Below are 288358 nucleotides of genomic sequence, written 5' to 3' on the forward strand. Positions count from 1 at the left end.
CGGAGTACCCGAAGAAAACCCACGCATGCACGGGGAGAACGTGCACAATCCACACAGAGATGGCCGAGGGTGGAATCGAACCCTAGTCTCCTAGCTTGTGAGGTCAGCGCGCTAACCACTCGAAGAAAGAAACACTTTTTGCGAGCCATTGCTAGCAACGTAAACACAGAAGCAGAGCTTGGGGCAGAGCTTATTTGGCTTACAGGCACGCCCATATAAGGAGATCGGCTCTTTGTGACATCACAAAGGCACAATTTTACCACGCCTTCTGAAACTGAGCGTTTTGAGCCATCCTAAACTTTTTTCAGGCCTCATTTCCAAATTGGTTAACCTTGTGATCTCATATCTGTCACAATGGCGTGCCCTGTGTACTGATGAGACGTTCAGGATCACTGTGATTTGGAGTTTTACAGGAATCTCTGCATTTGTGTCATGCTGCTGAAGTTGACGATAAACTTCAAGTAATATGTCCACTATTTAAAGTTGCCCCCCCTCCTGTCTCCATTCAGTATCACCATCATAAGTTCACAAACAAGTAAATTCATTTATTTCTTTTCTTATTGACATGTTTTTTGCTTTGTTTTATGCCTAAAGAGATAATTATTCTCTATTAAATGTGTCTTTTGTAAATATTTTAGGGCATCTGTAACAAATTAATTGGACTTATATCATTTCCAATGGGAAAAATCTATTCAGTTTTGGTAAATTAAAGTTTTTGTCTGACCTTTTGGGATGAATGAGTCAGGAAATACAAGAATGTAATAATATAATACATCTAAATAGTCATAAAATAAATCATTATTTAGATCTCTATTGATTTGTTGAAGGTCTATAATTCATTCATTCATTCATTTTCTACCGCTTTTCCTCACGAGGGTCGCGGGGGTGCTGGAGCCTATCCCAGCTGTCTCCAGGTGAGTGGTGGGGTACTGGTGGCCAGCCAATCACAGGGCACATATAGACAAACAACCATTCACACTCACATTCATACCTATGGACAATTTGGAGTCGCCGATTAACCTAGCATGTTTTTGGAACATATATATACAGTAAACCTCGTATATATCGGATTCAATTGTTCCCACTGGTTTTGTCCGATATAAGCGAAATCCGTTATATGCGTATACCGGAAAATGTCAGTTTTACGCATATATCGGATTTATATCCGGTATATGCGTAAATCGGATTTTATCCGTTATAAAAAGGCACTTCCTTGACTATGTTTCCAATGTACCTGGACGCGCAGGCAACGCTGCAAACGCTGCAAATGACGTCGTATAGCGGCCTGTCACGATTCGGCGAATCGGAGCGCCACGATGCGGCCATCCGATATATGCGAAATTTCATGGAAATGCATTGGAACGGGACTGGAGATTTTGTCCGAAATAGGCGAAATCCGTTATAAAAAATCCGATATATGCAATGAATTTTTATTGGAAATGCATTACAGAAAAATTGGTTCTTTTTTATTTGTCCGTTGTGAGCGAATTTCCGATATATCCGAGTCCGATATATCCGAGGTTTACTGTAATACTTTTTATAATTTAATACATGATTACATTTAATACATTTTCATAATATGCAAAACACAGCAGTGTATTTTACCTAAAAGAGTACTATAATTTTTTTTCTGTGTTAAGTCCAATTAAGTAGCGAGAGAGAGAGCCTCCATCTCTAGATGAGCATTTACAGTCTACTAACCTTACTAGTTAAGAGAGACTGGGGGAGTGCGGGGGGGGGTTGAAGCCAAGCAAAGAGAGAGAGAGAGAGAGAGAGAGAGAAAGATGTATCAAACAGAAGCCCCCTGCTGAGTGGGGAATGGAAAAGCTGCTGGCACCAACATGAATATTTCAGCAGATAGCAAAAACTCTCTGTACCTCTCTCTCTCTCTCTCTCTCTCTCTCTCGCTCTCTCTCTCTCTCGCTCCAGTACTCTATCCCTCCTATCTCTCTCCCTCTGTCACCTTTCCCATCTTCCCAGCCCCCCACACCAGCGTCTCGTCCTCCTTTGCGCTCTTGTGGAGTGGCCAGTGATAATGAAGGGTGTGATAGCAATGGATGGGACGTACGGAAGGAGGAGACGGAGGCAAGGAAGGAATTCTGTGAAAGGCGTATATCATAAAGCAGCTTCTGAACGTTAATCTGCATAAGCAGCAGCGTTATTAGACGCTGTGATCATTTGGCCTGCGGTGGTTAGACAATAAAAATAGAGGGAATGGAGAAAATAAATATTGGCAGGCGAGGAACCTCTGGAGAGATCTAAATATACGTAAAGTACATGAGCTTCTGGTGTGTGTTTGCGGGTGGCGGCCATTGCTGATGTCACTGGATGGGTGTCGTCGCTTTAACAATGACGTGAAGTCGGGACGGAATCTAAATGCAGCACGGGCACCAAAGGTGAGCTCTTGCCTGCGGGGGCTGTGTGATGTCAGAGTCGTGTGTTTATTTGATTGTTAAAATATTTCAAATAAAAATAAAGCACTCGGGTGTGTTTGTCTAGAAAGCAGACGTCAACTGGTTGTCGTTTTTTAACAAGTCAGTAGAGATTTTGTACTTCATTTAAATACAATGGAGGCCTCATGTCTGGATCTTGATCACATTTTTAGTGCAACGCAGCCAAAATAAACAATATGGTTTGCCGGGAGTTTGCCATAAAAAACACAGGATGACGGGATTGAATGTGTCATGTGTGTTTTCTCAAAAACTTCTGTTCCCTCCCAGAGATAGTACTGAAAGTACTGAAACATACTTCTACCTGTGGAAACACTTTTCTCTGGTGTAAGTTTGACCAGAAGCACAAAAAAAGGAAATATAGCTTTTAAAGGTCACAGGAAGCTTATAACTATCAAATCGGGGGGCGGGTCCCCCCTGAGGGTGGGCGCAGTGGGCACCAATTGAAGTACATGACTGGCATACTGACACTTAGCCGTAACACACGCCGCCAAAATACGCAAAATATTATGTTATGTTATCATGAATAAGTGGCACGGTGGTCGAGTGGTTAGCACGCAGACCTCAAAGCTAGGAGACTAGGGTTCAATTCCACTGTGTGGAGTTTGCATGTTTTCTCCGGGTACTCCGGTTTCCTCCAACACTCTAAAAACATGCTAGGTTAATTAGCGACTCCAAATTGTCCATATGTATGAATGAGTGTGAATGGTTGTTTGTCTATATGTGCCCTGTGATTGGCTGGCCTCCAGTCCAGGGTGTACCCCGCCTCACGCCCGAAGACAGCTGGGATAGGCTCCAGCACCCCCGCGACCCTCGTGAGGAAAAAGCGGTAGAAAATGAATGAAATTAATGTTATCATGAATAGGTGGCACGGCGGTCGAGTGGTTAGCGCGCAGACCTCAAAGCTAGGAGACTAGGGTTCAATTCCACTGTGTGGAGTTTGCATGTTTTTTCCGGGTACTCCGGTTTCCTCCAACACTCTAAAAACATGCTAGGTTAATTAGCGACTCTAAATTGTCCATAGGTATGAATGTGAGTGTGAATGGTTGTTTGCCTCTATGTGCCCTGTGATTGGCTGGCTGCCCTCCAGTCCTGGGTGTATCCCGCCTCTCGCTCAAAGACAGCTGGGATAGGCTCCAACGTAGAAAATGAATGAATATTATCATGAATGTACCTGTTACTACATGGTAACAGCATGTACTTTAAACCGGAAAACTTTTTTTTTTAAGGTTTTTGGAGGTGTTTTAAATAGTGGGCTTTGTAGGTTGCATAGGTGTGTCCCATTATGTGTATAACTGAGCTATCGCTTTTTATCAGTTTTTATATCTTTAAAACGCAAAAAATATATGTATTGGTCTGATATAAGGATTGTGAAATAAATTATTTATTATTTAGTATTTTTCATTAAGGCCATGGATGTGTTTTGGTTTAAGGTTAGTTTAGCTCTGCTTGGCTTATCCTGATTGGGTGTCTGGATATGTTGCTGAATGTGCCGAAATAAACAAGCAAATAGCCTGCAAACTTGATTAACAGCAGCTTATTAATTGTATTACTTTATTTGTATCCATCAGTATCTGTCGCAAGGCCTCTGCAGCTGGCCGACAAACCAAAATCATATTTTGATTACTCCTAAGTAAACAAAAAAAAGTATTTAGCATCTCGGAAATAAACAACTACTAAGTAATTTGCTATCTACTTTGCCCCCAATGCAGTATTTCTGTGTTTTTTTTTATTTGAATCACATGTCAGCTTCGATTAATGTCATTCAGATTGTTCATGTTTGTGTTCCGCAGTGCGGTTTCCTGATTCATAGTTAATGACATGTTGTGCACATCATGCAAAATGAAAAGGCACTCTACACATTAAAGCGCCAAAAAAGGAGGGGAAATGCAGATGTACTGCAGAGCTTAAGCAATGTTCAAATACTGAGTATTGCAAAGGCAATAATTAAATTTAGATAGCTTCCAAATTAAAACATTTTTTTTTAGTGCTTTAAATTTGAGTTTCTTAATTAGTTCCTTTTTGCAGAGCAAACTAAATTGAACGAGAGGAAAATGGGAATTGTTGTGTTGTGTAGCGTCGGGAGGCTGAGTGGTGGGGGCTGCTCACTTTCCCATTGCAGATATGTCCGTCATCATGAAGTACTTAACCGGGTTCAGATATGGCCCAGAGAACTATGATAACACTCACTGCTGAATTCCAGTGTGCCAGTATATCCTGTGTGTGTGTGTGTGCTTGCATTTGTGTGTTATCAGGGTAGTGCAGACAGTGCTGTCCAGCAGGGTGTGAGATGAGACGGTACGAACGATTTACCACCATGAAACACTGAGCAGACCATTACGCACCCAAGCACGCGTGCACCCACGCACATACTCTAACCCGAAGTGGCCTCACCCTCCCCGAGACCCGCACGCTGTACGTGGACGCAGATGCAACACGGTCGCACAGTCCATCTTCACCTACAAACTGAGTCGTTCGGTGTCGGTCTTTTGGAACAAAAGCTTCATCTTCTGGTGAGCGACACAATCGCCACGTTTACATGAGGAGTTTTTCTTTTTTCCGAATGGAATCTTTCCGAATGACCTTTTCCGAAAGGGTTAGGGGGTTAGGGGGTTAGGGTTAGGGTTAGGGTTAGGGTTAGGGTTAGGGTTTAGGGTTAGAGGTTAGGGTTAGGGTTAGGGTTAGGGTTGGGGGTTAGGGTTAGGTTAGGGTTAGGGGGGTTAGGGTTAGGTTAGGGTTAGGGGGGTTAGGTTAGAGGTTAGGGTTAGGGTTAGGGTTAGGGTTAGGGTTAGGGTTAGGGTTAGGGTTAGGGTTAGGTTAGGGTTAGGTTGGGGGTTAGGGTTAGGGTTAGGGTTAGGGTTAGGGTTAGGTTAGGGCTAGGTTAGGTTAGGTTAGGTTAGGTTAGGGTTAGGGTTAGGGTTAGGTTAGGGTTAGGTTGGGGGTTAGGGTTAGGGTTAGGGTTTAGGGTTAGAGGTTAGGGTTAGGGTTAGGGTTGGGGGTTAGGGTTTAGGGTTTAGGGTTTAGGGTTTAGGGTTAGGGGGGTTAGGTTAGGGTTAGGGTTAGAACTGCTTGACAATTAATCAAAGATTTGAAATTTGCATGCATCGACTTCTTGTTGATTCTTGTAAGTAACAACGCTCAGCGCTGCCATCTGTTGGCATCTAAACAAAATACACACATCCATCCCGGGCGCAGTAATATACCATCGATCGTGAGTGCAGAAATCGATTGATTTGTGCGCTAACGATGGATCGATCTCGGGCGCAGCGCTATCGATAGATCGCGCAGATCCATCTTTAGCACGTAACATATACAAAGGTTACATTCTTTCTGTTTCAGCAAATAACCCAAATAGTATTTGAATATTTGAGTCCATGTATACGTGGCTACTGAGTGTGTGTGGAGTTCTACAAACATGACTTCATACCACCTTTATATGCAACAATGACTTATTATGTTCGTATGTGGAACCAAACAAAGACCAAGCCAGGTTTATGGGATCTGCCTCCTGAGGTTGAATTGATGCGTTTCAGTGGATGTAAAATGGGGTTAACACAACCGCTTCTTGTGGTGCTAATTTTGGCCTGACGCTCCTCTAAAGGCCATCGCTGTAGGCCATCAGTCATCCGCACCACGGCCAGCACATTGCAAAATGTCACCGTTATCTCCACGAGTGCGCATGCGTGTTTGTGCATTAGTTCCTTGTTCAGATCTTTATATGTGCTCCGTCTACCTGTCGCCCAGGCTTTTACTTTCTTGTCCATATTAGCTCCTTTTGGCTAGTCAATATTTGCATGCATGGACGCCTTATTGATTTCAATTCTCCATCGCCCGACTTGTTTTGACATCAGTCCAAATCCCATGCCTCCCTAAATCGAGTGGCGCCGAGGTGGTTGTTGAGTCGTAGTGACTCAGACGAGCCGATTTGTTTCCTCTCAGTTCTACTCACTGAGGACAGGGGCGGGACTTTGTTTTAATGGGCACGCCCTGCAGCCAATCATACGTCACAGCATTATTGTGGTACGGCATCCATAAGATCTAAGCTGTGGTATTCAATGCTAACATGCACAAATGTGGTGACCAAACGCCCTGTTTTCCCAGGACATCACATACTCGTTTTCATCGTTTTTCATTGGTCTATTAAATTGACCTGCGTTAGGGTGCTGTGCCCCCCAGCTGGTAGTGATTTGTTTTTGTCCCCCCCACTACCATTTGGGCTGTTTTGCCTTGCGGTAATAATCCTACCAGCACATCACACAACCATCCACAAGGAAATCTGTATTGCATGTTTTGTCCACTCCAGCCTACAATTTTGTTGCATCTATCATTTATGACTGAGCATAACCATGTGTCACCATGGGACATCAAAAACGACATGTAAACCAGTTCTCACTGGGACGCCCATTGTGTGGTTCAACGTCTATGAATACTCTTGAAAGATGTCCTTTTTAAGGTTTTCTTTCCTGACTCAAGCATATACTTTTTGAGTCCGTTTTTAAACGCTACACATAAAAGTCACGACAATTGACTTCGAGAAATGTCCCATATGGAACTCTAACATAATAATCAGGGCTGGCAAACGATTAATCTTAGATTACTGTAGATTAATTAAGTTATATATTCATATATTGTTCATCCGGGCTGCACGGTGTTGAGTGGTTATCGTGCAGAGATTTTGAGTGCCCAAATGGCTGGGCTCGGGGGGGGCTACTTTTAGCCAATGAGGTGTGAACCGCCTTTTTTGTTGTGTAAAGTGGGAGCTCCTATACCTCGAATGTCCAGAGAGCAGCCAATTTTAGCGAATGAACTATCGTGACAAAAATTATGTGAAACGAAACATCTATTATTTTTAAAGAAATAGGAAAATATGTGAAAATAAACATTAATGACTCAGTCAATTATGCTACAAAATGTACAACAAACTACTTTTATGCAGAAATTATTGTTCCAGTTGATTTTAATAGTTAAACTTATACTTTATCTTACCATCGTCCCTCGCTTATAATGGTTAATTGGTTTCAGACCTGGCCGCGTTAAATGAATTCCCATGATATGGGATTCAATGTTAATAAATGGAATATTTTCATACTCAGAGCATAAAAAGCCTGTTTCTGACCGTCTAAAAATTATTTTAAATATTTGTCTACATGTCCTGTAGACGTATAGTAGTCACCTTTACACTCATATTATTCATTGATTACACCACAATGTATTTCTTCAAAACTGAAGAAGCCAAAAACTTACCACTTCCACACGGGATGAGAGGAGAGCTTTTTTCCATTCTTATTATGGCTGAGATGTCATGGCTGACTCCATGCGGCATTAATGTGATTTAGTGTCATGTCTCAATGTTTTGCAAATTCAAATATTATTCAACATACACAACAACACAAAATTCATTTTTCAAATGAAGCTTGCTATTATTAACGGAGAAAAAAATCCAAATCTACATGGCCTTCTGTGAAAAAGTGATTGCTTCTCAGTTGTTGTGTTTTCCTATCATGCCAATAGACTTGTTGATATTTATATATTTTTTAAATAGATTGTACAACCTAATGATATGTAATAGAAGACATCAAAAATTATAATGCAGCGTAGAGGCCCTCATACTAAGAAGTGTTAAATTGAAAGTAACCCAAAGATGAAAAATCTTAGTACGGTGGAGCGTAGCTGCTTACAACAGCTAGAACTAATCCTCGTTAAGGCTGACTTTTTGATACGGCTCTTGTATCTTATTAGCGTGTGAACATGCAAAGCGAGGAAGACATTGTGTTCCGTCCATGTATCAACCCCGTTTATCATTTCCTCCAATGTTTCACAGTTACAGTACTCATCCTTTCCATACAATAGCAGATACGCTACATATCTGCTCAAGCTATTGGCTCATTTAAAAAAACACTACATGATTTACTTCTAGGTCACCTTAACCTCTGAAGATGGAGTTGCTTATCCAATTGGAATATTCCAATCCATTTTTTAAACAAAACCCTGCAAGCCACAATCTACTATTCTGGTTTTGCGCAGCTCCGTCACTTTCTCACTAACATCATTGTCACCGTCCTCTGGTCCGATCCAATTGTTCAGTGCATATTGTCTGATTAGACCGCATATTGTTTCAGCAATCAGTTCCCCGTATGAGCATAATTGTATGTGTTCAATGTATTATCCGCTGTGATAGGTATCTGCAGAGGACGTTGGAGGGGAGAGAAGAGATAGAGTGATAAAACAAAGGGAAAGAAAGACCTGACTCCTATCTTTTTGTCTTGTCAGGGACCCTGTCTGACTCCAATCGACGCCACTCAATTATCCGCTCATTAGTCAGCAAATAGGAGAGGGTCACTGCAAGTTCTTTGTGTATTTTTTGCTGGTATGCATGATGATGTTGGATTCTTTCCGGAAGGCTGTCCGGATTTCTTTCTGGAAGGCAGCTGGAATCACCAGAGAAGACTAAAGTAGAAAATAACACGACCGAGTGGTAGCACAAGTACTATAGTGTGGAAGGGCTGAGCAGTTTTATCAGAAACACTTCTATGCTAGGACTATGTTAAAAAGACATAGCATTTCAGTATGTGGAATCAAACTATGGAATGGATTGAGTAAGGAAATCAAACAATGCACAACGATGAGCCAATTCAAGAAACAATACAAGCAGTTGATGTTTGCTAAATACAATGATGAAGAGTCTTGAACCAGTCATGATGTGCTATATATATCACTATATTGACACTTACTATGGTACCCATTATGGCATTGGATGCTCATATCACCTCACCACAAAAAAATTAAAAATGTAAAAAAAAAAATTTAAATTTTAAAAATTTAAAATTTAAAATTTAAAATTTAAAATTTAAAATTTAAAATTTAAAATTTAAAATTTAGAATTTAAAATTTTAATTTAAAATTTAAAATTTAAAATTTAAAATTTAAAATTTTAATTTAAAATTTTAAATTTTAAATTTTAAATTTTAAATTTTAAATTTTAAATTTTAAATTTTAAATTTTAAATTTTAAAATAAAACTTAAATTATTATGAAAGCAGGAAGTGAACAAATGTAACAGTTACTGATTGTAAAAGTACCAGATGGAGGGGTAGGATTTAATAAGCTTTGCTTCTTCCTACTCCTTTTGGACATGTGGAACTGTGAACTGATTATGGGATGCACTCAATTGTAATCTGATGCATGTTCAAATGAAATAAAACCATTACCATTACCATTACCATTACCATTACCATTACCATTACATACAATAACATGAGAATAGAACATTTTAACTACATTTAGGTTATCGTGGGGGGGGAATAAGGTTATGGTATACAGACACTAAGTCATTGCACTATATTTTGCAAATTGGCATCATGAAATCCAAAGCCTTACAACTTATGGTCCAGTTTTTTTTGTTTTTTTTTTATTATTATTATATTATTTTGTATTTATTTATATTCTGGTCCTGGTTTTTCCTTGGCATAGTACAAGGTAATGTAGGTAGACATCTTCAGCAAGGATGGGGTTGGCAACCAAGACCCAATCAATGTTTTGACAAGGACTAAATTGCCTACATTGGCTCCAAATGCTGCTGGTTCCACGGCCCTGATGAGTGCCATTAAGATGGCAACGTTTTTAAATCTGACTTTCTTGGCGTAACTCACTAATTGCTAAACACCCCAAAGACCTAGGAACCCAGAAACAAATCTTTTATTATTATTGTACTGTTAAACTCAAAGGTAGACCCCAAAAGATGAACAATAAAAACAGATTTATATCTTTAGCATGAAAGCATTTTATGTTTTGGGCTGTTTTGCCCAAATTTGGACATGCTGATGACTCACACAAAAGGTTAGTAAGACCTACTGTTGATTGTTAAATTGATTGTTAAATTCCATGAAATGTATCTCCCTTACCATCTCCGCCGAGCTGACATTTAGCGAAATGACTGCTTTAGCGCATCATGCAACACTTTCATGACAGCGGAATGCAGATGCTCCTCTCGCCCGTTTGCTGTCTCCGCATCCATCTAAGGTAAAGGAACGCCATCGTGTATTAATGTCTGTCCGCGCTGTTTTGCATACTCATCATCTTTGGCGCTTTCTTGTCCTTCTTTTCTTGTTTCTCTTGCCTCAATCTTCCACCCTCAGAAAGGCTCGCTCAGCAAGGTGTGTATACTGTATGTGTGTGTGTGTGTGTATGTGTGTGTGTGTGTTAATGAAACTGACAAAACCACATGAGCAACTCCTCCTCCGAAGGAAAGAACCGGAGCTGACAAACAAATGAAATACGCACGCACAGCAGTTTGTTTCATATTCTTCTCCTGCAGAGGCATTTGCGCCTACAGACGCGACGTTGCAGCTTATTACGTAAACTTCCACGGCTGCAACATGAGCTACATTTGCAAAATACTATCAGGTCCAGTAGAATAAACGTAGTGAACGTTTCGTCAAAACTGATGCGTGACACTGTCAGAAATATATGACAGTAATTTTAGACCTGGGATAACACAGTAGCCAAGTGGTTAACACATCTGCCACCTTTGGGAGTTGAACTTATTTAATGCATATTGGTTAGCGTCATGAATCCGTTCCAGAGGTTCAGATTTAAGACTTTCCTCCCTTCAAGTTTCTGAGCATGAATGAAAACAAAGAAAGTGCCAGCATTTGATAAAGGAGCTAAGAAGCTTTACTGACTTCAAGAAATACCTGATGACAAAACAGGAGGGCGGCGTCCTTGTTGATCTGGCTGCCACATGATATCATCGCATCTTGGATGTATATAGTATATGGATTTCTTTCTACATGAAAAACTATAATTGTCAAACTATACAATTATTTTGTATTAACATTTTGTGGTGTAACTGTAATAGTTCGCAAATAACTACAAAATCAACTGTTGATGACATCATTGACAGACAACAGAGTTGAGTTCCGGTTCCTGTTCCAATGTATTAGCATTAGCATAACATTTTGTGAGCAGAATACTTTAAGAACACATTTAATAATGACATGAAGAGGCTAAGTGTTAATTTTCTATATTAACTAATTAATTAACTTATGCTAACCGAGTGGCTGCTCAGTGGATGAGTGGTTAAGATTAAATTTAGATTACTGTAGATTAATGAAGTTATATTATATATTCACATATTGTTCATCCGGGCGGCACGGTAGTTGAGCGGTTAGCGTGCAGACCTCACAGCTCGGAGACTCGGGTTCAATTCCACCCTCGACCATCACTGTGTGGATTTTGCATGTTCTCCTCGTGTGGGTTTACTCCGGGTACTCCGGTTTCCTCCCACATTCCAAAAACATGCTAGGTTAATTAGCGACTCCAAATTGTCCATAGGTATGAATGTGAGTGTGAATGGTTGTTTGTCTATATGTGCCCTGTGATTGGCTGGCAACCATCCGAAGACAGCTGGGATAGGCTCCAGCACCCCCGCAACCCTAACCCTAACCCTAAAATTAAAATTAAAATTAAAATTAAAATTAAAATTAAAATTAAAATTAAAATTAAAATTAAAATTAAAATTAAAATTAAAATTAAAATTAAAATTAAAATTAAAATTAAAATTAAAAAATTTAAATAAAAAAAATAAAAAAAATTAAAATTAAAATTAAAATTAAAATTAAAATTAAAATTAAAATTAAAATTAAAATTAAAATTAAAATTAATGCTAACCAAACATTTTTTGGCCCTTTTTTTTTGCAAATACCAGCACAAATTTACAGTTGGAAATAAAATATTTATAGTATAAGTATACGTCTCTCATAGTAAGCGTGACATATATATGATATGATATATGATATGACATATATGTGTGAAATGTATTGCATCACACACAGTACATTCTTGCACACTGTACGTTTATGCTCCAGTACGTGTTTGCACATCCAATGCGGGGATGATGCCCGGCCTCACAGCGGATCATTAGAATGTCTGTGTGTACTTGCGTTTGTGTGTACGCGGTTACTTTGTATACATAATTGTTTACATAATTGATGAATATGATAATGACACAATCTGGCGCTGGGCTTTCGTGGGTATTTGTTTGCACACTCGGGTATAGAACGGGTGTACGCGCTGGATGTTCTGGGGCCAAGGACTCCCATCATCTTGGCACTGACAGTTGACCACTGACAGCACTTTGTTCCGTGGCGGCAAGACAGCGAGACACACAGACGGGCAGACAGACGTGCCGACAGCATATGGCGCTAGACTGGAGAACCTGCGAGCCCAGAAAAAAAAACACTTTTACATCCGTCGATGTTGCATCGCCTCGCTCTCACTCTACCGTCTCTCTCTCTACTCCCCGTTGGCATATGCTACGTTTGGTTGGCGGTGTGCCACATGCCAATCTGATGCCCTCGGCGCTGCTGGGGCTGCGTGCCACCTGTGCCACTCTCCTCTCCCACTGCAGTACCCTGATCCTGATGGAAACACATGAAATATACACACAAATACTTCTTTTACTGTCTTTGTGGAGACACGTTCCTGTTTTTTTTTTTACAGATATAGCCATTTCAGTTTGTGGGTTCCAGGATCTTGGCTTTAGAACCCGCACTGGACCTCCCGCTTGTGATGCTTCCAAGTTCCGTACCACTCAAATACAGCTGAATAAATACACACGCACGTACGCACACACAAAGTACTACATTTGCACCTGCGACCGTAACAGAAGTCGAACATTCCCGTGCCTCGTTGGCTTCGGTAAGTTGGCACATGCGTTTCGCTTTTGCAACGTGACAAAGATGTTTCAAAACACATAAAAAGTTACATCACTGAGTGAAAACGAGGTAATACGCAAGGCAAAACTACCTGTAGTATTGTGAACACAGTTCAGATCCAAATGTGAAAATGGCTGTTTTTCTTCCTTTTCTAATTGGGAACTAATATATTCCTGGAACTTACTTGTGTTCTATGGCTCATATTTCATGTCATCTAAAGTATTCATAGTCCATAAACTTGTTGTCAGTTTCATTTCATTTCATTTCATTCACTCATCAACCTCTAGGATTGAACACAAGGACCCTGTCACCCTCTGATTTCTTAATATATTTATTTATTTTAATATATTAAAATTATCAAAATTAAAATATATATTTTTATATATTATATTTATTAATATTATTTATTATTATATTATATTATTATTAAAATTATATAAAAAATAAAAATAATAAAATATATAATTTTAATATATTATATTTATTAATATTATTTATTTATTTATATAAAATATGGAAAATAACCAAAATAGAAATGCTTTTCAGTACTCCAAAACTGCTGCCATTGACATTAATTGGAGGCCTCGGCAAACGTTTGGCATACATTTATGACAATAAGCACAAATACTGAGATCCAAAGTTAATGTAAATAACCGACTTTAAAATTCAGCCTTGAAGACAGACATTCATTCCAGTACTGTATAGCGGTACAGACAGTACTGCAGTTTTGTTTATCTGCAGGGGTGTGGCTAAACATTCCAAATACTGCCTCTAAATGGTCTTTGGGTTCGGTCCCGCCAGCATAAGGTTGATATAAACAGCTTTGCAGTGTCAGTGACTTTACTCAGTTGTATTCACCAGTCATTATTTGCACTATGACCCATTTATCATTGCACTAAAATTAATATATCTGCAATATGTCTGCTCCTGTGCAATACTAGTATGTGTATATTTTGGATATCTTGTATATATCTTGTATATATCTTGTATATATCTTGTTAAATTGTCTTTTTACTCTATTTTTATATACTTTTTTTAACTTGACTACTGCACTGAAAGGAGAAGCTCTCCAATCTCGTTGTACGTTGGACAATAAAGGCCATTCCATTCCATTCCATTCCATTCCATCAAGCTGTAGACGACATTATGATGCACACTTTCTTTCCATTTTTCCTCCGAAGCAATCAAAAGTAGTCCGGCTTCTCATAATGATGCATTTGAAATGAAACGTATTTGTATGCAGACATACTGAGCTGCAGGTTGCATGCAAACTGGGCAGCTAAACAGAAAGAGAAACAAAAACGCTGTCATCTCCTCTGCGAAAAGATCACATTCACATGTGCACCATGTAACTCCAGGCTACACTTTTGTTCAATCGCGGTGTTGTTGATTAAACTCTAATGGGCCGCGCACGGCATCACACGGCATCACACGGCATCACACGGCCGACATGCATTTTGCTCTTTTGTTGAACAATTCATCTCCTGAGCTCCAAGCGACCACACGCTGGAACAGACGCAGCAAAAGTCGATGATAACCGGACGGCCTGGGCTGCCATTTTGTCATCATCTGTCAGACTATTGCGATAAGTGTTCGCGGTGACACACCTGACCCAACGTTGTTGTGTGACACACTAACAGTAAATGTTACCTACACACACACATGAATGGATCTCATCTCCATCGCATATTTAGTCCTAATCTGACGAAGCTCCACCACACCTGACCCACACACTCAGGTGTCCCGGTGAAAGTCTCCGTTGGCCAAAGGAATCAGTGGAGAGTAAATTGGATCAGCTGTTAGCCGAGGAGGCCAAATGTTTGATGGACAAGAGCCAGCATAGACGAGAGTAGAGTAGAGGCGGAATAATGAATGAGGTAGCGGGGAGAAAAACAACTCAATAAGATATACTCAGCGGACACATTAGACGCACCTGCACAGCCTAATGGGATTGGGTACAAGGACCGCCGCAGAAATTATATCCATAGAAAAATAATGATTTGATCGACGCGGCGAGGTAAGCTAGGTGAAATGATTGTTGTTTTTGCAACACGGAACCGAACGATCAATACTTCTTCCCGTCCTACCTCGCTAAGGATAAAATAAAGTTATTATATTTTTTTGTATACATTGAATTTAATCAACCTATCATCTTAAATCAGGGGTGGGCAAACTTTTTGACTCGCGGGCCGCATTGATATAACAAAATTTCCGAGGGGGGGGCAGACTATATATTTTACACGTAACAGTCCACCTGGTATTATTGTATCTGTAAAATTGTCATGCAATCTGCTATTATTATTTATTATTTTATATTTATATTTAAATATTTTAAAAATAATAAAATATTATAATAATTAAAATAAGATTAAAATAATAATTATTATATTGTTATTATGTAAAATATGCAAATATAACAATATTATTATATATAATAAATATAATAATTAGCATTAATATAATTAATATAATAATCATAATAGTTATAATAATAATATAATAATTATTATTTTAATTTTTATTATTATTATGTGCTTGTGTCCCTTTTTTCAGGAGCACTTTGTAAACAACAGACCATGTCAAACAACGAAATTGATACAACCATCAAAAGGTTGGCTCAGGCCATGATGCCAGGTTGTATGTTGAGTTTAAATTAAATAGAAAGATTGGGCGGGCCGTATTCAAACACTCGGCGGGCCGGATGTGGCCCCCGGGCCGTAGTTTGCCCACCCCTGTCTTAAATCAACCGTTTATTCTCCCGTTTCTCCGTAGCAACCGATCTTCCCTCCGCTCACGTTTCTGTGGACCCTTTTCATCCAACGTCTTTGTCTCTGAGCATCGAAGCTGACATAAATAAAGGTGGACGCGCACGTAGAAGCATCACAGCTTCAAGGCATCACCGGGCCCCTGAGAGACAGGATCCAATTAAATCATGTTGTCTCCACAGGTGGGATTTAGCGGCCTGGTCGCCAAGTGGACACATAAAAAAAACACATAAAAAGCTGGATGTCAATTACAAGGATCAATATTAACTGATTGAATAATTTATTAAATTTGTTTTATAGAGGTTATAAACTGAAACAACAATCGTCAGATTGTTAAAGATAAACAACATAAGGATTAAGGATCTTATATTTTTAATTATTACAGCACATCAGATTCTCAATTAAGCATTTATGGCTCAGAAAATTAGCAGGTCTTTGATTAAAAAATTTTCATGTTTTTCTTTTGTCATTTGTATAAATTCATAAGTACAAATGTACCACTATTGGAAAAAAAAAAACTTCACATGATTATGTCTTTATGCTTCACTGATTTTTTTCAAGCAGCCCTTGAACACACCATAGTTGTGTGCTTCAAATGGACATTTTTCAAAAGACAACCCCTTGAGTATCGGCCATTTTAGCCGATTTCATGGCACACAGAATATGTTCTACAGTAAACCTCGGATATATCGGATTCAATTGTTCCCACTGGTTTTGTCCGATATAAGCGAAATCCGTTATATGCGTATACCGGAAAATGTCCGTTTTACGCATATATCGGATTTATATCCGGTATATGCGTAAATGGGATTTTATCCGTTATAAAAAGGCACTTCCTTGACTATGTTTCCAATGTACCTGGACGCGCAGGCAACGCTGCAAACGCTGCAAATGACGTCGTATAGCGGCCTGTCACGATTCGGCGAATCGGAGCGCCACGATGCGGCCATCCGATATATGCGAGGGGAATTTCATGGAAATGCATTGGAACAGGACTGGAGATTTTGTCCGAAATAGGCGAAATCCGTTATAAAAAAAAATCCGATATATGCAATGAATTTTTATTGGAAATGCATTACAGAAAAATTGGTTCTTTTTTATCTGTCCGTTGTGAGCGAATTTCCGATATATCCGAGTCCGATATATCCGAGGTTTACTGTATAACTATATAAACATAGAACCAACCAAAATAAAAATAAAAAAAAATGTGCTTCTGCCTTTTTGCTTCATTTAGTAATCATCAGTAGAACATAGATTCAGGAAAATATCAGTTCCCAACTAAAAAAAGGAGATAATCAGCTGGAATATCTAAACAACCATACCAAATAAACAACACAAAAAGATTGTTTAACATTAAAAACTATTTACAATTATAACACCATGAACTATTTGTGTACGTAACCTTCTGCACACTATACTCCTCCATGCTCCGTCACTTCCTACTTCCTGTCATGTGTGATTCTTCTATTGAAATGTTCCTTATCAAATCCTCCTCTGCCACCTTGGCTGTTTTTATGGGCCTGAAACATCAATTACATTAGTAAAGAGTTGCTGCATCACCTCTTTTTGCCTTTTTGCGCTAAAATTATTAATTCATTTATTTTCTGCCGCTTATCCTCACGAGAGTTGCAGGGGGGTGCTGGAGCCTATCCGAGCTGTTTTCGGTCGCCAGCCAATCACAGGGCACATATAGACAAACAACCATTCACACTCACATTCATACCTATGGATAATTTGGAGTGGCTAATTACGTAACCTAGCATGTTTTTGGAATGTGGGAGGAAACCGGAGTACCCGGAGAAAACCCACGCATGCACGGGGAGAACATGCAAACTCCACACAGAGATGGCCGAGGATGGAATTGAACTCGGGTCTCGGTAGACTGCCATGCAGCCCACTAAAATTATTATAAATGATTAATATGATTTGCTTTAACCTGGATTATGTGAGTGAACAATAGCAATCGAAGAGAGAAGAGAAGGAGGCTGAATCTAATTGAACTGACAACAGTCGCTTTTATTGAGGGCAGCTATGCGTCAGATATTCCGTATGAATTACTTTTTCGCAAAAAGTGGGGGTCTACTGTATTAGTGGTTCATATATATTTGGAAATATATGTAGCTTTGGGGGCGTCACGGCGGTCTAGTGGTTAGCGCGCAGACCTCACAGCTAGGAGACTAGGGTTCAATTCCCACCCTCGGCCATCTCTGTGTGGAGTTTGCATGTTCTCCCCGTGCATGCGTGGGTTTTCTCCAGGTACTCCGGTTTCCTCCCACATTCCAAAAACATGCTAGGTTAATTAGCGACTCCAAATTGTCCATAGGTATGAATGTGAGTGTGAATGGTTGTTTGTCTATATGTGCCCTGTGATTGGCTGGCGACCAGTCCAGGGTGTACCCCGCCTCTCACCCGAAGACAGCTGGGATAGGCTCCAGCATCCACCCTCGTGAGGAAAAAGCGGTTGAAAATGAATGAATGAATGTAGCTTTGGTCCTAGCTTAGTTCGATATTCAGATCTTATACTAAAGTGGTTAGAATTGTGCTTTCAGGAAATATTTTGAAGGAATTACAGTGAGTCATGTTTGTGCCCATTATAGTCAGACTTCCAGTCTCATGCCATTCATATTCCATATTCCACATTCCATATACCATAACAACATACCGGCTCAGTCAAAGTACCATGCAAACATCTTACAATGGCATACTTGGGAAAAAAAACACGTACACAAGCGCAAACGTGCTTTGCATTGAAGCAACGACACGGTCACTCAATAATAAAAATAGCCTCGTCTTATGACAGCATATCAGCTGACAGACATATCGGCGCTCGGCTTATTCGCCATAACTTGACCATGACTAAGTGCTTCTGGAGATTGTACAGTCACACAGCAGCAAGTCCATTTGAAAGCCACAGTTTAGCCGCTTTAACAAAGAGATTACAGAATAGCCGTAAAGATACATGGAGGAATAAAACCTTATCCCTTTTCTAGCAATTTAGCAAGGGCAGGATATTGATGCAACTGGGAGGATTTCACACGGTCGTCATCCTTGGAATCAGACACTTATTTAGGTGTGTGACAATGTCAAAACCAGGCTTTGTTTTCATGACATATCAGATAATAACAATTGTAAATCTTCAGACCCTGTACTGGCATAATACTACATTAAAAGGCGGAATATTGGCACAATTACTTTTTGTGTCCATGCTGTTTATGTAGAACGGTGACCCAGAAAAAAACGTTGTGTAACGAGGTTTGTACTTTGGTATCAGGATTTAAACCAGCTGATCTCCTGCACTGAGCACTGAAATATTCCAAAAGTCAGCTTATGGCAGAATGACCACTGTGACAACCTACTTGGTATGAAACAGGAACTGGTCGCCAGCCAATCACAGGGCACATATAGACAACAAACCATTCACACTCACATTCATACCTATGGACAATTCGGAGACCTAGCATGTTTTTGGAATATGGGAGGAAATACCCGGAGAAAACCCACACATGTACGGGGAGAACATGCACGCTCCTAGCTGTGAGGCCTGCGTGCTAACCACTCGACCGCCGTGCAGCCGCTCACATTTCATGTGATTCATAGTCCATAAACTTCTTGTCCGTTTCATTTCCAAGCACAGTGGAACCTCTAGGATTGAACACAAGGACCCTGTCACCCTCTGATTTCTTAATATATTTATTTATTTTAATATATTAAAATTATAAAAATTTAAATATATAATTTTAATATATTATATTTATTAATATTATTTATTATTATATTATACTATAATTAAAATTATAAAAATTAATAAAATATATAATTTTATATATTATTTTTTATATTATTTATTTATTTATATAATATATGGAAAATATCCAAAATAGAAATGTTTTTCAGTACTCCAAAACTGCTGCCATTGACATCACATTTTGTATTGTTAACAATCATATAAATATGAAAAGTTATTATTGACTAATGTTCTGCTCCATCCATCCATCCATCCATCCATCCATCCAGGGCCATGGGGGAGCTTGGACCAAAGGCAGGGTTCTCCGTCAGGGTCCACTGGTCACCGGTGGGTCAATCACAGGACACATTAGACACACAACCTGTGGACATTTCCATCGTTTCCAACGACATGCATGATGTTTAGAGAATATGGTAGGAGGCCATGCCAGCAGGAGCAGAACATGAGAAGATCCAGCAGAGATCCCAGCACGGATTTGCTGATTGTGAGGATTTTCAGGACCATTTTTGGTGGAATTCTAAACTGTCTGGAAAGGCACGCCGCCCAGGGAATCCACAGTTAAAATTAGCCTCCCGCCAGCGTTAGCGCTTATTATCAGTGTTCGAGCCCTATGACATTGTTGATGATCTTGTTGTGTTGGAGGCGATGCAGAGTTTAATGGGACTCAGCTGACCGGCCCACACAGAGCGTGTGCATCTCTGCCGCCACAAAGCCGCGGTTCCCCGAGCCTGCCAAATCTGATGTCGTTTAGAGTGCGGGGTCAGTCTAAGCTGTGACTAAAGCGTCTTGTTTTGGAAAGTTGCCTGTCTGCAAGGTTGACATCCAAATGAGCGTCACGCGACATGCCGACATGTTGAAGCGCGGTGACAAATCCAAGAGTGAGGATCACCCCGTGGTCACGCGTGCCATCTCATCAAAATTAATGAGTGGGCTGGTTTTTTTTTTTCCCGCTGTCAGTCAACACCATAGCCTATAGCAGAGCAGAATGGATGGTTGGTGTTCAACCTTGGGCTCAATGTCACTCACCAGCCTCGTATTCCTCCAGCCAGCAGCATCACCACCCCCACCCTCGGTGTGTTTGAGCTTCTCAGCAGGGGGGCTGCACTTGCAGAGATATGCAGGGCTAGTGTGTGCTCGTGTGTGCATATGTGTATGTATGTGTGTGTGTTTAGCCTTTGGGCTACTCCCAGGATGTGTTAATGTGATAATTGAGAATTCCTGGTTCTGCCTGCAACTATGTCACCGTGCACACAAACACTTACTCACACATGCAACCTCGCAGCTAACTTGGCTCAGAATAGCGTTGGCATATCTCTGCGGTGTACTTCAACATGAGCTCTTCCGACTGGTCGGTGGTGCTTTCATGTGTATGTTGCACAAGCTTACATTGTTTCTGTCCCAGCAGTGCCTGAAATGAACAAAGCGGGGCTGCTGGTGAGTTGCTCCAGATTAGGATTTTATTTTGTGCCCGGCGGTGACATAACTTACATACGTCAAATGAATAAACCAAGGATAAACAAGGATTGCGTAAAGTACCAGCATACCTGGGTTCCAAAAATACAGTTTTGGCTAGGACCCGTGAGGGCTAGCAGTCAGTACGTGTGCGGGGGGAGATAACTTTGCAATGTGACATTGCCAGCTCAACCGGGCCAGCATGAGTATTACACCATCTTTTCTTCTTTTTAAACAGAAAATGTTCCCTTTTTGCTGTTATTTGACAAAAGTACCCCACGTTCCTTATGACACCAGTTTGCATCTTTACAAGCACAATGTTTGCTAAATACAAGAATGAAGAGACTTGAACCAGCCATGATGTGGTATATATATATACATAATAATAATAATAATAATAATAATAATAATAATAATAATAATAATAATAATAATAATAATAACAATAATAATAATAATAATAATAATAATAATAATAATAATAATTATTATTATTATTATTATTATTATTATTATTATTATTATTATTATTATTATTAATTAAAAATATAATAATAATAATAATAATTATTATTATTATTATTATTATTATTATTATTATTATTATTATTATTATTATTATTATTATTATTATTATTATTAAGAGAATTTTCTTTGACATAATCAGCCATAGGTCAGTTCAGTCTTCAACTATGTGGCTGAAGACCACATATATAATAATAATAATAATAATAATAATAATAATAATTATTATTATTATTATTATTATTATTATATTATTATTATTATAATAATAATAATAATAATTATTATTATTATTATTATTATTATTATTATTATTAATATTAATAATAATATTAATTATTAATAATAATAATAATAATAATAATAATAATAATAATAATAATAATAATAATAATAATAATAATAATAATTATTATTATTATTATTATTATTATTATTATTATTATTATTAATGGTAATTATTATTATTTTATAAATAAAAACTATATATAAATAAATCAATTAAAATTATAATAATTATAATAAATAAATAAATAGCTTTTTTTAAATTATATTAGGAAAGCAGGAAGTGAACAAATTTAAGAGTTACAGATTGTAAAAGTACCAGATGGAGGGGTGTGCACTCAATTGTAATCTGATGCACGTTCAAATGAAATAAAACCATTACCATTACCATTACCAAGAAAACCAAACAATTGCATCGACTTCAAACCAGACTTAAAATAACAACAAAATAATGATCGTAATAATAACACAACCAGCCAAAACTCTGAACACTCAATGTGTCCATAACACATTTATTGCAACAAATCATATTTATGTCATAAAATGGCTTATGTTCTGTGATTATGTCTAATATGTTGGGGAATACAAGTGTAAAAGTGACTGTAGGGGTGTTAGTTCATGTCTGTGGGACTCTTTATAAGGTTGTCAAAAGGTTTTGTATGCTGTAAGTACAAAAATATATGATTTCTAAATAATAAGCAATTCACCACGATAAAGAAAAGATGAATGTATATCTATATAGCGTGTTTTAGTAGTGTAGTACCATGACCATGAGTGCCAGGCTCTGTGGTGGGCCTATTTGGAACGCTAGCACCACTAAATTCACAACAGAAGAATCTGAAGGTGAAGAGAAGAAAAAATGCTATACAGCCATTAAAAAAAGAAGTCATTGTTACAAAGTATCAGGATGGAAGAAAAATATCATATTTTTGAAGACAGCAGTGTTCTACTGTGTTTCAAACAAGCGTATTTTAATACCAAAACTTTAAATAATATCCGCGGATTATCAGTCAGTGACAATTATGCAAAGGTAATTAAGTCAACAACAGAACATGCATTAAAAATCGTTTGCAGGATAATGGAAAATGAGTTTTAATGAGCATCCAACAATTCTTAGTGGACTTTTAGTCATAAAGTGGACTAAAATACAGTCAGGAATAATTGTTATGTTTCTTTTGTTATTGTTGTTGCCTTTAAGTACAAGCGCTAAGGTCAATACACGAATAAAACCATTCCGGTTCTTCGCAGATGTGCACAAAGTCATTCCACTCCTCTTGGTGCCAGTTATCCAAGAACCCGTAACTTCTAAACGAGCTAAAGAAACATAATCATAAAGTCGCAGTGCAGAGGCAGACGTCGTTTAGCTAAAGATGGAATTACAGCCAGCGAATATAAAGCGGGCCTTCAAAAAAAAAAAACGTAGAAACCAAACTATGGCGGTAACCCGATGAATGCGTGCATGTCAACGTACCGACTATTGTACTTTTTTAGGGCAGAGCGAGCATCATTCTGACGCTGGCGTACGTCCCTTCCGCTGCCAAGTACGAGCTGACGAGGGCTGACGAGGGCTGAGAAGGCGGAAGGTCATCGTTTGTATTACGATGCTGCAGGCAAACACAACAGATATTCTTTCTCTGCCTTTCAGTATCGATCACGCCTCGCGCGTTCACAAACACACCATCACGTGTGCGGGAAATCAATGAACACACACACACATTTAAACTGGCTGTGGCCCAAACCCGTTTTTTTTTACTGTATGCATGGGAACGTTGAAAGTTCTTTTTTTTTTGTACATACTGCTGGGCAAAGAAGGGGGTGATGTAAAGAGGAGGAGAGGAGGCGTATAGGAGGCGTTGACGAAAAGCGAAAAGAGGAGGGGATTAGGGTTGGCGGTTCGCTGTCGAACCAGCATCGATACAACAGCAGCATTTGCCTAATCCCTTGGTAATGGCAGCTTAGCGGCCTCCTCGGACACACAAACGCCCGGTCCGCCTCCGCCTCCTCCTCCTCCACTCGGCTCCTCTCGTCTCCTTTCCAGGCCCGGTCCATCCTCATTTGCATAACATTAGAAACATGAAGGCGGCCCCAACAAGGCCCTATTATGTGCGTGTTGGTTTTGGGTCCCACAGCATCGGGCCCGAGGCTTTGGAGAGGAAAGGAGCAGAATGAGTCGGGACATCACAGGCGCTTGTCCACGGTTTTGTCTTGTTGGAGATGGGCTGTGTGTTGGTAAAGGAGTCTGTCAAAGGAGTGAGTGGAGGAGAGAATGACAAACCGAGTCTGGGCCAAGTGTCCAAAATGTCAGCCAAAGCGGTCCGGAATACACCTAATTTACTTTTAGTTGGGTTTTTTCTTTCCCGCCTATTAATTAGGTGGAGCACGGTAAATTTTTTAATATGTACTTTTAATATATAGTATATATTTTTTATATACTTTTTTTCTTTGACGTCACATTTTTCAGTTCAGACCAATTAAAGGCTCAGGAAGTTTTTGCAGCTCATTTTCTTTATTGGGAGAATTGAGAGTATTTTTCATCTGCTATGTCAGAAATATTCAGAAATGAAGGAATACATTATTGAAATATTTCACTTTGTGTGTGTAGAATATAAGTTTCACCTTTTCAACTAGACCACTGAAATAAATATTTTTTTTTTAATTTTTAAAGATTTTCTATGACAACTATTGGGTTGGACCTGGATAAATAAATAAATAAATAAATAAATAAATAAATAAATAAATAAATAAATAAATAAATAAATAAATAAATAAATAAATAAATAAAATGACAAAAATATATATTGTGTGTTTTGAGTCTGACAAAATCATGAATGTATTTTATTATGACAGAATTTATAATAATAAAATAATGGGGATATAATAATAAGAATAATCATTATAATTAATAATAATAATAATAATATAATAATAATAATAATAATATAATTTTATAATATATAAAAATAATAATAAAGCTTGGCTGTATTTATATTGTCAATTGTTTTTTAAATGCTATTTTCTGTAAATAACCAAGGCCTCAGTTTAGCTTTCTGAGATGAAAACAAGTTGAATGAAGCGTTTCTTTGATTGCAGTCATGTTAACCCTAATTTCCGATGCCGTTACATGCTGATGATTTCACTCCGGACATCACAAACATAAAAATGTGTAATTGCTGTATATTTAAGATCACAGCGTGTGACATTTTATTCATCAAGTGCTATTTGTAGTTTCCTGCCAAAAGGGCCAGTTTGATTAATTACATGTAAACAAATATACTTTCATTTTTAATCACTGTGAAATAAGAGCTGGCAAAGACGACGGTGAACTCAGAAGATAAAAATAATATTTTAGCACTTTTATCACATAGATATGCATAAGTTTGGCCTATAGCTGGTTCTCATTTGGCCCCATAGAGCAGAGTTTTCCATTGGCTTTAAAGCTCAGTTGGGGGCCTTCAAAGCTGCCTGTCTGTCGGCAGGTTTAGGCACAGAGAAAGCTTCTTGTTCTTCAAGGATTTGGCTGAGCTGAGACTAAGGCAACTAGCTTGCACCATGGCGGCGCGGTCCACGCTGCATTTTACTGACGTCATTTCAGGGCTATTTCTTCCTTTATCTGAGTGAGTACTCGTTTGCTTTTCTTATGCTTTTATTTAGTAAAATCTTGCCTGTCTGTATAAAATCTCTAAATATTTATTTGGACCAAAGTACCTTTCTTTACCGTTTTTCCTTCTGCATAAACAATTGAAGTTAACATGACTTTTTTTTCTGTGTAATTAATTCCAATGGTGGCTTTTGGATTCAAATAAAAAATAAAATGTAATGGTACTGCCTTGCTGATTAATTCTTATTGCAGTTATTGTTCTATTCTTGCTTAAATTCGCCATTAATGCGTTTTCAGCTCGTCCAAAAGACGACAACAGGTATCTATATGTGTGGAGCTTTTAGCACAAAACTGGGAGGAGACACCACCCTCATCCAGCCAATCACTTGGAACTATAAGAAGGGTTTTTTGTAAAAAAAAAAAAAAAAAAAAAAAACACAGATTAATATTTATTGTCAAATATTGTCTCAGTTATACTTTTATATGTTAGCTGTGTCTGGAAGACTATACTTTGTTTTATATGAGACCGCATTGTGAGACCGCAACCTCATCAACATGAATTATGTACAAAAGTCTTCAAGTAACCTTTTCATATCAAATATCAAAGTACTATACTGTAGTACTGTATGATGCCGTCTGATTTGTCAGAATAACGCAAAGGCAATGATCTCCACTCCAGCCCATGTGGGAGGATCTGCGTCAAATGTTTTTTTTTTTTTTTTACATTAGCTCGTGATACGACCTTGGATGAAAAAGGACTTGGAAGGGTGAAAAAATAAAAATACTTACAATTTAAAGTATTTTAGAGACAAGTCGCTGAGTGCGCAGCAACAATATGCTATGCTTTCACAAGGCCAAAAGTAGTATTTTTGTTTATATACTGTATATTATATTACTTTAGATTATTGTGTGGATGTGTATGTGTGAAAAATCTAAGGATTTGGGAGTTTTCTTATATTTAAGAATATGCTATGCTAACAGGACGGGGGAATCTTGCTTTATGAAATTTTTTTACGTGATTCGTTTTTGATGAAAATGTTTTCCTGTTTGTAAAACATTGCAGGCAACAAACTCGGTTTGTACTGTATCGTTACGCTAAATCGAGTGCTCGAAGAACCGATTCACTGACTCACTGACCCGTGCATTTTTAGTTGAAAATAAAATAACCCACCATGGGGCCAAATAAAGATGCGAGTGCCAGCAGTTTGATTCTGTTTTAGGCCACCCTTAAGCAGCAACAACTGCAATCAAGAGTTTGCAATAACTTGCAATGAGTCAATTTTGGCCCACCCCTCTTTTGCAGAATTGTTGTCATTCAGCAACAGTGAAGGTTTTCCAGCATCGAGCGCCGTTTTAAGGGCGTTTTAATGGGATTCAGGTCAAGATTTTGACCAGGCCGCTCCGAAGACTTTGCTTTGTTTTTCATCAGACATTCCGATGTGGACTTGTGGTGTGTTTGGGATCATCAAGTTGGTTTCAGGTTGAGGTCAGATTGCCGGACATTCTCCTTCAGGATTTTTAGGTAGACAGCAGAATTCATGGTTGCACTTATCACAGCAAGTCTTCCAGGTCCTGAAGCAGCAAAACAGTCCCAGGCCATCACACTACCACCACCACGTTTTACTGTCGGTATGATGTTCTTTTTCTGAAATGAGACACACACCTTCCAAAAAGTTCAACTTTTGTCTTGTCAGACCACAGAGTAGTTTTTCCAAGGTCTCAGGGATCATCAGCGGTGGTTTTGGTCTTAGAACTCCGTTTTTGCCCAGTGTCTTAAGTGAGGCCTGCAGTTGTTGTGGGGTCTTTTGTGACCTCTTGAATGAATCGTCACTGTTTTTGGGTAATTTTGGTTGGCCACTCCCTCCTCGGAAGTGTTCACGACTGTTCTATGTTGTCGCCATTTGTGGATAATGTCTCTCTCTGTGGTTGGCTAGAGTCCCAGACTTTTTTGGAAATTGTGTTATAAGCTTATAATCTAAACTGATAGATCGCAGTTCATCTCTGTGATGTTTTAACAGGGGAGTCAATCACTTTTTCACACAGGGCCGTGTAGGTTTGGATGTTTTTTTTCTTCCTCAATAATAACAAGTATCATTTAGTATCATTGACGAATATTTAATTCAGTTAAAAATCAGGTTTCACACCACTATTGCCAACTACATTTTATTCCAAGCCCCGACTACAGTAGGGTCGCCATGGCTGTGGTTAGCATCGCTTTGGTTCTTCTATTCATGACACATGTTGGCACATACTTTTGTATTGTACTGGGGTCTTGTTGCCGGGCCGGTTGAAGGTCTTTGGGCTGCACCTGCTCTTAAGTCCTCTTGTCGCTCTCGCTCCTGTTCACGATCACAGGATTCGCACACACACACACACACACACACACGACAGCCTTTTATTCCGCGACCACTCTCATTGTCACTCTCTTTGGATAAGGGCACCAACTAAATGCCTAAATTGTAATTGTAAATTGCAAGCCTGCCGGCAGCTTTAAAGCTCTTGGTCGCAGGCGCTCTTGAAGAAAGCGACCCCGTGAAGCTGACGGGACGAGATGGAAACAGGCAGCCATTATAATCAGTCATTCAGCCTTTTGGAGGAGACATTCACCGTTTGTGGTTTGTTCCAAATTTAAAGGGAACCTCTGTGACCTCCTGGCTTTCACATCAGCCTCTGTGCTGCGCCACCAACCCCCGCCGCCCCCGCCACCCCCGCCGCCCCCTCCCCGGTCTACTGCTGCATTCCCTCAATCTGAAGTCTCTCTGTCACTTCCCCCACCTCTTTACTTTTTTAGACACTAACTTTTGCACACTTGGGGTGTTTGTTATTGCAGCATTAGCTTCAAATTGATTATATAATATACATAAATAACAGGCTGCATGGTGGTCGAGTGGTTAGCGTGCAGACCCCACAGCTTGGAGACCAGGGTTCAATTCCACGCTCAGCCATCTCTGTATGGAGTTTGCATGTTCTCCCCGTGCATGCGTGGGTTTTCTCCGGGTACTCCGGTTTCCTCCCACATTCCAAAAACATGCTAGGTTAATTAGCCACTCCAAATTGTCCATAGGTATGAATGTGAGTGTGAATGGTTGTTTGTCTATATGTGCCCTGTGATTGGCTGGCCACCATTCCAGGGTGTATCCCGCCTCGATATATTGAAGACAGCTGGGATAGGCTCCAGAGGATAAGCGGTAGAAAATGAATGAATGAATACATAAATCACAAAGCAAAAGGAACATAAGAAATGTATAAACAAATCATTGGATCCCCTGACATGTGAACAGTATGTGAGGAATACTGTATATACTTTGAGTAGCAGCCATTGTAGTACTGGTACTAGTAATTTCATGTACCATATTCATTCATTCATTCATTCATTCATTTTCTACCGCTTTTCCTCATGAGGGTCGCGGGGGTGCTGGAGCCTATCCCAGCTGTCTTCGGGCAATAGGCAGGGTACACCCTGGACTGGTGGCCAGCCAATCACAGAGCACATATAGACAAACAACCATTCACACTCACATTCATACCTATGGACAATTTGGAGTCGCTAATTAACCTAGCATGTTTTTGGAATGTGGGAGGAAACCGGAGTACCCGGAGAAAACCCACGCATGCACGGGGAGAACATGCAAACTCCACACAGAGATGACCGAGGGTGGGGGAAAGACAAAATAAGAAGCCAAAAAGTTACCACTTCCACACAAAATAGGAGGAAAATTCATTCATTCATTTTCTACCGCTTATCCTTACGAGGGTTGCTGGAGCCTATCCTAGCTGTTTTCGGGCGAGAGGCGGGGTACACCCTGGACTGGTGGCCAGCCAATCACAGGGCACATACATATAGACAAACAACCATTCACACTCACATTCATACCTATGGACAATTTGGAGTCGCCAATTAACCTAGCATGTTTTTGGAATGTGGGAGGAAACCGGAGTACCCGGAGAAAACCCACGCATGCACGGGGAGAACATGCAATTGAACCCTGGTCTCCTAGCTGTGAGGTCTGCGCGCTAACCACTAGACCACCGTGCTGCTGTACCATATTCAGTGTTTTTTTTATTTCAAATTGAAGTAAACTAGCACTATTTCCACCTGTTACCATCATAAATATGTATTTCATTTTTTTTCACCGTGGGGTGACACATTAATACGACAACTCTTTTGCCCCTTTGCTTAATTATTCCTATGCAGGCTAACAGAGCCGAGGCGGGGGGGGGGGCATGCAGGGAGACGGCGGCGTCCCCCTGCATGCATTGAGCACAAGACAGCCAAACTGTGCGGAGGTCGCCTCGGCACATCGAGACTGACAAACAGTCCCACTTGGGGGCAATTTAGATGCTCCGTTCCCTTCGTGCGTCGGAGCTGTGGGAAGGAAAGCCGGGCAAACAAGGGGGATCGTGCACGCTCCACGCAGGAAGTAACTAACTCAACCACCACTGGGCTTCTGTGCTGCTCGGCCTCATTATCAGCCCCACCCTGTCTCACCTCTCTGGCTTCTTTTCTCGATGCTCCACTGAGGGGAATATAGTCTATTTGTGTGTGGCTCTCAGCTCTCCACTGAGCTAATCATATTCCTTCTGGCAAGCGTGAGAGGCAAGACGAGGATGTCGAAGGAGCAGAAACAGAAGCTCTTCTGTTTCTCCTCGTTACTCAAGCCAAGAGAGGAGAAGGCAAAGTGAACGTGAGACACATAGACGAGGAATGGGAGCACAGACAGCGGCGTAATTAGTCAGCCTTTGCTGATGGTTTGGTACTCTTACATTGGGGTAGAAACGCCTGAGTCCCCCCCCCCCCCCCCAACCCACCGCCCCCCTCCCTCGCCTCTTCCTCATGTCTGCGTCTTCCCTCCCTCTCCACTTTTAAATTATGCAGTGCCAGAGAGGGTTGTTACATACTGAGGAGGTGTCAGCAGACAGTTATGGGACCATCAGCATCATCACACCCACCCAAATGACACGTTCGCATTCCACATCCGCACACGGCTTCTGTCATCACGGCATGTCGAAAACTCTGGAGGTAATTAGATGGACTTATCCTGTTAGCATATAGCCATAAAAATATTCAATAAGAGCTAAAAAGCCATGCATGCACACCTTGGAAAAACACATTGAAAAAAATATTACTTGCTTTAAACCGCCGGCTCATTACGGTTACATACCAATATTGACATTTTTCATACCACTTTAAGGGATTTTGCATCTTTTAGCTAAATATTGAGTGTGAAATTCTGCCATCTTTAAAATAGAATTTAAAAGCAAATTACATAAAATAAATACTGACAGTATTATTTACAATACAATTATTTAATTCATTTGTGTATATATTTCATATATTAAATAATTGGAATTTAATACATTTTAATGTATATACAGTAGATTTTTATTGATGGAATCTTTCTGTAAATATCAGAGTTGGAATATATCACATTTTAATAACTTAAAAAAATGATTGTCATGATAATAATTCCAAAATATGAATTATACTATCTATTCTACTAACTATTAACTCACTAGCAAGATATCATAGTGTATAAACCGGTCATATATTTCAACTCATTTCATATTATCTGCAAAATGTATTTGTATATAATTCTGGGTAAAATTGTTGATTTGTTAATACTTGGGTTTTTTATATTGTTTATTTTTTATATATTGTGTACTTTGTACTGCTTAACTGATTCTGTACTCTTTGCTGTGTAATGCAAATTTCCCCACTGATGGACAAATAAAGGCATATCTTATCTTATCTTAACCCTCATTAGGTGAAACCGATATTAATATCAGCCAAAATTTTCTGGAGTTCATTGACATTTGATTTAAAATGCAATTGCTTTACTGGTCAGGTTTTGTGTATCGTTTTTTATCATTTTATATATATTATAATAGAGCCATAGAGATGATAGGACAGGTGGTGAAATGCTCCAAAGGCCCCGTGATGATACACAGCAGTCCCTGCATCATATGTCGAAATCAGAATTTTTATCAGTATAAAATAGGATTCACCCCCCTGTGCCCCCATATCGACTTCATAGAGCCTCGTTGCAATCAGACTCTACTTTAATAATTTGGGCTTCAACTGCTGCACAAATTACACGTTTTATAGCAAGGGTGCCCATTACGTCAATGAAGTGTGAGAGTCTCTTTTAGGCCTATTTTCCTGAAAAATACATCCACACGTGTCTTCTGTGCGCCTGTCAACATGGCATCGATTGTCAAATTGGTTTGAGATAAATATGTATTTAACAGCTATAAAACGTTATGTTATGGGCGCTTCAAGCCACCATTAACTCTCATTGTCACACTTTCACCGATGAAGCGATCGTGTGCAATTTGGCTTCATAAATAATGCACCCAATTTTCATGTGACTGCGATGGAGCGTGACCTTGAAATGACACCCGGGAGAATCTTAAAAGCGACGTCAGCAAAACATAATTACATCCACGCCTGAAAGCTATAAGAGTTTAATAAAGGGTCAAGTGGAAAATGACGGTGATTAGGAATATGGGATCCAGTTTTTGACATTACGTGGTTTTTTTTTGTTTTTTTTTCAAATGCTATGCTTAGCATCGAGGTGTGTACATTAAAAGTGTGAAATATACCATCGCAAACAAATCTACCGGGCGGTAAAACAGTGCATAGTGATGTAGCTGGGTAGATTATTATATTATTAATACCAAGGAGATATTTCCCATATGATTTGAAAGGAGAATATCACCCACATGGCTTTGTACCCGCAGCCGAGACAAGCCTGCCTTTATGCATAATTCATATTTCCATATCGTCATGGTGATCATGTGCGATGAATGTTTGCTGTCACAGCAGGGGAGCTTCTTGGTGGCGTGTGTGTATGTGTGCGTGTGTGTGTGTTGCAGGTGGGTGTGTCAGCAGAGGCGGAGAAGGTGTCAGGAGGGACAGAAAACATCGTGAAAACAGAGGAGGAGAGGGGAAAGGAGAGGACCGGTTCTATCTTCCGCTTCATTATCCGCCATCATAAAGCAGCCAATTTTCACATTTTCTACTTCTTTTTCTCCCCCCGCTGGATGCAGGCAGCCGGGCTGGGGAGGGGAGGCCCAGAAGCAGCTTGTAAATAAGCGTGTGAGTCACATTTATGCTCACAAAGCCTCACACCTCTGCCCTGTTTACCCCCAGGATTTTTTAGCGAGAAAAATAATTAACCGCCTCCCACTGCTTTCTAATTAAAAGTCAGCTTTTTTAAACTCATTTTAAGCAAATATTGACTGTGAAGCATTTTTGAAATTTGCAAGGCAAAAAGACCGGGTTCAGTTTTTTGGCATAAATGCATGTTTTATATTGATTTTTATTTATAATGTCAAGCCAAAAGGTTGTACCCAATTTGATATAAAATATGATATTAAATCAAATAAGGTCCAAACTCTTTAATAAATTTTAAAAAATCAGAAAAAGCCATAAAAAAATATATAATCCGCCATTACATATCCTTACCTTTGTATGACTCCTTCAACCTGGAATAAAACTCATCCTCCCATCCAGGAGGAGAAATAATGTACTAGTGATGAAATAACTTCACATGCCCCCGGGGGTGCTGCCAGGAATTCTGCGCCCCATGAAAAAAAAAAAAAATCACTTTGACTTTTGTCAGTCAGGAGCCCTTGCCCCCCCCCCCCCCCCATAGCCCCCCACACTCCCCTTTACAGCGCCCCTGCATGCAGACTCAGGTCATCTCCACCACCAAAGAGAGAAATATGCATGAAGATTTCATTATGATTCTAACTATATAGTGAACTCTGCTCGCCACAAAGATGGCCGACAAACTGAAATTAAACAAACAACAAAACATTTTTTTCAAAGGCCTCACTATGCATATTATTTTTAATGAAGTATTTATTTCCCAAAGTATTACTTTATTTTTCACTCATTACAGACTAAATCAGGTTCAGGGCTTGTTGAAGGAACATATACACATTATTACTGGGTTCGATTCCGTTGAATTTCATTGAAATTTTTATTTAAAAAAAAAAAGGCTCAACGATCAAAGGCATCACTAGGTTCTGAGAACAGGGGGGGACTTAGCCAGTGATCAATGATATAATAATCATTATTATATTATTAAGTAGCCTATTATTATTACTATCATCTGATTATTATTACTACTAGTAGCAGTAGTTGTAGTAGTAGGCTAGTATTAGCCTGCTTATTGGCTTGCTTATTAGCCTGCTTTTGCCCTATTATATGATTTTTTGGGGGTAAAAAAAATAAATAAATAAAATAATACTAATTTTTAAAATATATCCATAAAAATATCAAATTATTTAGGGGGGGTGGCTTGCTTATTAGCCTGCTTTTGCCCTATTATATGAAATTTGTCAGAGATTTTTTTGGCAAAAAAATAAATAAAATAAAATAATAATAATTTTAAAAATATATCAATAAAAAATATCAAATTATTTAGGGGGGTGGGCTTGCTTATTAGCCTGCTTTTGCCCTATTATATAAAATTTGTCAAAGATTTTTTTGGTAAAAAAAAAAATAAATAAAATAATATTAATTTTAAAAATATATCAATAAAAAATATCAAATTATTTAGGGGGTTGGATTGCTGATTAGCCTGCTTTTGTCTTATTATATGAAATTTGTCAGAGATTTTTTGGGTTAAAAAAATACTAATTATTATTTTAAAAATATCAAATTATTTAGGAAGATTGGCTTGCTTTTGCCCTATTATATGAAATTTGTCAAAGATTTTTTTGGTAAAATTTTTTTTTAAACATATCAATTAAAATTATCAAATGATTTAGGGGGGCTTAATTACATTTTAGGGTGGCTGAAGACCCCCTAAAATAGGCTTTATATACATATATACATATACGTATTACATCTGCCTTCTCATTGCATGCATTGTAGGCACAATTCCTGCTTGAGCAAACACATCCCTCCCCAATTACATATGCACACAAATACACACACGCATGTCCAGGTACTCATACACATCACACGTGTGCACACATGCATTCTCCAACATCCAATCACACATCCAATCACACATCCATGATTCTGTAGTGATATTACTCTTAACCAAGTGGCATGATTGGCACGGCTTGGACACCTTTATCAATTGTCCACACAAGAACGCACCCACACACACACACACACACACACACACGTTCACCTTTCATGCTATTGTTTGTGTGCCGAAGCTCAGAGGAGTGTGAAGTGACTCATGCTGTATTCCCTTGGTGTGCACAAAGATATCGAAAAGTGTGTGTGTGAGTGTGTGTTGATGTTTGTGAGGCTATGCATGTGTGTGTGTGTGTGTGTGTGCATGAGTGAAGGCCTGAATTCCAAATGATATTGATTAAACACAGCAGGGGGCGAGTGTGTGAGCGCTGCAGATAGCACCTTCACCTGCCACTCACAAGCACACACAAACATCAAACTGCGGGCTTTCGATATGATGAATGAAATAAATAAAGTTGCTCGGTATGAGCTTTGAAATACAAAATAGCATAAATTCCATTGAAAATCTTTAATTGTCTTTTTGTATAATTTTTAAAATCTGGGTACTGATACCATCAACATCAGTGCCACTGGGAACAATAACAACTCTGTGAATGCACGTTAACGTTGGGAGGCAGATGGAGCGTTCCAAACTTCAAGGTACTGTAATATGATGGGGGCTGTTCAAAAAGAGGATCGTGTCATGTAAACAATGGTGGCCTGCAAACAGCTTTTTATTTATTTATTTTTATCACAACAGACTCATGTTTCCTCCTAAGAAGTTAATTAGTATTAATAGCGGTATAGTAGTTAGTATAGTTGGCTTTGAGGAGAAAAAAAAACGCAAAGTTAAAATATAAAGCAACAAAAAATCCAAAAAAACAGGGCACCTGAGGGAGATAGTACACCGATTTAACGTCTTCTGTTGAATTGGAACTCCACTTTTTTGGGGAATTTTGCCCATCATTCATAATCTTCATGTGAAAAATGAACACATATTTATTTCCCTGTTCTGAAAATTATTTAATATGAGCTAGCTAACAATGGACGTCATTGGGACCTATTTCAAATATGAAGCCCTCTAAAAAAAAAAAAAAAAAAAAACTCTAACAACGTTGTATCGAAGTTGTTTTGTGAGGGCTTTATTTCACATGCAAAGCTTCACAAACATGTACACACAGTTTTCTGTGAATTATAGCACGAGAAAACGAGTTAATATAAGCTAGCTAACAACAGACCACATTGGGACACAACTATTTCAGCTATGAAGCCCTCAAAAAAAACCCTCCAACAACATTGCATCGAGGTTTTTTTGTGAGGGCTTTAGCGTCAAAATAGGTATTTCCCATGATGTCTGTTGTTAGCTAGCTCATATTAACTTAACATGAACACATATTTATTTCCCTGTTCTTTGCATTATAACACAAGAAAATTTATTTATATGAGCTAGCTAACAACGGACGTCATTGGGACCTGTTTCGAATATGAAGCCCTCTAAAAAAAAAACAACCTTAACAACGTTGTATCAAAGTTGTTTTGTGAGGGCTTTATTTCACATGCAAAGCTTCACAAACATGTAAACACAGTTTTCTGTGAATTATAGCACGAGAAAACGAGTTAATATAAGCTAGCTAACAACAGACCACATTGGAACACAACTATTTCAGCTATGAAGCCCTCAAAAAAAACCTCCAACAACATTGCATTGAGGTTTTTTTGTGAGGGCTTTAGCGTCAAAATAGGTATTTCCCATGATGTCTGTTGTTAGCTAGCTCATATTAACTTGTTTGTGTGGAACATGTGAAACATGAACACATATTTATTTCCCTGTTCTGTGCATTATAACACAAGAAAATTTATTCATATGAGCTAGCTAACAACGGACGTCATTGGGACCTGTTTCGAATATGAAGCCCTCTAACCCCCCCCAACAACGTTGTATCGAAGTTGTTTTGTGAGGGCTTTTTTTTCACATGCACAGCCTCACAAACATGTACACACAGTTTCCTGTGAATTATAGCACGAGAAAACGAGTTAATATAAGCTAGCTAACAACAGACCACATTGGGACACAACTATTTCGACTATGAAGCTCTCAAAAAAAAACCCAAACAACATTGCATCGAGGTTTTTTGTGAGGGCTTTAGCGTCAAAATAGGTATTTTAGTTAATATAAGCTAGCAAACAACAGGCCGCATTGAGACACAACTATTTCAACTACGAAGCCCTCTAAAAAAACCCTCCAACAACATTGCATCAAGGTTTTTTGTGAGGGCTTTAGCATCAAAATAGGTTTTTGATGAGGTCTGTATGAGGTCTGTTGTTAGCTAGCTTATATTAACTCGTTTATGTGAACACATATTTGTTTCCCTGTTCTGTGCATTCTAACACAAGAAAATTAATTTATATGAGCTAGCTAACAACGGGCATCATTAGGATCTATTTCGAATATGAAGCCCTCTAAAAAAAAAAAACTCTAACAACGTTGTATCAAGGTTGTTTTGTGAAGGCTTTATCATCAAAATAAAAATTTCACATGCACAGCCCCACAAACATGTATACACAGTTTTCTGTGAATCATAGCACAAGAAAACGAGTTAATATAAGCTAGCTAACAACAGACCCATTGGGACACAACTATTTCGACTATGAAGCCCTCAAAAAAACCCTTTAACAACATTGCATTGAGGTTTTTTTGTGAAGGCTTTAGCGTCAAAATAGGTATTTCCCATGATGTCCGTTGTTAGCTAGCTCATATTAACTTGTTTTCGTGTGTTATAATGCACAGAAAGGGGAAAGAAATATGTGTTCATTTCAAGTAAGGCTTGTGAATGATGCAAAATTCCAAAAAAAGTGCAGTTCCCCTTTAAGTCATCACATGAGGTAGAAAAGTGAAAGAAAGTCAATCTGATACCTGTAACCCTTAGGGTGCTTTCACGCTAGCATCATTTTGTCCATTTTAATCCAATTCTAGTTCATTTGCTCCTTTGGTGAGGTGCATTTAGTCAGAGTAAACTATAGGGTAGACCTGGGGTGGGCAAACTGCAGCCCGTGGTTGGCATCAGGCACACATTTCCAAATTGTAATTTTAAAATCTTTAACATTGAAACTGTAGTAGTCAGATTCAATCCGTAGCTTGTACAAAAAGCCATTCAAAGGCAACACAACAACACACATAACGCACAAAGTAACCTTCCTACCATGTGGGCACATAAAAAATATAAAAAAAAACACCATTTTTGTTGCATTTTTGCTAGATTGCAAAATGGAGAAAAAAAAATAAACAATGAGGAGTTGACATATTCTTGATATGAATTCATATTGTTGGTGCAGCTGGACCCCCCCACCTGCACCAACCTGCACATCATCAGATTTGTGTTTGCTAATAGCCATGTATTAAAAAGGTCAAATTATCCTATAAATAGGATAATTATGCTACATCTGGCAACACAGCTGCAGTTATTAAACAAATCACAGACAGAATGTGTCTTTGGCTTTGACCATAGTTTTTCCACCGAGGGCCTCATACAGAAAAGTAAAAAAGTAGTAGTTGTCTTTGGTTCTGACCCTGATTAGTGATTACTAGGGGTGATCCAATTAATCGACCACCGATCGATAACGGCCGATATCAGTGAAAAAAAAACATTGTATCGATATCAGCGGATACTTGCTTTAAAACGTTGATTAGCAGCTGCTTGTGTGGCATTTGGGTGTGAGTACTTTGCAGGGTGTGGTGAGTTTGAGGCCACGTCAGGCAGCGACTGAAACCCCGGTCTCAACCTACTGTACTTGGACGTGTGGGCAAAACGTGAGGACGAGTACCGCCTCAGTACAGACTTGGGAGTGTGCATTAGGGTGGGTGCACGTCAGTCCCATCACTTCCCAAGTTTGGCTGTCCAATGAGCGTGCACCGCTCGGACAATGGACCGAAACATGTAATGCACTTGAAAGTTACGTTGTGCACACTGACGTCAGCATTGGTGCCGAGGTGACGGACCAGTGTCGGCATTTTGTCTCCTCTACTGGATGCTGAAGACACAGAAAAAAGGGGCTGTGTTTATGAAGGCAGCGGATGTGACTAGAGGGGCCCAGCAGAAGCGGACAAACCTGCTTTTCATTCAGGTTTTCAGTTACTAATGTGAGAAATAGGGGCTAGAATCAATTTTAAATTGATTCTTTCTTCATTCTCTTCTTGATTCTTTCTTGAGTCTCTTCAAAATTGCTTTTCCTTGGGCTGCACGGTGGTCGAGTGGTTAAAAAAATAATAATAATAATGTGAGAAGAGGAGAAATAAATACATTGTGAAATACAAAGTGTTACATTACCTGCTTTGTCAGTTTCCTTGTCCGAGCAGTTGTTCGCTATTTAGGCAGCACAGAAAAGAGAAAGATGTGGATTGTGGATGATGGCTAAAAAACATGGTTAAGGTTAGCGTCTGTTAGCATTGAGACAACAACACACACGACCTTCAGGAAAGGGATGTGATTGGTTGGCTTTTATTTCTTTTTTATTTTTAATAATACAGCCCACATTCACCAAAAAGCCTATTCCTCCAGTTTTGGATAAAAAAAATTCCGAAAAAAAAGTGACTGTAACAGCAATAACGTTCCATTTCTTCCGAGATCAATAGTCAACGATCGTGGTTGTTGAGTCGACTCACTACCCAATTGTTCCGGTGGAGAACTGGGTGTTCACGAAGGAAACGTAATCTTGTGATGCGTTCACAGAACCATTAACGCAACTTTAACATCATCACTACTTTGTCCGTTCAGGTGAGACCAGAAGGAAATGTCTGCCAATGAGGATATAACTCGAAATTAACGATCAATTATCAAATTATCAGTTCCTGAATATATTTTTGAACAAATTCTATTGACTTGTATTTAAAAAAAAAAATACAAAACATATAATGTTGTAGCAAAACTTTGTCACCTTGGATTTACTCTCAGAGGAAATGCACTTGGGCGATGATTATGTGGTATTATCCTACTTTCTATAATGATGATGGCCTTTTTTTTGACGTAAATGCACTCACATTTGCACAGATTGCACTCAGGCTTCAGACCGAAAATTGCCAAATCCCATTTCCTAACATGTTTTCCTCAGGCTGTCCACAAATATCATAACAAGCACTATTCTGTCACTATTATGGAGAAGGCTGCATGTGGAGAAACACATTGTATTGTATCTCTATCTGTCACTACATATGTTTCTCTCCTTGTTCTTTCCACCAGCCTCTCGCTCCCATTCTCTCACCCTCTCTTTCCACACTGCTGGGTTTTAATCACTGCTGTAATTGGCAACTCCCTGCTGTGCGCATACACCACACACACACACACACATGCGAGCACCGCCTAGCTGCTGCAAATCCCTCTGGCAGTATATGCATGTGTGTGTGTGCGGTGGTGGTGGTGGGGGTAGGAGCGGGAGATATGGGGAGATAAGAATAATGAAAGGCGGAGAGTTTTAGAACTGCAGGCCAACTCACCAACTCAACAATCTGTCTGCTGTGAGGAAGTGGAACTGTGCAGCCAAATAGTAATTATCTGAGAGGGGGGGAGAAAAAAAAAAAGACATGGATGAAGATTTATTGCGAAACACCACATTGTTGTGGAGTTGCTTGAGAACCTGATGTTCATTTAACTCATTGGAAGAGATCATTAAAACTGTCACGTTCACATTCGTACTAAGAATAGCAATACTGTATTACATCATCATCATTACACTTTATGGTAGTTAACTCGTACTTTATGTAGGAAGCCAAAATTGATAAATATATGTTCAGGTGAACTTAACTAGATTGTTGTCACACGCTGCTTGACCCTTTTTGGCTCTTGGTTTGGGTTTCCTCTGTTCTGCCATTATTTCCTGTTTGGTGCTTTTATTTTGCTATTTCTTTCCTATCTGGTACTGTAGCTTGTTCCTGTTAAAAAGCGCTAGAGCAGGGGTCTCAAACTCAATTTACTTGGGGGCCACTGGAGCTCGGGTCTGGGTGAGACTGGGCCACATCAGGTTTTCCAAAAAAAAAAAAAAAACGCATTTATTAAAAACAAAAAAACAAAAAAAAACTTTGCTTTGGTTCCAATTTTCTATAAAAAAAAAGCTCTGATAAAACATTCCACTGTTCTCAAATATCTTACTTTTTATTTTTCTACACAAAATAGGATGAAAAATAAATAAACAAATCAAGAATAAAGAAAATCAATCAATCAGTAATAAATAAATAATTATAATAATAATAATAAAACGGCAAATAATAAAAACTTAAGAAACCACATATAGTTGGTGGGTAAACAAATTATTTTTTTCAGATTAAAATGAACAAAGCATTATTAGAGCCCTGTAGACATGACAAAACACGACTATAGTCACATTTATTCTCTTTTTATTTACAACATATTGCGCAACTGCAGGGTCTTGAGACACATGCTAACTCGTAAACTAGAGAGCTCGCGACCTAAACGGTAGCCTTCAAGTTATTTCCTTTAAACTTAAATAGCCGAAAACTTACCACTTCCACACGGATAGGGAGGATAACTATTAACAGTTATTTAACCTTTAACATGAACATTAATCAAACGTGATAATTTTTTCTGGGTACATGATACCATACAGCATCCTTATCAAACTTGCGCGGGCCGCACTAACATTAACCTTTCATATCAAGGGGGGGGCCTCAAACTAGTGTCCTGCAGGCCACATTTGGCCCGCGGGCCGCATGTTTGGGACCGCTGCGCTAGAGGCACACACAGCCGGTTCACTTTTTTAGCTTGTACTGGATGCACTTTGTTTGAATCTCTCTTGTTTTTCGCCTGGTCTTGTGTTTTTGCTTTACTTGTCTTTACATGTCTTGTTACCTGTGTGTTGTGTTCGCTGACTGTTTGCCTTGGCTGTACATTCTAGACTACTTTGTAATTTTTCTAATTTTTATACTTTTACATAACAAAATACTTGGGTGTCCCAAGATCTCATCAGAATAAACTTAACACTCAAAAAGGTTAGCTAAGAAATATACAATACAGTAGAAGTCGAAGCAGCATCGCAGATGGATGACTGCAATATTATTCTCCACCTGGGGGGGGGGGGGGGGGGGGGGCTTACCTCGTTGCCGGAAGTCATGTTGGTTCCGATCAATGAGCGATGTGAAATCAATGCGCCAAGGAAAAGACGCTCCGGGCACGCCCACTCCGCATTGACTGGTCACACCCTTGAAAGTGCTTCTTAACTATGAACCATATAAGGAAGTCCGCCTCTCTGTGACATCACAAAGGGGCAGTTTTAACCACGCCTTTTGAAACCAAGCTTTTTGAGCCATCCCAAACGTTTTTCAGGACTAATTATTCGAAACTTTGGCATGGTTTAACACCAAATTACGACATATTAATTACGTTTAAAGGGTTTATTAGCCGAAACAGGTGCATCCCAATGATGTGCATTGTTTGCTAGCTCGTATTAACTCGTTTTCTGATGTTATAATGCACAGAGAATAGAAATATGTGTTCATGTTTCACATAAGGATTGTGATTTATGTGCAAATTTAAAAAAAATGCAGTTCTCCTTTAACATTTAGCGTGAATTTTGTTCATTTCTGACCACAAAACTCGGTTTTAGCTAAATCTTTTCTAATTACAGTTCACGTTTGGTGTAAAATCCTACTGTGAAATCATGTTTCTGGTAATACCCTGGCGGGAAACCAGTACAGAATGAAAAGAAGTGTAAATATTTCAGTGTGAACATCATACAAGAAGAATGTGCTTCATCAGAAGAAAGGAGTTTGTTGGATTTTCCGTGTTTTTTTTTTTTTTTTTTTTTTTTTAGGCTGACCAGACTCGCGCTTGCCCACCAAATCTGACACTGTGAAAACTATGTGACTAAGGCCAGTCTAAACCCAGCGCTTAAGAATCACAGCTTTATGGTTATCATGGCACATTGGCCGCTAAAAAGGAAAGTTTCATGCTTTGAGTGTGTGTGTAGCCTTTTAAGTGGGTCACCCCACCATGTCTAATGGCCCCTCGCTGCGTGCCGCGTCCTGCGCTGAGCTGCTCCCTGCTGTCACACTCACACACACAAACAAACCCATGCACACAGTGGGGGAGATTTCGGGGTGTCCCTCACTTTAATACCCCTTCACAATACACGGCACCGCTGCATCTGTTGCTCCTGTTCCCAAAGTTTAAAGTTGATCAGTGAAGTGATCGCATGTCTCCTTCTCACCTCCATGCTCACTATCATTAACTTCTTCCTACTTGGGCCACCATCTTTATTTTTGGGTTCTCACTTTAATTATTATTTCACCTGGCTGTGAATGGATTATGCTTTTTATTTTTGTCCCTTTAAAACCCGGCCTGCATCACTCAGGCTGCGGTTATGCTGCGAGAAACCGCCTCAAACAGGTGAGCATGCGCAAAAACACCTAAATTATTAACCCTGTGCTGTTTCTCACAGCATTTGGAAATATTGCCACTGAAAAAGCATTGTTATGCGATTGGACGGTAAATAAATCAACGTTTTAAAAGGAGATTTTCCAATGTAAAAGTCACTGAGATCGGCAATTAAAGTCCGGTTTCGTGTTCTTTCTGGATGTCTCATAAAAACTGTTGCATCCCGTCAGCGGTTGTGCTACATTGCGCTGATTTGTATTGTCATTTTTAACCATCACTGCATTATTTAGGAGCCAGAGGCGGGCTTTTGTTCCATCTTTTTTCCTTCAAATTAGTCTTTGCTTTGTGGCTGTGTGATTGGTGAGACAATATAAAAAAAGCTCATTATTCTTTACCATTTATGACATTTTTACTATCCTGATTGTGAGGTGGGGAGAGAGCAGAGTGGGGGTTTGGGTTGGGGGGGTTGCAGAGTGAGAAATAAGAGCGGTTGGGAGGCGGTGGAAGAGCTAGCATGGAGATGCTGAAAATTCAGATGATTACGGCGAGCATCTGCCCATGCATGAAACATACATATGTACTCATTAGTATTATATACCACATATAGGTGGTACTTGGTACAGAATATACAAGTACACATTGGGTACTTATTGTATATATGTGTATAAACTTGCAGCAACTCCAGCTGAATTGTTGAAATACTTGTAAATTGTCTCAGTGTATCAAGTGTAAACACTGTGGCTACCGTGGATCTGTAATGCTGTGAAACACACACACACATACACACGCATGCACACACACACACATACACACATACACAACACCCCAGCTAAGGAGAAGCCAGCTACGTCAGTATATTTTCACACTGCAGTAGCGCCTCTTTGTCTGCCTGTCGACCTGCCAGCGCTAAGATGGAGGAGGAGAAATATGATTTTACCGGGTGGCTTTACGAGACAGAAGAGGCTGCTTTGTCGTTTTTGTTTGCACTCGGCATTGTGGCAATTTTTCTTTTCTGTCAACGTCGTTTCAGCTTTGCCATTAGGTCGTGCTTCGTCTTTGTCCCTTGACACGAGCGTGCGCGTGTTACAAGAGGTGTCAGTTACAAAGACAAGTCGTAAATGTGCCACGTTTGCGTCCATATCTGTTCATACATGGACACGGTGGACACGGTGGACAAGTGTGCAACAGCAGAGCAGCCTTCTACCCACCTGTCCGTAGTCAGCTGTTGTTTGTGCAATGGTCGTCTTACCCCTCTTTTGCACATTTGTGCTAATCCAGTGAATATTAATGTTACAACGTCAACAGTTCACAATAGAAAAAAGGACTGCACCCGTCTGAAATACTCAATACCGCTGAAACCTGACTGATGTATTTAGTCATGCAGCTCACAGTGGTGGGGTGTCTTCAGAGAAGGCCATTTTAAGTATTGATAACTTGCATGCACAACAAAAAAAAAAAAGATGCTCAGAATGGCATTTATGCTCTGAGGAAGCACTGCAGCCAGATCTATGACCGAGATGATACTATGGACTTTACATAACGTTTAGGTTGCTTTTGATTGCTATCTAACTCCTTATTTCTAAAATCACAAATACTTCAACTCGCTGATAATTAATTTTCAAACAGCTAAAATAATGCATAAGGCTAAAAACAACCAATTAGCTAAAAATGTCATCCAATACTTCTCTACAAGAGAGGAGAAATATGATCTCAAGGAAGAAGAACTACATTTGAAACACTTCTATGCTAGGACTACGTTAAAAAGCCATAGCATTTCAGTATGTGGAATCAAACTATGGAATGGATTGAGTAAGGGAATCAAACAATGCACAACGATGAGCCAATTTAAGAAACAATACAAGCAGTTGATGTTTGCTAAATACAAGGATGAAGAGTCTTGAACCAGTCATGATGTGCTATATATATCACTATATTGACACGCACTATGGTACACATTATGGCATTGGATGCTCATATCACCTCATACTTTGGTAAATTAAATTAAATTAAATTAAATTAAATTAAATTAAATTAAATTAAATTAAATTAAATTAAATTAAATTAAATTAAATTAAATTAAATTAAATTAAAAATTTAAAAATTTATGGTTTTAAAAATTAATAAAAAATAAAATAAAACTTAAATTATATTATGAAAGCAGGAAGTGAACAAATGTAATGTCCATACGATCGCTAGATAATCGGTTTCACATGTCAGGATCATCCAATCGCCCCAAATTGAAGGGGATCTGTTATGCTTATTTTTCTAAACACTAAAAGAACTTACCAAAAAAATTAAAAAATAAAAATAATAAAAAACTATATCAGGAAAGCAGGAAGTGAACAAATGTAACAGTTACTGATTGTAAAAGTACCAGATGGAGGGGTAGGATTGAATAAGCTTTGCTTCTTCCTACTCCTTTTGGACATGTGGAACTGGGAACTGATTATGGGATGCACTCAATTGTAATCTGATGCATGTTCAAATGAAATTAAACCATTACCATTACCATTACCATTACCATTACCATATCATATCAATTTATATATAAAAAAAAACAACAATGCAATCTTTATAGTCAAAGGCTCCGGTTCCGTGCTTCCACATTTAAGTCGCATGCATTCTACTTGACTCCGAATGCTGCAGGGTTTAATGCAGGCCACTTTTGCAGTATCGTGATGACACTGAATAGAAGCTATCAGCGCGACTGCGGCAAGCCTTTCTGTGTCAGTGGAAGTCTTTTGAAAGCCTTCAGAGCAAGCCCACATGAAAATACGCCGTACTTGAATTGAAACGATGAATGTTTTTCCCCTGTTATTATGTTCACAATATTTCTGCACATAATGAAACCTTGGATGCAATTCATGGCTCGGTCGTAAGGAGTTAGTTTTCCTCTGAGTCCGTGTCACAATTGTGTGTGTGAGTGTTGTGTTGACAGGTTAGTGCTGCCTGATTAGTCGACACGTACGGCAACACGTACGGCAGCCCTTCCGTCACTATTCAGCCATTTTGTTTGTCACACTGCTGGGTTGGATGAACGTGTGTGTGTGTGTGTGTGTGTGTGTGTATGAGGCTTTTGTTAAGGTAATGTTGAGAAGAGAGAAAGAGCGAGGGAGAAGACACCGTGAAAAATTACACAAACCACAGCCGACTCCCTGTGAACCTTTCCCCCTTTTTTTTCGCTTTAATCTCCGCATTTAGGAATTTTCAGCGTTCATTTCCTGAACGTCATCATTTTCCAGAAACGAGAAAAGGCCAAATAAAGGATTTTTAATTGAAGAAATGGCTGGAATGTGCTGTGCAAGGTGCTGAGCACCCACATCACTCGGTCTGCTGTCTATTGTGCCTTAAGTGGATTAACAGAGCGGTGTGCGAGACACACAGTCAAAGTGGCAACCAGAACCGTTGTTTACAAGCTTCTGTCACCTCTGTCTCTTCCACTTTTTTATTCCACCAGGAGGGTTTCTTCTTTTCATTCTCGCTGCATTACTGCTAAACCGTTGCGTAATCTTATTCATCAAAGCATGAATGGTGGCACAATCCATCCATATATTTTCAGCATAAATTACATATTTAAGGTTCAATGGTGCTATTGTATAGCGTGTGTGTTATTAAACCAGATTTGAGTCATCAGATTTTATTTTTATCTGTGTTTTGTCTTTAAAAGCATCGTTTAAATGTACAGTTTCAAAAATGTCCTGGCTCCTAATTCAGAGCACGACTGATTGAAATATGTTCTCAGGACTAAAACGATTTTTTTTAAATAATTTAGTTTTTTTTGCCATTTTGACAGTAAAATCAAATTTTTAAAAAAAGTCAATTGTCATATTGAATATGTTTCTAATATCCATCAGTATTTCCACAAATCCTAAAAATACAATTCTAGCAATTACAAAATGCCTTAAATAGTTGAACACATTCAGCAAAAATATTGATAATATGGTTTCAACATGTATTATTATTATTATTGTTGTTATTATTATTAATAATAATAATAATAATAATAATAATAATTATTATTATTATTATTATTATTATTATTATTATTATTAATAAAAGCAACAACAACAACAACAATAATAATAATAATAATAATAATAATAATAATAATAATAATAATAATAATAATAATAATAATAATAATAATAATAATAATAATAATAATAATAATATCAGCGTCATTATTTGCTCCAGCAACAGCAGTATAATAATCCCAATTTAAAAAATAGCAACTAATTATTTCCCTAAATAATAAATAAAATTGGCCGACAATATGAGGTCACGAATAACATAGCGCCCCCTGTGGCTAACTATTGTAATTCACCTGAATCAATATGCTGGACAAGTAGATTTTATTCAAGCTTTGACTGGAACCATGCTGCATACTGTAATGATTGTTGTTTTATTATTATTATTATTTATGGAAAAGACTGTATTTACACACATGGTCATTAATAGCACAACATATCAAAAATCACCGATGGCATGAATACAACCTCTTCATGACATGAGAAATATTTCAAAATAAGAAAGACTTCATAGTCTGGATTTTTTTTTTTAAAACACCAAAGTTGAGCTTTTGATTGGACTATTAGTCTATTAGAGAACACAACATTTAAACACGCGTGTTGCATCAAAAGCAGTATTATCATGTTATCTCAGGAGATAATATTCAGACGTGTACTTTCATATCGTCTTTTCTTCTATTTCTTATCTGTAGAGCTAATATATGTCTATATGTGTGCACTTAACCCTGCCTAGCAATAAGAAGACTACAGGTACAAGTACACTGAATTAGCTTTACTTATAATGGGGCTTAGATCAAGTGATTTATTTTGAAAGTATTTTCAGTAATTAAGGTTTCATGCATTATTGTGTGTAAAATTACAGATTCTCTATATCGCAGTTTTGTTAATACCTTTTCTGTCAATGAATATGAAGCTATCAAGGTCAAGTCTTGATACTTTGATGGCGTTTTAATTGTTAATTGAGTCATGTGTATGATTTTACCTGATTGGAATGGACAATATAAACAATATAAACAATATAAACAATATAAACAATACAAACAATATAAATAAGCTCACATTTAATATGAAACATGATGTTGTCCTGTTATTCGTCAAGAAGTGGTGCTTACAGGATTGTGCAATAACCACGGTCACAAATGACTCGGGGATAACCTGAACGGCCTTTTCGCATTTAAAAGAAGGGTCCACTCCTCGCCATTCAGTCTTCCCGACCCTTTCATTCCCGTTAGCTTTCATCTAGGCCCATGCTATAGACGCCTACTCATGTCCAGTGTCTATGTCAACACAAACGTGTTGTCGCGAAGGTGTGTATTACTGTCTAATGTCAACCTACGTCTTTTAAACTCTGTTTCGCCTCCACAATAGTCCTGTCTCTTGTCTGTTAGAAATTCTTTTTTCATTCTCCCTATCATGAACCACGGCACACACACACACACACACACACACACACACTAGGAGGATCAGTCATGCTCGGGGTCGTCTACGGGCCAACTCGATATTGTTGCCTATAAGCTGCTTTGGAACAAGTTTAAAGGACAATTCAAAATATTTTGTGCAAGAAAAGGCTCCACAAGCTTGATGTCTAAGAAGCAGATTTAGCACGGAAAGGGGAGGGTGTCAACTCCTTCTCGGTCCAGCCCATCCGAAATGTGAATAGAAGGTGCAATTGATTTGCTAATGATAGAGGATTCCGTTTAAACAACGATATAATCACTGTGTCCGTCTCGGGAAAATGTGAAGTAAAATTGCCTTTTTAAATGGATTGAAGTGAAGGTGCGCTGCAGCCGACCATGCAGGATGTTGTTTTATGCCGGGGCGTATGCTGGAGATAAACTCTTTTATTGCTATAGGATTGACGGGAGCTTGACAAATTGTCATTATTAATTGAGCCTACAAATAAATAAAATGAAGAATTTCATTGTTTTTTTTTTTACGTCAGACTTTATGACTAATTCTTTCTATATTTTTCTATATTTTTTTACATTATTTTAAAAATGTATTCCTTTTCTGGGTTGGATTGGTTAAGTAAATCAAACAATAAATAAATATATGCAGCAATATTGACCATTATTTGTGTTATTGTTGTATATTATATTTTATTATACATAATATTTTATTATGGATGTCATTCGATTATGCAGTTCTGCTCATATCTACATGTCTAGTGTGTGTATACATTATAAAATTAACAAAGGGGCAATTTTGTTGAGTGCAATCATTACTGTTATTACTGTAAAAATTTAACTTTTTAGTATTTGATATCAATGCAGAATGAGCAGAATGATGAACCCAGGGATGTTTACCTCTTTTTTTTTTTTTTACCTTCAGTCCATTCGTGTTTCCAATCTAAACCCAACCCCCTCTTGCCTATCACTGCTACAAAATAAAATCACCGCCATCAAATTATCATGAAATGACGTCACGGTCTTACGACCACGATAACAATAAGTCATCCTTTGGGTGTGCTGTGTAAGTGATGAAAATGGCCCATAAATCCAGACGAGACTGACTTTAATGAGCATCTGTTGACCATAATCCAGCAGATAAATGACTTTTAGAGGCGTTAAACCCTTCAACTCTAGCATCTCTCCGTGCGGAGTTGAATTTGAACATGACATCGTAATGAAATAGCAGCGAGCTGCATGGTAGCTTAGTGCGATTCTGCATTTTCACAGTGTCACAGTGATAGAATCCCAATGCAAGGACTGTGGCCCTGCGAGACGCTCCCACTGAGAAACGCAAAATAAAATGTATTTACAGATACGCTTAAATATAGAAATACTGCAAAGTTGTCTAAATAAGGTCTTTGGATGAAGAAGGAAATAAATCTCACTTTGGTTTTATTCTCTGGTGCTTGCACACACACATTTACAATTCATTTTGTATGTTTTCAGTCGATTCCGTCCCTGAGACCTTCAGATTCCTTCTGCCAGAAGCCGACGAGAAGTATATTGCCTCTCTTGAAGCACGCAGGATGGAGGACATTTACCATGGCAACCACTAATGCAGTATAGATGCAAGGGCCGAGCCATGTCTGCCGCCGCAATAATACAGGATTCATTGAAGCCAGGGTGAAATGTCATCAGGGCTGTCATTTGAAATTACCCTGAATTGCATTTGATATCCGCCGTGCTTTTTGTCAATGGGAAATCTCACTTGGCTCTCCAGTGGATAGGAGGGCATTGTTGTCTGTGTTTGCTGAGTACTACAACACGGTACGACACACCCTCTCAGGGGTGTCCAAAGCACGGTCCAGGGGCCATTTGTGGCCTGCTGCTTGTTTATTTTTATTTTTTTATTAGCCTGCAGCGCAATGTAGATTTTTTTTTTAAGCAAAAATAACAAGGACCTTTTTGCTTTGTTGATGCTAATAATTAATAATAATCCGCTGACTTTAAATACATAGAAATTTTTTTTTTTTGTCTTTGTCTTTTTAGCTTTTTAAAAAAATACAAAAATATCAAAATACGCCCCAAATTCTTTGACATTCCATTTGTGGTTCTGGATAGAAAAAATGTGGACACCCCTGTCCTGTATACAGTTCACGGTGTAATGCATTAAAGAACCACTTACAGTATCTCTATTTTTTTTTCAGTCACCACTATTGTCCGGTGTATTGTTTCTCATATCACCCCATAATACCCCCTACCACATCCACATAATCCCTCTTTTGGCAGGGTCAAATCCGATTCTTACACTGCACACTTCCAAAATGTGATTTCTGGATCTTCCTTCTTCACACGCTGGATTACAACTGGACCTCGTTCAAAAGTAGCACCTAAGTGATGGTCACTGACCTTGGAGGGAAGCCAGACTTCATAAAAAATCATAGATCGCCATCCAAAAAACAGTAAGCATATACAAAAACAAGTACAAAAACATCATAAATAGGGTTATGGGATGAAATATTAATATTCACACTGATAGTATGATATGAGCTGATGCTCTTATGTCTGTGAACTTTCAAACAGAAGACAAAAACGTGAATAATTTAAGGCATATTGATGGAATTATTTTTAGTTTAAAACAGGCGTGCCCACTAGGCCCACTTAGTGAAAAATCTAAGTAGTCGGGGGCCAATTTTGGTATTTTTTATTTTGTAAATGATCTAAAACCAACCCATGTAAATATGCTAAGATGTTTTTAGTCAACATTTCAACATTTTTAATCTGTTACTTTCCACCTTTTTGCTTTTTTCCTTGCTGTTGTTTTTGTATTCTAGAATGTAAACATGAGCTGCAGGGAGCTTATAGGCCCCGGGCCGCACTCTGGACACCCCTACATCAAAATAAATTACCAATACTGGGTATGTAATTTAAAAATACATATGCATGTCGCCCCTTTGTGTAAAAAAAAAGCCTTTGGAGTAGAATCTTTTAAATGGTTTTAAGAGAGCCATTTATTTCTGCAGCCATTGTTTTGCCCATTTTCCAAGTGTCTGCCCAAAACAAACATTCCTTCAAAGCGGTGCTCTGACCTGCTGCTACTGTTGCTCTTTGTGCATATGTGTTTTGTCTGCCCCCGTCTATAGCCGTGTCCAGCCCCTCTCTTTCACAGTTAGAGAAAAGAACCACACCCCTTGGGGCCTCGGTTCGGTGGATGCGTGTGTAGTGTTGCGCTCTCTCGGGATTTCTTTGGAAGCCATAGCTTCCACGGAGCTATTTGTGACAACCATCATTTTGCATATGGAGCACATCTGTAGAAGAAAAAATGCACATAATAATTTGCCTCTTTAATAGTCGTCGCATATGGCGATATGACACACTCACAATGCATTCATGAAAGTGGTCAAAAGTATTGGAACACCTTCACCAACGGTAAATATCTTACAAATATCGCTTTTTACTGAGAGTTGGTGTCGTTTTTGCTCTTTCTCGATTTGTAATTGGGAATGTTTGTCCATTCATTCAGTTTGTGATGTGCGATGAAGTTCATGGCTACGAGGCACTCAGTCCTTTGGAATTTCTTTATATAAAAGAAGAGAGTACGTTGGCGCCTTGGTTAGTGTACAACCCGGTGAGCTTGTTTTTTGCTGTGGTTTGAGTACATTTTTGGGTTAGCTTACAATATAGTGTGCGTCTTATTGTGTTATTAATACATAAGGCCATATGAAATCTGCTTTTCTTTTTTTTTTTTTTTACAAATTTCTTCAAAAATTCTGCTCTTTTTCTTTCGTTTTTTTTAATTTTTTTAATAATTAGTTTTAATTCTGTTTTTTTTCTTTAGACTTATTTTTCCGGTACAATAAAATGTTTGTTAAATGCAAAAACCTCGCTAGGCTAAGTCTTCTAATTGCGTTATTAATATCAGCTATTTTATTATGATGCCCTTATTTTGTTCCCACAGTTAGACAGGATGTGGGGAACAGCGCTCTTATTTTGTATTTGTTAAAAATGTGTATTGACGGTTACAATGAGCTTTCGTTCTTTTTTCACTCCGAACTTGGACGCCGTCTGCGGGCAACGTAAAACGTTGAAAAGCGGTAAAAGTCAACAGGGTGTCAACACACTCATACAGCCCGAGTAGCACGCAGACGGCGGCATGCTCTGCTAAACTATGCTAACCTAGCTAACTACCTTTCACGCTCCGTAAGAAAGGAGTTGAATATTTTTTTTGCCAACTTTTAGCGTTTCGACATAAAAAAAAAATGACCGTCAGTATCGAGAATCAGTATTTTGTCATCTGAAACGCCCTCCCCGCCCCGAAGCCTCCAGACTCCTCACCCTATGATCCTCACACTTCACACAAACACCCCCACCTCTGTCCTTTGACCCCATAAACTGTGGGCTAACCACTAACACACACTAATTGGTCAACATCACTATCACATTCATTCACCTTTGGCCAGCACTGTGTACTTTATTTATTTATGCATGCCAGTTGTACCTCATACTCTGGCATCTAACTCATAATTCGCATCATTGTCATCATTGCCATCACATCGAAGAGAGAACAAAAACGGAATATTGATGCTCTGTTTTTCTTTGGTGAATTGACAATAAAACCTCTTGACTCTTGATTAGCGCACTTACATTATGCTTATAATACGTTTCACAGTCTGTACAAAGTCGTGATGTATAATAAATGTTTCTGTAACGTTATATTATGGGTGACATGTTGACAAGCTAATTGCCATGAAACTCAGTGCTCGTTGAGTACACTTATACGGTACTCGACGCAGTCTCATGTCACTTTGCTGCCTTGTATTTGACCCTCACTGGTAGAAACTCAATGATGTTGGATGAGAAAACCCACTGGGGTCCCGTCCAAGACCTTGTTTTGTACTTTAGGACCCCAAAAACAGTGTCGCCGACTTGGCTACATATTTCTCGAAAGCGACAAACAACAAATGTAGCACTTTTTCTGGCATTCTTGGAGCATTTTTTGGTATTTGAGCACTTAAAGGAGTACCGCACACTGGTTCGATGCCGCGATTCCAGAGTGGATCTCACCCTGTTTCTTAATTGTCATGAAATGACCACTTCCTGGAGTGGTGTTATCCTGGGTCAGTGGAGTGCCACAGAGGTTTTGGGCAGAGGAAAAGCTGTGTTATTTCAGCACAGCCTTTTGGATGCTGGACTGTTTCACATGCATTTTTGGATTAGTCTTTGGCACGATGTCCAGGATCAAACTAAATTGGACGTTTAACCTCACATGGCCATTTTACTGTGATAAAACCAGGTTACAGAGGATTAAATCTGACCCACATAACATCATATCATCTTATAGGTATTGGAAATAATAAATGCTGATTAAATCAATAAAAAAAAATAGATGTTGATCACAAGAATACACTTTTCTGAGTAGCGTCTGTTCTTTTTATTCACTATTTAACCCTCACTAATTTATTTATTTCCTTTAGTGTAGCTTGTACTACAAGTAGCATTACGTGTTACATTGTTGTCCTACATTTTGGTCCTAAAGTATTTGGACAGTGGCAGAGCTGGATTATAAAGACAATTTTGTCTTTATAATCCACCACAATTCAATCCCGATGGGCCAGCAAGTCCGCCAACTCAGTGCCATTTTCAGTCTTTTTTTAAACTGTAAAAATACTCATACACATATTGAACTACTCAAACTGTGTATTGGCTCATCTCGGGCAGTTTTATTTCATTTCTGTGTACATTTCCTAAGCCAGGATGACTCATTTAAATAACAGGGGTGAGGTTTTAGTATGAAATTAGCCAATACATGAAATATAGACACATGGCATTTATGCTAATATAATAAACATAAAAATATGCATTAGGTAACAGGACTGTGTTGGGACTCTCCAAGCATTCTAAATCCGCTTCCTGTCCCGACCTCAGAAGCCACGCCCAACTTGAACTGACCTATACATGTAGTTAGTATGTTGTATTCTTGTGTTAAACGATGCCAAAGTTTCAGATAATGAGGTTTGCGCATTTGGAATTGAGCCCTGAAAGACGTTTGAGATGGCTGAAAACGCTCAGTTTCAAAAGGCGTGGTAAAACTGTCCTTTTGTGACATCACAGATGTACGAACTTCCTTATATGGTTTATAGTTAGGACGCACTTTGGGCATTTGACCAATCACAGTGGAGTGGGCGTGCCTGGAGGCGGGTCGTGTGTGGAATAAATTAAAACAGATGTTTTAACAAGAATTTCTGCTAGCACATGTATGACTTTATTCTTGTAAATTTATAACTTTATTCTCAAAATCTAGGGAAATATTGGAAAAAATGTGCAACTATACAAATAATCTGTGGAAAGAAGGTCACATGGTTATTCTTCTGACCATAGGTTCGGGGTTAGATGTGGGCAATATCAGCATCGGATTGATACTAGCATGATGACAGGGTTATTTTTCAGTGTTCTTACATGTTTATTTTCACAAATGTCTGTGTATTTTGTTTTGTTTTTCAAATATATTGTTCCATTGTTTACAATCGTCAAGAGCCATGAGTATTTTTTGCTTTTGTTTATGTATTCTGTGCTTTATTATGCTCAAACTGGTATATGTAATAAAAAGGAACAAGCAAACAATTTGATTGTTTTGTTGAGATTGCCAGTGTCTTATATTGTTGTGTTAAATATTGTTCAATCAGTGTGCTCATATATATTACACAAGGCCTAAAATCTTCACCCCATGTTTTTATTCTGATTATAATCCCGATCAACAAATGAAAGGCAAAAATCAGAAAATCATCATATCAGTGGCGGTGATACTGGTCCTGTATTTATTTGGTACTGATCAATACCAAAATTGGAAGTATCACCCACCTTTGCCTTACAGTTAGGTTGCTTGAGTGAGTGGAATCTTCAGACTTTGTGAAAGCAGCATCATTGATCATGGTCCATGTCTTTCTTTTTACCATGTTATGTTATAGAAACATTAAAATTCCCAGCATAAGGGCTCAACTAAACTTAAAAACATATTTGTTTAAATAACTTTTGTATTTTTTGCTCCACTTTAGCGTGGAGGAAAATATAATATGATTATATGAATGATTAATATGTGAAAAGTATACTTTTCTTGAGAAACTGTACAAAAAATGCCCCTTTGAAAGTATTCCAAATGGTTTAATTTAGTCACGTTTCCTCTCCCCCAATCTACCGGAACTTGATTCAATTGTGTATTCATACTCGGGTTTAAAGGGCTTTACTTGGCTGGCTTACCATCATCATATGACCTCAAATTTACAAACCACGTAGTCATTATGTTGTGTTGATATTTAAATTGACGCGTCACGCTGCCAAAACATACATTTACCGATTTTAGTTTCTATTTTATTCAGGCGCACTGCAGGATACGTGGTCGTTGTGAGGCGTGCTGCGGTCTATATAAACCGCCGCCATCTTACATTTTCCAGTCGGCACTCTTCCGGACCAGACGTGATTGACTGACTTCGGAGGGAGCAGACGAGGGCTCCCCCTGACTTTCGGCGTCACATTTCCCCTCGACATTTTACCATTTTAAGTGTTTTTAATCCATCGGAAGCCGAGTGGACGGAGTTGCTGCGTGTTCATACGGGTAGGCTACTATCTTGAAGCTACAGTTTCTCTTTTTTTTATGTCCGCCGCTCACTGAGAGTCTACCGGAATTGAACCGGGTGTGGAGCACGAGTGGGTCGGGACTCCGCTGCAGCAGTTAGCCTCCCATCCAGCTGCATTCTTGGCTTCCGCCTGGGACAGGACGGGCACCGCCACCTTGGAGGAATAATAATCGTTTTACCGAAGGCATTGTGGTTGGTCTTAAGGTAGCGGTTGTAGTTCGTAGCACATACCTGGAGCAAGTAGCCTAAACGGTTACCATTGTGACCTACAGCAGGCAACTGTAGCCTGTAGTGTTAGCCCACGTAGATTGTTAGCCACATTCCACTTTACTGACTCATGACGTCCGGACTTTTGCCTTTTTGTCACTTGCGTTTGCTAATGGGTTTAAGCTAAATGGATCACATTGTTTTTTCATATATATTTGAATCTTCATTTGTCATGTGTAACAAATGTTCAACAAAAGTTTCGCCCACGCAACATTCGGTCGAGTGGATATTCGGCTCGTAATAAAGTGAAACACTAAATATTTCACTTGAAGCGCTCTTTTGACTTTTTGGGCTAATTTTAATGCTACACAAATGGACGTTATTTTTTTTTCATGTCGTCCTTTTAAACAAAGACCCGCACATTCCTCCCAGCCGTTGTTGCTTTGGGAGGAAGACGAGGTGGAGCCTGTGTGAAATTTGAGCCAGGGGTGTTGGAGCAACTAAGTCGGGCCAGCCGGCAGATGTGTGGAAGAGGGGCGGCTTGCATGGAGTATGAACTGAAGTTACGCGGACTGTCCCAGTCGTAATATTTTAACGCGACGTTTTAAACTATTTGGCGACGGTGAAGAGTTTTGCATATGTAAGAAAAGCTTACATTTCTTATAAAATGCGCAATTGGTACAGTGAGAGCAGATTAAATGCGTCGTCGGTGTTGCGGTTTTAGTCGCTTTTTTACTTTGAATCGCGTTTCGATGACAAGCACCGCATCTGAATTCAGTGCAGTTTTATCGTGATTGCCACAAAAGGCACTGCTCTAATGGTTAATGTTTGTTTTAATACAACGTTTTATTTAATCAGTGAAATCTTAGAATTACGTTTTAACTGCATTTTACACCTACGTTTTGACTAGTCACCAAAAACATTACTGTTTTTACACGTCTTCACAACTAATTTTGCGTGATTTTGGGGAGAAAAAATGGTAATTGACTTGACTTATTTTGGGAAATAAACTAGGTTGTACCAGAAAATATTTTCACAATTTCCCAGTAAACTAGAAACGTTGAAGCAACTGTTTTCCTCAAGGCATCCATCATCCACAGGAGACGGCGATCTTATGTTGCAAAGGCTGCAGGCATGGAGCCCATTGTATAGTAAGATGGCAGCCAGCAGGGAGGGTTGCTGACCCTGCACATTGCTTTGCTAACACTAAACCCTGTAGTTGCCTTTTCCTCTGCCAGAAATGCAGCACCATACGGTACATGGAACAATGTTTTTTCTTATAGAAAGCAAATAGATGACACTTTTAGTGGGGAAAAAATGCTTCCCAAAACATTCATTTTAGTGTTTGTGTTGTCTTTCAGTAGTTGATTAATTACAATTTCAAATGTGATTCATTGTTAGTCTTGCACTAGCTAGCCGTCTCAATTAGCTAGTGGAACTACAATATTTAGCCGTCACATCCACATTGGCACAAGGCCGATCGGCACATAGTATGTTATGAGTTTTGTATAAGGTTACATGCGTATGTATTTAATTTAAAAAAAGTTTCCTTGGATGTGCGTGTATATACCAGTGGTGTCCAAAATGCGGCCCGGGGGCCAATTATGACCGTGGATGTTTTTTTTTACTAGCACCCAGCAAATTTTTAAATATAATTTGAAGAAAACGGCAAAAATTGGGGGGGGGGGGGTGAGATTAAAGACAAAATACTCGGTTGGTTCAAAGTTACATGATGTAAAAATGTAATACTAAAGACATAAATGTGTGAAGAAATTTGGAAATGTTTGCACATTATAAAATAACAGCAAAATTGAAAAAAGTTTGATACTAAGAATATGCTTTACCATTAAACACAAAGCTGAGATTCGGGTGTTTCTTTAAATATAAAAACAGTCTGGCTTTGAAAATTTTTTTCAAAGCGGCCCCCTAGTTTTCAGTATGTGGCCCTTGGTGGGGGAAAAAGTTTGGACACCCTTGGTGCATACTGTGTATAATTTAATTGACCCCTGTGACACTAACTACTACCGTGTTGAGTTATATGGCTTTTTGTCTGGACCTCACATCTGGCTTCAAACAAACCCCATTCGTTTTTTCCCCCCCGCTTGGAACTTGTACTGCCATGATTTGGTTCCTATTTAGTCTGTGGGGTTTGATGGTAAGGCAGCCATTTGTTTGGTGTCAATTGAAGACCAGTTTTTTTTTTTACGTTGGCGGCTCTTAAAAGCCGAATGCAAAGATCCACTTCTCCACCAGTGTGAATGATGTGCTTTGATTTGTCTGAGGTCTTGCGTTGCACATATGGTTCCCATTAAATGGGGGGTTAGCTTATGGGAGCTCCAGCGTCTCAAGCTCGGGGGATGGCGTGTGAACAGTGAATTAGGATCTGTGTTTTTGTGGGATGAAGTGGCGCACCAAGAGCCTGACTTGAGTTTGGGCATTGTGGGTGCGTATGAAGACAGTCATTCAGTGCACAAGTTTTGCTTTTTTTGTCTGCATGTTGGCAGCATTTTACTGTATCCTCCTACACGCCACTGGTTCTTGGAGACAAATGTGCTGCCATTTGTGTGGTCCGCTGGTCTTGAGGCCTCCGTCATTGACGTGACTATCATAGTGGTGGTTTTGGAGAGTTTAATCAGAGCCAGAAGAATAAATGTGCTAAACTTGGAGCAAAACATAAAATTAGAACATAAAAACAAAAGATCTTGTGGAAATTGTTTCCCTAAATGCAGTACTGTACATCCACGACAGCGGTATTAATGTACTCCATCTGCATGGGAATTGAACATTCAGTTTAAGCTGCTGTGGGTCTGCCAACTACTGATACGTTATGGCCATTCATGGCAGGTATTACTTAATATAGGTTTAGACTTCAATTGGACGGCTAACTAGCATTTTCAAAGGCTGGGGAGGAATGTGTACACCCTTTCCCTCCCCCTGCTTATTTTCCTTCCACCCACAGTGCTCCACTTGCCACCCTTGACATAAGTACTACCTAGCTGACATACTTAATGTGAGCCTTGTGTGCAAGTACTGTTTACTTGGATGGCTATCACACAGGGACTAAAGTCAAAGGTGTCTCACCCGCTGGTGAGAGAGGAAAGGTGGCACCGTGCGTTCATCTGTATAAGTACACGATGCAGTATTTATATGTTGCCGGTTTTGCGGTGATTAAAAATGAGCACGGAATGACTGGAAGTGAGGGATTTAGGCTGACTGTTTTTTCCACTGTTTTTCAGATCAGGTAGCTGTGACAGCCGTGGTTAGAGGAAAGGAACATGGCTTCCCAGGGTAAGTTGACACTCTTGGAACGTGTACTATTGTATCTTGTATACATATTTATATGTATAGGGCGTTCAGTGTTCCCAAATGTATCATCAAATTGTACCATTTGATCACCTCATTGGTCATCACACTTTTTCCCGTTATGTTTTGTTGCATGTTTTTAATATGCCGCGTTAATCTCTCCCCAGCTGATTTGATGGAGTTGGACATGGCCATGGAGCCAGACCGAAAGGCAGCAGTCAGCCACTGGCAGCAACAGTCCTACCTGGACTCAGGCATCCACTCGGGGGCCACCACTACAGCCCCCTCACTCAGTGGCAAAGGAAATCCTGAAGATGATGATCTTGACAACAACCAGGTCATGTACGAGTGGGAGCAGGGCTTCAACCAGAATTTTTCACAGGAACAAGTCCAAGGTGAGTCCCAAGACAGTCGGCTAAATAATTCAAGTTTGCCAAGGGTATTTCAGGGGGAAAATATCTTCTTTCAGACTTGGACGGCCAGTATGCCATGACTCGTGCCCAGCGGGTGCGTGCGGCAATGTTCCCAGAGACCCTCGAGGAAGGCATGCAGATCCCCTCCACGCAGTACGACACGGCAAATCCTACAAATGTTCAGCGGCTCGCAGAGCCTTCACAAATGCTCAAACACGCGGTGGTCAATCTGATTAACTATCAAGATGATGCCGAGCTGGCGACTAGAGCTATACCGGAACTCACCAAACTGCTGAACGACGAGGACCAGGTTAGTAGTTTGACTCTTGGCTAATGCCGTCCAGTGCCGTGCGTTCCTTCACTGACACGTCTGTCTTCTCAAGGTTGTCGTAAACAAAGCAGCAGTCATGGTGCACCAACTATCGAAGAAAGAAGCTTCCCGTCACGCCATCATGCGTTCCCCTCAGATGGTATCGGCCATAGTCAGGACAATGCAGAACACAAACGATGTGGAGACGGCCCGCTGCACTGCAGGGACCCTCCACAACCTCTCCCATCACAGAGAGGGTCTGCTGGCCATCTTCAAGTCTGGCGGAATCCCCGCTCTTGTCAAAATGCTCGGGTATGTGTGATGATTGACACTTGGCCCCGGTTTAAAGTAGTGCTAACTTCGTATCCAAAATATAAATATGCACTTTTGTACAGATTTCTGTCATTTACATACATAAAATAGAATGTTTATTTATCTATTTTACAAAGAGGGCACCGTGTCCGGAGTCTCGTTTCCACTGATTTGCATAAGCAACTATATTGATACTTGCAAAGTGCAAAACCTTCTGAATTAATTGGCAATTTCTTCCTGGCAAGCAGTCACTTGGGACAGGCAGAAGAAAACCTAATCCAGTTCCTGTTCCCCCAATTGTATTGTAATCCTATAATCCTTTTTCTGCATCGCAGTTCACCAGTGGACTCTGTCCTGTTCTACGCCATCACCACCCTCCACAACCTCCTGCTGCACCAGGAAGGAGCCAAGATGGCCGTTCGCTTGGCCGGCGGGCTTCAGAAAATGGTGGCCCTGCTTAACAAAACAAACGTCAAGTTCCTCGCCATCACCACAGACTGTCTCCAAATCCTGGCCTACGGAAACCAGGAAAGCAAGGTGAGTTGACACATTTCACGTTGGACTCATCAAACGGTCTTGTCTTGAAAAAAATCAATAAAATCTTTTCTTCATAGTTGATAATCCTGGCCAGTGGAGGCCCCCAAGCGCTGGTCAACATCATGAGGACTTACACCTACGAGAAACTGCTGTGGACCACAAGTAGAGTCCTCAAAGTTCTGTCGGTCTGTTCCAGTAACAAACCTGCCATTGTAGAGGCTGGTAAGCGTTCTTTTGTGGCCTGAGAAACATGTTAATATATTTTGTTAAATATTATTGTTTTATAACGTTTTATAACGTCCTTGTTGTTGTTGAAGGAGGCATGCAGGCTCTTGGACTACACTTGACAGACCCCAGCCAGAGACTAGTGCAGAACTGTCTCTGGACACTCAGGAACTTATCAGATGCTGCCACCAAGCAGGTAAACCTACTCTTGTAGACTATTTGCGTGAGGTTGCAGATTAAATTAATATTCACAGTATTAAAAACTATTTGCATTGAAGTTGCCTTTGATACTGAATTGTTCCTGTTTCAGGAGGGAATGGAGGGTTTGTTGGGAACGCTGGTCCAGCTCCTTGGCAGCGACGACATCAACGTGGTGACCTGTGCTGCCGGCATCCTGTCCAACCTGACGTGCAACAACTACAAGAACAAGATGATGGTCTGCCAGGTTGGTACCTGAGCACGTACTGTAGGATTATAGTATTATAGTATTTTCAGTGTACAAATATCGTGCCATTTGTCACTGCAGGTCGGTGGAATCGAGGCTCTGGTTCGCACTGTGCTTCGAGCCGGAGACAGAGAGGACATCACGGAACCAGCAATCTGTGCCCTTCGTCATCTCACCTCTCGACACCAGGATGCCGAGATGGCCCAGAACGCCGTCAGGCTGCATTACGGCCTGCCTGTTGTGGTCAAATTGTTGCATCCGCCATCGCACTGGCCGCTTATTAAGGTATGGACATCTTGTTGGAAAATGTTGTAGTGTGTATTCGTGTCACATGTTGAAATGTCCCTTTCGGCTGTGATGCTTTCGTTTTGTCAGTTGCTTCCCAAAAATATGAAAAGGTGGCTAATGCAAAACACTTCCCCCCTCAGGCTACAGTTGGTCTGATCCGTAACCTGGCCCTGTGCCCTGCAAACCACGCTCCCCTGAGAGAGCAAGGGGCCATTCCCAGACTGGTTCAGCTGCTGGTCAGGGCGCACCAAGACACGCAGAGGCGCACCAGCATGGGGGGGACACAGCAGCAGTTTGTGGTGAGTGTGGGCAAGCACACGACTACCTTGTCAACACGTAATGCAGCCATCTTGGCGTGATCCGCAGATGAACATTAACATCTAGCAACTGCTGTTTCCTTAGGAGGGGGTCCGCATGGAGGAGATTGTGGAGGGATGCACAGGAGCGCTTCATATCCTGGCCAGGGATGTCCACAACAGAATAGTCATCAGGGGATTGAACACAATTCCACTCTTTGTACAGGTAAAACATTGATTTCAATGTATGGAGCATAGAGATCATTTGCCCCCCCCCCCAAAAAAAATGTTGTAGTTCTTAAACCAAGTGGTATTCAGCAGACTGAGAATGCTATTTGTGTGCAGCTCTTGTATTCTCCCATCGAGAACATCCAGCGTGTGGCCGCCGGCGTCCTGTGTGAGCTGGCCCAGGATAAAGAGGCCGCCGAGGCCATCGAGGCCGAGGGCGCCACGGCCCCCCTCACGGAGCTGTTGCACAGTCGCAACGAAGGCGTCGGTACGTTCAAATGAACTTGGTTCATTCGGCCTTAAGTCACTTTTGATCTGGGAGTGGTACAAATTCATCATTTCAATTGATAGTACATTTGTTTGGTTGCTATGGCAACAGTCACTATTGCTTTGCTGTCAGGCAACATCATAACCCGTCATGTCGTCCTTTCTCAGCCACGTACGCGGCAGCAGTTCTGTTCCGCATGTCGGAGGACAAGCCTCAAGATTACAAGAAACGCCTCTCGGTAGAACTCACCAGCTCGCTCTTCAGGACGGAACCGATGGCCTGGAACGAAGTACGTAGCGTTCGATGCTTCAAGAACCGATCGTGTTTTTACGTGTCGGTGCTAAGTGTTGCGTAACTCTCCTCTGCAGACTGGGGATCTCGGTCTGGACATTGGAGCGCAGGGAGAGCCTCTGGGCTACAGGCAGGACGGTAAGTGTCCTCTTGAATGCCGCCGCTCCTACGCCCCTAAATGCGTCGGTTGAGACGCATTTGGAGCATCCCATAGTCGGAATCACTCGGAAACACGGAAGTGGTAGATTATCCAGTTGTAGCCTTCAGCTAGTGTCTGAGTCACGTGACCACGGACCGCTACATGTGTTGGTTTGCTGTGTTTGATGGTACTACTTCCTGTGTGAGCGCTTGGCGTGTTAACATGCTTCTAACAGCTGCTCTGCCCCCCCACCCCCCACCCCCCCACTCCTCTGCCTCTCCCAGACCCAAGCTACCGTTCCTTCCACTCGGGAGGTTACGCTGGAGACTCAATGGGCATGGAACCCATGATGGACCATGACCTGGGTGGGGGCCACCACCCCGGTCAGGACTATCCCCCCGTAGAGGGGCTTCCTGACCTGGGACACACCCAAGAACTGATCGAAGGCCTGCCACCCGGCGACTCCAACCAACTGGCCTGGTTTGACACAGACTTGTAAATACAAAGACCAACATTACGCAACACTTTCTACTAGGTAAGATGGCGTCTGATACCCCCCCCCTCCCCCCATGTATGTGTGTAAATGTGTGGGAGGACTAGAGGACTAGCTAGACTCACAGGCTGCTGCACGCTCTACCTGCTCCTAACTACCAACTGATGTTTGTGTGGTCTTCTACTCTGTGGACCGTTGTGGACTGGTTTTCCCAGCCGGACTCAGCCTCCCCTTTTTTGTTTTTCAGCTGTATCATGTGATCTGGATGAACCTGCATCTTGATTCGCCCACATGGAGGAGGCGGGGTTTTAGAAAGTGCCTGACGATGACCCATCCTGTCTATAGGAGCTCCATTGGGACAAATTTGATAAGTGTGGTTCTGTTCCGGTTTCGACCGGAAGATGGTGGCTTGACTTCAAATCCTGATGCATCACATGGATTTTGATCTCAAAGTTTTTATGTACTTTTCCATTTTTACTTTGTTTTTTTTTTTAATCTTTTTTATGATTTAGTTTTCTTCCCTGAAGTCTATATAATGGTACAAAATGCTTCTAGCTTGCTTTTCCATTATTCTCAACGATTCTACTCATTTCCTGTTTTGTTTGCAGTCCTTTTTGTATTTTCCGTCTCTGCTAGTGTTCTTTTCTCCAGTGGTAATCCTCCATCCAAGTATCTGATCACATTTTGGTGTCCAAAGCACTAAGGTTCAATCAGTTGCAGTGTAACATTGTGTAGCTTTTGTATAAAACATGAATTGGAAGTCATGGTCCAAATATCGAGCTATTTTCTTGCTTTAAAGGTGGACACTTGGGTGTCTCTGCTGTTCCAAAGGGGGCGGGGGGGTGTAGCAGACAGAGCTGACTGGGGCGGGAGGAGGGCTGTTATTGGTCTGTTATTAGGGGGGGGGGGGGGTCAGAGGAGCTGGTTGCTGTAGCCTGCTGTGTTCTGAAACAATAAAATGGACTCATTATTTCACCTGGCTGCATCCTTTTTCCCCTTCGCTCAGCGTTTTTGGGTTGAACGCGGACTATGGCGTGAAATGCAGTTGGTGCCGTTTTTGGAGCGTTAAGGTCCCGGTGAGATGCTTGCCTCGCTCAAGTTTAGTCAGCTGATAAATCAAACTAAAATAGAACTGGGAGGATTTAAATTAGTTTTGATGCAAATTGAGATTCAGACAAATACACCAAAGATTACGTGTATGATACATTAAAATATTTCTATTAGGAAGCAAATACTGTACAGTAATCATCTCTTTACAAACAAATCAGCCCATAATTTATATACGTATGTTTATACTTATGTATTTGAGCCCCTACCAACTGATGTGTACCTAATGAAGCATACAAATCACTACTGGCCCTTCAGCCTGAAGTTTGATTGAGACTGTTGGTGAGATTATTCCAGAATCTGAGCAATACAAGTGGATTGCCTTCATGCCCGGCATCAACTGAAACTGAATAAGCAAGCAAGAACCCCTGAAACCTTCAGGATTTGGAAAGGAGTGGAAACCCGGTGACCAACCACAAGAAATGTCAGGCATCTTCTTACCAAAAAGTCTTTATTAAGTACATCTTTTTGGGTTGAAATTGTCTCTCTGGTCACAGTAACTTCTAACTAGTCCTATCTTTTTAAGTGGGTAAAGTTACAAAATTAACGGGATCACACAGGAAAAAAGGAAATGCTTTACAGACCAGATAAAATTTAAATGGTTGATGAAATGGATATCTTTTGGAGAATTTCATCAGCTAAAGGAACCACGTCCACGTCATATCTGCAGGGAGAAAAAAGATGGTCACTGCATTTAGTTGACCCCAACCCCTCCCATTCGAATGAGAACGAGATATTTTTCATATTTATACTGAATATTCTTCATGAATCTGACTCACTTTGGCTACAATTATCTTTGTTTTTTTAAGTCCCCTTATGCCCCCTCTCTTGTCCCAGGGGTCTTTGAGGGCAGTTTGGTCGCCAGGGCCAGCATAGTCCAACACACCCTCCTCGTTTAATTAAACCCTACATTAACCTAATCAACACAAATCCCAGAGGCTTCAAAAAACCTTGAAAGTTCATTAATTAGGAAACGCTGCAGCACTAAAGTTTTAGAACAACCTCTATGGTTCTTACAGGGACAGCTGGAATAATACAATGGAAACAATACACGTTTTATTAAGAGGTACTCCGAATGTAAATATAAATACACACTAAATACAGTCATCCCGCAGCACATCAGGCTGCATTTTTTTTAAACCTTGAACATGAACGTTTCGCCAGAATAGTCGGATTCAATCTGTAGCTTGTGCAAAAAAAACAACACGTCAACACAAGGTTGTGCGTACAAAGTAACCTACCTACTACATGTGGACGTACACAAATATCTACACACAATATCAGAACCATAAAAAAAATACACATATAGTCCTGCCGCAAGGCATGCTGGGTAGTTTGTGGTACGTTTTCCACCAACATTTTGCAGTGTTTGTCATAGTGCATGTTGTTACGGATGGACAACCCAGCATGCCTTGCGGGCATTTGGAGATAAAAATTTAAAGTTGTGTTATGTTTAGCACTGGTGTGTGACGTATTGGGTATAGTGATGATTATTGATTATTAGTCATGTATCAATATAGGCAGAGGCTTGTACTGGGGTACTCAGTACTGGGGTACTTTGGGCTCAGGGGGTTCTTAATGGTTGACACTCAACACAGTAGTAGTTGTACATCTTCTTGGACCAACATGTACTGTGTTCCCTCGATGTATCGCAGTTCACCTTTTGGGTTTTGCTGAATTTTTGTAGTATTTCTTGTTTTGTAGTACATTATATTGCAAGCTGAGACTGACTGGCCCTTTAAGAATAATTGCATTGTGGGAAGTTGAGTCTGGTCACTGCATATCTGTCTGCATTGCTCAATGTCTTCCACATCCTGATTGGCTGTAGACCATTGTCAATCAATGTCATGGTTCCTGCGTCATGGCTAGCTTGCTAGCTTGTTAGCTTGTTAGCTTGTATGTTGTCAAGTTCTCCCTGACAAAATAAACAATGTCGAAGAAACGGTCTGCACCCAAAAGGCAGACGAGGACGCAAAAATGCTGCCCCTCTGGACATGTACTGTAAATGAATCTTTGAGGGGGGGGGTCGAAGTGGTTCGGGGAGAACTAAAGCAATAAAACGTCCAACCTGAAGGTCGAAGTTGAAACGAAGGTTGAAACTTTGTCGCCACGTTTCACTGAACACTGAAGACTCGGATTTTGGCCTCTTTAGGATGGAGAACAACCCCCCCCCCCCCCCCCCCCCCCCCCCCCCCCCCCCCCCCCACATACACACACAACGGCGGTCAGGCTTTTTGGAGGGGAGGGCATTCCTAAGGTTGCCATGGTGAAGGGTGAATGACATCATTGGCTTCAACATCTCCGCTCGGCTTCTCCCGGCTCCTTTCTAAATTAAACGCCCCCCCCCCCTCTCCTCCTCTCCTTTACATCCTCTCATCTCAAGCTCTTTCTCCTAAAACCTGTGCCCCCCCCCCCCACGCCACCCCACACCCCAACCCAACCCCCCCCTCGGGCGGATAAAGCAGTCGGAGTGTGCCAGTGTCGGCCACTTCAAAGAGCGAGGCTGATCTCTGCTTTCATCTGGCACGGAGGAGACGAGCGGAGAGGGAGGTAGGAAGGTAGGAAGGTAGGAAGGTGACAAGGGGAAGAAGAAGAAGAGCGTCAGGTGACGAGAGGAAGGGTGTAAGGCGATGAGGGGAGAGAAATAGAGATGGAGATTAAGGGATGGGGGGGTGACCGAGTAGAGGCGGGGTGGGGGGGGGGGGGGGGGGGCGAGGACTCCATAGCGGGACGACAATAAACCTTTATCATGAATCCCAGACCGTTTATACGCCGAGTGTTTGTGTGTCTGGGCTCAAACACGGGACGGATCAAAGCGGCCACAAAAGGCTCAAAGGGGGACCACGCACTCCAAAAACGTACAAAAGCCCCCCCCAGATGGAGATGGAGGTACAGGTGTGGGCGCACACGAACGCACGCCGTAGCGATGGGGGTCGTTGAGCAGGTCAAATGCTGAATTAGCCGCCATCTTGTATTGAGTATTGTTAGTTTCAGCTTGAAGTCACAAACAGATGATCGTCAATAAGGATCCAAGTCAAGACCATCACACTACCACCACCATATTTTACCGTTATTTGGGGTCGATGTAATAGGACACACTTTCCAAAACTTCAGTTTCTTCAGACCACATCCTTTTTCATCAAGATGTTTTCTGGCAAAAATGGAGGAATCGTGATCTCTGACAAGCGGCAAGTGAGGACTGCAGTTTTTTGGGGGGGATGTTGTTGTGGGTTCTTGGGGTCGTTTTAGTTGACTGGCCACTCCTGGGAAGTTTGGCCACTGTTCCATGCTTTCCCAATTTGTGGATAATGGCTCTCACTGTGGTTGGCTGGAGTCCCAGAGCTTTAGAAATGGCTTCAATTTTCCAGACGGATTGGTCTTGATTAATCTCAGTCATGTTTTAAGGAGGGGCGATCACTTTTTCACACAGGGTAATGGAGTTTGATTGATTTTTTTCCCCTTCAAAATAAAACGTTTCATTTTGATTCCAATAATCCATGAGTGAAATCGGCCCATGAGAAAAGGTGGAGAAGCCGCCATTTTCTTTTTACTGTTTTTATTCTTCATTTACATTTTCATGCGTCCTTCCACTGCGGCAGCCATCAATTTCATATTCAAAACATCCGTTTGCCCCCCCGGTTTGGTGTGATCATTATCTAAGCGTATTGTACCAAACCTGCACTATACGCCAAATCCTATTCCGCATCTCTGTACAAACGCGTCATTAAGACGAACGACCCATCCCGACCCTCTCGGCGGCTAAACGGTACAAGGAGGCCGTAATAAATCAAATTGAGATGGTCCGAGACTACCGACACCCACCTTGGGTGAAACAAACGGTAAGTGCAGCTAACATTTGCACTCAACGCAGACATCATAGTGGGGCTGAGGTGATGGAAGAAGGGGAACGGATACGTTACGAGAACGTATACGATGGTATCCATCAATACTTTTACAGTTACATTTGTTCACTTCCTGCTTTCTTAATATAAATTCAAAATTTTTAAATACATTTTTAATATTTTTTTAAATAATTTAATAATTTTTAAATAATTGTAAAATAATGTTAAAATATTTTTTAATTTTTTTAAAATATTTTTTTAAATATTTTTTAAATATTTTTAAATATTTTTTTAATTTTTCATTTTTTATTTTATTACCAAAGTACAAGGTGATATGACCATCCAATGACCATAGTAACAAAAAACAACAAAAAAGTTAATAAAAATTTATTTAAAAATTAAAAAAATATATTAGGAAAGCAGGAAGTGAACAAATGTAACAGTTACTGATTGTAAAAGTACCAGATGGAGGGGTAGGATTTAATAAGCTTTGCTTCTTCCTACTCCTTTTGGACATGTGGAACTGTGAACTGATTATGGGATGCACTCAATTGTAATCTGATGCATGTTCAAATTACCATTACCATTACCATTACCACTACCATTACCACTACCATTACCATTACCATTACCATGTGTATTGGATCGATCTATACACAGTGTGTATTGGTTAAGCCCAAACAAATATCCACACGTTCCAAGAACGACTTAAGTTCTACCAAATTGCTACTTCTCATCAACTATTTTGGACTCTTCACTAACAGCTGTCAAGGGACTTCCGGCTGCCTGTTAGCAGGATTATACAAAACCTGCAGGGCTCATCATGGATCAGGGTTGGGAGGGTGTCACTGGAGCCACTGGAGCAACAACTTCAGTGAACTTCTAGTGCATGTCCAATTAGTGTGCATGTTTATGCTGTCCAGGCTTTGCTCATAATAGTTAGCCGACTGCTAGCTGCCTAGTTGGGGCTTTTGTTTCGCTAATGCCGAAGCCACTCAAAGTCATTTCCTGTTGCTTGGTTTTTCTTGCACAGGTCGCCTTCTTGTGTGAGATGATATCAGAAAAACATATTTATTTGGGTCGGGGCGTATGCTGGAGCCTATCCCAACCAATCACAGGGCACATATAGACAACCAACTATTCTCACTCATATTCATACCTATGCACAATTTAGAGTGCAGGTGCATGATTTTTCCAAGTGTCCACGAATGCAGCAGCACCTTGTGCCTGAAGGGGTACGTGATGCTCCTGAATGCACCATTCCAGAAATAGCTAGCTCAGCACTGGTAGCAGTTGTTGCTAGCTTGATCCTGCTTCCCACGTGGAGTAGGAAGTGCTTCCTTTGTGTGACTCAACCAGGTAGGATTGATGGTTATGTTGGGACATTGGGAGCGTTTTTGCTGCTCATGATTTAAGCTGTGTTGGGAATAGCTGGGAATACACTTTGGAGCCGTGTGCTAATTGTTTGCTAACTGGGCTCACGGACTAGTATGTTTGTATGTGTGATTTCACGTGTTTATCACTTAGATTGACTGAACGTGTACTGTGCATGGATTTATTTAGGTCATGTGACTGCTGTTGGGCTGCTTTACTTTGCATTGTTTGGAATTGAATGTAATCAATCCTAAGTAGACCACACATTTAACCCTTTAGACACCCCCCCCCCCCCCCCCTTCTTTGGACACCCAAACAGCCGTTCTGCAATCACGCCAGCCACAGAGGCACAGCGGAGAAAAAAGACTGTTCTTCGGTAAATGAAGACTTTGTTGAAATAGAAGGAACGTTGGGCATCAGACCATCAAGACTTGAGCCAAATCTTGATGAAATACGGAGAAACATGGGCACAGATTGTGACGAATCTCAAGACCAGGCGGCCAATATCGATCATCAAGGCGATGTGATTGTGTTTACACCAGCTGGCAGCGGGAGACTGTCATCTGATATAACACACATTAATAATAATAATAATAATAATAATAATAATAATAATAAACAGGAAGGTGGTTTTGCTGGCAGTGATTGCCACAAATAGAGTTGATCTATATATATATATATATATATATATATATATATATAAGTTCCAAGACCAGTGAGCAGTTATTGGTAGAATATATATCTAGTACAAAAATGTGGATTTACCGACCATGCCACACTTTTTCCACGGTCTAACCTTTTCTGGGTTTTGGAGTTTTTGTATTGCCGTCTACCGTCCCTCGGATTGAGTGCTCAAGACTCCGGAAAGCACATTATTAGTGATGAAACGTACAAAACGTACAAAATATTTAACTGCAAAAATATAATAAGATGAACATGTGTCGGCTGCACGGTGTGCGAGTGGTTAGCGCGCTCGACCTCACAGCTAGGAGACACAAGTTCAATCCCACCCTAGGCCATCTCTGTGTGGAGTTTTCATGTTCACCCCGTGGGTTTTCTCCGGGTACTCCGGTTTCCTCCCACATTCCAAAAACATGCTAGGTTAATTGGAGACTCCAAATTGTCCATAGGTATGAATGTGAGTGTGAATGGTTGTTTGTCTATATGTGCCCTGTGATTGGCTGGCCACCAGTCCAGGGTGTACCCCGCCTCTCGCCCGAAGACAGCTGGGATAGGCTCCAGCACCCCCGCGACCCTTGTGAGGAAAAGCGGTAGAAAATGAATGAATGAATAAATAATAAACAGGAAGGTGGTTTTGCTGGCAGTGATTGCCACAAATAGAGTTGATCTATATACGTATATAAGTTCCAAGACCAGTGAGCAGTTATTGGTAGAATATATATCTAGTGCAAAAATGTGGATTTACCGACCATGCCACACTTTTTCCACGGTCTAACCTTTTCTGGGTTTTGGCGTTTTTGTATTGCTGTCTACCGTCCCTCGGATTGAGTGCTCAAGACTCCGGAAAGCACATTATTAGTGATGAAACGTACAAAACGTACAAAATATTTAACTGCAAAAATATAATAAGATGAACATGTGTCGGCTGCACGGTGGTCGAGTGGTTAGCGCGCAAGACCTCACAGCTAGGAGACACAAGTTCAATCCCACCCTAGGCCATCTCTGTGTGGAGTTTTCATGTTCACCCCGTGGGTTTTCTCCGGGTACTCCGGTTTCCTCCCACATTCCAAAAACATGCTAGGTTAATTGATGACTCCAAATTTTCCATAGGTATGAATGTGAGTGTGAATGGTTGTTTGTCTATATGTGCCCTGTGATTGGCTGGCCACCAGTCCAGGGTGTACCCCGCCTCTCGTCCGAAGACAGCTGGGATAGGCTCCAGCAACCCTTGTGAGGAAAAGCGATAGAAAATTAATGAATGCATAGTAAACAGGAAGGTGGTTTTGCTGACAGTGATTGCCACAGATAGGCTTTATATATATATATATATATATATGTTCCAAGACCAGTGATCACTTATTGGTAGAATATATATCTAGTCCAAAAATGTGGATTTACCGACCATACCACGCTTTTTCCACGGTCTAACCTTTTCTGGGTTTTGGAATTTTTGTTTTGCCGTCTACTGTCCCTCGGATTGAGTGCTCAAGACTCCGGAAAGCACATTATTAGTGATGAAACCTACAAAATATTTCATTTTTAACAGCAAAAACATAACAAAATGAACATGTGTCAGCTGCATGGCGGTCGAGTGGTAATAATACTTAGGCAGGCAGAGAAAGCCCAAAAAATAATTATCACAAACCGGTTGGATGAGGAGTTGGTCATGTCTTGGAGCTGACTCACTAGTTCCTCCCCTTCAGGACATTCCAGCCAATCACAGGTGTCCATACTCTGCACCTAAAGACAATAATGTGTGTTAAGACAGCTTTGTAGTAGTGACTTTTAGAGGTTCCACCACATCGTCACTAAACCATCTCATGAATAGTTATCACCCAAGTCCCGATAATCCAGTCCTGAATGACTAATTAGGTTGGACATTTGCCAAAAAAGGACGCTGAAAGTCGACAAAAAAAAAACATAACCTGGGGTCATTGCGGTCCTTGGAAGTCCCCCCAGAGGTGGGTTGACTCTTTGCATTCCTTTGTAGGATTGGCCACCAGTTCTGACATGTCCGACTTCCCAATCGTGTTGGCTGCACGAGCACACGCCTCGTATGTTATGATGATTGGGAAATCAAAAGTATAAATACTTCACTGTCCACAATATTCTTTGCAATATTCTGCATTGACAAAAGTATTCGGTCATATAATAGTATATAATATATTCATTCATTCATTCATTTTCTACCGCTTTTCCTCACGAGGGATGTGGGGGGGGCGGGGGGGGGGGGGGGGTGCTGGAGCCTATGAATAGAGATTCATACAGATGACACATAATTATAATAACTAAAAAAGCAATCTTCACTCGCTAAATGTACTGCAAAAAAGGTCAGTAAGGATAATTCATAATGCCGCCTACAGAGAACATACTAACTCCTTATTTCTAAAATCACAAATACTTCAACTTGCTGATATAGTTCATCCTCAAACAGCTAAAATATTGCATGAGGCTAAAAACAACCAATTAGCTAAAAACGTCATCCAATACTTCTCTACAAGAGAGGAGAAATATTTAAAAATTAAATTAAATTAAATTAAATTAAATTAAATTAAATTAAATTAAATTAAATTAAATTAAATTAAATTAAATTAAATTAAATTAAATTAAATTAAATTAAATTAAATTAAATTAAATTAAATTAAATTAAATTAAATTAAATTAAATTAAATTAAATTAAATTAAATTAAATTAAATTAAATTAAATTAAATTAAATTAAATTAGGGGCGGCACGGTGGTCTAGGGGTTAGCGCGCAGACCTCACAGCTAGGAGACCAGGGCTCAATCCCACCCTCGGGCATCTCTGTGTGGAGTTTGCATGTTCTCCCCGTGCATGCGTGGGTTTTCTCCGGGTACTCCGGTTTCCTCCCACATTCCAAAAACATGCTAGGTTAATTGGCCACTCCAAATTGTCCATAGGTATGAATGTGAGTGTGAATGGTTGTTTGTCTATAATAATTTAATTTAATTTAATTTAATTTAATTTAATTTAATTTAATTTAATTTAATTTAATTTAATTTAATTTAATTTAATTTAATTTAATTTAATTTAATTTAATTTATTCATTCATTCATTTTCTACCGCTTTTCCTCACGAGGGTCGCGGGGGGTGCTGGAGCCTATCCCAGCTGTCTTCGGGCGAGAGGCGGGGTACACCCTGGACTGGTCGCCAGCCAATCACAGGGCACATATAGACAAACAACCATTCACACTCACGTATATCATGTATAATACTGAAAGCCATGTATACATGTATGAAGTAACAATGTATATCAATAATTACTACTACTGTTGTGAATATTTTGGTGAATCCTAGTTTCCAGGAAGTGTCGTAGACATGTGATCACCGCCAAGAAGGCAGCGACAACTCTACATTTTCTTTAGTTTTCAGACTTTTCCATAACATACATGCACACGTTTACAGTGGTTGAACATTTGTTTACTTTTTTAAGCCTGCGGGCGTACCGGGAAAGTAAAAAACATTCATGCAAATAGAATTAGCATCTGTATGTACAATAAAAAAAATAAAACCAACATGATATATAGGTTGTTATTATGGAGTGTCAAATGTGTCTACCAATGAAGATACCTGTAACCTGGAAGTGCATACATCCAATATTTAGTTGCTCGAGGGAGAGTACCGACTTACTGTAAAAGCAAACTGCTTTTAGTCCAATTAATTGCTAGTTTCGCCAACAAGCTTTTATGAATCCTTTTTCCTTTCATTAGCATTCTCTTCACACCTTTCCAAGTTGTTACTAAAAAAAGAGGAGATGGAAATTGCAGCATTTCAGATTTGATTCATCCCACCACCCACAGCCCCTCCTTTTTAACCCAACCATTAGCGGGATCTTTGATTGAGATTAACAGAGGCCTAAAATCAATGAAAGATAATTAAAAAGCCTTTGTTGAAGGGCAAGCACATCTCTGAGTGTGTAGGTGTGTGTTGCAGAAAGAACGGGAGTCGCTGGGACTAATTCGGCTCACATGCATATGTTGTGGATAATGAATGTCTATGCTTTACCAGCTCATTGATAAGCACAGCAGAGAAAACCTTTAAAAAAAAACACAAGGTCAAATGTCAGATTTTCTCTTCAGTCCGAAACGTATTTTCTGACTTTATGTTAAAACATTTCCCAAATATGCACTCTGGCGGTACTGTACTGTACATGTGTGATGTTCATTGGATGGGATAATGGTAATGGTTTAATTTCATTTGAACATGCATCAGATTACAATTGAGTGCATCCCATAATCAGTTCCCAGTTCCACATGTCCAAAAGGAGTAGGAAGAAGCAAAGCTTATTAAATCCTACCCCTCCATCTGGTGCTTTTACAATAAGTAACTGTCATATTTGTTCACTTCCTGCTTTCCTAATATAGTTTTAAAATTTTTAAATAATTTTTTAATAATTTTTTATTTTTTTTTGTCACGTACCAAAGTATGAGGTTATATGACCATACAATTTATTTATTATTTTTTATTACTTCCTGCTTTCCTAATATAGTTTTAAATTTTTTAAATAATCTTTTAATATTTTTTTTATTTTTTATCACACAACAAAGTACGAGGTTATATGACCATACAATGAAATATTATTTATTTATTATTTATTATTTATTATTTATTATTTATTATTTATTATTTATTATTTATTATTTATTATTTATTATTTATTATTTATTATTTATTATTTATTATTTATTATTTATTATTTATTATTTATTATTTATTATTACATTTGTTCACTTCCTGGTTGGTTTAGTCAATTCCAGTGATTAAAATTTTGATCAGGGGCTGCACGGCGGTCGAGTGGTTAGTGCGCAGACCTCACAGCTAGGAGACCTGAGTTCAAATCCACCCTCGGCCATCTCTGTGTGGAGTTTGCATGTTCTCCCCGTGCATGCGTGGGTTTTCTCCGGGTACTCCGGTTTTCCTCCCACATTCCAAAAACATGCTAGGTTAATTTGGCGAGTCCAAATTGTCTATAGGTATGAATGTGAGTGTGAATGGTTGTTTGTCTATATGTGCCCTGTGATTGGGATGTACCCCGCCTCTCGCCCGAAGACAGCTGGGATAGACTCCAACCCCCCGCGACCCTCGTAAGGATAAGCAGTAAAAAATGAATTAATTAATGAAAATTTAGATCAGGAGCGTAGCTCTAAATTCATCTGTGGCGGTCCAAATTCCTAACAACGCGCATGTGCTCGTCTGTGTCCTACTTACCAGCCGTTTGATTATCTTGAGTGCTGTGCGCTGAAATTGGGGGGTCCTGTTACGCACGTCGGTGCAAAGAACACGGGAGAAACTACGTAAACAGGAAGGCGACAGACAGTCGTGACTTCCTCCGTAAAGTTGGACCAGCAGTGACAGACACTGAATGGACTCCTCCCACAACTCCTGGCTCTCGGTCGGCAGCTAGGGGGGCATACAGTATGGATCAGCGTTATTCCGTTATACCCAATGCCTAACATAAAACACCATACATTGTGGATGTACGATGCTTTATAGTATAATATTGCGGAATTGATCGTTTTCTGCTTGTTCCTGTGTTTTGCCCACACTAGATGGACGGATGACAGTAGCGTGCGGAAACAGTTTATGCATGCAAGACATTTTCCACAACATACACCAGCTTCATAAGTGTTTGCCTCCTCACCATGTGAATGAGGTGCGTGCTGAGTCGGCTCAGAGGTCTGAAGGCAAAGAGCAGCTTCTCTGCCGCATCCGTCTCTGCCGTTGGACAAGATAGCCTCTGGCTCTACACACGCGTGCAAGCGCACACACACACACACACATGCACGCACACACACACACGTTAAATCATTTATAAAGATTTGACAGTCAATAATGATGGATCCAGAGACCTGCCAAGACACATTCTGACAGACTGACACAAACACACACGGACTAAAAGAGGAAATACTATCAAAAATCATGTTTGTGTGTAGCATTTAACGCTACTGAAGCGGCTCTATTCTCTGTATTCGCTACACTGGCATCTAACTCTTATTCTGGTAAATTAGTGGGGAACCTTCTCTCATGCTCTCCAAGTATGGACGAGTCGACGGCGACGACTTCGGTGAAGTTGTTTTCTCTCCACATCTTGTCAATTTGTTTCGGGCCAGAACTTTTCTTCTTCTTAATGAGCCTTGCGTTGCTGTCGGAATTGATTTTTGCTAAACATTCTGCTTGCTGTTTTTTTTTTCCCCCCACTTGTGTCCCTCCCTCTTCTGTACCTTCTCCCCTCCACGCAGGCTTCTACCCATACCTCCCCTTTAGCCCCTCCACCTCCCTGTCCAAGCATTAATATGTATGCTTTGGGCTGGAGTGCACACTATGGGGAGATGGGGGGGGGCTGATGTGTGTGTGTGTGTGTGTGTGTGTGTGTGTGTGTGTGAGAGAGAGTAAAAGTGAGTGTGTGCAGGGAGGCAAGCTGAGGACAAAGCCAGCGGTGATAATGAGGCCGCAGGGACAGAACCAGACAGGCCCCTCTGTGTCTGCTGTGAGTGAGTTTGTGTGTATATGTGTGTGTGTGTATGTGTGTGTGTATGTTTGTGTGTGTGTTGGAGGGGCTCAGCGCCTCATCCGCTTTCCCTTGTGTACACAACTTCGATATTGCGATTGCTTAAACCTGCAAGCTTCCAGTACGCACATCAATTGCCACACACACACACATTTGACCTTGGGGGATACAAGGACGCACGGTTGTGTGTCTGCGACATTGGTGAATCAATCCGTATTATTATTATTATGAAGGCCCGATGTAGCATGACGCAGCAGAACAACGCGGTATTGCTTCCAGCGGTTTCTAAATATAAGCCGCTGTGTTCCGTTTACTGCGGCTTTAAAAGAGGACATTCGCTGAATGGACAACCTGGTTTGTGGGGTCGTACCTGCAGTGCCGAGCGCACAACATTTGCTGTCTGTTTCAAGATGTTGTGGAGTACTTCCAGCAGGGCTTGCAAAACAAGATGGCTGACCTTCCTCCCGGCAGCTTCGCCGTCCAGGTGGACCCTCGCGGCGTCTGAGAGGGCGCTCGCGACAACCTCAGTCAGGCCTGTTTGGAGAAGACTTCCATGAGACGCGTTGAACATATGCCAAGCTAAATCCCTCCTCGTGTTTGCGGTAGTGGAAAACCTCCTGGTGTACCTGAGCCTGAATAAGTGTCATTTTAATTACCTACACTGTTTTCGTGATATATGTTTATTCCTGCGCTGTTTGCATACAGATTATAGAAACAATGCAATATAACGCTGCAAAATACATTTCTGTTCATAACCACCATACAGTATTTGGCAATATTTGTATTCTTTGTTCGACTTATGGTAATGGTAATGGTTTTATTGAGTGCATCCCATAATCAGTTCCCAGTTCCACATGTCCAAAAGGAGTAGGAAGAAGCAAAGCTTATTAAATCCTACCCCTCCATCTGGTACTTTTACAATCAGTAACTGTTACATTTGCTCACTTCCTGCTTTCCCAATATAGTTTTAAATTTTTTAAATAATTTTTTAATAATTGTTTTATTTTTTATCACATACCAAAGTACAAGGTTATATGACTATACAATGAAATATTATTTATTATTTATTATTTATTAACTGTTATTTGTTCACTTCCTGGTTGGTTTAGTCAATTCCAGTGATTAAAATTTATTATTTATTATTTATTATTTATTATTTATTATTTATTATTTATTATTTATTATTTATTATTTATTATTTATTATTTATTATTTATTATTTATTATTTATTATTTATTATTTATTATTTATTAACTGTTACATTTGTTCACTTCCTGGTTGGTTTAGTCAATTCCAGTGATTAAAATTATTATTTATTATTTATTAACTGTTACATTTGTTCACTTCCTGGTTGGTTTAGTCAATTCCAGTGATTAAAATTATTATTTATTATTTATTATTTATTATTTATTATTTATTATTTATTATTTATTATTTATTATTTATTATTTATTATTTATTATTTATTATTTATTATTTATTATTTATTATTTATTATTTATTATTTATTATTTATTATTTATTTATTTAAATTTTAAAATTTAAAATGTGAATTTTTTTGTCACGTAGTTGCGAGTGTGAGCCCGGCTTTTTAGGTCTGGACTGCACAGATGATCACTGTTATACACATACGTAGATTATGATATATGGTAATATTTTGAGGATTGAGTCCCAGTGTCTCTAACTTAATTTTGGTCCGTTGCCCAGTCAGTTTATCTGCATACTTCCTGTTGTTGTTCATTTAGATTTTTTTTTTGTCTCATGGCTTCCTTTCAGTCAGCTGTTCTTCTCTCTCTCTCACTCACACACACACACACACACACACACACACACACACACACACACACACACACACACACACACACATCACTTGAGGGCTAAGAATAAGTTCTGAATAAAAAAGAGACAAAATTTGCTGTGTCCTACTTTGGATTGGACCCAAACCAAGTTAAAAATAGTGATTCCACAACACTTGAGACTATTTATATAAAGCAAGATCATTTTGCTGGGGACGGAGAAACCTGCAAACCAAGTCGGTCTGTAAAATATTGTTACATAACTTACATAACTTGTGTGCATCACCTGCGTTAGCTTACAGAACAGCCATTTAAGCATAATTTAAGCATACTGGAGTATATTGTGATTAATATCGTTCTTAGCTCAGCTTGCTAAGAATGTTATCTTCATCTTTGTCATTCTGATCAATTTCTTATATCAACCTATAGCTTTTTATTACTGCTCTTTTGTATTGGTTTTGGATGTTGCCTCTGTGGTTTATTTGGTATATTACTGCCTCTGTGGCTTAGCTTAGGGTATAGTACAGTATCATTAGTGATGCCTGTTTGTGCACTACATGTATGTTGCATTTTTGCCTGCATCTGTAAGTACCTCTCCCCAACTCTTCCCATAACGTGTAGGTCGGATGAACGCCACACGAACGTTCATACTGCAGCGGTGTAGAATATACTTATATCCGCATATAAAATGGGAATTGTATTATCATTAATCACATATCAGATGTGCGTACTCTGACATTTGTACATCATTCTGCATGAAGTACAATGTAACTTAGATAACAAACGGGTGGACTAAGTAATATATTTGGTGTAAGAAGATTTTCCCATGTTTATTTGCGGATTATTTTTATCTCTTCGGCAAACATTCCGCTTTTTACGCCTTTCTCCTTGAAACTAGGAATGTTTCGACATTGAAACTGTTTTTATTTGCAGAAATCTCGTACCAAATGCATGCATGTAGAGAAATTTCATAAACGCTTGACTTCTGCGTCAGAGTTCCTTGGAAACTACAAGGCGGATAATTATAAGCAGCTGGTGGCAAACCTCCCTGAAGTCCCTTGGCTGTAATACGCCACGGAAGATCCACTTTCTATCCATTCAACTGTGGAGAAGTAAGTGATGAGCAAGTGGGGAGTGATTTCACCCAAAGATATCCGGGAAAGTGGAATCCATCTCTGCTTACTGGCTGCTGTTACTCCTTATTCTGTATATTGTATATTATTGTATATTTCCTCACTGTCGTCTCTATGCAAGCCATTTTACTTCCTGTTTCATCCTCCTGGCTTCCTCCCGACTCCCCCATCTTTCAGCTGTGCTCTTCCTCTTCCCCTACATCTTCATCCCTCTCGCTTTAGTCCCTCTGTCTTACTTCCCCAGGGGGTATTATCTCAGTCAGAGGCAAATCTGCCCAATTATAAGCCTCATCCCCCCCCCCTCACACACATCTCACACGCATGCACACGCACACGCAGGAAATAGGCTGGTGCTCCTGCATCCACAGTCCCCACTTCCACACATCCCCTCTGTGGCTAAAACAACACAAGCAGCTTCCATTCCCCCTTCAACGCGGACTCTTTCTGTTTCTTTGCTTCCCAGCACACAAACACTCGCTTGGCCCCTTCCCCTCTCGTTCTCTCTGTCACACCTTAAAAAGCCAATTATACACACTTCCTCTCTCTCCTCTTCTCTCTTCCGACTTCTCCTCTCTCCTCGCCGTCGTCGCCACATCGACAGTAAACCCCAACCAGAAGGGAGGGGGCGGAGGGGGGAGAAAGAAGTAGAGTGTCTCAAAATATAGGATGAGGAAAGGGTAAAATGGGACAGGACCAAAAGGGGGTGCGGAAGGTAATCGTATGCTATATAGCGTAGCAACGGGGATGTTGGGTTAGGAGGAGGATGCTACAAACAAAGATGGCAGACATTGGAGGACAGGAAAGAGCAGGAAGGGATGATAACAGACTAGAAGATTATTTGTGGTGATTTGAAGGATTTTGGTGGTATTGTAGTAAAGGTAGCAATATTTCTACAGTTATTACTACAATATGACACGGCGATATAATGCAAAGTACTGCAGGTCAAAGGGGAAAACTCAAACAGAGACGTATCACTATCATATCGCCTCTAACCATCTTCCATGCCGCTTATCCTCACTAGTATGCTGGAGCCTATCCCAGCTGACTTTGGGCAAGAGGCGGGGTCCACCCTGGACTGGTCGCCAGCCAATCACAGGGCACATAGAGACATTCATTCATTCATTTTCTAGCGCTTGTTCTCACAAGGGTTGCGGGGGGTGCTGGAGCCTATCCCAGCTGTCTTACACCCAGGACTGGTGGCCAGCCAATCACAGGGCACATAGAGACATTCATTCATTCATTTATTTTCTACCGTTTTTTCCTCACAAGGGTCGCGCGGGTGCTGGAGCCTATCCCAGCTGTCTTTGGGCGAGAGGCGGGGCACACCCTGGTCTGGTTGCCAGCCAATCACAGGGCACATAGAGACATTCATTCATTCATTCATTTTCTACCGCTTTTTCCTCATGAGGGTCGCGGGGTGTGCTGGAGCCTATCCCAGCTGTCTTTGGGCGAGAAGTGGACTGGTCACCAGCCAATCACAGGGCACATATAGACAAACAACCATTCACACTCACATTCATACCTATGGACAATTTGGAGTCGCCAATTAACCTAGCATGTTTTTGGAATGTGGGAGGAAACCCACACATGCACGGGGAGAACATGCAAAGAGATGGCCAAGGGTGGAATTGAACCCTAGTCTCCTAGCTGTGAGGTCTGCACGCTAACCACTCGCCCACCGTGCCACCCCACATAGAGAAAAACAACTTGAATTGACTATCGTCGTCATAAGCCTAGTCCACATATATGTAAGAGTTTTTGTCACTGGTTTTGAGAAGGTCCACCCTTTGGACTTCACTGGGGGTATACTTTACCTTCGTGGTGTTCTGGCTCCATGTCCAAAACGGAGTCTTCACTGAGATTACACAGCAAGGCGACTGCATTCTGCACCATCCCACCAGTTGTATTACTGTTGCTCTGGAGAGGAAGAGATTCAAATTACAAACACCTGATCATAAAAACACACCTGGATTTTCCGGTTTAGGACGTTAAGGAACTTAGCTCACACTTCTCTCGTACCTCCTATCTTCTCCTGCCCTGCTCTTTCTGCTCATCCTCTCCCATGTCCCGCCTAATTCACTTCTCCTCTTGCCCTCATTTCATGATTTGATCCTCTGTGAGATACAGCAGCCCTGCCTGCGGGTCTGTGTGCATCAGTATGATCTGTGTATGGCCTGATAAGCCTGGCTGGTGCTCATCATGTTTGCGGTAGCCTGAGGCAGAAGACAATTACATCAAGTTGCACCTAAAAGCACCTGCCTGTCAGGAACAACAAATGACAAAGCACGCCGACTTTGATCTTTATCGGCTAATTAGTCGGAGAGGACGACCATGAAAGGCGTGACCATCCATGAGTTTGACAGCTTAGGAACTGTGAAGAGACGAGTCTGGACAACAAAACGATAGTTTATACCGAATCGGATTATCAATAAGAGCATAGACCATAAGAGAATGTCGGCGTTCCGTTTTATCCCATGCCGTTGCCGGTACGTTTAAAATATAGTGCATATTTTTTAGCTACCTTATTAGTGTTAAGTTGCTGCGTGATGATTTTAGCCTCCCCACAGAGTCTGGTGCTCTTTTATGACATTATTGTGACCTGAACACATCAACAGCAGTGCAATACAAACACTATATATGTACAGTAAACCTCGGATATATCGGACTCGGATATATCGGAAATTCGCTCACAACGGACAGATAAAAAAGAACCCATTTTTCTGTCATGCATTTCCAATAAAAATTCATTGCATATATCGGATTTTTTATAACGGATTTCGCCTATTTCGGACAAAATCTACAGTCCCGTTCCAATGCATTTCCATGAAATTTCCCTCGCATATATCGGATGGCCGCATCGTGGCGCTCCGATTCGCCGAATCGTGACAGGCCGCTATACGACGTCATTTGCAGCGTTTGCAGCGTTGCCTGCGCGTCCAGGTACATTGGAAACATAGTCAAGGAAGTGCCTTTTTATAACGGATAAAATCCCATTTACGCATATACCGGATATAAATCCGATATATGCGTAAAACGGACATTTTCCGGTATACGCATATAACGGATTTCGCTTATATCGGACAAAACCAGTGGGAACAATTGAATCTGATATATCCGAGGTTTACTGTATCTCCGACTCACTAACACGTCTCTTGTCCCTTCAGAACGACACTTCCTCATTATTAGAGAGATGCAGTCACGGACACGCCCAACACAACATCGCCTATATGATGTGTGATCTAAATAAACAGAAATACAAAGAAAAACTATTCATATTACCCACTTTGTAACTTTTTATTGCGGAAGTAGAATGTGCTGCATTTAAGTCTGCTCGGAAATCCCAGATAATACGCTAAAAAGATGTAAATTCAGCTTAAATGACGTGGTGTCCTTGAACGCAACCCCTCATTCCTCATAATAAAACGGTTTTTAGTTAATTTGGACTCTTTATACACACAAATAACAATACAAACAATCGTTTTGATAAAATACGGTAAAAATGTGCATATTTCATACGTAGTTGCAGGTGGCAGGTACTTCAATATACCATTAGTATGACGAGAGCTACCTCGAGGTCAACCATCAGTCCTATATCGGGTGAAGTAGTGTGGATTGTACCGTGAGGGACAGAAATGAACACCTGATGCGAGCTGCAATCGGATCATCACAGTCGCAGCGAATATCAATCACGTCGGCTCCCTCCGAATGTTCTTCTGTGTCCTCGGGCACAACAAGCAACCACTTGTGAAGCCCAGTCGGCTTCCTGAAGTCTTTTCATGTCTGCAGGAGAACTACTTCATCATGTGGACAATACAATTAGACCACTTTAGCCATGACTGCTGTGATCACCGGTGACGGGCACAATCAATCCGGATCAGAGTGATTCTGACAGTATAAATCAATCGGAGCGGGAGCCATATAGACGACACTAATGGGTCCCGACGTGACCGGTTGGGATGGGGGTAAACAATCTAGCAGGGAGTTAATCAGGCTGTTGAATAAGGGTGTTTAACATTCCGAATCAACCAGTTGGAACAAGGCAGGCAGCCATGCAAAACGCTGATTATTTAGTAGGGGGGGGGGGTGTGGAAGCGCACTGTCGACTGTATGGGTTTTGTAAAAGGTAAAGTTAAAAAAAATCAATAGTATTCTAGAACCTTAGTTGTGCTTCACTGATAACACCCAAGTGTTGGGTGTTTGCGTTCAAGGAGCTCTTAATACCACAGTCCATATTTCCACTCTATTAACTCTTCCTATTCACTGCTCTTTACAAGGTTGACACCACTCCGACTCATTTCCATAAATACATGTATGAAGGTTATATGGAGCTCGGGGAAGATAAAGGAGGAGGACAAAGTATATATCCACAGAAATAAAGAATGCAATTGACACCATCAGATATGCATATACAATACACTGAAATCCTGTATTGATGATAGTGGACAGTCAGTTCTTTGTTGGTATTCGCTTGCTTCGTTCTCATTGCTGTTCACGTTTATTTCTTCCGGACAACGAAACTAGGAATCAAAATAAAAAATCTTAACAGTCTCGAGATCGCGGATAGAAATGAGTTTCCTCCGTAGGGTAGCTGGACTCACCCTAAGACATAGGGTGAGGAGCTCAGCTATCCGGGAGTAGTCAGTTGAGGTGGCTCGGGCATCTAGACCGGACGCCTCCCTGGTGAGGTGTTCCGGGCATGCCCGGCCGGGGAAAAGGCCCCGGGGCAGACCTAGGACACGCTGGAGGCATTATGTCTCACAGCTGGCCTGGGAACGCCTTGGTGTCCTCCCGGTGGAGCTGGAGGAGGTGGCTGGGGACCGGGAAGTCTGGGCTTCCCGACTAAGACTGCTGCCCCCGTGACCCGGACCCGGAGGAAAATGGATGGATGGATGAATGGAACAGTCTCGGGATAATTTGATGTTAGTCCCGGTTCCTATCAATGCTCGAGACTCAAGTGATAAGTGAATTTCAGCAAAATGGGAAAGTGGAATCTACCTGTTTACGACCTTCTAAATACCTTTTAGAGCCCCAAGACACGAAATAGCACCCCTATAGTCACCTATTACCCAATATAGTAGACATTAGAGACTAAGTACTTGGAAGTCATATTATCATGTATTTGAATGTGTCTTCTGAATGCCTTATATTTGTATTTTACTTCATGTAGCCATTTTTATGCTTGAAAATGCCTAATTTAGCCCAGAAATCTGTACCATTTTCTAATGGACTAATAATACGCGGTAGTCAACCACAAAACTGCATACTTTCTTCATGAATATATTTTCAAGTATGGCTTAATGACCATGGACCAATTAAAATCCAGTATCTTTGGTTTGTTTGGCAACATAACGAGATGTTTTTAATATGTTTTAATATTAATACCCCCAGACTGTATATATTTGAAAAAAACAGAAACAAAGCGGTCGGAGGAAGTGATCTGTAGGGCAGCATAACGCCATTTTTTTCCAGAATGGATTGGATGAAAGACAAGTTAATTAGTGAGACTGTTTTCTTACCATAATGAGCTGAAACACTGCTGGAAGGACTCTGCTGTGATTGATCAGCCTGAAAAGGAGAAGAAATGAGAATGAATACAAACTGGATTGGAGTGTTTCTACACATTCATATACATTTCTATGAATACACTAAACTTTAGTTGTGTTTTTTGTCAGCTTTTGCTAAGCTTGACTTGACTTGAACTATGTCGTTTAATAAGCTACAGTAAACCTCGGATACGTATATCGGACTCGGATATATCGGAAATTCGCTCACAACGGACAGATAAAAAAGAACCAATTTTTCTGTAATGCATTTCCAATAAAAATTCATTGCATATATCGGATTTTTTATAACGGATTTCGCCTATTTCGGACAAAATCTCCAGTCCCGTTCCAATGCATTTCCATGAAATTTCCCTCGCATATATCGGATGGCCGCATCGTGGCGCTCCGATTCGCCGAATCGTGACAGGCCGCTATACGACGTCATTTGCAGCGTTTGCAGCGTTGCCTGCGCGTCCAGGTACATTGGAAACATAGTCAAGGAAGTGCCTTTTTATAACGGATAAAATCCCATTTACGCATATACCGGATATAAATCCGATATATGCGTAAAACGGACATTTTCCGGTATACGCATATAACGGATTTCGCTTATATCGGACAAAACCAGTGGGAACAATTGAATCCGATATATCCGAGGTTTACTATATGAACCTTTTCTTAGTTAAAATGATGAGAGCCCACCGGTTTGGGGACAAAAGACGCAAACAGGGAAAAGGAGAGTAGGATGCTAATAAACGAGCAACAAAATGACACAAAACACAAAAGACAGAAAGAGATGGATGTTTTCATTACAAACGGCAGCGTGCACTGACTGATTTACTTCCTCATTTACAACCAATTACTGTGTTTGGGACGCCTGCACCTTTAGACACAAATACATGCACACACTTATTTGTATGGATGTGTGTGTTTGTGTGTGTGTTTATTTAATGCATTGGAAGTGAATGAAGGTAAGCGATGTAATAAAGGTGGGAATGTTGAAGGTAAGACGGTTTACCTACCAAAACCCTCCACGCTATAAATCATGATTAAAAACATCATTCTTATCATGTTTGACAGGCTTTGGACCACGACTAGAATATTTAATCCCAACAAGCTTGTTTCAGCAGTGTTGACCAGTTCTGTAATACCAGTTCAGTAATAACAAAGGTTAGGGTTAGGTTGTTGGGGTTAGGGTTAGGTTTAGGGTTAGGTTTAGGTTTAGGGTTAGGGTTAGGGTTAGGTTAGGTTAGGTTTAGGTTTAGGTTTAGGTTTAGGGTTAGTGTTAGGTTTAGGGTTAGGTTTAGGGTTAGGTTTAGGGTTAGGTTTAGGGTTAGGTTTAGGGTTAGGTTTAGGTTTAGGTTTAGGGTTAGGTTTAGGGTTAGGTTTAGGGTTAGGTTTAGGGTTAGGTTTAGGGTTAGGTTTAGGTTTAGGTTTAGGGTTAGGTTTAGGGTTAGTGTTAGGTTTAGGGTTAGGTTTAGGGTTAGGGTTAGGTTTAGGGTTAGGGTTAGTGTTAGGGTTAGGTTTAGGGTTAGGGTTAGGTTTAGGGTTAGGGTTAGTGTTAGGTTTAGGGTTAGTATTAGGAGGTTAGGGTTTGGACATTTGAGGAACTGAACTTAGACAACTTAGGTAACAATCTTGATGATTTGGATTTACATGAGTTGTAGTTATCGATACATAATTAACCTAAATATGTTTTACTCGCGGGCGGCACTGTGGTTGAGTGGTTAGCGCGCAGCTAGGAGACCAGGGTTCAATTCCACCCTCGACCATCTCTGTGTGGAGTTTGCATGTTCTCCCCGTGCATGCGTGGGTTTTCTCCGGGTACTCCGGTTTCCTCCCACGTTCCAAAAACATGCTAGGTTAATTGGCGAGTCCAAATTGTCACAAAAGGTATGAATGTGAGTGTGAATGGTTGTTTGTCTATATGTGCCCTGTGATTGGCTGCCGACCAATCCAGGGTGTACCCCGTCTCTCGCCTGAAGACAGCTGGGATAGGCTCCAGCATTCCCCACGACCCTTGTGAGGATAAACTGTAGAAAATGAATGAATGTTTTACTTGCATGCAGTACTTGAGTTTGCCCAATGAGTCAGTATTGTTATTGTTGTTATGTTATGTTATGTTATTATGTTGTGTGAATGATGGCTTTTTCTTGCGTTTAAACGTGTTCCCTCGTGGGTTCCAAAATAGTCGTGCCATTGGCGAGCACACAGCATCATCACAATGCTGCTAACGGCCTACAAGGGAAATAATTGAATGGAATCTGGGACTGCTGTGATATATGAACCACCATTATAATCTGAAAACTACTGCAATCCAATCTATGTTCATTGTTGTGGCTGTAGTTGGCACTGGTCGTAGACCCGCACCGTGAAAGTATCAACGTGTTTTTAAGTGAATAATATTTGAAAATCCCCCAAATACAGTCAAACTAAGCCTATAATACCCACGGTTGGCATGCAGGGCATACATATGCTTTTCAGTGAGGCAACATTCACCTACACATGGCAGATAAGGGCATTCAGTACACACACACACACACACACACAGCACAAGGTTGCTTGGCTAAAGGTCATAGTAAATGTAATTGTTTGAAGGTGTGTCTGGGCTGTGATAATGCAGAGGGAGACAGCAGGCAGCCTTCCCAACGTTAATGTCCCCAATTTACCATCTAATTACCACTCGGCTGACTTCATAGCCACACTTATCTAACCAAGGTCCAGGCAATTTAATTTCTGATTGTGTAACCAGAGCGATGGAGGGAGAGTTGCGGAGAGAGGGCACACGGAAGGAGAGATGTGTGGACCGGCGTTAATAAATTAGAGATGGCGAGAGAAAGAGAACAAGGAAGACGAGGGGGAAAAAAATGTGAAATATTGTTAATAATTTCCGACAAAAACCAGCGAGAGGAAAACAGATGTAGAGGGAAGAGCGCTGACACCAATTTGAGAAGTTCACGTCACTCTACTTGTGTCACGGAACGAGGGGATGAGGAGAGTCTCAGGAAGAGGAGGACGGAGACGAAAGCGAGTAAAATTACTGATAAGAAAGTGTTTGGCATATCGAGCATTAAGGGCAAACTCCAGCAGGGTGGGAAAGAAGGATGGATGGAGATGAGAGTGAGCTATTCATGATAAGAGGTGGAACTTGATAAAATATGTGTAAAAAAAAGTAGCGAAGGAATCAAACTATAAGGTTAAAATCACCGATGCTATAAACTGAGATAAAAATGTGTATGAGCTCGTTGTAAGCCACAAATACCGAGAACGGCTTTTTGATAAGATCCATCACGGCCACTTTGGAAAATAACTGCAAATCCACCAAGTATACAGCGCAGCGCATTTCAGAAGTGGCCCAGAAGTGACTCTACATTCTGCTAAAAATACAAGCCTGGTCTATTTTTGACAAAGGTGCCAAAAAGCTGCACACAACAAACTGAGGCAGGCGGCGTGGCAGGCACAGAAAAAGCCATCTATATCTCCTCTCTTCTTCACAGTCTGTGCATGTCTTCATGCAAACTTTGTCAACATTTTCTCCTCTACGCAGCCGTTACCTTTGTCTACGTCTATATATTTCTGCTGGTTCCCTTTCTCTTCCTCACTCTCTGGTTCAGCTGAGCAGAGACAGGAAGGAATCAAGACTCGGTGACAGCTGTGGTCAGGACACATGTCTTAAATACAGATGCTCCGCAGCGGGCTGGAGTGAGCACACACACACACACACACTATGTGTCTTGATTTTCCACCCACACAAGTGAGGGACCATGCAAACTGCTAGGCAAGACTCTGTGCTAACCACAACACCACAACCGCCATTTTGTCCCTTTCATAATCAGTAAAAACTAGAGGTGCTCCGATCGATCGCTCACCAATCGGTATCTACTTTTTGACTCGCGGGCCGCATTGATATAACAAAATATATTTTATATCTATATATTTTACACGTAACAGTCCACCTGGTATTATTGTATCTGTAAAATTGTCATGCGATCTGCTATTATTATTTATTATTTTATATTTATATTTAAAAATTTTAAAAATAATAAAATATTATAATAATTAAAACAAAATTAAAATAATAATTATTATATTATTATTATGTAAAATATGCAAATATATAAACAATATTATTATATATAATTAATATAATAATTAGCATTAATATAATAAATATAATAATCATACTAGTTATAATAATATAATAATAATTATTTTAATTTTTATTATTATTATGTGCTTGTGTCTGTTTTTTCAGGAGCACTTTGTAAACAACAGACCATGTCAAACAACGAAATTGATAAAACCATCAAAAGGTTGGCTCAGGCCATGATGCCAGGTTGTATGTTGAGTTTAAATTAAATACTTTTGAAAGATTGGGCGGGCCGTATTCAAACACTGTGGGCCGTAGTTTGCCCACCCCTGGGTTATCACATGGTTTGTCTGGTATCAGGCCAGGTATCATGCCCCCAAGTGTCAGTATCAGATACTGGCTGATACTGGCACGCGGGGGCATGACAAACCATGTGATGATCTTATTATCACATACTATTTAATCATGAGCTTATTATCACGTACTATTTAATCAAAAGACCATTTTGTTTCCAGAAAATGTTCAGCTTATTACATGTATTATATCTAAACAGTGTAAACACAATAATTGCAAAAATATTTCAACAATAATATTTTATCAACAGTCTTATCTTTGACACAGTATCATTTCGGCCTTTTCCCGTATCATTCATGGGCGGTTTCTAGGGTACAGGGCCAATTAATACTGTAGTATGTGATAAGTACTGATATTAGTGAAAAAGCATGGTATTGATATCGGCCAGTATTTGCTTTCTAAGGCCGATCGGATGAAAATGTTATCAAAATGAGTAGCTCTTAGCCATTTTTATTTTGTAAAAGTAGCTCTCACAAGAAAAAAAACTGCACGGTGGTCAAGTGTTTAGCGTGCAGACCTCACAGCTATGAGACCCGAGTTCAATCCCGCCCTGTGTGGAGTTTGCATGTTCTCCCCGTGCATGCGTGTGTGTTAACATTTTGTGGTGTAACTGTGTTAGTTAGCAAAGAACTACAACATCAACTGTTGATGACATCATGGACAGACAACAGAGCTGAGTTCCGGTTCCTGTTCCAAGGCATTAGCATTAGCATAACATTTTGTGAGCAGAATACATTAAGAACACATTTAAGGAAGAGGAAGAGGCAACGTGTGAATTATCTACATATATTAACTACTTAATTAACTCGACAGCGGTCGAGTGGTTAGCGCGCAGACCTCACAGCTAGGAGACTCGGGTTCAATTCCACCCTCGACATCACTGTGTGGAGTTTGCATGTTCTAATTGTGCATGCGTGGGTTTTCTCCGGGTACTCCGGTTTCCTCCCACATTCCAAAAACATGCTAGGTTAATTAGCGACTCCAAATTGTCCATAGGTATGAATGTGAGTGTGAATGGTTGTTTGTCTATATGTGCCCTGTGATTGGTTGGCCACCAGTCCAGGGTGTACCCCACCTATTGACCCTTGTGAGGATAAACGGTAGAAAATTAATGAATAACATAAGTAATACATATAAGCATTTACACTTCATGTATACGGTTGGTATCGCCCGATTTCACTTATGGATGATCGATATCGGTAGCATAATTTCTAGTAGACACTATTATTATTGTCACACGGCCATTCTTATATACGGCAGAACCTCAAAAGGTGAACACAATGCGTTCTGTGGAATAATTGGGACAGGATCCCAGACACCCCCAACCTCCCTAAACAATATAGAGGATAATATAATGGATGAATGGAAGATGTAAAACAACAAGAAAGTCAGCATTTGGAAGATATCAGGAACTTAGTAGTTGTCCAACATACTGTCTAGCCCCCCCCCCCCCCCACTAGCCAGAAAACTCAACTCAGCAATTCTATTCCAGTCTAACACAAGCAAACACAACCGTTGTGTTTGAATGATAAAATCCCCCCCCCCCCCCCCCCCCACGATAATTAATACAAATAAACATTGAGGCAGCATACTGTGATAATTTAGGGCAAATCATTGGACTATTTGACTTTCCTGGTGATTCTATTTCTAAAGCGTTTATGCTCCAATGACCATTAAAAGTGCAGTTATGGCTCTGGACTCAATTTAATTAGCTAGAAGCCTGGGCATGTTCCCTCACAGAAAGTGCCTGGAGGCTTCGCTGTTTATTATTGTTGCATGGCTGCCAAGTGGTGCCGCTTGCCTGGGAGCCCTTTGCCTTGACAAAGCAACAATATATTTACAGATGTCAGGTTGTGCATTTGCTTGCTAAGCTCTTAAAATAAACAGATTATTTACAGCGTTGCCGGTACCTGATAAGATACGCAAAGGTTACGATGGTAGATGATAGATGTTCCCTTTTGTACTCGCGTCATACCTGCACATCTGGGTGCTGTACTCAGTCATGGAAACCAGCAGTTTGAGGGCGTAGAGCGAGATGGGCTCTGCTGCTTGTAGAAGAGATTCGTACCTGGACATGAGAGCAAATGTTGCAGGGAATGACTTCATCTACACCAGGGGTCTCAAACTCGCGGCCCGCGGGCCACATTTGGCGCTAGTTTGAGGCCCCCACCTTGATACCAAAGTTTAAATGACAGCTTAAAGCTGTGTGCACACCGGACACAATTAACATGATTTTGCCCCGCCCATACTGTTACCCTACCCTGTTACCCCGCCCTGTTTTGCTTTGGATTAGCAATGAAGCTAAAGGCTTACGACGCTGGGTATAAATAAATGCAGGAAATGATTTGGAATAAAAACGGAAAATACACGTCAAGATAAAGCATCTCATCAAACATGTTGTTAAAGTTACGACGCTGCTCCCGGATGGAAGTGAGTACCATGCTAACTTGCTAATTGGGTCAAATTATTACGTTTCATTAATGTTCATGTTAAAGGTTAAATAACTGTTAATACTGTACATTTGAATCTGAAAAAAATAATTTCTCTACCAACTGTATGTGGTTTCTTACGTTTTTTCTTATTTGCTGTTTTATTATTATTTTACTTATTTATTACTGATTGATTGATTTATTGTCTTTATTCTTTATTTGCTTATTTTGTGTAAAGAAAAAGAAAAATTAAGATATTTGAGAACAGTGGAATGTTTTATCAGATATTTATAATAATAATAATAATATAATAATAATAATATAATAATAATAATTGATAATATGGCTGCTCTGCTAGGAATAATGCATAATGAGAGGAAGTTTTAAACTGGTATTAGTACCTGTCTTGCATATTTTTTAGCTACCTTATTAGTGTTAAGTTGCTGTGTGATGATTTTAGCCTTATATCTCTTATACACCAACAATTACGGTAATTCAGGTCATCTGTTCTTCTCCATCAGCAGGTACAGAAAAGAAAATGACGAAAGTAAGGCACACATTGTCAAAATAACCAATTTTGAGACTAACCTTGGAAGCAGAGTTTCGGTGAAAAGAGATACAATTTGATTAGCAGGGCTATCTTCATCTTTCTTCTCCGCTGTCATCTGGTCTTTGCTTTTTGCCTCCTTTTCTGTGTTCTTCGTATTCATTCCGCTATCATCGTCATGGACCAGAAGGATCAGACTGAGCTCTGACTGAATCCTCAAAGCAAAAGCAGAGCATTCTGCTAAAACCCCCCAAAAAAGAGAACCAAACAGTGAAACAAATATCAAACAATGCATGTGGTCAGGAAGTACTCAATATAAAAAGTTGTACTATACTGCATATGTCATTTTATACATATACAATATTCTAGATATATTGTGTTATATACAATCTGTTTCCAAGGTGACAACAACATGAAATGTTTTAATGCAATGAATGATACTTACAAAATACCACCCTCAACGGCGTTTTCTTTGGTTAATTTGAGGCAGTAATGCAAAACTCCTCAGGACATCAAACAGTTAATTAAGACCACTGAATATTAAACCACATTTTGCATGATCCACCATGCATATATTTGCACATCATAGCACCAAATAGGAAATGGAGAATTAATTGCAAATTAGGGAAAACGTGACTAACACACGATAACACTGGAAAACCATAAGGCGAGATAGAAAATACAACATTTATGGTTATTTGTGTGGTATCAGTGTTGAATGTGAATGTATGTCATATGAATGTATGTGCGTGTTTGGCAACTTAGTTGAAACAATTGCGATTTTGTGAGGTTTGCCCCCCCAAAAAGCTATGACATGTTGTAGAAAAAAGTCCTTCAGAGAATATAAAAATCTCTTACCATTTCTGCTGAAAACCAGTGTTGTCAGAGGACGCAGGATCGAATAAACAACCTTTCAGAGAAAACCAAAACACATCATACGGTTGGCGCCCTTGACCGTGACATTCAAACTCTTAAACTATGCTAATTCAGCAACAAGGCTCCATGTGAGAGGAGGCTAGACTCTGCTAACAAAGCAAATATCAACAACAGCACACAGAGAATGCAGACCCAAGCCGAGGTTTAACATTTGCAAATGGAAATGGAATAGCTGTGACCTCAGATCAGATCTTACACACGCCAAACAAACACAATACTACAATACTGGGAAAAAGGTGTATGTATGTTAAATGGGACGTTCCATTGTCTTGCATATGTCTTAGCTATTTATTAAACTATTAGTGTTAAGTTGCTGTGTGATGATTGTACATTTCTGAGCTATTTATTAAACTATTAGTGTTAAGTTGCTGTGTGATGATTGTACATTTCTTAGCTATTTATTAAACTATTAGTGCTAAGTTGCTGTGTGATGATTGTACATTTCTTAGCTATTTATTAAACTATTAGTGCTAAGTTGCTGTGTGATGATTGTACATTTCTTAGCTATTTATTAAACTATTAGTGTTAAGTTGCTGTATGATGATTGTACATCAACAATTACGGTAATTCAGGTCATCTGTTCTTCTCCATCAGCAGGTACAAAACTTTAAATTATTATTATTTATTCTAAATTATTTAAATTATTTGTACAAATTACCGTTTACACTGTACATTGTTCATATTTGATGTAATCTATTTATTCCCCACATTATTATTTATTATTTATTATTTATTATTTATTATTTATTATTTATTATTTATTATTTATTATTTATTATTTATTATTTATTATTTATTATTTATTATTTATTATTTATTTTATTTTTATACAGGAGACAGGCAAAGACATTTCGTTGGCAATTTCACTGCTGTGTTATTGTGCCATGACAATAAAGAAAGTCTATCTATCTATCTATAAAAGTCTGCGAGTTGGCTGGTGCTAATTAAAATGTCTTCCTGCATGTGCTATCGACTATCACCATCTTTCCTTCTCTTCTAATTTCTCTCCCTCCGTCCTGTCTGCTTCCTGCTGTTCTCCGCTCCATTCGTCAATAGTCATTAAACACAATCCGATTGTCCCGTCACGTGTGCTTACACACACAAACGCACAGAAAAACACACACAATTCTGATGAACCGCTGTCCCTTCGATAGTTGATTAGTGTCTTGCCTAAATTGCATCTTTGTCCTCTGAGCACAGACAGACAGGTTTATCCAACTAGAAGACACTCCAAGTAAAACCCAGAGATCTCATCCTCCAATGAGAGGAAACGTACGCACAAAATCATGTTCTGTTGACATAATCATGTGTTGTGTCTACATTGAATGTTCTCACAGAATAGAGATTCATACAGATGACACATAATTATAATAACTATAAAAGCAATCTTCACTCGCTAAATGTACTGCAAAAAAGGTCAGTAAGGATAATTCATAATGCCGCCTACAGAGAACATACTAACTCCTTATTTCTAAAATCACAAATACTTCAACTAAAATAATGCATAAGGCTAAAAATAACCAATTACCTAAAAATGTCATCCAATACTTCTCTACAAGAGAGGAGAAATATGATCTCAGGGAAGTACATTTGAAACACTTCTATGCTAGGACTACGTTATGCTAGCCATAGCATTTCAGTATGTGGAATCAAACTATGGAATGGATTGAGTAAGGAAATCAAACAATGCACAACGATGAGCCAATTCAAGAAACAATACAAGCAGTTGATGTTTGCTGAATACAAGGATGAAGAGTCTTGAACCAGTCATGATGTGCTATATATATCACCATATTGACACTTACTATGGTACCCATTATGGCATTGGATGCTCATATCACCTCCTACTTTGGTAAATTAAATTAAATTAAATTAAATTAAATTAAATTAAATTAAATTAAATTAAATTAAATTAAATTAAATTAAATTAAATTTAAGGAGTAGGAAATTAAATTAAATTAAATTAAATTAAATTAAATTAAATTAAATTAAATTAAATTAAATTAAATTAAATTAAATTAAATTAAATTAAATTAAATTAAATTAAATTAAATTAAATTAAATTAAATTAAATTAAATTAAATTTAATTTAATTTAATTTAATTTAATTTAAAAATAAAAAAAACCTTAAACTATATTAGGAAAGCAGGAAGTGAACAAATGTAACAGTTACTGATTGTAAAAGTACCAGATGGAGGGGTAGGATTTAATAAGCTTTGCTTCTTCCTACTCCTTTTGGACATGTGGAACTGTGAACTGATTATGGGATGCACTCAATTGTAATCTGATGCATGTTGAAATGAAATAAAACCATTACCATTACCATGACCATTACCATGACCACATTAAGACTGTTAATGAATCAGCACCCAGGTGTCGTAAATACTCACAGTGCTTCCATATGGACTAATGAGAGCATTGTGCTGACTCAGCACCTCCACAATGGACAATGTCGTCCTAATCCACTCGTCACACATCGTGGCACCTAACAGGAAATGAAATGTCATTGGTGACGAGCCATTGAATAGTTTTATGTCCACGTGCTACTAAGTGAAGCTTCACAAATATCGATGCAGAAGCTTGGTTTTGTTTCACGGAAGGCCGTGTGCTCTAATCGCTCCCTCCAGGATTATGTGGGCTGTAAGTGTTTTTTTGCGGTCGAAAATGTCTGATTTCACAGCAATGTATTGGGTGGTTTTATGAATTTGTTATCAATGTTTTAAGTGTTATTTGCTTTATTTGCATATTAAACTCGAGTGCAGAACGCATTTTCCAACACGGACAGCAATTGACCAGTCCTCTGAGGATTTAGTTGGCCTTTTTGAGTTGCCTGATTTTGCCTGATATGTATCTTTTTGCGTATTTTTTATTATCAGTGTATTTACCTACATAACTGGACCAATCCGTATGTTGCATATGCTGCGTGTGGTAACCCTATTTTCATTGATAACATCGGGGAATTATTGATCGCAATCTACGATCGCAATCGATTTTTGTTGGTAAATGAGAGACAATGAACGATTATCATCACATGTTCAAATTTGTTTCTATACACATAAGGAAGTAAGGATGTGGGTAGGCGGTCAGACAGTTGACGTGCACGTCTGAGTGCTGCTTAGTGACTAATTTGATTGCCCATAATGACAATGATTGATTGGTCAAATTGTCAAATTGTGCAGGGCAGTTTTGGAAAAACACATCTTTCATAAATATTGGTTGAATTTGTATAAACTGGTGCGATCGCAATATGGCTAAATCCTGGTGGGTCTGTCTGCTGGGCAGTCTGGACGTTTAAGGTGGTTGTCATTTTGTCTTGGTGCCCCCCACCATAATCTGGGCCAAATTGCTTTCACAGTATTGTCACTTAATAAACCCTTGAAATCAAACAAGGTGATTGTTGTTTGACAATAATAATTCCCAACCAATAAAATGTGATTGTATAACTAATATGTAACCAGTAACGTACCCAAAGTGCTGACCAGATTGGTTTGGTTTGACTCCACATGGGCGATACTGTCCTGGAGCAAAGAGACAAAAAGACATTTTTAGACATACCGGTGTGTGTCTTCAGTTCCCATTTTTGTTGCTTCACTCCTTATTACATACATGTAGTACACAGACAGTATACTATATTGCTTATGAAAAGGTTTATACTACCAGCAATGATCCCATCTGAGTCAGAAACTCCTCTGTTACAATTTGAGATCGAAAGGTCTGAAAGAAAACATGATGTAGTTGATGAGATGCAACCGAGGGGTCACTCCTTCATCATCATCATCATCGACCAAAATATTACCAGACTTTGACTGATGCATCGCAGTGTGAAAATAACTACAGACACATAGTAAATACACTGTTTACACACATAGTAAATACACTGTTTACATATATAGTAAATACACTGTTTATACAAATAGTAAATACATTTTAATGCCAAAAATAGGAAATCCTGAGTAAAGCAACAAGGGCAAACAGTGATGATGGCGGGGACATAAAATACCAAAAAGAGGGCGAATGCTCCCTTGTTACCTGTGATGAAAGAAGTGCCAGCAGTATAGACGTCGAAGGCAAAGTGCGTTTAAGCTGTTTACTCTGAGATAAGGAAGGGTGCCTCCTTCCAATGATGCCTCTCAAAGCACACAAAATGTCCTCTAGGGAAGGAGACAAGTCAAACGGATTAAGATTTGTTTTTGTTTTTTTTTTTTTTAGGACCATAGAAGTGTATTGGATTTGAATATTTTAGCAGAACGAAAAAAAAAAAAAAAACGGATCAGGATACATGAAATTATTAGGGGTGTCACAATACGCTCAGGTCACAAGACGAAACAATATAAGATATCGGGTTGACGAGAAGGAGACAGAACGATATTTTAATATAATTGTTAAGATTTTGATTTGACTGAATCAGTAGGGGCATAAAAAAATATGTGTGTCAAACTATTCCATATACGGGTCACGGTTCGGTACGTTAGGGTTAGGGGTACTTAAGTGTGCCCACTAACTATCTGGGACTCACGGGATTTTGGGGGGGTAAATCACCGCTCATGCACTACACTGCTGATGGGGATGTCATACAAAAAAACGGTCCCCTTAATCTCACCAAATATTGTAACACCCTTAGGAATTATTCTAATTATTATATAGCAAATGTAACTGGGGGCGGCACGGCGGTCGAGTGGTTAGCGCGGAGACCTCACAGCTAGGAGACCAGGGTTCAATTCCACCCTCGGCCATCTCTGTGTGGAGTTTGCATGTTTCTCCGGGTACTCCGGTTTCCTCCCACATTCCAAAAACATGCTAGGTTAATTGGCAACTCCAAATTGTCCATAGATATGAATGTGAGTGTGAATGGTTGTTTGTCTATATGTGCCCTGTGATTGGCTGGCGACCGGTCCAAGGTGTACCCCGCCTCACGCCCAAAGACAGCTGGGATAGGCTCCAGCACCCCCCGCGACCCTCGTGAGGAAAAGCGGTAGAAAATGAATGAATGAATAATTTAATTTAATTTAATTTAATTTAATTTAATTTAATTTAATTTAATTTAATTTAATTTAATTTAATTTAATTTAATTTAATTTAATTTTTAAATATTTCTCCTCTCTTGTAGAGAAGTATTGGATGACGTTTTTAGCTAATTGGTTGTTTTTAGCCTTATGCATTATTTTAGCTGTTTGAAGATGAACTATATCAGCAAGTTTAAGTATTTGTGATTTTAGAAATAAGGAGTTAAAATGTAACTGGTGTGCTGTTACCCAAAAGAAGCGGTGCAGTACTCCTCAGATGATACGCCAATAAGTCCAGACACTGCGCCAGGTATCCCGATTGACTGAGGTGATTTTTAAGGGGCGTGGCTTTGCGTAAATCTCTCTCCAGATACGTCACAAGTCTGTCAAACACAACCACGCACACACTTTGAGGAACCGAAACCGAAACAATCCTTCCATCAATTCTAACTAAATATTAGCTAAAATGTGCTGCATATGAAGGGAAACATAAATAATGTAAATTTAGCATGCACAGGATCCATAAAAAGCAGGATAGGGAAGACCGGCCGTGACAGAAACAGACAGCCTTATGGTGAAGAATATCTTATTAATATCAGACTGGGTGCAATGACAACAATCAATAATATTCTATTCACAAATTCAGAGCAGAGCTGCAAGGTTTTTACTGGCAAATGATGCACAACACATACAAACACACACAAGTAAAGAGGTTTTGAGATGCCGTATTAATTTCTGAAGATGGATTTGAGTGGCAGTGGTGCAACGAGAGAAGTATATGACTTACATTGGATCGAGTCAAAGGATGGGACAGTAAAAATCATCAAACTTTGTATTCTAAATAATTCAAATTAATAGAAGATTGAGCTGCATGGCGATCGAGTGGTTAGCACGCAGGACACGAGTTCAATTCCACCCTCGGCCATCTCTGTGTGGAGTTTGCATGTTCTCCCCGTGCATGCGTGGGTTTTCTCCGGGTACTCCGGTTTCCTCCCACATTCCAAAAACATGCTAGGTTACTGTATTTTCTGGACTATAAGTCGCTCCGGAGTATAAGTCGCACAAGACCAAAAATGCATAATTAGGTAGAAAAAAAACATACATAAGTCCCACTGTAGTATTGCATTGCAAGTTGCATTTTTTGCGGGTAATTTATTTTACAAACTACTTGACCACAACAGACATGACAACACAATGGTTATTCAACTACACCAAAAATAAACATGAACAGAAAGGGTATATATATATATAATAAATATATATATGATATAATATATACATATTATAAGTCGCTCTGGCGTATAAGTCACAGGAACAGCCAACCTATGAAAAAAAAGTGCGACTTATTGTCCGGAAAATACGGTATTACGTTTAGCATTTTCCTCAACTTTTCTATCTTTATCATTTTTATCTTATTTTTATCATTTTTATTTTTATCTCCAAATTGTCCATAGGTATGAATGTGAGTGTGAATGGTTGTTTGTCTATATGTGCCCTGTGATTGGTCGGCCACTAGTCCAGGGTGTAAACACACTAATGTAAACACAATAAAAAAAATTTATTAGGGCTGTCAAATGAGTACATTTTAAGATTAATCAGATTAATCACAGTTTGCAAATTAATAATTAATCACGATTAATTATGTCTGAAATATGCCCAGGATTATGTATATATTAACAGCACCAAATGACCTGAAAAGTTAAATCAAGTTATGTTTTTTTGTACCCCGCCTCTCGAACCAAAGACAGCTGGGATAGGCTCCAGCAACCCTCGTGAGGATAAGCGGTAGCAAATGAATGAATGAATGATTAAGTACATATTTTTAAGTTAAACAATCATTAAAAATGTACCTGAAAGCAACATGACTAATGAGATGCTCATCATGTAATTTTCCTTTTTTTCCCCGAGTGTCCAGTAAGTTAGTTTCCGTTTGTCCGGCTGCCTGCTTCCATGTCAGCTGGTCTGACTGAAGCGTGTGTTTTTTTTTTCCACTTTTCCATCTAAAATAAAGAACCAAACCAGCTACCTCTCTGGCAGTCATTGTGGGAGTGCTCACACCAAACTGACCCACATAAATGGCTCATGTGTGTGTGTTCATGTGTGTGTGTGTGTGTGCGTGACTGCAAGTGTTGAAAGCCATCACAGTCCACTCCCAGAGGCAATCTTGACACTTCCTCAGTGAGGCTTGTGCAAGTTTATCTAACGCAGACGAAAAACACGCAAACGCACACCCAATTTTTCATGCCACGGTGGAGCTAATTAAACACAACGTGCCCGGGTGAAGGCAGGACTGACGAAAAGATGATTGTGTGTTGGTGTGTGTGTGTGTGTGTGTGTGTGTGCAGCTTAAGTCTCACTGGGTGCTCTGAGGGAGAGAGACAGGCAGGTCAACTCTGACAGCTCTAAGACGGAGAAGAGGAGAGGAAGAGGCGTGAGGAAATCAAGATAAAGTGTGTGCACGCGTGCACGTGTGTGAGAGAGACAGGTCCAGAAAAATAAGGTGATGATAAACAAAATCCTTGGGGTTATGTTTATAAAATACAGCAAGTAGAACATTCTAGAACATGGCATTACGTAATTATTGAATTCTGATTTACTGCAGGGAACAATAAATGACGATTTGCAGGCAAATTATATTAAAAAGAGCGCAACATGATAATACAAAAATAACACGGTCGAAGACGCTAATTGGGACGAGCTAACTGAAGTCAACACAAGCGGTTGTGGACAAGCGTTGCTTGTGACTTTTTGCCAAAGACATAAGTAGAATAGGCAACGCCATTTTTAAACCTAAAGCAGTTTGTTGAAATCATTTTCCTCAATTTGTACATATTTATGTTTGGATTTCTTCTGTCTTCATATGGTATTGTAGTAACTGTAAGTACTGTAAGGTTATGAGATGATTGATGGGATGAAGGTATAAAGGTCTAATTAAACATGAACATTTCAGCATGGCTGCAAATTTATACTGACAGTATATACCGTATTTTCTGGACTATAAGTCGCTCTGGAGTATAAGTCGCACAAGGACGAAAATGCATAATTAGGTAGAAAAAAACATACATAAGTCGCTCCGGAGTATAAGTCGCACAAGGCCAAAAATGCATAATTAGGTAGAAAAAAAACATACATAAGTCGCTCCGGAGTATAAGTCGCACAAGGCCAAAAATGCATAATTAGGTAGAAAAAAAACATACATAAGTCGCTCCGGAGTATAAGTCGCACAAGGCCAAAAATGCATAATTGGGTAGAAAGAAAACATACATAAGTCGCTCCGGAGTATAAGTCGCACAAGGCCAAAAATGCATAATTAAGTAGAAAAAAAACATACATAAGTCGCTCTGGAGTATAAGTCGCACAAAGTAAAAAATGCATAATTAAGTAGAAAAAAACATACATAAGTCGCTCCAGAGTATAAGTCACACAAGGACAAAAATGCATAATTAAGTAGAAAAAAACATACATAAGTCGCTCCAAAGTATAAGTCGCACAAGGACAAAAATGCATAATTAAGTAGAAAAAAACATACATAAGTCGCGCCGGAGTATAAGTCGCACAAGGACAAAAATGCATAATTAAGTAGAAAAAAACATACATAAGTCGCTCCGGAGTATAAGTCGCACAAGGACAAAAATGCATAATTAAGTAGAAAAAAAACCTACATAAGTCTCTCCGAAGTATAAGTCGCACAAGGACAAAAATGCATAATTAAATGATGATTAGAAGGCAAAATATATTAAAAAGAGCGCAACATAAGTAGAATTGATGGGATGAACATAGCTAGTTAGCTTAGCCCAACAGATCCCAGCTGACATTGGACAAGTGGCAGAGTACACCATCGACTGGTCGCCAATCCATCAAAGGCCACATATAGACAACCAACCATTCACACTCACATTCACGCTTATGGACAATACGTATATATATATAATTTGTGTTCTTGACAAAGAGTACAAAACTAGCAAGAGAGGAACAAGTACTTGACTTTGTCCTCAGTTACCTCAGCCATCTTACATCTTACGTACAAATGAAAAAGAGACAGGCTCGGGATCTATATGTCAGTAATGTAGGGCATTTTGTTCCGACTGAAAGACCAACTGATCTAAATCACCAGGGGAAATGGCCGCGTATGCGGTACGTGAATACATATGCATCTGATGGTATGGGCGTTGCGCATTCGCCGCTCCAATGCAACTCAGCAAGGGGTGAAACGCGGGACAAGCAGCTAATGAACCATTTGAAGTACAAGTAAAGTTACAACATACAGCAGCAAAACCGAATGTCCAGGGTGCATACGTTTATATTATCATTCCCACAGCTGCTGTGCTAGTTAGCACAAAGGTTACACAAAGTACAAGTGCCTTGCCAGCAACCCTAGGCTGCATTTTTATGAAGAAAATCCTTGCTTTTAAAAGTACATTGCTTAAAATAACACAAACATGTTGTGCTGGACAACTGCAGCAATTGTACCAGAATGATACCGCCTAATAAGACCAACACATAATCCAAACGTTTATATAATTGTCCACATTAAGATAGTTTGTGATATTTCTTTACCCTGACACATGGACTTCTTGAGACCCGCAAAAAGCGTCCAGCCTAAGGTGTACATCCGTAGTTGTCAGTCAGGTGTCGGATATGAGATGAAAAACATCAGATCTCAGGAATACTTCTGTCAAGTGGTGAATTATCCCATCGACTGCTCTGCGAAACGGGCCTCAGACAAAACGGCTTCAAACAAAATGGCCTCAGATGAAACAGACGGGAAAAAAAAACATAACTTGATTTCACTTTTCAGGTCATTTGGCGTTTTTAATACATACAAATATATATATATATAATCCTGGGCATATTTCAGGCATAATTAATCATGATTAATCATTTTGCAAACTGTGATTAATCTGATTAATCTTAAAATTTACTCATTTGACAGCCCTAATAAAAATGTGTTATTGTGTTTACATTAGTTAGTTGCTAAAACCATTTGCAGTTCCATCCATCCATCCATTTTCTATGCTGGAGCCTACCCCAGCTGTCTTCGGGCGAGAGGCTGGGTACACCCCGGACTGGTGGCCAGCCAATCACAGGGCACATATGGACAAACAACCATTCACACTCACATTCATACCTATGGACAATTTGGAGTCGCACCCGGGGAGCGGAGAATCGAACCATCAGTTCCATAATCTATTAATAAGATTATCAGAGCATCAGATCGACTCAAAATCAGATTCAAGGCCAAAAATGATGATCCAGTCGTCCTTACTTAAAATGAAAGTAAACTGAGCTGACCAACATAATGATGAAACCTTAACGAGGTTTGTGGCGCCCCCTATGGTTGTGTTCAAAAAGCATCCCAAGACATAATATCTAATCATCAATCATCTGTTCCTTCTGCGGGTTGTTTCGTTTGTCGCCATTTTGTCTAAGGCTGTTTTGTCTGGGGAAGTTTAGTTTTCTGAGACCGGTACATTATCTGATCATCCATGACGGATGTTTTCCCGAAGCCTCTGCCTTCCGTCCAATAGAGTTCTTTCTCTTGACACCTGAAAACTTTAAAACAGATGATACACAAGGCAACGATTCCATAATCATTATTGTCCCTGAGACCCGATGCTTGTTCATTTAAGGCCATTCATTGTTTAACAAGTAAACAAATTCTTATTTTATTGCTGAATATTGCACCAGCGAAAAACAGACCATTTCCCTTTGTTAGATGCATCCACCAGGAGTCGGCTAGGCTAGTTGGCTGCTAGTTTAATTATTCTGAGCTTTTTTATGCCCTTGTTAGACCCCTGGAGGCTGCATTCAGGGTCAGTATGGATTTTTCTGTCCAAAATAATACACACTAAACAAGGCTGAAACCTAAGTAATCATTATAAATTTATACATTGTATGTCAGAATTATTTACCTATGCTGACAGCAGAACAGCAGCGCGTGTGTGTTGTCCTTGATCAGTATCAAGAGCAGTAGAAACGCTTTGGCTCTGGTAATTGTGGAAGGACTCTCAAGGCAGCGCAGCACCTTTAACACACAGTCCTGGAAAACAAACACAAATGGACACACATAAGTGCAGCTTTGCCCACAATGTTTAATTCAAATGTTTATGTAAATAATGTATACTATATTTAAAAAAAATGTTTCAAGTCCAAAAAAACTTTCTCTTCATTGGACGGTGTTATATTCTACATTTCTGTACACAAACCAAAGCATCCAACATAAGGTTTAATTAAACAAGAACATTTCAGCATGGCTGCAATTTATACTGACAGTATATACCGTATTTTCTGGACTATAAGTCGCTCTGGAGTATAAGTCGCACAACGCCAAAAATGCAGAATTAGGTAAAAAAAAACATACATAAGTTGCTCCGGAGTATAAGTCGCACAAGGCCAAAAATGCATAATTAAGTAGAAAAAAACATACATAAGTCGCTCCGGAGTATAAGTCGCACAAGGCCAAAAATGCATAATTAGGTAGAAAAAAAACATACATAAGTTGCTCATGAGTATAAGTTGCACAAGGCCAAAAATGCATAATTACGTAGAAACAAAATACATAAGTCGCTCCGGAGTATAAGTCGCACAAGGCCAGAAATGCATAATTAGGTAGAAAAAAACATACATAAGTTGCTCTGGAGTATAAGTTGCACAAGGCCAAAAATGCATAATTAGGTAAAAAAAAAAACATACATAAGTTGCTCTGGAGTATAAGTTGCACAAGGCCAAAAATGCATAATTACGTAGAAAAAAAATACATAAGTCGCTCCGGAGTATAAGTCGCACAAGGACAAAAATGCATAATTAAGTGGAAAAAAAACATACATAAGTTGCTCCGGAGTATAAGTTGCACAAGGCCAAAAATGCATAATTAAGTAGAAAAAAACATACATAAGTTGCTCCGGAGTATAAGTCGCACAAGGGCAGAAATGCATAATTAGGTAGAAAAAACATATATAAGTTGCTCTGGAGTATAAGTTGCATAATTAGGTCAAAAGAAACATACATAAGTCGCTCCAGAGTATAAGTCGCACAAGGCCAAAAATGCATAATTAAGTAGAAAAAAACCATACATAAGTCGCTCCGGAGTATAAGTCGCACAAGGCCAAAAATGCACAATTAGGTCGAAAAAACATACATAAGGTACTCCGGAGTATAAGTCGCATAAGGCCAAAAAATACATAATTAGGTAGAAAAAACACACAAAAATCCAGTGTTTATGTAACAGTTTTTTCATTTATAAGTCGCTCTGGAGTATAAGTCGCAGGAAGAGCCAACCTATGAAAAAAAGTGCAACTTATATTCCGGAAAATACGGTATTACGTTTAGAATTTCCTCAACATTTTTATATATAAACATATTCCAAGTATGAACTTTCAGCCCATAACTTGAATTCAAACTAAAACTTGTATGGCAACGGCTCCCGAAGACGTCCATTCACTCAGCATAAACTGAAGCCATAACTGCTTGGAAGGAATTGAGCTGGCCACCACTATTATGACTATCGCCAACACCATGCAAAACCGCGTGTGCGAGTGTGAGTGCACGCAAGCATGCAATTGCTTTTGTGCTGCAACACCCCGAGTTAATTAATTACAAAGCCCAGTAGTGTGTGCATAGCTGATAAGTCCCTCCCCACTACCCATAATGCCTTGCTGAGGTAGAACACTGCAGCACATCCACTCAGCCAATTAGCCCAGATACTGACACACACTGTATATTAGTGTTGATGTGCGCATACAACATACACACACAATCTTGCCTTCATGCGCACACACACACACACACACACACACACACACGCAAACAGACTGAGTTCTGTGTAAACAAACTCTTGGACTGTCTGTCTTTGTGCCAGGGGAGAGGAAAGGGGAGAAGGAAGAGGGGTGAATGCATATCAGTGTATAATTAGAGCAGAGTTGAAGTACTAAGTTTGTATACTGGTGTTAAATTGGAAATGCTCAATGCAAATAAATTCAGTTCAGAGTCAATTACCAATGCGAGGCTCCCAGTTAAAAACCTTCAAATCAATTTCAGCTCCTCTGCCATAGCCAGATTAATGCTCTGCGTACACACTGGATGGGCTGTCTCATAAAAAAATTAATTTGTGTCTGCTGACAGACGTTTAGTTTGTGCACGGTGCAGTACTGGTGCAGTTCAGCATTAGTTCATCGTACGTACAGAAGTAAGAATTCCTACCTACTTTGAATAATGTTTAGACATTATTAAACCTCAAAAGCCAACCTGTATAATATTCATTCATTCATTCATTTTCTACCGCTTTTTCCTCACGAGGGTCGCGGGGGGTGCTGGAGCCTATCCCAGCTGTCTTCGGGCGAGAGGCGGGGTACACCCTGGACTGGTCGCCAGCCAATCACAGGGCACATATAGACAAACAGTCGCCAATTAACCTAGCATGTTTTTGGAATGTGGGAGGAAACCGGAGTACCCGGAGAAAACCCACACATGCACGGGGAGAACATGCAAACTCCACACAGAGATGGCCGAGGGTGGGAATTGAACCCTGGTCTCCTAGCTGTGAGGTCTGCGCGCTAACCACTCGACCGCCGTGCCGCCCCCTGTATAATATGTGATATGAATTCTTGTGTATTTCGCTTGCGTGCACGTACGCTGAGCTGTGTGACGTGTTGCGTTTGGATACGTGAATTGACCAACGCGGTGGCGATGGCGGTGAGCAGGTGTTGCTGGAGCCTTGGCCCAGCTCCACCCACAGCCTCAAAGATGGATGCGGGTCCGCAGGTCTCAATCACTGCCAAAAAGATGGAAGGGACCCTGTGAGTTAGCCTGCAGAGCGCCTGGGAGACAAACACATACATAATACAATGAATATATAATAGCATTATATTATTCAAGATTTCAAATGGAAAATTGACTTACAGAGATGGCGGTGATTCTGACAGCCTCTACATTGGAGTGAGCGAACAGGTACCACAGCGCCGAACCCGACTCCGTGGTCAGTAGGCAGCGTGACGGCCCGGAGACTGTTGTGCTAATGTTCTCAAGGGTTTTTGCCGCCATGTGATGGACTATGGAGTCATCCTGTAAGACAGGCAGGATGTTATTATTAAAGGACAGGCAATATTAAGTATTGCTATCCCGCAGTGATAATACTAATTTAGTCTATTGATTAAAAACACTAACAACAACACAAATAGCTTTATGGTCCGAAATGACACTGAAATGGCACAACCTCCATGAAGGATAACGATGGTGTTCTTGAACATGTGGAAGGATCGTGTAGCATGAAATGAGCAGTAAAAACAAAGCAGTAAAGTCGTTATTACTGAGATTTTCTCCTCCCAATAAGCCAGTCCTTACCACACGTTGCAGTGTTTTATATCGAGTAATCCGTCACCACATCGCTGTTTCAATTTCACGACTTCGTTCCATCACGGTTTTTCTAAAATATGTGAATAAATCATGTTGTTTCGTGGTTGAATTTGGCCTATTTGATGTATTTTGTGATTAATTTAAGCATTAGGTGCAATCATCTGTAATTAAAAACATGGGCTAATTTTGCTGCCGTTACCCACGCAAACCGGAAACTCAACTCTGAACTCCGGACGTCACTTTCTGTGCACCGCTTAGTTTTTCAATAACCATATTTCCTTCCAAAGTGTGAATGTCGGTATAATTACCGAATTGCGAATTAATTTATGTTTAAATTCCAACACTAAATTTCAACTTTCTAAAGTTGGAGGAATATAACTCGTTTGTAACCCATGTGGATTTTTTTTATATTAATTATTAATTAATTATTTATTTTAATTATTTATTTTAATTAACTGTCCGTCTTGAGAAACCAACTCAGTACTGAAATATTCAAAAATGACAGATAGAAAAAGAACATTCATCCTGGACTGGTGGCCAGCCAATCACAGGGCACATATAGACAAACAACCATTCACACTCACATTCATACCTATGGACAATTTGGAGTCGCTAATTAACCTAGCATGTTTTTGGAATGTGGGAGGAAACCGGAGTACCCGGAAAAAAACCCACGCATGCACGGGGAGAACATGCAAACTCCACACAGAGATGTCCGACAGTGGAATCGAACTCTGGTCTCCTAGCTGTGTGGCCTGCGCGCTAACCACTCCGAGTGCATGTACTGCATGTGCAAAGCGTGTATGTCCACAGTTATTTTGTTCAGACAGCGGGGTCAAACTAATAAAACCACAGAAGCAGATACCCACATAGCAGATAACCAGGAGTCTCACAGCAGAGAAAAAAATTGGAAGTAGAGGAGCAATGATTAACTGTCAGGTTATTAATGTGTTTCACTGTGTTACATCACTTCAACACGATTCGGCCTATTCATAAAACACAGTTAATTACATTCTGTTGGAAAGGTTCATCATAACCGCTCCAGAATAATTTTACCAAGGAAATGTATCATAATATTGACATGTCGATATTACGTGTCTATATTACATTAATTGCCATGCAATTGTATGACTGTGACTGTTTGGATTAACGCCATTTCAACCCCAGTGGGGCTGTCTGTGTGTTATAAGTCATTTTATAAGTCACTTTATTTTCTTTTTTTTTTTTTTTTTTACTTATGCCCATGTCCCATGAAATGTGATGAAGTGATGTTTCAGTACACAAACGGCTGTTCTCTAACACAGAGCTAAATGTAAAAAAAATGTTAAAAAATCACATTTAAAGCATTATTTTTTGCAGAAAAACATTCATTATGTCTTTCTATGATTTTTTTTTCCCCAACCGGCTGATGACATTTTGTGACACTCACAGACGAGTTAGCCACGTCGCTCGGACAACATCCCGTTTGAAGCCCCACAATGGCGAAGTACTGCTGATGAATTGATGGCGTTGTCTCGGTCTAATGATGACAAAATGTCAACAGCATGATGAAGAGGACTGCTTGTAAATGAACCAGGACATTTAGTGCTCCGTTCGTGGATCACATAGAATTTGCCAGTTTTGCTGTTCAGCTCCTCATGAGAGAACAAGTTATTGAAAAAGTACTGAAGGACTGAAGAGTTGGACTACTGCATTCAAAAGTGTAGACCGTTAAATAAGTTGATCTGTAAAGGTTATAGTGGTTAGCTTCATTTGGAAATTTGACCCAATGAATGTTAGTAGAACGACCTCAAAACGCCTCCTGAATCAAGATGCATCACGATTCAATTATGCATGGCTTTAAAAAAAAATGTATAATTTGCTTTGTGTTGATTAAAAATGAATGAAGCAATTCAAAGTTTTCTTACAGTAATAATAATTTTTCCAAGTAGGACATAAAAACAAAGGCTACCCAACCATCCACGGTTAATGCAACTTAACGCAAGTATTACGGAGCCGGTAAGGTGAGGACCAGGTCGCCCTTAACTTGATAGGAGCCAATCATGAGCGATGAAACGAGCTTGGAGGTCATTACCCAATATAACCGTCTGACTCACAATATAATATTACAAAGAATGCTAAAATCATCATGCGGATGTCCGTGGTTTGACGGGAACAGGTAGATCAGGGGTCTCAAACTCAATTTACTTGGGGGCCACTGGAGCTCAGGGCTGGGTGAGACTGGGCCGCATCAGCTTTTCCAAAAAAAAAAAAAAACGCATTTATTAAAAACAAAAAAAAATTTTAATCTTCGCTTTGGTTCCAATTTTCTACAAGAAAAGCTCTGATAAAACATTCCACTGTTCTCAAATATCTTACTTTTTATTTTTCTTCACAAAATAAGATGAATAAATAAACAAATCAAGAATAAAGAAAATCAATCAATCAATAATAAATAAATAATAATAATAATAAAACGGCAAATAATAAAAACTTAAGAAACCACATATAGTTGGTGGGTAGACAAATTATTTTTTTCAGAATAAAATTAACAAAGCATTATTAGAGCCCTGTAGACATGACAAAACACGACTATAGTCACAATTATACTCTTTTTATTTACAACATATTGCGCAACTGCAGTGTCTTGAGACACATGCTAACTCGCAAACTATAGCGCTAGCGACCTAAACGGTAGCCTTCAAGTTATTTCCTTTAAACTTCAATAGCCAAAAACGTACCACTTCCACACGGATAGGGAGGATAACTATTAACAGTTATTTAACCTTTAACATGAACATTAATCAAACGTAATAATTTTTTCTGGGTACATGATACCATACAGCATCCATATCAAACTTGCGCGGGGCCGCACTAACATTAAACTTTCATATCAAGGCGGGGGCCTCAAACTAGTGTCCTGCGGGCCACATTTGAGACCCCTGAGGTAGATCTTCCCATCCCTGGTCACCACCCAATCGGAGGCTCTGGCTAAGCGGTTGTTGGTCCAGTTTGGGGAACACCGGAAAATATTTAGCGATGAACTAGAAGGAAGACGGAATTATTCCAGTCAGATAATGGACACTTCATACTCAAAACTAGGGGTACATGACTGTAAAAAGTTTAGGAACCACTCTTATATTCTAATTGAATTCCCTGTGAGTGAAATGGCCGGATGTCCCAAGGTGTACTTGTGTCCATACAGAATTATATACTTTGTGAAAACGAAACCAAAGCTTTGATCCATCCTTCTTCAGACACAACACGACTGATTCAAACAACCAATCAATTAATCCAATAAAGTCCATCACATTGTGTATTAAACACAGAAGCATTACGCAGCACAACAACATCATGAATCCATTGACACCCCTCTGGGAGCGAGCACAATGGTCTTTTCCAGCATTGCCCAGGCCGCGTGGGCCAGTTCACTAATGAGCCCACGGGGGAGAACCCACATCTATGTGTTTTTAATAGACTGTAGCCCTGCCAGGAAGGACGAAAAGAGAGGGACATATGAGAGAGAGAGAGAGATTCTTACATTAGAAGAAGTAAGTAGCTCATGCAAAAAAAAAAAACTCCTTCATTATGTTGAGAAACGAGGGAATTATTCTCATTATAATGGATTTCATCAGCCATGAAACTTGGATCCTCATCGCATAGTTAGACTAAAGTCTCTTGCGAGTCTTTGGTGAGACATATACCATAACATTATATTTTTTTCATATTTTTATTTTTTTGGGATGAAGGCAGTGGTTTTCAATTAGAAATGTTTTTGAGAAATACAATTGAGAAACTTATAATATCTATCTATTTATTTATCAATAGTAAAATTGCATGCCGAGTATACATGTTGAGCGGCGTGCACCAATATTAAATCTCACCCTCAACCCCCCCTTAACAATGCCCAGGTTAACCTGTGTTAAAAGTCAGTCCATCCCAATCAAGTTGTCGACTAATTACAGTGCATGCATTCCTAATGACTCCTAGTGAGAACAGGCTTAAAAGTTTGTTTTGTTGATAGAGTGATACTAGAACTGTTTAAAAGTTTTGCAAAAGCTCACCTCAGCATGTGCAAACGAGTAATTAATTGTGCTTCCCCTAATCTGCATCTCTTTTGTATAAATTGGTGTAGACAAAAAAGAGATGCGCGCACACACACACACACACATAGTACACACACACACACATACACACACAGGTACCTTCAGAACAAAAGTGGAGTATCTTGGAGGCTTCACCAGCAATTCTAATTACCGTGTCTCATTAATCCTCATTTCAAACATCTCATCCAAATTTTTGAGAAATCCTAATTAAAGTCCCTAAAACTGAAGAAAAAATGAGTTGTGGATTTTTCAGGACTCCATTAATTTCAATATGCACAAGTATGACTAAAATAAAAACATATTTTGCTTTCTTTTGTTTTGTTTTTCTACTTCAAACAGCATTTCCATCAATTTTGTTCGCCAACGACTTAATAGCTTAATAGCGCACAGTTAGAACCTAAGCATCCTTTAGTTTTATAGCTGACAAATAAGATTTACTCTGCCAAAAAAAGTTAGTAATACTCAAAGAAGGGGAGAAAAAGTGGTGTAAATCAGTAGATCTGATCTACTGGAGATTTATACGCCAACATCTTTTGCTTTGCACCTGGCCTCTGAGTCCCGAGCAGAGGAAGATGCACATCACGGCGAAACCACATCACATGATTTGTGTGTATGCCCGTGCACGCACAGACGTGTCTGATGTGGTTCCCCCCCTGTAATTACAGCCCTTTTAGAAGGCACTGCACCTGGTTTTCAATGCACCTCTTTGGCAGCAACATAGACGCCATCTATCATCCTCAGACATCACATCTAACACCGCTAATATCCTCAAAGACAAGAGACAGAGGAAGGAAAGCTCACAGAGTAACAGGAAGTGGAGCAAACGGACAGATGGGAAAGATGTCAAACGCACAAAAATGCGGGCGCAGATACAAGAGAGGCGATAAGAGGTGCATTCAAGTACAATCGTTCAGAGTCTGGTACAAAAAGTGACTTAACGGGTCATCACAGAATGAATATTTTTGGACCCTGTGTTGTTCTTATTATTATGATTGTTAGGATTATTATTATGTAATTAGCATTGTGCCAATTGGGATTTAATTCCGAGTTGCACAGAAAATCTAGCACGTGTGTTAATACTGACACCTAGTGACCAGAGTGAAGTAGTACATTATTAGTATACATCGTCCGAATGCCTCATATTTGATTAGATTAGATTAAACGTTATTGTTATTGCTCATGTCACTTGTACAGGGCAACAAAATGCAGTTAGCATCCAACCAGAAGTACAAATTTATAAATACCTTATTAGTAAGTAAATATAGAAATAGAATAGAGCTGTAAATGGACAGATCTATGTACAAACTCTAACAGGCTGTGACTATGATACAGTGTGGATATATACAGGGATGACTATAAATGACTATAATATAGTGTCAAATGAATGGCAGTCAATGGGGGGAAAATGTTTGAAAATATGACAAAGTGTCAAATGAATGGCGGTCAATGGGGGTAAAATGTTTGAAAATATGACAAAGTGTCAAATGGCTATTGCAGATTATACATATTATAAACAGTATGCATAGTATGAATGTGACAATATATAATAACAGTAATATGTACAATAGTGCAATGAAGTGACTATGATACAGCGTGGATATATATAGGGATATAATATAAATGACTATAGTATGGATATTGCAGATTATACAAATTATAAACAGTATGATCTATGAATGCGACAAGATATAATAACAGTAGTATGTACAATAGTGCAATGAAGTGATTGGCGGGTCAGAGTTCAGCAGGGGGGGTGTAAGTAGTGGAAGGGGTGGGCAATGGGGGGCAGAGTTCAACAAGGAGACAGCTGTTGGGGAAAAAGCTGTTCCTGAACCTGGTGGTTCTTGTCCGTAAGCTCCTATAGCGCCCCCGTGAGGGTAGGAGGGCAAACAGATTTGTGTGGTATGACTTGGAAATGCTTGATTGGGACCCAAAATTAATAGAAATCATATTGGTCAAATACATACTGTATAACAGACCATAGTCAACCAAACATTCATTCATTCATTTTCTGTACCGCTCACTTTATTATGCTTATATTAGCCATGTACTGCGAGACGGCAAAGTCAGTATGTTTATTATTCAACTTGTAGACTTGCAGTAGACTTACTTATTACATGATATTAATGGTGGTATAATTAAACTAATACAAAAGCACAAGAGAAACACTTCCCGGTATGATGAAGTGCAGTTCTACACCGCAGCAAACTACAAACAATAATAATTTAATTTTGAAGGTTTGATACAACTTTTGTACTGGATCTCATTAGAGGTGCAGAATACCTAATGATGGTTTAACTGTGGCTTCAGTCTTAATCAGCCTCCCTCTGTCCTCCTTCCTTTGTGGGATACAGTAGTAAATCATTCATCCATTTACCACCTCCATGTGTGTATTTACAGTACACACACACAGATTACTGTATGAACATAGGATAGCATTTCAGACTCATAAACTATTTCCTGCAGCTTGAGCTTGGCCTGGAAACCCGCCTTTTGCTCCATAAAACTCCCTCTCTGTGACTCTCCGCACCCCAACCCCCCCCGCCCACTCCCACTACACTGATCCTTCTTCCTCTTCTCCTGTCACTCCGTGCCATCCCCCCACTATTCTGTTTTCCGCTGGTAAAACCATCGTGTTCTCTTTGGACGGGCGCCCTTGGAGCACAACAATCCCTCACCCTCCTCTCCGGTGCTTTATTTATAAATGAGGAAAACTATCTGAACAGCTGTAGAGGGGCAGTCAGGGGTGATCCAGCAGGTCAAAGAATGCATCAAATCCACACTGCCTGGAGCACATTTGACAAGGCCTTGGCACTGTATCTCATTGCTGTCATGTACTAAATATTGTGTGGCACTGCATTTACATTCAACACCTTCAGTCATTGTCAGCACAAACATGAGACACCCTAAATATACCGCAGGCGACATCCGATGCTCACACTGATTCATTCATTCATTCATTCATTTTCTACCGCTTTTTCCTCACGAGGGTCGCGGGGGTGCTGGAGCCTATCCCAGCTGTCTTCGGGCGAGAGGCGGGGTACACCCTGGACTGGTCGCCAGCCAATCACAGGGCACATATAGACAAACAACCATTCACACTCACATTCATACCTATGGACAATTTGGAGTGGCCAATTAACCTAGCATGTTTTTGGAATGTGGGAGGAAACCGGAGTACCCGGAGAAAACCCACGCATGCACGGGGAGAACATGCAAACTCCACACAGAGATGGCCGAGGGCGGGGACCGAACCCTGGTCTCCTAGCTGTGAGGTCTGCGCACTAACCACCAGACCGCCGTGCCGCCCGCTCACACTGATAATAAACACAAAATAAGACGGTTCTAATTTTCTTGCCCGTTGCGTCCTTAGTTGCTTAATAGACCTTTTTTGAGCAAAACTCCTGACTGTGACACAGTATATGTGCAGTTCTATACTACTACAACTGCAGTAAATACAACAACAGACCAAAACATACTTAGTCTGTTTCAGTACAGATCCTGATTTGCATGAAAAAAAGTTACAAGAGACAGTTCTGATTGATAACCACAACGTGAGATCTTAATTCATCACTTTACGCAGACATTTTTGGGGCATGGCTGTCACAACCCAAAGCAGACTGTAAAACTACTGTATACTGTTAAAAAAAAGGTGTATTTTTGGCTTGGCATAAGGGCAACGACACATCATTCACAATTACATTAAACATGATGAGTTGACACCTTCCTTCAACATGAGTGAACAATAGCTAGTTGGTAACAATATTTTCACTGCGGTTCATCGTAGGGCTGAAAGGTTTTCCCGATACAGTACCTCAGGAGGTAATATCCATCATTCAGTTAAGTGTGTGTGGAGTGGGAAGAGGCATACTACAGTATACCGTTCCTACTTGCTGTGGTAAGCGTTTATTTATAATGTGTTCCATTTGAATAATATCATTATGAATTAATACATTTTCCAAAACAATAATCATCATAAGCATCTCTCCATGTACAGTACTCCCTAACCACTTAATACAACTGTAAAAAATAGATTAAATCAGGGGTCTCAAACTCAATTTACTCAGGGGCCACTGGTGCTCGGGTCTGGGTGAGACTGGGTCAGGTTTTCCAAACAAAAAAAAAACAAAAAAAAAACGCATTTATTATAAACAAAAAAATGTAAAAAACATTGCTTTGGTTCCGATTTTCTACAAGAAAAGCTCTGATAAAACATTCCACTGTTCTCAAATATCTTACTTTTTATTTTTCTACACAAAATAAGATGAAAAATAAATAAACAAATCAAGAATAAAGGAAATCAATCAAAGAGTAATAAATAAATAAATATAATAATAATAATAAAACAGCAAATAATAAAAACTTAAGAAACCACATATAGTTGGTGGGTAGACAAATTATTTTTTTCCGATTAAAATGAACAAAGCATTATTAGAGCCCTGTAGACGTGACAAAACACGACTATAGTCACATTTATACTCTTTTTATTTACAACATATTGCGCAACTGCAGGGTCTTGAGACACATGCTAACTCGCAAACTAGAGAGCTAGCGACCGAAACGGTAGCCTTCAAGTTATTTCCTTTAAACTTAAATAGCCAAAAACTTACCACTTCCACACGGATAGGGAGGATAACCATTAACAGTTATTTAACCTTTAACATGAACATTAATCAAACGTAATAATTTTTTCTGGGTACATGATACCATACAGCATCCATATCAAACTTGCGCGGGCCGCACTAACATTAAACTTTCATATCAAGGCGGGGGCCTCAAACTAGTGTCCTGCGGGCCATATTTGGCCCGCGGGCCGCGTGTTTGAGACCCCTGGATTAAATCATGCTGTTTCATGGTTGAATGAGGCCTATGATGGGAAAAATGGTTTCAGTGATCTCATAACTATAACTATAGGGGTGTTACTTCATGTCTAGAGGGCTCTGTGTTGTTATAAATGATGTTATGAATTTGAAATCCTACTTCGCTGCAATTCACTTATCACGATTGGGTCTGGAACCAATTAACCATGATAAACAGAGTGTAGTGGTTAGCGTTGTGGACTTTGGCACGGACGCCTCAGGTTCGAATCCCTACTAGTCAGCACCATCAGGAAGGACATCTGGAATATAAAGGGCTCCAGCCAAAAAACAGTACTCGGATCAAAAAGATAAGGAAAAAAAGCCGAAATAAAGAAACAAAACGGGATTATTGTTGAACAGAATGGTTTCAACATTGACACTGATCAACATTCTCTGATTTCACTGCTCGGTGAGAACAATCTTGTTGTCTTTCATATTGATTTAAGCCACAGGTTCACATAGTACCAATCAATGTCTGCCTCAGTCTCCTGCACAGAAAGATACAGCTGAGAGAAGAACTGGTCTAAAACGTGTCGCAGGAAGTACATACATTTGGTATTGTGTCAATATGACGCATTATCTGGGCACCTAGCTAGTAGGTGAATTGTGTCATGATTGCCACGAGCAACAAGTTAATTATACTGCAGGTGTGATTTGGCTGTAACCCGAGTTTAATCAATCAAGGTATTACTCTAATTCCCCGCAGGTATGAATTGTATGCTGCTTGCTCATCCTGTTATCAAAACATATTGTACACAGCTTTGGGGAGAAGGTGCGACCATCTGCTCGCTGCGGTCCCGAGGGTAAAGCAGACACGATGTACACAATAATAACCATTGCAAAATAATGTTTTTCATCACTGTTTTGCATATTTCCGAACGGTAGTACACCAGTGCGCTTGGAGGTATTATCGTGATCATCAGGGACGTATCGGGGGGAAGATCGACACAGAATGTTCAGTTCTCAAGTTGAACAGTCGTGTCTTGATGTACATTGTGTGGTTACTGTCTCGGACATGTACTGTATGTTTAGGGTTGTTTAAAAGTCAGATATGTATCATATTTATGAAGTGCATCATTTGGACTTAAGATGGTGATATATAGAGGTTGCAACTTATTCTATTGTGATGATTATGCTGCATACTGTAGATCTGCAGGACTACAGTATGTCCTCTGAATGCCTTATATTAATTCATTTAGCCTAACGTTTGATTGATTTAGGCCAGAACTACATACAAATGTATTAAATATGTATATGTTTTGACTAATAATAGCCCGTAGTCAATCAGAAAAAAGCAATGATTTTTAAAAAAAAATCTATGTATTTTGGAAAAATCGCGATAGACTGAAACGTGCAGTGGCGAGGGACGACTCCATGAGAAAACCAACCTGGTGATGAGGGAGAGAGATGCATTATGGGAAGAGGTGTGATGATGCTGAGAGGAAAAATAAAGAAAGAGACAAGTTGAGGATGAGGGTCTGGTCCCTTAGGCTGTGTGAGCGCACATACAGTGTGTGTGTGTGTTAGTGTGTGTGTGTGTGTGTGTGTGTGTACTCAGCATACTCTCACAGCTCAATAACGATAAATAAGTCAACCTCCCCTCTCCTCCCTTCAACCCTTCTCTGTGCTCTTGTCACACCCCCCTCACATACCCCCCCCCCCACTCCCCACTACCCTCCCAGTGGTAATGAAGCAACAGTAGGTACAAGCTGACAACTGTGCAGACCACAGTTTCATCTATATTCATTCTACTGTGGTGGGCCACTCCGCTAAGACCCCTTCTACCTCTGAGATACAAAAAAAAAAACACCCATCCATCTCCTTCCTTATTCCCTCTCGTAGCCTTACAATTCTACAGTCTTATCCAACGTTCACTGTTTTGTTTTGTTTTGTACAGTGTGTCAAATCGGTTAATATAATTCATATATAATTACTTCATTTCCTTCCCACTTGATCATTAGAAATCACATTTTTAAAAATGAGTCAGTAATGCATGGCTGAGCTGTTCTTGTTAATCACCTCAAAACTTAGTCTGGCCATGCTTGATGCCAGTGTTTCCAATACGGCAGTGGGAATGTTGCCCGGGTGGTGAAAACGGCTTCACACTATCTGGAATCCCTTGCATCAACAGTCCCTTCCCCAAATGTTCTTAATTGGGTTTAGATCAGGGGAACACACATGATGGTCCAAAAGTGTGATGTCATCCTCTGGCAGGTATTGTGAACTGCTGAGTTGTCCTGTTGGGAAAAACCCAAATATTCTCCTGAATTCCCTTATGTCCTATTTGATGCCCCTGGAGAACCTGAAGGCCACTGAAGGAAACGCATCCCAGATCATGATGGCACCCCCTCCACTGGTGGCTGCTTTCCGCTTTGGGATCCATCAGGACCTTCAAGGTTGCATTTCTTTTCATCAGAGAATTATTGGGCAGTTTTGTGGCGTCGACGGAGGCAAGAAAATGTTAAATGTTGTGATGGTAATTGGGTAATTGAGACTTGATTTTGGGCCTGAGGATCGGCTCGTGTCCATATGGCTAATTTTTGGGGCAGGAAGTTGTGTTTTATTGTGACAAATCCCTGAGAATATGGTATGCTTGCTCACGCAGGTCAACAATGCATCCGCATTGTCCACAAGAGAGAAAGCTTCTTTGCCTTTGCCATCAAGCGATTATGAATCAATGACAAAAAAAATCTTTTTTTTTTTGTGCCACTCCCATTTCTTGGTTTTGCATTGATGTTTTCTCTGTGTGTATGACAGTATAGCATGCATTAGTTTATTATGGTATAGGTCATTTTGGTTTGTTTACAAAACAAGTTTGGATTGAGCTTGATTCACTTTAATGTGAAAGACAGATACAAGAGGTTCTAATCAAATAATAGAGGAGATGGGATGTGCAGGAAGAAAAATAAAGTGAAAAGGAGGGCAAGAAGAAATGAATCTGAATATTTTTGCCTATGCAATCTACTGTATACGTGTCTGGAGGGTCCTAATTGCCGCTGAGGTCAGGTTGCTGAGCGGTAAAGGGCTGCGTTTGATGCAGGTAAGTGTGTGCGTATGAGTGTGGTGTGTGTGTGTGTGTGTGTGTGTGTGTACGTGCGTGTGTGACTGCTCTGTACGCCCTTGACTTGCAGCTGGCAAACAACGCTTTAGGCCCCCACAGCTGCCTCATCATTACTGTTCATAGGGATCCCCTGCCACACACTCACACACACACACACACACGTGCACACACACACACACACACACACACACACACACTGAGCGAGACTTAGTCACAGCTATACCGACACAAAAACAGACACACTGAGACATACACAGAGACACTCACCCCTTCCCGCAGGCTCCTCATTAAGCCAGTGTAGGCGGCAGCGGGAACGAACCACAGGCCCTCTGGGGAGCCTCTCTTCTCCTCCTGGTAAAGAGTCATAGGAAGACACGGAGCATTGGTGAGGGGAGTGTGGGAGGTGTCGGGGTGTGGGGGATGCGGGGGCAGTTGAGGAGCAGAGTGGGAGTGAGAGGAAGGCAAAGGGATGATGTGGAGGAGATGGAAGTGAAGACGAGTCAGGAAAAAAGGTGAGACGGGGTCAAGCCAGTGAAGGGAGAGGAGCGTGAAAGGATGACATCTTAATTACTCGTCACTCTGTTCCCATAATGTCCGTAACGTAAACAATAAGTGGAAAAAATCTGATTATTAAACTATTCCTGGTTCTGATAAAGAAATGGGTTTTATTGAGAATGAGGATTGTTCCGTTAATCTAATTGGACACGGCCATGACCTGTACAGTCAATGAATTGCGTGGAAATGATTGTTGATGAATCTTGAATGGCGTGCACGACTTGGCGGCAGCCAGCAGTGACGCTGCCAATGCAGTATCGACTAATTAGCAGCATCTCGAAGAGGAATGTCAGCTAAGGCGTATATTCTTATTATTCAACATTACTTTGCGTGAATACAACACCAGCATTGAAACGCAAGTTCAGAACGTCATGAAAAACGAATAACGATCAAATAAAATAAACATTCATGGTTGTACATTGAACTGCGTTTAACATTTTCTTAAGACGGGATTGCAGCATTTCCACATTTCCTGTTTGCTTTGAAACAGGGGTCTCAAACATGCGGATCGCGGGTCAAATGTGGCCCGCAGGACGCTAGTTTAGGCCCCCGCCTTGATATGAAAGTTTAATGTCAGTGTGGCCCGTGCAAGTTTGATATGGATGCTGTATGGTATCATGTACCCAGAAAAAATTATTACGTTTGATTAATGTTCATGTTAAAGGTTAAATAACTGTTAATAGTTATCCTCCCTATCCGTGTGGAAGTGGTGTTTGGCTTTTTAAGCTTAAAGGAAATAACTTGGAGGCTACCGTTTAGGTCGCTAGCTCTCTAGTTTGCGAGTTAGCATGTGTCACAAGACCCTGCAGTTGCGCAATATGTTGTAAATAAAAAGAGTATTAATGTGACTATAGTCGTGTTTTGTCATGTCTACAGGGCTCTAATAATGCTTTGTTCATTTTAATCTGAAAAAAAATAATTTGTCTACCCACCAACTATATGTGGTTTCTTAAGTTTTTATTATTTGCCGTTTTATTATTATTATTATTATTATATTTATTTATTACTGATTGATTGATTTTCTTTATTGTTGATTTGCTTATTTATTTTTCATCTTATTTTGTGTAGAAAAATAAAAATTAAGATATTTGACAACAGTGGAATGTTTTATCGGAGCTTTTCTTGTAGAAAATCGAAACCAAAGCAAAGTTTATTCATTTTTCTGTTTTTAATAAATGCGTTTTTTTTTGGGTTTTTTTGTAAAACCTGATGCGGCCCAGCCTCGCCCAGACTCTAGCTCCAGTGGCCCCCAGGTAAATTGAGTTTGAGACCCCTGCTTTAAAACCAACATGTCACTGTGGTAAAAAGTCACTTTTAGGAGTCCGAAGACCAGAATCTAGGTGGATAACACAAGCAAGCATTGGCTCCATGCAAATACAACCAGTGACAGCTAGCCAAGCATGGAAACAAAGATGTAAGAATAGTTGACCGAAGATAAGCCTGCTAAAGGAGTCATCCAACATGCTAGCATCGATTGGCATAGCCTGGGTCAAGCTTACTTTCAGGCAAAATTTTGACGCAAAGCCATTTTATGTTCTTTCCTTCCTGCTCTGTCATGCTACTTCCTGTCCTACTGCTATGACAGTTTGATGATTTGATACATTTTTGTTTTCTTTACATTGAAATACTTCCTTATTTTCGTTAAACCCACTTTTGCGGTTATATCAGCTATGTGCGAAACACCGACGTTCGTGGAATGGTTTATTTGAAAGTCATACAGTATAAACGACAAGCATTTAAAATGTGGTTACTGGGCAGCGCGTATCCAGCCCTTGGGCCTTTACATTTTTGAAACTGTGGTCCTCTTCATTATGTAGTTGAGGAGCCCTGCTCAAGGCAATATCTAACCTTGAGGATAAAGACAGCAGTGGAGGCTCAAACCAATCGTTTGCATTGACCAATGTTTCAGAGGCAAAGGCCAGGGGAAGACTTTTAAAGGGCATCTATTATGCTCATTTTTCATCCCTTTGAATTATTGAGTTGTGGACTCCTATAGAGCAGCTACACACAATAACATCACAGAAAGCATTCCAGATCTTCCATAATCTGCACCTATTCCAGCTGTATTTCTTTGGATTTCGTCTGAAAACGGTCTGTTTTAATGTATTCCACTCAGGCATGCCCACGTTGCTGTGGTTGGTCACACTCCCAAGGGCATAGGAGGACTTCCGGTGTTGTGCCGCTAACGAGCTGCAAACCCAACTTTATAGGAGTTGATAAACGGTATAGAAGTTGGTAATAAACAGTGATTAATCTTTTTTTAAATGTCCGCTTTTACCATACAGCCGTATGTGTTGGATCCCGAATCCGATCCGGAAGTCGAGACTGAGATTGCAGATCACATGATCTTGGTTTTACTGTACTTATGAAATAATATTGCAATTATTAGTGACAATTTTTGCTGACTTTTTTGTCATTGTGAGGTAATATAAGGTTAGGTCTAATAAAAGTGTAGTCTAAAAATGCACAATGAGGCTGATCATTAACCCAGGCATTAAAAACACCACAGTGTCAACTCTAGGGGACATGGAGAATATTGAGTCTTACTGCTATCAATATTAGGAGAAACTTTCTCTATGAAGCATTTTCTATGTGAAATCGTTGGGAACGGAAGCCTACACAGCACTAACGATTCAGCAAATCATTGTCATTGACAGAAAAGCAAGTAGCTGTACACAAAAAAACTGAATCCTCCATTTAAAGCCACAAAATCAAGTAGCCTTACAACAGGGAGTCTCAGTGGTACCACCAACCTCGAAGTAATCACTAGCATCACTTAGCATGCAAACGCAGTTCAAAGGACCTTGAGAAAAGTAGCAAACAAACATTGTCATTGAACTTATTCCTATTTGTGTGCACTTATGCAAATGATCCATTTAGAAACCAGAAATGTTAGCAACCGGCACACAAATCATGAAAGCTATCAGCATATTGTTGCTGTTTATCTCCAAATACTTCAACAAACAAACATGGAGATGAAATACAAACAGAAATTGCCACATACTTATACCTTTGTGAAGAACATAATCTATGTAAGGCACCTGCAAGTAAGGTTGTAACAATTTATCAACACATTGATTTTCATTCCTAATATCCAAATACTTTGCTCCGTGTCCAGTATTCCAAGTTGATTATTCATATAAAGGCAAATGTTGTGGTTACAAATGGAATTTGGAAACTTCACCTACATTGTCTTGTGTCCAGGTATTTATTTCACAGTCAAACCGGTTGAATTTTTGGGCTAAAATGTTACTTAATCGATTTAAAGTTACTGAATGATTTTGGATCATATCGTTCTAAATGAACCGATATCATCATTAAATCGTATCGGCAACCATGACTCGTGACACGAAATGAATCGTTCTTCATCCTTTCTAAATGACCTTAAACTATGTGTAGGTGATGGTGAGGATCTAAGGAAGAGCATTGCAACGCTCCCAATGTGAACCTGTTCTGGATTCTATCTTTAGCAACCATCCGTTGTTTATTTTATAAGCATACTGTTTTGTCCAAGTAATTTAGTGCAGCAGTGATTTGAAACAAGTAAGAAAATAAATAATATAAATACAAAAATAGGAAAAAAAAAAGAATGATTCATGGCACTGCACAGGAAATCCATCATGCTGCACCACCTAAGGTTCAATCCTCTCATGGTCATGATGAGCCATAGGAAAATGTCATATTTTATTAACTTTGTAGAATGCTGTTGCATATAAAGGATGAAATTAAGATCAATGAAAAAACACACAAGGAGTCAAAATACCGAGTTTTTTTTTCGTTTAAAAATTAACTTAATCGCATGCATATTTGAAAACAACAATTGCACAAATGTGCATTACAAAATCCAAAAATCTGCCTTTACATTACTTTTTGTCCTGCTTTTATGATATTAATACTCATTAAACTAGCTTGATATAGGACATTGGTTGACTGGGGCCTATCCCAGCTGACTTTTGGGGTACACCTTGGACTGGTCGCCAGTTAATCACAGGGCACATATAGACAAACAATCATTCTACACTCATTCATACTGTTGTCATTTCAAAACTTCTAAAATGAATACATTAGTTCCAGGCTAAATTGTCAAGGGAATTTGACGTAATCCTGGAAGGGACATGTTGGTAATAATACATAATGATATAGTGATATTTAAATTATTGTACTGAGTACAGTACTGCTATGTCTTATGAATGGCCCTGTGATGTGGAGCCGCTTACCTGAGAAGCAATAAGGTAGAGGAACTCCCCGAGTGGTGGCAGCAGGAACCTCTTCACTTGACTGTTCTTTAGGTTATCTCTCAACAGGTCTGATAGCGTAGACACCACCTGCAATAAGCACAAAGAATGTTTATCAGCTCATCTAATTCATTTTATCACACTCGAGAATTCAATACAACTCAAGTTGATAGACGCATCTTATAAATGATGAAAGATGTACACTTCAACGTTAATGTTATGACTGATTGTAATCACATCAGATAAACAATGGAAAAAGCAATATAAGTTCTCAACCAGTAATTTGCTACTGTGCTGTTTTGACACCGAGCCATCAATCGTACGGCTGGTCTTATTTGTATATAACAGCCAAAGTAAAAAAAAAAAAAATAGTCTCATTCATTACATTAGAAAAAAAATGTCCATTATAGTAAGATAACTGAGGAGGAGATGTCAACATTGACAAATTAATTGGATGTCTGGTAGAAATTACACCATAAACAAGTTTATTTAACGATGTAACACTATAATCTACTTACAATTCCACATTTGGAAATGAACTACAGTAAACCTCGGATATATCGGACTCGGATATATCGGAAATTCGCTCACAACGGACAGATAAAAAAGAACCAATTTTTCTGTAATTCATTTCCAATAAAAATTCATTGTATATATCGGATTTTTTACAACGGATTTCGCCTATTTCGGACAAAATCTCCAGTCCCGTTCCAATGCATTTCCATTAAATTTCCCTCGCATATATCGGATGGCCGCATCGTGGCGCTCCGATTCGCCGAATCGTGACAGGCCGCTATACGACGTCATTTGCAGCGTTTGCAGCGTTGCCTGCGCGTCCAGGTACATTGGAAACATAGTCAAGGAAGTGCCTTTTTATAACGGATAAAATCCCATTTACGCATATACCGGATATAAATCCGATATATGCGTAAAACGCACATTTTCCGGTATACGCATATAACGGATTTCGCTTATATCGGACAAAACCAGTGGGAACAGTTGAATCCGATATATCCGAGGTTTACTGTATGTGTGCATGAGTTCAAATTTCCCGACAATGTGTAACGTTCTGCCGGCTCCATGCTCTTACATCCTCCTCCCTGTCGTGAGTGGTCCTTTTATCGGAATGATTCCTGCCAAGCTCCTATCGGGTGCACTGCTGCCACCTTCTGGATGTTTTTAACAGCTTAAAATTGCTCTGAAATGTGAACGCATGAGTGCAGAGTTACATCATCGCCTCTGTTTGTTTTTCGCAAAAAAGATACAAAAATATGTTTTTGTTATCGGGTGTTCGGGATTATATAAACCTATAAATAAGTCTTTGGTATTGAATGAGTTGTGATTGATTCTCAAATCACCCAAATTCACTTAACAGGGCTTGTGTCCATTACTAATATTTGTTCTAATTATGCACTGACATACATACTTAAGTATTTCTGCTAATAAACACATTAATGTCACACAGATTTGCTATAATTATATGCTCGAGGCTAAAGGCTTCTTGTCTCCAAAACAAGTCCTCCACAAGCTTATCACCTCATCCAAACAGCCTCGGGTGTCTAGACTGTGAATCTGTCCTTCACTGGAGGAAACCAGCCCCCCAACTCACATATGTGATTTCCTACATCAACATTAACATTTTGGCATAACGAGTCAAGCATTTGTCTTGAGGTCGTCTGTTCAGATTGTATTGATTTGTCTCCTTGCATGCAAGTTTTATTAAATTGTACCTCTTAACGTTCTCAACTAAAGTCTTTTAACAGCAGCTTTTCCCTGTTGTTACAACAAATACTGGTAAATTTAATAATTGGCCAGACTTAAATGACTAATTTCATGAGTTTTTCTTCATTGTATGCATCAGTGTCAGATACTAACACAAGTTGCTGCAACTGTTTCTTACCCTGCAAAGGGAACAACACTGTGTGCTCCAAGCCTTTCCCCTCTGAATAGGCTCCAGCGGCATTAAGCATCCGCCTTAAGATAACTGTGAACTTTCCAAATGCCTTAAGACTCCACATCCCCGTAAAACACCCTGCACAGTGGAAGCCTCTCAGGCTAAACCCTGTAGGAGCCAATAAAACTTTCGAAGCAATGGTAAGTAAACAGGAAACGTATACAGTATCTTGTTAGCTGTAAAGGAGCAGCTTCCCTAAATTGCATATGATTAACCCACAAAATTTCACTCCCATTGAATTCTATTTGAGGCGTGGAAAGGAGGGGGTGGGGGGGGGCATCGACTTGGGGAAAGAGAATCAAAATAAATAGAGGCAAGAGTGAGACAGAACTGGCTTGTGTGTGCAAGTGCACGTGTCTGCTGGGTAGGGGGGGGATCGAAGCATAAAACGGTTACCATAGTAACTAAACCCAGTCCTGACACTCCAATCATCAGAACTGCAGCAGGAGAACCCCAGCTGTGACTTACACACACATGCACACACACACACACACGGTTACATCAAGTATATGCTGTTTTATTGGTCATCTGTTTGCATCGTGATAGCACAAGAATGTGCGCACACACACATACACACACACACACACACACAGGCTCCCGGACCCCCTGCTGGGACTGGGGAAGGACTCACACAAACAGACAGGCAAAGGTCCAAACACAGGCCGCTTTGTCCTTTTCACGATCATTTCTCATCCTAAGGTAAAGACCGTAGCAAAAAAAAGTGTTCCGCCATTTTTCTTTAAGAGTACGCACAGAAAAAAACACTGCTGTGCTACAGACAGCCATTTTGTAATTCACAGTTACAACTTCACAGCAGTCACAGGGACGGAAATACTAGAGAGGGTGTGAATGTTCATTCATTCATTCATTCATTCATTCATTTTCTACCGCTTTTTCCTCACGAGGGTCGCGGGGGTGCTGGAGCCTATCCCAGCTGTCTTCGGGCGAGAGGCGGGGTACACCCTGGACCGGTCGCCAGCCAATCACAGGGCACATATAGTAGACAAACAACCATTCACACTCACATTCATACCTATGGACAATTTGGAGTCGCTAATTAACCTAGCATGTTTTTGGAATGTGGGAGGAAACCGGAGTACCCGGAGAAAACCCACGCATACGCAAACTCCACACAGAGATGAGGGTGTGAATGTTGGTTGGTTTAATTTATTTCAATGTATGTTGTGCCGAAAGTACTTTGAGCAGACATGGAGTATTTTGGATATCACTGAGAAGAACTAAGGGATGGAGGTGATTTAAAGATAGGAAAATAAGTCAGTAAAATTATATTTCTAACACTTTTCAACGAGGAACACTATGTTATTGGTAGTTAGTAATAAAGAGCAACATACTGCATGATGTTTGTATTTACCACAGCAATTACTGCATTATAATGATTCCATAAGCACTTTGAGTATGAGCCCTATGTGTGTGTGTGTGTGTGTATACACACCTCAGTGACTGCACCGTTTGCTTCAAGTTCAGTACAATGCATAGCCAGTAAACCCATAACTCTGACAACAAAGCTCCGCCTGAAAAAAAAAACATGTTTGTTTCTGTCATTCAATTAAAAAAGTACATTTTCAGTTTGTAAAGCAGCACTATATAACAAAAGTACAAGAAACAAATGTTGTTTTTTTACTCCAGGACTCCCCCTACTGGTGTAACACATTATATGATGGTGCACAATATGGTGCATTTAAGTGCCAGCCAATTTCAAACCAAAAGCCACATTCCGTACACAATGATTGAACACATGCTCCACTACTACATCACTACACTACATAATTACTCCAAACGTTTGTACCATGCAACTAGATATTATAATGCTAATAATATGTGTGGCGTTAACTTACACATCCCAGTTAGGGGCTTGTCGTAGAAGTAGGTTTAGTGCCTGAAGCTAAATAAAGCAAAGACATTTCCATAATGGGAATGAGCAGATTGAGACTTCATACAGCATGGAAGCAATCAACAGATATGGATGCAAATCAGCTTGTAGTCAGCCGGACAATATTTACAAATGTATCTGTGGTATTTTAGATGATTATTATTAGATTAAATTACTACTGTGGTATATTAAGAAAACAGAATTCCTCCAAAATGTTCTTTTCAGGTTTTACTGAAATAAAATGATTCACTATAAATAAAATGTGTGATTAAATTGAATATAAATTAATTGTCTTACCACTTTTGAGTTGATGAGCCTGTTGGCAACGTCTTTATGTTTAACCGCACAGCAAAGGTAGCACAGGAGGTTCAGTGTGGTACGAGTTGCAGTGGGAGCAGAAGTTTTCTGTCCTTCAAGTGATGAAGAGAGCTGTTGAATGAAGACGCTCCACTCTTGGTTACTAAGTGACAGGAGCTTCTCCACTGAAGGACAGCAGAGGACAATGCAACAAATTCAACTTGAAATGAAGAGAAATAGGCATTATTGACAAGCGAACTGATGAAACATGAATAGTATTGCAGGTATTTCATGAGAAAATCTTTTTTTCTCATTACACTTGATGAGAAATTGCAAATTATATTTACATACTCCTGTGCTGGCAGTACAAAATAAGTACAACAACCCCCTTGGCACCTCCAGTCATTCATACTGACAGCTAACATCTGCTACTGAAGTGGAGCGGTGTTGAACAATTCAGGTGTGCTGTGCATGAGTGAAAAGAACTGAAGCCAAATTCACTACAGTGCAGTTATGGCAAGATGAGAGAGGTGCGCCTCGCTGCTTCTACAAGTTATTTCACGGTTAGTCACTTCTCTCTCAGTCAGTCTCATCCTAGCCCACTCAGGATGCTTTACTGTGTCAACTCTGACATCTAGTGGGGGTATTGAGAAGACACTTGCTTCTCCTTTAACCCCATAAACTGTTAGCTAGGCTAATCACACACATACTGGACAATGTCACATTCATCTTTACACTATACACTTTTTATTTTAAAGGGGACCTATTATGCTTTTTCCACTTTTCTGATGTATAAATGTAATTAGAATGTTGGATTCTGGTGTTAAACCCAAAGTTTCAGTATGTCAAAGAAATACAGCTGAATAGGTGCAGATTATGGAAGAACTAGAAAGCTTTCTGTGCTGGTTAACGTTTGTAGCTGCTCTATCGGAGTCCACAATTCAATACAAATGGACAAAAAAATTGCCTATCTATTCTGGTGTTAAACCCAAAGTTTCAGTATGACAAAGAAATACAGCTGAATAGGTGCAGATTATGGAAGAACTAGAAAGCTTTCTGTGCTGGTTACCGTTTTTAGCTGCTCTATCGGAGTCCACAATTCAATACAAATGGACAAATAAATTGCCTATCTATTCTGGTGTTAAACCCAAAGTTTCAGTATGACAAAGAAATACAGATGAATAGGTGCAGATTATGGAAGAACTAGAAAGCTTTATGTGCTGGTTACCGTTTTTAGCTGCTCTATCGGAGTCCACAATTCAATACAAATGGACAAATAAATTGCCTATCTATTCTGGTGTTAAACCCAAAGTTTCAGTATGACAAAGAAATACAGATGAATAGGTGCAGATTATAGAAGAACTAGAAAGCTTTCTGTGCTGGTTAACGTTTGTAGCTGCTCTATCGGTACCACAGCACAATACAAATGGACAAAAAAATTGGCTATCTATTCTGGTGTTAAACCCAAAGTTTCAGTATGACAAAGAAATACAGATGAATAGGTGCAGATTATGGAAGAACTAGAAAGCTTTCTGTGCTGGTTAACGTTTGTAGCTGCTCTATCGGAGTCCACAAGTCAATACAAAGGGACAAAAAAAAGAGCATAATAGGGCGCCTTTAAGTAATTTATACCTTATACTCGCATCTACTTTATCTTTAAGCCCATTTGGCAGTATTTCCACTCTTTCTAGATGTTGGTACATATTGTATATACTGGATACAGTATATCCCTCTTTTACATTTCAGGATTTGGTGATAAAACCTGCTGATAAAGGAGGCGCGATATACATACAGAAAAATACAAAAAAGAGATTTTACGGCAATTATCAGATGAAATTTATTATAAAATATTGCCCAGAGATTCAACCATATCCTTTACAAAAAGAGATTTATGAATGTCTAAAAAATGCTCAAGAGCGGGGGTGGATGTCACAATCAGAATTTGACTTTCTTTTTCGTCAGCACCCCATAAGACCAGTCTTCTATACGCTTCCTAAATTGCATAAATCGACACAGTGTGCGGGAACCTCTTTTTGAACTCTTTTCCAGACAGTGGAACCTCGGTTAGCATAGAAAAGTCCCGCCAAAGTTTTGCCTCGCTTAGCGTGCAATATGATGCACATGTTCTTGTGAGTCCAAACGTTAGGATTACTTGGATTTCCATTTTTATTATGTTTCTTATGGGAAAAAGTGTATTCAGTTAGTGTCTATTCTGGTTAGAGTCGGACTTTCTGGAATGAATTAATGACACGAACCAAGGTTCCGCTGTATATAGGCTTTTTTACATTTTAAATTTAAATCATTCATTAATTTTCTATGCCATTTAAACCTCGTTGGGTCGCAGGATATGCTCGAGTCTGTCCCTGCTGACTTTGGCCGAGAGGCAGGGTTCTTTTTATACCGATTATTGCAATTGCACCATGGAGAGAAGAAAAACTTTATTTCATTGCTCTATGTGTCTGAGATACATGGTGAACTGACTGACATTAAAGACTCTTGAATCCTGAACCTAAAACAAACCAAAATTTTGCACAAAGAGCCAAATTCAAATGATAATATCACTTGGACTTGAAGGATCGAGATTTTAGGTTAGGAACTGTCAGTTCCTAACCTAAAACACTGACTTGATTGACAGATGTTAACATCATTTTAAACATTGAAGTGCCTTGAAGGTGCTATCCCTCCTTGGCTTCAAATCATACTTTTGACAGACAGCACCTTTAAGATCCATAAAACAGTCTGCACATTGGAAGACTCTCCTCCTTAACGGGGAGTATATTCATGTTCCCGGAGTGGAACTTCCAGTGGAACCTCTAAAGTTGAATGGTCGTACAATTCAGAAGTCGGCAACAATTTTCAAGATAAAGAAGCAGCACACAACTTAACTAAACAATTTAAGAAACTCCAATTTTGGTGGGCACAGTACCTGTGCACGCCGACACACCAAGGTTTTTAGCGTCAAATCGAAGAGGAGGACTCTTAAGGATCTGTAAATCACAAAAAGAACACCACACAGTAAAGTTATGTCCCAGCATCATACAACTACGATAAACATAATGGAGGAGATGATTAAAAACAAAAGAAAAGAAGCCATTTTAATCAGACATCAAGTCAAATACTGCATGACTGCACCTTGGGATTGTCTAGGACTGGTGTGACGGTCCGGTCTGATTCAGTATGCAGAAGCGCTTTCACGTAAGAGGTGATGTCATTGCTGGTTGCGGTCTGGGAGAACGATAAAAGAACAGCACAACTCATTAAGGTGCAATAAAAAATATTTTTTTAAGGTACAGTACTCCATCAAACGGACACAAACAACGGCAGGATAATTAGTGAGCTAACTGTGGACACACAGTTAATAGAAGGTACTGTATATAGTATCTACACAGTATAATCTAATGAAGAGATATTTTTAATACAGACACTAACAAAAAAAAGTAGTTTTTTATAACGGTGTAAAACGTAGAACTGCACTGCATAAATGTTTAGTTACATGAGAGGAAAAAATATTTATTGTGGTGAGAGTCCAGTTTGTATCACTGATTGATACAGTCGACCTAATTACTGAGCAGTTACCTAATTGTGTTGTAGTAATTGTGTACGGATGCTGTGAAACCCCAAAGAAGAAATGAGGACAACGGGTTTCTTAGCGAGGACCTATTATGCTAATTTTTCGACCTTTTGTATTGAGTTGTGGTCTCCTATAGAGCAGCTACACACAATAACCCTCACAGAAAATGTTTTAACATACATTTATAGGTCAGAAAAGTGGAAAAAGCATTATAGTTCTTCTTTAATACCTTGTAGTATATCATTAAGAAAGTATAAGTCGGTACCTTGGCATCGATCGGTGAAGGACTACAGTTTAGAGAGTCAAATATGCTGCAGGCTTCTCTCGAAGTCGCACAAGAGCTAAAACAACAAGAGCAGAACATTTACAAACTGTTTGTGAGTGACTGTTTTTTAATGCAATACAGACTTTTTTTGTGCAGTGTTTGTAGATGTGAGATTCTAAGATTACAATTCTAAATACCTGAGTGGAAAAACAGTGTTGTCATCATCCAAGTCACTCGTTGGCTTGAACTTGAATGCATTATCTGGAGGAGGCAAGAACACGTGACACACATGCAATTACCGGCACATGTCGGTGATGAGTGATATAATACAACAGTATAAAATCTGCGGTCTCACTTTACACAAAAATACTTCAGTTACCGTGGAACTAATGAGGAACTAATGACTAAGGCACATCATTAGTTACCGTTGAAACTACTGATGAAATGTCTTACCTAGTGAGGTCCGGTCTTTGGAACTTATTTGTTGAGTCACATCCATCTTTATTTCATCTTCTGTCTTTGCTTCCTCCTCTCCTGTTGTGGACTCTACCAACTTCCTGTCTGATCCCTGAGTCTTCCTCAAGCTGTCTGGTCTTCTTGTGATTGTAGTTTTTGTCTGTGGTAAGATGGAGTTCTCCGAAGATTTATGGACAGGCGTGGTGTTTGTCATTCGGCTGCAAGGATTTTTATCAGCCTGGTCTCCAAAATGGACGGGATCCGGGATCCTTTTGTGTCTGAAGAGTTTTTAAAACAACATAAACGGGAAATATGAACAGGGTACTACAGTAATGAACGTCACTTTAATTCTGTTGGGATGTTGATTAAGGACATTATTAAAACGTAAAGTAAAAAAATGTCATATTACAAACCCCCATTTGGTTGAATCAAGACTGTCTGTCTGTCTGCCATTTATTCTGTCCGCACACTGCTCGTCTTTGTCCGCTTTTTCTTCAACTTCCTTTAAATCCTCCTCTTCGTTCAGTGCTTGAGTCCAGAAATGGTGTTTGCGTAATTCTGACCACTTCATTCTAAAGAACAAACAACACAAATGTTTGAAGACTGATATGAAATATATCTTATTACCTTGCAAAGCCAACAGTCAATGCACGTTATTTGAATCTGTCAGGCTCAATAAAGTCAGATATACTCTAGTAAGACTAAGTGCTTGATATTAATGTTCATTTTTGTCTTGGTTCCAGGAAGGAGAATTACATCCATGTTAAATTGTACCGGAATATATATCAGACATCCATTTTGTATGTTCGTGTGGTCTGACCTGGCATCAGGGTCTCGGGTGAGTAAACCTCTCAGTAGGTTTTGGAACTCTGGACTGGGAGAACTGGTTGGAGACACTATCAAAATAACATGGTTATGTATATGACTTTTTTTTCCCAGCTCAACTACAACATTTCATTTCTAATTTGCATGTAAATGTGTGTATGAATGTACAGTATATACCTGAAAATGATGCTTGTTGATGTAAATTCACTTCATTGTAGTTATCAGCACAGTACAGTCTACCTAAAAATAAATAAAAAATAATAAAAAATTAATACAAATTAACACAAATTAATAAAAAATAATAAAATTAATAAAAATTAATAGAAATTAATAAAAAATGAATTAAAAATAAATGAAAATACATACATATTTGGTCATATTTTTAAGAAACTTTCACATTTGTGCATGACTTTTAGCAAACCATGTGACTTGGTGAGTAAAAAAAATAGAAATGAGTAATATCTAGGCACATTACCAGTGTACATGTGGTAGAGGATACAACCGAGAGCCCAAAGATCAGATATCACAGTAGTTTCTGACCCTTCTAGAACCTCTGGAGCCATGTAAGCTGTTGAGCCTGATGATATACAACCAGAAAACATAACTGAGAGTCCTTTTTTTGATTCTGTAAATATATACTAACAAAATAAGAACGCTCATCTGACCTTGAAACCTTTTTTTCAGGTCATCATATTTTTCGTCGCCTGCCTCTTCACAACACAAGGACAAGAAATCTTCAAGAGTTTCGCTCTCAGTCTTGGAGTGACAGAAGTTCCCTAACTTTAAAATGCCATTACTATCTAAAAGAATCTGTGGGAGGAGACATGATTATCCTATATGAAATAATAACATATCAGTATGAGTGATTGGTGATGTACAAACCTTAGAAGGTGTCAAGTCAGAGAAAATGATTCCTAACTTGTAGATGTGGTCCAGTCCTTGGACCAAGTCCCATCCAAACTTCCTCACCGTATCCTCAGGAAGACATCCATCCCGCTTTATCACAGACTCTAAGGAACCACCTAACTCAATACAAACAAAGTTGAAAATAGATATAAGAGTGAGAAATGAAATGTAAATAACTCGATAACTACACGGGGAAAATTGGATTTCTTATCGACAGTGCAACAAATTAAAAAAAGCTGTGACTACAAATACAGATTGAGGATCATTTATTGGCGGCATATTATATACTGACCTGTGCAGAGCTCAGTCACTAGCCACAAGTGCTTTTTGGTTTCATACCATTCATAAAAGCGTACAACGTTGGGGTGGTCTACATCTTGGCTAAGACGAACCTGCGTACAAGGAAACCAACAAATTAGTAGACATGGTAAGTCTATTCTCTCGTTAATCATCGTCTGAGGGTTGTTCCAGCTTATGTTAGCGTAATTATTTTATGTAAAAATTGATATCCTACATGGTTTGTGATCTCGGGTCTCTTGGCTTTGTCGCTGCATTTGAGGGCTACATAGTTTAGGTTTCCTTTCCTCCGTCCTTTATGGACAACAGAAGAGGAGCCTCCTCCAAGCTCCTCATACAGGATGAAGTTCTCCATCTAAGAAACAATGGAGGCAAGGTTAGTAATAAAATACCAAAAGTGAGACAGAAATAAATTGGATATACAACTAAAACATTTGTCTCCTTAATGACCTTGTGTTAATAGGACATTTCTCACTTTTCAATATCTCCTTATGCATCTTTAGTACGTATTAGCATATGAATTTAGTACGTATTAGCATATGAATTAAGTTCTATACATACAACTTAACCAAGATAAATATGAATTATTAGTAGTAATGATGACTTACAAGTTTATGGTAAATATTTTGAGCATCTTAAGACTTCGAATGGTACAATAATACCTATATATTTATCAAACAGACGCTGTTATTTTGACTCACCTGATAACTTTCTGGCGGTCCAGCAACTCCTTCTCCCATCCGGAAGTCAGGTGGGTCACTACTTACTAGTCGAGGGGCGTCACATAACATGTACAAACACGTACATTTCAATTAAACCGCACCACTTATATTTTATGTATTTGTACATACGCGTACAGATGTATATTTGTTTTTGTTGCCCGGAGTCATGGTCTGAGTGTAGCACTTTAATCGAATGACATTTTCATTTCGTGAGACTGCCCACCTCCAAATGGTTTATCCCTGTGTTGCTCAGCAACAAAGGAACACAACAAAGAGACAGGGTGGCGGTTTGCTTAGGAAGTCATTCATGTGTATTCCGAATGAAACAAAAATTACAAAAACAAACACTTACTTTGGTAAGATAAGACGTCAAAAAGAGTTGAAAATATGTAGTCGTGACGGATAGTTATAACCAGGATACATTTAATGTTAATAGAAGAACAGCAGAAGTCATTTTATTTTATTTCCTCTGAAATTGAAACTATATTAGTAAAATCATATATTTTTATTTTTATTTTTTACAGTGTAAATATGTGTATGTAGTTTTAGCAACTGACATTTTATGGACTTTTCAGACTGGCCCACTCTATTTGTTTTGACAGTTGTCATGGCAACACAGACAAAACTAACAACAAATAAGGCAGGAAACTGTAGGTAGTCCATTAACCATTCCATGTATCATGCATGCACTTTGGCTATATGGCTACTTTGGCTATAAAAAAAAAAAAACCTACAGTACTGACTATTGTCCTAAACACTGACAGCCACTATTTATATAAAGGAACAAGGACTGCAGCAGGGATTTATTTATCACAGCAAACATGAACAAGAACCGATGGCCACATCACAAAACTTCAAGGCATGACACTTTACTCAGCAGGAACAACTGACAGTTTCAAGAGAAGCAACATTAAATATGCTATAGTCGTAGTGAACATATAAACATAAACAATGTACTTCAGTGTTACCTTGTATGCATGTTCAAAATAAATAAATATGTTATTTCCATTAACATAAATGATTCTGTATAGAACTCAGGAAATTAAGTGACGGGGGCCTGTTCTTCATCATATTCTTCTTCCTCCTCTAATTGCGGTCTTTCGGTGTCCAGAAACGGTACTTTTGCAACTCTGGCATGTTCATTCTTAAACACAAAACACAATAACAAAAATGAATAACATTGTAATTAAGTCTTTGATTTTCACACTGATACAACAACATACAACAAAACATTTTGCAATGTACATAAAACATTGTGCAACATATCTCATTCATGTTTGTGTGTATGTGGTCTGACCTCTTAGTAGGGTTTTTGATGAGTAAGCCTTTCAAAAGATTTTGGAAATCTTGGCTGGGAGGAGTACTTGAGCACACTGTGGTCATAGACAATAAAATGCTTTATAAAAAAAAAACCCAACAACAATGACTTCATAAGTGTAATCATTTTTTCCTGCTTATCCTGTTGAGCTTGGCACATGATAGTAATACTTTAATAAACTGTAGGATATGAAACACATTTCTATAGTGGAATTCATGACACAAGGCAAAGCTAACAAGCAATTGACTTTTCTTTCTACATAACTAGCCACCACAAGCGAAATGATAACTTTTGTTAGCGATATAGGCATTTTACCGCTGAGTTATCTTATCCGTAATCAGAATAACAAAGATGAAAGTTGGATCTTGCTAACCACATCCATGACCGCCTTACCCACCAATGACGCAATCATTTCATTCATTCATTCATTCATTTTCTACCGCTTTTCCTCACGAGGGTCGCGGGGGGGTGCTGGAGCCTATCCCAGCTGTCTTCGGGCGTAAGGCGGGGTACACCCTAGACTGGTGGCCAGCCAATCACAGGGCACATATAGACAAACAACCATTCACACTCACATTCATACCTATGGACAATTTGGAGTCGCCAATTAACCTAGCATGTTTTTGGAATGTGGGAGGAAACCGGAGTACCCGGAGAAAACCCACGCATGCACGGGGAGAACATGCAAACTCCACACAGAGCTGCCCGAGGGTGGAATTGAACCCTGGTCTCCTAGCTGTGAGGTCTGTGCGCTAACCCCTAGACCACCGTGCCGCCCGCAATCATTTCAATTGTTTTAAAATTAGATTGGCCTTATAAAGACTGCTCATGTGGTGGTACATGATCTGGTACATGATCCTGGTCATGTACCAGATCATGCTGTGGAGACTCCCGATGGGAGAAGCTGAGACAGTTACACGGATCCTTAAACAACATGCAATACACTTGTAGGAGCTATTTATTGGTGTGTTCCTAGGTTTTTGATATCTGTTGATTTATTTTTTGTTGTTGTTGTTTTGTTTGGATTCCTTGATGGTATTTTCTTGTTGGTTATTTATTTATTTTGTTTGTCTATCATATTTTGTTGGGGTTAATTGGTGGTTGATTTGTGGGTTTGTTTCATTGGATGGCACCCTGGGCACCTGCAATATATTTGGGTGGGCGGTGCTCAGGGGACCAGCATGCACCGGGGTGGGCCTATGGTTTTGTACCAGAGCAAGAGAGGCAAGAGGAAAAGGCCCTTGTTCCTTTTTTATTCGTTTTGCTCGCTTGGTAATAAAAGGAAAGAAGAAACGGAACAGGATTGTTTGGACTGACTCTTTTGCCTGCGTGAAACAAACCCATGGTGCATCAGTGGCCGTTTGATTATAGGTTACGTTTATTGTTTTGGAGAAGGACAAATAGCCACTACACAAAGTACAAAACCCGCCCTTGGATAAAGAAAAGAACCCATCAATAATGGACTCGTTGGACTCTTTTGGACCTTGGATGAACGAAGCTCACGAATTGTTTTATTCATCTCCCATCTGAAATCGTGTTAGCTTCAAACTACGCCTGGCCCACACCAGCGACACACTCAGCTTGGCCATCAGAAACTGGTATGTGTTACTGCAAAAGGCTGCATTGGAAAACGGTGATAACTCTGAGTTAAGTCGGCTATTAAGCGCTACTTTACGCAGAAGTGCTGGCGTATTTCATTCATTAAATCTACAACTCCAGTGCGCATCTATGCTTGCAAGAGTGGCTGTGCTGCCAGTGAGGATTATATTTGGCCTTTTACCCCCTCGCCTTCTGAATTAAATCGAATGGTTGACGGACTATATGATTAAAGATGTCTGATGTTAATACAGGGTCTCAGAAGGATGTTGAAATACCAGCAACAAAAAGGAATATTAAATGGACATCGAAAGGATTGAGTTTTTACATAAAAACGTGTCAAGACAAAAGGAGTGTCAAATGTAGACAAGCCAAAGGGTATATGGAAAAAATCCGTGAGTTGATGGAATCAAACGAAAACGTGAAAACAGTTAATTCTGAACTTTGTAAGTTTATTGGTTGTTATCAAGACGCCCATGACGTGCATGAATCGTTCATGGATTTACCTTTACCAGAAGATGAAGCTGCAAAGCAAACGGGTTATTTTCAAGCAAAAATGACAATGTACTGTGATTTTACCGACAAGGTAAAGGCATGGTTAATTGAAGCCGGAAATCCATATGTGCAGCCGAATAAAGAATGTCCTGATCAGGATGTTGCAGATCTGGAGGAAATAAATCCTGAAGACAGTGCTTCTAACATATCACGTGCAAAATCAAAGTCTTCCAAGCATTCACAGGTATCACGCATTTCTTCTACAGCATCTGCACGCATAAAAGCTGAAGCGGATAAAGCGGCACTAATGGAGCGTGTTGCCGCGCTGAAAAGGAAACATCTAATTGAAGCTCAGGAGGAACAGTTAAGGAAGCAAAAGGAGCAGCTGGAACTCGAAACAGAATTGGCAGCAACAAGTGCAAAACTTCATGTATTGGAAATCAACTCATCTCAATGTGGTTCAAATCGATCCGATGGCATGAACTCTTATTTTGAAAGGAACTGTCAAAGCACAAGTAAACTCAACCCAGATGCCGACACATTCCTGCCGAATAAAAAGGATGCAAAGGACAACGTTTTGATGCCTTATTCTATATCTCAACCACAGGTTGTTGGTTCCAAACAAAGGTCACATACCCAAAGGAATGAAATGTTAATTAATGCTGAGGTTCCAACTGAAGCTGCACAAAGAAGGAATGAAACTCAAACTCATCCAACTGACATTACCACCATAATGCAAAGACAAAATGACATCACTTCCCTCCTGGTGCAGCAGAATCTATCCTCGGCCCTTCCATCTAGAAATATCCCAGTGTTTGATGGAGACCCTTTTCAATACAGGTCTTTCATTAGAGCCTTTGAAAATGGAGTGGAGGAGAAGACGGCTAATTGGAACGATCGTTTGCACTTCCTTGAACAATACACCAGGGGGCAGCCAAGAGACCTAGTGCAAAGTTGTCAGCACTTACCTGCGGAGCAAGGATATTGCAGAGCCAAAAATCTTCTCGCCGAACACTTTGGAAATGAGCATAGAATTGCCACTGCTTATATGGAAAAAATTCTCAACTGGACACCTGTTAAAAGTGAGGATGTTAAAGCACTACAGTCATTCTCCCTTTTTCTTAGAGGATGCTCAAATCTGACAGAACAGTTTATGTATATGAAAGAGCTGGACTTACCATCTAACATGAGGAGCATCATTCTTAAACTGCCATACAAATTACGGGAAAAATGGAGGAATGTTGCTTGTGATTTGCTGGAGCGACGTGGTCAAAGAGCGGTATTCACTGATCTTGTCACCTTCATTGAAAGACAAGTCAAAATAGCCTCGGATCCACTTTTTGGCAACATTCAAGACTCGCAACGTACCAACTTCAAGGCTTCCAATAGTAATCACACAAACCAAAGGAAAAAGCAAAGCAGTTTTGCCACTAATGTCACTGAAGTACAAGATGGAGGTACATCTCAACATACAATAACTCAAGCCAAAGTACCTTTCGTGCAAAATTGTCTGTTTTGCTCTCAAAGCAGTCATTCCTTGGACAAGTGCTCACAGTTTGAAGTGAAAGTACACCGGGATAAAATTACCTTTCTAAAGGAAAAGGGCATTTGTTTTGGTTGCCTGAAGCTAGGCCACACAAGCAAAGACTGTAGGAGTCGTTTGGATTGCAATGTGTGTCACCAAAAGCACCCGGGAGTCCTTCACATACACCGACAGGATACAGGCACATCCTCACCACAAAGGCCAAGTACTGTGAACCCTTCAAGTGTTTCTGCAAAGCTGTCTCAGACCTGTGGCCATATTGGGGCCGGTTGTGAAGATGACTCTGTCTTTTCTATTGTTGCAGTCAAGGTCAAGAGTCAGAAAAATAATCAAACTGTGCAAACATATGCCTTTTTGGATCCAGGAAGCTCAGGTACATTCTGCACAGATACTCTGGCAAGGAAATTGAACTTAAGAGGTAAAAAGGCAAGTATTCTGCTAAGAACAATGGGCCAAAGGAAAATAGTAAATGCTCAGATTTTGTCAGGACTTGAAGTGTCTGGTATGGATGGGAATGACTTCATTGAGTTACCTGACGTTCTAACCCAAAGGACTATGCCTGTGTCTGCAGTAAATATCCCACGACAGGAGGATGTGGATCAATGGTCTTATCTGAAAGGTGTTAAGCTCCATGACATCGATGCCGACGTCGAATTACTTATCGGTACAGATGCCCCAAAGGTAATGGAGCCTTGGGAGCTGATAAACAGCCAGGATGAAGGGCCCTATGCAGTAAGGACCAGGATTGGTTGGGCCATTAATGGTCCACTGCGCGGTGGATCTGACGGTAGGAGTAAGAGTGTCTGTCCTACTGTAACAACAAATCGAATCTCTGTTGATCATCTGCAAGAAATGCTGGTTAAGCAATACAATCATGACTTTAATGAGAAATCATCAGAGGAGAAGATTGAAATGTCCAGAGAAGACATCAAGTTCATGGATCTTATGAACAATACCGCAAACTTAATAGAAGACCACTATTGCATCGACGTACCTTTCAGACAGGAAAATCCCATGATGCCAAACAATCGCTGTGTTGCAGAACAGCGCCTCCAGAGCCTGAAAAGAAAGTTCAATAAAAATGGACATTTTAAGGAGGAATATGTCGCATTCCTGAATGACATGATCAATAAAGGATATGCAGAAAGGGTACCTGATGACCAAATGAGACAAAGTGATGGAACGCTTTGGTACATCCCCCATCACGGTGTCCACCATTCAAGAAAAGGTAAACTGAGAGTTGTGTTTGACTGTGGAGCTGTGTATAAAGGAACATCTTTGAACAGCCAGCTCTTGCAGGGTCCTGATCTTACCAGCTCTCTCATTGGAGTCCTCCTCCGATTTCGGCAAGAACCTGTGGCAGTAATGGCAGACATCCAAGCCATGTTTCATCAAGTTCGTGTCTCAGTCAAGCATGTTGACTTTCTCCGCTTCCTCTGGTGGCCTCAGGGAGATACTGCACAGTCTCCAGTAGAACATCGAATGAAAGTACATCTGTTTGGGGCTGTATCATCACCAAGTTGCGCAAATTATGCTTTGCGGAGAACAGCAGATGATAATGCACAACATTTCTCTTCTGATGTAGTGAACACAGTCAAATGCAACTTTTATGTGGATGATTGTTTGAAATCCATGGCATCGGAAGAAGAGGCAGTGCAAATGGTAAAGGATTTGACTGCGCTTTGTAAGAAAGGAGGATTCAATCTTTCCAAGTGGATCAGCAACAGCCGCAAAGTGCTAATGTCAATTGCAGAGGACAGCAGAGCAAAGGAGATCATGGACTTGGACTTGGATACAGACCAACTTCCAGTAGAGCGAGCACTGGGACTACAGTGGTGCATTGAATCTGACAGATTCAAATTCAGGACGTCTGCAAAAGAACAGCCACAGACCAGAAGAGGTATTCTGTCAGTGGTCAGCTCATTGTATGACCCTTTGGGATTTTTAGCTCCATTCATTTTACCAGCCAAGTTGCTTCTCCAGGAACTATGTCGGAGGAACCTGGGCTGGGATGAAGCCATAATGGAGTTCTCCCGTAAGAAATGGTCCAACTGGCTTGAAGATCTCCAAAAGGTAGCAGAGTTTGAGGTGGATCGCTGTTTCAAGCCCAGAGAATTTGGAGACCACGTCGTTGCACAGCTTCATCACTTTTCCGATGCAAGTGAGGTTGGATATGGAACAGCATCCTACTTGAGACTACAAACTAATGGTAAAGTTTATGTTTCATTTCTCTTGGGAAAAGGTAGAGTTGCTCCACTCAAGCAGATGACAATTCCTCGCTTGGAACTCGTAGCTGCAGTTCTTGCTGTTAGGGTTGCTAAGCTGCTGCAAAAGGAGTTGCAGCTTCAACTGAAGGAATCCGTTTTTTGGACTGACAGCACGACAGTCCTTAAATACATACGGAATGAAACCAGCCGATTCCACACCTTTGTGGCAAACAGAGCAGCTTACATCCGAGAAGCAACTGATGTGGATCAGTGGAGGTATGTGAGCTCTAAAGAGAATCCAGCAGATGAAGCCTCTAGAGGAATGAGAGCTGAGGATTTCCTAAAAAACAGGAGGTGGATAATTGGACCAGAGTTTCTCTGGAGGCCAAAAGAGGAATGGCCTAAATTGGAGGTGGATCTTGATGGAGTTCCTGCAGATGATCCAGAGGTTAAAAGGAACCTGATGGTGAATGCTGTTATCAAGATCCAGGAAAATGCCACAACCAGCTTAATCCGTTACTTTTCCAGTTGGACGAAGCTAAAAACTGCAGTTGCTTGGTTTTTAAAGATCAAGATGATTCTCAAGATTCTGTGCAGGAAGAGGATGGAATTTTCTGCTGTTCCATGTCAAAAGGTTGAAGGAAGAATGCAGAGTTTCAAGGTCACACTCAAAGGACAGAGTTTGACGCCCGAGGATTATGACAAAGCAGAGAAAGCAATTGTGCAATATGAACAAAGAGAGAGGTTCAAGGTTGAGGCAATATTAAATAACAGACCTATCACAAAGGCTTCCGACGACTCGGATGACCTTGAAGCACTCACTCCCAATCACATCCTGATGTTGAAAGGCAAACTTATCATGCCACCAGGACTATTTGACTCAAATGATCTGTACCTCAGAAAAAGGAGAGACAAAAGTGGACAAGGCCAAGAAGGAATCTCACCACCGGAGACATCGTCCTTGTGGCAGATGCTGCGGCTCCAAGAGGATCATGGATGATGGGGAAAGCTTTGGATGTCAAATCGGATGCTAAGGGACTGGTGCGCTCTGTGCATCTTCAAACAAAGACCAGCATCCTGGAGAGGCCATTGACGAAGCTCTGCCTGCTATTGGAAGCAGCAGTTTAGCATCATTGACATTGACTCTCTCTCTCTCTCTCGCTCTCTCTCTCGCTCTCTCTCTCGCTCTCTCGCTCTCTCGCTCTCTCTCGTCTTGCAGGTACTTCAAAAGGAAGAGACTGATTTATGGTGTATTCCATAATTGTAGTTCAGCTGAAGGAATAGCTCCCTTTTTGGGACGTAAAAGTAATTGTGGGTTCATACACAATTAGGGGCCGGAATGTAGGAGCTATTTATTGGTGTGTTCCTAGGTTTTTGATATCTGTTGATTTATTTTTTGTTGTTGTTGTTTTGTTTGGATTCCTTGATGGTATTTTCTTGTTGGTTATTTATTTATTTTGTTTGTCTATCATATTTTGTTGGGGTTAATTGGTGGTTGATTTGTGGGTTTGTTTCATTGGATGGCACCCTGGGCACCTGCAATATATTTGGGTGGGCGGTGCTCAGGGGACCAGCATGCACCGGGGTGGGCCTATGGTTTTGTACCAGAGCAAGAGAGGCAAGAGGAAAAGGCCCTTGTTCCTTTTTTATTCGTTTTGCTCGCTTGGTAATAAAAGGAAAGAAGAAACGGAACAGGATTGTTTGGACTGACTCTTTTGCCTGCGTGAAACAAACCCATGGTGCATCAGTGGCCGTTTGATTATAGGTTACGTTTATTGTTTTGGAGAAGGACAAATAGCCACTACAACACTGTATGTGTGTGCTCACGGATTTACCTTTCTGCACGGGAGATGATGGTTCCTGATGCAAAATCATTTCCAGTAATTCACCACAACTATTAGACAAAAATGGAGGTCTGCCTAGAAAACAACAAAAAGACAACAGTGAATAGGTACAGTCATTATACATGTATAATATGAAACATATAGAATCTTGGTTGGTGCAATACCGGTGTACATGTAGTAGAGAATACAACCAAGAGCCCAGAGATCTGAGATTGCTGTAGTTTCTGAACCCTGTAGAACCTCTGGAGCCATGTAAATTGTTGAGCCTGATGGTACGCCGTGACAGAGTTACAATACTGGAGACACTCATCAGAATACTCTAGAATTCATACAGAATCAATAGACAGACAGACTGATAGATTGACACCAATTGCTAACCTCGAAACCTTTTCTTTACGTTGTCGTATTCCCTTTTTCCTGCCTCTTGACACAATGAAAAGAACTCTTCAAGAGTTTCACTCTCTGTTTTGGAGTGACAGAAGTTTCCTAACTTTAAAATACCACTGCTATCCAGCATGATCTGTAAGAGGAGCGATGATTAGAATCATATTTCATATCACGAATGACTAAAAAATAGATGTTTTGTGTTTGGTGCTGGACACAGATGATACAAACCTTAGCAGGTGTCAAGTCAGAGAAAACAATCCCTAACTTGTGGATGTAGTCCAGTCCTTGGACCAAGTCCCATCCAAAAGTCCTGACGACATCCTCTGGAAGGAATCCATCCCGGACAATAACCGACTCCAAGGAACCACCTCAAATGTTAAAAACAAAGTTGAAAGACATTTTCACCAAAATATGAACAATGGTAACATGAAACTTCATCAACAACAACAATGTTCCTTTCTTAGTCATTTTACCAATATATACTATTAATTTTCTTAGCCTATAACAGGAAATAAAGTAATTCTTGCATAAACAGCATCTGAAGTTCACCTGTGCAGAGCTCCAGCACCAACCACAAGTGCTTCCTGGTTTCATACCACTCATAAAAACGCACAATGTTAGAATGATCCAGATCTTGGGTGAGACGGACCTGCAGAGGAAATTAAGACACATCATTTGAATCTGCTTCATACAAAGCACACGCGTTACATCCTTGAAAGACAACATTGCACCCTCCTAGCAAAGCATATCAGATCACATAACTAAGAATTAATATCCCACATGGTTTGTGACCTCAGGTCTCTTGGATTTGTCAATGCATTTGAGAGCTACATAGTTTAGAGTGCCCATCCTTCTTCCTTTATAGACAACAGAAGTATAGCTTCTTCCCAGCTCCTCGTACAGATTAATGTTCTCCATCTGCTGAGAAAATTAAAAACAACATCATTCATACAGTTTTAAAAAAGTCACACAACATTTGAGTTGGAAAAAGATAATTCTACCTTTGTGCCACCGAAAATGCTAGTTTGACAAGAAGAGTTATGTGACAGGAGTTATATGAACATTTTTCAGCATCCCTTGATATGACATCACAATCGACAGCAATACAACCGGAAATACATTTTCTAAATCGGCGTTTTGTTCTTTGACAACCAGCAGTTCGATACACGGTCCTACTGAATAGTGTACTGATCTAACAAACTCTTTGTTGCAATTTTTCATTATAAATGAATATCATACGTAAGCCAAATCCTATAACATAAATCAAAATGTTGACGACGTAGTAGTAGTAGTGTTTTAATGTGAAAATACCACAAACGGAAGTACAAGCCATTTCCTCCTCTTTGACACCAATGTGATGCTTTGTTCCCATTCAATTGTAGCTCACTCAGGGCGTACCAGTTAACATTTGTTGAAGTTTTATAAAGTAGCTAAATGAAATGTGCTTATTCAGCAATGAATTGTTCATGTATGTTATTAGTTTGTCAGATAGGTTATTGTTGAGTGTTCTTTACGTAGCTGGCGCCTCAGAATTGAACGCTGCCAAACTTTAGTCACGCATAAACGGAAAACGGATTTAATGCGTCGTTTTGGGTCAGCGCTGTCTTCCATAAATGGTAAGAAGTTGTCTAAGTACTTTTTTTTAATGTGTTTAGGAAGCTTTTTAAGAGTTTTCTGAAAAAAATGAGCAGGTGCAAAGTGCCTCGCTGTCTAAATGTGATCGCACATTAAAGATAACAGCGTTAAACATTCACTGAAACAGTAACTTAGTTCTAGGTCATATTTGGACACTTTTGTAAGATATATGCTTTCATTGTTGCACTGGTTTAAAAAAAAATGGTCCAATCGGGGTGTGATTTTGGTTCGGAAGTAATGACATATACGTATAAATGCATTCGTTTTTAACCTTTAAGATTTTTAGAATCGTAAATGCAGTTTTAATTTCACTTTCAATAGATATATAATTTACCATTGCCTTTTTACAACACCTAATTACCAGCAGAAATTGAGCTATCAAAGCTGGTCAAGTGACTACTTTTATGGCCAGATTATATGCACACAATACTGTGTCCATAAAGGAAGCTCATGGATGATTTGCACATTATGTGACAACAGGACATATAGTATAAATATATATATATATGTTATGAAAGGGGGCATCATGAAATGGATTATGCTGAAAGCTGCAAACAATAGTTGATTTCCACTGGAGAAGAGTGAATAAAAGAGAAATAAGAGTCTTCTGACTCATATTTATGATCTTACAATATATATATATATATGCTTCAACCATAAGGCTGTAATTGCATGAAGGGATTTCAACTGTAGGAAACGTCCTTCTCCGACTGGTCATTTACTGCACATCCAAGAATATCTGCTATTTGTCATCTTTTCTTTCGTCTGATTGTCTGTGCATTCTTCCGTTCTTGTGGAAAGAAGGACTCCTTTTTTTAGAAATTGAATATTTTTATATTTATGGCATAGAAAAGCGGTTTACAATCTTCTAAATATGTTTATTTCACATTGTTAGAGCTCCCTACACATGAAATATTACCCCACAGTCACCTTTACACTCGTAAAACCCAATCTAGTAGACAAAATAAGAGTAAATGAGCCATTTAAGACATAAAAATCTGTTTACAATCTTCTAAATGTGTTTATTTAACATTGTTAGAGCTCCCTACACATGAAATATTACCCCGTAGTCACCTTTAAACTTTTAAAAACCAATCTAGTTGACAAAATAAGAGTAAATGAGCCATTTAAGACATAAATAAGACTCGTGCTCGTGTGTGTTGTGACAACTGTCTTCCCTACAGGAACTGAAAGGGGAACAGACAGGAAGTGATGTCAGAGATTCAGAGTTTTTCGGGTTTATTGTGATAATTCAAACCTGCATTAAAAGCTTGTTGTTGTGGCAATCAAGTCTGATCTTAGTATCTCACCAAACTCTTTAGTACAATTTATTTTTTTACTTAAATAGTACACAGCATTGATAGATTTAAAAAGTAAAACCTCTGGTGAAACAAATATGGTCTTTACTACGCACATTCCATTTTCTCTGACTTGCAGTGGTTGTTAATGATTGAACGCCACTCAGACAGAGAGAGCATTTGGGTATTGATAGCGTTCATTGATCATAAAGTGCTGCAGCCTGAATAACTTTGTAAGGAGAGACCATGCATTGTGTTCTACATAATTAGTTTTAAAAATACAGGTTGCAAGAGTAGAGTTTTGCACCTTTAGGCATGTCATTGGTTTACAGTGTTGTTACAGTATCATGATTAAAAGGTGTGATAATTTGTCAGATGCAAATTTAATCACAAGAGGAAGTGGAGTGGACTGATAAGGGAATGTGATAAAAGTGGAAACAAGTGAGATATGAAGTGTAACACAATCATGGCAGGAAGATTGACTAAATAGGAGCCTTGCTTGCATTCATAAGGTACTCGGTCTTCAGACTTTTGGAAACTATGTTCCTTATCCCTTGTTCTGTTTACATTAGTTTTCACTGGCAACCAATGTCAACAGTTAGAGTGGCTCTGTCCGTCATATCTTGCAGATATTTTGACATGATGGTCCGGTCACCATGGTGATCTTATGCAGGCCTTTCACAGCTGGTGTGTCTTAGTTTCATTAAATGAGCAGGTCTTTGGAGTATTAAAAATGTAGCATGGAGGTTTACGAGGATAAACATAACAGTGTCTAGAGCATGTCTTGGAACTAATTTCTGTGTTTTATCATTTGGCAAGAATGAACCTCAAGAGGGTATCAGGGAAGTGTCGATGCTGTATGCAACATTCCCTGTGCTTGAACCAGTCGGTCATGTCATGTGGCCACACTTTGTTGTTCAGAAACAGCTGACCACTGGAAATGATGACATTATGTATTCCATTAGTCAATATGAATAGAAATATCCATACAAATATCTGCTACTTGTATTCCATGTGCATGAAAGTAGGGGATTCCCACAAGCAAGGCCAGGCCCCGCTAAAAAGCTCCCCCATGATATTGTGTGAATTGATGTATTGACCGTTACAGTACTTCAACAACAGATGGCTAATATATTTCTGCTAAGTGCACTGGCTTGTCAATAAGCTGCATGGTTGGCTTTTTGTATTTCGTCCAAGGAAACCAAACGGCAACTGCCATTGTATTCTGCAATGGTTTTAAGTTAGGCTTCATTAAAAAGAGCGTTTAGTAACATTTCAGCTACCACCATTGTTATTAAGAAACCTGTTTTTAATTCACTAATCGGCCTCATGGTTAGGGCTGGGCTTGGTGAAACTAGCCTATTCACTTGCCTTTAGTCTGTAGTGTTCAGTTGAATGAATGGAAAAATGGAGGTTGCAGACAAGATACATATCACATATTTACATATTGCAACAAAAATTGTACATTCAGGGAAGAACTAAATTTGAAACACTTCTATGCTAGGACTACGTTATAAAGCCATAGCATTTCAGTATGTGGAATCAAACTATGGAATGGATTGAGTAAGGAAATCAAACAATGCACAACGATGAGCCAATTCAAGAAACAATACAAGCAGTTGATGTTTGCTAAATACAAGGATGAAGAGTCTTGAACCAGTCATGATGTGCTATATATATCACTATATTGATACTTACTATGGTACCCATTATGGAATTGGATGGTCACATCACCTCGTACTTCGGTACGATGTACATTATTAAAAAAAAAACAACAAAAAAAAAAACCTTAACCTGTATTATGGAAAGCAGGAAGTGAACAAATGTAACAGTTACTGATTGTAAAAGTACCAGATGGAGGGGTAGGATTTAATAAGCTTTGCTTCTTCCTAATCCTTTTGAACATGTGGAACTGTGAACTGATTATGTGATGCATTCAATTGTAATCTGATGCATGTTCAAATGAAATAAAACCATTACCATTACCATAGTTGTCCGAATCCACGTTAACCGTCTCCCTTGTTCTTTCTCTTTCAGCACAAACGGCGTGATCTTTGGGCTTTCACGTGTATAGTCATGATCGTGTGGTCATGATCTGCTCCAGGCCAGAGAACATCCAGGTCGTCATAGCTTCTGTTGGCGGTGCAGGTTTGTCCATGGCTGGTCCTGCCATAACCTGGTAGTTACTCGGTGCCAAGCTGGAGCGGTTGACTCCGCCTACGCACACCTGTTCCTGTACCTCCACCCCTCCCCTAGAACCGCTGTGTGATCACACAGCTCACCTCCTGAGCTCAGGGACCCAATCGGCCAACGAGGGAGGGGAGGAAGCGGAATATGTCAGCGAGGCACAGCTGCAAGCTTCTCTCGATGGCTTCATGGTCACCTTCAGAGATGCAGAGACCATTACTGGTAATACTGCATGTTTGTTTTATTAGGCCGAACACACTACAATACATTTGGTATCACTGAATTAGCAATTGATTAACGAATATATATTTTCATTCATTCATTTTCTACCGCTTTTCCTCACGAGGGTCGCGGGGGGTGCTGGAGCCTATCCCAGCTGTCTTTGGGCGAGAGGCGGGGTACCCGGACTGGTCGCCAGCCAATCACAGGGCACATATAGACAAACAACCATTCACACTCACATTCATACCTATGGACAATTTGGAGTGGCCAATTAACCTAGCATGTTTTTGGAATGTGGGAGGAAAACGTGAAAACCCACGCATGCACGGGGAGAACATGTAAAACTCCACACAGAGATGGCCGAGGGTGGATTTGAACCCTGGTCTGCTAGCTGTGAGGTCTGTGCGCTAACCACTCGTCCGCCGTGCTGCCCGAATATATATTTTAACAGGTGCAAATATATTAATATTGATTAGTATGCATCAATGAAGCTCAACATTTAAAGTTTTAAGACAGGCTGTGAGAATGTGTCCCTCAATGTGACCCTTTCACATCCTCTGTCTAAAGATGGCACAGGGGACTTGAACCAGCAATTCGCTGGTCAGCTATTTCCCTCAACTTCCACTGTCTTATCAGGGATCTGATGGACGGTTCTGTGAGTGCACCACATAGTCCTGACCAAGCACCACCTTAGCCAGGCATTCGAGGGAAAGCCTTGCACTTAGACAGAACCTGAGAATGTATTCATTATTTTAGACCACAAAGATTTCCTTATGCACACAAGCAACAGGAAGAGACCCTCCCATATGTGCAACAATTGCTCGTGAACTCAGTTCCTCTGACTATTTAAAACAACAATGTCTCTTATCCACCATGTAAACACTTTAACTTACTGTTTTCCATATCATGGTCATATTACATTCTAGAACTGCAACGATGAATCAATGATTAATGATCAATTATTACCAATCAGTCCTGTTATCTTTGTGTTTTAGGCAAAACAAGGTAGTCACACACATCAGCTTTGACTTTGGAAAAGAGCAATCAACATTTTTGCCTCTCTGATATTTTGCAAATAAATATAATTTCCACGCAAAGTATGGGATTTATCCACTTCTACTTTTGCTTAAGAAAATGCTCTCTTATCATGCATATACACACAAAAGGTAGTAGTACGGCAGTGAAAATACAAATAGCTATGGCTGTGCCTGTCTTGCTACGGGCTCCACAAGTTGACCATCAAACAAACGCAAAGTCTGCCCATAAAGTTGATTTATTTGTCATTTCTTCCCCCTCGGTGATGCACATGTAGCAGTCTGTGCCAGTGATTGGTTGATTTTGCAGTAGAGTGTTTCTGATGTTTGTCAGTTGGTTGTTTAGACTTCTTTACTTATTTTTGTTTTATTTTTGTTATTTTTTTTTAAATCTTTTTTATTATTATTTTTTTTTTACTTCAATTTCAGTGTCAGAGAAATTCCTCTTCCTGGCCCTCTTTGCTATGATCCTGGGGAGGGAAAAAGTCTAATCATGCAAGGGAGTACAGTGCTGCCACCTACTGGTATCTTGGAGTGTCATACTGTATTCAGTGTCATATTTGTCATATTGTTGGCATCTTTTTGCCTCCTATTGTTGTCTCTTTCTGTGTTTCATGCTGCTGTAAGGTATCGGTGTCTCTGCTCGGCTCGTCTTGTTTGCTTTCCACTCAAGTAGGAAAACATTTGTGTTAAGTGTGAATCGTTTCTGTGAACTTTGGAGGATGAATGAACACAAAGAGCTAAGCAGTGTTGTGTATCGCCATTGAGTGTTTCCCCGAGTGTGGGCTTGATTCTCTGCGCTAAGCAGCCAAAAGTGATGTAAAGAGTTGAGTAACTTTGTGGAGTAATTGCCTGCCGGATGCTGGGCGAGCAGAGAGAGAGAGAGAGAGAGATCAAGAACAAACAGACAGAAGACAGAGGACTTGAGGGTGACGGTTATGTAAGTCGACAAACAGAATCCAAATGGCTGAGCTTGCTCGCCGACTCTAAGCCAACCAGAGCTTGAGAACGCAGTCGATGTGGTGTAATGTTTGAGGAGATCTTGGGTCACAGTCCGTAAAAAAGCCGAGAAACGTGGCATTGAAACTGTTGGCGCCAGCAGTGCCTTTAAGAGTGTTGTACAACTGCAACAAAATACTCTTAAAATCACTACTACAATACTATTAAAATGATTTCTATTGTTTTATAGTTCGTAACCTCAAAGCTGTGGAACTAATCCAAAGTGTATTTTATTTGCAATTTGCTTTTGGAGCCTTTGCACCCTAAAAGCCATGTATAAAAGAAATATGGCCAAAGAGCCGACTAAAGGCAATAGCATGCACAAAAGGCCAGTTTCCTCTGAAACATTGCTGAACATTTGAGAGTTTTTTGTTGTCTATCCCATGCTACAAAAACAGGGTTATACATAGCTAAGACATTCATTCATTCATTTTCTACCGCTTATCCTCACGAGGGTCGCAAGGGGTGCTGGAGCCTTGTTATTATCATTATTATCATTATTGTTATAATCCTTATCATTATTACCATTATTATTGTTATTATTATCACCATTATTATAATCATCATTAATATTACCATTTTCATCATTATAGTTGTAACATTCATTCATTTATTTTCTACCGTTTTTTTCTCACGAGGGTCGCGGGGGGGTGCTGGAGCCTATCCCAGCTGGGCGAGAGGCGGGGTACACCCTGGACTGATCGCCAGCCAATCACAGGGCACATATAGACAAACAACCATTCACACTCACATTCATACCTATGGACAATTTGGAGTCGCCAATTAACCTAGCATGTTTTTGGGATGTGGGAGGAAACCGGAATACCCGGAGAAAACCCACGCATGCACGGGGAGAACATGCAAACTCCACACAGAGATGGCCGAGGGTGGAGTTGAACCCTGGTCTGCGTGCTAACCACTCGTCCACCGTGCAGCCCTAGCCAAGAACAACAACAAAAAATACACGCAACGCAAACTAGTCTTCACGCTTTTCCGGGACATCGTCTGAATGACACTCCAATTGCAGGACAATGAAGATGCAACATTTGTGCACGTATCAAGGTGGCATTTGTTTGCTAGCTGAGTTAACGCTAACCGTGGTTCTACTGGAATTATGAATATAATGTGCTGCTAAAGCACTGAAAGTTTCTCTTTAACAGTTATTCTCATACAGTTTTCTTGCATTCCCCTGGGCCATGTCTGATAATATAACATGTTGAGGCTAAGTCAGTCATTTAAATGTTTCCTCATTTCCCCAGCACTGCAGCAGCAGCACTCGTACCGGAAGCACCAGTAGGAAATGTGCGGAATCTTAGCTGTCTTTGAGCTGCGGTGCATTTGCATTGCGAGTATGTGCAGGGGTAGAAAGAGTCCAGCTGAGGGGGAGAAGAGAGCTAGTGTGGGGCGGTCCATGTGGATCTCGTCATTGGCATGTCAAGCATGGTGAACCAGTTTGGCTCGGCTCTCTTTCCCTCTCCACTCCTCCCTCTCCCTCTAACTCCCAACTCCCAGCGTCTCTCTTCCAGCCAGCCGTCCTCTAACTTTTAGCCCCTCTTTTAGCCACCCTGCTTCCTGTCTCACCCTCGCAGCTTTCTTTCTTCCCTTTTCTCACCGTGGAGTTTGTCGTGTCCTTGCCTTCTCCTTGACTTGTGGAAAATGTGATAGGTGAAGGACACAAGGTTTTTTGTTCGGGAGTCAGGCAACATGAGTGAGTATTGCTGTTTTATTGCTGTTTTTGTTTGTTTGAACAGCTGTTGAACTTCACGTCTGACATGGGCAGTTTGACTCATTGACTCCATTTTCTCCTTGTTAGTCCCCTCATACTGGATCTCCGTCTGACACTTTGTTCACTCCCTTTTTAGACTTAAAACCCCGTCCATATCCACACAATCTGTATACATGCTAGCACATCTGTTTTTTTCAAAATGACCATTAACATCCCACGACTGGAATTTGCTTGTATTGCTTATTATAAGAGACTCGTTAGAATGAATTTAACATACAAGGGAATGTTGTTACTTAGTTGACCGCAAAGAGAACCGCTGTGTAGCTTTATGGGGGGCAGCCATGTTGGACCATGGAGGTGCTCAAGGGGTTTAAATGTGTGTATTACACCAATGTAGCTTGGAGTGAGTGGGCTTCAATACAGTCGGTTTTAGTTTTTATTTATGTCTGTTTTTCTGTGTTTAAGTCCAATATTGATGTAAAAACATCAGACAGATTTTGCCATGTCTGATAGTCTCACATGTGTATTTTTTTAATTTTGTTTATTATTTCATGAACACTTTACATTAGTGATCCAGAATCACTGGCCACACCAGATTTAGCGTTTCCATTTATTGTGTTATGCTGCAGTGTTTATTGCTCTGACAGACAGTGGGCTATTCTTACATTTGAACTTGAACTTTTCTTCTCTTGGTGGCTGAACACTGTCTTTGAATGTAAAGGCACTACAACTTCACCTTATTTTGGTTTTTAGCAATTGTAAACACACATGACAAGCTAAAAGTTCCAAATGAGGTAATCACATTAATATGCGCCTACAATGTCACACCAATTATTATTTCATTATTTTTTTTTAAATAAAACTGTCCTGCTTTCAGTTCATACGGATTGTTTTAAATAACTGAATTTAAAAAAAACACCTTTAATGTTCCACTCTGTTATTATTTAACAATCCAAACTACAAATGAGGTAGTTCTCTCAAATATAAATGACAGGCTCATAAAATTGCTTAAAATATTACTTCCTTTAGTCTTTTATTTATTTAATTTTAAAAACAAACAAAAACTGTAGAACAGGTTTCACTGCAGACCTTATTTGCACTTCTTACCAAAAATAGAAAAAAATAAAACAATAAAAGTGCAAAAGAATAAAAGTACAAAGCAAGTGAAAATGGCCGGTCGTCCATCCTTTCCCTCGTACTACCTTTGCTCTTGTCTAATTGCGGGCCACGGCCTTTAGCTTTAGCTTTAGCCCTCTTGACATGTGTGTGTCAATGACTAAATTTGCAGTGAACAGGTATGTGTAAACTCTAAAGGGCTGCATGCGACTTTTATTATCAAGCAGTTTTTCTTGCTGCGTCGTTTTTTGGTGATATGTTGTATAATATACTTTGGTTTACAAATATTATAGTATTTGGTAAAACCCGACTGTGGCTAAACCTTACTGGTTGTATTTGTAAGATTGCTCAGCAGCTGTGGGCATGTTTGTATGTTTCCTGAACTCAACACAGTCAAGTCAGTCATTCAGTCTGAATGAGCCAACTGTGAGAGACCCCATTGTCGGAGGGACACAGACATACAGAAGTCAGGACACCCTGACAGCAGAGGACCGTCAGGAATAGCAGCAGAGGGAAACAAAAGACATTTACTACAATCCTATTCACGTGTCATGAATCAGTTTATGTAATGCTTGTCAGCGCCACATTTCTTGTTAATTAAGCACAGAGCAGAATAGATCACTGAATAGATTAACTTAAATGGGAGGTAGATGACTTATTATTTATGATATAACTGAAGGCTACAGTTGCTGTAGCAGGCAGAATTAAAGGAAAAGATTCTTCAAAAAGAGCATTGTCACTCTTATAGTACTCTTATTGCAATAATAAATATTAAATGTCATTCAAATGACATTATGAGTTAATAATTTTGTGAATAAAGGAATGAGTTAGGTCAGGGGTCGGGAACCTTTTTGGCTAAGAGAGCCATGAAGACCAGATATTTTAAAATGTGTATCTGTGAGAGCCATATAAATGTTTTTACACATTGAATGCAATAAAATGTGTGCATTTTTATGTAAGACCAACAGTTTTAGATATAATGGGCTCCAATTATGTAGACCAGGCACACTACCCCACGCCAATGGGGTGTGGCCAGCACACTTTCGTGAGCAGCGCAGTGTCCAACAATAAATCAAATACTTGCTGCCATTAATACAACTTCTGCTGCTGCATAATTTTGCACCATACTCAGTATATTTCATTCTTTTGACCATCTTTGCCAGAAGGCTTGGTTCTGCAGCTTTAGCTAGGTGACTATTTGACTAAAGGAGGAAAGTCTATATTTACATGTTGACATCTCAATGACCGAGGTAGACTACCGCATTACCCAGTAATCGAGTTTTGGTGTTTGACCTGGAAAATATCTTCAAGAAAGATGGATATGGTCAGCCGTATTGCAGTAGAAAATGCATAAGAAAGTTGTTAATTTTGAATATTATTTTTAACAGTCATTTCTGTGATGGTTTACTTTAAAATGTTAGCAAAAATAATTTTTTTATTGTGGTAAGAAATGCTTGAGAGCCAGATACAGTCATCAAAAGAGCCCTAACTGGCTCCCGAGCCATAGGTTCCCTACCTCTGAGTTAGGTCTTCATAAATGTCACATGACTTGAAAATAAATATGGTCTGAGAAGCAGTTTATGTAACTTAACCAGTCCCTCACTTCACCACTAGATGGCATGCTATACTTGCTTTAAACTCAACTCTAGGTGTATTTCAGAATATTATCCAAGCAAGACTTTTTTACCCCACAATTACAACATAATTCTTCACTTAGATGATGTCATTGTATTAAAAAAAAAAGTAAAAATGTTTCATCTTTGTGTCTGCGCAGATGTGTGTAACAATACTGACTTGCCAGAGCTTGAGATCATTAGCCTGCTGGAGGAACAGCTGCCAATCTACAAGTTAAGGGCAGACACCATCTTCGGCTACGAGCAAGATGACTGGCTGCATACGCCTCTGGTGGACCCCGACTCCGCCCTCGACCTGACGACCGAACAGATAGAAGAGACCCTCAAGTACTTCTGTAAGTTCATTACTTTGTGTGCGGATAAGGACATGAGTGACTCAGAGATATGGTTCACGTTGACCTTCGTTCATTAGGGAAAATGGGTGGATGATCAGCTGGGTGAAGTTTCCACAACAAACATTCTCGCTCTCTCTCTCTCTCCTGCTCTCTCGTCCCTCTGGGCATGTCTGCATTGGTCCTATCAGTCTGGTATCTGTCTTGCTGTGTGCATACCTTGCCTATAAAACTTTTATGCACACCTATGCAACTGAACATTCAATCCAGGCAAAACAAATAAGTCTCCTACATAATTTACTTCACAGGTCACATCTATTTGAACTGTAACTCAAGGTGAAAAAAGCGCTTCTATAATTAGCTCGAGCATCTTATAAATAGCATCTTCTCAGAGCCGTAATTCAACCTCACCGAGCCATACTCAAACTTGGGCAAATTGATCTAGCTTTTTTTCTGTGTTGTCTGTTAGACTAGAAGGAATCAGACAACATTTGGTGGCGGTCGTCTTCCCTGTTGGAGTCATGTTGCTCCTCATTGGCTCAAACAGATGGTCAGATATCAACAAACCCCGTGTCAGTTTGCTTGAACACTGACGGTTAGTGTCTGTTTCATGCTGCCTTCCAACCACCTTGTGTAGCCATTTGTTTGGTTTCCTTGCCAGTGTTTCTAAGTAGCGATGTAGCATGGCCACGTTTTATCCTGATGAAAAATGTCAGTGTCTAAAATACGATGAGGATTGAACTACACACATTTTAGCTGTTTGTAGAAACGTTCAAGCCTGAAGAGTACTATTTAAAGACTATTATGCCCATTTTCCGCCCTTTGTATAGAGTTGTGGGCTCTTATAGGCAGCTACAGATGATAACCCGCACAGAAAGCTTTCTAGATCTTCCAGATTCTGCACCTCTTTCTGCAGTGTTTCCAGGGATTTCCTGCTTACTGCCCAAAGGGTTTATTTAATGCACTCCACCCCCGGTCTTCCTCCAGTCACGCCCACTCCGCTGTAATTGGTCACACTCCCAATCGCTCCAGAGGACTACTGGACAGCTGCCGAGCTCATTTTGTAGCATCACTTTGTCAAATTATACAGAGTTAGGACATATTATGTTTTTTAATAGAGCATCTTCTAGCTATGGAATTGTACTTGTTATTATCATATTTGTCCAAGCAAATTAGTTACCAGGCATGAACAATAAACAAGGGTAGTGTAATATTTTTTTCCATGACTATATGGTAGTGTTTTTATACTTTTTGAGTAAAAAAAAAGTATAATTTGGAGCCAAGGAAGGATTACACAGGTAAACTAAATTGTAGCTTAAGCTGTAATTTCACAATAAATTCTGCTGTATGACAAAAAAAAAAGTCAAAGTCAATTAGTCGGATTGATTAAGCATAAGTCTGATATATTGGAAAAAGACGTGTATTATGTAAAACATTTATTTAGCTTTTTTTTGTGGATGCACTTTGAATTTGGTTCATTTTCTCAAAGCTTTTGTCTTGATGGCGCGTCAGCCTTTTGTGTCCCAGTATGTTGTTTTTCCAGTACTTTCCTGTCGGGTACGAATACCCAATCAATGTGTCGGCCACGTCATCTCTTCCAACTCCACATCGCTGCTCCACGCTGCTCAGTCACGGGCCTTGGAGTCTGAGCCCGCTACCATAGCAACCACTCAGAAGGACAAGTCAGGGGTGAGGGAGTGGGTGGGGGGGGGGGTTGCTGACGTAGCGTGGGTGGGTGGCAATAAGCTGGCGATGCTCACTCTCACTGGCTGTCAGCTTTCCTTGACTCCGCCCACTCTACTGTGTCATCATTTCTACTGCAAAACCCGTGACTGCTGCTGCTCGGTCTGTCTCAGTCTCTGCATCATTGGATTTATTGAGTCACTGAAGGAGATGCAATGGTCCAGGTGTAGGGTAGCACTGCTGGTGACAACGCAGAAGAGAACTAATTACCTAATTACCTAATGACAAGACAGGATATGGTTAGTTGGCAGACAGGAAGACATCAACAGGAAGCTATGGATAGATCAAGACAAGAGAAGAAGCTGCTATACCTCCTGTGATTGAGGAAAATTACATGGCAGCCAATGAGAAGACACATTGCTAGAGAGGAATGTACAAATTAAAGAATGAACAATGGAGGATGCTAGGAAATATTTTTGAAACAAGGACAAATTATTATAATGTCAGACCCGAGGACAAAGTGGCATTTTGTTCTTTCAACTGGTGACACAAAGTGTTTTGCAGCATGGCACCAGAAACAATGTGGAGCACATCAATGTGACGGCAAGCTGCTAATGAGCGTGGGACCAAAAGGGCAAGCGATAAAATTGGACCGGCTCTTTTGTGGGGCAAAACTCTTTGCCAGCGAGTAACCACAAAAGATTCTGGGACAGCAGAACCGGACCTTTTTATTTACCAACACATGCCATAGGTGGATGTAAGACCCCAGTGACAGCTGGTCATCTCGGAGCATGCTGGGCTGTTGGAGTTGCCAGATACATTGGAGACAATCTGGTACAACTGTGTCTCTGAGCAGAGACGATGAAGAGACGGGGTCAGAGGTTTGTCAAGGCAGACTACTATGAGCTGGACTGGTACTATGAAGAGTGTACTGATGGTAAGACCTGTCTTGTACATTGTTGTTGTTGTTAGATAACAGTGTGCAAAAACAAAGTAAATACTTACCACCTGGATATTTTGTTTATTTTGAGTGGTTTTACTGAGAGAAAGAGAGGATTAACTTCGTAGAGGTGGGCTCAGTGTGACCTTTTGATGCTACATGCGTGTTATAAAAGTGTCTGATTACATAGCTTCTGAGAGTGCATGCAAAGGTTAGATGGAGAAGCATGAAGCAGGATTTGTGTACATTATGCTGGGCAGTTTTTCCATACCAAATGCTGTGTGGCAGCTGAGTCATTGTGTGCTGCTGTGGGCCACTGTGTGCAAGCTAGTATCTCTGTACTGAACCGTTTTAATATATCTTTACATTTTTTTTACATTTTTAAATGCCCTGACACATAGACTTTAATAGTAGTAAAAGACAAGATGTACAATAATTGAGTGATGTGTTGTTGTGGTGTGGAACCTGCTTTGTTGGAATTGTACAAATTGAAACAGCACACAGCTGAGCCACGTGCTCGTTAGACTGTTCCTGGTCATGTGATGTGCGTGAATAATGGAAGGTTATAGCTGTTATTATATTATCAGGTACTCTGTGTTGTATGTGACCCGCATCTCCTTTTATTCGTCCATCTGTGGCAGCCACTTTTCTTATGAAATACATTTATTTCACTATATTTGGCTTTTGGGTCAACCGGATGAGATAGAGGATCATTTCTTGATCTGCACTGAAAAGTAGCATGACAGAGTGGGAATATTATTCATAATTTCACATCTGTCCGCGATGATGAAAATGTTACATAACTACTGGAGGAGGCTTCCCTCCCCCCCGTCCTGAATAATGACTCTGCTGTGGCCACCGGTACATGTAAATGAACAGTAGGTTTGCGTTGTATTATTGTATTATATGCAATGTTGCATTTTGTAGATTATGGAATGGTCTTCATAATAAACGAATATGATATGCTAATGTGGCAGAATGGCAAAATGATGTTCCGTTTTGTTGGTGGCGCTCAGACAAAAATAGAAAGCAGCCGGTTTGCTGTTATTCTGAGACATGCAAGTACGAGATTTGTAAGTAGGTTGGCTTATATTTAGCATTATGATTTCCACCATGCTACTCTTGACTGCTCGTTAGCAACTCATGAGAAATCCTGTTTACATTTATGTTGCACTAAAATAGTCTCATTCTTTTTGCAGCAATGCTGATTGTATTCTGGTTAAAATACGCCACAAAAATCTCATCCATTTTCTATACCTCTTGTCTTGATTAGGGTCACAGGTAAGCTGGAGCCTATTCTAGCTGAATGCAGAAAAAATATAAAACTATGAAATTATGAATTTTGTTTCACCCGATCGCCATATCAAGACACTATCGTTATTGTGAGACATGTATTGCAAATAATGTTATTGTTAACACTTCTAAACACATGTTTCTGTATCTGCATAGATAACAGCTTTAGTCTTAGAGAGTTTTTTTTTGTGCAGCAAAAAACCTTTCAAGTACATTTAAATGCAGATTTCACTTATTGAAGTACAATAAAGTACAAGTTTTAATCATGAAATCCATCCTCACTAATCTTATATATTTTTAAATGTGTATATAAATTAATGTGGGTATAATTGCGTCTAAAATTGCGCTAAAAAGGAGTTTGTTTATACGAGCATGAAAAGAAAAACACATTAGGTATAAAAGTGAAAGTGAACGTGACTGGAAAGACAAATTGTGAGGTGAATCACTGTGTAAAGTTTGCGCCGCGCTCTTTTGTTGCCTGCACCAATGCATCTATTAGACTATTCAGTTGAGTTACTCAAGCGCGGGGGACCTTACTAAGCAGGCGGCGGTTTGCATAGAGCAATGCAAGTATTTAACAAGAGCAGAGAGCTCCCACATTCGTTTATGGAGTACAGTACGGGGTTTAACACATACAAAAATAAACACTAAAGGTACGTGCCCGGGGCCGCACCCTGGGAACAGGTGCATGTTTGTTATTCTTTGCTCGTCACTATTGTCGCCAGAGAGGAACAGGACGGTACCAAGCGACTTTCACCTTAGGGGGGGTTAGGTAAGGACTCGCATTTACTTTGTTATGTATGACACACATTGGAAATACTTCTATTATTAGGTTCCAGTTTTCTCTGTGTGCCAGCTCTAAATATTATGCCATTTTCATTTTAAATACTGTACAGTATGTATACCAGTTTACTTTTATCTGTGAGTGACTTGGGTCAATGACTGACCAATCACAGAGGAGAGGAGGAGTCTGTCTGCCAGACACCCACAACATCAGGCAGAATGATATCAGACATCAGACATGCATAGAGGCTCTCCAAACAGACGTTATTTTGTATTTCACAGATTTTTTTCTAATCATGCAACATGGAGGACTATGAGAGTCATATTGACCACCTTTTTAGCAATAAAAGTATAATCTTCTCTTTTTGGAGGTTGTTTTGGACTTGCTACCTGCAGAACAGGTAGTTGCTATGGCATCGGCCAGCGATCGTTGTGGTTCAGAAGATAGCCTTTGCACAGGAGTGGAGGATGGCACTTTTTCCATGTATCGGTTCTGATGGTGAACCAGAGTGGCAGCAAGGGGAAGATACGGAATTTGTTTATCATCCTGGAAGCATAGGACATGAAGAGCAAGAGGATGAAGTGGACAATGCTAGTCTTACAAGTCAGAAAGAACAGGAAGAGGTTGAGAAAGAAGAGATGGATGAAGAGCAACAAGTTATTTCTGAAGGTATTTTTAGGTTTGCAGTTAAAAGTGCATTTATTTATTTATACTATTTATTTAAAAAAAAAATGTCTTCTCTGGTTGCTTTGTGTAAGTGCAATGTACCATGATTGATTTGCATTGATCCCACTTATGGCACACCTGACTGCTGGGTTGACGTGTTCAAATATTGGTTTGGCTTTTCAACCCACTCGCCACTAGCCAGGCTTGAATCAGAAGAAACGCAGAAAATCTGATGTTTTGTTGTGTGAGAGCAAAGGTCTTTTTTCTTTCTACGTGAGAGAAGTAGACTAGCAGTATAACGCTACGTCACATTACAATGAAGATTACAATGAACCAACACTGGTCAATAAGGAAGTTGAATTGGGTCACTGTAAATATTTTCTATGATATTCACGCTATCTCTCTGGCTGTGCATGGGACTTTGTGCTTCATTGTTTGTTGCCATGGTGTTTGTTTTCCCCGAACCTCTATACTATTGTGTGTTGCCCAGTAGCAAGATTATTAGACCACCTTGAACTCCAGACTTGTCATTCCAGAGGAGTCGGTGAAAAGCACAAAACAGAGGTTTTGTTGCCTTTTCTTTAGACTCGACTAAATACATGACGACCCCCACGCTTCTGTATCCAGTGTCGGACATAAGAGGAAAATGATCAGTTAATGGACGACTTGGGTTACCTATACAAAGAAAACATATCACCTTATTTTAAGTTAATGGGGACCTATTATGTTTTTCCCACTTTTCTGACCAATAAATGTAGTTATAATGTTGTATTCTTATGTTAAATAATGCCAAAGTTTCAGATAATGAGGTTAGCGCATTTGGAAGTGAGCTCTGAAAAAAGTTTGGGATGGCTCCGAACGCTCAGTTTCTGAGTGCGTTCTAGCACTAGCGGTTTGTGATGTCACAGAGAGCTTCCTTATTTGGGCATGCGCTGCCAGATACGCTGTCTGCCCTCCACCAATCTCTGCTACTCTGTTCACGGTGTTAGCAATGTCTTTTAATATAGTGATGATTCGCATTGCTATATTTTCGTATATTATATATTTATATTACTGTTTTTAGTGGTTAGCGCGCAGACCTCACAGCTGGGAGACCAGGGTTCAATTCCACCCTCGGACATCTCTGTGTGGAGTTTGCATGTTCTCCCCGTGCATGCGTGGGTTTTCTCCGGGTACTCCGGTTTCCTCCCACGTTCCAAAAACATGCTAGGTTAATTAGCGACTCCAAATTGTCCATAGGTATGAATGTGAGTGTGAATGGTTGTTTGTCTATATGTGCCCTGTGATTGGCTGGCCACCAGGGTGTACCCCGCCTCTCGCCCACAGACAGCTGGCATAGGCTCCAGCACCCCCCACGACCCTTGTGAGGAAAAGCGGTAGAAAATGAATGAATTAATATTACTGCTTTTTACTATTAGATACTTTATTCATCTCCAAGAGAAATTCACATTACATTTTTTTTAAATAATTTTATTATTACTTGTTTCTATTAATATTTTGTGCCTAGCATCTGTATAATAATTTAGAGTTGTATTATTGTAGACTCTCACCAACTTTTAAACGTTGCCATAAAAAACATACATAATTCGCATGTCTGCTGTATGAACCATTAGGCAGTAAAGTATAATTGCTGTATAAAGTATATGTGTTTTCAAGCTAATTCTCCCATGTTCAAACGCACATCAGAGAATCAAGGAGCGTTCTTCCTCCCCAACTTTGTAACCGCAAGAGACCCAGTATAAGTGTATGAAAATGTATTGTTTGCATTGGCCAGCTCTGTTTTGCATTCGAGAAGGTCCTCAACACTGACTCTTTGGTGCCCTGTAGCCTGGTACACAATATACTGGATGTTGCTTCAAAGTATGAAATGTCATCGTTGTGTGTCCTGGGCGTGTGCGTCTCCTGGAGTTGTACGCCGCATGATATGCTTGGTATTTATACCTGCAGACAGATAAGTGCTCCAGCTGACTCACTCAGCATTGGTTGCTTTGTCCTTCAGGATATGCCAAATGCTTGTACTGGCTATGGTCAATTTTTGTGCATTGGTTTTTCATGTTGTTTTCACCTCTAAATGCAGTCTAAACAGGCAAAACTGATCCTACCCAATTTGGAACTGAACATAGACATTCAGTGCAATTTATCGATGGTCAGCAATGTTATAGGACACACCCGGTAAGCACAACACATCCGATCCAGATGTAAACACCTGGAAATAAAAGCTGAAATCTCTATCATCTCACATTCATCTTTTAATCTTTTTTTTAGTCTACAGCAAAAACAAAATGAACTTGTAGTTCATAGTTGGGGTGTGACTCTAAGTAATCAAATATCTTATTGGCATCAGTACTTCATCAGAAGATATGTCCACCCTTTATTTTTCATATTAGTAAAGTACACTGGTCATAAGGTGAGGGAGCAGCCTTTCCATAATCAGGATTATGATTGTAATAAATACATAAATGTGAGTCATTAATTGCACTGGGTGGTTTCCATTAAAAGTATGTAATTCCGTCTCTGTGCAGTGCTGTGTGCTGATAGAGTTGGACAGATGACAAAGACCTACAGTGACATTGACGCCGTCACTCGACTGCTTGAAGAGGTGAGAGACTTTCAATCAGATCTTTGGCGGCCATCATCATCAACATGACTTAATGTGCAAAACATGAATTATAGCAAGAAAAAAGATAATCACTGCAAAGGGTTTGTTTAACAACATTGTAATCAATGTTATTACTTTGTGTCAGATACACTCTAATCCAGCTAGGCAGCCATATTGTTAATAATTGAGCCCAGGCCGGTTGTGTAAATACATCAACTAATAATAATAAGGCTTTAATTACAGATCAGTGTTGAGATTGTCATGTTTCTTTGTCAATTGTAATTCTCATTTTGGATTTTATTTAAAATCTATGCTGTGGACTTTGATCCTCCGTAGAAAGAGCGTGACTTGGAATTGGCCGCTCGCATCGGTCAGTCACTGCTGAAGAAGAACAAAGCGCTGAGCGAGAGGAACGAACTGCTGGAGGAGCAAGTTGAACACATCCGAGAGGAGGTGAGCGTGTGTTCAAATGGACCCAGTCTTATCAACATATTTGTCATTCTTAAAAGTGCCAAGTGCGTACTTTATTCTACTGTACCTCATACTAAAGAGGCAATATTCTGAACAGGTTGGGATACGCAGACTTTAATCAGCACCAACATTAAGCTGCTGTGTTCGACCCACCAAACTGTGTTTCTGTGTTTTTTTCCACTTTCACATGTCCAGGTATCCCAGTTGCGTCATGACGTGTCCATGAAAGATGAACTTTTACAGTTTTATACCAACGCCGCTGAGGACAGTGAGGGGGAGTCCACCACCTCCACACCGTGAGTCTCTTCATTCTCTTTTCTCGACTTATCTTCCATCATGTCTCATCCTAACATAACAGTTCACCATGAGGTTGTGTAACATACTTTTGATACTGCACTGTGTACTGACAGAGTCGGTGTATAATACTTGCATTTGTAATGATTGTGCGCCTGCGTGTATCCACAGTGTGCGACCCAGTGAGAACAACGTGTCGACGCCGACTTTTTTCCCCTTGGACTCTTTGCAGAAGAGACTGAAAGATTTAGAAGAAGAAAACAAATGTCTACGATCTGAGGTTTTACACACATTAACATTCAAAAGTTGTGTTTACGATTACATGATACAGTATATTTTATTGTTTATACTCTCTTCTTCTACTCCAGGCAAGCCACTTGGAAATACAAACCACCTCCTACGAGGAAAAAGAACAACAGTTGGTCAATGACTGTGTAAAAGAACTACGTGAGTGCCTACCCAATCCCTGTGGTTCTAATTTTAGTGAAGCGCCAACATTCCTCGCTATTTCCCTTCTGCTGCACACACTCTGATGTTCCCAGGTGATGCCAACGTGCAGATATCATCTCTGGCTGAAGAGCTGGCAAGAAAATCTGAGGATGCTTCCAAACAGCAGGAGGAGATCACCCATCTCCTGTCTCAGATAGTAGATCTACAGAAGAAGGCCAAGATGGTGTGCACTTCCGGATTGTTTTTCATGATATCACTTTTTCGCTCATAGGTACATGTTTCTTATCATGGATTTATTTTGCAGTATGCTGTGGAGAATGAAGAACTCACACAGCACCTTGGAGCTGCTAAAGATGCCCAACGACAACTCACTGCTGAGGTAACGGAGAAGACCTTCGACTGCACACTAATAAATGTTTGCTCATATTAAAACCAATGTTATTGTCCAAAATACATGTTGTATATAAATGAAAGAATATTAAAGTAGAAATGAACTTTTGCGTACAACATTAAGTACAATCTATTACAGGGGTCTCAAACTCAATTTACCTAGGGGCCACTGGAGCTAGGGTCTGGGCAAGGCTGGGCCGCATCAGGTTTTCCAAAAAAAAAAAAAAACATTTATTAAAAACAGAAAAATATACAAACTTTTTAAGTGCTTTGGTTCCGATTTTCTACAAGAAAAGCTCTGATAAAACATTCCACTGTTCTCAAATATCTTAATTTTTATTTTTCTGCACAAAATAAGATGAAAAATAAATAAACAAATCAAGAATAAAGAAATTCAATCAATCAGTAATAAATAAATATAATAATAATAAAACGACAAATAAATAAATAAAAACTTAAGAAACCACATATAGTTGGTGGGTAGACAAATTATTTTTTTCTGATTAAAATGAACAAAGCATTATTAGAGCCCTGTAGACATGACAAAACACGACTATAGTCACATTTATACTTTTTTTTATTTACAACATATTGCGCAAATGCAGGGTCTTGATACACATGCTAACTCGCAAACTCGAGAGCTAGCGACCTAAACGGTAGCCTTCAACTTAAATCTTAAACTTAAATCGCAAAAAACTTACCACTTCCACACGGATAGGGAGGATAACTATTAACAGTTATTTAACCTTTAACATGAACATTAATCAAACGTAATAATTTTTTCTGGGTACATGATACCATACAGCATCCATATCAAACTTGCGCGGGCCGTACTAACATTAAACTTTCATATCAAGGCGGGGGCCTCAAACTAGTGTCCTGATTAAGCCTCTCACAGAGTCAAGTATTTACATCCATTTGAATTGTGCCTCACTTCTGACCATTAGCTATTAGCTAACGCAGTACAACAAATACATGCAACAAGTTCCTTCTGTTTCACATATTTTTACATTTTGTATCACTTTTCTTTCATTTTGATTTTCTTTTCCCTCTCCCAACAGTTGCGTGAGTTGCAAGACAAGTATGCAGAGTGCATGGAGATGCTGCATGAAGCTCAAGAGGAGCTGAAGAACCTAAGAAATAAAGCTCACCCTCCTAACACACAGAGGCGTTTCCATTCTCTGGGCTTGTTCCCGATGGTAAAACACATTCATTATATTGTTCTTCCATAGGAAATATGAACAGCGTATATATTTATTAACACAATTTGCTTATTCTTTTTTAGGACTCTCTGGCAGCAGAAATAGAAGGCACGATGAGAAAAGAACTCCAAATGGATGACCCAGATGTAGAGGAGCAAAGGTACACGTAATTTGGCCTAAAATACTAACCTTCATTTATTTGATGTGATTTTCCCTTTCAGACTGCAGCCAAAACGCGTGTTCCAGACCGTTAAAAACCTCAACCTCATGCGTCAGCAGCGTTCGTCGCTTGCTCCTTCCCCCCTCAACATCCCGGGCTCCAACCAGTCATCATGCATCACTTCGGGCCGCTCCAGCAGGGTCGGCACACCTCGCTCCAACTCCGTATATGGCAGTGAGACGGGAAGTGGGATTATTTTGGACAACAGGAGTATCCTGGAGACTCCAGATGATGGGTACTAACGCTTTTTTTGTCAATGCTTCACTATTGTATCTTCAATATCGTAATATCTATAAATTTAAGTAGGCCAAATCTAACCTTTTTGCATGCAGTACATTGTGATAAATGATAAACATTATTGTCTCTCTGCCCAGGTCAGAGGACTCGAACAAGCGCCCCCCTGGAACCCCAGGTACCCCTGGCAGTCGGGACCTGGAGGCTGCACTGCGCCGCCTGTCTCTCCGCCGCGACAACTACTTATCAGAGAAACGTTTCTTTGAGGAGGAGAGGGAGAGGAAGCTAGCTTATCTGGCCAAAGAGGAGGAAAAAGGAGGAAGTGAAAGTAGCGGCGGCCACGGGACTCCAACGGAGAGTCTGTTGTCACTGTCCTCTCATCCATCCTTGGGCAGCGTGTGGTCGGGATACTCGTTCACCGCCAGATCCTACCTTCCAGAGAAGCTGCAGATTGTAAAGCCGCTGGAAGGTGATTATTCCTCTCAGAGCCACAATCGCTTTAATCCTCCACATGATCACAAAGGCAGTCCGATTCCTTTACACGATGATAACGGTCATAAATCCCAACAAGGTCATACCAAATCGAGCAAGAATCAAACTCAGTCACTAAAGAATCAGAATCAGTTCAACAGTCAGTATCTGATTTTGCATACATGCCATCGAACTGGAATATTTTTAAGTCCTCAAAACCTGCACGGGACCTCCACAGTGGTACAGCTGAGCCTCCAGCCGAGGTCACGCTCTCACCTCCAGGCTCCACCGACCGCAGTCACGGGTCTGCTGGAGGTGTTAGAACCACAGGAAGGTAGCTTGAACCTGCTGCACTCCTTTTACTTCAGACACACGCAACCACGCTGCTGGTTTGAAATATAGTACGTCATATTTAATATGAACGTGTTGAAGGCGGTAACAGATTTTTTTAATTACATGAAACGTTTTAGCACGGTTAAGTGTAGTGTCCCCACACGGCCACACAGTCTTTATGTGTACCGTATAACTGCATACAGAAAAGCCAACATCCTTAGCTGCCAAAAACTATTATTATTATAAATTATTTTGTGTTATACTAAAATAAAAATGCTCTTGTCTTCATAGCTTTCAGCCATTTTCAACAATCAGTCTTTTGTCTTCAGTCTGACGTGTGCCTCCTCAACAGTTTATTGTTTTTAGCACCACCTAGTGTTTCTCATATGCTACTTCACCTAAGAGTCAAAGCGTGAACTGATAAAGTAGCCCACAATAAAGCGATATTCAGTTCTGATTTCTTCACATTACACGCTTAACTTATGTAATTTGCACATGTAAAAATGTATATACAGTCCCATATTTTGGTTGCACCATTCCAGAATTCCGGTCTTTGGAAACAGATTCATTAGTGCCCTTCTTTGCAATTCTTGTCTTCACTCCACTTTTTCTCATCCCTTTTCTTAATTTCAATTCTGTCTTTGCTGTTCTGTCTTTCTGTTTTCTTGAACAACTTTAATAAAATATTGCTAATTTTTGTACCGCTTTTCCCTCTGTTTCTTTTGTGTACTTACACCCCTTTTTTTCTTTTTTGCCATGTATGCCACAACCCTTCATTGGGTTTATAACTACTGCAGAAAGTAGTACTATATAAATTAGAATAAGACAGTACTTTATAACATATACATATATTTAGGCACATTGTAGTAAGCATGTGGATATATTCCTAATAGAGTTGTAAGAGTGAGATGTAGTTGGTGTCTTCATAAAAAGTGATTAATGTTCAATTAACATTTGAGTTGTTTTCATGCTTGGGTATTTTTGACCTGAGAGTTTGAATCGATTCTTCATCGTGATCGATTATCATTGGTAGGGGATTGCCAAAGGAATGAAATGACGTAACCGTTTTTCTGACTTTTCTCCCATAGGCTCCGCTACACTCTATGCATGGCAGCAGTTGGCTCAACCCCACATGGGCGCTCTGCTGGATCATCGGCCCGGCGTGGTCACAAAAGGCTTTCGCACTTTATCACACGAGAACGATGAGACGGATGTCTGGCAGCTTGACCAACCAGAGGAGGACGAAGTCTCATGTGACTCATTCCCAGGCTTAGCGTCAGAGAGCTTCTTAGCAGAACCTCCATTTTCTACCTCTTCTCCGTCCGTTTGCTGCAACACCGGTGCCAGCAGCCAGTCGGAATCACTGCATGATGGCAGGGAAGGGGAGAGAGAGACAATTCGGTCAAAAGACGGACATGTTTTCCCCTCTGCAAGCCCGCCCCCGTTTTTCCCACTGCCATCTTCCTCCAAGATGAACGGGCATGTAGACTTCAAGGAGCTTGGCACGTTAGACCACATGCCTGGTGAGGGAGTCTCTTAGCTGGTGTCTTGCATCCTACCTTCACACCCTGGATTGGTGGGGATGTCACAGGGCGGGGGCGAGGTGTAGCGGGTGGGGGTGGGGGGCGTTCAGGAAATTGGTTCAGCATCTCCATGAGGCATCCCATCTTGCGTGGTCACCCAATGTGCACACACCAGCATATGTTTCCATCCCATCTGCAGGCCCGGTGTGTGCAAGCGTGGAACATCATCAAAACAGAGTACTTACACTTTTTGTCATCTGATTTACTTCCATTTAAATCTTCTTTCTTCTAAGCACGTTTTCCTTTTGCTCACGTTTGAACCGATCTCAGCACTCACATCATTAGATAGACTGTCACGTTCCAATGAGATCCCATTCAATTGTATTAAAACATAGACTTTATAAGGATAATTAATGCTCACGTGTTGGAGTGGTAATTAGCAATACTGTTAGTATTGTGGTTGTTTACATCGGGGTACATATTTATATTCATTCCTTTGTGACATTAGCTTTATTATCTTTTTCAAAACAGCTATTTTTGGATCTCATTGGTTTGTGCGTGTGTATCTAATGACGTGATTGGTTAGGGTCTCCACTCTTGTCTCGGCAGATCTTTTCCATTTCCAGGTGTCCTTTATGGGTACTGTCATCCACCTTCATCTCGGGCTGCAGAGCTTCCCAGCTATCACCTTTTTAAAAGTCGCAGCACGTAGACGCCGCTCCGGGTCATGTGAGCTCATATATCAGGTGTTTTTAGAGCAGCTGTCCAAGTCACATGAACACGACACGCGGAGCTGGTTTAAATTGGAGTTGACCTTGTGTGACCTCCTAACACACACAGTACAGCTGCTTATAAGTCTGATATAAGAATTTGGAACAAATTCACGTTTTGGATGAAGTGTATACCAAAATTGGATATTGTATAGTCTATACCAGGGGTGGGCAAACCTTTTGACTCGCGGGCCGCATTGATTTAACAAAACGGGGGGGGGGGGGGGGGGGGCAGTCTATATATTTTACACGTAACTGTCCACCTGGTATTATTGTATCTGTAAAAGTGTCACGCAATCTGCTATTATTATTTATTATTTTATATTTAAATATTTTATATTTAAATATTTTAAATTTTATTATTATTATTATTATTGTGTCCCTTTTTTCAGGAGCACTTTGTAAACAACAGACCACATCAAATAACAAAATTGATAAAACCATCAAAAGGTTGGCTCAAGCCATGATGCCAGTTCGTATGTTGAGTTTAAATGAAATACTTTGGAAAGAACGGACGGGCCGTAGTCAAACACTTGGCGGGCCGGATGTGGCCCCCGGGCCGTAGTTTGCCCACCCCTGGTCTATACTTTCCTTTTGTGGGGGAGAGTTTATGGGACCATACTGGCCACTAGTGGTGGGAAACAGATATGCACCTGGCAATATAATAAGGCAAAATTCATTTTCATTTATTATGTGATTAATTAATTTATTTATTCATTATTTTAATCTCTTTATTTAATTTTATTTAATTTTATTTAATTTTATTTAATTTTATTTAATTTTATTTAATTTTATTTAATTTTATTTTATTCATCTCATGAGATGTCGTGATACAGGATCTTGTGCCACCCATACTGACGACCCTACAGAACATTCAGGAAGCAAAACACACGCATCTTTGCTTTGACAAAACATGAATAATCACAGCCCCCCCCCCCCCCCCCCCCCCCCTTCCATGTCTTATGTCATGTTCTCTTCTGTGTGGGTATATTCCACTAAATACCGTCCCCTGTTTCCTGCCCTGACCCCCTCTTCTCTCCTTTTCTGTCCTTTAGTTAACTTCCCAGGGAAGTGCGTATCCCACACCAGCTCCACATACACCTTCACCACCTGCAGGATTCTCCACCCCTCTGATCAGCTGACTTCCATGTCCCCAAGGTAACAAAAACAATCTTAATGACCACTACTTGAAACATTTACAGCCAGTTTACTCGTTGGGTTTACAGTCCGATGTATTTGTAACCATGTATTATAAACACGTCACTCATCATTCTTATAGCCGTACCAGTTTTAGTTTATTTTGTCCTGTCGTTGGCCTCGGCAGGTCATGTGACGGGGAAGAGGAAGTGGAGTTGTATCATATGGTTGTCATGGCCGGCGTAGAGCAGACCCACTGACTGCACCCGTTGGGTTGCGTGTGGGTGAGGGAAGGGCATGGAGTTGTGTGTGTGTGTGCGTGTGTGTGTTTACCATTTGAGACAAATATGGCTGCCAACAACTCAAAATGTTGTTTTTTAGAGCTGAATTTGCCTGCCAACTAACAACCCATGATTGACCCGATCACAGAACACACCCGTTTGTTATGATTAGAGCCGGATTATTCATAATTGATGATATCTCACAAATCGCTGGTCGAGTGGTTCGATACCAGCGATGGAACTATTTCCATTAGGTACGGCACCGCCACCCTCAGCCTCACCCTCAGCGTCGCTGTTTGTTATTTAACATACGACTACTTCCTGGTTCATGGATGGATGACATCAAAACCGCACCTTTTATCTGAATGTTCAGCAGAAGGTAACGGTTGCCCTTCGACCCCTCAGCGAGCGATATCGGTTCTTATTATAAGACTGGTGTGTTTGCTTAGACTTGCCGTGTGACTAATAATAACACATTTACTTCAGCCAAATATTAATGCAATGTCTGCCTATTTCTAATCACGCCATCTCCATGTTCCGACACTCCATCCTCCATCATTCTTCATCATTCTTCACTTGTCCACTTCCAGTCCAGCTCTAGTCTCTTGTCAAAGCAGTACTACATCCACCCCGGCTCACGCTGCCTTCTCCGCTCCGCACACGCCCTCCTACACCCCATGCTGCACCCCACGCCGCCTCTCCCTCTCGCTCTCCCTCGCCGAATCCTCCACCAACCTTCGGGACTCCACCAAGACCACCAGCACCTCGCTAGGCCTTGTTCGCCTCCTGCTTGAACACGGTATCTCCGCGTCCGTGTACAACCCGAGCAGTTGGGATCGAGGCTTGGACACCAGTGGGGCTTCCACGCCACTGAGGAGAGCCCAAACACCAAAGTGGACTCATACACTGGAGGAGGATGAAGATGGGCACCCGAGGAAACGGCCGGACACTCTCCTCCTCAAGCCTTCAACTCCTCCAAATTCCCCTCGCTCCTGTTCCAAATCTAGCCCCGCCTGCCCGATTTTTCAGTTCAGTCCCGCCAATGACGAGCCGCCGTACTTTGACACTTTCCTCGCCTCCAAGCCGGCACGCATCATTCTAAGGGAAGTGCTCGGTGAGGCTGAGCGGGAGCAAAGCGGTGAGGCGGACGATGCAGGCCAAAGTGAGATGCTGAACCTGAGACTTGTGGAAAAACTGAAAAGATTCCCTACCCTTCCGCCTCAAGCTGCTTCCGTCTCACATGCAAGTGCTCTATTGGGCCCGCCGTTCGGACCCGCTGGGCTCGGGAGCGCCGCGCTTGGTGGGGGCCTTCCAGGTCTGAACACGGGACTAAGGAGGAATAGAAGCTATCCCGCCATGGTGGGAGCCAGCATGGCGATGAAAGATCCAGGAGGTCCGCCCGCGACTGACATCCTCATACCGCATACAATCCAAACCCCACCCACGGTGGGCTCACACCACCAGGAAGTAAAACAAAGAAATCAGAGAGTGTTTACAAGGACGCTGGAAACGGATCCGAGACAAACCGACGCTAGTAAAACACGCCAGGATTCAATTAGCAGTGGATCAAATAACGAGGATTAATGAAACCATTATTGCAACACACACAAATAATACACAACCAGACCTACATATGTCTACACGTGGCGTGTGACGGGTTACACCACTCCACGAATGAACCAGTGTGGCTTAATTCATGTATGTCGCAATGAAGATATTAGCGATATAATGCTAATACACAAATTTAATTTCCCTCGTTTTCATTCTCAGCTTGAGCAACACCAGAAATTAAAAGTAAACGTCCATACTGGCATGTTGTCAAATACTGTATAGGTGTGACGCAGGTTTATTATGCCCCTCCTCTCCGCATATTTATTATTCATGTGGCCTTGACTACGCCGTCGCATACATTAAGTATCCCAACTTACAGTATAAGTACATCCAGGCCACTTATGGGGGTTGTCACCCCGCTGTACAAGTGTCATGTAGACGTGTAGCAGTTGTTTGCCATCAGGGGAAATGATTTCTAATCATATTTCTGTAAGTGAAGAAAAATATTCAGGTTGCCTCTTTTAATGTGGCGCTATTGCTGTGACTGAATGTTCGTATATGTGCCTCAAACATACATTTTTTTGATTGCATTTTAAACCATGAATAGGAATCTAACGTTGCCCTTAACGTACTAAACGTGGCCAAAGTAGATAATAAATATAAATGAGCACAAAAAAGAGATTTGAGCGCCTTCCATTTGTGGATAATTGGGCAGTTGTGAAGTACTTTAGCTTGACCAATGATTGTTGTTAGACTGTTTTAGTGGTAAACTACTGGAGCAATTATATGTTTATCATTTTAACTGTATTTATTTAGCCATAAATATTTTGGGGAGCAAATTATGCCTCAAATTAATTTAATAAAAAAAATAATTTTAATTTAATAAAAAATTAAAAATTTATTTATTCATTCATTCATTCATTTTCTACCGCTTTTCCTCACGAGGGTCGCGGGGGGGTGCTGGAGCCTATCCCAGCTGTCTTCGGGCGTAAGGCGGGGTACACCCTAGACTGGTCGCCAGCCAATCACAGGGCACACATAGACAAACAACCATTCACACTCACATTCATACCTATGGACAATTTGGAGTCGCTAATTAACCTAGCATGTTTTTGGAATGTGGGAGGAAACCGGAGTATCCGGAGAAAACCCACGCATGCACGGGGAGAACATGCAAACTCCACACAGAGATGCCCGAGGGTGGAATTGAACCCTGGTCTCCTAGCTGTGAGGTCTGTGCGCTAACCCCTAGACCACCGTGCCGCCCAAAATTTATTTAATAAAAAATTAAAAAAATTATTTAATAAAAAATTTAAAATTAAAACATAATAATGTAGTGGAATGGTTGTTTGTCTATATGTGCCCTGTGATTGGCTGGCCACCAGTCCAGGGTGTACCCTGCTGCTCGCCCGAAGACAGCTGGGATAGGCTCCAGCACCCCCACGACCCTCGTGAGGAAAAAGCGGTAGAAAATGAATGAATGAATAATGTAATTAATTTAGAGTTATGATGTTTTCGTCACCGTTTTCATTCATTTGGGAAGTCCAGCCATACAGTATGTACATTTGGATGACAGTCACTTTACATTTGGAGTTAGGCTTATAAGAATTCTGCAATATGATCCCAAAAGGATGAGGATGACCGGATAAAAGAAAGTCTCATCCAAAGCATCTCACATTCCTTTCCGTAGTATGGTGATGTTCTAAAGGGAAATCCGGATACTGTTATGTGTAAAAATTGGCTTTGCCTAAACAATATTTAACTTGAACTCGATAAAAATATTAAAACTAAACCCCGCAGACACAATGCTGTCAGTAATATTTGTGTGCGCTTCTGAATGTAAGACGTTCTCCACGGTAAACCTGTTCTACGGCCATACATTTTGTGTACAGTCCTGTATATTCCTTTAACGTTTTTGCTTTGTGTATTAGAATATTGTTGGCCATTTATTCATGCTATATAGTTTTTTAAAAGTGTATTAGTATTCATGAATAAATACATCTGCTTATTTTGAGTAAGAAAAAATGAAACTATTTTCAGGGATTGAAAGTGTTCTATTCTACAGAAACAAATCCAATAAAAGAATGAAATACAGGAATTGTTTACTGTCTTTGGTAAGGAATGGGCGCTGTTCTCGGGTCATTTTAGTAAGATTTCATACAAAAATGATCAAAATACCCAATCCACAATTTTTGTATTTTTGTGACTTCATTTGTAATCATGTACACTATTCCCTCATTTACTGTGGTTTATTGTTCCTATGATAAATGACTTTTCACAAAGTAGGATTGTGTATTTATATGCAATATTTTCCTAGTCGGAGCATAGAAAACTTGTTGACAACCTTGTAAATACAGTTTAACTTTATCACAGGGTTGCACGGTGGTCGAGTGGTTAGCGCACAGACCTCTGTGTGTGGAGTTTGCATGTTCTGCGTGGATTTTCTCCGGGTACTCCGTTTTCCTCCCACATTCCAAAAAAACATGCTAGGTTAATTGGCGACTCCAAATTGTCCATAGGTATGAATGTGAGTGTGAATGGTTGTTTGTCTATATGTGCCCTGTGATTGGCTGGCAACCAGTCCAGGGTGTACCCCTGTCTCTCGCCCGAAGACAGCTGGGATAGGCTCCAGCACTTTATTTAGAGCCCTCCGGACATGAACTAACACCCTCATAGTCACCTTTACACTCGTACCTTGGTTAGCATCAATCCATTCCAGTCTAAAACTAAGACCAAAACTTTAACCAAGGCAAGTTTCCCCAGAGAATAGTGTAATTCTAGTCACCCAAATATTTTAACACAAAACACCTTTTATAGATTCCTTTTATAGATATAATTCTAGTTTTAAAATGATTTATATTGTAGGACAATCCCTTTTTTTGGTTCCCAAAATCCAAATGATCCAGACAAATCTTTGCATTTCTTGGCTAAATTCTTGACTAAAGATCATCCGTCACCAGCCATCCGGAATGGCCGATGCTTTTGCAGTGATGGTTTTCATCCACACAGAGGCAGTGTGTCTTTGAAGATGAAGCCAAAGCGAACACATAGCCACCCCACAGCTCTTTGTGTGCCGAGAGTGTGGACTGAAACAAGCCAGAGGGATCAAGAAAGAAAGTTGGCCCCAAGAAGAAGGCCAGCAGATCTCTTCTTTATCCCTCGGTCTGTCTCTCCAGACGTGCCAAGACTCTTTTTATGGCACATGAAACATGAAAACACATGTGCTTTGTTTATAGCGTTTTGGCAAATTGTAACGTGGTGATGATATCAAATGGTCAAAAATGTATTGATGGTTGAAAAGCCAAGAACTAATAAGTTGACTAGAGGAGGAAGATGAGGGGACAGATGGACCCACAGAAGACATGGCAAGCTTCTGTTGACTTGGACGAGGAAAGTCTATTTGAAGAAAACTTTTAAACCAGGCCGCGTTTCGGTGTGATGAATGATGAAACTCATTTTATACGTTTTGAATTCTAAATTTGATATTAGACGTTTTAAGAAGTGTTCATTACGGTTTTATTTTTTTTTTACTGTAGTCACCCATGTGAGGTTGTACTCAAACGGTTTTTAAATCCTACCCTGCGGTCCAAAGACAAACGGCTTTATTGGGACTTCTGCTGCCACCTTCTGCTGTTTTACCGTTTTTATGTCGTCTCTGCAGTTGAAAGAAGACATTTGGCTCCCGAACACATAAACAAGTCTTTGCTATAATAGCCTTCTGCAGTAGTTGGCTGTTCTGTCAAAATAAACAACAAATACTCTTTGTTATTGTCCATATTTATACAATATTTTTTTTCGGCATACTTGTCAAACCTCCCATTTTCCTTATTTTTATATGCAAATGTTAATTGGTGTGTGTTTTAGACATACTTAAACGAAGAACACATACATTATCCAAAATATTACATAATATATTTTCATTGATATGACTCCCAGTCAGTATTTTGTTTATTTTTTTATACTTTTCAAAAGTAACTTAAACAAGAAAAGCTGTCAAAGCCAACATTTTTGGAAATAATCCCTGATACGGCTGCACGGTGGTTGAGTGGTTAGCACACAAGCCTCACAGCTAGGAGACCCTAGTTCGATTCCACCCTCGGCCGTCTCTGTGTGGCGTTTGCATGTTCTCCCCGTGCATGCATGGGTTTTCTCCCCCATTCCGAAAAACATGCTAGGTTAATTAGCGACTCCAAATTGTCCATAGGTATGAATGTGAGTGTGAATGGTTGTTTGTCTATATGTGCCCTGTGATTGGCTGGCCACCAGTCAGCCAGGGTGTACCCCGCCTCTCGCCCGAAGACAGCTGGGATAGGCTCCAGCACCCCTGTGACCCTCGTGAGGATAAGCGGTAGAAAATGAATGAATGAATGAAGGAAGGAAACAGCACCTCCGCTGGTTGCAAAGTAGTAATGCACTTCATTTTACTGGCTTTAAAAGAGAATGGAAAATACAGTCAACCTCGGATATATCGGACTCGGATATATCGGAAATTCGCTCACAACGGACAGATAAAAAAGAACCAATTTTTCTGTAATGCATTTCCAATAAAAATTCATTGCATATATCGGATTTTTTATAACGGATTTTGCCTATTTCGGACAAAATCTCCAGTCCCGTTCCAATGCATTTCCATTAAATTTCCCTCGCATATATCGGATGGCCGCATCGTGGCGCTCCGATTCGCCGAATCGTGACAGGCCGCTATACGACGTCATTTGCAGCGTTTGCAGCGTTGCCTGCACGTCCAGGTACATTGGAAACATAGTCAAGGAAGTGCCTTTTTATAACGGATAAAATCCCATTTACGCATATACCGGATATAAATCCAATATATGCGTAAAACGGACATTTTCCGGTATACGCATATAACGGATTTCGCTTATATCGGACAAAACCAGTGGGAACAATTGAATCCGATATATCCGAGGTTTACTGTATTCCAAGAGTCACAACATGAAGTACACGTCCATAATCTATAATAAAAGACATGAGAAGACCTTCATCCACGATGATGCATGTACAAAAGTACTAATAATCAATCTTGATTGGCTCAGTATTACTAACCAGAAGTAGTATGAATGTGAGTGTGAATGGTTGTTTGTCTATATGTGCCCTGTGATTGGCTGGCCACCAGTCCAGGGTGTACCCCGCCTTTCGTTTGAAGACAGCTGGGATAGGCTCCAGCACTCCCCGCGACCCTCGTGAGGATAAGCGTTAGAAAATGAATGAATGAATGAATCCCTGATACCCCACCACAGGAATATTGTGATCATCGGCGCCATAATGGACAAAACGGCTCACCAAGCTTGTTTATTGCAACAGAAACATTCATTACAGGATATTATTATATGATTAGCGGCACCTCCTGGAGGAGAAACAAAATGAGATTTTGTACCTTCCACATCCCCCTTCTCATTATACGTCCGCATTTCCGACTCTTAACAATATTTCTATTAGATTATTTCAATTTTCCACCCAGCAAATTGAATGAAGTAGAATTGCATTTCTCTGAAGGTGTCTAAGAAATAAACATAAATAAACATAAAGGTGTCTGTGCCGATAAAGATTTACCTTTTGAAGCCTCAAGTGTCATTGTCGTCAAAGGTTAAAACGTGGATAAAATGTGACTTTATTCACTATGTATAGAGGAAATATTATAACACAATTTTCAATATCCTAATCAATCTTTTAACACAATTTATTGGTGTTTATAAAATATAGCTTCTAAGTTATTCCCCAATTGAAAATAAAAGTTATTCCATTCAAAGCAATTTACTTTAGACGCTCATGAAGTAGCTAATCAAACCAAAACAGTCCAGTGTTAGATGCCGTTGACGGATTCGCTGGTCGGGAATCAGGAACTCCAACCGCTTGTCCCTGATGGTGGCGTCTTTAGGAATTGGAAACAAATATGACTTTGCTGGCAACGTAAAAAGAAGCAGAGCTTCGGGGAAGGGAAGAGAGTTTATCTGGCTTACAGCCACGCCCATATAAGGAAGTCCGTCCCTTTGTGATGTCACAAAGTGTCAGTTTTACCACGCCTTCTGAAACGGAGCGTTTTTAACCATCCTAAACTTCTTTCAGGGCTCGCTTCCAAATGTGAAAACGTCTTTATCTGAAACTTTGGCATCGATTAACACGAGAATAGAACATTTTAACGACATTTATTGGGCAGAAAAGTGGAAAAAGTAATAATTTCCTGAATTTTTACATTTGTTGATTTGTGCCACGGCGGTCTGGTGGTTAGTGCGCAGACCTCACAGCTAGGAGACCAGGGTTCGGTCCCCGCCCTCGGCCTCTCTGTGTGGAGTTTGCATGTTCTCCCTGTGCATGCGTGGGTTTTCTCCGGGTACTCCGGTTTCCTCCCACATTCCAAAAACATGCTAGGTTAATTGGCCACTCCAAATTGTCCATAGGTATGAATGCGAGTGTGAATGGTTGTTTGTCTATATGTGCCCTGTGATTGGCTGGCGACCAGTCCAGGGTGTACCCCGCCTCTCGCCCGAAGACAGCTGGGATAGGCTCCAGCACCCCCGCGACCCTCGTGAGGAAAAAGCGGTAGAAAATGAATGAATGAATGATTTGTGTCATGTAATGGAAACATTTGGGAAAGACCATTCATACTGAATGTGGGGGGTATCTAAATGTCATAAATGTATTTTAGGTGGCTAAAATGAATGTGTCACATGGTCACATCAGGTCATAAAGACTGAACTACCTTTATATTTTATATGTATTGTTTGTCTGTAGATGACATAATATATTATTAGGGGATATAAAAAGTGTTATTACACCGATGACGTTTCTAGATCAAGGTTATATTTAGCATTCTCCGCTTCATCTGCGTCAGCAGTACGATGAAGTACAAGATGACATGACGGAGGCGTCACTTTCATTTAGTCGCGCGTTTGTCTGAAATCGTGTCCACGGTCGAGGGTGTGTGGGTTAGTCTTGTTTGATGACGCTCAAAGGTAGCGGGGAGAATATTTTTATATTATTTACAACCGCAAATATCTCAATCACTGCCTGAAACAAAACATGAAACTTATTCCGAGTGCCATATTTATGTGTTTAAACTTTCATGAGGCGGTGATGAATGAGGCAACGCCATCATTAGCCGAGATTCGGAACGTGATGACAAATGAAGCAACGCCACAAAGCGTTGTCGTGAATTAGCACGGCCGACACGACCGTGACACGTTTGTTAACAGTAACTTTGATTCTGCTCCGGTTTTTGTAAAAACATCAGAGTGATGTATTCGTCTGAACGTCTGACATGTCGCCATGGCGTCACGAAGGCCCGACTGCCAGGTCGTGCGCTTGTCTTTGTGATGACAGGTAAACAAGACCGCTCGGCAGCCTCCATATCACACGTGGACTCGACTATCACGCTCCCACACTCGTTCATTTTGTCGTCCGCTCTCATCTTTGATCATTTATTTGGGTGACGTCATCATCGTATGATGCAACGGCGGCGTGTATACGTGTGCTTTATGGTTCCATCCCCTGTAGTTTTACCCTGATGATTCAACATAAACGCAGTACTGTGCAATAATGTTATCAAATTTCATGTCCATGTTTGCTCAGGCTGTGTAAATACATTTCTATGGCAATAGAATAGAATAGAATAGAATAGAATAGAATAGAATAGAATAGAATAGAATAGAATAGAATAGAATAGAATAGAATAGAATAGAATAGATATAGAATAGAATAGATATAGAATAGATATTTCAATTATAATAAAACATATAATAGCACATATTCAACAAAAGGAGCTTTTTTTTATTAAGACTGGTTACAAAACATGGCCGCCATGGCCATGTTTTACGGTTGAATTTTGCGGCTTCACTCTAATCACCGTTTTTCCCCAAAAAATTAATTCATAAGTAATTTGAATAATAATTAATAATTACTATAATAATTAATAATCAGTTCTGTAATTATAATAATAATTATAATATAATAATTATAATAATTATCATATATATATTATATATAGGAATTTATAATATTTTTATAATTATAATAATACTACTGTTAATAATTATTATTAGTAGTAGTAAAGATATGCATATTTAAAAAGATTGTAAGTATTTTATGCCTCAATTAAGCATTTCTAAATGGCTAAATAAGTGATAATAATTTAATTTTGCAGCTTCACTCTATCACCCTTTTTCACAAATATATTAATTCATAAATAATTATAATAATAATTAATAATTATTATAATATTAATAATAATTTCTGCAATTTTAATAATTATTATTATTATCATAAGAATTTATAATGTTTTTATAGTTATAATAACACTACTATTAATAATAATTATTATTATTAGTAGTAAAAATATGCATATTTAAAAAGATTGTAAGTATTTTATGCCTAAATTAAGCATTTAAAAATGGCTAAATAAGGTGATAATAATAATAATAATAACTGGCACAATAATAAACACAATACTAAAACTGTTGCAGCCATAATTCACTGCGGGATAAAAGTCGACTCTGAACCCCGGACGTTGCTTCCTGTCCACCCGCCACTCAGCCTCCCTCGGGAACTTGTTTACATATTGGATAATATATTGGATAATACGAATGTAAAGGTGACCATAGGGGTGTTACTTTATGTCTAGAGGGCTCTAATAATGCTAAAAGCATATTTACAAGGGGGCAATAAATTAATAAATAGATTTGACGGAGATTCACTGATGGCGGTTGGGTCTGGAAGCAATTAGCGGCAATAAACGAGGGATTACGATATGCTTCTTACGTAAGAGTGTTTGTTTGTGCGGATGATTGGAGCACGAACACCAATATTAATACGCCGGCAGTCTTCCCCGGCAACCAACACGAGTGTGTGTGAAATACTGACATCATCTGCTACGCAAGTTTGTCGAGCATCATGCTGACGCTCGCCATGAAACGCTTCCATGAATATACACAAACGCACACACACACACACACACACACACACACACACGCCATTGTTCTGTGCGGCCGGTTGACCTTCTGACAGTTGTTGCTATGCGCAGGCACGCAGCACATCAAGAGCTGAGCTCTTTAATGAATCTTTCGCCGCTGTTTGTTGATGTCGATGTCGATGTCGAGCAGCCAGCGGGTCCTTCATCGTGCTCCTCTTCACATCCGTGGCTTCGTTCGAAACAAGAGCAGCCTCATCCAGTTCGGATGCGATGAAAGCGCCGTGATTTTCACTCAAGACCAGGACTCAAGTGTACTTGTGGACTTACGACTGTTGGTGATTTTTGTGGACATGAATGAAATTAATATTTTAGAAGCAATGTCAATTTTTTTTTTAACTGAGGCTGTTTGATGAATTAATTCAGTTGCATGATTAATTACTCACCGGCACGGATTGCTATCCGACGGCAGACTCTAAACTACATAAAGTAGGATGGAGTTTTCATTTCATTGATGCATATTAATAATTAATAATAATTCATATTTAGTAAGGTGGTTTTCTCCGGGTACTCCAGTTTCCTCCCACATTCCAAAAACATGCTAGGTTAATTAGCGACTCCAAATTGTCCATAGGTATGAATGTGAGTGTGAATGGTTGTTTGTCTATATGTGCCCTGTGATTGGCTGGCCACCAGTCCAGGGTGTACCCCGCCTCTCGCCCGAAGACAGCTGGGATAGGCTCCAGCATACCCCTGCGACCCTGGTGAGGATATGCGGTAGAAAATAAATGAATGAATGAACAAGTTTACTTTTACCTACATTGAAGACATGATTGTTGGTCAAACTGTTCCCAAAGACACCATCCTCTTCAAAACCTTGGTTAGCGTAAGCCCTTGTAATTTTTGGTTTAAGTCCAAAATTTTTTTTTTTATCTAAAACAAAATACAGTGCATGTTTGGTCATGTTATTAATACGCCGCGTAAGTTCAATTGTGTTTGTAAAATGTCTTCATTACAAAACATCCCTGTTAGCCTGTTAGCATGGAAACAGGAAGTCATTGTGCCGCAGCTCTGTCGCCTGTCTATGACATCATCAACTATCATAATAGTTTATTAATCATTCGCATGTCGTTCATTTTGGTCTGGCATCCGTTGGAATTTGAGCTTCAATTTTTTTTTTAATCTACTCACGACAATTATGGTTTAAGTCTGCATATTAATTACCAAACTCAAAGGGAAAGTTTCATAATCACGATAAAGCATACAAATACATCCAACCAACGATAAAGCTTCATTTTTGAGGGGATTGGAACACAAACATAAATGAAACCTTCAAGATGAAACATTCTTAATATCATCAAGTCAAAATATATAATAATCAAAATAATCGTCAAACTTACATATTTGATAATATGATGCACACAGGGCAATGAACAACTTTATGCTCTGTTCTCCTTATGCCATGAGGCGTTCAAGTTCACTTGTAAGGTGTTTTTTTTTTTCATTTTTATTTACCCCCCCCCCCCCCCCCCCCCCCCCCCATTTCATTTGGTTTACCCCACTTTGGGAAGCTAGGTTCTAACTAAAGTAAATGGGTTGACTGGCAACAAAAGAAGAAGAATATCAGGGTGTAATACGCATGATGAAATGATTACTATTTGTGGCATCTTTAATGACATATTCAAATGTAATATACTCACCTACTTGAACAGAACATGTGACATTAAAATACTCTGCAGCCGACATGGTGTGGATGTCATTAGAACATATCCACAGCAGCACACACAAAATCATTTACAGTCCATTTGTTCCTCAATAATGTAGTCATGTGATGTATGCGCACTCGGAAATCATTAGTCAACAGCGAACAAATACTCGCTCTGTTTCCTCTCTTCCATGTATTTTCAGCTTATCTTTGTTGGAGTTTCAGCATGGTGTTCAAACAGCGTGCACGGTGCCATGAAGTGGAGCGCGGTTGTTGTGAATGGAAGGTCCTCGGTGTAAAACGGGATTTATGAGCCCGTGTTTGTTACTAACGAGCACGACTTTCCGTGTTTGCCTGTATACTCACAGGAAACCATTATGGTAATAATCAGTGCAAACTGCAGCTAGCTTGTGTGCACGTGTGGAGATTATAGATGAGGCTATCATTAATATGTTTATCCACGAGCTAAGCACATTTCCTACCTGGATATGTTTGTCATTGTGTGGGCACTGGCTTCCTGTTCCCTGCCATGAAAGGATATTTCTATTATTTTGACATATGACATCCACATCAGCGGTGTAGTGCATCAAGGGTGACTTTTGAACCGAGTTCTGGTCAGTTTTTGGTGATGAAGAAAGTAGTTCCGGCTAAAGTAAAGTGTGTACATATTTTTTGAGTTTGGAAAAGTTGATGCTATGTGTAGTCGTTTGTTTCTATGTTGTATTGTGAAGTTGCGGTAATGCATGTACTATATAAAATCATAAAATCTTGTTGGTAACAGCTGTCTTTGAAGGCAGCATAGGTGTGTACCATCACATGCAGTAATGAGCTATCTCTTTTTAGCTGTTTTTATATCTTTAGAACGCACAGAAATGAGAAACCCATGTGGGCAAAATGGACGAAAACCCAAAACCTTCACTTATACGTGTGTTTTGTAACAGCAACATGAAATATAGATCAGTTTTGAAGTTGCGTCATCTGCACTTTTGTCGTCTAGGAAGTCGGGCAAACCTCCGAAACTCTCAGGGAGAGTCCTGGCAGGGACCAAAAATGGCAGAAAATGCCACTTTTCCAAAGGGTCCATGTTTGCCTTTTTTTTTTACCACGAAATCTCAGTTTTTGAAGTTGCGTTATCTGGACTTTTGTCATCTAGGAAGTCAGGGAAACCTCCGAAACTCTCATGGAGAGTCCTGGAAGGAACCGAACATGGCAGAAAATGCCACTTTTCCAAAGGGTCCATGTTTGCCTTTTTTTAGAGGACCACAGCTACCACAAATTCTCAGTTTTTGAAGTAGCGTCATCTGCACTTTTGTGGTCTAGGAAACCTCTGAAACTCTCATGGAGAGTCCTGGCAGGAACCAAAAATGACAGAAAATGCCACTTTTCCAAAGGGTCTATGTTTGCCTTTTTTTTTACCACGAAATCTCAGTTTTTGAAATTGCGTCATCTGCACTTTTGTCGTCTAGGAAGTCCGGGAAACCTCCAAAATTCTCATGGAGAGTCCTGGCAGAAACCAAAAATGGCAGAAAATGTCACTTTTCCAAAGGGTCCATGTTTGCCCTTTTTTACCTCGAAATCTCAGTTTTTGAAGTTGTGTTATCTGCACTTCTGTCGTCTAGGAAGTCGGGGAAACCTTTGAAACTCTCATGGAGAGTCCTGGCAGGAACCAGAAATGGCAAAAAATGCCACTTTTCCAAAGGGTCTAATTTTTTTGTGTGGACCCAAACATGGCAGAAAATGCCACTTTTCCAAAGGGTCCATGTTTGCCTTTTTTTTCAGGACCGCGGCTACCACGAATTCTGAGTTTTTGAAGTTGCGTCATCTGCACTTTTGTCATCTAGGAAGTCGGGGAAAACTTCCAAAACTTTCATAGAGAGTTCTGGCAGGAACCAAAAATGGCAGAAAAGGCCACTTTTCCAAAGGGTCCATGTTTGCTTTTTTTTTTACCAAAAATATCAGTTTTTGAAGTTGCATCATCTGCACTTTTATCGTCTAGGAAGTCAGGGAAACCTCCGAAACTTTCATGGAGAGTCCTGGCAGAAACCAGAAATGGCAGAAAATGCCACTTTTCCAAAGGGTCCATGTTTGCTTTTTTTGTTTCAGGACTGCGGCTACCATGAATTCTCAGTTTTCGAAGTTGTGTCATCTGTAATTTTGTGGTCTAGGAAGTTGGGGAAACCTCCGAAACTTTCATGGAGAGTCCTCACAGGAACCAAAAATGGCAGAAAATGCCACTTTTCCAAAGTGTCCATGTTTGCTTTTTTTACCACAAAATCTCAGTTTCTGCACTTTTGTGGTATAGGAAGTGGGGGAAACCTCCGAAACTCTCAGGGAGAGTCCTGGCAGGAACCAAAAATGGCAGAAAATGCCACTTTCACACCCACCAGGTCATAAGTAGGGAAACGTTGTACCTAAAATTGTAGAACTGAAGAAACCTTTTAGACAAAAGAAGAAACAGTAGGTGAAACCTTGCAGATCATAGAAGCTCCTGACCATCACCCAGGACCAGTTGGTCATGGGAAAGCCCACAAGGGTCATATCGACCTCTTGGATGGCGTAATGGAGTATTGCTGATACCGAAAGTAATTCCAAAAGTTAATTCAATTCAATGTTGAGGTTACAGACACAACATCAAATACGGTTTAATCCCAGACGATCATTTTCTTTCTTCCTTTTTTGTTACCTGAGTTGCAAGATGCTTCATGGTCTTTTGTTGATGTGAAAAAGTTGCAAATCACACATGGAATGTTTTCCCGTCAGGCGACAATGGCGCCGTGACAGATCGCTACTTAGCCGGCAGGGCGCTTAACGCTTTCTGTGAGGAGATTAGAAAGTCAGCTGCTAATGGCGGATCATAATACATCACGGAGGCTGTCAGGTGGTAAAAGACAAATGGGAGCCAAACCATCACGTGGAGCAACTTGTGGATTTCTTGGAGACCAGCTCAAGAGACACTTAGCTTTTCTTTTCCAAGGTTTCACGTCACATTGAAGAGCTGCTTGGAAAGAACTTGTTCAGCCACAAACTAATAAAGAACATAGCGTGTATATATTCATATATTCAATATGGAAAATAATATAAGCGTAGTGATGCAGTTGATGCAGTGCAGTAATGCAGATGGGGGGGGGGCAGAACTGAGTCGAGTAACGTGGCCAAGGTGGAACTTCAATTAAGTGGCGCATCGTTCTTGTTTCTCCCCAAGCACCCCCCCCCCCCCCCCCCCTTTTTATTTCCTCATCTCCAGTCCAATTTTGGGGAAGGTGTTTCTTTGCCACCTTTCTATCGGTGCCGAGGTTCCCTGAGGAACATACACACAAACCTTTTGGTGGGTGTTAGCAGTAATATTGATTAAACCCCTACAGTATGCTGTGGATGGCTATACTATACTCTTGGGGGGTTTGGGGGGGGGGGGGTGCTTTACAGAGAATGTACCTGATGTTATTCTATGGAGTCACAATGATGCAGTCGGAAAAAGACGACTCCTCTTTTCATCACATCCAGCAGTTTGTTAACAGGAGGCACATACTGAAAGATAGAAGGATAGAAGGATAGGGATGACGCCATAACAATAAATTGCTGCATCATCGAGACTACTATGTGACTACTACGTGACTACTATGAGACTACTACATGACTACTACGTGACTACTATGAGACTACTACATGACTACTATGTGACTACTATGAGACTACTATGAGACTACTATGTGACTACTACGAGACTACTATGTGACTACTATGAGACTACTATGAGACTACTATGTGACTACTGTGACTACTATGAGACTACTATGTGACTACTATGTGACTACTGTGACTACTATGAGACTACTATGTGACTACTATAAGAGTACTATGAGACTACTATGTGACTACTATGAGACTACTATGTGACTACTACATGACTACAATGAGACTACAACGAGACTACTATGTGACTACTACGAGACTACTATGTGACTATTATGTGACTACTACGTGACTACTATTTGACTACTTTGTGACTACTATGAGACTACTATGAGACTACTTTGCGACTACTATGAGACTACTATGTGACTACTACGTGACTACTACGAGACTACTATGTGACTACTACATGACTACTACGAGACTACTACAAGACTACTACGAGACTACTATTTGACTACTATGTGACTACTATGAGACTATGTGACTACTTTGAGACTACTATGAGACTACTATGTGACTACTATGTGACTACTATGAGACTATGTGACTACTTTGAGACTACTATGAGACTACTATGTGACTACTAAGTGACTACTATGTGACTACTATGAGACTACTATGTGACTACTATGAGACTACTATGTGACTACTATGAGACTACTATGAGACTACTATGAGACTACTATGTGACTACTACGAGACTACTATGTGACTACTATGTGACTACTATGAGACTACTATGTGACTACTATGAGACTACTATGAGACTACTATGTATACTATACTATAACATTTAAGTGTGACAAAAAAAATCAGAAAGGAGGCAATTTGTTATTATTTTTTATTATATTTATTTGATATTTATTTGAAATCTAATTGATTTCCCATCTTCTCTCAAATTCACAATTGCCTGTTTGTCATCCAAAGATGGGCGTAGACGTTTGGTGATGTTTACTGACCTACCCAGCCATCGACGTAGACGTTTGGTGATGTTTACTGACTGAACCAGCCATCGACGTAGACGTTTGGTGATGTTTACTGACCTACCCAGCCATCGACGTAGACGTTTGGTGATGTTTACTGACTGAACCAGCCATCGACGTAGACGTTTGGTGATGTTTACTGACTGAACCAGTCATCGACGTAGACGTTTGGTGATGTTTACTGACTGAACCAGCCATCGACGTAGACGTTTGGTGATGTTTACTGACTGAACCAGCCATCGACGTAGACGTTTGGAGATGTTTACTGACCTACCCAGCCATCGACGTCATTGAACACAAAACACGTCTGTCGGTCACATGTTCCAATAACAAACAAAAGGTGCTATTTTATCATAAAAAATGGAAATGTCCATCAAAGCTGTGATGTCCGTTTGTCCAGTTTCACCGCACCACGTTGGTACCGCAATAAGACCATGGATGGACACGGGGACAAACCACTTTATGGTTTTGGTCACTTTATGTTTGTGTAAGGAAACACAATAGGCATGTCAACTCCCGATTGACCGTTTGATGAGAAAAAATGCCTTGATTGATGTGAAAAATAAAAGCCAGCATCCAGTTAGCAGAACCGTCGGGTCAGAGTTGCTCGTACGAACGCGTGTCACTACGGCGAAACAACGTTGGTTGGGATCTATTAGAGCAATCGGTCCAATGTCTGCTCGTCTTATTTCCCCTGAGAAAACTCGTTTTTAAGACTCATTGCTGTTAAAACACTCGTTGAGACCTTGGCCTTGGCACACACACACACACACACACACACACCACTTGCTTTGTTTATTCCTAATCAGCCTTCTCTGCATAAAGACTCGATGCAAGCATAACAAACATAAGAAACATAAACACCATGGATGCCAATGGCTTCCTGTCAAACTTAAGTCCGTTCCCATCAACATCACGTCTGATTCCACAACGTGACAACATTGTCGTACGTCTGTGAACTGAAGAGGATGCTGACCTGCACGACAAATTACTGCAATTAATTCAAGTAGGGTGATTCAATTGTGGGAGGGTTGGGGGGGGGCGCAAACATTTCATTGCTTGATGAAAAAAAAAAAAATAGAATGATGCCGGTTTTATTAACAGTGACGTCGTCGTGAGCCAAAGATCGTCTTTGCTGCCCCAGAGAGTAAAAAGGGCTCATTCCGGCGAAAGTTAACTTCCTGTTGTGACTCAGTATCATACAGCGAACGGTAGCCCTCATGGAACGTCTTCTTCATCTGGAAGAAACTAATGCAATAAGTAATAAAACATAATGTCTTCTATGTCAACATCATATCTGTGTAGAAATATCAACAATTATATATCAAACATGTGAATGCATCTTGCAATGTTTAGCTAAAGATTTAGAAAACAGACGTCGTCATTAAGACAGGTGTCGTGGACAGCGGCGTTCAAGATAACAGCAGCCAATGACAGTCGTGATACTGCTAGCTTACAATAACGCACACACAGGATGACGTGTAGGACTAAATGTGATGGATGGTATACCGGAAAAAGGGGTTATAGGGGACGGCGGGGGACAATAATAAGGGACGATTTTTGGGAAAATGTTTTTTGAACGATTTGTTCAATAATATATGCTTCTTTGAAAAAAAAAAACACAATGCAACTTCCTGTTTAACATGAAAAGACAGAATTACTTGCCAAGGAAATGACTCAAATTACACCATGACAAGGAATGTAAACTGTGTATGCCCAGTGCCCCCTTTTTGTTTTGAGTTTATTTGTATAAATGTTGAAGTTTTGTTAAAAAAAAAATTGGGAAAAAAATTGAAAAGAAAAGAAAAGGCAGAATTACATTTAAAACATTTTCCCGAAAATAGTCCCTTATTACCCCGCCGTCCCTTAAGACTCAAAACTCATCCCTTCAAAATGGCTGACTCAGGCGACAATACCCCAAAACACACAGATGAGCATCTCAGGAAGAAAATCTGCAGAGGAAGCTGAAACTTTAAGTTGCCAAGCAACAGCCTCAAAATCCCCAGGCATGAAGTCTGAAGTCCTGAAGTCGCCGCTTTACTGTTGATACTGACACTGGTGTTTGACGGGTATTATTACTACTATTAGTACTATTAGTACTATTTACTGCTGCTGACAGGTGCCGACCTTGCACAGTTGTGCATCGTTTTTATGTCCTTGTTAGACCCAGTTTGTGCTGCTTTCTGAAGGGAGTAGCTAACAGCATGGTAAGAAATTTTAGTTTTTGTTTAGATTTTTAGATGGGTTTTTAGATATTTTTTTAATAATTTGGTTGGAATTGAACTCGGGTCTTCTAGCTGTGAGCCCTGTGTGCCAACCACTCCCACACCGTGCAGCCGTATCAGGAATTATTTCCAAAAATGTTGGCTTTGACCGCTTTTCTTGTTTAAGTTACTTTTGAAAAGTATAAAAAAATAAAACAAAATACTGACAGGGAGTCATATCAATGAAAATATATGATGTAATATATGAATATATGAATTATGTTATGGATAATGTATGTTTTTTTTGTGTTTAATTGTGCCTAAAACACATTCCCATCAACATTTGCATGTAAAAAATAAGAAAAATGGGAGGTTTGACTCCACACAGAGATGGCCGAGAGTGGAATTGAACTCAGGTCTCCAAGCTGTGAGGTCTGTGCAGTAACCACTTCTCCGCCGTGCAGCAAATTCTGCAAACCTGGCAACCAACTATTTAAAAAACGATGTGCTTAACAACAAGGGTTACTCTACCAAGCGTCAAATTTGAATTTTTTTCTGTTTTTTTGTTAATATTGTATCAGTTGTGTCATAATTACCATTACTCTACTGTAACAGTATGCAGAAAAGTGGCTTATTGGCACAATTAGAATGCAAAATACAATAATTCCCATTTGGAATTGTTCATGTCGACGCCATAAAAGATACACAATAAAAATGACAAAGACGACCGGAATCCTAAAGATGTCCGATGTTGAACACATGTGACTTATTATAACTTCTTCTATTTTTAACGTTCCACTCCATCCTACACTAGATGTTCCACGGCCTGCCAAACCAAACCCGAACCAAACCAACCGGGTGGTGCAATCATCCTGCAACACCTCCATGTGTTGATTTATGTCCACTAATTCACTTTCTCCGTGTGAAAACTTCTTCTTTCTGTTTTCCAAGGACGCCTGTGAGCGATGACGAAACAACCTACAGAAATATTATTTATTCATTTATACTCTCAGGGGCAGCCAAGTTCAAATGCGACAAGTTCAACAAGTAAAAAGATTATTTTTGTTTTTTGACATCAGAAGAATTGAAAGAAATATCCGATATCTTGGATCAGATGAAATATGTCTCATATTTAAAGATGAGTGATGTTCGGTTCAAAGATGGAGTTCCAGTGTTTATTGCAGCTTTAATGAGCCTTTTAAAAACCAATCCCATCATTACAAACGCACCACGTTAACCTCAAGTCTGTGGTTTTTTTCCCACCAAAGTACGAAGGACGAGCGGATTGTTCCAGAAAACACTTTTATGGCGTCACGCTTGCTTTCTGCCACCGCACGTACTTTCAGTACTTCGCAGATTTATGGCAGACAAAAGATGGAATGTTTGTTTCGCTTTGAAGGCTCGTGAAGGTTGTGCAGCGTTCAAGTGGTTCAAAGATATTGAAGAAAATGTTCAGCAGCAGTTTTAAAAGAATAAATTCATCTTAAACGGGAACACCGTAGGACGAAAATGAAACAAAAAGAAGTGGCAAATGGGGAACAAAGCTTTGACAACATTTGCAATAAACAGGACTGTTGGAATTGTTAGATTACATTGGGCGTCAGAACCTTCCCCTTCTCTCTTCAATTGCCGTTGTTCACCTGCAACATTCATTCATTCATTCATTTTCTACCGCTTAATCCTCACGAGGGTCGCGGGGGGTGCTGGAGCCTATCCCAGCTGTCTTCGGGCGAGAGGCGGGGTACACCCTGGACTGGTGGCCAGCCAATCACAGGGCACATATAGACAAACAACCATTCACACTCACATTCATACCTATGGACAATTTGGAGTGGCTAACTAACCTAGCATGTTTTTGGAATGTGGGAGGAAAACCGGAGTACCCGGAGAAAACCCACGCATGCACGGGGAGAACATGCAAACTCCACACAGAGATGGCCGAGGGTGGAATTGAACCCCGGTCTCCTAGCTGTGAGGTCTGCACGCTAACCACTCGACCACCTGCAACATCCCATATTTAAAATAATAAATAAAATAAATACGCTTCAAATAATTTAAATAATTTAAAATGGATCGTTACTCACCACTAATGAATGATTTGTGGCGAGTGTGAGTGTCACGGCTAGTGCTAGCATGTTAGCACCCAACTATGGTGCGTTCAAGGACAGCTGATCCAAGTGTAGAATCTCAACATTAAAAAACACTAAGTATAAAGTCATAAAGATACATACATTGTGGGTTTTATAACAGTAGCACATATGTGGTAATCCCTCGTTAATTGCTTCCAGACTCGACCGTGATAAATGAATTTCTGTGTTATAAATTTTATATTTTTTAATGTCATGTTTATTTCGCCAAAATTATCAATTTTCATGCATAAAAATGGATACATTAAGTATATAATAGAAATATAAGGCATTCAGAAGATGCATTCAAACACGTGTTGCTATGTAGTATTCTACACTGGCCACTAGGTGTCAGTAATGTTACTTTCATGTTCAGCTAAACAGACAAGATTTGATTTAGTTGCAGCTGGGATAGGCTCTAGTGAAGCCTACCTTCTACCTCTTATCCTCACGAGGGTTAGGGGGGTGCTGGAGCCTATCCCTGCTGTCTTTGGGCGAAAAGCGGCGTACACCCTGGACTGGTGGCCAGCCAATCACAGGGCACATATAGACAAACAACCATTCACACTCACATTCATACCTATGGACAATTTGGAAGCAATTTCACCGAGTACAGAGCGTCGTGGTAGCACTACAGCCTTCTTCCCAAAGAGTGAAAATGACACCAGGACTCTCTCGGGGTCCATCTTGTCTGAACCTCCATCAGTGACCAAGAAAGATCAGGAGGCCAACTTGGAAAAACATTGGCCCTCCCCTCGTGGTTCAGCACAACCTGACACATGTCCCCAACTCCTCGGGGTTTTGCCCTCAGTGAAATTGAAAGTGCGAGTACCTCGTGTCCAATTCCAGGACGTGAGATATCGTTCACGTTCACGTTCGTTCCAACGTCCATCTACTTGGACTATATCTCCAGATGCGTGTCACAGCATTTGGACGCGTTCATGTTCATGTTCATGTGCGTCAGTGGCTTCGTTTTCTACGCCAGCACTAAGCCCCTCCTACCTTCTTAGACTCCACCCCCTCCTGCTGTGTGTCAATATAAAAGCTTGCATCCACTCCCTCCTGCACTCGCAGTCCGACCAGCGAAGCAAAGCTCAGCATCCTTCTACGCGCCAACACTGACAGCTGCAGGTAAGCTGTTACTCTTATTATTATCATATTAATATATTATTATATTATTATATTACACATATTTATCTGATGGGCTGGGTCTCAGATATTTTACCTGCTAGTTTGTTAGTTGTTCAGTGAGTTAGAATGCATGCCTTTGAGCAAGGGGTGCATATATGTATGAATATTATCCATCAGTAGAGTTAAAAATAACATGTACATTAATGCTTATGTTGTATTGAATCATTTAGGATGATGAATTATGAGGATATTAAACCCATGTTGTGAATTAATGTTATTAGAGTTTACATCATAGAATAGCATACAATGCATAATACAAAATTATTAGCACCCTTTTAGGTCATGAATGAATGGCAAAAATTACATAAAAAATGTTAAATTTTTGCTTTAAATAATAATGAGTTAGAAGATTAGGAAAATCTGAGTTTGGAGTCCATAGGTATGAATATGAGTGGTTGTTGGTCTGGGGTAGGCTCCAGCATACCCCCAGTGATGACGAGCAGCATATGGACATAAAATAATGCACATTGTTTGTAGTATATTGGGTTATTAATCATGTTGTTTTTTTTAATAATTTGATTTAATGCAAAAAAATTGTGTCTCATTTAATCACCGATTAATGATTAATTGATGATGCAATTAATCAACAACTGTTTTGGCAGCTATCTTTGTGTTTTGAGGACCAAGCCATCCATTGTTTGGGGTTGGTTCATGTTGATCCAATAATTGTTGAATAATTATTAGTAGTGTAACAATATCGTCAATAATGTTCTTTTGGAAGAAAATCAATGTTTTTGGGAATGGATCAATATGTTATTAATGTAAATACACTTAGGTTGTGTTACCTCTGCTGATGCTGCAGTTTGATTTCATTGCAACCATGATGTACATGTGATGTGTGTGTGTGTGTGTGTGTATGTGTGTGTGTGTGTGTGTGTGTGTGTGTGTGTGTGTGTGTGTGTGTGTGTGTGTGTGTGTGTGTGAATGTGAAATGATGACAAAACAATATTTTTGAGAAGTTGCACATACAGTAAAAATATATTTTTGGACTTTATTTTAACTTGGTAGGTTTTGGTTTTTTTTTCTCCATTTCTTGCCTGCAGGCATGAATGTCATTATCTACCTGGTGGTTTTCCTGGCTGCTGTGTCCAGGGTCTCGCTGAGTCTGCCCTCACAGTCCATTGTAAGTGGTAAACACACACACACACACACACCATGGCTTATTATGGATGGCACATTATGTCCATATGGGAAAAAGTCGTCATTTAAACAAGCGTATGTTTGTATGGTCTGCATAAGAAAGGAAAGGCAGGAATTAATGCACAGCCGACACGATTCATCACTCCTAAGATAATACCTCTTGGAGGATTTTGCATGTATGATTACATCATTACATAAAATAAGGTTCTGCATGACTGTTTTTTTTTTTGCTTTATTTCCATGGTCCTAGCACCAAGTCTCGGGTAATCAATCCATCCTCATGTTGAGTTGAGTTTTGATGTGATCGTACTCGGATATTTGATATCGGCTTTTTTGCCAAAAAACCATATTGTCCAACAGTCAATATCCGATACCGATATCAGCCGATACCGATATATGTAACATGACATAACACACATCATGTGTTTAATATGGCTTTTTTTAAATATCAGTTTTCATGATCTGTTTTGGTGACTCCGAAACCAGGAAAAAGCCGAAAGAAACACACAAATTCATATGTAAATGTAACTATAGGGGTGCTATTTCATGTCTAAAGGACTCTAATACTGTCTAATTAGTCATTTTAATTTTAATAATGTTATCATTATTATTATTATTATTATTATTATTATTATTTTAAGTATTTAGAAGGTCAGAAACAGGTTTTCTCTGCTTTAACTACAAAAATAGCTAAGTTACTATTTTTATGTCGACTATATTGGGTAATACATATGTAAATGTAACTATAGGGGTGCTATTTCATGCCTAAAGGACTCTAACAATGTCTAATTATTAATTTTAATTTTAACAATGTTATTATTATCATTATTATTATTATTATTTTAAGTATTTAGAAGGTCAGAAACAGTTTTTTTCTGTTTTAACTACAAAAATAGCTTAGTTACTTTTTTATGTCGACTATATTGGGTAATACATATGTAAATGTAACTATAGGGGTGCTATTTCATGCCTAAAGGACTCTAACAATGTCTAATTATTAATTTTATTTTTCATTTTAATATTATTATTATTATTATTATTATTTTAAGTATTTAGAAGGTCAGAAACAGGTTTTCTCTGCTTTAACTACAAAAATAGCTTAGTTACTCTTTTTATGTCGACTATATTGGGTAATACATATGTAAATGTAACTATAGGGGTGCTACTTCATGCCTGAAGGACTCTAATAATGTATAATTATTAATTTTTAATTTTAATGTTATTATTATTATTTTTTTAAGTATTTAGAAGGTCAGAAACAGGTTTTCTCTGCTTTAACTACGAAAATATTCAAAATGTTACTCACTCAAATGTTAGCAAGGGGAAATGTCCCCATCGAAATGGATGCTTGTTGAGTGTTGGTCCACACACACACACACACACACACACACACACACACACATGCAAGTGACAGTAGTACCACTTGAGATGTCTCACTTCTGAGCCCCATCTGTCCATGTAATCCGTCCCCCATAAATTGTAGTTCATAAGAGTATAAAAATACTCAAATGTGTACATAAACAAAACACCACAACCTGGAAAATAACGAGCCGTCCTCGTTTGTTTTATCATGTGCAGCCCCACAGATCTGATGGTACGGTGGTGGTGTCAGACGACCACACGAGTAACCGCACACGCCAAACCCGCTCCGCCGATCCTCCTTCCAGGCAGCTCGGCGACTCCAACCAAGCCCAGGAGGACATGGAGGCTCTAAACACCCTGAAACTGCTCCTGGCCAGACTCATCTCCAGGAAAGGTGAGGGATCACAGGCTTGATGAACATGGCCGATATGTCTGTAGGACGTTGTCGCCGCTAGCTTTTGTTGTTCTTCTACATTCCGTACCCATGCTGTGCCGCCGTCCCGCCATCTGGCATTTACCGCCTGCCTCTCGCTTCCTTCCATCCTCCGTTTTACCGCCTGACCTTGGCTTTTCTTGTCACGACGTATTTCTGTTAAGGGGTCGCTCAGTGAGACACGGCTTGCGTAGCTAACTGGAGGTGGGCGATGTTGAATGTGATGCTAATATTTTGTTATCGATATGATGATATAGTAGGATTAAATATTAATACAGGGCCGGTTTTACCAATGCAAAGATTTTAGACAAACATCAACAACCTAGCATAGATACATTACTAGAGCCCTCTAGACATGAACTAACACCCCTATAGTCACCTTTAGACTTGTGTTAGCTAACGTAGGAGACTAATAACAGTAAATGTTTACGATTTATTTATTATTACGACCGGAACGGCGGTCCGTTTTTTTATTTGGGATTATTGTGCCATATAAAGTCTGGTGCTTGTGTGTCACGTTGAAAATTACAGTAACATTACTGACACCTAGTGACCAGTGTATAGTACTATATCGTGATGTATTTGAATGCGTCTTTTGAATGCAGTATATTTAGTTTGTTTAGCTATTTTTATACTGGGGGATGAGTGGGGGGGGGGGGGGGGGGGTATTTGTGTTCTGTATTTCCTAGTTGACGATGTTTACATTGTAAACTTTCAGTGGTACATGAGGGATAGGAGTAGCAGCTACTGTCACACAAGTCTACAGCGCCCTCTTGTGGCTGTCAGTGTAAAAGAAAAACATAACAAAGTCGCTACGGGGTATAAGTCCCAGGACCCGGGCCAACCATACGTTTGAAAGACTGCCCTCCAGAAGATACCAGAACCTGAATTGTGGACTCATGATGTGTCTCGGCCTTCTGCAGGCATGCCCTACCAAAGCAGATCGTCCATCACCAGCAGAGCCGTCGGTCCCGCCCCCCAGCACAGGATAAGCGACAGAGATTACGAGGGATGGTTGGACTTTGGAAGACGCAGCGCAGAGGAGTACCAGTACTCCTAAAAGCATGACTTGCCATCTTCGAGTGCAGAGCTACAACACTCAGCATTGCCAAAAATAAGCCCCGCCCACCCTGCACTTCCCACAACACACTGCAGCGTAGTCGAGTATACATATGCACTTTGCACCCAAAATGATTCACACCCTGGACGAATCTTCAGGTAAAGGGATTTTATTAAGAAATAACAAAGTGACACTCGGACTTGTGTTAACCCTTCGATGCACGAGTGACTGGACCCTACACTCAAAAATCACCCATACTAGAATCAATGCATTTTTATGCCAATTTTGCCATTTTGGTTAGGAATAATCACTTGTATGATATTTAGTATTATATTTAGGAGTTGATAAGTTGATAAGAATCAAAGGTTTCTATTGGATTCCATAGAAATTGCATGCGGGTCATTGTTGACTCACTTATGGAAGGTTGGGGTAGTAACACAAAAACAACCATTTCTTAAAATGTATAAAAGATAAGTTAAAAATGTGAATGGCGTGATATCAAAAATGTGTTTTTTGAGGAATACCTGGAATATGAAATGATAAAAAAAATTTCATTACAAAAATATTTCAAGAAAACAACCTGACCGGGTCATTTTTGACCCACTTATGGAAGGTTGGGGTAGTAACATAAAAACAAAAATTTCTTCAAATGTATAAAAGCAAAAAATGTGAATGGCATGATATCAAAAACATGTTTTTTGAGGAATACCTGGAATATGAAATGATAAAAAATTTTCATTACGAAGATATTTCAAGAAAACAACCTGACCGGGTCATTTTTGACCCACTTATGGAAGGTTGGGGTAGTAACACAAAAACAACAATTTCTTAAAATGTATAAAAGATAAGTTAAAAATGTGAATGGCGTGATATCAAAAACGTGTTTTTTGAGGAATACCTGGAATATGAAATGATAAAAAATTTTAATTACGAAGATATTTCAAGAAAACAACCTGACCGGGTCATTTTTGACCCACTTATGGAAGGTTGGGGTAGTAACACAAAAACAACCATTTCTTAAAATGTATAAAAGATAAGTTAAAAATGTGAATGGCGTGATATCAAAAACATGTTTTTTGAGGAATACCTGGAATATGAAATGATAAAAACATTTTCATTACAAAAATATTTCAAGAAAACAACCTGACCGGGTCATTTTTGACCCACTTATGCATCTAAGGGTTAATAAAATGTATGCATATCATCCACCATTTTGATGAGGGAATTTCTTTCATTTCTCCATTTTCCTTTCCGGTTTTCCAATGATATCATTATGAAAGGGAATACATACACAAACTATAAACACAAAGGAAAATGCAATGTACGGACTGGGAGGCAAGGTCAGTTGACTCTGCCGTTCTACTTTTGGATGATACCATCACCAACTTGTCCATCAGTTGTTGTCATAATTAATGTTTACATGAGATGACCGCCACAGGTACAAAGCACGGTGCATATCTCGATAATTGGGCTACGCTTTTAGTCCGTATCGTATTTTCATTTTTTTAATGAAGCATGAAAATGAAATGGCAATCTACTGGCATGTAATCCTCCAGTATATATATAATAACAAATACAAATATTGATACTGCGTTGGGGGCCACTCTGAAGCACAAAGTATGAATCATTTTGGGGTATGTAAAGGATATATGTTTATGTGTGGAAAAGTCATCCCATGAATACATATATATACAGTACTGCTGTGAATCCTCACGCTGCGATTATAAGCACTTTTAAACACCAAAAAATGAAAACCACAAGGCTTATTTAATACCCTGCACCCCCCCTCCCATAATGCGCAGATATTACGTATGTACAGTGACATCCCGTTTTATTCAACTGCCACTGAAAATGGGGGGGGTGTTTCATTCAGCATGTTAAGTTTTATGTCATAAAGCATATTGTTGTTTTTGGATAAAAACCTGCCACAGCTACATTTTGTTTGTTTGCAACAAATAAATAAAGGATAAAGCTGTCATTTTTATCCATTTATATTTAACATTCAAATTTGTATCATTTATACAAATATACAACTCAGCTGCCATAGTTTCACCTGCAAGTATCCATCAGATGTAAGCACGGCATATCAATCTAAAAAAAAAACTATCGTATACATAAGAAATTGGGATTCAGATAAATATGTTTAGGATTTTATGTGATATTTAGGAATATTTGGGACAAATTAGGATCATGTAGGATGTCTTTTTTTGACTCACTGTCAAAATTATTATGTAAATAAAATGAAATTCTGAACAATCTCAGATTTCGAGACCAAAGTAACCAAGGCCAAAGGTCACACTAGCTTCCCTTCTCATAGCTGTCTCAGGCAATGCCTGTTACTACGATGTATTAAAATAATCTGGAATTTCCAGAATAACATCGTACATTTACGAAAATAAATGCATTAATTTACAAGAAAAGTGGGAACATTACGAGAACAGAGTTCTAAATTTACGAGAAGAAACGCGTGACTTTATGTGACAGACATAACTGAGACAGCTATGAAGAAGGGGGCGCTATGTGGAGAGGGCGGGGTTACAAAGGCGGAAGTGTAAGGATGCCAAATCACGCTAACCTGTTTGTGCTCAACTGGTCCGCTATATAAATAAAAGCTAACCTGAAGCAAGATGAAAGTTTACTTCTTCTGGCACATAATACTATAACTTTATTCTCGAAATCCCAGTTTTTTTTTAATGTGAGCCTAATACTCAGTCGTAGTTAGTGAATTTGTCGTTTCTCCTTCGTGTATGGCGTCAAGTGGCTCTTTACCACAGCCACGTGGCCGCTGATAAAATTGCACCCCTAAAGTTGACAAGGCAGAATTGTAAACGTGCGGTACTTTATTTGTCACGATTACTTCCAACAGATCACTAACAAAATACACGATTAAGAATCAACACAATTAAATGTCTTAATGTATGTCTTTATTAGTCTTTATTTGACGCACATGCAAACATTCATTCTTATACACATTCAGCCATTTTGTAGTGGCAAGATAATCATGTGACACACAGGGGAAAGGTACAATAGCAAACATCCAAAACATATTTAATATGCTAGACTGGCATAATATTGTAAACATGTAATGTAATAAGCAATGCCAAACACTGAAACAACCAACAAATAGCATTTGAACAATGTTTGAAAGTGCAACAAGCTTTGAGTCCCCGTTTAACATCTTAATAAATAAACACAGATGCTGGAAAAGATGTTTGCATGAGCTTAACAAATGTTGTTGTTATTATTATTAACAAATGTTCTTATTCACTAATGAAGCAACTGCTTAAAGATAAAAAGGTGACCCACGACCTGGCTGGTTGTAGTTTTCGGACAGGAATGCAAAATGAAAGCAGTCAAGGGCGGGTCAAGGACAAATCATAAGGCTGGCATACAAGCATGTAAACACAAAAAGTGACATGTAAAAAAAAAAACATTCCAGTTGTGACATTGTCATTAAAAAAGTACAGTATGTGCTGTAATATACAAATTAACACGAAAAGTACCATGCGTGAGAATCCATTTATGAATTTATCTATGAATTGTGAGGTCTCATATTGCACTATTCAAACACGTCCATCGGCTGCTATGCTAACGGCATTTATTACACAGTAATTATAATTTCAGAATTGTGTGTAAATCAAAAAATAATGAGACTGTATGTAATGCTGGCAGTTATGAGTTGTTGCTTGGCACCGATATGGCTCAAACCCCCCCCCCCCCTTTTGGTCCCAATCAGCCAACTGACATTTTATACGTTGGCGATCCATAGATGACGATTGGCTGGGTGGGTCATGTGACAAAAATAAAGAACGGGATCAAACCCAGCAACTAAAGCCAAAAGCAAAGTAAAACGTTTGGCTTGATATGGCATCTTTTTTCATGAATTCCAGACTTTGACAAGCAATCGAGCTCACACATGTAGAACAGTCATATTTATATATCTACTCACTAATGTCTCATTCACATATTATTGGAAGAAACTATCATTTTTTTCCTATAAACAATAATATCATTAAAAAACAAATTGCATGTGTGTGACGAGTACATACCTGGTATGCCTCTGCTGCAGTCTTTGGTTACTAAAATGTTCCAAGTACTGTAAGTCAAGTGACAAATGAAGATCTATAAAGCTACACATGTTTAAGTGCAAGTGTGTTTCAGTGTTGATGCGTTTGTGGAATTGCAAGAGTTCCTTCGAATGGAATGTCTTTGTCACGGCACGAACGTTGTGGTGGTTGTACGACCATCCCGAACGAACACGGACTCTGTGTGAATGTGTACATAATGACGTGCAAAGACTAGCTAGCAAAGGAGAGCTTTGTGTCAGTGGAAGTGTCCCATGGCCTCTGCAGCCTTGACTCTCACCACGGGGTCGGGATCTTGAAGCAGCATCACAAGACCTGAGGATGAAGACAACATAAACATCATAGCCGTTATAGTCCACATATTCCACAGCCAGAAGGAGAAAAACATGGAAGAATGCATCACCTTTAGTAATGGTGCCCATATTGAGATGGGAGAAATGTTCCTCTGGAAGGTTCCCCAGCAGAAACCCTGATGAGCAAACTCATTTTGAGTAATGTAACAATAATATGAGAAGCTGTTGCCTCATTCAAGGATTTTAGTGACGTGATGGTTATTGACTTGGTTGGACAGCATGTTTTGACAACTGTTACACCACCCGTTTGATTCCATACCTATGAACATGGCGGCGCCTGCTCGGACTTCAGACCAGTTGCTCTTGAAGAACTGGAGGACTGAGATGTGGTAGAAGTTTAGCATGCCTGGGAAGTCCTGGATCTGGAAAAAAAAGCCACATGCTGGATTCATAACTGGACATTTAACTCCAACTTCCCTTACTGGATTTTAAAAATATTGAGAATTTGTGTCAGAATGTTGTCGACTCCTATTTCCAAGCACGTATCATATTGAGGAGGATAATGCTGCTCCATACAGAAGAAGTCTGCACAGATGGAGTTCAGCTTCCCATCAACAATCCATCTATGCACTTAAAAATCCACACAATTGATTAGAATTCCGAACAATCAATTAGAAGATGAATCAATTATTATGCAATTATTATGTCTAAAGGTCCAGGGCTTTTAAACTATTAGGATCTGGATCTAGATCTAGACCTAGCCTGCATGTAGACAATCTGTCACGATTGTCTTATGCGTGTCTCACCAGGTACTTGGTGAGATCATTGATGAACTCCCCGTAGTGTAAGCTCTTGTCCTCGTAGAGATGATTCTGAAACATGGCTGTGATCTGCTCGGAGCCCACCATTGGAGCACACACACGCATCGCATATTTACACGCCTGGACACAACGACAAAGAAAAGATACATTTAAGACTAGAACATGGTCCATTCGACTGCATTCGACTGCATTCGACTCCATTCGACTCCATGTGTTAGCTAGCAACCAAAAACATTGTTGGTTGTACGTTCCTCACCTTGACTACATGTGGGTTTGGGTCCACCAGGTGTAAAAGCAGGCTGACAAGAACATTGTGGATCTGGTCTTTGAAGACCGGCTCTCCAGAACCAAACTTAGACAGGTTCCCCATGAGATGAATGGAAGCGCAGCGGATCTCATCATTCTCCTGGATGTGCCAAGTTAGCCATGTTAGTGCGACTGTTCCTCAGAATAAGCGAGATGAAGAGATGAAAACAACCTAAAAGAACTTACACTCTCCAAAAATGGCTTGATCTTCATGAAGATATAAACCACTAGCAGGTGGATATTCTTCTTATCCAGGTAGACGAGAACTTTAGAAAGACCTGACATGGCCTCAAGAGTAATCAGCTTGCCTGCGGAGACAAATTAAGAGGACTTTCACACCAGCATCTTCTGGTTTTTGGTCAGGCGACAAAGTCAAGTGCATGCATATCTATATAACCACTTTTTTCTTTCACTTCCGCCAGAAGATTCCATTCCCATTCAACAAATGAAACATTAACTCCACATTTGGCCCAAGGGAAGAAGAACCCAGTTTAGAGACTATGGTTGTGTTACCTGGATCGTCTTTCTCCTCCATGCCAGAACTCATGGCTGCTAGCAGCTGTTTGGCGTATTTGTTCACCTGAAGAGAAAAGACGAGAGATAAAGGGTGTTTGCTGTATGCAGTAATCCCTCACTTATTGCTATTAATTGGTTCCAGACCTGAGCTTGATAAGTGAATTTCTGCAAAGTAGGGTTCCTTCTTTACATATGGAATATTTTCATAGTTTTGGAGTAGAAAGGCCTGTTTACAATCTTCTGAAATGTTGTGAGATAATTTAAACCTGAAATAAAAACCGGGCTGGTGCTTGTCTCACTGAACAAGTACTGACACCTAGTGGCCAATGTGGAATACTACACTCACAAGTTAGATGTTGGTTTTAATGGCTTATACTGGACTAATAATTATACTAAACTAATAAAAGGGCGTGGGGCTGCACGGCGGTCGGGTGGTTAGCACACAGACCTCACAGCGAGGAGACCAGGGTTCAATTCCACCCTCGGCTATCTCTGTGTGGAGTTTGCATGTTCTCCCCGTGCATGCGTGGGTTTTCTCCGGGTACTCCGGTTTCCTCCCACATTCCAAAAACATGCTAGGTTAATTGGCCACTCCAAATTGTCCATAGGTATGAATGTGAGTGTGAATGGTTGTTTGTCTATATGTGCCTTGTGATTGGCTGGCCACCAGTCCAAAGTGTACCCTGCCTCTCGCCGGAAGACAGCTGGGATAGGCTCCAGCACCCCCCGCGACCGTCATGAGGATAAGCGGTAGAAAATGAATGAAAAAATGTCCTAGTGGGGGAGCGATGGTCGACTTAATGTAACAATGGACATCTGTACATAGCAGTGTTTGAGTGCTTTAGTGTGTGTGTGTACCTTTTCAGGTGAGCCGACGGCTATATTGCCCAGCCCCCGCACAGCCAGCATGCGGACAGTGGCACACGGGTCTGATATCCTTTCCATCATGTTGTTCATTAACACGTCAATCAACATCAACTCTGTCGCCACATGATGATTCAGGAGCTGATCAAAGAGAAAAAGCCAGGCATCATTTTCTCCACCTTGCGATCAAACTTGTTTTGTTTTGTTTTTTTAATAGGCTTTCTAAATTCTTATAGAAATGTTTGAAAAGGTCATGTACAGCAAAATATTGGCGAGAACACAAAAGAAAGGACTTGAATACAAATCATCTTGAAGTAAAAAGTGATGCAACACTGGTTGTCACCTCGGAGAAAAAAGCTGTCACGGTGATTCGCTGACACTCGTAGATGTTGTTCAAGGATGGACACAGACACTCAACAATGGCCGGCAACCTGGGACCGGCGTGTTTGGCCATCGCCCTAATGACAGGAGGGGAACAAAAGAAGCAGAAAGGAAGTCATTCTTAACAACCACCATTGATGACGAGTTAGACAAACACACTGGAAGGGTTCATATTTCATATTATGTCAGTGTACATAACATTATCATTACTCTTACTAATATTAGCTGTAGTAATTATAGTAGAAGGAGTCATCAGGAGTCAAACATAATCTGTTCTACCTTCAATCTTTCCAGATTCCCAATAGTGTGTGTGAGTGGCAGGAGAAAAAGTGCTGACTCACTCAGGGACAAGTTCTTATGTGTGAATATATAAATCTCTACATCCTAAATATAACCCAACTTGTCACTTTCAGACTTCAGTCCATTTTAGTATTTTTAAAAAAGGCCTTCATCCATTCCGGGGGTCAAACTTCCCATCATAAAATGTGGAATTTACTGAAACGCATTCATCTGGTTGAGATTGAATGTAAATATTTACCTTGCTAGTAGCGTAACTCCAGTTATGTGTGTATTCTGTTCCTTCATTGCGTCCCAAGCATTAGCCTCATCCAGTCTTCTCATCACCTCATCTAACTGAGCTCTCGCTAGCAAGATTCTCAGTGCATCAGCTGCAACTCTAGACACACAAACAAACACACACAGGAGAGTATCACTCACCAATAAAAATGATTAAAAAAAATGGGTGGCACAAACAGGACAACAAACATGCCAACCCTGCAACGTGGACGGAGGCGGCGTGTTTTGTGTTGTTATCCTTCGGTGCCGAGACTCCGACGCTAGCTCCCATTCTGACAGTGAGGCAGGAAAAGAGCTGAGGGAACTGACTTAGGGCCGGCTCTTGGCTCTGTCCATTTAATAAGAGTTCTTTGAGACCACACGTCATCTAGGAACAAAGAACACAAACATGTACGGTATAAAAAGATAACCACGTGGTGGAGGTTGTTTGCGTTTATCACTTACAGCAAGTGGCTTAGGTGTCGCCATCTTGGTTGTTCCGCCTCTGATCATTGAATCTTTCTTGTCCACATAGGGCGCCATGACGGAAAGTTTCTCCATTACCATTTCAATGATCTGATTGGCTACTACGGGGTCTGCTCCCAAAGCCATCCACATCTCACTGGTCCAACTAAAAAATTAAAAAACAGGATATAACTGCAAAGGTGCACTAGTAAAACATCTGTCTAAAAGAAGAAAGTACACATTGGAATAGCTATCTGAGGGGAAATAAGTTATCAAATGTACTAGCTGAATATGTTCACACTAGGGGTGAATCGATGGTCTGGATGTGATCGGTATTGGTATAGGTATCGTCCGATTATTGGGTTCAAACCCTGATAGGAACATCCCTAGTTCATACTTGCTAAACAGCTACCTGTCATATGGAAGCGGTTGGTTAATGAGAGTATTAACAACAGTCTGGAGATGTTGAGATGCCAGGATTAGTACGGTCTGCCCGACTGCCACTCTCACCTAAACACAGGTACAAAAGTATGACATCATCAAGCATCACCACGGTGAATGCGATTAATCGCGGGTAACTTTGTTATACTACACATATAGAAAATATCCTACATGTAACATGACAACAAATATTATCTAGAATTGCCATGGTACCGTCTTGCCCTACCTGCTCCTCAGTGATGCTCTGCAGTTGCATGTGAAGCACCTCCAGCATCTCAGGTACCTAGAAATTGGGACTAAATTCAAATGAAGCAACAAGCACAGAGTGTAATAATAATCTTGTCAAAGTCACATTACCATCTCTTGTATTCCGCCGCCTCGGTTCTTTAGCAGAGTGTTGAGTATGACAGATGACGCTCTGCAGCAGTTTGACTGACTGTCGACCAGGCCCTCAAACAACATGAACACGAAGGTGGTGAGCTGCTGCAGAGGTAGACGCTTACTCATCACCTGAAGCACACAAGGAAATTTCAGCTATTTCACACTTATTATTAAGTACATAATCCTACATTCACGTTCATTCATTGTTTCATACTGTATGTAACGATAGAAACCATAGAACTAAATAGAATAGATACAAGTTTTTAATAAAAATCTAATCTAGACTGATTGAATGTGTCCTTAAAAAATGTACCCAGGTGATCTCGGAGCAGGTCTTGTAGAGAACTGAATGGTCAGGATTTTCTAGTCTGTCTTTCAGAAGTAATAGCCCATCCACGGCTTCATCTTTATAGCCAAGAGAGACACCTGTATTTCATATCAAAAAGAGAAAGCGTCACTATTAGGTAAGTAGTAGAATTAAACAATACATAACATATGAATATGAATATATGAATATATGAATAAACAAAACCCATAATTGTGCCCTTTTCTGCACACAAGGGCATTTTAGGTGGAAGAAATTGACATTTGTTAGTTCGGAATCCCAATGGTTTTGTCCATTTAGTGAATGTAACACTCAAATTCGCAAAGTAGCAAATAAAATAAACAAATAAAAAAATTTATAAAAATTAATAAAATAAAGTAAAAAAACTTAAATTATATTAGGAAAGCAGGAAGTGAACAAATGTAACAGTTACTGATTGTAAAAGTACCAGATGGAGGGGTAGGATTTAATAAGCTTTGCTTCTTCCTACTCCTTTTGGACATGTGGAACTGTGAACTGATTATGGGATGCATTCAATTGTAATCTGATGCATGTTCAAATGAAATTAAACCATTACCATTACCAAAGATGACATGATATTAACAAGAGTACTAAGTGTCAATGTGTCACCTTCATAGCGTAGCTGGATACACAGCAGAGTGTGTATACAGTCAATGGCGCCGGTGCGTACAACAAGGTGAGGGTCAGAGCAGCGTGGAGACAGTCGACCCAGCAGAGCTCCAAGGTTATGGAAGGACACCATGTTCTAGACATGAACACAAGTGAGAAAAGCTTCTATGAGATGTCAAGTCAAGTCAAAACAAGACTTGACTTCACCTTGACTGTCATGTTGTCCAGGTAGTGAGTCAGCATGCAGGCGGTGGCTGTGATAGCTCTCTCTCTCTCGTATTCTTGCGGTGAGCTCAACCAGCATTCGATGTGCTGCACGGGGCAGAAAGATGATGGGGTGTCAGATGACACTGAGCAACACTCAGCGTTGACACTGCAATAACGGCAACAAAGCAATTAACCATTTATAGGACATTGTAGCTAATTTATCTGTTTCAGTGACCATTGCATATGCAGCCAGTCTAACAAAGTCGAGACATTGTGAAAAAAGGAGAGTTCAAAGCACAAATACACTCAAATGTATCTTTTACAAAATGTAACCTGCGTAAAATGCATTATATACAAAAACGGGATAAACGGGATATGTCCTTGGCATTGAATGAGTTGGAATTATTGGTTCCTGGCAATGACACAAAGTAGAAAAAAACAAGTGCTTACCTTAAAAACACTCTGTAGACTATCAGGTGTAGGATCCTTGGTGAGCACACTGTTCAGTAACCCATGCAGTGCAGTCAGGGTGTCTTTGTACAAGGCCTGCAAACATGCGTTATTGTGTACAGTATGTACGCATGTATTTTACAGTACATGATTCAATTCAAATGATAACCTAGAGGCAACTGAGCTAACTAGTTCACCTTTCTTTGCTTGGGGTCCAATATTTCCTCTTCTTTGTTTTTTTCTGGTGTGTGCGTCTCCAGCGGTAAAGAGAATACACTGTTCACACACACCTTCAGCAAGTCAAAACTCTCATTCTCACTCAGCGCAGGGTCCAGAGGCCTGGGTCACTGAAGGTCAAAGGCAAAACCAGTAGGAAATGAAAAGGGTAGAAACACACATCGCGTCTCTTTCAGTTAGCCAGGATAAGTTGAAAGGTTCCTATGAAATGTCAACAGTCTCTTTCAAGGGTGGAAGCCTTAGTGGAGCATTGGAGGATACGTGAGGTTGGCACAGGTGCTCATCACCAGGTGGCGCACTGGAGTCCGAAGTGAATCGGCAGGTTCGGCTTTAATAAAATCCTGTCCAAGAAAACAAATCAAGAAAAAATATGTAGTATAAATGTATAGTATACATATGTATGAGTGCTGACCACTCACCAGCATGACAGAAATGAGCTCCTGTTTGCGAGTGAAGACGTAGCCTTGTTTCCTCACACACTCACTGATGGCTTTAGCGACGAGGCCGATACTCTGGATCAAACTCAGTTTCATTGTCAGATCCTGACATTTGGACACACACACACACAATGTAAGGACAAAAACAGGACACATCAGAAGATTCTATTTTCAATCCACCCTAAAGAAAGAAAATGCCCCACCACCAATATTATATAATACAAACAGATTAGCATAAGCAAAGCCAAGAATCACTCGAGCAATATATTAATCTTGAAAATGAGAATTGATCCTTCCATAGTTGCGGATGGAGAGAAGTTTTAAGTTTATTAGAGTAGATGAGTTCAAGAGTCACCCAGCCGTGGGCTCTGGCGTAAAAAGTGACAGACATAAACGAGCTGTTAGGAGTCAAAAGGAGAATGTAAAATAGTCTCAGGTCAGCGTTCATCGAGCAGTCAGCAAAATCTGATCTTTTTTTTATAATACAGATAAATGATGAGTTACTTGTAGTACAAAAAACCCTTAAATCCTTTTAAATGAAAATGCACCCTTCATGATGTCAATAGCTTGTTGCAAAAGCTGAGAATGTAAAGGAGTTAAAAAGTTGGCCGGTGCAGATGCCTTATGCCATCAAGAAAATGTTTCCAAACTTTCACTTAAGATTTCCACCGCAAACGTGGGCATCAGAACAGGAAACAAAAAGTAGCGGTTAACTGGGAAGAGAAACAAAGTGAAACGGCCCCAGTATCCCTGTGACGATACCTTGGTCTCTACTTTAATTCCAAGCACCTGTATGAAATAGATGTAAATATACATGAAATCATTTTCTACACATGGTCAACTACATTTGTAGGATTTTGCGACTATGTTAGACAAATCAGATGTTAGGCAATTGGTGAGCGTAGATAAATCATAAAGCCACAAAAGCAATATGATCATAATGTTTGCACAATGTCAATAATTCAAAAACTACAATACATTAAGTGGACCTTTCCCATTGATGACATTTGTCACCTCAAGATAAGACGAGATATCACTCAATGTCAGATGACAAAAAAGAAAAAATATATGACCTTATACACTATTTTAAAAAGGTAATAAATGTGATTAATTTTCTCTAAATGAGATTTATCAAGATTATTATCCATAGTAATGACCGATATTGCAAACAACCTCTCTACTTACTGTAAATACTGTATCTTATCCAAACCACAGTGTTTGCATTACCTTGGTGTTGAAATGTTTACTGATACAGCGAAGAATGTCTTGATCAATACGATCCAGGATCTTCTCTGAAGGAGCGTTTACAGCCACGTGACCGTAACACAGGATTAACGTGCTTTTCACTTTCTCCGTCTCAACATCGTTGCGTTCCTGAGACGAGAGACTCAAATTGAATTAAACTGAATTGTGTCTTTAACTGAAGTGATTATTGTAAATGTTCCTTTTACTTTGAGCAAGTTAAAGATGCTTGGCGATTTCTTGAATGCATCCGATTTTCCAAACTCTTCCAGTTTGGCCAGAGTTCCGTCTAGATGGCTGTTAGCGCAGCGCCCGACGCCCAGAGCCACGCCCTGACAAATAAAAGCATTCCATAGAAACGGAATCCAGTACGCTAGTATTCATTCATTCATTTTCTATTGTGTATCCTGTTCTGTGTCACGCATGAGCTCGGGCCTATCCCAGCAGATCACATGACACATATTAATTGACATATTGATTGACAGTACCTCTCTTTCAACAGCATCATTGTGTCGTGCTGTTAGGAGGATTTCCTGCAACTGTTTTTTAACAAACTCCTTATTGAGAGAATGCTGCAGGGTCACTCCTATACACTGATACAGGAAACTCTGTAAAGGAAAAAAACACAGTATATACATATATATATATATATACTATATACAAAACATACTGTTTGGTTATGCCAATTTACAGTAGCCCTGGTCTGTAAAATAGCCTTTACCTTCTCCTCCAAATCACTGTTATAGGTGGACAAGTATCTAGTTGCTTCTGCTGCTAACTGGCACACCCACTTGTCATCGTCAACAGCAACCAACGTTTTGGACAGGATCTGGAAACAATCGCAGCACAATGTAATTGTCACTCTAATAGTCCAAACATTATTAATATTTAATATTAAGAATATCCCAAAAAAGCCCACCTCCAGGACATTTTCATGCCATCTTTTCTTATCAAGATTCTCTGCCGTTGACTCTGAAAACAATAACAGAAAGATAGAATAGTGTGCACCAGGGTTTTCGACCATTAGCAAACGCTTGCTGCTTACCCTCCAGTACCGCCAGCAGAGGAGGGATCTCCTTGTCCCAGAGAGCTTCTGTGCTGCGGTGAATATTAACAGAGAGGATGTGGAGGAGGGAGAGCGATGGACCTCCATGACCTCTGCTTTTGAATGGGAATGCTGCATTCATCTGGAAGGAGACAAGGCAAGCACCCACGGAAACAAGTCAAGTTACAGTGACTCCAGTATGTCACCTGGAGGACGATACTGAGGGTTTATTTTTCTAAATCTGATGCTGTCTTATGTGTTCACTTGGTGGTTGTACTTGCCAACAGTTTGATCATCAATGTTTGAGGAGATGGCAGATTGACTGAAAGAGGAAAAAAAAAAATATTTTAAGAAAATACAATTAAAAAAGATATGATAATATATTGTATATCTACTAATTTGACATAGATGACAGACAAGGAAAAGACACATATGCATATGGAAATATATTCAATATATTACATTACACAATGTATTGTGTGATCAATTAATTTGCTTAATATAGTGAGAAATTGTCACGTTTTTTGTAACGTTTTAATCTTGCAAGATCTTGTGATACCACCGATATAATGTATATTCTGTTTTTTCATGGTTGTACTCCAGAGCGACTTACAGTATATATAGAGTACTCCTATCAGTCCTGTTCATGTTCTGGTAAAACAAGCATATTGGCTTTGTTTTGCTTGAAATAAGCTATGAAAATAAATGTTACAAAATTGGCCATTTTTATTTTGTAAAAGTAGCCATCACAAGAGAAAACATTGATGGCCCCTAAAATAGCCAGTATAGACATTTAAACATTTACACTGCATGTATGTGATCGGTATTGGTATCGGCATCGGCTGCACTCGTGGCTTAACGTCCCTAATATTAATGTATGTGACGGAACATCCCTAAATAAAGAGAAAATAAATGTCATGTACAGATGCCAAGACATATAACAAACATATTAACACAAATACCCAATCTACCTTCCTGTGTAAAGTCGATGTTAAAGCTGGGCTCCTTGTTTTCCTTTTTCTTGTTTCCAAGTACAATCAGACTCCTGCACAGCGAAGTGGTGGCGTTGTTGTACTGTGGAGGTGTTAGATAGTTGAGCAGCTTTGGCCACAGCACCTAAAAATGAACATAAAGTCATTGAAAGTTGCTTTTGAGTGATATAAAAGGAACCAGTGGATTGAGTAAACACAAATGAAATTGATACTTTACATACATCAGCCAGCCGTCCAACAGTCGTGGTCAGTAGATGAAGGGTGTTGTCACACATTGACCTCAGGGCCTCATTTGTGACCTCTTCTGGGTCTTCAGTTTTCTGACCCCTCTAAGGCAGGCATACAAAGATAATGAAATACATGTAAGTAGATATGTTATGCATGGCTTTCTTTCGATAAAAGTTGTAAAGTGATTGATGAAACATCATTGGCTCTGTATGTACAAGATACATGTAAATAAACAATGCAAAAGAGTAGCATTAGTGCTTGTGTCAATGTGATAATCGCAATGTTACTGTTGTCGGCATACCTGATACGTGTCCGGTAAGGCACAGTGTTGAACGATGAATCTCACCAGTAACTCTCCGCCGTCTAACTCTAAATAACCGTGATGGGCCATGGCGCTGATCACCTGGACCACGCGCTTCTTAACCTGGGTCCACAGATACGTGCCGAAGTTGAACCATTGTCGAAACGGCAATCCTGGTGTTCCGTTTACGGATGAATGCGTGTTACCTTGTTGCTGTGGTCAGCCATTGGTTGCCTGATGCTAGCTAGAATGAGAAGCTTCTTGGTCTCCATCATTGAAGCTGCAATACACATGCACATATTATTACATGAGAGATGGAAAACTTAGAATGAGTGGAATAAAAACCTAATAATAATAAGTTAATGCATGATTTAGAATGTATTATTTATTCTTATTATTATTTATTGATTCTCTCAAACTGATAGTTTAGGCCAAGAGCAGACATTTTGATTTTGCAGACATTTAATCGGGTCAAACTATATCCAAGTACTGTACATTATTATATGAATCATTTTTTTAGGAATGTTAGCACTCAGCATCTACTCACTGCTGGAGTTGATGAGGTGACGTAGGACAGCCAGGGAGCCCAATCTGCTCCTCTCGTTGCTGTTCTCTAATTTCTGAAGAACAAACATTACCAGTCGGTCCGGGAAAGCATTAGCTAGAATGGGAGATAGGAAGAGAGACGTTAAAATACATAACTTGTAACAATCCAATAACAACATGCCGTAAAAAAAAAACAGCTCAGGAGTGAAAACTCCACATTTAATATGATTCGGGACATCATGTCTGATGTCACGCTAATGGATGATTTCATTTCTGTTCTTGTGACTCCAACCGTTACAGCGGATGTCACGGTGCACCACTTGAAATTAGAGCATATATAATCATGTAAGAGTTCCGCTACCTAACAAACTGAAGCAACGCAGGACCTCGTTGTGATTCTTGACTGTAGGAGGGTTACTATAATCAACAGAGGTGGACACCTGGAGAGAGAAAAGTACATTGGTGGGACGAGAATGAACACACTCCCGTGTACATATGGCAGTGATGTGATACTGTATCTGTGGCGTAGTACAGTATTTAGCTACGCAGGCAAAGGGAAACCTAACACAGAGATCATTTAGGTCAATGGCACACTTGCTAAACAAATACAATATACTCAATTAATGGAACAATATATTTTAGCAAATTATAGTTATTCATTAAATTTGCAGAATTACCGATGTTCATTTCTATGGCTATTATTTTGACTGTTCCCACTGGTACAGATTTGCTCGTTTTTTCCTCCCGCCCTCCTATAAAAGATGTTGAGGATTTACTGATTTTTATTTTAAAAAAATCATAAAACTGTTTTTTAAATCACTGGCATGGTTGCCCCTATTTGTACATGTGTTCATGTGTTGTGTTTGTGTGAATTAAATTATGTATAGAAAAATGTTTTTCATATTATGTGAAACTCTGTACACCTGTTAACTGAATGTTATTGCCCTTCGACAGGTCGCCCTTTAAGTCCCCGGATTGGTTGACTGCACCCATCGGGGACATACATATATGTGTGTAGGGCGGAGATGGGATTTAATATGTCTGATGAAGGTCAAGCGGACCAAAACGTTACCTGAATAAACTAATGAATGATGATAAATATGATATGATAACAAAATTCAATGGACATGACATGCACAGTTTGAAGGCGTTTGTGAACCCAGCAAAGACTGCTAAACTGAAAAACTCAAATTTTAGTGCCCTTGTAAATAGCTGTGTTATGATTAAGATACATCACTTAGCATTGCGTGATGGTAACAGTGGAAAAAACTGTGGAAAGATGGCAGAGTGAAGGCTAATTAGGTTGCATTGTTAAATGCACAAAAATGGGCAATGCTGTACAAGACAATGAAATGCCACTACACAACAATGTATCTTTCTGACACTTTAACCAGTGTGACTGCCAATGGAAGTTGAATTGTATTTCAAATCACATTTGACTTCACACTTTTTAGTTACAGCAAGTCGTTTTTAACATCTACGGTAGATTTATTCATGCGAGCATACCTGTTGATGGAGTGCAAAAAGCAGACTGTCCAGTTGTGTCTCGAGCACCCTGCTGCCCATGTTGACAGAAGCATCAATAACTTGGCATAGACTCTGTAAGCAGGGTGTTAAAAGACAAACAATTAAATAGTTTATAACAAACATGCTGGGAAACGTTACCTCAGATCATCATCATGTTGCCGCAGCCCGGACTCACCTTGCTAATGATGTAGTGCTCGTTGTTTTTCTTATACAAAGACAGAATGGCAGGAATGAGTTTGGCAATCTGCTCCTCCAGTTTATCGCTAGCCATCAAATGGCACATCGAGCCAACTGCCTCAGCGACTGTTAGCCTCAACTGCAGGACACAAGACAGGACATACATTTGTTGGGAGGGATGTAAAGTGTGACACCGACTCTTTCATATAACTTTTATATAACTTCCATAAAGAGCAAAAAGCCCATGAGTGCAGTCTGAGCAGACACACCAATCCATTATGGTAACTCTCCTGATCGCTTACCCTGGATTCTCTGCTTTGCAGCCAGTTATTGAAGAGGATGTCAAAGGCAGCATAGATTTCACTGGAGAACGTGTCTGGCCTGACTGTGGGATCTGGAGCCTTGTCAAGGTTGGCAAGGTACTCCATGATACTGTCACTGAAATGACACAAGGCTGAAGGAGCGACACAAAACACAAAAAAAAAAGTCAAGGAGCATTCATTTTAAAGATGCAACACAGTAAGATTTAACTATTTCTATAGTATCTCTCTCAATGACGACATGTAAAACATTTCGATACGCCGTAGACGCCATCAATACTACTTACACGTGTGACAAATTGGAAAACAAAGTCAGTTCGTACCGGAGGAGAACACCCACTTCATGTTGTCTTGTTTGGCTAGGCTCAGCATGGGCAACATGGTGCCAAGAATAGCATTCAGGAAAGGCACCATGCCATAAACTGCAGAAGAAAGGGTCATCATCGTGTTAATAAAAAGAACAGTGGCTCTTGTGATCATGGGAACATCAATAAAAACAGGCGAGTTAAAGGACAACTACCGTACTCAGTGACTGCCGTGTAGATGCAAGTACGGTATATGAAAGTAAAACTCAATCTGATGTGCAGAACAAAGTTCATACATACATGAATATGAACTACAATAATCAATTTAGCAGTAAACAAGCATACTTGTTCATCCCAAGGTTGTATTTACTATGGATTTATTATTACAAAATAATGCATCCCCTATGAAAAGATGAAGTACAAGTTTGGCATTGGTGAGTAATATGCAGTAAAAATGTGCAGTTCAATGTGTAAAGGTGTACCGTTTGAATCCGAGAGATTCGCTAATGTCTGGACCACAAAAAAGTGAGGCAAAACTCCAGGCTGAAATTTACTAAGTATCTCCTCCATTATGTCATTGATGTGTTTGTTGCCCACGGCGACCAGAATGTTACTGGCTGCCTGCTGCCAGTCAGGGACAACTTCCTGTGAGGAGCACAAATACAAACAACATACTCAATATCCGATAAGCTTCTCAGTGTCACAAATCAAAATCTAACATAAGACATTACCTTTGATCGTGTCATCTCATCAGAGGCCAAGGAGATGATGCTCTTGATCCTGGGGTACGTGATGGCGTCTATCCTGCTGCCGACAATCAGCTCAATGGTTTGAAGAATCACAACTCTGTGGCTAACTACCAACTGGAGCAGGGAGAGGAGGAATGTTTATTAATTACAAAAGAATTAGCATTAGCACAACAGTAAGAAGCTTTTTACTAATACAATTAAAACAACATTGAAGTACAAGCTATGTACTGCATCACTAATGTTTCCTAATATTTGGATAGTTGTCCACAGTAAGGGTGTCATCAAGTGATAATCACAAGACTGGGGGCTGTGACGGAATGACACGATGTTCCCCAACAACATAATAACTCTTGTTGATGGTTCAATATCTCATACAAAACTATGCAATAACATCGAAGAAAACCTTGGCAATGTTGATTGTATGACAAAACTGTGAAATTCTGAGTTATCAATCATTCCATCATTCCATGCAATGTTCACAAGCTTGTCAAGCACAATCTTAGGCATTCCCAAAGAGAACTTAAGGAGAGCCGTTTTAATTAAAAAAAAACAAAAAACGAACATATTCATGGTATATCAAAAGTGTGTCACTACTGTGTGAATTACTAGAATTGACAGTATATTTAGTGTATATATTTCCACTATATACAGAATGTATTGTGTTACCTTTGGGTGTTTCAGCAGGTAGTCCTGACACATTGCAAGCACTCTGTCAGGCTGTTCTTTTCCCAGAGTCAGCACTGACTTCCTAACCTGAGCTTGGACCTCAGCGTCTTTGTCATTGGCAGCATCAAGCAGAGCCAGGGTCACCTCTGGAGTGAAAACACAACATGACTCAGTCTAAAATCACAAACGTTAGCCACAGTATTTGCCGCATGCGTTGTGTCATTGGTTAGCCTACTGAAAGTGTATAATGGGTGAAGCTAATGAAGTTGAATACGAGTCGTTTTTAAGAGGAAAAACTCACGTTCCACATCTGTCTCGCCCATGGTGGACAGAGGGCTGGTTTCCAGGGCTCAAGACCCTGAGGCCTGCAGGTGGCTGTATAGAGATAAGTGGTAGAGATGAACTTATTAACACACTTTGCAGCATGATGTATAAAGAGGACTTTGTTATGGCGGCAGGTACTGGAAAATGTACAGCAACTACCGAATGTTGAAACACAGAAATGATTCATAATCAAAAATGCACTGCACTGCAACATGAAACAAACTCAACAGGGAAAAAACAAACAAATGCAAAAAAAAGACTGAAAATAATGAAAAGCAGCATAGAAAATGGATAGATGGATGGACTGAATAGGTATTATTTACAATACTATACAGCAAAGTAGATAAGGTTAGCCTTGGAATGAACCCAATGAAACCAAAGGCAATTAGGAAACAATGTCTTAAAGCTAGCCTGGCTAACTTGTTTTGTTCTGTGAACTTGTAGCATTTCTCTCATTAGGTGTTGACTTGTGGTTTTGTCATTTGCACAATTTTTCTTCTGTATTTTTTTTTATTGTGCAACGTTTATGTGATTGACATAGTTGTGTTTGTTCTGTGGCGTTTGTGTGTTTTCGGATCATTTCAGTGTTTGCCTCTATTGGCAACCGTACGTTTGTTATAGCTGGCAATGCAATTTGTCGTGTATAATGCAAAGCGAAAGGGCATTAGAATAATATGTATTTATAAGACAGGTATCACTGACCTTGCGATTTGTTTTCGTCATTATACGTTTCAAACTCTGAAGTAACTTCCAGAAACCGTTTGTGTTCCCACAGAAGCCAACATCATTAGCTACCCTTAATAAATTAGCTGCTATCTAATGCACTAGCTTGACTGCTGCTACGGAAGCCAGCGACGTATTAGCAGCGATATTAGAAACTTTAAAGGAAACCAGAGGCCGACTTACCAAGTTTACCACGGAACAAATGACACTCTACTTCCGGCCACAGTTTGTCCTCCTCGGACCGCGACGGTAATGTTATCTAAGGCTAAGGCTGCTGTCACTGCAGGTGTAAACACGCCTGGTCATGTGCTTCTGGTCAGCAGTAACAAATCAGCAATGTGACGTCACACGCATGACATGCGCATAGTTGTTCTTCCTCGGATTTATCAGCGTGACTGTCGTCAGGGTGCATACCGCCATCTAGCGTACATAGTATTTATAGCATTTGTTGTAATTTTCCCTTTACATACTACAATCTGGACATTATTTATTTTCAGGAGCTTGCAAATGCAAATACATTTATCATTATGATATTTATTAGTGAAAATAAGTAATAATACAAATCATTTAGATTTTTTCTTTCATTATTATTATTATAATTGTTATTTATACACAAAAGCTATGTAGAAATCAAATGAAACAAATAATTGGTGGAAAAATATAAAAAGAACAAAGAGGCACAATCAGAACAAAAAAAATGACAAAATGTTGATGCAGATGGAAAAAGTTTGGACACCCCTGCATTATAATATAAAATAATATTCTAACTCAGGTGTACTAAATCCGAGAGACACTCTAATTATATACTTTATATATTATACATACATAGTGAGAAAAATAAGTATTTGATCCCCCTTATGTTTTTGGAATGTGGGAGGAAACCAGAGTCCCGGAAAAACCCCACGGGGAGAACATGCAAACTCTGAGGGTGGAATCAAACTAGGGTCTCCTGACTCTGTGGCCTGCGCGCTAACCACTAGTTCACCATGCAGCTCTATTTGTTCTCAGTTTAAGTTATTTAATATCAATTTTTATTTTAAATACCAGAGATGAGCATTGTTTTGGTCAACAATATACATAACTGCAAATCGGTAGAAAAAAACACAGCTATGGAATATCCAGAGACTTTTTGTGTTAATGATTTATTATTCAATGTATGTACAAACATGTACAGCACTTCATCAACTCATGTGCAAACATGATGGAATCATACATTATCGTCACACATTGAAGATTGTAGAATACGTTCTTACTGCCATATGTTTTGTGTGTACTTTATATTATCATAACATATTAAATGTTTCATTCCAATTCACCTGTGTTACTTGTGTTTCTTGTTATAACATGAAGCTCAGCAAAGCAGTGGCAATAGAACATTAATAACAAGTTAATAAAATGCAAACACTTAAATACATGAACACAGAAAGGCATTATTTGAATGTTAAAAGAGCTGCTCTGGATATTGTTAGGAATACACAAACGTTTGGTCTGCATTATTCAAAACTCATTTGTGCCAACTTAAGAACATTGTCATTTCAAGAATAAATTACATACACCAATACCCTGTAAAAGACCGATCTCAACATCACCCTGTAAATGGAGCTATAAGAATTCCATGGACCTTAAAGCTTTACGATGAACTCAGCTGAGCGAGCAGACCACCACGATGATCATCATGTATCACTTGCCATCTGAAACGGCCTTATTACAAAATGGGATGTTTTCACGATGAGAAAGTCAGAGGATGCTTTGCTGTCGTCGCAAAACATCAGTCGCGTAGAAGAATGAAAGAACCACACGTTCATTTGGTTTCCACAACACTGCTGACGAGACTGAAGCTTGGATGGTTGTCTTTGAAAATGTGGTTTTCATGGCTTGGAGATGTTAACCTCATGCATCTCTTTTGGGAAGATTCCTGTCTGGTTGTGTTGTCCTGTGGGAAATAAAGAAATCATTATTGATATACAGTATTGATATTTAAATGGTATATGGATAAGCGGTATAGAAAATGGATGGATGGATGGATGCATTTGGGAATATCTATCCCGATTAATCAGGTATGAGCTTGAGCTATCTGATTGGTCATGATGCCATTGCATCACCATGCCCCTAGCATTTACTACAAGGGTCTCAAACTCAATTTACTTGGGGGCCACTGGAGCTAGGGTCTGGGCAAGGCTGGGCCGCATCAGGTTTTCCAAAAAAAAAAAAAAACGCATTTATTAAAAACGGAAAAATATACAAACTTTTTCAGTGCTTTGGTTCAGATTTTCTACAATAAAAGCTCTGATAAAACATTCCACTGTTCTCAAATATCTTAATTTTTATTTTTCTACACAAAATAAGATGAAAAATAAATAAACAAATCAAGAATAAAGAAAATCAATCAATCAGTAATAAATATAATAATAATAATAATAATAATAATAATAATAATAATAATAATAATAATAATAATAATAATAATAATAATAATAATAATAATAATAATAATAATAATAATAATAATAATAAAACAGCAAATAATAAAAACCTAAGAAACCACATATAGTTGGTGGGTAGACAAATTATTTTTTTCAGATTAAAATGAACAAAGCATTATTAGAGCCCTGTAGACATGACAAAACACGACTATAGTCACATTAATATTTTTTTTATTTACAACATATTGCGCAACTGCACGGTCTTGAGACACATGCTAACTCGCAAACTGGAGAGCTAGCGACCTAAACGGTAGCCTTCAAGTTATTTCCTTTAAACTTAAATAGCCAAAAACTTACCACTTCCACACGGATAGGGAGGATAACTATTAACAGTTATTTAACCTTTAACATGAACATTAATCAAACATAATAATTTTTTCTGGGTACATGATACCATACAGCATCCATATCAAACTTGCGCGGGCCGCACTAACATTAAACTTTCATATCAAGGCGGGGGCCTCAAACTGGTGTTCTGCGGGCCACATTTGGCCCACGGGCCGCGTGTTTGAGACCACTGATTTACGACATAATACTGCAGTTATTTGGGTGGCATATAAATGTAATCCAAGTGACAAGGACTAATACTTAGTTGTGTACATACTCATGTTTAGTGAGGGAAACTTTGTCACAGGCGACCTCTGTTAGTGGTCCGCCTTCTTTTGAGGAGTTTGTCTGAACTCCTGTATGGTGTCTGCCACCTCTGGGAGTGGACATCCCATTCATATTCAAATCCCTATAAAAAACGGGATTAAAGTCATTACCAGCTGCTTTCATTTTTTTCAAAGATGCAGAACCGAAAGCTACTTACTCCTTCGCGGCGCCTTCTCCTTCTTCAAGAACTTTCAGGCCTGGAACTTTCTGTCCAAAGAGTTTGACAGCAATAGACATGAGAAGACCACAATGGTTCCTGTAGCAGCAGGTGGCATCCACTATCAGGAACACTACCAGGAAGATCACCATGACGATGCCGACCACGCTGCCTTTGGTCATGCTGCTTCTCCGTACTGGGAGTGCATGAAGGTATAAGAAGAGAGGATATAAAGTTTAGTTGAGGTGATGTTTATGTAATGGTAATGGTTTTATTTCATTTGAACATGCATCAGATTACAATTGAGTGCATCCCATAATCAGTTCACAGTTCCACATGTCGAAAAGGAGTAGGAAGAAGCAAAGCTTATTAAATCCTGGTACTTTTACAATCAGTAACTGTTACATTTGTTCACTTCCTGCTTTCCTAATTTAATTTAATTTAATTTAATTTAATTTAATTTAATTTAATTTAATTTAATTTAATTTAATTTAATTTAATTTAATTTGATTTAATTTAATTTAATTTAATTTAATTTTATTTTATTTAATTTAATTTTATTTAATTTTATTTAATTTTATTTTATTTTATTTTATTTTATTTTATTTTACATACCGAAGTATGAGGTGATATGAACATCCAATGCCATAATGGGTACCATAGTAAGTGTCAATATAGTGATATATATAGCACATCATGACTGGTTCAAGACTCTTCATCCTTGTATTTAGCAAACATCAACTGCTTGTATTGTTTCTTGAATTGGCTCATCGTTGTGCATTGTTTGATTCCCTTACTCAATCCATTCCATAGTTTGATTCCACATACTGAAATGTTATGGCTTTTTAACGTATTCCTAGCATATAAGTGTCTCAAATGTACTTCTTCCCTGAGAAACAAAGGCACCTCTGATGTGAAGATTCATACCAGGTTGTTCTGCAATGGTGAAGTTGAATACCGCGGGGATAGAGGAACCATTCATATTAATTGCTAGGACTTCCAGTTGATAGTCAGAGCCAAAGGTCAGGTCTTTGAGCGTGACGGAGTCAGTATTGGATGACAGTTGCTTCTCCTTCCACTCAGCCCCATCTTTATCCTAGGAGAGGATGAAGCATGGAAGACAAAAGGAACCAGAAAACAGGAGTTGATTAGAAGACGCTGATAGAAAACGTTCTGAACTGAACTTCAGTAGATATGATTGTGGAAGAAAAGTACTGAAATTAACTTTTCTTTCATTTATCACCCCTTCCACTCAAACGTGGTTCATACAGTAATATAGTCATATCGATACCTGGCGATATCGCACAGTGTAGTGCAGGAGAGGAGTCCCACCATCGCCGGTAGGTTTAAGGGGCACAGAGAAGGAGTTCCCCTCAACGTTCATCTCATCAGACAACAAAAGTGGGCTGTCGGGCTCACCTAAACGGCAATGCACAAACACCGTACAGGAAATTAACAATATCTGTCATGTCTACCGCAGCAAATGATGACTTAACAGCCATGAAGAACTATAGTCACTATAATGGCTTACCTCCTGCAGAGGGATGATGGATATTGGAGAGCATCAGGCAACACGGTGCGGTGATGATAGCGATGGAGACATATACCAGAAGATGAAATGATAAAAATGATCACAATCATACAAGATACATGAACCATAACAATAATAACACACATAAATATGTCATGTGTGTGCAAAAGTGAAAGTCAATACGGGGTCGCCACAGCGGATCTTTTTGATCCGCATACTTGATCCTTTTATATTCCAGATGCCCTTCCTGACAAATACCGATGATGCTTACTAGTGGAGATTCGAACCTGAGGCGTCCACTCCAAAGTCCAGACGAAACAATGCACCAAATTGGATCGTCTATGCGTTTTGATCTGACAAATCTTAAGTAACTTTGATCAAATGTAGAATTACTTTACATGAAATTGGTTGAGCTCTGGCGGCACGGCGGTCTGGTGGTTAGTGCGCAGACCTCACAGCTAGGAGACCAGGGTTCGGTCCCCACCCTCGGCCATCTCTGTGTGGGTTTTCTCCGGGTACTCCGGTTTCCTCCCACATTCCAAAAACATGCTAGGTTAATTGGCGACTCCAAATTGTCCATAGGTATGAATGCGAGTGTGAATGGTTGTTTGTCTATATGTGCCCTGTGATTGGCTGGCGACCAGTCCAGGGTGTACCCCGCCTCTCGCCCGAAGACAGCTGGGATAGGCTCCAGCACCCCCCGCGACCCTCGTGAGGAAAAAGCGGTAGAAAATGAATGAATGAATGGTTGAGCTCTAATGGAAAAAACAGCCACATGTCGCACCAGGTAAGTTGCATTGCAAGGTTAATAGTGTGCATAAAGCACATAATGTGTGGTTCCAATACGGCCTCGAACAATGCCAATTATATATATATTGTGACTTATCAGACGCCATAGTTCCCAGTTCCCTGTTCTCACAAGACAGCTTTTCCCAAACCAGAACCTCATGAGATCTCACGACACCCCCAGTTACTAACATGACGTCAGTGTGTGACACTCACGTATTCCTTGGGTGCGGACAATGTTTGCTTCTGAGAATTGGCCCAGTCCGGCTGCATTCATAGCAGCCAAACGTACGCTATACAATGTGTACGGCCGGAGGGAAGTCATAGCCAGTGTGTCTATGTATAGAAACACAAGAAATAAATTAGGATATTCATTACATATAGCACTTATTAGTTAGCAATAGCAGTGAATTACCAGCGTTTGGGACTGTGACCTCCTTCCATTGTTCAGCTGCATTTTCCCTCCACTGGAGGACGAAGCTTGTGATGGGTGTCCCCCCACTGACAGGCAGAGTTTTGAGGGAGAAGAAGACCGATGCAGGACCAGGTGACACGGATACGTAGAGAGGAGGACCAGGCTGGGCTGGGAGTCAAGAGAACAAAATGTCTTGTGTCTTGTATGGCTTATTGGAAAGTGAATGGTCGCTTGTTTATACTTTATACAGGATGTATCTAATGAGAACAAGTGGTATGGAAAATTGTAGTTTTTAATTATAATTAATATTATATTATATTAATAATAATAATAAGAATAATACGTTTTATTTGTATAGCGCTTTTCAAAATACTCAAAGACACTTTACAGAAGAAAGGAGTTTTTATAATATAATATAATATAATATAATATAATATAATATAATATAATATAATATAATATAATATAATATAATATAATATAATATAATATAATATAATATAATATAATATAATATAATATAATATAATATAATATAATATAATATAATATAATATAATATAATATAATATAATATAATATAATATAATATCATATCATATCATATAATATCATATAATATCATATAATATCATATAATATCATATAATATCATATAATATCATATAATATCATATAATATCATATAATATCATATAATATCATATAATATCATATAATATCATATCATTTCATTTCATTTAAATATTATTTTATATGATATGATATTTTATTATATTAAAATAATATTAAAATATAATTTAAATATTAATTTATATGACATAATATGATATTATATTTTATTATATTAAAATAATATTATATTATATTATATTATATTGTATTGTATTATATTATATTATATTATATTATATTATATTATATTATATTATATTATATTATATTATATTATATTATATTATATTATATTATATTATATTATATTATATTATATTATATGATATTATATGATATTATATGATATTATATGATATTATATTATATTATATTATATTATATTATATTATATTATATTATATTATATTATATTATATTATATTATATTATATTATATTATATTATTAATATATATTATTATATTATATTATTAATATATATTATTATATTATATTATTAATTATAATTAATAAACATATTGTGAAGCTAATATAGCTAATGTGAGGAGGAAGCTAATATAGTTCCAATGCAAAGAAAACAAGCTCTTACTGTGAAGGGCAACATCTCTCGATGCATTGCCGATGCTGCTGACCGCCATGCAGGAATACAGACCTCCATCAGAGGGCACTATTTCATCAATTACCAACACACCTTCCTCAACACGGACACGACCAGAAGAAGAGTACTGCAGGCCAAACACAAAGATATAATACACATATTGGACCCAACATAGATCAATAAAACCCCACCCGGTTCCGTGTGTCATGTGCACCCACCAGGGTTTGTCCGTTGTACTTGTTGATCCAGTGCAGTTCAGGCTGAGGAAGACCGGACACGTTACAGGCCACAGAGACACGCTCGCCTGTGTTGACGTTCTGCTGCTCGACTGACAAAGACACCTCTGGCGCCTCTGAAATGAAATGAAATCCAACATCGCATTTGTACTGCACGTGTACCGTAGCATGGTACTGGTATTCACAAAGAACTCACCAAAAACATGAAGCAAGATGGTGGCACTGGTTTCAGTGATCTTGTTGGTGGCCGTGCAGACATACTCGCCATAGTCATCCCTGACAACTGACGTTATGGTCAACTGGCTGCGGTCAGAGTTGAACTTATGATGTGCAGGGTCATAAAGTACCGGCCTGTGAGTTAGAATTGCAGAGAAATGTATATATTATATACTGAATATCACAATACTGCATGGTACCTTAATGGGAATAGCATGTTGGCCACACAGTAAGGAGATAGGGAAGACCTGGGTTCAAATCTCTGCTGTGTGGAGTTTGCATGGTCTCCCCATGTGTACATTCATTCATTCATTCATTTTCTACCGCTTATCCTCACAAGGGTTGTGGGGGTGCTGGAGCCTATCCCAGCTGTCTTTGGGCGAGAGGCGGGGTACACCCCGGACTGGTGGCCAGCCAATCACAGGGCACATATAGACAAACAACCATTCACACTCACATTCATACCTATGGACAATTTGGAGTCGCTAATTAACCTAGCATGTTTTTGGGAGGAAACCGGAGTACCCGGAGAAAACCCACGCATGCACGGGAAGAACATGCAAACTCCACACAGAGATGGCCGAGGGTGGAATTGAACCCTGGTCTCCTAGCTGTGAGGTCTGCGCGCTAACCACTCGACCGCCGTGCCGCCCCCCATGTGTACATTCATTCATTCATTCATTTTCTACCGCTTTTCCTCACGAGGGTCGCGGGGGTGCTGGAGCCTATCCCAGCTGTCTTCGGGTGTAAGGCGGGGTACAACCTGGACTGGTGGCCAGCCAATCACAGGGCACATATAGACAAACAACCATTCACACTCACATTCATACCTATGGACAATTTGGAGTCGCTAATTAACCTAGCATGTTTTTGGAATGTGGGAGGAAACCGGAGTACCCGGAGAAAATCCACGCATGCACGGGGAGAACATGCAAACTCCACACAGAGATGCCCGAGGGTGGAATTGAACCCTGGTCTCCTAGCTGTGAGGTCTGTGCGCTAACCACTCGACCGCCGTGCCGCCCCCCCATGTGTACATGTACATCCAAATTGTCATTATTATAGGTATGAATGTGAGTGTGAATGGTTGTTTGACTATATGTGTCCTGTGATTGGCTGGCCACCAGCATAGCCACGACCCTAGTGAGGATAAACGGCATGGAAGTTGGATGGATCAATGGCAGTCAGATGGTGGAATAAAAAAAAAACAATCTGATATAATCCATCATATCCATCAATAAATCATGTATGATTTATTAAAAGTACAACACAGCACATATAGTACACAAAAGTATGTTTTGTTTCTGCGTTGTCCGACCCTTTAGTTTCCACTTTTAAAGGGCTTTGAGAGAAACCCAAACCCATGTATATGGGGACTATGCCAACTCCACAAGGTCAAGGTTTGAACCCAGCTGCATATGATGCAGCCATGCCAACCACCCTGCTGCCATAATGTGGATTTAACGTGTGTCATTAAACGTTTCCTGCAGGTAAAATCAGGTCTTACATGCTCCAGGTGATGTTGGGTTTTGGTTGCCCGTCCACCAAACACAGCAGGGAAACATTGGTTTCTGGTCCAGCTATCACTTTCCTTACCTCTTCTCTCAGACGCACAGTAGGAGGAGCTGCATCAAGTTGAGATATATATAGAAATATTATTCATTATGAATTAATTTCTGGTTGACTCAACATGTCATAAAGGATGATGCAAAGAATATACAAACCATTAATAACAACAGATATGAAAAGCTGCTTGATGATGGGTCTTCCTTTAATCTGGGCTTGGCACACGTATGTCCCAGCATCCTGTCTCCGCACTTTCTCAATCAGGAGCGCGTTATCAGGCAGCTGGCGAACATGATTTCCTATAAAGAAAAATATATTGTTAATATAAGGGATCGATATACACAATACTTAAACATACATATACGTGTACTCACCACGAGAAAAGATGGCCTCCTTGTTGTATGCCCAGCGGACCTCCACTGCCGGCTTCCCAGACACCAGACAAGGAACCTTCCCATCTGTGCCCTCCAGAAACTCATGGTAGGTGGGGGTGCTTCCGAATGAGGGACCCTCTGACACGAGATACAGGATAATTGTTATGGTGATACGCTCTGATTTACATGACCGCTTTACTTTATGAAGTAGCCAGTTATGATTTTTATGATAGTTTTATGATGCATATCTACTAGAGCATTGATTCCCAAAGGGTGGGCCGTGGTGGTACTGCAGGTGGGCCATTACAGGTCATTAAAATATGATTCATTTTTGCATATATTATTTTTAAAATTATTTTTATTGTACAATATTTATTGCATGATTAAAAAAAATATTTGTAAGCATAAATAATAACCTATTGAGTGTTATTGGCCTGTCACAATATTTTAGGAACCTTATAGAGTTTATGATTGGAACGTAGCTCTCTGGTCATCATGCCAGTCTTGAATGCAGTTATGAAAAAGTATGAGAATTTATTATTATTATTATTATTATTATTATTATTATTATTATTATTATTATTATTATTATTATTATTATTATTATTATTATTATTATTATTATTATTATTATTGTATTTCTAATAGTATTATTATTATTACTATAGTGCTATTACACTATATTACAGTGCTATTATTATTATATATATTTTAAGTGGGCCCTTATATAATAATAATAATAATAGTAATAATAATTATAATTATTATTTATAATTATTATTATAGTGCTATTACACTATATTACAGTGCTATTATTATATATTTCGAAGTGGGCCCTTATTATATATTAATGATAATACTTATTATTATTATTACTATTATTATTATTATTGCTATTATTTATAATTATTATTATAGTGCTATTACACTATATTACAGTGCTATTATTATTATATATTTTGAAGTGGGCCCTATTATATAATACATAATAATATTAATAATAATAATAATAATAATAATAATAATAATAATAATAATAATAATAATAATAATAATAATTATTATTATTATTATTATTATTATTATTATTATTATTATTATTATTATTATTATTATTATTATTATTATTATTTATAATAATTATTATAGTGCTATTACACTATATTACAATGCTATTATTCTTATATATTTTGAAGTGGGCCCCGAGTTGGTCAAGTTAGGGAACCCCCGTACTAGAGTGATTGACATCCTACATACCATAAACATAAAGCTGGGTCTGAACTTCATCCTTGTGTCCGTTGTCGAAGTCACAAGTGCAGGTATACCTGCCGCCATCTGCCACCGTGGCTCTCCTGATGAACAATTTAGAGGAGGTCTCGTCCACCTTTGATACCATTTCTTCATCGACGTCCTCGCCGTTCTTTTGCCACATTATGTCTCCCTCTCCCCCAGCTGTGTGAGAATGGGAACATTTAACTAAGCATTACCAGGAGCCTGGAGCTTAAAAGTGACCCCCATGTTGTATTAAAGATGCGGATATTCAAATTTTACATTCAAATCAATGAGAAACTCACCTTTGCACAAAAGTAAAATCTCATCTCCAACTTGAATATCTTGCTTACTGGTGATGATGTCCATCTTGGCGTCTGAGAAAGAACGGAAATGTACCATCTAACCCTAATAATCTTCTTTATTGGAGATATTTACAAATTATTCCCATTCATCACATATGCAATAAACACAAACAGTCGTCACATTTTCACAATTCCAACAGGAAGTCACATGTCTTACCTGTGCTACATGTAAAAAGAAGCATCAAATGCAAGGCCATTCTCAGGTAGAAACATTCCTCTGTTGCCATGGTCACCAAATCACCTTTCAGTCTAATTCTTAATCCGATCTAGTCAATCAGTCGATCAAATATTGATAGCAGTTTTAGAGCTATGGAGTTATGGCAGGGGGAGCCTGAGCCTGGAATTATATAGGAGCCCGGGAGGAGATGAGAGGAAGCAAGAAGTGGGTGGAGAGAAAAAGAAACGTTCTCATCCTCCATTGTTTATACTACACGCTGTTTGGTCATTCATAAATTAAATCACCTTTATTACATTCAAGTCAGTCCATTTTAATGTAACAACTGTATTTCAAAATAATGGCACTAAATTCAGATTGAAGTCAAATTGTTTAAAAAATAGCTTTGAACCGGTGAGTTTAAAGATCTGATTTTTTTAATGGAGGTGCCCTATTCATGATACAGTCATTCTCCACATTATTATTATTATTATTATTATTTATTATTACTTATCTTCTTTTGTGTCTGTTATTATATGGGAGCCAGGCAACGACATTTCGTTGGCAATTTCACTACTGTGTTTTTGTGCAATGACAATAAAGGGAGTCTATCTATCTATCTATCTATCTATAATATACACATATAAACATTAGCAAACTTAGCTCTGTGCAAACTCCAATTCCCTGGTTGGGCCACGTACGTGAAGCCATAAATATACTTGTAAATATACGCAACATTTGATATCACACAATAAATTACAGCCCTTCCGTCACTGGTCTTTCATCTACCAGAGTATAATTACCGCGTCCTACGGGTCCTATCCGTTTCATTGGCTGAAAGCCAGCCTGCCCCTCCCACCTCTACACCAGAGTAGCCAATCAAAGCATAAAACGTTTGATGGGATAAATTATCAGCTTGATTATCAGGGTGGGTTATTATGACTGATTAAATTGAAGTGTGCTCATAATGAGCCCCATCAGCAAGGGTGGGCACACACATTGACCGCCGCTCCATGTCACACTTTATTTGCCATAGAAACACACAAATATAATTCTCTTCTCTCATACATTGTAGAATTTATTGTTTGTTAATACATTTTAGTATACTAGCACGCATAAATAAGCTGTTTGAAATATGCTAAATTGCACTTAAATGATGTTTTTTCCACTATTCTGACCTATAAATGTCATTAGAATGTTGTATTCTTGTGTTAATTGATGCCAACATTTCAGATAATGAGGTTTGCAAATTTGGAAGTGGGCCCTGAAAGAAAATTGGGATGGTTCAAAACGCTCTGTTTCAGAGGGCGTTGCTAAATTGTTCCTTTGTGATGTCACAGAGGGGCCGTGGCTGTAGGCGCAATACACTCTCTGCTTCTCTGTAAAAAAAAACGTATTTGTTTACAATTCCCAACGACGCCACCATCAAGCACTAGTGGTTGGGGTTCCTGATTCCCTACCCGCAAAGAAATTTTAATATTTTTTATATTCTCCATATTAAAATATGGACTACGAGAAGAATCCATAGGAATTGACCGACCCAGACAATTCTACTCATCACGACACATTTTGGGGATTATGGACTTTAACAGTGACTAAACGGGATGCACGACCTTCCAATTCTTGACAATGACACACCGACACGTGCCCTGAAAGATCGCCATGGCCACCCATCTACTGGGGTCCACACGTGCCCTTGTCCATACGGGACTCCCTTAAATAGACGCAATGTTTATTCCTATGGGAACTAGTGTATGTACAACATACATTGTACTTTGTGATTTATTTTGCAGTTATGACGACATTTACAATACACACAATCTATTGTGTAACACAGTGTAATACTAACAATGACATAGTGTGCATTTTACATGCATAGACTTACTGTATATAGTACACCGATATACAAACAGTGGCAGGTTACGTAGTGACGTGGACAAACAATGAGAGGACGGTGGAGGACAAGAAGGCGAGACAGTGGGAAGTGGAAGTGAAAAGGCTGGACATGACACACCCTCACGCTCCTCTGGCAACTCAGATCCGTGTGTGTGTGTGTATGTGTGTGTGCTTGTAATCAGATGGTGACAGTAGAGCGTAAAGAACAATAAAAAGGAAAATATTCAATGTTGTTTTCAGATCCAGGAATTGATCAAACAATATCCACTGAAACAGTTGTATGTCACTACAACTACTGTACAGTATATTTGTTATATTCTTATTGTTTTTTTATTTTTTATTTTTTATTTTTTATTTTTTATTTTTTATTTTTTATTTTTTATTTTTTATTTTTTATTTTTTATTTTTTATTTTTTATTTTTTATTTTTTATTTTTTATTTTTTATTTTTTATTTTTTATTTTTTATTTTTTATTTTTATATATTATATTTATTATATCTTATTTCCACTAGCAAATATGCCATCGATCCCCACACACAACCTACACTGCAAAACCACTGGACAGTGATCAATGATATAATAATCATTATTATATTAATAATTAGCCTATTATTATTACTATAATCATTATTCTTCTTATGATTATTACTACTACCACTAGTAGTAGTAGTAGGCTAGTATTAGCCTGCTTATTAGCTTGCTTATTAGCCTGCTTTTGCCCTATTATATGAAATTCGTCAGAGATTATTTTGGTAAAAAATGTAATAAAAAATATATCTATTAACAAATCGATTTAAAAAATCTATAAAAAATATCAAAATATTTAGGGGGCTTAGGAACATTTTAGGGGGATTAAAGTCCCCCTAAAATAGGCCTCATGCCGCCACTGTCAATCCCCAAAGTTTCATGAGAGTGTGTGCTGAGTAATTTTAAAAAAAAGAAAGCAGAGTATGATTATAAATACCACCAAACATTACATTATTCTTTACACGCGGAGATAGCAAATGTCTGAACTGTAAACAAAGGTTCCTCCTCATTGTGTCTGTGGTCAATGTGAAAGTGACGGCAAAGCTACTTGCTATTTTTATCCATGTTATGTTTATTCACAGAGAAGACAGTCAGAGAGACACTAAGGGGGTGTGTGGGGGGGCATTGAAATCCCTGTTTACCACAACCATTGTTCCACCACAACAGGGGTGATCAGACTTTTCAGCCTGAAAGCTACTTTAAAAATGAATATCACGGTCATATCACCTCGTACTTCAGTACGTGACAAGAAAAATAAAAAGGAAAAAAAAAAAAGAAAAAAGAAAAAAACTTACACTATATTAGGAAAGCAGGAAGTGAACAAATTTTGACATTTGTAAGTTTATCTGGGTGTCCAGTTAGTGAATGTAACACTCAAATTAGCAAAGTAGCAAATAAAAGAAAAAAAAATAATAAGAAAAATTAATAAAACAAAGTAAAATATATATATATATATATTAGGAAAGCAGGAAGTGAACAAATGTAACAATTACTGATTGTAAAAGTAGCAAAGTAGCAAATACAAGACAAAAAATGAATTAAAAAGAAATAAAAATGTGTAAAATAAAGTAAAAAAAAAATAATTTATATTGGGAAAGCAGGAAGTGAACAAATGTAACAGTTACTGATTGTAAAAGTACCTGATGGAGGGGTAGGATATAATAAGCTTTGCTTCTTCCTACTCCTTTTGGACATGTGGAACTGTGAACTGATTATGGGATGCACTCAATTGTAATCTGATGCATGTTCAAATGAAATAAAAACATTACCATATATTTATAGCTATAATATATTTATAAAGTATTTAGGTAGAGCTATGCAACAGGGAATTAGCTGAGTGATATTGTTTATGATTTGGGTGATGTAATGGCCACCCCTGCAGTACTACAACTATTAAATAACCTTATACTATGCTTTCTCATTGAGTGTAGTCAAATCTTTAACTGCACTAAAAAGCCAAATTAATCACGCTTCTTCCTGTTGAGTGGTTCTGTCCAGATGACTTGAAATGTCCGAATTTAGCAGTGAGCTCAGCGTGCTGGTGCACAAAGAGAGACTTTTCCAGTAAAAGACACATCAGTCATCATGGAGCTGGGCAGTTTTCAACAATCTTCAATGTTGCCTTTAATTCTCTCATCGGAGCCTTAATGTGAACAGCCACAACATCTCCACCGAGCAGCACCAGATGTGGGCTTGATTTAAACAATGCTTGGGAGATCTGTCAACTTATTTGGGCCGTATCCGTCCTTTGTAGACATGCACTGTAGTGATGTCGTAATTCACCAGATCCAAGCCGGTCGTGAATACTGAATGAAAAGTCATTGACTCCGTTGCTGTAAAACAGGAAGCCAGGAACAAACAAACAGCATTTCACGCGTACAGAGAAGTGTTTATTTATCACAAAGGTTGTTTTGCATGCCTTCATATGAGTGAAGGAGTCCATGTCCAAACATTGCATAAAAGGATGTTGGCAGTAGCAAACATCATTGGAAGAGACGACGAAGACCCACTGTGCTGAGTTTCGACACAAAATTCACACATAACAACTGAATAATTGACTTTTTGTATTCCCAAAATGCATTCATACATCCATCCACTTTCTATCGCTTATCCTGTTCAGGGTCGCTGGGAAATAAAGTCTATACCAGTTGACTTTGGGCAACCAGTGAAAAAAACCCTGGGCTGGTCGCCAGTAGTTATGATGGCCAATTCTGATTTTTTGGTTAAAATCTGATGTTTTGTTTACGTAAAAGCATTTCTAAATGCAGTACTTCTAACTGACACTGCACTAAATCAGTATGCTCATGTACTACGTATATGCAGTACAACATCTCTTGCACAACAGCACCAGATGGAGGTTTTGGCATTATATCAAATTGGCATTCTATCCAACCATCCAATCCACCCATCCATCCATCCATCCATCCACCCATTCATCCACCCTTCTATCCATCCGTCCAATCCACCCATCCATCCATCCATCCATCCATCCACCCTTCTATCCATCCGTCCAATCCACCCATCCATCCATCCATCCACCCATTCATCCACCCATTTATCCACCCTTCTATCCATCCGTCCAATCCACCCATCCATCCATCCATCCATCCACCCATTCATCCACCCTTCCATCCATCCATCCAATCCACCCATCCATCCATCCATCCATCCATCCATCCATCCATCCATCCACCCATTCATCCACCCTTCTATCCATCCATCCAATCCACCCATCCATCCATCCATCCACCCACCCGTTCATCCACCCTTCTATCCATCCATCCAATCCACCCATCCATCCATCCATCCATCCATCCATCCATCCATCCACCCATTCATCCACCCTTCCATCCATCCATCCAATCCACCCATCCATCCATCCACCCATTCATCCAATCTTCTATCCATCCATCCAATCCACCCATCCATCCATCATCCATCCATCCATCCATCCACCCATTCATCCACCCTTCTATCATTCATCCAATCCACCCACCCACCCATCCACCCATTCATCCACCCTTCTATCCATCCACCCAATCCACCCATCTATCCATCCATCCATCCATCCATCCACCCATTCATCCACCCTTCTATCCATCCATCCATCCACCCATTCATCCACCCTTCTATCATCCATCCACCCATTCATCCACCCTTCTATCCATCCAATCCATCCATCCATCCAATCCATCCATCCATCCAATCCATCCATCCATCCATCCATCCATCCATCCATCCATCCATCCATCCATCCACCCATTCATCCACCCTTCCATCCATCCATCCAATCCACCCATCCATCCATCCACCCATTCATCCACCCTTCTATCCATCCATCCAATCCACCCATCCATCCACCCATCCACCCTTCTATCCATCCATCCAATCCACCCATCCATCCATCCATCCACCCATTCATCCACCCTTCTATCCATCCATCCATCCATCCACCCATTCATCCACCCTTCTATCATCCATCCACCCATTCATCCACCCTTCTATCCATCCATCCAATCCATCCATCCATCCACCCATTCATCCACCCTTTCATCCATCCATCCATTCCACCTATCCATCCATCCATCCACCCATTCATCCACCCTTTCATCCATCCATCCATTCCACCTATCCATCCATCCATCCACCCATTCATCCACCCTTCTATCCATCCATCCAATCCATCCATCCACCCATTCATCCACCCTTTCATCCATCCATCCATTCCACCTATCCATCCATCCATCCATCCACCCATTCATCCACCCTTCCATCCATCCATCCATTCCACCCATCCATCCATCCATCTCACACACCAAGGAATTTGTGCAACTATTTTTTCAAGCAAATGATTCCAATAAAGAAGGCAAACCACACTCTTCCATTTGTCAGTACTTGGCCCTCGATGGGCATGTTGGACACCCCTGATCAGTCTGTATATTCGGACCGTATTTACTCCATCCGTGGTGACCCGTGACCTGCTGTATCAACAACCCTACCAGATGTTGATACCAACGCAACGTAAATACAATCCCAGTTGGCCCTCAGCGTGGAATGCAAGCACCTCCGTGCGCCCGCCAGTCTGCCTGCCGAGCGAACGCGACGTGACTGTTGTGTCTGAGCCCAATTCGGGGATTTGTCGTGTTTGTTTTGTTGGATCTTTTTTTGGACTACATCCTCTTTTTCGAGTAGTACTCGTAGCTTTATTGTGGTGCCAAGCCCTGCAAGCGACCCTCTCTGCCACCTGCGCCAAGACCCGGGCTGCGCGTAGTCTAATGCATGCAGGAAGTGGGGCGTGCGGCAGAAACAATGGAGACATAACAGCTACAGCAAGGAGCCTTCATGTAAATAAAGTAGAAACGTGAGGATCCACTACACTACGTGGTTACTCTACGTCTATGCTCCATCAATGAAACACGGCAACAAATAATAAACACCACGTGTGGATCTTTTCCTCAATTACTTAGGAGCCGTCTACCATCTCCTACCCAGCATGCACCTCAAACCCCTCCCTTGCTCGCCGTCTGACGGGACTGTCTCCCTACAGTACGTGACCGGTCCAGGGTCTGTCAGTGCCAATGCAGGCCGCCATGGCAGCAGATAACGCTAACTAGCTTCCTGCCATTACTTCTAATTGGCGCACAGCCCGGAACTCTGCAGACACCCTGGGTGGGACGTGACTCAGTGTGTGTGTGTGTGTGTGTGTGTGTGTGTGTGTGTGTGTGTCTCGGAAATGTTATTCACAATTTTGCAAAAGAAAATAATTCTCATTTGAAAAAACTTGTCATAGAAAATCATAAAGTTGATGTATTTTATCAGTAGTTTGAATGTGGACAGTGCTTAGACAACAACTTATAATAAACATGGTACACACACATTACTAGGTACACTACATTGTATACATTGTATACACTACATTGTATAAATGGTTAGCAGGGAAGACAACCAAGCAGTGCTCAGGAATCAAACTAGCAAATGCCGCCTTTAGGCTGCCATGTTTTGCTGAATCGTAAATGGAGTTTGCTAGGAATAAATGTCGTAATGTAATATTAGATCTCCATGGTAACATATTGTACTTATGTCCAAAACGGATACATGTTATAAAAGTGCTATAAAAGTGACGTTAAGCATATAAAACAGTACAGTACAAAACAAAAACAACCTCACAACTTTACTTTGTCCGTTGTCAACAACACCAGTTGTTCCTTAACTAAATTATACAAGACTGATTCCGCATCAAGAGGCTGCACGGCGGTCAAGTGGTTAGCTTGCAGACCTCACCGCTAGGAGACCCAAGTTTGCATGTTCTCCCTGTGCATGCGTGGGTTTTCTCCGGGTACTCCGGTTTCCTCCCAAATTCCAAAAAAACATGCTAGGTTAATTGGCGACTCCAAATTGTCCATAGGTATGAATGTGAGTGTGAATGGTTGTTTGTCTATATGTGCCCTGTGATTGGCTGGCCACCAGTCCAGGGTGTACCCCGAAGACAGCTGGGATAGGCTCCAGCACCCCCACGACCCTCATGGGGATAAGTGGTAGAAAATGAATGAATGTTTATTACTACTAGTAGTAGTAGTAGTATGCTAGTATTAGCCTGCATTTGCCCTATTGTATACAATTTGTCAGAGAAATTTGTTTAAAATCAATAAAAACCCCGCCTCTCGCCCGAAGACAGCTGGGATAGGCTCCAGCACCCCCGCGACCCTCGTGAGGATAAGCGGTAGAAAATGAATGAATGTTTATTACTACTAGTAGTAGTAGTAGTAGGCTAGCATTAGCCTGCTTTTGCCCTATTATATAAAATGTGTCAGAGAAATGTGTTTAAAATCAATAAAAACCCCGCCTCTCGCCTGAAGACAATTGGGATAGGCTCCAGCAACCCCCGCAACCCACGTGAGAATAAGCGGTAGAAAATGAATGAATTAATATTACTACTACTAGTAGTAGTAGTAGTAGGCTAGTATTAGCCTGCTTTTGCCCCATTATATAAAATTTGTCAGAGAAATTTGTTTAAAATCAATAAAAACCCCGCCTCTCGCCTGAAGACAATTGGGATAGGCTCCAGCACCCCTGCGACCCTTGTGAGGATAAGCGGTAGAAAATGAATGAATGTTTATTACTACTAGTAGTAGTAGTAGTAGGCTAGCATTAGCCTGCTTTTGCCCTATTATATAAAATTTGTCAGAATTTGTTTAAAATCAATAAAAACCCAGCCTCTCGCCTGAAGACAGCTGGAATAGGCTCCAGCAACCCCCGCAACCCTCGTGAGGATAAGCGGTAGAAAATGAATGAATGTTTATTACTACTAGTAGTAGTAGTAGTAGGCTAGTATTAGCCTGCATTTGCCCTATTATAGTATAAAATTTGTCAGAGAAATTTGTTTAAAATCAATAAAAACCCCGCCTCTTGCCCGAAGACAGCTGGAATAGGCTCGAGCAACCCCCGCAACCCACGTGAGGATAAGCGGTACAAAATGAATGAATGAATATTACTACTACTAGTAGTAGTAGTAGTAGGCTAGCATTAGCCTGCTTTTGCCCTATTATATAAACTTTCTCAGAGAAATTTGTTTAAAATCAATAAAAACCCCTCCTCTCGCCTGAAGACAATTGGGATAGGCTCCAGCACCCCCGCGACCCTCATGAGGATAAGCGGTGCAAAATGAATGAATGAATGAATGATTTCCATCAAACTTTTGAGGTAACAGTACATAAAAATGTGCTTATGCAAATCTATACAGGACGATGCAAGTGTTCTGCGTCCTACATAAAGCAAGAGGAGCATATCTACAGTATATGACCCCGGGGAGGGCCCACAGCAGCCGGAAGATATCTAACGAGGACATCGCACACAGCGATTTAGCTAATGGCTCAACAATGAGGCTCAAACTATGAGTTTGGCAGAATGTGGATGAATGACGCCATTTCCCATGCCATCGCCCATGAGGATGTCTTTGATAGCGGCGTGAAACCAGCTACTTTCGGCATTTTTCTATATACAGCTGATCTCGTTCAATCATTCACATTCACACCTCAAATTAATCTGACTGTTTTTTTTAAAGCCAGTACTTGTGCAAAGTCATTACAAATAAAACGCAGCGTCGGCGTCATCAGATAAACGTGAGCATGGCACCGGGCAGACAGACTCAAAATGATCTGGCTGGCCGACGGATGCTTTGGAGGGGTTATTGTGTGTGTTTGCGTGTTGATGAGAGGAGCCATCAAAGAAGCCCAGCATCCTGTGGGCAGCCCAGGGCAGGACCAGCGGGCTCGAGGCAGCAGCGCAGTGGGTGTCCGTGCGCAGGCACCGCAGCGTCTGCTACACACACACACACACACACACACACACACCCACACAGGAAAAAGGGCCACCATGTAATTGATGTAGTGTCAGAACTCAAGGGACTGATAAGGCACACATGCGCAGACGCTAACATCATTTCGCTATCAAAAATCGGGCTGCTTATCAGCTGCTGGAGAGGGATACAACATGGCCGAACATAACCATGCAAAGGCAATGGCTACCGCTTTAAATAGCCAACAATATGTCCCATCTACATAACTGACTTGGATATTAACCAATCTACAGAGATATTAATATCATATTTCCTGCATATGCAAGTCACATAACACTACAAGTCATGTTGCCAGCTACCGTTTCATTTGGAAGCGCCTGGTTGGTTAAATTAAGACGTTTGGCGGGGCCCGATGTGGCTCGCAAGCTGGAGTTGCTGTCCTAAAAGGATGGAGGATTGAACTCGGGTCTTATAGCTGTGAGGTCTGCACGCTAACCACTCGACCGCCGTACTTCATATACAAATAAAAAGGTAAGACCGCACATATAACTTATTTTCTTGTTATTCTATTCATGAGAAACCTGTATTAATATTAAAAACTCACCACACGCTATTAATGTCTTCCCAGAAAACAAATATGACAATGATTCATTGCCAACAAGAATATTTACACCAAGAATATACGTATCAACAGATGACTAATTGCTTATACAGTGGTTATGAATGTGTTTACTGGTAAAGACACTACTACTACTATTACTTCAGTTGCAGTGAAGGGTGCTTGTATGCCTGTGTTGAAAAGTTAAGCATTTGCTGCCACCTATTGGTTCATTATGCAATAACACTATTAAAGGTCAAGTAACCATCCATGCTTTTTCTATGCCGCTTATCCTCTTCGGTATGTGAATAAATATAAATATAAATATAAATATAAATATAAATATAAATATAAATATAAATATAAATATAAATATAAATATAAATATAAATATAAATATAAATATAAATAAAAATAAAAATAAAAATAAAAATAAAAATAAAAATAAAAATAAAAATAAAAATAAAAATAAAAATAAAAATAAAAATAAAAATAAAAATAAAAATAAAAATAAAAATAAAAATAAAAATAAAAATAAAAATAAAAATAAAAATAAAAATAAAAATAAAAATCCTTTTGGACATGTGGAACTGTGAACTGATTATGGGATGCACTTAATTGTAATCTGATGCATGTTGAAATGAAATAAATCCATCACCATTACCATTACACCCTGGATTGGTCGCCAGCCAATTGCCGGGGGGTCGAATAACACGAAGCGTTATTGCGAGTCCAAAGGGAGAAATTTAGCATGTGGCTACATGTCAGGCTTATCACGTCTGAGCTTGACTGCGCAACGCCATTCTTTCACTCGCTCTCGTATTACACAACACAACAGCCACATAATCCACACTGAATAGTAATGGTAATGGTAATGGTAATGGTTTTATTTCATTTGATTACAATTGATTACAATTGAGTGCATCCCATAATCAGTTCACAGTTCCACATGTCCACAAGGAGTAGGAAGAAGCAAAGCTTATTAAATCCTACCCCTCCATCTGGTACTTTTACAAACAGCAACTGTTACATTTGTTCACTTCCTGCTTTCCTAATATAGTTTAAGTTAAAAAATATATATATATATATATATATTTAATTTTATTTTTGTGACGTACCAAAGTAAGAGGTGATATGACCATACAGTGACTTTCTCCTCGTTCTTATTTACCTGTTGAATCCACAGGGAGATGGAATTATTGTTATTATTGATTGTGCTTATGAAATGGACCATAGTAGCTAATTTCAGTGCTCAAGTAATAGTACATTTGCAAAAATATATGTTCCATGCACAATGGAGAAAAAACCCAAAGGGATTCTGGATCAGCTACAAATCTGTAAGCCCTCATTTGCATATAATCCAAATTACCACAACAATATTAGTTCTTTATTCTTTCCTCCATCTTTGGCCTGGCGTCCTGATTAAGCGTTGCTGAGGAATGACTTGTGATGTCAGCAAAAGTGATGTGGTAATAAATGTGACGTACATATATGCTGTCAGAAGCGCTACTCTGTGGACCCTAGGTAAGAATTCAGCGTTATGCAAAGCCACCACTGTAGACGGTCAAAGTTTGTCAGGCCCGACCTGGGCAGGGTCTCCAAGCTGTAGCTTGCCTTGTCTTATCAGTTCAAAAGAGTTGTGACAAAGTTTAAGATGATTTGAAGCTTTTTTTCCAACAACATTGCATCAACTTCATGACTTTGTTAGCAATGTTTTCACGGTTCTTTGTAACAAAGTTAACATGATTGTATTCTTATGTTCTAAAGCAGGGGTCGGGAACCTTTTTGGCTAAGAGAGCCATGAAGGCCAGATATTTTAAAATGTGTATCTGTGAGAGCCATATACATTTTTTTAAACATTGAATGCAATAAAATGTGTGCATTTTTATGTAAGACCAACAGTTTTAGATATAATGGGCTCTAATTACGTAGACCAGACACACTACCCCACGCCAATGGGGTGTGGCCAGCACACTTTTGTGAGCAGCGCAGTGTCCAACAATAAATCTAATACTTGTTGCCATTAATACAACTTCTGCTCCTGCTTGGTTTTGCACCATACTCCGTACACATATTTCATTCTTTTGGCCATCTTCGTCAGAAGGCTTGGTTCTGCAGCTTTAGCTAGGTGACTATTTGACTAAAGGAGGAAAGTTTATATTTACATGTTGACATCTCAATGACCGAGGTACACTACCGCATTACCCAGTAATAATCGAGTTTTGGTGTTTGACGTGGAAAATATCATCAGGAAAGATAGATATGGTCGGCCGTATTGCAGTAGAAAATAGATGGACGGATTAAAATGCATAAGAAAGTTGTTGATTTTGAATATTATTTTTAACAGTCATTTCCGTGATGTTTACTTTAAAATGTTAGCAAAAATACATTTTTATTGTGGTAAGAAACGCTTGAGAGCCAGATACAGTCATCAAAAGAGCCCTACCTGGCTCCCGAGCCATAGGTTCCCTACCTCTGCTCTAAAGAGTGACAGTGTGCTGCAGTTTTAGACAGTTTGCCATATTTATAATATGTTCACACACAAAAATAATGGTAAGTGGGCAGCATTTTAATTTCACATTTAATTCAGCAATGGTACAGTTAATGATTTGAAGTACAAAATCAGTCCCAGCATCTTCTAGAAGATCAACTACTGCTGGTGTAGTAATTAGGATGTATGAAAGTCTGGCTTTATAAACGACAAGATAACTAAAAAACACTGGAACACCAGCTAAAGAATCAAGAATCCCCAAAGGTGAAAGAACACAGACACGCCCAAGATCCCAGTGACAATTCTGGCCCACGATACTATGTCCAGCTCTGTGTGACATTTCAACTTATATTTACGTCTTTGCTCCAGTTTCTGTTCCATCCAGGATCCACGGCAGCGTGAACTTCTCTCCCTCCAGCTCCTTGGAAATGGCCGAGGACAAGTGGGCCACTTGATCAGCGCTAAAATGTTTTTTCCAGTCCCCGGCGACACCTAGAACACGGACAATATCAAATACAAAGAAAGAAAATGACAAGTGACAGCGGTCATGCAATTCATATGTAATGAATATTATCATATTTTCTGGACTATAAGTCGCTCAAGGCCAAAAATGCATGATTAGGTAGAAAAAAACATACATAAGTCGCATTTGACCAAAACAGACATTACGTCCTCTTGGAAGGCAAGTTCTAACAATAATAAAAGAATAGAGATAATAATTATATAATAATAATAATAATTCACATTATAACATAACAGCCAACCTATGAAAAAAAGTGTGACTTATAGTCTGGAAAATACAGTATATATTATATCATATTATTATTCATATTATAATATGATTCATAATTCATATTATAACAGCCAACCTATAAAAAAGTGAGACTTATAGTCCGGAAAAAACGGTATATATTATATCATATTATCATTCATATTATAATATGATTCATAATTCATATTATAACAGCCAACCTATAAAAAAGTGAGACTTATAGTCCGGAAAAAACGGTATATATTATATCATATTATTATTCATATTATAATATGATTCATAATTCATATTATAACAGCCCACCTATGAAAAAAGTGTGACTTATAGTCCAGAAAATACAGTATATATTATATCAAATTATTATTAATATTATAATATGATTCATAATTCATATAATAACAGCCAACCTATAAAAATGTGACTTATAGTCCGGAAAATACGGTATATATTATATCATATTATTATTCATATTATAATATGATTCATAATTCATATTATAACAGCCAACCTATAAAAAAGTGAGACTTATAGTCCGGAAAAAAATGTATATATTATATCATATTATCATTCATATTATAATATGATTCATAATTCACATTATAACAGCCCACCTATGAAAAAAGTGTGACTTATAGTCCGGAAAATACGGTATATATTATATCATATTATTATTCATATTATAATATGATTCATAATTCATATTATAACAGCCAACCTATAAAAAGTGTGACTTATAGTTCAGAAAATACGGTATATATGCTATCATATTATTATTCATATTATAATATGATTCATAATTCATATTATAAGAGCCAACCTATGAAAAAAAGTGTGACTTATAGTCCGGAAAATACGGTGTATATTATATCATATTATTATTATTCATATTATAATATGATTCATAATTCATATTATAACAGCCAACCTTTAAAACATGTGACTTATAGTCCGGAAAATACGGTATATATTATATAATATTATTATTCATATTAGAATATGATTCATAATTCATATTATAACAGCCAACCTATAAAAAAGTGAGACTTATAGTCCGGAAAATACGGTATATATTATATCATACTATCATTCATATTATAATATGATTCATAATTCACATTATAACAGCTAACCTATGAAAAAAGTGTGACTTATAGTCCGGAAAATACAGTATATATTATATCATATTATTATTCATATTATAATATGATTCATAATTCATATTATAACAGCCAACCTATAAAAAGTGTGACTTATAGTTCAGAAAATACGGTATATATGCTATCATATTATTATTCATATTATAATATGATTCATAATTCATATTATAAGAGCCAACCTATAAAAAAGTGAGACTTATAGTCCGGAAAATACGGTATATATTATATCATACTATCATTCATATTATAATATGATTCATAATTCATATTATAACAGCCAACCTATGAAAAAAGTGTGACTTATAGTCCAGAAAATACAGTATATATTATATCAAATTATTATTAATATTATAATATGATTCATAATTCATATTATAACAGCCAACCTATAAAAAGTGTGACTTATAGTTCAGAAAATACGGTTTATATTATATCATATTATTATTCATATTATAATATGATTCATAATTCATATTATAACAGCCCACCTATGAAAAAAAGTGTGACTTATAGTCCGGAAAATGCGGTGTATATTATATCATATTAGTATTCATATTATAATGATTCATAATTCATATTATAACAGCCCATCTATGAAAAAAGTGTGACTTATAGTCCGGAAAATACGGTATATATTATATCATATTATTATTATTCATATTATAATATGATTCATAATTCATATTATAACAGCCCACCTATAAAAAAAGTGTGACTTATGGTCCGGAAAATACGGTATATATTATATCATATTATTATTATTATTCATATTATAATATGATTCATAATTCACATTATAACAGCCAACCTATAAAAAAGTGAGACTTATAGTCCGGAAAAAATTGTATATATTATATCATATTATCATTCATATTATAATATGATTCATAATTCACATTATAACAGCTAACCTATGAAAAAAGTGTGACTTATAGTCCGGAAAATACGGTATATATTATATCATATTATTATTCATATTATAATATCAATATACCGTATTTGTACCGTAATTGCATTTATCTATGCGGCTTCTACTCCTTTTCCACTGTAGTTCATCACCATCTCACCTTTCCGAAGGAACGGAGACTTGTCCGTGTCCATGTAGTCCTTGGAGATCAAACTGAAGTTGGACATGTTGTTGGCCTGCATGGACCTGAAGGAACAATGATCCGCTATCTTCTGAATGACTTCTTCGCTCAGGTTCTTGCCCAGGAATTGTGAAATGCTCCATACGGCCGTACGAAGATCCTGCAAGAGATGATGGTGTCATGCGTACACGTGACACGTGACACGTGATACGCACGGTAATAATGCATGCTTTATTTTACCTGAACCATTTCCTCATACGTGATGAAAAGGATCCTGTCTCCTAAGTCTGCGTTCCTCCAGCTCTTCACGTGGTCCGTCCATTTGCCGAACAACACTGCAGACACACAACGGTTGGGCGTTTTCAGTAGACATTTTTCCAAAATGTCGGCATAATAACGGGACGTTGACCTCTGCCTTGCAGGAATTTCTCAATAAACTCATCCAAAGTTCCGGGGTCCTCAAGGAAAGTGGCCATCTGATGGAAGTAATACGACGACACGATGATATCCATTGGGTTCCTCATCACGTAGATCACCTAAAAAAAAGGGATCAAGTCAAATGCAGGATTCATTCATTCATTCATTTTCTACCGCTTTTTCCTCACGAGGGTCGCGGGGGTGCTGGAGCCTATCCCAGCTGTCTTCGGGCGTAAGGCGGGGTACACCCTGGACTGGACGCCAGCCAATCACAGGGCACATAAAGACAAACAACCATTCACACTCACATTCATACCTATGGACAATTTGGAGTCGCCGATTAACCTAGCATGTTTTTGGAATGTGGGAGGAAAACCGGAATACCCGGAGAAAACCCACGCATGCACGGGGAGAACATGCAAACTCCACACAGAGATGGCCGAGGGTGGAATTGAACCCTGGTCTCCAAGCTGTGAGGTCTGCGCGCTAACCACTCGACCGCCGTGCCGCCCCAAATGCAGGATGACGCAATAAAAACGGGAATTTGGAGTTAACCTTGGCGTTGGACGTGACGAAGGAAGGTGGCATGAACTGGAACGGGAAATGTGTGACCAGCCCTCTTGGGGACGGCAACTGGTCCACCACTTCTTTTAATCTCTTCTCCTCCAGCCAGGGAACCCTGTCCCAGTTGGGGATGGTGTGGATGGGTGTCAGGTCCCCGCCATTCAGTACCAGCGGGAGGATCTCTTGCATCCAGATTGTACCTACAGAGAAGAGCGTTATGGATAATTATATAACATATAGAATATTGAGTCTTATCATGTTTTTAGAATAACTTTTACTTCTACACATTATACTGCAAATGCACTTATTTCTTCATAAATTACACACATAACACATAATATACCACATAAACAATTTTCCACGTTATGATAATGGCAATACTTCTAAATTAGCACGGATTTCTCCTTTTGTGTGACATAAAACTGCACACCCCGATACTTGTTGAGTATTACGTAACACGCAGTTAGAAGATCCAATAAGCAAACTACCTGACCTGATTTTGGGTAAGTGACAGCAATGGCGTCGCTGTCTTTAAACGCCAAATCCTGTGCAAACGTCAGGCTTTCTTTGGAGTGCGTCTCTTTCGGCAACATGAGCCCATGATGCATTAAATAGAGATCTTCCGCAGACATGCTTCTTCAACAAAGTCCCTCAACCAACAGACAGGCGGGTCTGCTCTCTGTTGTTGCATTCACGTACATAGGAATATTTGAGAATTTTTTTTTTTCAAAAATACACTTTGAATACTTTTTATTTACTACCCAGCCCGTAAAGTACGAGTGGATGTCACCACTTGAGCAGATGTACCAAAAAGGACACATAAAATGACACTCACTTAGAAAAGGCAAATTTCGGAGGGTGCCTGAAGTAATCACAGCACTTCCCTACTTCCGGCACAAAATAGTGAAGGACGAGGGTTACTAATTCAACCACAAGAGGCACCCAACTCAATAAGTTGGTCTTTTTTTAATGTGAAGCGATCTACACTACAAAGTGATGTATTCTTAAGTAGAAAATGCAAATGAGCAAAACATATTTTTGATATTGTTGATCAATTAAGGCTATATAGGATTTCAAACATCAATCATAGGACAAAACAAAGCTGCTGTTACTGTTTCTGTTTCTCAACAGTTTTTGTGGACCCTGGTTTTTCTCTAGACGAGGGGGTCAAATTCATATCGGTTGTGAAAATTAATATGATTATGTGATTATTTAACAATACATAGCAACATTTATTGTACACCAATGTCCAGTGCCGTCATTAGGCCTATTTTAGGGAGGCTTCAGCCATTATAAAATGTTCTTAAGCCCCCCATAAATAATTTGAAATTTTTTAATTGATTAAAAAAAATCATTTATTTTTTTTTTTACAAAAAAACAAAAAAAATTCATTTATTTATTTATTTTTTACAAAAAAAATCAGACAAATTTTATATAGTAGGGCAAAAGCAGGCTAATACTAGCCTAATAATAATAATCAAAAGAATAATAATGATGATAGTAATAATAATAGGCTATTTAATAATATAATAATGATTATTATATAATTGATCACTGTCCAGCGGTTTTGCAGTGTAGATTGTGTGTACTTGTGTACATTTAATGGTGGCCTAAAACAATTGAGTATCTCTACTAAATCTGTCCAAAAGTGGGAAAGTTATATCCCGGTTCTTGTTCCTTATTTGTTTTTTTTTTATTTTTTGGAATGTCTACTACATTCATTCATATCCTGTGCATCTCCAGGGGGCCTAAGCCCCCAAGTCCTCAGAACCTAGAGTGACGCCCCTGCTAATGTCACACCAGGTTCAAAGTTGGGCAAAAGCGATTACTTTGCTCTTGATCTTCACTTCCAAGCTGATGAACCACGGCATTAGAAGTTATTTTGTCGTTTTAAAAAGTTGGAATAGTAACAACAAATACTGTAGATAGTGTGATTCTTTAAAAGTATATTATTCATTCATTTTCTACCGCTTTTCCTCACGAGGGTCGCGGGGGTGCTGGAGCCTATCCCAGCTGTCTTCGGGCGAGAGGCGGGGTGAAAGTATATTAATACTTTTAAAAATAACAACCATATTCAAACCAGTGGACTGAGTTTTGTTTTGAAATATTTGCAGAAATGTAGCATATATGTCTTTATGCACGTCACAAACTAAAATGCATTGAAATCAAGACTAACGCATTTGTAGAGTAAATAAATGTAAGATTACCGATTCCATGCGTACGAGCCACACTAGCGCAAACATCTGTCCTCTCACTACAAACGTCAGCATGCAATGTCATGTTAACTTCCCCACATGGTTCACAGTTAAGTTAAGCCGAGTCAAAGCATGTTAAAATAAACAGTACCTGATTTGGGGTACGTCACAGCAAATACATCCGTATCCTCTACGGAAAAATTCTGGGCATATTCCAAGCTCTCATGAGTGTGGGCTCCAGGAGGCAGGGGCAGGGACCGGTACTTTATGTATTTGGTCCAGGACATGCTGGCTGGAGTGCTGCCCGGGTATTAGTTAGTCCATGCTAAGTCCACGCCTTTGCGTGCTTTGAGGTAGAAATCATAAATAAACTCCTCACTGCGGCTTTCGGTACCACTATGAGGTACAACTGATGTGGTACTTCTATGTCGTATGTCTGACAGGATACATACATACATGAGGTATTGTTCATCTTTTAAGTGGACAGTGAGGATAACTTTGAATACTTTGGTTGTGATATAGGATAATGTTAAATTATGAAAGATAATCTCTTTCACCACCAGCACATTTTCTACGCTGCCCCTCAAGAGTCACGCTTGTCCAATTCTCGGTGGAATGTGCAAGGTCAGGACCCTCAGTGTTTTCTCAGCATCCGTTATTCCTGTACACAAAGCCAACAGTGTGTCAACACAGAGACGTGTGTATTAGCCAACAGCACAGCCTATTGAGGCCTCAGCAGAATGAGAGCTCTGTGGGCCTCTTGAGGTGAGACAACAGACAACGGATATTTTGTCAACATAAAGCAATGAACAAAAATGGCTTTTCCCAAATTCTTCCCGCAAAATTTGGAAGCATACAACTTTTCAAAATGTCTTTGTAATGATGAAGTAGTTTTGGTTTACAAACGTTCATCATAAGTTTAAATGTTGTAATAATTTGGGGCCCTATTTGATTTATTTGAATGGTTATTTCAAGAATGGGATAAAACTATTTATATATATATTATTCCATTTTCTTACACTTATCTGGAGGGTGGTCGTTTTTTTAATGTGAGGCGATCTACACTACATGTGATGCATTCTTAAGTAGAAAATGCAAATGAGCAAAATATATTGTAGATATTGTTGATCAATTAAGGCTATAGAGGATTTCAAACATCAATCATAGGACAAAACAAAGCTGCTGTTACTGTTTCTGTTTCTCAACAGTTTTTGGGGACCCTGTTTCTTCTCTAGACGAGGGGGTCAAATTCATATCAGTTGTGAAAATAAATATGATTATGTGATTATTTAACAATACATAGCAACATTTATTGTACACCAATGTCCAGTGGCGTCATTAGGCCTATTTTAGGGGGGGCTTCAGAACCCCTAAAATGTTCTTAAGCCCTCCTAAATTATTTGATATTTTTATTGATTTTTTAAAATTATTATATATATTTATTATTATAATAATTATTTTTTTTTTTTACAAAAAACTAAGAAAAAAAATCTCTGACAGATTTTATGGTTCTTTCAAGGATGGGATAAAACTATTTATATATTATTCCATTCCATTTTCTTACACTTATCTGGAGACATAATTCCTCCAGCCTGTCTTAGGTTTGCCTGTGCCCCCTTCTCTGAGTCCGGATGTGATCCGAATTTGTGGCAAGACTTAAACCAAATACTAAGTCAAGTCATGTTTGTGGAACCCGAGAGCTCTACTTCATCCTCAGCATACAATAATTTGTTCTTCAACACTGATTTAAATGAACAAATAATGAGGACAATGGAAAAGTGTCAGAAATTCATGAAGAAAATCTACAAAGAAGAATTGTAAATTTGTCGATATTTATTCATATTTTCAAACGTCATCTGAGAAAATGTTCAACAATCGAGCTACAGTACATGACAGAGGTGTAAAAGTGGCCTTTTAGCATACGGGAGATTGTTTGACATCTACTTTTCACGATTCTATGTTATTTTTTTAATCCTTTATCCATATATTTGCCCCGTATAGAGACATTGAACACACTGCTGGTCACAGAAATTACGGCGTGCGTTTCTCATGGAGATGTGTCTAATAAATAATCAAGAAAAGGTTAAGACTGATGTCTGAACCTAGTTGGTGTTTTAATTACATACAGGTCAAATTTTGTATTGAGCCATCAATGTATGCAAATATACTACTTTAAATGTTACATAACTTACTTTGTGATCATAATACAAAACTCACCTTTTCACATAAGATTGTGTTTAAAAAAAAAAAAAGACAATCCCGGATGCCTTCGGATGTCACTTCCATCCACCACAAGAGAATAATTTCCCTTTTCAGTCCGACATGAGCCACAGCCGTTGGCTCGGACTTAAGACCAGTTTATACAAACACTAATACGGCAAAGGGTGCTTGAAATGGATCTAGTTACTGTGCACCAGGGTGACAAAGAGAAAAAGTGAGCAAAGAGAAATGGCACCAGTGAGCACGGCTTTCACCAACAACACAGTCCAGCTGCCCAACAGGAAGGCATGGATGAACAACCTGCGGACAAAGCGGAATTAAACAACGTATTAATATGAATGCAGTTCAAACTAGAGGTTGCACAGGAAGCAATTTTCTATTTTTAGATACGATACGTTTAGGTGAGGCAGAGCCATAAGTATAACATTAAAGAAATATTTGTCCACTGATATATGGTGGCGTTTCCTTGTTCCTCAGTGCCATGCCATGTCTCCCTACTGTGTGTGATTGCGTGATTGTGTGTGTGATTGTGTGTGTATGTGTGTGGGTCTAGTATGGAGGGTGGGAAGGAGGGGCTTTCTTTTGTTTCTTTGTTTTTTCCTTTTAATTGTGGTAATTGTTTTCATTCTTTAAAGCACTTTGTGTTGCGTGTCTTTGCAGGAAAAGTGCTATACAAATAAAGTTGATTTGATGTGTTATAAAATGTATTTTCTGTAGTATTCCAATCCATTTTACAAATTTCTGAATAGGTACTGTACATTTCTCTATCAATTACAGAGCAGAAATCAGAGGTGTAGCACCAGCATGTCGCCATTCTAATGTTTTCAGAAATGCTTTCTGAAACCATGTCATTAATGTTCGCCAGAAGGGATTTTGGGTGTAAATCTGACTCCTCAAAGCTATGACCTCACCGCATGCCACTGGTGCACAAGCGTGTACTTACTCCATTAGGAAGGACTTGTAGACACAAAGTGCCAGCAGCACAGTAACAGGAAGCCTGAAGCTCTTAGGAAGGTCGTAGCGTGTGAACATCCACACTACTGCTGCCATGGCGATATAATGGACCTGTACACACACACGCAGAGGAGGAAGATTTAAAAATTCAAAACAACAATCAGATTGTATAATTGCAAAAGTACATTCCAACATCAATATTTGTAATGATATATAAAATAATGACATATATGAGAAGGAAAGGTGACTAAAATGATGATGAACACTCACCAGACTAATGTTGGAGTCAAAGCTCATTTGGATGTATTTCCAGTCAAATTCGATCCCCCTAGCGCCGACCCACAGAGGAAGACACCTGAAGAAACACAAGCAGAGAGGTTATATGAGATGTCTGGCAAGATGGTTGCCATTGGTGTTTGTTTTGGTGGCACCAAGTCAAGACGAGCCCAGGGAAAAAGGGGCAACCTCGTACCTTGACATGATGAGTTCTGCTGTTGCCCAGCCCATGGCGGCCACCATGATTTTGTACTCTCCTTTACCAGCGTTACGCGACATGACCAGATGGAGGCCCAGCAGGTCTGCAAGGTCCACTGTTGCTTTCATGAATTCCTGACAGAAAGACAGACATGTTTATGCGTATTATATATGGCCGAGCGGCAACTTTACAAGCATTGGTGGAAGTCAGTTACTAATGCTCCATGACGATGTATTGAAAGATAAATGGTTAGGTAGGTGTCTTGCTTATTTACTAATGGTATCGTGGTGACCATAACTCGGCTTCATAACACCTCATACGTACAAGGAATCTGTGCTGACTATTGAGGACGTATATTTACAGAGTAGGACTGTGCATTAAAAGTGAAAGACGTGTTTTTTGTGTCATTTTTGGTAATTAAATGCAAGCGGACAACAAAGGTGAGGTGTGGGTGGAGCATCAACTCCGATTCTGAAAGCTGCATAAACACGTCCACAATGGAGCCCAACTCCTGACCAGCATGTAGCGGCATAGGCATAATGTACTATTAAAAAAAACTACAATATTGATACTACTAACTAATAAAAAGAAACATTTGCCTTTAAATATGTGGATAATTTGATTTCAAGCCGTACTGTAAATAAGACAAAGTAGCATTTCGAGAAATGCTGCAAACGTTTGAGAGACAATGCATATTGTCTGCAAGAAAACGCATGCCGCAAACACCAATTCTGCTACTTTACAGAGTGAAGGATGGCATATTAAAAAAAAATACTGCGTTATATTATATTCTTCTTTTCTTTTGCTTCCTGCTCAAGTCCGGCTGCTTCAACACTCACCCCTACAAAATCATAAACACCAGCTCCTCCTTCCCAGGTGGGGAAAAAAGTAGCAAGGAACAGCATCTGGCAAACACAATGGTAGAGTATTAGATATAAGGCAGCATTTCCAAATGTTCACTTTAAGGGATTATTATGTAAGCCATTTTTAATGGTATACACCTGTTATGACAGAAATACATGTACCAAAATGTGACTCTGTAAAAGTATTTCTTTCTGTTATATTATAATATTCCACTCTATTATGTATAACAAATCGGAAAGACAATAATGCATGTACACCTGCATTTCACTTCAACCTCAAATGTAACTTAAAACAACAATCAGCACATGTGTGATGATATCCTGCCAAAAGTATTATTTCTGTATTATCCTCAACTCAGTTTTAACTGACATACAAGACTAATACTAACAGACTATTACAAGAATGCAAGACAAAAAGCTGACTCACTTTGCAGAGCTGGACAAACAGGTATGTGGCGCCAGCCTGGACACATCTCCAGAAGGCATTGTACTCGGAACTAACAATTGGGGACACAAACAAACACATCATAGGATGCACAACACGGTGAAAGGAATGCATGAAAACATATTAGAAGAAACATGTTGAAATAATGCCTAAAAATGTATGTTTAAATAGTACCATGAGCAACAATACAACGTGCAAAGAAGATTAACACGGCTCTGGTTGTACTAAGCTGATTATTAGGCCTTTTATTATCACGATAGGAGCACATAACTTAAATGTGATACAGCAATAGTAACAAATACAATACAAATGTTAGAATATAGGAAGGTCACGTCATAACTATATAGGTATATAGGTAACTGTATATAGGTTTCAAAGTCAAAATGACACTTACAGTCCACTGCACTTGTAGGTGATAAAATAAGGGAAATACGCCAAAGCAAAGCAATTTCCAAAGTGAAACAGGGTCATGGCTGGTGACGAATTCAAGTCCCCCTGTAAAAAGAGATAGGAACATTAAAATATTTACTGCATAAAGCATTTACGCGCAAGGAAAACCACCACTTTTCGAACATTCAATTCCGTGTCTTATGACAAGTTGGAATTAGTATGAAACCTACACAAAAAGCTAATAACCCAGTATTATAAAGGTTTGTATCGTAATGACCCGATTGTGAGTGAACATAGCGGTGGCTCCATGACATCGTTAGACACTAATGCCCATTTGGTAAAAATGTTTCTCCTTGCAAAGATGATTCTCAAAGCATTTCTTATCAATTTAACATACAACTATAACGGTAGTAGATATATATTTTCACGACGTCACTTACAACACGATTTATTAAGAAGCAGAGCGTCGAGTAACGACGAATGCCAACCGGAAGTGATCGGGGTACCACGACGAAATCCTACCGACTGTGTACCGTAAGACTTGTGACAGGTTCCGCAGCAATCTGAATGCCAGCGATAGTCTGCATTTTATGTTTGATAGCATCAGCGCTTCGCAGAATTGTTGTATAAAGGAGTATTTTGGAAGGTCTCCTATATAAAACTGAGGTGCAACATTTTTAGGTTTCTTTGGTACAGCTGCCATTTTATCCGGGGTTGTTGGCAGTTTATGTAATAAACAATAGGGGGCGCCAAACCAACCTTAGTGTCCCCAGTCGTCAATAGGGATTTTTTAAAGCAAACGATCACGGGAACATAATTCTGATAATGCAAGCAATGGTCATTCTGGCCAAGTAGACTGCGCTGTTCTTAAAGGATGTTTTTGGATTTTATCGTAATTCATTTTATGGTTGGTTTTACTTTGGTACTGTGGTATCCATAGTCCACAGTTACATGCATATTACTGCAAAGTAGGCTACTTTATTTTGTTCACTTGGCATTTAACAATAGTCGCCTGCTAAGAACATCATCATTTATTGGCCTTGGTTTTCTGTGATAGCCTATGAACTTAAATAATTTATGTAAAATAATATTGCTTAATATTTTTAAACAAAGTGATCATTTGCGTGTAATGAAGTGTCACAGTGTCAAAGCGTATAAGCGTACAATTAAACAGGACAAGTAGACGGATTGAAGGTTTTCAAGTTTTATTTTTTGACTCATTACTCTTTAGAGGTTTTACAGTCACTCTGCCTCTTATGTTCCTCCTTCCACTGGTGATTAAGCCTTTGAAACACACCAACATAGAGATGGGTACAGCAGTTAACCATAGTACTGAGCCAAAACGACACAACTACAGTGGCGTTGGGAGGTGAAGAGGGCAGGGGCACACAGACACAAATACTGTCAACAACCGATCATCTCATCATGAAAGAAAAGGACAAGATTAACTCAGAACACTTAACACAGTTTCTGCTGCCAACGTGTACAGTAGTAGAGCTAATGGGCTGTGAAACTAAGACAGGGCTATGCTGGGTTCCATGTGTAAAAGAGAAAGGAGGGGATGAAATATGGGTGGGGCGTGGTCCCTTTACGGACTTCCTCTCAGCACAGGAAGTGTCTACTCCTTGGAGTTCATGTACAGCAGCAGGTCAGCAACACGGTGGCTGTAGCCAAACTCATTGTCATACCTGGAAGAGGAGAAGAAGTGAGAAATGATCCAAATGCTTTTTTAGGACAATCTTTGTTTAAATCCAAAACAAACAAAAAACCAACCAGGAAATGAGCTTCACAAAGTTGTCATTGAGGGAGATGCCAGCACCAGCATCGAAGATGGAAGAGTGGCAGTCGCCAATGAAGTCAGAGGACACCACCTGAAAAACAATGCAAGCGGTTCAGTTTCTGATAATCACATTTAAATACACGATTTCAAACATTGATTGTATTTGTGTCACCTGATCCTCGGTGTAACCAAGGATTCCCTTCAGGGGCCCGTGAGCGGCCTTCTTAACAGCTTCCTTAATGGTAGCGTAAGATGCGGGTTTTGACAGGCGACATGTCAGGTCTACCACAGACACATCAGCCACCGGCACCCTGAAGGCCATGCCTGTCAGCTTACTGGAGACAAATACATAATTCATTAGCCCGCCTCAATTATCAATGTATAAAAATAGTGTTTTTCTTCATGTCCTCACCCATTAAGCTCAGGGATGACTTTGCCCACAGCCTTGGCGGCACCAGTGGAGGCTGGAATGATGTTCTGGTGGGCCCCACGGCCGTCACGCCAGGCCTTGGCGCTGGGACCATCCACTGTCTTCTGGGTGGCTGTGTAGGCATGGACTGTAGTCTACGATGACAAACATTATTTCCCTTTCAGCGCCATTATTCAGTTGTGCTTGTTGTTGGAGCTTTCTTACTGTAACTTACCATGAGAGCCTCCTCAATGCCAAAGTTATCATGGATGACTTTGGCCAGGGGGGCCAGGCAGTTGGTGGTGCAGGAGGCATTGCTGTTAATGGAAGCACAGACATGGTCACTGAAGAGCAGATGATCGATTGAGTCACATCACTTGAAAATAATGAAACCATAATTACCTGACAATGGGCATGGAGGAGGGATCATATTTGTCCTCATTAACGCCCATGACAAACATCGGGGCATCGGGTGAGGGTGCTGACACAACCACGCGTTGAGCTCCGCCACTGAGGTGAGACTATGGCGGACCAGGAGGGAACGGGCACACGTTAGAGACTTGACAAGCTGTAGCCAATGTGTCTGCATATACTGGAGGTGTATTTACATACAGAAGCCTTCTCCACACTGAGGAAGACGCCAGTGGACTCCACAACGTATTTTGCACCAACATTGCCCCAGGGGATCTCAGCTGGCTTCATGCTGTCAAAAACATGCAAATCGAAGCAAATGTTACTCATGTTTTGCCTAAATGAACTAAAATACAAATAAAAGTAATTAAGAAGCTGCAATAAAATTGTTAATGTATTATTCTACATTGGTCACTAGGTGTCAGTCATTGTTTGGTGAGACAAGCACCAGACTTGATTGCAGGAACAACAGACTTTTATTGCAGGCTTGAATTACATTAGGACATGCACAATTAGTGCTGGGAATCTAAAGGTACCTCACGATACGATGTGATACATGGCTTGCGATAATGATAATATCTCGATATTTTACTAGTATGAAACTAAATCTAATTATAATGATATATTTAATAGATTTTTTTTGTGTTCTGGACTTTGGAGGGCATGCCTCAGGTTAAAATCTCCACTGGTAAGCATCATCGGTATTCGTCAGGAAGGGCATCCGGAATATAAAGCGGTCAAGCCAAAAATCAGTATGCAGATCAAAAAGATCCGCTGTGGTGACCCCGTAATCAGGGAACAAGCCGAAAGAAAAAAATAAAATATTTGTAGTCTTCAGCTGGGATAGGCTCCAGCTTGTTGTTGTGTATGTTGTATGTTGCAAGTATGTTGTCCCGGAATTCGTATCTATGTTACTCACCACTGGAAAACCTCAATGGGTTTGCCATCGACGACGAGCTTGCCATCCTCCTGGGACACTTCACCATGGTAACGGCCATGGGTGGAGTCATACTTGAACATGTAGACCTAGAGGTGCGACGTGGACACACAACCTTTCAACTAAATGACGAGCAAACCAACAAGTAGTACAGTACTGTACATAGGATTCTGTTATAGCAAAACAACAAGTAGTAGAATATTGTACATAGGATTCTGTTATAGCAAAACAACAAGTAGTACAGTAATGTACATACAATTCTGTTATAGCCATTTAGGACAGTCATTCATTTTCACCCACTTGTTCTGTTCAGTGTCGCAGGTGAGCTGGAGCCTACCCCAGCTGACTGAGTGAGGGCAGGACAGTGGGTACTATGCCGATTTGACAGTCCTGTTCATTTCTATTGTCCTTGTTATATACTGGACTTATTCAATTACAAAGCACATTTAACAACAACCACACACATTCACACCTATGGGCAATTTAGAATCTTCAATTAATTACCTCTGACGTGCATGTTTTTGAATTAACTAGAGTAAACCCACAAGATTTGATCTCAGAACATCCTGTTCTGCCGTGATGCAGACATCCAATGTGTTTCCATAAACACTTTAAGTATCCAAGTATAGCGTTTTCTCACCATGTACTGCAGGTCAATGAAGGGGTCATTGATGGCCACAACGTTAATGCCTTTCTGAAGGCAGGCCCTCAACACGAGGCGGCCAATACGACCAAAGCTACAGAGAGAGAAAGAGAGAGATTTTTCATTGTTACATTTTTATATTCCATAATTTTTACAATTCAAATTCTTTAAAACCACTATGAAGTGTGGCCTTTTTGTGACTCAATAAAATGGCAGTTGATTAAATGCAAAGTTCCTTGTATTTATTGATGCAATACGACATTGGACAATATTCCCTGATAGGATGTAGCTTGGCTAACTTTTAGTTAACTTTTTAGTTTAGTTAGTTTAATTTTTAGGCAGGTTAGTGTTTGTGAGGAGATGCCGAAATATTTCCCCACACAGTGGTTCCTTCTCCTCACAATGATAGCATTCCTATAACATGAATGACATTCCTCAATTTACAGTGCTGGAGTCATAAAAAACACATGCGGCCCATACACATATGGAAAATATTATTCACAGAATTAATTAATGCAACCTGAAGAAATTGTAATTATTGTATAACCCTGACATTTTTGCATATTCTAATGTTTGACTATGAATAATCGCATCCTGTTGCTAAAGATGTATTTCAAACTCACCCATTGATTCCAACAGACAGGTCTGCCATGTTTTCTGCTTCTTGGGGGAGGCTGAGTTAACTGTAAAGAAGAGAAAAGCCAGCATTAAAAACATATTTAAAGACACATTACCTTAGTGCTGATTTCAGTTTAGACCAATAAAGTTATTGGCATTATTAGTGTGTGTGCGTATGTCTGAACATACACACACAATACATGAAAGCAAATGAAAGAGATCCCTTCTGATATGGATTACAAAGTGGTTTAGCGCACACCAAGCTTGAATAAAAACATAAATATTGAAGTAGATGCAGTTTGTCAACATTTAGGTACAAGCAATGTAAGTATAGGTATTTAACTACATAAAATGCTGTACTGTATTTTTTGTGCAGTGATGGAAAAGTACAACCTTTGACAGTGACTGTACTACAGGCAAGAGGTATTATATCATGCATGTACATGTTTAGAAAACAATGGTGAGGATCAGACAGGGAGGGAGACCTGCTGTGAGAAGATCAGCTCAGGCATGGCGGTTGGCATGAGTTCAGCTATTTGAGCTTCTATTTGACCCGTCTGCTCCGCCATTCCACAACCCTCATCTTGTCCTACTCCTGTTTCTGAAACACTGGACTCGAGCACGGGTTCACCTGGACAACAGGTTTTGTGGCAAGTGAGATGGCTGTAGGTTGTCCTTGAAACTGATTGGATGTCATTTTAAACTGCTATAATCTCCTTAACTGTGTGACCTGCGTGTGCGGTTGCATGTGTGGAAAGGTTGTCAACTTGGTGAAATCCACTTTAAGGACGTTTCAAATAGACAATGAAGAGTACATTTGTTTCTAGTATGTTTTTTCTATAATTTAAACTAAAGTAAAGTCCCATTTGTCACCTCGTACTGTGTTGCTGCTCCGTAACAAAAGAAGCTAGAGAAGCTATAGCCCAGTGTGGCTGGCTATCACCTTTTGTATGTTTACTAAACTCAGCGATCAACCTCCCTTGTCTTGAAGTTTCCTTCCTCTCCGGCCCCTCCTAGGCTTTGTCAATACTCTGCACTCCATTTTCATGGAGCACAGTCCCTGGGCCATGCAGCTTTTCCAACAAAATGGCTGCTCTGCTTATAAATGTTATCCTTTTGGATTCGAGAATCAAAGAGGACTACTTGAAGTAGACGGATAGCAGAGTCTCTACTGAATGTGGCTTCCGACAATGTGGCTTAGTGTTGTGTTGTAAGATAAATAACCTGCATTCATGTGGAAGAATTGTGGGTCAATGTGAGTGTTGTATTTGTACGTTTACTCTTTGACACAATTGTTGTATTTTTCATCTTATATTACTGCTAATCATCACAGTAAAGAAGTAAAACCTTATCACTGTGATTAACATTAAAAAGTAGTATTGTAGTGGTATTACAGCTTGATAAAAGCTACCTTATGTAATGCAAGTTAAGTTGAATTATCGGATGTTACTAATGGCACTTGCCTTCAGACCTGGCATTCAGCACACAATCACACACAAACCTCCCAGCACACAGAGGCAGCATTGTGCCCGGCCAACCAGTCAAGTCTAATGTGGGGAACAGCAGCTTGCAATCTGCTGACACTCATTTAAATGTAGAGTAGAAAGCTCAACAAGGGTTCCACTAACGGCGTGACTGTGGTCACAATATCAGTGTTGTGAAAATGTTAACATGAGCGCGTCAACACAAAGACTTGGTGAAGTTGTACTTTAAAACCGCACACCAGGATCAGAGAAGACAAGCAATGTCTGAATCACATTTAAAAAGCCATGCCCCTTTTCATTGAACCCCTGAACTAGCTTATTAACCAAAAGAGACTAATAACAGATACAGTGCAGTGCATTACTGGTAGCCAGTGAAGTTTTTAGGCCTATTTTAGGGGGGCTTCAGTCCCCCTAAAATGTTCTCAAGCCCCCCTAAATAATTTTATATATTTTTTTATTATTACTATTATTATTTTTTGCATTTTTTTATTGATATTTTTTTTACAAAAAAAAAAACTCTGACAAATTTTATATAACAGGGCAAAAGTAGGCCAATAAGCAAGCAAATAAGCAGGCTAATACTAGCCTACTACTATAACTAGTAGTAGTAGTAATAATCAGAAGAAGAATAATGATTATAGTAATAATAACAGGCTAATTAATAATATAATAAGGATTATTATATAATTGATCATTGTCAACTGGACAGAATGATTGCATAGCAGCGGTTTTGCAGTATAGATTGTGTGTACTTGTGTACATTTAATGGTGGCCTAAAACAATTGAGTATCTCTACTAAATCTGTCCAAAAGTGAGAAAGTTATATCCCCGTTTTTGTTCATTATTTGTTTTTTGGATTTTTTTTTTTTTTCATGCTCTCGCTTTGTACGGTAGGAACGAGAGATTCATTCGTTTTACTACATTTGCCAACAAGATCATGCTTTTTGAGGATGGTGTTAGCATGTATGTTTTCCAGTAGTCATCACTTTTTTCAGACTAAACAAGTTGGCCAAAAGTCTGCGTAACAAGTCAAGTTTCTGATTTTTTCCTCCACCTGCTTGCTCTGGTGAGCACTCAACATTCATAACGTTATCGTGTTTTAAGTTTTAAGCCTTCTTGGTCCCACACCCACCTCTCTTCCCAACCACCCAGCGAATGGTTAAAACTGCCCGCCCTCCCTCCATCAGCCTATTTGTTCGTTTTTACCATTCTTAGCCGTCCACCTCATTATGCTCTGCCCTCCCTCTGAGCTCCGACCCATTTTCTTCACAGAAAGCATTGCGGTGGTGGGGTTGCAGGAGGGGAGGGGCACCGTTGCTGGGAAAAAAAACACACTTGCAAACAATACTGAATCTACACTGTAGTTGTAGTACAAAACAACCAAGTATAGTCCTTTGCTGGCACTCTTTATTGGCCACAATTCCTTTTTTTAGAACAAAAAAATGTACTTTAAGTTTTGCCACGCCCACAACCTCGCTTTGCCCTGCCCTCAGTTTCTCTTGCCTATTCAAACTTTCATTGTACTGTCTATGCCTCAGCCACTCCTTCCATCCCACAGTACTGTTACGCTGCAGTTGGCTGATTGGCTGCAGGAACAGGAGGAACATCCAATCAGGGAACCCTTTCACTTGTAGGCCGCCTCCTTGTGAATCCGAATTTTGCAGCAAACAAACAAAAAATACCTAAAACTAATTATACGGCGTCCCACAACATTCATTCGTCTTACTGCCCTTTGACAGTTTCACCAAGACCACCTCGCTACCGCATTCTTGTGCAGCGCCGTCACACCACCGGACACGCACACACAAGTTGCACACTCAGCAGGCTTTATTTCCTGAGGACAAAAGCACACAAACAACACGTCTGCTCTTTGAATAAGACTTCATGAGTGATATGTGTCACCTAGAGGATTAAATAGCAGAGGCAGGTCATGTGATGGCTCTGCAGCGGAAGTGGAGGTAAGCGGTGTGTCAGAAGCACCCCCCCCCAGGTGCGTTGGAATGGTACGTTCAGCTTTCAGAGCCGCATAAACATGTGCAAACACAGTGCTTTACCATGTTTTTATTTATTTTTTAATATGTTTTTTTTAAGCAAATCTAACATGTTTCACAAATCATCACTAGGTCTGAAAATCTGGTTAGACACACAGAATTGAAGACTTAATAAGACTTAATTGAAGACATAATATTTATCATCTAGAACATGTACTATGGAACCCCTAAGCACTTGATCCAAGATAGCAAAATAAATATTGGCAGCGACGTCATCGCAGCAGCTGTAGGCCTGCATTGACCTTCTGCAGCTGGAGAAATGACCTTGATCTCTCAGCTAAAGGTCATCACTTCTTCCATGGATGTTGGTTGTATTTCTTAACGGATTCATTATAAAGCACAACTTAAAACAGAAAAATAGACATGTTGTATATTACTCACAACACCGGGTTGCTTCATAAAACACACAGGATTGCTAAGCATCTCTTATTTCATCACGTCCTAGCTTAGCATCTCTTATTTCTTCACGTCCTAGCTTCCATGCACAATGAACCAACTGCGCCAGACATTACATTACACTATGAAAAGACACAGTCATTCCACAATAATATCGCCATATATGTACATCACAATAAGACTGGATTGCATGCTATCCCTGCACCTTCTAATGCGCGCGAATTGCCTTTGAGAAAGACGTTGAGTGAAGTTACGTAACACGGCCATATTACTTCCGCAAAGATGCAGCAAAGGGGAGCCGCCAATGTCACGTTACCAGCTCAGCAAGGTTGCTCCAGCAACAGATAAAAACATCCGCGCGGTTTCACATTTTCTGTTCCTGGGGCTAATTTCCAAAACGATTCGTGTGAAATTACAAATGCAACCCGAATGATGCAACAGTGTTTGAATTACACAACCAGCCCGGCGCCATGACTGCATCTCCTCCCATCACAAGGCTTATCCTCCATTCCTGAGAGAAGATAGGCCTGTATCCGTATGTCTATGCCTGTATCCTCTAGAAGAGGCTCTTTAACGTTTTTAATGATGCCCACTCGGTATATTGAACATTTTAATCAGCTATTTATTTGTAAAAATGTAAAATTCTGGCTTCCGCGAGGCAAAATAGGACACCGATGATCATGTCATGTCGTCGTGTCAAATTCCTAACGTACATACAATCAGCTTTACAGCGTCCGTGACGACACTTTAAAATGACGTCACAAGTGTGAACGAGTCCTTTTTGAACGAATCTGTCGGATATCATCAGTTGCGTGCGGGTTAATGGTGGCTAAAGCAGGCTAAAGGCTTACCTCACGGTTGATGCTTCTTCAGTCTGAGTGCGCAGCCCACTGCGCCGCCTTCCGCTTTTATACATGACACGTGCCTCGCGCAGCCGGGTTTCCTTGGTGACGTGACGTCATGCCATCCCTGACTGCTCGCGTCCATTGCGAACTGGGCGCCGGACACGACCGCTCTTTGCTGCCTGTCATAGTAACTATCATGTTCTAGCAAGTGGTTATAACATGGTAGTAATATATATATACGTATTAATGGTTAATTAACTGGTTATAACTGCTCTACACATCCCGTTTGAGCAAGGCTACGTGCAGCAGGATGTGTACAACATGGGGAATCCCTGTAGTGTACTGCCGTTGATCATTGGAGCAACATCCTCTTGTCTAAATATGTCGTTACACATCTAGCTAGCTTTTGGATATGCGTCCCAAGTTTGTACACCACCAAAGAAGGTTACGTCATATTTGCAGATGTATTATTCGATCTATGCATCGTAACCTAATCCACATCACACAATTAAATGTACTGTACTAAACTGTATAATATTTTGAGTGCCTACATCATGTATCCGGAAATAGTTTTAAACCTCTCTATTGTTCAATTGTTCGTACAAAACTTCCTTTTTGTGCTCAGATGGTAACCAGTTCATTGACTATACGTGAATGCCATTATGACACAGCACAACGAAAATATTAAACAATGGCGACATCCTGTGGACAAACATGGCAAATGCCGAAAAGTAGTTAAACCGGATGTAGACGCCGTCTACACACGTGCAACACTGACTGTGTTTCCGGTAGGGATTGCGGAGTGACAATGCTATGAATAAAAGCTTGCCTTCAATGGAAAAGAAAGTTTCCTTCCTTCCTGAACAGATATTCTCTGTTTTCCTTCAGACACGTAAAATTAAAACTTAATATAATAATACATGTATTTAATAGTACATTGTAATAGTACGCCCACCCCTCCGGGTGGCAACCACTCCCTATCTATCGTTCCGGGGTGAATTGTGTCCCAGCAACCTAGCATTACACAGTTAGTATTTGTATCAGTAGTATTAGTATTATCCAAATATTAGCATTATTGGAAGTACAAAGTATTTTACTGAATAAATTTAGTACTGTACATTGGTTTCTTATGGTTAAATATGATAAAATTATAATACGTGAAATGAGTGTGCAACATACACATGCAGTTTTGTCTTAATGCAACAGAGAGCGCTCTTGTCTTGAACACAATGTGAGAATAGTTCACTCTCACGTTCATTTATATGATGCAGCTTAACAGCATTAAAAAAAAAAACTGTATGTAGAATATGTAAACAATCTGCACAAATATTTTATTGAGTTACTGCTGCAGGATACACAATTATAGTATATTTATCTATAAGAAGAGTACTGCACACATTTTTGAACACTTCCTGTACGTCTGCACAGTCTATGACACATATGAGCCCAAAGTAGGCAAATAAAACTATACACTGCAAATAATAATGAACTAGAGGAGCAAACACCCTAAGCAATAAATATTGAACATCCATCACCGCCGACTGTTACCACTCTGTGGTTATACAAATAATAATATCACTATGTAGACATTTTATGAAGGAAAAAAATACCCACTGCTGTCTCTGACATGATGCCCATACTTCCAATACTTCCAAGTAGACTTTCCAATTATAACGCGAATAGCCTACTTTCCACTGATATCTGTATTTTATTTCTTCCTCTTCCACACACACCACATAATGTCTTCTTGGAAGCTGCTAAGGAACAACATAGTATTTATTGATATTTAAGCTTCCTTTTGTAAACTGTCAGCTGAAATGAGCCACTAACCAAATGACAGATCTTTCATATTCATCTCCCACCACTACTTAACAGGAAATTTCGGTCTGAGCCGAGGTGTGGGGGGTGCACATATGTGAACATATTAGAATTTGGGGTTTCCCTCATCCACAACACTGGAAAAACAAACCATTTGTCATTATACCGCCAACTATTATAATTAATTCCATATGCTACGCCAATGTCAGACATTTAAAAGTCGTCTCATTAAGCTTTATTTTCACGTTTACATAACTGTATTAATTACACACATCTAAATGATATGCAGGATCGTTTTTCTTCACAGCCTGAATTCTACAAGCTCAAACAGTTGATCACGCCGAGCCCCCGGGTAGCCTTAAAACAACCCTTTGACCACCCCAGGCAAAGTGGCGACCCTCACTGATAATATTTTCATAGGCTGAGAATTCTAAGCGTTTAAAGTGGTACTAAACGCAACGTTTCTCTCTGACTAGGATCTGCTTACCATCATTCAACCACAATGTCTGGTAAAAGGGCTCGGGGGCCGGGATTTAAAGCATTCATCATGGCAATTATTTTTTATGAAAGAATGAAAGGGTAAATATAAAGAAAGATGGAAGTCATTGTGTCTGTCAAGATGGTGAATTTCTATAAATAAAGTTTCTTTTTGCATGAGGATTTTTTTATTTTTTTTTTTTACTGTGTGTTTTGGACCGGCAGGCCATGTCCGTGTCGGAGAAGCGAATCATCTCTCCCTTTCCGTACGTCTAACTTGAAGATTCTACTCAGGACAGAGTGAGCCGTTCAGGAAATCCTGGAAATCCTGCGCCTGTATAATGGGAGGCATGAAAAAAGCCTTTAAAAGGAGAATCTCAGATTGGAGTGAAAAATACCACAATACATATACTGGAATAATATCTGAATTCTGTAAAGAAAGAAAAAATATTGAACAAAATCAAGCAAAAGTGCATGAAAGAAATAGGACGTGTGTGTTTCACCAAATGTTTCAAGTGTAAATCACGTATGAAGACATGATGATTAAGCTAGAATTCACCTGGGTCTTACTGAATTATTTATAAATAAATCACGGGACACTTAAAAGCAACAATATGGGCAAAAATGTGTGATTATTATTATATGTGATTATTAAAACATTTTCCTATGTGCTACTTACTATAATGTTTTAAAAATTAATTCCAATCTTTATTGTTTACTCTTTTGTTGTTTACATTTGAATCATTGTAAGTTTTTGGCTTCTTTATGCTTCTTCTCCATTCTGTTTCAATAAACTAGAAAAGCACCAAGCACCGTAGTTCTCCCAGTATTGTGATTTACGCCACAAATATTAGTCCTACATACAATACAATACAAGGATGAAGAGTCTTGAACCAGTCATGATGTGCTATATATATCACTATATTGACACTTACTATGGTACCCATTATGGCATTGGATACTCATATCACCTCCTACTTTGGTATGTGACCAAAGAAAATTAAAAAATTAAAAAATTAAAAAATTAAAAAATTAAAAAATAAAAAATAAAAAATAAAAAATAAAAAATAAAAAATAAAAAATAAAAAATAAAAAATAAAAAATTAAAAATTAAAAATTAAAAATTAAAAATTAAAAATTAAAAATTAAAAATTAAAAATTAAAAATTAAAAAAAAATTAAGGGTTAGGGTTGGTCATAACACAAAAAAAATAAAAAATTAAACTTAATTTATATTAGGAAAGCAGGAAGTGAACAAATGTAACAGTTACTGATTGTAAAAGTACCAGATGGAGGGGTAGGATTTAATAAGCTTTGCTTCTTCCTACTCCTTTTGGACATGTGGAACTGTGAACTGATTATGGGATGCACTCAATTGTAATCTGATGCATGTTCAAATGAAATTAAACCATTACCATTACCATTACATTTATTTTATCTGCATGCTTAGATTCCATGACCATCATTAATCAGATCCATCATGATTTCACAGTGTCCAGGCTACATACAGTATAAATGTGTTTGTTTATATCTTCATTTGTTGTCTTCCTGTAATGAAAATTCCAATGTTTTTTTCATATTCCGGATCATAGGATAGCACAAAGTTCATTTTAAACCAGGCCTAATTTCACAAACCCCGCAAAGACCAAACCAGCTCGGTGAGCTTATTCCTTAAACTTGACAGATACTTTCTCAAACGTCCCCAATCACCATAATTGCCAAGTAAACACAAGGTAGGAGGATCATGACTCAGTAGGGTCAGTGTGCGCTAAATGAACCTGCTCCTCCACCTACCGTCTTCTACCACCTGGACAGATCTGCTCTCTCCTTCTTCGCTGCCTGGTGTTTGCTTTGGCCTGCATGCCACCGGGGGCTTGGAACTGTCACTTCATCACAGCCCACTTTTGTTGTCCTTGGAGATTGCAGGAGGATGTCTGTTCATCGGATCTAAAATACTCAAGCGGGATCTGGCTACTTCCTTATAAAACACCTAGGACTCACCTAGGACTCTCCAAGGACTCGCCTAGGACTCTCTCTTATTAGTGTGGGGGATTTATTTGTGTCTGAGCTCGGCTCGGCTGTGGAAACCGAAATAAGTTTGCTTCCGAAATGTTACTGCCAAGGCACTGCAGAAGCAACCAATACAGCCACAAATATTTCCCACTCTTTTGGTCCTCGTAATGGTAATGGTAATGGTAATGGTAATGGTAATGGTAATGGTAATGGTAATGGTAATGGTAATGGTAATGGTAATGGATTTATTTCATTTGAACATGCATCAGATTACAATTGAGTGCATCCCATAATCAGTTCACAGTTCCACATGTCCAAAAGGAGTAGGAAGAAGCAAAGCTTATTAAATCCTACCCCTCCATCTGGTACTTTTACAATCAGTAACTGTTATATTTGTTCACTTCCTGCTTTCCTAATATAGTTTAATTTTTTTTTTTATTTTATTTTTGTCACGTACCAAAGTACGAGGTGAAGTACGAAACTCTGTGTGGAGTTTGCATGTTCCAAAAACATGCTAGGTTAATTAGCGACTCCAAATTGTCCATAGGTATGAATGTGAGTGTGAATGGTTGTTTGTCTATATGTGCCCTGTGATTGGCTGGCCACCAGTCCAGGGTGTACCCCGCCTCTCGCCTTAAGACAGCTGGGATAGGCTCCAGCACCACCCCGCGACCCTCGTGAGGATAAGCGGTAGAAAATGAATGAATGAATGTTTGGATATAGCTCTACCATCTCACCATCTACCATCTACCATCTACCATCTAACGGTATTCCAATTAGGAAGTCTCCTTTAGTCAATTAGGATGAGTCACATTTGACCTTTGACCCGTGTGTGTATAAATGCGCATCCGACTCCTTTTTATGGATTTGCAGCAGAACCGATCCACGTGCACAGCATTACTATTTTCTTCTCTGTGGCACACTGATGTGGTTCGATGTGGTTAACATATAAGCACAAGAGAAATGTTAATTTGTCATAAACTGTGCCGGTTGGAGTCGGAGCGAAGGTTCAAAGAAGGCAATAAGTCAATGTTAGTGTGTGTGTGTGTGTGTGTGTGTCTAAGACGTGGTATGGCAAGAGTAAAATGACATACTTCAGAGTAGAAAAACATCAGGTTGCTCCCAGGAGAGATGAGCAAACGTTCTTGGAGGGAAGGAGAATGCTGAGAAAAAGCCAACAAGGGAGAAAAGATGAGCAAAGTCAACCAAATCAAAACATCGACTACTGACTTATTTTAAAGGCTTATCAACTCAGCGTTTGGAAAGAAATACACTATTGATGCTTTCACTCTTTATACTTGGGGATACGTGTGTTTTGACGGTAGAGTATAAGAATATTTATGCGTTGGGGTATGCACTTATCGTAATTAACGCCTTTAAAATTCTTCCTCTATTGCTGCATGGCTTTCCAAAGATGGATTTCTAATGACATAATTCTTTTATTCTTAAGAATAAACTTTGTTATGGTATATTCTAAAAAGCATGACACTACTTTGTCTGAGAAAACATCATAGCTGCTATAAAAGCATAAAGTACTGTGTGTTAAGTGTGTTCTGTATTATATCATAAGATAATAGTAAATATTTAGAGCCAAATTCTATAAACTGTTTTTACAGCTGTGGGCCGAGTGTACGGATTCTACATCTGGATTTGGAAAAACCTTGAAAAGTATAAAAGGTTGTGAAAACAAATTGACAGAATCTTGCTGTTTTGACGTTTTAATCTGAATTCAGACCGGTATAACTTCACTTAGTCTGATCTTGATGAGGAGGAGAACTATGACATTTATTTCATGCTGGTAATTAGACCAAAACGTGATACAAAAGATTATACAAGAGATGAATATACATACATTATGTGGACTCTTCCTTTCCTCTGATCAAGTATTGGCCATCAATCACCTGTTTTTGCCAATTCTTATCGACATGCATGTCTGTAACCCTCATCATTTTCCCCTCTCACTGCCTTGGTAAATCTCTACCATGCAAGTGTTGTGCAGTGAACGCATCATCTGACAATTGGCCACCCACGAAATATTAAAAAGTTGATATTTGTAAACATTACGGTATGTAAAGTGATAATTTTTAATGACTCCAATACAAAACAGTATTTTTCCCCTCTGTATTATATTGTCACTGATTTTGGGACACAAACACACCTTCTTCCTTGGAAGGGTTAGAGTACCACACCGAATGAGCAAATATGGAGCACATACAAACAACCATTCACACTCACATCCGTACCTTTGGACCATTTGGAGTCGCCAATGAACCTAACAAGCAAGTTTTTTTGAGAATCGAACCCAGGTCTTCCTGATCTCCTGACTGTGCGGCCTACGTGCCAGCCACTTGTCCACCGTGCAGCTAACAGATTCATTCATTCATTCATTCATTCATTCATTCATTTTCTATTGTTAAGCCTCATGAGGGTTGCGGGGGGGGGGGGGGGGGGGGGGGTGCTGGAGCCTATCCCAGCCAGGTACACCCTGGACTGATGGCCACTGGTGGCTTTTTCTTTAGCTTTTTTGGCCACATTTCTCCCATTAAGTTACATATTGTGTTATTGTCTGTATTTTTAATGTATTTTCTACTGATATGAATGTTAGCCATTATGTTACTTAATGGTATTCATTCATTCATTTTCTCACGAGGGGGTGCTGGAGCCTATCCCATCTGTCTTCGGGCGAGAGGCGAGGACTGGTGGCCAGCCAATCCCAGGGCACATATAGACAAACAACCATTCACACTCACATTCATACCTATGGACAATTTGGAGTCGCTAATTAACCTAGCATGTTTTTGGAATGTGGGAGGAAACCGGAGACCGGAGTACCCGGAGAAAACCCACGCACGTACGGGGAGAACATGGAGAACACACTAACCACTCGACCACCGTGCAGCCAGCTAACAGATAAAAAATGTAAAATTATTCCACACAACATACAAAATCAGGAGGTTAGTCGTTAGTGGCCTCTACGTAGTACTGCTCCATACGTTCAAATCCAGACAAATAAATATCGGTAAAACGTATCCACAATACCGTTCCCCGTGTTCCACGTTCCACGACACGTTCCCTCGTGTCATCGGCCATTCTAGACATCCCACTGCTGTGTAATGAAGTAGCCGAGCTCCTTCTGTTTGTTTTCACATCCAAATGTCGACTCCTGCTAACCGTGCTCGACCGGAGCACGGCACCAGGAAAGAAACCTGAGCTATGGGACCAGAACCGACTTGGGCCCGGGTCTACGCAGCCACAGATCACCTTGTTAGTCTTGATTTCACATTCTGACCCAAACCTGGAAGTTACATCTGCGTGCTCGAGTCCAAGGTCGACTGAAGATCAGGTTGCCCCACTGGCGTCCTAAAGAAGTGTGTGTGTGTGTGTGTATGCATGTGTGTATTTGTGTACGCGTGCCCTTGTTCGTGCATGCATTGACGACATGATGTGTCTGGATGCTTGCACATGTGTGGATATGAATGTATTATGTGTGTGTGTTTGCTGAAGGCGTGCCAGGTACGGGTCGAGGAGAAGGATTGATGACCCAAGAGAGACTCCGCAGCTGGAACAGAGTACAGACAGACAGACAGACAGACATACGGATGGAGCGAAGCGAGGGAATAAATCAGAGACAAGAGAAGGATGCTGGATGGAAGCACGAAGCTGAGAGAAACTCGGACTTGGGACCAAGATTTGGAGAAGGTGGAAGAAGAGGAGAAGGAGGAATCAAAGAAAATTGATTTCATTAACCAGATTCTTTTGAAATGAAGTGATGTAAGATTTCAATAATAAGCCAGTCGCCTGCAACGAGCGCCATCATTCCGAAACGCCGGGAGACCGGAGGAAATATCATATGATGCTAATGCATCTGACCGCAACCATGCTTGATTCTGCACACACACACACACACACACCTCACATCTTCACTTTCCACTTCTCCTTTCCTCTTATTTTACCACATCCCGAAACGTTCTTAGTGTCGCTGTCTAACACACACACACACACACACACACACACACGCTATATGGCTCTCATCTGACCACATCCCCTACACGCTACACTCCTCCCAACCTCAGGTCATGTGGTAATGAGTGTGTGACAGAGACTCGTGGCTACCAGACTGGCAGTGGTATTTTTAGCACTTGTGGTGGTTTCTGGCCTTGAATGTGCCCCGACGTCATATTTCAAGGTTGGAAGCCGACCTCAAAAGGGTAAGGAATGGATGGTTTGCTGCAGGAAGGTTAAGCTATTAGGCGTCGCTGTTAACTTGTGGCTCGTGACAAGCTCGGAAGATAATTAGTCATACCTGAAAAGAAAACATCATCTCAGAGATGAAGGTAATGTTACATCAGGCAAAACGACACCACGAAATGTTCTTCTTCTGTTATTCCAAACATTGTGGACCACAGCAGTTGAACCTGTCTGTCGGTGCATGTCAGCGCAGCTCTTGGAAATCATAACATCATGTAAACGCGGCTTCATACAACCAGTGTGACTTCAAGTCGTCAGTCGACTTCCATTCGATATTTACCGTGCAGGTATTGTGTTGCATGCGGTCCGACCGCAGCAGAAAAGTATTAACAGTTTCCCTGAAGTGTTTGCTGACCTCTGCTAAACTGCTGCGTGTTGTGTTGATACAAAGCGTGTCATGCATTGCTCACTTTTTTTCCATCATGACAAGCCAGCTGCAGCAACTGTACACCGAAAAACACCGAGTCAGCACTGAGCAAACAATGGAGGATTACTGTGATATATTGTATATGTTCTATTCGACACATGATAATAAGTCATTTTCAACCATGTATGTATCACCTTCAGCATTATGAGTGAGCTGGAGCCTATCCCAGCTGACTTTGGGTGGGAGGTAGGGTAGAAGCGGGGCTGACAAAGCATATAGTTTTTGAACATGCATCAGATTACAATTGAGTGCATCCCATAATCAGTTCCCAGTTCCACATGTCCAAAAGGAGTAGGAAGAAGCAAAGCTTATTAAATCCTACCCCTCCATCTGGTACTTTTACAACCAGTAGTTGTTACATTTGTTCACTTCCTGCTTTCCCAATATAATTTTCTTATTTTTGTTTTTTATTTTTTATTTTTTATTTTTTATTTTTTATTTTTTATTTTTTATTTTTTATTTTTTATTTTTTATTTTTTATTTTTTATTTTTTATTTTTTATTTTTTATTTTTTATTTTTTTGTCATGTACCGAATTTTTCAAGGCACACAGATTATTGTATTCCAGGGCTACATAATCATAGTGCGTACATACCAAAAAAAGATTAGAAAAAAAGTTAGCTTCTACCTTTTTCCGTTCGTTCAGCAGTAGAACATCGGTAAGTTTCTGCAAAATTTATTTTTTCAAGAAAAAAAGTCGAAAAATACTTTTTCTTAAAATACATTCCAAGCATAACTTTCATTTTGACACAAATGTAGCCATATGCATTCAGCCAAAATATCAAAAACAATGATGCCGCAGCATAAACAACACATACAATGCTTGTTTTACATGAAAATAAAATATTTCAACTGAACTGTACGTGTGCACACGCTGTGCACATATGTGCATGTAACCTTGTGGATGCTACAGACTTTTTTCTACTTTCCATGGAGCGCTCTTTTACACTCCTGCCATCTGGTGGGCATTTTTTACAGTTTAAAACTACACCAAACATGATCTTTTCTATTGTGGAGTTGTGTCATCACCTTTTTTTGCCTCTCACGCAAAAAAAACATAACAGACATACTGTATAATAGGCCGTTCGGGTTGAAAAAAAACACATAAAAACTGTCAAAGTTTAGTAGTTAATAATGAATGCTGTTTACACATAAATTATGCATCTTGCACACAATTTCTGACCTAGAATGGTACGCATTGGCACAAAAATTACCACAAAACGTATAAAATGATTTAAAAAAAATACAACCGTCCAAGATCATAACAAACAACAGCATTAAAGCAGCGGCAGATATTTACACCCACACCTGAAAAGGCCAAAGTCATTTCTGTGGAGGTCTATGTGTAATGGATGCCAGTCATGTGTGGCTGTGCAAGCGTACGTCGGTAAACCTCATTTCCTCAGCCTTAAGAGCTACGCCGAACGATGGCTGTGCAGTCCTGGCGTTTGGCCCAACGGTCAGCGCTCTCGTCTCCCATTCCGAAGGTCCTGGTGCGGGTACTGTGAAGCTAAGTCTGTGGAAAAGAGCATAAAAACCCAGAAAAGTGGATCCTAGCTGCAGTAAAGAGTATCAGGCCTCTGTCTTGCAACCAGGCCAAAAAGGAAGTACCAGAGCCACCCCTTGAGGGAAAAATACAGACATGACTGGACATCAAATTGACAGCATTGAACAATGGGCTTTTGTCGACGTTCCAACTCTGACATGTGTCTATAAACATTATACAGAGAATAAAAGCCATCATTTGTGTGTCGAGGTTGACAGACTTGGACACATACCAAGATCTCGTCAAAATCCTAAACTACTTTTCATGCGTGCTGAGTCTAATCTCTTTCAGGTTGCTCTTCAATTTCACAGTTTATACAGCGTTCACATCTGTAAATCTTACCGATATCTCACTACGATGATTTCAAGTGACTGTTTGCACAATTAAACACGAGCAAATTGTGAATTTGTAAGCATTAGTTACATCTTTGATAAGGGGAATTTTAATGGTAATGGTTTAATTTCATTTGAACATGCATCAGATTACAATTGAATGCATCACATAATCAGTTCCCAGTTCCACATGTCCAAAAGGAGTAGGAAGAAACAAAGCTTATTAAATCCTACCCCTCCATCTGGTACTTTTACAATCAGTAACTGTTATATTTGTTCACTTCCTGCTTTCCAAATATATTTTTTTACTTAAATTTAAAATTTAAAATTTAACAGAAAAAAATTTAATTTTTAATTTTTAATTTTTTAAATTTAACAGAAAAATTTTTAAATTTTTAAATTTTTATTTTAATTTTTAATTTTTAATTTTTAATTTTTAATTTTTAATTTTTAATTTTTAATTTTTAATTTTTAAAATTTTTAAATTTAAAATTTAAAATTTAAAATTTAAAATTTAAAATTTAAAATTTTAAATTTTAAATTTTAAATTTTAAATTTTAAATTTTAAATTTTTTGTCACATACCGAATTTTCAAGGCACACAGATTATTGTATTCCAGGGCTACATAATCGCGGTGCGTACATACCAAAAAAAAAGATGAGAAAAAAAGTTAGCTTCTACTTTTTTCCGTTCGTTCAGCAGTAGAACATCGGTAAGTTTCTGCCAAATTAAATTTTTCAAGCAAAAAAAGGAGAAAAATACTTTTTTTGAAAATACATTCCAAGCATAACTTCCATTTTGACACAAATGTAGCCATATGCATTTAGCCAAAATATCAAAAACAACGATTTTAATTTTTAATTTTTGTCACATACCAATTTTTTTTTCATGCGTGCTGAGTCTAATCTCTTTCAGGTTGCTCTTCAATTTCACAGTTTATACAGCGTTCACATCTGTAAATCTTACCGATATCTCACTACGATGATTTCAAGTGACTGTTTGCACTATTAAACACGAAGCTAATTGTGAATTTGTAAGCATTTGTTACATCTTTGATAAGGTGAAGAACATACAGAACATTGAACGTGTCATTTATGTTGGGATTATTTTTTCTATGAGATAATTTCTTCTCACCGAAGAAAGAGATTGATGGCTCACAGCGGAGCTGAGATCTTATTCTTTCTTTTACTTGAGAGCATTTAAGTTTTTACAGAGCGCTACAATTTCTCCTTCTTTATTTCTGTTGGCAGGCTCATCTCATTCTCGCTCATCATTGCTGCTATTTCACAAGGAGCTTCATTGTCCATGTCAGAGAGGGTTGCTTTATGGTCCGTACGAAGACAAGTGGCAGAAGATCCATTCCACAACTTCACCGTATGACTGCTTGGGTCATTTCATTTTAATGTCAACAGAAGCTGCTCTTTCCCTTACCAACATGTCCTGAAACACCAGGATTACTGTATTCTCATGTTTCCGTCCATAAAAGTATATTCATACCAAACGGGAAAGGAAAAAAATCTTAAAAATATAATTATACCACATGAACAATGTACTTATTGTTTTACTAAAGGTACGTTTATGTCTCTTCTTAGTAGTTATTAGAATGCATCTTATTATGCGAGGATGACAACATAATGCACTTTTATTATTATTATTATTATTATTATTATTATTATTATTATTATTATTATTATTATTATTATTATTATTATTATTACACGTGTCTTTTTCATTCATTAATTCATTTTCTACCGCTTATCCTCACAAGGGTCGCATGGGGTGCTGGAACCTATCCCAGAGGTGGCGTACACCCTGGACTCGTTGCCAGCCAATCACAGGGCACATATAGACAAACAACCATTCACACTCACACTGATCTCCTGACTGTGGTTGTGCCAACCACTCATCCACTGTGCAGCTAACAGATTAATTCATTTTCTACTGCTTATCCTCACAAGGGTAGCGGTGTGTGTGTGTGTGTGGGGGGGGATCCCAGCTGTCAGCCAATCACAGGGCACATATGGACAATTCACACTCACTTTCATACCTATGGACAATTTGGAAGTTGCCGATTAACCTGTTAACATGATTAACATGATTAACACCGATTAACATGCAAACTCCACACAGAGATGGCCGAGGGTGGAATTGAACTAAGGTCTCCTAGCTGTGAGGTCTGCATGCTAACCACTCATCCGCCGTGCAGCCTTGTGTATTTTTCATTCAAGTAAATAAACAGATGTTGCAGTTCCCTGTGGTGGCACCAAACCAGGGAAGTTTAATATGACCGACCTCATGGTGCATGATCAGATTGACCCGCCCCCGAAATGGTTTGACTCGACTCGCGAGAGGCAGACAGGCGCACAGTGCGTAAAAGAAAAGGAAAGCCATCACCATGAATGTGAAATTGGACATCGAGGATAAAGCTTGTATCCTTGAACGTGTCCTTGGAACAGAACACGAATGAAGAATAGGAAGACTAGTCATGGTCTTTATAAAAGAGCTGTGTCTTCAAACAAAAGTATGGGAAATAAAAGCAACGTCCCTCTAGAATCCTTTTTGTTGTTGAAAAGTGAAGCTCGGAATTCCGTCTTGTTTAGTTGCCTTCGGTTGCCTTGTTTATACCATATAACCTTCCCACTGTCGGAAAAAAGCAGCACTCCCACACTCTATACGGCCAAAGAGGCAACAAAGTTGACTTTGACCTTGACTTGCATTTTTGCAGCCTGCCCTGACCTCCACCCTGACCGCAAAACCCAGCGGTTGACTGCCGGGCTCAACTGCTCGTGGAAGTGGCTACAAATCTGTGGCACCAGAATTCCACAGGGCGTATCCCTGCACTTCCACCTCACGGCTGCACGTTGAGTGTATCGTCTTCCTCAAATACATTATGCTCCATCTACTACATCTTCCCAGAGAGCAAACTGAGCTTTTCAAAATAAACACGCTGCTGTGTAATGGACATGAACGCCAGGTCAGAAGTTTGGCAGCTGCAGATGCTCTGCGAGATTATTGCTGACAATCGCCCATCGTTTTAGATTTCATGATGCTTTGCGTTTTCAATTCATATTGACGACTTCGGTGGGCCACTCGGACACAAATATCACCCAAGAGTTCTTTAAAATATGGGCCCAGTTCCTCCTTTTTATTTCATACGCGTCTATGTGGAGTTCTATTAGCGGTGCTGTGGAGATATGTACGGTATATTATGTTTCACATTAATACAAAACATTGTACTGTACTAATGTCCAAGTAATGTTCCATTCTGGCCCAAATGCTGAAATAGGCTTGTTGGCGGATATAGGGTCGCGGGGGTTGCTGGAGCCTATCCCAGCTGTCTTTAGGCGAGAGGCGGGGTACACCCTGGACTGGTGGCCAGCTAATATAATCATTCTTAATTAAATATAATTTCTAATACGGTTTTAAACCAACGACACATGCTGGAGCCTATCCCAGCTGTCTTCGGGCGAGAGGCGGGGTACACCCTGGACTGGTGGCCAGCTAATATAATCATTCTTAATTAAATATAATTTCTAATACAGGTTTTAAACCAACGATCCATGCTGGAGCCTATCCCAGCTGTCTTTGGGGGAGAGGCGGGGTACACCCTGGACTGGTCGCCAGCTAATATAATCATTCTTGATTAAATATAATTTCTAATACAGGTTTTAAAACAACGATCCATGCTGGAGCCTATCCCAGCTGTCTTCGGGCAAGAGGCGGGGTACACCCTGGACTGGTCGCCAGCCAATATAATAATTCTTAATTAAATATAATTTCTAATACAGGTTTTAAACCATCCATACATGCTGGAGCCTATTCCAGCCGTCTTCGGGCGAGAGGTGGGGTACACCCTGGACTGGTCGCCAGCCAATATAATAATTTTTAATTAAATATAATTTCTAATACAGGTTTTAAACCATCCATCCATGCTGGAGCCTATCCCAGCCATCTTCAGGCGAGAGGCGGGGTACACCCTGGACTAGTCATCAGCCAATCACAGGGCACATATAGACAAACAACCATTCACACTCACATTCATACACATGTGCATACACATATGACCTCCTAAATATGGCTTTTAACACTATTAGAGCCCTCTAGACATGAAATAACACCCCTATAGTCACCTTTAGACGTTAGAGCAGGGGGTGCTGGAGCCTATCCCAGCTATCTTCGGGCGAGAGGCGGGGTACACCCTGGACTGGTGGCCAGCCAATCACAGGGCACATATAGACAAACAACCATTCACACTCACATTCATACCTATGGACAATTTGGAGTCGCCAATTAACCTAGCATGTTTTTGGAATGTGGGAGGAAACCGGAGTACCCGGAAAAAAACCCACGCATGCACGGGGAGAACATGCAAACTCCGCACAGAGATGGGTGGAATTGAACCCAGGTCTTCTAGCTGTGAAGTCTGCGCGCTAACCACTCGACCGCCGTGCAGCTGACACCAAACACATTTCCTTTCAAATTGATTTCAATGCTTAAGTGGAGAGGCCAGGCTAACTCACACTCCAATGCCAGTAAACGTGTCCCTGAGGAACGCCGCAGCTCATCACGGAACATCTTACACAGCTAATATTTAGATAGTTACAAGAAGTACACACCTAGGATTCCAGTATTCACCCAGAAGAGCGTGACGTAGAAAGTGCAAACTGTCCTGTTTGTTATTGTTCCAACCACACGTCTGTGACGTCTGCCAGCACACTATCCTGCTCATATTGTAAAAATGTTATGCAAAATGGCCGTAGTCATTCAGTTGGATAGTTTCAAACGTGAGATTATGATTTGCTGCTCAGACCACAAGGCTTTCAGGCAAATAAACAGTGGATGAAGTTGTGGACCTTACCTCATCCTTTTAATTAAATACAGTCAAATTTCAGCCTAAATTTTGCTTGCTTGTTTATACACTTCTTTTGCAATTAAGCTTTGTGAAAATACGAGACTGCAGACTGTTTTTTAGGCCCACGTCTGGCTAGCTGTTTCATTTAGGAAAAAAGAAATGAAAGAAGTGATGTTTGGGATCATATAGTCTGACTTCATGCACATATGCACAGATCAAATAAGCTCTAATTAGATGTTGGCCACCGCGGTTTTGTGTAAGTCTAACACCAATTTCCACCCTAACGCGGGATTCTTAGAGGGGAATGGTAACAGACAAGCAAAGGGGATGAACAAAAATGACAAAATTAAATTCAACTTTGTGAGTCGAATATCACGGATTCACTCTATCATAGACTTTTAAAATTATATCAATAATCATCCTGTTTTGTGGTCCAAAGCGGCCACTATTAGTAAAAAAAATACTGTATTTTCCGGACTATTAGTCGCACTTTTTTTCATAGGTTGGCAGTTCCTGCGACTTATACTCCAGAGCGACTTATAAGTGTTTATGTTACATAAACACTGGACATCTTTTCTGTTCATGTTTATTTTTTGTGTAGCTGAGTAAGCATTGTGTTAGCATATCTTACACCTATTCAGCCTGTTCTCTATTCTTTTATTGTTAGAACTTGCCTTCCAAGAGGACGTTTTGGACGTAATGGTCAAGTAGTTCGGAAAATAAATTACCCGCAAAAAATGCAACTTATACTCCAGTGCGACTTATGTATGTTTTTTTTTTTAGCTAATTATGCATTTTTGGCCTTGTGCGAGTCATACTCCGGAGCGACTTATAGTCCAGAAAATACGGTACAATATTTGTAACACAGCATAATAATAATAATAATAAAGTGTAATCCACTTCACTTCCTGTCCTCCACCCATCCGGAGCACATTTACTGCAACACAAGTCGTATTAATGACTGAAATTGCTTATTTTCTCCGACTATATTGTGTCCAAAGTTAACTATGGGGGTGTTATTTAATGTCTAGAGGGCTCTAATAATGTAAACAGAAGTCTTTCAGGTTTTCTAATCAGGTTTTGTGTACTGTAACTACAAAAATATTTGATTGATATATCAGGAATTCGACATGAATCCTACGGGTCTGGAACCAATTAGTCGCAATAAATCAAGGGATGACTGTACGTTAAAAAAAAAAAGGAACGCACAACTTGTCTCGTGTCGATTCTCCAACTTCAGGCACACAGTAAAAATATTTCATTGGTTTAGATTTACGTTGAATTGAATGTCAAGGCACGTCAATCTGTAATACTTTATACTATGTATACTATGTTATACTATACAGTATAAGTATAGTGCCAATTTACTGCAGATGTTATCTGAATGAAGCCGGTCTAGAAGCACAATCTGTATACATTGGAGAAAACCAACAGAACACCATGACAGAGGCAAGGAAAAACTCCCTCAAGTGGATTTGAACAATTAAAGAAGGACTGGACACAAAATTCCAGGGTTCAATTCCACCCTCGGCCATCTCTGTGTGGAGTTTGCATGTTCTTCTCTGGAGTATGCGTGGGTTTTCTCCGGGTACTCCGGTTTCCTCCCACATTCCAAAAACATGCTAGGTTAATTATTCATTCATTTTCTACCGCTTTTTCCTCACGAGGGTCGCGGGGGGTGCTGGAGCCTATCCCAGCTGTCTTCGGGCGTAAGGCGGGGTACACCCTGGACTGGTCGCCAGCCAATCACAGGGCACATATAGACAAACAACCATTCACACTCACATTCATACCTATGAACAATTTGGAGTTGCTAGGTTAATTAGCGACTCCAAAAGTTGCTAGGTTAATTAGCGACTCCAAATTGTCCATAGGTATGAATGTGAGTGTGAATGGTTGTTTGTCTATATGTGCCCTGTGATTGGCTGGCCACCAGTCCAGGGTGTCAATGAATGAATGAATGGACACAAAATTAGGAACTATAAGGGGCGGCCAAGCTGAGACGGTTGGTGGGTCAATCAGATGCATTATGGGGACGGCGTCAAATAGTCCAAACATTGCCACTGTCCTCCAGAGGCTCCTGGGAATGTTGTCCAGGCGGTGAAGATGGCTTCCACTGTCTGGACCTCATGTCCATTTTTGTAAACCCCCCTTTGTCATCCATCCCCAGATGTTCTCAATTGGACTTAGATCAGGGGGACGCACAGGATGGTCCAAAAGGGTTGAGGCTATTCCCTGAAAAACCCCGTCATCGCCACACATACGAGGACCTTGAGTCATGACGGATACCCCCTGCAATATCTCCATATTGGCAGTTGCCCTTTCACATGCCTGCATGACCTGAAGCTGCATTGTTCCATTAAAGGAAAAAGCCCCCGGTGAGGGCGCCCCCCCACCAGTGCATAGTGTGGAAAACATCTCAGGTGGGATCTCCTTGTCATGTCAGTAACACTGGAATCCGTCAGGATTGTCAAGGTTACATTCTTCCACCTCTCAATGTCCCATGTTTATTGTTGTCATGCAAATTCCACAACAAACAATTTTGTTAATTTGTTGGTGTCTGATGGTTATTGAACTGCACTCCTTTATTTGCCAGCCAATCGGTTCGTCCACTTAACATCCGTCCAGAACCCTCAGGATCTTGTAAGAATACAATGACGTCCAACTTATTCAGCTCGGTCTTGCTTATGCAGCTCAACAATCGAACGCTTCCAAAGAGAGAAAGCATTTTTGCCTTTGCCGTCAAGAATACCAGACAGAAAATTAAATTGATTTCAAATTTTTTCACAAGATTTTGCCTCAGCTGACGATTTTTGTTTCTTCATTTAGCATTTTGAGGCTCGACTTAGAACCTCCAACCAACGCCGCAAAATGGACTCAAACTTGCCTTCACATTTCAACCAGGGCCGCCCGGCATGGTCCCTTTACGGTTACAAATGTCAGTTAGAGTTTAAGGTTAATTTATTACCACTGATGGTCTTGGCCTAGAAGTGGAGGCCCCGGGCTCAGACTCGGGGAAAGGAAGAGTTTCCTGTTCCTGTACAATTACAGTAAAATAAATAAAATAATGAATAGAGATCCATCAGCTAAGTGTCTCCATGTCACATTAAAATTGTAGGAGATGGCGGCAACAGTCATGTTTCTCCATCAACTGTTGCCAAAGTTTTACAACAAAACGGTTGTTAAACATATTAAATAGAACTATTTTTAAATTGTATTTCATTGTTACCCCGGGGATACCTTCCCTGATAAATGTGTCCTGCTGTAATTTCTTACTCGGAATAAGGAGATCTTGCATCAATATGGAAAAACTTGTCTTTTTTATTTTATTTCTTCACGAGAAAAGTAATGGTAATGGTTTTATTTCATTTGAACATGCATCAGATTACAATTGAGTGTATCACGGTCCACAGTTCCACATGTCCAATAAGAGTAGGAGGAAGCCTTTTTAATATAATTTAAGTAGTTTTTTTTGTATTTTTATTTATTTTTTGTCATCATTGTGCACATGCTTGGTAACATGGCATGGTCCATTCCATGAGAAGGGAGGGAGCAGTCCAATCGATCATGATGGATTATGAATTTTTATATGGTAATGGTAATGGTTTAATGTCATTTGAACATGCATCAGATTACAATTGAGTGCATCCCATAATCAGTTCCCAGTTCCACATGTCCAAAAGGAGTAGGAAGAAGCAAAGCTTATTAAATCCTACCCCTCCATCTGGTACTTTTACAATCAGTAACTGTTACATTTGTTCACTTCCTGCTTTCCTAATATAATTTTTTACATTTTTGTTTATTATTAAAAATTAAAAATTAAAAATTAAAAATTAAAAATTAAAAATTAAAAATTAAAAATTAAAAATTAAAAATTAAAAATTAAAAATTTTGAACTTTAAATTTAAAATGTAAAAATTAAAATTTTCTTTAAAAAAAATCTTTACATTTTTTGTCACTTACCAAAGTAGGAGGTGATATGAGCATCCAATGCCATAATGGGTACCATAGTAAGTGTCAATATAGTGATATATATAGCACATCATGACTGGTTCAAGACTCTTCATCCTTGTATTTAGCAAACATCAACTGCTTGTATTGTTTCTTGAATTGGCTCATCGTTGTGCATTGTTTGATTTCCTTACTCAATTCAAAAGAACCAAGAAGCCAGCCGTCAATTGCCTTACTATTTACCTGCTCTCTCGCTCTTACAGTAGGTGCACTCTGTCTAGCCCGAGTTGAATATAAAAATCCCAAATCAGGAAACAATGACGCAAAAAAGGAGGACAAAATTGGAGACTCTCGATGATAATAATAATGATAATGATAATGATAATCCATGGCTGTGAATGTGAGTATGAATGGTTGTTTGTCTATACGTGTCTTGTGGTTGACTGATGACCACTTCATGGTCAGCTGGGATACGGAAATAAAAGAATGAATGAATAAACTCAAGTTTCACTTTCCCTTAGCGTGTCTGTCTGCAAGCCAAATTGTAGCCAGATTGTATTTATCACTTTGGTTCCCATGTTGTTATGAGTGGTGGAAGATGTCAACAGAAAGGTTCTGGAGGACTAAAGCATGACTAAGGTTTCTCTGTCTCCTTCTTTTCCTTCCTCACACACACTCTTCATTCTCTCTTTCACACAAACAAATGAATGAAGTGAAGGACACTCCGCAGGCACACACAGAAGTCACCCAAAAATACACATAAACATTCTCGTTTGCATTCATAATTCATGACGATATATAAATCACCTGCCCAATTTTTGCTCGGAGAGGGACGTGTTTTTTTTTCCCCCTGACATTCTTCAAAATGATCGTGTGTGATTTATGGCGTGTTTTCCACTGAGGAGAATGATGCCGGGCTCTGGAGTGTACACGTTTCTTAGCTGTGTTTATTTTCATTCCGTTTAGTTCCGCCTCCGCTGATACTTGGGTGATTTAAGGAGGCTATGATTGGGGTTGGAATTAAACCAGCTGGCACTTTGTGTGTGGGTGCATGTGTGTGTGTGTGTGTGTGGATCCATCCGTTCTACTTGTACTTCAGAAAAACATCATCTTGGAAAGATGTTTACCTGGCAGAGCTGTTAAAGTGTACACCTGCCATGAGAAGATGTGCTCTGACGTCTGGAGAAGTTTTCTATCATCTCATTCAACATTTGGACGCACTTCATTGCATGACTTATTTTTATTCTTATTTAGCACCTCTGCCATTTCCACTCAACTTTATGAAGGAAGGGGCACATGTCATTTTGGTGTAAGTCTACATTGAAATGTAAATAAATGAAACCCCTCCAGAAATTAAATGGTAGAGCCCAGTCCATCTATGTTATTTTTTCCATGAACCAGAAATAATTCATTTACTCACGAGGGTCGCGGGCGTGCTGGAGCCTATCCCAGCTGTCTTCGGGCGAGAGGCGGGGTACACCCTGGACTGGTGGCCAGCCAATCACAGGGCACAACTCGGGTCTCCTAGGTGTGAGGCGTAGTGTGCGTGCTAACCACTCCTACACCGTGCAGTTCAATGTAGGATTCCTTATTTATAAATGGAATATTTTACTAGTTAGAGCGTCGAAAATGTGAATACACATACGACCTCCTAAATATGGCTTTTAACACTATTAGAGCCCTCTAGACATGAAATAACACCCCTATAGTCACCTTTAGACTTTCATTCATTCATTTTCTACCTCCCCCAGCTGTCTTGGGGCGAGAGGCGGGGTACACCCTGGACTGGTGGCCAGCCAATCACAGGGCACATATAGACAAACCATTCACACTCACATTCATACCTATGGACAATTTGGAGTCGCTAATTAACCTAGCATGTTTTTGGAATGTGGGAGGAAACCGGAGTACACGGAAAAAATCCATGCATGCACGGGGAGAACATGCAAACTCCACACAGAGATGGCCGAGGGTGGAATCGAACCCTGGTCTCCTAGCTGTGAGGTCTGCGCCGTGCAGCCCCACCAGAAATAATTAATAATCAGGCGGACAACAAAAAATATTGCATATACTCTGGGATGTATTTTCCTTTTTCGATATTTTTTGCCCCCTACCAGAATAAAAATGGTACAGTCCCATTATATTACATTACATTTAGTGCATCAGTACTTCTGTCAACTATTCCGTCCGCCCGTGATAATAATGGAATATATTAGCAAATGAAGTGTAACAGTCAGTCTCTCGCATGACAGTTGAGTGCTAAAGACCTAGCTGGCTTTTATAGTACGCTCAATTTATTTTTATTTCGCCAAAATAAAACGGGAATTCATTGGCTGACAATTCATGTGATGACCAATGTTTGGTGTCAGTCCACCATTTTAGACAATACGAAACGCAGAATGACGTCGGGCCAACTCTATGGGGTAAATGAATTTCCTTATTAATCGTGCATGTTGCGTTCACTGCCAGGTGCCACTCGGCTCGTACTGCTCATCAGTCAGCTGCTCAATCGTTCATTCTGGCAGCTCGGTCGGACCACCCAATGGGGCAATCAGCTAATCAACAAATCAGAGGGGAAATGCATACTTATCATGCAGGTTAACCCCCCCTCCCTCGCCCCCAGACCCCAAATATGTGCAGTATGAAGCATAAATTGACCGATGCATGAACCGTCTCTGG

The 288358-nt window shown here is 39.7% G+C and overlaps 10 protein-coding genes across 20 annotated transcripts; 3 read left to right on the plus strand and 7 right to left on the minus strand.

Moving 5' to 3' along the window:
* The first annotated feature begins 55738 nt into the window (after positions 1-55738).
* ctnnb1 (catenin (cadherin-associated protein), beta 1) lies at positions 55739-64555 on the plus strand. The gene is made up of 17 exons (XM_058053729.1): positions 55739-55923; positions 59389-59440; positions 59623-59850; positions 59925-60178; positions 60252-60490; positions 60826-61027; positions 61105-61249; positions 61345-61448; positions 61563-61697; positions 61779-61982; positions 62126-62284; positions 62388-62507; positions 62627-62777; positions 62945-63066; positions 63146-63206; positions 63492-63742; positions 63948-64555. The coding sequence occupies exons 2-16, from the start codon at positions 59428-59430 to the stop codon at positions 63704-63706; spliced, it is 2352 nt and encodes a 783-aa protein (XP_057909712.1). The 5' UTR covers positions 55739-55923; positions 59389-59427; the 3' UTR covers positions 63707-63742; positions 63948-64555.
* A 702-nt stretch (positions 64556-65257) lies between these two features.
* ulk4 (unc-51 like kinase 4) lies at positions 65258-136351 on the minus strand. The gene is made up of 36 exons (XM_058053676.1): positions 136281-136351; positions 135890-136027; positions 135668-135767; positions 135352-135491; positions 135135-135279; positions 134945-135046; positions 134647-134709; positions 134465-134540; positions 134058-134216; positions 133642-133922; positions 133386-133449; positions 133189-133264; positions 132485-132577; positions 132279-132339; positions 129353-129537; positions 129021-129067; positions 128618-128696; positions 125193-125300; positions 120688-120771; positions 107963-108124; positions 107695-107880; positions 104977-105104; positions 99314-99447; positions 98091-98212; positions 97719-97775; positions 97528-97579; positions 96452-96546; positions 93984-94035; positions 93167-93365; positions 92125-92217; positions 85679-85727; positions 81977-82079; positions 77603-77766; positions 76366-76467; positions 72350-72444; positions 65258-65471 (listed from the first exon to the last, which is right to left on the minus strand). The coding sequence occupies exons 2-36, from the start codon at positions 136025-136027 to the stop codon at positions 65402-65404; spliced, it is 3864 nt and encodes a 1287-aa protein (XP_057909659.1). The 5' UTR covers positions 136281-136351; the 3' UTR covers positions 65258-65401.
* Positions 136352-137331: 980 nt separating this feature from the next.
* On the minus strand, positions 137332-146845 carry LOC131105513 (serine/threonine-protein kinase ULK4-like). 2 transcript variants are annotated; one of them, XM_058053679.1, is made up of 9 exons: positions 146786-146845; positions 146565-146702; positions 146334-146433; positions 146013-146152; positions 145776-145917; positions 145562-145663; positions 145389-145472; positions 137692-137767; positions 137332-137538 (listed from the first exon to the last, which is right to left on the minus strand). In XM_058053679.1, the coding sequence occupies exons 2-9, from the start codon at positions 146700-146702 to the stop codon at positions 137481-137483; spliced, it is 840 nt and encodes a 279-aa protein (XP_057909662.1). In that variant the 5' UTR covers positions 146786-146845; the 3' UTR covers positions 137332-137480. The 2 variants fall into 2 exon arrangements, with proteins under 2 accessions (XP_057909662.1, XP_057909660.1); XM_058053677.1 differs by having other exon boundaries at positions 146565-146705.
* A 292-nt stretch (positions 146846-147137) lies between these two features.
* LOC131105210 (trafficking kinesin-binding protein 1-like) lies at positions 147138-178243 on the plus strand. 6 transcript variants are annotated; one of them, XM_058053093.1, is made up of 17 exons: positions 147138-147400; positions 150755-151126; positions 157776-157970; positions 165856-165932; positions 166269-166385; positions 166599-166699; positions 166869-166977; positions 167066-167144; positions 167240-167370; positions 167452-167526; positions 168599-168736; positions 168823-168899; positions 168961-169194; positions 169334-169662; positions 171086-171520; positions 173346-173448; positions 174299-178242. In XM_058053093.1, the coding sequence occupies exons 2-17, from the start codon at positions 151093-151095 to the stop codon at positions 175290-175292; spliced, it is 3228 nt and encodes a 1075-aa protein (XP_057909076.1). In that variant the 5' UTR covers positions 147138-147400; positions 150755-151092; the 3' UTR covers positions 175293-178242. The 6 variants fall into 6 exon arrangements, with proteins under 6 accessions (XP_057909076.1, XP_057909081.1, XP_057909080.1 ...); XM_058053098.1 differs by having other exon boundaries at positions 173615-174372; XM_058053097.1 differs by lacking the exon at positions 157776-157970 and having other exon boundaries at positions 174299-178243.
* A 16451-nt stretch (positions 178244-194694) lies between these two features.
* On the plus strand, positions 194695-202640 carry LOC131105213 (cholecystokinin-like). The gene is made up of 4 exons (XM_058053099.1): positions 194695-196021; positions 197125-197204; positions 198800-198977; positions 199940-202640. The coding sequence occupies exons 2-4, from the start codon at positions 197127-197129 to the stop codon at positions 200074-200076; spliced, it is 393 nt and encodes a 130-aa protein (XP_057909082.1). The 5' UTR covers positions 194695-196021; positions 197125-197126; the 3' UTR covers positions 200077-202640.
* Positions 202641-203107: 467 nt separating this feature from the next.
* Positions 203108-220953, minus strand: mroh1 (maestro heat-like repeat family member 1). 4 transcript variants are annotated; one of them, XM_058053863.1, is made up of 46 exons: positions 220799-220953; positions 219870-219933; positions 219569-219714; positions 218885-219016; positions 218636-218798; positions 218172-218270; positions 217831-217982; positions 217527-217667; positions 217331-217423; positions 216186-216264; positions 215826-215939; positions 215485-215558; positions 215279-215401; positions 214971-215078; positions 214729-214873; positions 214039-214079; positions 213758-213899; positions 213632-213684; positions 213434-213541; positions 213201-213320; positions 212922-213044; positions 212698-212844; positions 212449-212484; positions 212233-212259; positions 211453-211575; positions 211295-211374; positions 210994-211135; positions 210797-210892; positions 210347-210451; positions 210140-210275; positions 209498-209610; positions 209161-209313; positions 209030-209086; positions 208775-208872; positions 208363-208528; positions 208116-208285; positions 207881-208018; positions 207305-207419; positions 206956-207102; positions 206095-206161; positions 205768-205889; positions 205532-205681; positions 205261-205395; positions 204774-204876; positions 204565-204630; positions 203108-204476 (listed from the first exon to the last, which is right to left on the minus strand). In XM_058053863.1, exons 2-46 carry the CDS (start codon positions 219889-219891, stop codon positions 204400-204402), a joined length of 4947 nt encoding a protein of 1648 aa, XP_057909846.1. In that variant the 5' UTR covers positions 219892-219933; positions 220799-220953; the 3' UTR covers positions 203108-204399. The 4 variants fall into 4 exon arrangements, with proteins under 4 accessions (XP_057909846.1, XP_057909845.1, XP_057909847.1 ...); XM_058053862.1 differs by having other exon boundaries at positions 219870-219943; positions 220799-220949; XM_058053864.1 differs by lacking the exon at positions 212449-212484 and having other exon boundaries at positions 219870-219943; positions 220799-220949.
* An 842-nt stretch (positions 220954-221795) lies between these two features.
* Positions 221796-232250, minus strand: ncam3 (neural cell adhesion molecule 3). Its single transcript, XM_058053467.1, has 16 exons — positions 232100-232250; positions 231883-231954; positions 231566-231760; positions 230309-230446; positions 230093-230233; positions 229876-229993; positions 228349-228503; positions 228135-228268; positions 227908-228043; positions 226642-226809; positions 226442-226562; positions 225201-225330; positions 224837-225005; positions 223910-224105; positions 223703-223834; positions 221796-222548 (listed from the first exon to the last, which is right to left on the minus strand). Exons 1-16 carry the CDS (start codon positions 232167-232169, stop codon positions 222506-222508), a joined length of 2118 nt encoding a protein of 705 aa, XP_057909450.1. The 5' UTR covers positions 232170-232250; the 3' UTR covers positions 221796-222505.
* Positions 232251-244663: 12413 nt separating this feature from the next.
* Positions 244664-251689, minus strand: sult2st3 (sulfotransferase family 2, cytosolic sulfotransferase 3). 2 transcript variants are annotated; one of them, XM_058053374.1, is made up of 6 exons: positions 251248-251689; positions 248893-249101; positions 248330-248456; positions 248161-248255; positions 247900-248080; positions 244664-245395 (listed from the first exon to the last, which is right to left on the minus strand). In XM_058053374.1, exons 1-6 carry the CDS (start codon positions 251381-251383, stop codon positions 245256-245258), a joined length of 888 nt encoding a protein of 295 aa, XP_057909357.1. In that variant the 5' UTR covers positions 251384-251689; the 3' UTR covers positions 244664-245255. The 2 variants fall into 2 exon arrangements, with proteins under 2 accessions (XP_057909357.1, XP_057909356.1); XM_058053373.1 differs by lacking the exon at positions 251248-251689 and adding an exon at positions 249395-249761 and having other exon boundaries at positions 244667-245395.
* A 1222-nt stretch (positions 251690-252911) lies between these two features.
* Positions 252912-256994, minus strand: tmem147 (transmembrane protein 147). Its single transcript, XM_058053368.1, has 8 exons — positions 256884-256994; positions 256448-256548; positions 256036-256105; positions 255585-255650; positions 254743-254879; positions 254541-254625; positions 254260-254381; positions 252912-253616 (listed from the first exon to the last, which is right to left on the minus strand). Exons 2-8 carry the CDS (start codon positions 256522-256524, stop codon positions 253496-253498), a joined length of 678 nt encoding a protein of 225 aa, XP_057909351.1. The 5' UTR covers positions 256525-256548; positions 256884-256994; the 3' UTR covers positions 252912-253495.
* Positions 256995-257631: 637 nt separating this feature from the next.
* gapdhs (glyceraldehyde-3-phosphate dehydrogenase, spermatogenic) lies at positions 257632-266128 on the minus strand. Its single transcript, XM_058053426.1, has 11 exons — positions 266024-266128; positions 261247-261306; positions 260621-260717; positions 259963-260069; positions 259245-259335; positions 259035-259153; positions 258868-258949; positions 258636-258787; positions 258396-258558; positions 258217-258314; positions 257632-258131 (listed from the first exon to the last, which is right to left on the minus strand). Exons 2-11 carry the CDS (start codon positions 261273-261275, stop codon positions 258062-258064), a joined length of 1008 nt encoding a protein of 335 aa, XP_057909409.1. The 5' UTR covers positions 261276-261306; positions 266024-266128; the 3' UTR covers positions 257632-258061.
* Positions 266129-288358: the final 22230 nt, after the last annotated feature.

Source organism: Doryrhamphus excisus, chromosome 17 (genome assembly GCF_030265055.1).
Source record: "Doryrhamphus excisus isolate RoL2022-K1 chromosome 17, RoL_Dexc_1.0, whole genome shotgun sequence".
NCBI classification, from domain to species: domain Eukaryota; kingdom Metazoa; phylum Chordata; class Actinopteri; order Syngnathiformes; family Syngnathidae; genus Doryrhamphus; species Doryrhamphus excisus.

Excerpts from the sequence above, each read along its gene's own strand:
- ctnnb1 (XM_058053729.1), top strand. Across the intron at positions 59,851-59,924 it reads TTCACAGGAACAAGTCCAAG|ACTTGGACGGCCAGTATGCC; the intron begins GTGAGTCCCAAG and ends ATCTTCTTTCAG. Across the intron at positions 60,491-60,825 it reads GCTCTTGTCAAAATGCTCGG|TTCACCAGTGGACTCTGTCC; the intron begins GTATGTGTGATG and ends TCTGCATCGCAG.
- ulk4 (XM_058053676.1), bottom strand. The coding sequence starts at position 136,027 with ATGGAGAACTTCATCCTGTATGAGGAGCTTGGAGGAGGCTCCTCTTCT. Across the intron at positions 132,578-133,188 it reads CTTCACCGATCGATGCCAAG|ACCGCAACCAGCAATGACAT; the intron begins GTACCGACTTAT and ends TCGTTCTCCCAG. Across the intron at positions 108,125-120,687 it reads TGAGGAGCCTGCGGGAAGGG|GATGACTCCATAGTCCATCA; the intron begins GTGAGTGTCTCT and ends CCTGTCTTACAG.
- LOC131105513 (XM_058053679.1), bottom strand. The coding sequence starts at position 146,702 with ATGGAGAACATTAATCTGTACGAGGAGCTGGGAAGAAGCTATACTTCT. Across the intron at positions 146,434-146,564 it reads GACCTGAGGTCACAAACCAT|GTCCGTCTCACCCAAGATCT; the intron begins GTGGGATATTAA and ends TTTCCTCTGCAG. Across the intron at positions 146,153-146,333 it reads GGTGCTGGAGCTCTGCACAG|GTGGTTCCTTGGAGTCGGTT; the intron begins GTGAACTTCAGA and ends TTAACATTTGAG.
- LOC131105210 (XM_058053093.1), top strand. The coding sequence starts at position 151,093 with ATGGTCACCTTCAGAGATGCAGAGACCATTACTG. Across the intron at positions 151,127-157,775 it reads AGATGCAGAGACCATTACTG|ATGTGTGTAACAATACTGAC; the intron begins GTAATACTGCAT and ends GTGTCTGCGCAG. Across the intron at positions 166,978-167,065 it reads ACAAATGTCTACGATCTGAG|GCAAGCCACTTGGAAATACA; the intron begins GTTTTACACACA and ends CTTCTACTCCAG.
- LOC131105213 (XM_058053099.1), top strand. The coding sequence starts at position 197,127 with ATGAATGTCATTATCTACCTGGTGGTTTTCCTGGCTGCTGTGTCCAGG. Across the intron at positions 197,205-198,799 it reads GTCTGCCCTCACAGTCCATT|CCCCACAGATCTGATGGTAC; the intron begins GTAAGTGGTAAA and ends TATCATGTGCAG. Across the intron at positions 198,978-199,939 it reads CAGACTCATCTCCAGGAAAG|GCATGCCCTACCAAAGCAGA; the intron begins GTGAGGGATCAC and ends GGCCTTCTGCAG.
- mroh1 (XM_058053863.1), bottom strand. The coding sequence starts at position 219,891 with ATGGGCGAGACAGATGTGGAAC. Across the intron at positions 211,576-212,232 it reads GAATTAAAGTAGAGACCAAG|GATCTGACAATGAAACTGAG; the intron begins GTATCGTCACAG and ends TCCAAATGTCAG. Across the intron at positions 205,890-206,094 it reads GGAGGAGAAAGACGATCCAG|GCAAGCTGATTACTCTTGAG; the intron begins GTAACACAACCA and ends TTGTCTCCGCAG.
- ncam3 (XM_058053467.1), bottom strand. The coding sequence starts at position 232,169 with ATGGCAACAGAGGAATGTTTCTACCTGAGAATGGCCTTGCATTTGATG. Across the intron at positions 230,234-230,308 it reads GGAGGCCATCTTTTCTCGTG|GAAATCATGTTCGCCAGCTG; the intron begins GTGAGTACACGT and ends TTTTCTTTATAG. Across the intron at positions 224,106-224,836 it reads CACCATTGCAGAACAACCTG|TACGGAGAAGCAGCATGACC; the intron begins GTATGAATCTTC and ends ATGCACTCCCAG.
- sult2st3 (XM_058053373.1), bottom strand. The coding sequence starts at position 249,533 with ATGTCTGCGGAAGATCTCTATTTAATGCATCATGGGCTCATGTTGCCG. Across the intron at positions 249,102-249,394 it reads TGTCACTTACCCAAAATCAG|GTACAATCTGGATGCAAGAG; the intron begins GTCAGGTAGTTT and ends TCTTCTCTGTAG. Across the intron at positions 245,396-247,899 it reads GTCTCCGTTCCTTCGGAAAG|GTGTCGCCGGGGACTGGAAA; the intron begins GTGAGATGGTGA and ends TCCGTGTTCTAG.
- tmem147 (XM_058053368.1), bottom strand. The coding sequence starts at position 256,524 with ATGACCCTGTTTCACTTTGGAAATTGCTTTGCTTTGGCGTATTTCCCT. Across the intron at positions 255,651-256,035 it reads TGTTTGTCCAGCTCTGCAAA|ATGCTGTTCCTTGCTACTTT; the intron begins GTGAGTCAGCTT and ends TGTGTTTGCCAG. Across the intron at positions 253,617-254,259 it reads TACAAGTCCTTCCTAATGGA|GTTGTTCATCCATGCCTTCC; the intron begins GTAAGTACACGC and ends CTTTGTCCGCAG.
- gapdhs (XM_058053426.1), bottom strand. The coding sequence starts at position 261,275 with ATGGCAGACCTGTCTGTTGGAATCAATGG. Across the intron at positions 259,154-259,244 it reads TCAGTGTGGAGAAGGCTTCT|TCTCACCTCAGTGGCGGAGC; the intron begins GTATGTAAATAC and ends GGTCCGCCATAG. Across the intron at positions 258,788-258,867 it reads GCATTGAGGAGGCTCTCATG|ACTACAGTCCATGCCTACAC; the intron begins GTAAGTTACAGT and ends TTGTCATCGTAG.